Consider the following 288,358-nt stretch of genomic DNA (forward strand, 5'->3'; position numbering starts at 1 on the left):
GGGATTAAAATTCAGGGTGAAACCATTTCAGTGACAAGATTCGAAAATGACATTGCTATCCTCAGTTAAAGGGAAAAATTACAGGACTTGTTGAATAGAATAAATAGTCTAATGAGTGCACAATATGGTTGCAGAGTAATTCGAAGGAAGATGAAAGTAAGGACAAGTAGCAGAAATGAGAATAGCGAGGAACTTAACGTCAAAATTGACGATCACGGAGTAGGTGAATTTAAGAAATTCCGCTACCTGGACCGCAAAATAACTCATGATGGACGGAGCAAGGAGGACATGAAATGCAGACTAGAACTAGTAGAAAGGGCATTCCCAATAGAGGGACGACTGCTAGTATCAAAAATAGTCATTAATTGGAGGGAAGAAATTCTGAGAATGTGCGTTTGGAGCATGGCATTATATGGCATTGAAGCATAGACTCTGAGAAAACCGGACAAGAAGAGAATCGAAGCACTTGAGATGTGCTGCTACAGAAGAATGTTGAAAATTAGTGGACTGATAAGGTAAGGAATGGGGAGGTTCCCCACAGAATCGGCGAGGAAAGGAAATATGGGAAAAAACGGCAAGAAGACGGGACCGGACGATAGGATATCTGTTAACATATCAGGCAATCCTTCCACGGTTCTTGAAGCTGCGGAGGGTAATAACTGTAACGGAAGACACCGATTGGAATATATCTAGCAAATAATTGAGGATGTAGTTTGCAAATGCTACTCTGAGATGAAGAGGTTGATACAGGAGAGGAATTCACGGTGCGCCGTACCAAACCAGAGGACTGATGACCCCCCAAAAAAAAGTTCAATATAGAAAAGTATTTTTTATTTATTGCTTTGTTGAGTAAGAGGCTCAAAAATCGAGGGGGAGCCGACGGAAGTTTGCCGTGTTGTACAAGTTCTTTTTTTTTTCGCCGATGAAATCTTTACTGTGTTGACGGACGTTTATTGTGAGAATACGCTAGATGTTGAACTCTTTTCATTATTTTAAAAAATTTTAAAAAATTAATGAAACTCTGAATGAAATGTAACATTATCAGTATCAATAAGTTTCCGTTCATGTTTGACTATGCTCGGGTACAGCTAGATGATTTGCCGGACTTACAGTTTTTGTGTAGTATGAGTTCTATTCTGTGACAAGAACAAATTGAAGTTGTTTTTGAACTGACATTATTGTTTGGAAGATAAAATGTGTCTGTGTGTTGATTTATCTTGAAGGTATCTAAAGGAAGTTACGTTAAACATTGTTTACTGGAAGAATGTTTCAATGAAATGATGTCACTGAATGGAAACAAAAAGCATTTATGTTCTCAAAGTACTGTGCATCATTGATCTTTGATACTGATATACTTAGATGAAGTAAATTTACAACAGACGTTTGACGAAAAGAAAGAAACTATAAGTGATATAACATTGAAAAATACAAGACCAATGAATATTGAATGAAAATTAGATCTTTAAATTACAATCTAAAGATATTTAGGAATAATTGCTCTGCATACAGAGAGTAATATTAGCTGCAGTGCAGCAGTGTTGTATGGTCTAGAGCAGATAATTAGTTTAAAATTGATTATGGCATACTACAACAAACGGAACAAACCTCTGGCAATAACATTTGCAGATTTTAAGAAGGCATATGACAGTCTCCACAGACCTTCAGTATTAAAAATTTTAAGAAATCTAGGACTCCATCCAAAACTAATTAAAATACTACAACTCACTCTAACCAACACCAAATCAAAAGTGAAGTTTAGAGGAGAAATTTTGGAACCATTCCTCATAAAAACAGGCTTAAGACAAGGTGACTGCCTATCACCATTACTGTTCAACTGTGCACTGGAATACATAATGAGAGAATGGTACAAGGACAATCCAAAGATGATAAGAATCGGAAGTGCAAAAGATGATATTAGCTTAAACTGCTTGGGACTCGCTGATGATCTTGCTCTCCTAGCCAACACCGTTCAAGAAGCCAGGCAACAAGTGAAATCACTACAAGAAATAGCAGAGAAAGTAGGCCTTAGAATATCATTTGAAAAAACGGAGATTATGCTAACTGATCCACCACTTGCAAAAAAAATTGCAATTGGAGAACAGGAAATCAAAATTGTTGATAAATTTAAATATTTAGGCGAAATAATAACACACAATCTAAATGAGAAGCCATCATGGCAGAATAGAATAAGAAAACGGAACTATGCAAATTACATTACCAAAACTACATGCAACAAAGAAAGCCTATCTATAGATGCAAAATTAAAACACTATAAAACAGTTACACAACTAGAAATAACGTATGCAGGTGAAACTATCTTCAAAACAACTAATACAGCAGAAATTGACAGAATACTAAAAATAGAAAGAAGAAAAATTAGGACATGTATAAATAAACAGTATAAAATAAATGGACATTGGAGAATAGCATCAAATGAAGCAGTATATAAGAAAATAGAACCAGTCGTGAGCACAATCAGAAAGAAACGCATCTCATTCTTTGGACATCTGATGAGAACTCCAGAAAACGGAATTAGTAACAAAATAATACAAAAATTGTGGAACAGTAAGAGCGACATTAAATGGATCACAGAAATTAAGGAAGATATAAAAGAACTCCAAATTACAGTAGATGACGTAAAAAACAAGACAGAGAAAACCAGATTACTGCAACACCCGCAAACCAGACTACAAATGAAAATCAATAAAAGGAGTACAGGAAGAGTGGCCTCAGATGAAGAAAGAAAGAAAATATCTGAAAGAAAGAAGAAATATTGGGCAGACAGAAGAGCAAAACACCTATCATATAGGAATAGACTCTAATAATTATATTACCTAAATATCATATTAAGTTATTGTTGAGCCAAATTGTGTCCCTGCATAACAACTTGTTTACAACTTTATATTTTTGACTAGAGTGGTCCAATGAAGGCCATAATATATATATATATATATATATATATATATATATATATATATATATATATATATAACAGATTACTCTACTGTTTTGTCTACGTTTGCACCATATATACAGGGTGTTACAAAAAGGCACGGCCAAACTTTCAGGAAACATTCCTCACACACAAATAAAGAAAAGATGTTATCTGGACATGTGTCCGGAATCGCTAAATTTCCATGTTAGAGCTAAGTTCAGTTTCGTCAGTATGTACTGTACTTCCTCGATTCACCGCCAGTTGGCCCAATTGAAGGAAGGTAATGTTGACTTCGGTGCGACTCATTGCTCTACAGTACTAGCATCAAGCACATCAGTACGTAGCAGCAACAGGTTAGTGTTCATCACGAACGTGGTTTTGCAGTCAGTGCAATGTTTACAAATGCGGAGTTGGCAGATGCCCATTTGATGTATGGATTAGCACTGGGCAATAGCCGTGGCGCGGTACGTTTGTATCGAGACAGATTTCCAGAACGAAGGTGTCCCGACAGGAAGACGTTCGAAGCAATTGATCGGCGTCTTAGGGAGCACGGAACATTCCAGCCTATGACTCGCGACTGGGGAAGACCTAGAACGACGAGGACACCTGCAATGGACGAGGCAATTCTTCGTGCAGTTGACGATAACCCTAATGTCAGCGTCAGAGAAGTTGCTGCTATACAAGGTAACGTTGACCACGTCACTGTATGGAGAGTGCTACGGGAGAACCAGTTGTTTCCGTACCATGTACAGTGTGTGCAGGCACTATCTGCAGCTGATTGGCTTCCACGGGTACACTTCTGCGAATGGTTCATCCAACAATGTGTCAATCCTCATTTCAGTGCAAATGTTCTCTTTACGGATAAGGCTTCATTCCAACGCGATCAAACTGTAAATTTTCACAATCAACATGTGTGGGCTGACGAGAATCCGCACGCAATTGTGCAATCACGTCATCAACACAGATTTTCTGTGAACGTTTCGGCAGGCATTGTTGGTGATGTCTTGATTGGGCCCCATGTTCTTTCACCTACGCTCAGTCGAGCAAGTTATCATGATTTCATACGGGATACTCTACCTGTGCTGCTGGAACATGTGCCTTTACAACTACGACACAACATGTGGTTCATGCACGATGGAGCTCCTGCACATTTCAGTCGAAGCGTTCGTACGCTTCTCAACAACAGATTCGGTGACCGATGGATTGATAGAGGCGGACCAATTCCATGGCCTCCACGCTCTCCTGACCTCAACCCTCTTGACTTTCATTTATGGGGGCATTTGAAAGCTCTTGTCTACGCAAGCCCGGTACCAAATGTAGAGACTCTTCGTGCTCGTATTGTGGACGGCTGTGATACAATACGCCATTCTCCAGGGCTGCATCAACGCGTCAGGGATTCCATGCGACGGAGGGTGGATGCATGTATCCTCGCTAACGGAGGACATTTTGAACATTTCCTGTAACAAAGTGTTTGAAGTCACGCTGGTACGTTCTGTTGCTGTGTGTTTCCATTCCATGATTAATGTGATTTGAAGACAAGTAATAAAATGAACTCTAACATGGAAAGTAAGCGTTTCCGGACACATGTCCACATAACATATTTTCTTTCTTTGTGTGTGAGGAATGTTTCGTGAAAGTTTGGCCGTACCTTTTTGTAACACCCTGTATATATATATATATATATATATATATATATATATATATATATATATATATAACATTCCTCAATACCGACAAGCCAAGGAGTTGTGCACTTGTGTTTAACAGAGTGCTGATCCACCTTTTGAATGCAATACATCAGCTGTTCAGCGTGGCATGGATTCGAAAAGTACTTGATAGTTTTTGGAGGAATGTGGTACCACTTCAACACGCATGATTCATGTAATTCCCATAAATTATTGGTCGTTAGTTTTAAGGCCTAGGGCTGGCACCCAATAGCATCCCTGATGCGTTCCATTAGGTTCTGAAAAGGCGAATTTGGTGACCAAGATATCAAAGTGTTGACTGTGGACATCGTCAAACCACTGTGCCATGATTCTGGCCTTGTGAGATGGGAAATTATTCTGGTGGAAGATGCTGTCACTGTAGTGGAAGGCATCAATCATCAGGGGTTGCAAGTGGCCCGCAGTAATGATAATGTAGCCCACAGTTGTCAAAATGCTTCTGCGTTTGTGGCGTATGACTACCGTACACCAGGACATGTATCGATACGACCTCACAGGCGTTTTTAAGTTGGCAGCGGAATCTCAGGTTTCCGTTTGACGCCGATAGTGGTCACGGGGGATCTGGTAGACCCAATAGTGCACGCCTACTGAGCCACGCCTCCAGAGCCTCTGGACTACAAACGCCCTCTGCTGCCATGCTTAAGGACGGCGGCAGCCATTCAAACCAACTCACACTCTGAGACACTTCACTATGACATCATAGTTCGTGCGTTACTTTGAAGAGCCTCTTCCTCGTTGACAACGAGAGCTGGTATCTGTTTCTTGCTGTATTATTTTTACGTTGAAGATGGTCTCTGTTTTTTGCTGCATTGTTTGTAATGAGTTTCTGTACACTTGGAGAAATACATATTAAATAACCACCTGATTACTATGTCAATTTGTGCGATAATCATTTCTGCTCCCGCGCAGCTTTCTCATGACGACAGTTGCCGTACCACTCTCTAGCCCACCACTCCTTACCGTAATGTACGAAGAAGTCATACACAAAAGACACGACCATCAACCTGGTGTGACAAGAAGCGTGATGCATCTGATCAGGCGACACATTTCCATTAATCCACGGTCCAATCCCAATGATCCCGTTGCCACTGCAGTCATAATTGACGATATCGTTGGGTCAACATGGGGGAGGGGTCGTCTGCTGCAGAGCCCAATGTTCAATGATGTGCTCTGGACATCTATGCTCAGGAAAACTTGCATCTGCACAGAAATCGTACTCCGTCCTCAGAGCTACAAAGACCGCCGTCTATCGTGCTTTATAGAGTGAGAAAGCAAGCGACCAGCCTTCAAGTTCCTGACCTCACGTTCTACGTCCAACAGCTTCTCGCCTACTTGTGGTTTCACCTTCCTTAATCTGCCTTCAACCACTTTCCATACACGCTCACGACATTAGCATCCGATCAGCCGTCCAGCTTCCCCGTATCCGAGAAGTTCCTTTCCAGGTATCGACCCATAACAGTCTGCCCTTTTGCAAAGTCGCTGATGTCAATAAATTTCCCCATTCTCAGCCCGTATCGACGCAACAATTATTCCACGTTCGTCTCTCCTCCACTACATTCTGTACCACGTCACATGCCTACAACGCAAACGGGTAGCATTCAGTTCCACGGTGGTCAGTGTTCGTAAAGCTTCGGTTCATCAGTGTATATTCACACTCTCAATAATATTTTGAAAAGTATAATACTAGCAACCGCCTTCGCTTTTATGTTAACAAAAGCGGCCACGTCGTCCAACAGTAAATATTTAAGACAAGTATGAGGGCGTGGTGAAAACTAATGACTCCGCATTTTTTATTCTGTTCTCAATATGGGTTGAGGTATTACATGTCATGCATATTACTCGGTCGACTTTTCCGCTTCGATGACGCAAGCTGCAACCTTCTGCCGCTAGAGGGCACCGAGTTGTTGCGAGGAACATGGCGATGCGTAATGTAGAGTAATGAAATTTCGGGAATACCTTTGTCTAGGTAACATATGCCAGAGATTAGCGTTGCAAGATCACACGTTACTAAGCGTGACATAAGCCATTGCAAATAGGTGTAACAGTCGAAATGTTGAAAGCAACCAAGTAAACAGGCATGCATTGTGTTGTACAGTTGCCGGATGTCTGTTGGGGGATGGAGTTCCATGCCTGTGGCACTTAGTCAGTCAATAGAGGGACATTTGATGCTAGCTGTAGATGACGCTGGAGTTCTCATCCGATAATGTCCCGTATGTGCTCGATTAGAGTCAGATCTGGTGTTCGAAAGGTCAAGGACACATGTCGACACCCTCTAGAACATGCTGGGCTACAACAGCGGTATGTGGGCGAGCACTGGCAAACACTGTCTGGAATGCTGTACATGAGTGGAAGCAAAACAAGTCAAATAACCAGACTGACGTACAAATTTGCAGTCAGGGTGCGTGGGATAACCAGGAGAGTGCTCCTGCGGTCATACGAAATCGCACTGTAGAGCATAAGTCCAGGTGTAGGTCCAGTGTGTCTAGCACGCATACAGGTTGATAGCAGACCCTCACTGGCCTCCATGTAATCACCTCATGGCCGTCACTGGCACCGAGGCAGAACCAGCTTTCATCAGAAAACCAATCGATCTCGACCCTGACCTCCAACGAGCTCAGGCTTAACGCCAGTGAAGTCGCAACTGGTGGTGATTTGGGGTCAGCGGAGTGCACGCTACACGGCGACTGTCCTTGAAAAAACCGACTTGTTACAATTTGATCTATCACTGTGGCGCACCAGAGGCATACACCGAACACAGTTGTCTTCTCTCTCGATAGAGCCACGTGGCCGTCCGGAGCCCGGTCTTCTTGTGACCGTACGTTCCCGTAACCACCACTGCAAGCAATCATGTACAGTGGCTACACTCCTGTCAAGTCTTTCTGCAGTATCGTAGAAGGAACAAATGGTTCAAATGGCTCTGAGCACTATGGGACTCAACATCTTAGGTCATAAGTCCCCTAGAACTTAGAACTACTTAAACCTAACTAACCTAAGGACATCACACACACCCATGCCCGAGGCAGGATTCGAACCTGCGACCGTAGCAGTCCCACGGTTCCGGACTGTAGAAGGAACACACAGTGAGATGTTCATAATGCTGCCGTTGTCGTCTCGCCTTAAAGGCATATTGGCCAACATCAACTCACCACGTCCAATCTCAAACATAACTAACGAGCACGACCGTAACAACGTGCATTTAAAGTAAACCTGATTTGTATGCTCACAGTGGCGCTACTTGCGCCCATCTTATGCGAGCTGGTGCGAAATTTTAATAGACATCATACTTCAAATGTAGAAACACGCCTACCACCATTCATTTACGTCGCACAACTCCTTCTTCGGGGTGTGATTTTTTTTTCTCGTCAGCGTATGTCTGTGTGCGAGAAAAAGCTTAGAAAACGGAAAGCACGAATTCGAGTAGTTTCTCTGCACTCTCTCCTTCACCATGGCTATGCCAGACCATACACGAGCGTAGCGACATCTGCAACAATCCGACGCCTTGGGTTCACTGTCATCGATCATCATCCATACTGTCCCGGCTTGGTCTCATCCGATTTTGATCTCTTTCCAAAGCTTAAAGATCACATACGATGATTGACTTTGGTAGTAACGAAGCGGTGCAAGCAGAGGTGAGGTTGTCACTCGTCAACGTCCTTACGTGAACTATTGCAATGTTCGGAATACTTTCTGCACAGTCAAGCAGTGTCATAGGCATACAGTTACAGAATTAGATTTCACTATTCAGCGTTGAAATCAATTATTCGGAAAGACTCAAGCCAAGATCATATGTAATCATTATACAAACAACTACAATTCAGATAACTGCATGAAATTCAGTTGTCAACGACATCTCTTTTTCCGTTATGGTTATTTCATCCCCCCTCGTCCCATGTGGGCGAGGCGTGAGTGAGGGTGCGGGCTAGCTGCGGTACAAACAATCCTCTCTTCATACAGTAGGACTTGTCTCTAACTTAAATTATAAAACGAAAAAAAAACACGGAGACATATGTACTAAGAAATTAATATTATTTTAAAAGGTGATGTTAGTTGGAGAACATCATTTATAAAATACCGTATTCATGAACCGTTTAAAAATAGTAATTTTTCCTTTATTGTTATTTGATCCCCCCTTGTCCCATGCGGGCATCGGTGACATCCTGAAGCATCTAAAATGTTCGAAAAAATTTTACGTTGCTCGAAACAACAGTCCATTTTTTTAGGCAGTAAAGTATTGTCCTTATGAATGCAGCGTTTCCATGCACATTTCGTAATCCCTATTCCTTCCGTAAGGAGTGAGACAGGGTTGTAGCCTATCACCGATGTTATTCAATCTGTATATTGAGCAAGCAGTAAAGGAAACAAAAGAAAAATTCTAGTAGGAATTAAAATCCATGGAGAAGAAATAAAAACTTTGAGGTTCGCCGATGGCATTGTAATTCTGTCAGAGACAGCAAAGGGCCTGGAAGAGCAGTTGAACGGAATGGACAATGTCTTGAAAGGAGGATATAAGATGAACATCAACAAAAGCAAAATGAGGATAATGGAATGTAGTCGAATTAAATCGGGTGATACTGCGGGAATTAGATTAGGAAATGAGACGCTTAAACTAGTAAACGAGTTTTGCTATTTGGGGAGAAACATTACTGATGATGGTCGAAGTAGAGAGGATATAAAACGTAGACTGGCAACGGCAAGGAAAGCGTTTCTGAAGAAGAGAAATTTGTTAACATCGAGTATACATTTAAGCGTCAGGAAGTCGTCTCTAAAAGAATTTGTATTGAGTGTAGCCATGTATGGAAGTGAAACGTGGACGATAAATAGTTTAGACAAGAAGAGAATAGAAGCTTTCGAAATGTGGTGCTACAGAAGAATGCTGAAGATTAGATGGGTAGATCACGTAACTAATGAGGAGGTATTGAATAGAATTGGAGAGAAGAGAAATTTGTGGCAAAAACTTGACTAGAAGAAGGGATCGGCTGATGGGGCCTATTCTGAGGCATCAAGGGATCACCAATTTAATATTGGAGGGCAGCTTGGAGGGTAAAAATCGTAGAGGGAGACCAAGAGATGAATACACTAAACAAATTCAGAAGGATGTAGGTTGCAGTAGTTACTGGGAGATGAAGAAGCTTGCACAGGATAGAGTCGCATGGAGATCTGCATCAAACCAGTCTTTGGACTGAAGACCACAACTACAACATTCCTTCCGTAGCCCGGCATTTTTATTAACTGTGTACTGCCCCTGGCAGTAGTCTTATCAGGCCTTTACAAATATTAATTTTTCAGTTGTATAGTGTATGACGTCCATTTTCCTTAAAGACAGCAGGTGTGCGGTACTTATTTACCTTGTTCAGGGCGATGACCACACATACAAAAAAGGTAATGGTATGTATACAATACTTCGATTACGTTGTTCAGTCTTGTTGCAGCCCTTGTTCACTAAAGGTCGAGCAGCCCTTAGCGGCTCGCCATCTTACTTACAACTATTCATGACATCGCCTTTCCGGCTTAGATCTTTTTTTTAATATGTGACTTGTAAGTACTGCATCTTTTTCGAGTCAGTACAAACTTTAATTTTATTAATGTATTGTATACTTAATATGTCTTAGAACAGTTAGTCTAATTCTGAAGACGACGCTCATAGTAGCGTGGAAACCTGGTCAATTTTGACTTAATACTTGTGACCGAGGGCTTATTTGTTCTAATATAATTCTGACACGGTCACTGAACCATAGCAGCTATGTTCAAAGTTTTAGGTTGTTCAACCTGAAATTAAAATTGTAAACGTGAATATTATCAGTCTTGTACCTCCGGCGCGATTATGTGATGAAAAATCAGGAAAATCGCCCCAAATTAATCCTTATTCTACTGAAAATATGATGAAAAAAATATTAGTGACACTGGCGTTGAGAGACAACTGATATTGTTAAAATTGAAGCTCCAAAGCTCTATGGAACCCTCTCCTTTTATTTTTTATGAATTAATAAACCGCCATTTGTCTATGTATTACTGTATTTATCTTCTGCACCATCTAGATTTCGCCTTTTAGGGTCCATTATCAAGTAAAATGTTAAAAATTGTAAGAACTTTAACATGCAATATCTGGTAAGGCAGTCCCAAGCAGGTAAACAAGACTAACTAATTAATGTTAGTTGTTTGGGACTGCCTATACAGATATGACATGTTAATGGTCTAACAACTTTTAGCATTGTACTTGATAATGGTATAAAAGCCGAAATCTAGATAGAACACAGTACAGAAGATAAATACAGTAATGCACAGTCAAATGGCGGTTTATTCACTCAAAAAAATATTGCATGACTGTGGCTGAACACCATCGAAAACTTTTTATAGATTCCCCATCATATTCTGTACTGAATTTTCAGATAAGTTAACCCCTCTTTTAACTACAGTGGTCAAAAATAAGTGTTGCGTATTGCTATATTGTCAACACTGGACATAATAGGAAGCAAAACTGATTTGCTCTGTTAGGAACAGTAATAACGAAACAAAAATAAAGAAGATAAACACATTTCCAATTGATAAATACAATAAAAAAACGATTTCGCTGCAAATAATACAGTTTCTTCTGAGGGTCACCTTGTAAAGCACATGTTTATGAACCAGTTGGCCCTCCACGTAATTGAAAACACTTTTGTATGTAGTTAGCGGTATTCTTTGCCAAATTTTCCATAAGCTTGTGGGATACTGTCCCATTCATCCACAGTGGCCTCTATGATGTTCTTTAAGGTCTCTGACGGGAAAGGACTATTGCAGACCACTCGTTTTAGCATGGTCCATGCGTTGTCAGTACAGACCAGGAGAATATGGGGCCACTTCATTCTGTTCTCCACCAGGAAGATGTTCACAAGGTTGTGACGACGTTGCGTGCATTTTCATCCATCAATATGAACCCCGCTCCGTTATGCTCACCAAGTGGATCCATAATGCGAGGACAGATGTCGTCCCGATACTTCACGCTAGTCATCCTCCCATGTGGCTGCACATGGAGTCTCCTGCGGCTGTACATGATACCACCCCAAAACATGACTGAACCGTCTTAATAAGGGTGGCGGCTGGCGGTCTACAATACCGTCAGGATGCAATCGTTGTCCTCGTTGCTTCCACAAACGAATATCTGTATTGTCAGGATGGAGACTGGTACGGATCTCAGCAGAAAAGAGCGTTGTGTCCCACTGCTGCCTATTCCATAAAGAGGAGCCGCGTAGACACACGACGTGGACCACTCTCTGAACGCAATTTAGAGAAGGAGCCCCTGATGATGCGTTTTTGTTGTCCGAACTAACCGGTGGCAGCAAAATTCTCGTAATGACACGCTGCACAAGTTCTGCAACGGTCAACCATGGACCCCTCAGTGGTTTGCAGAGTATAAACAGTGATGCAGATGAAGAAGTTTCAAAAATAGATCCGCTTTGTAAATTAGTATCGTTTCTCAAGATTCTATTGTCATTTGCTAACTAATGAAGAAGTATCTCATCAAGAAGAAATTAGCTTCAGCTGGCGCTGAGCTGTATTGCGTAATGTTAATTATGCTCCGCTTTGAATAGCTGGCACAATAATGAAAGTAGAGATAAATCAACAGGACGCCGGAACAGCCATTAACGGAGAGAAGGAAATTCGTATTGCTATGCTGGATGGGATTCAACACTTTGATAGTATTCTTTGTTTCTATATTTCATTGACGAGCAAAACTTTTATAATATGATACAAAAGGAAATATGACGTTCAAAACATATGGTTGAATAATGTCATAATTCCTCGTGTTTTGAAAGAAGATTATTGTCCTCCAATAATAATAATAATAATAATAAATAAAAAACTTCGTCAAAAAATCATACTTTTGCATAAAATTAAAGAAGTCTGTTAAAGAAGTCTTCACACGTACGGAAGTTCTGCCAGTATTGTTACAGTATCAATACTGAAAAGTCAAGAAGCATTAAAACTGAAAGTGTTCTAAATCAAGAAAAATATCTATTTATGTTTTTCATTGCGGGTTATTGGAGAAAACGATACTTGAGGGCTGTAATAAGAAAGTGGAAATATGTTTCACTCACTAGCAAAAAAGTGATCACGCAGTATTTAATTGAAATGAAGAGAGCAGTCATTCAGAGGAAAAGGCATCGCAAGTGACTTTGTTGATCGTTGGTGTTATTCGGATTGTTTCTGAGTTGTTTTCATCACAAGATACCACAGGGAACTAGTTGACCGTTGGTGTACTTCGCATTATTTTTAATATTTTTCCTCGTGAATTCTAAGAATAAAGAAAATAACCAAGATTACATTTTCTTAGAGTTAGGCCAATGAACAACTCGAAGACACATCAGATAACTACTAATTTAGCTGACGTATCTATTTCCAAAGAGTTAAAAAGCAGTAGGAGGACTTCGGATCAAATGTGAAAAATCTTCGACAGTGTTTTTAGGCCTAATTATAAACCGACTGATTTTTACGACGTGTTGTTAGTCCACTGATTGATGAAGTGTTGGCTGGATACAAATGTACAATAATCACTTATACCAAACCGGCGCTGAAAAGACATTCACTGTTTTATGTGAAAAATTGAATGCCTTAAGCTCATGGCAAACAGATGTTCCAGTTGGGGTGATTCCGAGAGCTGTTGGCCGCTTGGGTGACTACCTGTGAATGCAGGACATGTAGTGCAATATTACAGCATCATTTTTGGAACGACATAATTTGATTTGCTGTCTCTAATTGACGACAACACGGCCGTATTATGATTCGAATAAAAGATTCAAAATGCACCTGCAAATAAGACATCAATTTCTAAAGTATATTTTAAGTGCCATACAAATTTATGAGCACGAGAGACCACTTTTGCATCTGGCATAATTTTAAACCGAACCTCCACATATTTTATGCAGCAATAATGAATAAAACTGATTTTACTAGTAACGTAACTGCAAACAATTTTCTTTCTTTTCTTTCATTTTCGAAAGATCATGGTCTTTATGTATCCAGTGCTGTATTCAGATGATTGTAGCTCTCTCTCTGACGGTATACACTGACACTATGTAAAATGTCACTACCTAAACGTGTCCTTTGAGCACACTCAATTTAGACGTAGTGGGAGTTAGTGAAGTAAAATTGAAAGAAAAGAAGCATTTTTGGTCAGACTAATATAGGGTAATATCAACAGCAGCAGAAAATGATATAACGGGAGTAGGATTCGTTATGAATGTTATGAGAGTGAGCTACTGTCGACAGTTTAGTGACAAGGTTGTCCTCATCATATTAGACTGCAAACCAAAGTCGGCAACAATAGTTCCGGTATACATGCTGACGTCGCAAGCAGAAGATGAAGAGAAGCAAAAATTATCTGAGGATATTGAACGGGTAATTCAGCATGTAAACGGATATGAAAGACAATAATCATGGGATACTGGAACGCGTAACGGGAATATATGGGCTAGGCAGCAGAAATGAGAAAGGAGAAAGACTAGTTGACTACTGCAATTAATTTCAGACCGTAATACGGACTACTCCTTTCAAGAATCACAAGAGGAGAAGAAATACTTGAAAAAGGCCGGGAGGTAGGGGAAGATTCCTGCTGGATTACATCATGTTCAGGTAAGGATTCCGAATTCATAGATTGTAAGGCGTACAAAGGAGTAGATACAGATTCAGATCATAATTTAATAACGCTGAAGTACAAAAGTGAATAGTAGCGACGAATCAGTGCGGAAGGAGAGGGGGGGGGGGGGGTACTGAAGTAATGAGGAATGATGAGACTCGTCTGAAGTTCGCTAAGGCTGTGGGTATGTGGTGAGAAATATCACACAAGGCAGTTCAGTTGGAGAGAAGTCGATATCTCTGAAGAGGTCAGTCACAGATGTTGGAAAGGTCGACATAGATACAAGGAAGGTAACTCTAAGGAAACAATGACTAATAGAAGAAATACTTCAGTTGGTCGACGAAAGGAGTAAGTACAAAAGTCTTCAGGTAAAGACAGGAATACAGCAATGCATATCCTTAGGATTGACATAAACAGGAAGTGCACGTCAGTTGCGGTGAAATGGCTGCAAGAAAAACGTGAAGAAATAGGAAAAGAGATGTCTGTCTGGAGGACTGACTCAGTATACAGGAATGTAAAAATAAAATTCGGCAAAATGAAAAGCAAGGGAAATGGCATGAAGACTGCAATCGGACTTAAGATGTTAAGTGCAGAGGAGAGAGTGGATAGATAGAAAGAGTACATTGAAGGCCTCTTTAAGAGGGTAGATTTGTCTGATATGATAGAAGAAGAAACAGGAGTCGATTTAGAAGAGACTGGGGATTCAGTACTAGAATTAGAATGTAAGAGAGCTTTGGAGGACTTAAGATCAAATAAGGCAGAAGGGATAGATAACACTCCATCAGAATTTCTAAAATCACTGGGGGAAATGGCAACAAGACGACTATTCAAATTGGTGCGTAGAGTCTACGAGACTGGTGACGTACCATCAGATTTTCGGAAACCTATTAGCCACACGATTCCGAAGACAACACGGGCAGATATGTGCTAAAAGTATCACACAATCAGTTTAAAATCTCAAGCATCCAAGCTGTTGACAGGAATAGTATACAGAAGAACAGAAAAGAAAGTTGAGATCTGTTGTGTGATCATTTTGGCTTTAGAAAAGTAGGCACCAGAGAGGCAGTTCTGACTTTGAGCTTGAAAGAAAGCAATATTGAAGAAAAATGAAGACAAGCGCATACTATTTGTCGATCTATAAAAAGCGTTCGACAGTGTGAAATGGTACATGACGTTCAAAATTATGTGAAATATAGGAATAAGCAATAGGGAAAGACGGGTGATATACAGTATTTACAAGAACTATGCGGGATCAATAAGACTGGTGGATCAAAAATGAAGTGATCGGATTTAAATAGTGTAAGTTAGGGGTGCCCTCTTTCGCCCTTACCGTTCAATATGAACATCGAAGAAGCAATGATGGAATAAAAAAAAAGATTCAGGAGTGGGATTAAAATTCAGGGTGAAAGGATTTCAACAATACGATTCGCCGATGACATTGCTAGCCTAAATAAAGTAAAGAAGATTGACATGGTCCGCTGTATGAAACGAACAGTCTAATGAGTACACAATGTCTATTGAGACTAAATCGAAGTAGAAATGAGAACAGCGAGAAACTTAACATCAATATTGGTGTTCACGGAGTAGTAAAAGTTAAGGAATTCTACTACCTTGGAAGCAACGTTATCCCTGACAAAGCAAAAAGGACGTAAAAAGCAGACTATTACAGGAAAAGAGAAGTCTACTAATACCGAACAGAGGTCTTGATTTGAGGAAGAAATTTCTGAGAATGTACGTTTAGAGCACATTATTGTGTGTTAGTGAATCAGTCACAAGACAATGGGAAAATCGCTACAGAAGAGAGTCTAAGTGTTTGAGACGAGGTATCGCAGAAGAATATTTGAAAATCAGGTGGACTCATATGGTAAGGAATGAGGAATTTCTCCGCTGAATCGCTGATGGAATGAATGTAAAACATTGATACGAGGAAGGAAGGGACAAGATGACAGGACATGTGTTAAGGCATCAGAGATTAATCTCCATGGTACTAGAAGCAATTGTAGAGAGTAAAAACTGTAGGGGAAGACAGATGTTGGAATACATCCAGCAAGTAATTGAGGACGGAGGGTGCAAGTATTACTCTGGAATGAAGAGTCTGGCGCAGGAGTGGAATTCATGGAGCGCTGGCTTGTCATTCCAATTTATGTTCGTATTCAACAAATTTATTTCTCTCAGCAACGCTTTTCTTGGTATTGCAATTTTCGTTTTACACTGAAGAGCCAAAGAAACTGATACAGCTGCCTAATATTGTGTACGGCCCCCGCAAGCACGCAGAAGTGCCGCAACACGATGTGGCATGCACTCGATTAATGTCTGAAGTAGTGCTGGAGGGAACTGACACCATGAAACCTGCAGGGCCGTCCATAAACCCGTAAGAGTACGAGAGTGTGGAGATCTCTTCTGAACAGCACGTTGCGAGGCATCCCAGATATGCTCAATAATGTTCGTGTCTAGCGAGTTCTGGAGCCGATGGAAGTGTTTAAAATCAGAAGAGTATTATTGGAGTCACTCTGTAGCAGTTCTGGAGGTGTGGGGTGTCACATTGTCCTGCTTGCATTCCTCAAGTCCGTCGGAATGCACAACGGACATGAATAGATGCAGGTGATCAGACAGGATGCTTACGTACGTGTCAACTGTCAGAGTCGTGTCTAGATGTATCAGGAGTCCCACATCACTCCAACTGCACATGCGCCACAACATTATAGAGCATCCACCAGCTTGGACAGTCCCCTGCTGACATGCAGGGTCCATGGATTCATGAGGTTGTCTCCCTACCCGTACACGTCAATCCGGTCGATACAATTTGAAACGAGACTCGTTCGACCAGGCAACATGTTTCAGTCATCAACAGTCCAATGTCGGTGTTGATGGGCCCAGGTGAGGTGTAAAGCTTTGTGTCGTGCAGTCATCAAGGGTACATGAGTGGGCCTTCGGCTCCGAAATCTCTTATCGATTATGTTTCGTTGAATGATTCGCACGCTGAGACGTTGATGGCCCAGCATTGAAATCTGTAGCACTTTGCAGAAGGGTTGCACTTCTGTCACTTCTGTCATGCTGACAACCTGCCATTGTAGCAGCAGTAACAAACTAACAACCGCGGCAGACACTTGTTGTCTTATGTACGCGTTGACTGTTTATATATCTCTGTATTTGAATACACATTCCTATACCATTTTATTTGGCTCTTCAGTGTATATAAGCTCTTACTACTGCCTTTACCTTTCATATCGTTAGACTCCATCTGCAGTGTGGTACATGTGCAAGTTGTAATACCATTCCGCTCCCAATGTAACTGCCTCAGCATCGATTGATTTAATTCAACTACATTTAACAACTCTTGTTTTTCTTTTATTGATATTAATCTTATAACCTCCTTTCCAGACATTTGCAAGTCCATTGAACTGATCTTTCAAGTCCTTTACCATCTCTGACTGAACTGCAATGTCACAGGTAAATTTCTAAGTTTTTATTTATTCTCCATTAACATTAATTCCCTTCCTAGATTTATGATTGGTGTCTACTGCTTGTTCAACCTACAGTTTCCATAACATCTGGAATAGGCCGTAACCTGTCTCACTCTTTTCTTAACTGCTGCTTCCCTTTCGTATCGTTAAACTGTTATACTTTCCGTGCGGTTCATAAAAGTTGTAAATAGCCCTCCGCTCCCTGTATTTTATCCGTCCTACTTTCAGAACGACAAAAAGTGTATTCTACTTAACAATGTCAAAACCTTTTTCTAAATCTAAAAATTGTATAAACGTTTCCAGATAATTTACTGTAATGGAGGTGGATGTCGTCCTCGACGACCGCCTGTATTTCGACAGGTACGCATCCCGTCATCGCTGAGCCATAAAAGTCTTTCATCGAAGACATCACCAGGCTACACTCCAGTTCCAGTAAGTTGTTTTAACATTTTATACTCCGGAAGAAACTCAAGTTTCACACCGGTATGTTTGCCTCTCTTCAGTTTCTCTTCCGATAAAAGTCGAGGGGTTAGCATTACCTCATTTGTTCCTACAATCCTTCTCAGCCGGAACGGATCTGCCCCTTTGGCATTGAAATTATTACATTCCTCTTACAGTATTTCGTGTGTATCACGTATCTTGTGAACTGCTGAACGAATGTGGGCGGCCGCCGTTACTGCCTGAAGACGACAGATTTCCGACTTTCTTGACGTAAGATGACGTCCCATCTCATTACGGTCGAGGTGTCCACGTATACCAGGATATCCAATCTTCCCGGAGATGGATAGGTCTTACAAGGAACCCCTTCAGTACGAGGAAGCAAAAGGCCAACGATGTTTATGGCATTCGATGCCCCACATATTGTCTGCTATGCAACCGCAATATTGGCTCCTAATGGCAACAGGGGGCAGGACTGGAGGCATCCAATGTTGAGCACGGATTGAGACTAGGCGACGTATTAGAACTACTTAGTCGACGGGTAGCTCACAACAGAGCTAGTCACGTTGATGCAAAGTAGAGCAATGGAAAAGATAAACAAGGCAGACATTGCATTATATCTATAACAGTTGCGGAAGTTGACAATTAGTCAGAAAGGAACTCAAGGAATTTCGCAGGTTGAGAAAGACGTGGCAGAAAATATTAGCGTTTCTGCAGGATACTTCACTGGAATGTGTGATTTCGTACACCCTCGACTGTGCGGACAATGTACGTGAGTAGTATAGTGATGACGACACGTGCTTTACAAGTGAAAGTGATTCTGAAATAGGTGTCAAGTCATGTAGTTCATCAAAATTGTCGGACAGGGATCTACAAATCTGGTCTCCAGTCAGACGAACTCAGGGACAATCGTTGTCCAAGGAGCGGGTACAAAACATAGTTACACTACTGCCATTAAAATTGCTACACCAAGAAGAAATGCAGGTGATAAACGGGTATTCATTGGACAAATATATTATACTAGAACTGACATGTGATTACATTTTCACGCCCTTTTGGTGCATACATCCTGAGAAATCAGTACCCAGAACAACCACCTCTGGCCGTAATAACGGCCTTGATACCCCTGGGCATTGAGTCAAACAGAACTTGAATGGCGTGTACAGGTACAGCTGCCCATGCAGCTTCAACACGATACCACAGTTCATCAAGAGTAGTGACTGGCGTATTGTGACGAGCGAGTTGCTCGACCACCATTGACCAGACGTTTTCAATTGGTGAGAGCTCTGGAGAATGTGCTGGCCAGGGCAGCAGTCGAACATTTTCTGTATCCAGAAAGGCCCGTACAGGACCTGCAACATGCGGTCGTGCATTATCCTGCTGAAATGTAGGGTTTCGCAGGGATCGAATGAAGGGTAGAGCCACGGGACGTAACACATCAGAAATGTAGCGTCCACTGTTCAAAGTTCCGTCAGTGTGAACAAGAGGTGACCGAGACGTGTAACCAATGGCACCCCATACCATCACTCCGGGTGATACGCCAGTACGGCGATGACGAATACACGCTTCCAATGTGCGTTCACCGCGATGTCGCCAAACACGGATGCGACCATCATGATGCTGTAAACAGAACCTGGATTCATCCGAAAAAATGACGTTTTGGCATTCTTGCACCCAGGTTCGTCGTTGAGTACACTATCCCAGGCGCTCCTGTCTGTGGTACAGCGTCAAGGGTAGCCGCAGCCATGGTCTCCGAGCTGATAGTCCATGCTGCTGCAAACGTCGTCGAGCTGTTCGTGCAGATGGTTGTTGTCTTGCAAACGTCCCCATTTGTTGACTCAGGGATCGAGACGTGGATGCACTATCCGTTACAGCCATGCGGATAAGATCCCTGTCATCTCGACTGCTAGCGATACGAGGCCGTTGGAATCCAGCATGGCGTAGCGTATTACCCTCCTGAACCCACCGATTCAATATTCTGCTAACAGTCATTGGATCTCGACCAACGCGAGCAGAAATGTCGCGATACGATAAACCGCAATCGCGACAGGCTACAATCCGACCTTTATCAAAGTCGGAAACGTGATAGTACGCATTTCTGCTCCTTACGCGAGGCATCACAACAACTTTTTACCGGGCAACGCCGGTCAACTGCTGTTTGTGTATGAGAAATCGGTTGGAAACTTTCCTCATGTCAGCACGTTGTAGGTGTCGCCACCGGCGCCAACCTTGTGTGAATGCTCTGAAAAGCTAATCATTTGCATATCACAGCATCTTCTTCCTGTCGGTTTAATTTCACGTCTGTAGCACGTCATCTTTGTTGGTGTAGCAATTTTAATGGGCAGTAGTGTACTTACATGGATCATCCGCCGCGTAGAAAAAAAAATAGATTTGGAATAAGTCCACAGCAATATGACCGTGTAGTACTTAAGAAAAAGTCTACGGATATTCAAGGAAGGATACAGTACACTTGTTAAAAAAACTAGTATTTATGCGTTTTAAGGTTTCTCGATGAAATTTACAGGATGCGCATGATAGTGACCTACCACGTTATGCACATCAAATTATTCGCGACATAGATTGCAATGATTTCAAAGGAAGCAGTGGATGCTTGCATAAGTTCAAACATTGCTACAGAACCTGAAGACGTAAGATAATGCGGCGCGCGATTAGCCGAGCGGTCTAGGGCGCTGCCGTCATGGACTGTGCGGCTGGTCCCGGCGGAGGTCCGAGTCCTCCCTCGGGCATGGGTGTGAGTGTTTGTCCTTAGGATAATTTAGGTTAAGTAGTGTGTAAGCTTTGGGACTGATGACCTTAGCAGAGAAGTCCCATAAGATTTCACACACATTTGAACATTTTTGAACGTAAGATAATGAAACTTCAAACAAAGTATGCACGATGCACAGAAAACTGCGGAATCGTCCCGAAACTTTGTATATGAGATAAGCAAACTTATTCCGTCGTTTAGCAAGGAATTTGTTTTTAATTCCGACCAGTCGGAATTTGAAGAGGCAATACATATGAAAGGAACTCTGGAGATTAGAAGTACCAAGAGAGTTGTATCAAGCTCAACTAGCATCAACGCCTTAATGCATTCGTATACAATTACGCCGATTGTTAATCTGGATGGGAAATGGTAAATTGGCTGGAAAGTTATTTATTGTGCTGCGAGAAGTTGGAGGTGCTCTGCCCCCAACGAGTCTTTCTCGTGTGCTTGATATTGCAAGGGCAGTAGCGAATATTTACGTCACAGCAAGCAAGAGCGGGAAAACGGGCGCAAGAGAATTACAGCTATGATATGAGTACCACTTTTGGCCAATAGTTAGTCAAAATAACTTTCTTTTACTTGATTCCTGGTCTGCTTATAAAAATTAAATTCTCCTTGGGCAAACTACCCCTCGTGAAAAGAGTGTGATATTGCAGTTCATTCCAGCTGGACCACTGGACAAATTCAGCATCTGGATATTTATTTTTCCGTCTCTATAAAACATATTGCCGCAAAATCTGCAGTTAAGTCTTAAAGGATTCAGATTCATGATAAACTCCACGACATACTGTTTCGCATTCGGTTCCATGCCATCACACTCCATCACTTCTCATCTCCCCGTTACACAAATCTGATTCTATACGATTTCTTTATAAGTGGATACCTATCAGAACGTACTACACTTTTTGTAACTCCCAAAGAGTTCGCCTTCGATCATGATGGTGCGAACCTTTGCGACCACTGTGAAGCGCCATTTTTTATTCGGTTTTCATGATGCAAGTTAATGGTTTGTTTTGAACATTTCTTGAATGTCGACCGTGTTCATTTAGCGAAGTGTAATAGTCACATCCCATCGAAGGTTGATCTGTTCATCTCCCGGACAATCAGCTTCTGATGCCATCTTGATGCACACGGTGAGTCATTAGCAGTTAATATTTTTACTATCATAATTTTCAAAACAACACGTTCAAGTGACCCTTACTAAAGACTGAACTTGCGACCTCGCACTCAAGGGATTGCTTGTTAGAGGAGCGGTGTGTGTCCGCCACTTCCCTCGAAAGTGATTTCATTATATTTAAATCTGTGGGTACGTGTAAAGGCAGTTGTATGTATGGTGAAGAACAGAAAGCTTGCATACCTTATCGAGCGGATTGTTGAGTTTGTGCTCGAATTCCCGTACAAGTGTTGGTTGAGGTCCACGAGGAACGGGTGAATCGGATAACAACCACCTTACAACGTGCTGGTCGTTATCTCGAATGCAGCCTTCGTTTATGATTCCTAAACCAAGTGTCGGTAATGATTAGATGTTCTCTATCAAAACTTCACGTGTCTTCTTCCCCTTTCATTCCTTTCCCCCAGTCCATGTCCTACTATTTCTTCTCTTCCATTTCGTATCTAGCCTCACTTTAACAGTAAATCTTTGAATGGCATAAATACGAACTAAAACTCTATATAAATGAAATATACTCATAAAGTTTCCGTGAGCTTACTAGAAAAAGTGTAAAAATAGGTGTAAATATTAATACCAATGTGAAAAGGCATTTTATTTGTATGCAAGGAGAAGTAACATTTTATATACGATGGATACTGTCTCAAAAAAAAATTGCTTTGGTGGTTTTTTTTCTATTCGATTCTGTCTTTGACATTGTTCTGAGCTGATCGTTGGGCGTTATGTAAAAAGTTCTGTAGTGGGGTTAATGTAAAGAATGTAAAGCATAAGTAAATGTTCCATTTGTCATTATTTCAGTAGAACTGTGTAAGCTGGCCGCTGTGGCCGAGTGGTTCTAGACGCTTTAGTCTGGAACCGCGCAACCGCTACGGTCGCACGTTCGAATCCTGCCTCGGGCATTGATGTGTGTGATGTCCTTAGATTAGTTAGGTTTAAGTAGTTCTAATTTCTAGGGGACTGATGACCTCAGATGTTAAGTCCCTTAGTGCTCAGAGTCACTTGAACCAGTACTGTGTAAACCCTCCATGTCAAATATTTAAGCAAATAGGAAAGGTTAATTTTGGCCATTTTGTAATTAACATCGCTGGTAGCGTGTCTTGGAAGTGCAACAATACGACACGATCACGTGCCCGATCCTATTTCCACTAAATAACGGGCCGAACCCTTGATCCTTATTGATAGTGATAAATAAATTTGATTTCAACGGATGGTTTACAGAGTCTTAATAAAAGATAACTTGATATTTCAATTCTGATTATGGGTATGCTCAAATAATGACTTTGGCCTAGACTGCTCCATAAATAATTAAAAAGTAACGTATCAGAGATTATTTGTCAAAATGAGATTTTCAGTAGGCTTATAGCTCTCTTATTTGTAGTATTGAGATCACATAAAACATGTTCAGACTATGTAACGAGGGAGGCTATGCCTTCTATCGAATCCCAGGGTCATAACACAAATTTTCTTCTCTCTTAACAATCTGAATAATATCTTAGATATTTATCAATTCTTCATCATCGGCGGTGTGGCAGACGTAATTTTTATACTACAGCTGTGGATCTGCATGTGTTCTGTTCACCAATTTGGTAGTAAGACCATAGCGGCTGGAAATAAGAGAGATTCGGTTGGACGAATTTTTTATTCGACTGTCACGATCTACAGAAAGGCAGACCATTAACTATTTCTGATATAGTACTGATTGCTTTCTGAAGTTGTAGGAATCGTCTAGAACAGAAAATTGAAAGGGGCCGGTGGACAATGACCGTGATACCCGAAGTACCTTTCGCTACACACATTAAGGTGACCTACCGAGAGTAGATGTAGATGTACAAAAATACTTCAAAAAAGTCTTCTACATAGTGTTGTACCATTTTACATCCAAACGAATAGGAGATGTTGAAGAGCACGTTGTGGTGGCGCACCCGCTCCTATTGCCGTTTTCACGCAATGTCTGGTGGGCTGTGGGCGTGCCGCGGCGTTTTCGAGATCCGTACACAGCGGCCTCTCCTCCTGGAATGTCTCTCATACCCCTCGGTCCAGGGAAAGCCTAGGTCCTCAGACACGCACTTTCTCACAGTTTCGCAATAAGTTGACGCTTGCCGTCGCGTGTCGCCGAGTCGAGATAATGGACTGCTGCTGGCTGCGTGCCTTTTCTCCAGTAGAATAAACCTTCTTACGGAAGTTCCCTTCCAAACACATTAGACAGTAAATACAGGACTCCAAACACACAGATCAAAAAAATGTTTTGTATCGTCCCAGTTCCCAGAACGCCTGAAGATGGACGTAGATTGTGGATATTGTCCCTTTGACTGCTCAGAGATCCCCGCGCAAAGATGTAAAAAACCATGCATGTGCAGCGCCTATTAGACGGAGGGGGTCCGACAGCCGATCAGTTCCAGTCATTCCACCAGGAAGGAGGTACATGGATCGTGTTGCCGCGGTTCGATCGCGTCCGCATTGTTACTTTGTGCCAGGAAGGGCTCTCAACAAGGGAAATGTCCAAGCATGTCGGAGTGAATAAAAGCGACGTTGTTCGGACCTGGAGGAGATACATAAAGAGAGGAACTGTCGACGACATGCCTCGCTCCGGCCGCCCAAGGGCCATTACTGCAGTGGATGACCGCTAACTACGGATCATGATGAAACATCCCCTTAGAAAAATTAAGAATGACTGTGCTGGAAAACCTCTACGTTATTTGATTTTCAAACAGCTGAGCAAAACTGAACGTACTCAGACATTTCTCTCTTTACTTATTCTGATCATCACTAAACTGACACACAATATTTTTAGCGCAACGCAATCTGACTTTCATAATCCCTACAAAAGAATGGCCCTGACTAACAATAACCTATACTTTTCATGACTCACTTACCTCACAAAAATCTTCGTTACTCGAACTACTGCAATACAGCGAGCGCCAAACTGCCAGCTAAATAAAAGATTATAACTACTGAAGGCACTATCTACCGATAGGCATGGTTAGCAAATGAAAGATTTTGATGGAGAACAAACAATGTATTTACCTTAATAGTGTTCAAAAGTCATATCAGTTCATGACATTAAGTCTTACAAATTTCCTTTTCCTGACGGACGCACGTCCAGATCGTCCGCTCTCGTAACACTGCCATCGATCTCCCCACATCCACCACTGCTGGGGGCTCATCTCCAACTGCGCAACGCTACGCGCTGTTCACATCCAACTGCCCAACACTACAACAGCACATATTCCAACAATGCAAACGAGCCACAGACTGCACACAGCACAGTCAATAATTTTCATACAGGGCGCTACGTAGCGTTACCAACATAAAAACCTAAACAGCCTAATGACAATGACTCGGAGAAACCCTGACAGTAACGCCACCAGGTTGAATATAATGATTTTTGTGCAACCATAGGACGTCATGCTACGACTCAAACTGTGCGCAATAGGCTGCGTGATGTGCAACTTCACTCCCGACGTCCACGACGAGGTCCAGCTTTGCAACCACGACACCATGCAGCGCAGTACAGATGGGTCCAATAACATGCCGAATGGACCGCTCAGGACTGGCACCACGTTCTCTTCACCGATGAGTGTCGCATATGCCTTCAACCATACAATCGTCGGAGACATGTTTGGAGGTGCCCCGGTCAGGCTGAACGCCTTAGACACACTGTCCAGCAAGTGCAGCGGGGTGGAGGTTCCCTGCCGTTTTGGGGTGGCATTTTGTGCGGCCGACGTACGCCGCTGGTGGGGTCATGGAAGGCGCTGTAAAGGCTGTACGATACATGAATGCCATCCTCCGACCTATAGTGCAACCAAATTGGCAGCATATTGGAGAGGCATTCGTCTTCATGGACGACAATTCGCGCCCCCATCGCGCACATCTTGTGAATAACTTCCTTCAGGATAACGACATCGGTCGACTAGAGTGGCCAGCATGTTCTCCAGGCATGAATCCTATCGAATATGCCTGGGATGGATTGAAATGGGCTATTTATGGATGACGTGACCTACCAACCACCCTGAGGGATCTACTCCGAATCGCCGTTAAGGAGTGGGACAATCTGGACCAAGAGTGCCTTGATTAACTTGTGGACAGTATGCCACGACGAATACAGGCACGTATCAATGCAAAACGACGTGCTGAGTATTAGAGGAACCGGTGTGTACAGCAGTCTGGACCACCACACAACATACAACGTGTGGTTTCCATGAGCAATAAAAAGGCGAAAACGATGTTCATGTTGATTTCTATTCCAGTTTCCTGTGCAGGTTCCGGAACACTCGGAACCGAGGTGATGCAAAACTTTTTTTGATGTGAGTAGCTATTGTAGGCAAAATCCCAAGCCGGAAGTTTACCGCATAATTGGTACCAGCAGCTGCTTTAAACTGTTGATGTAAGCCGATAATATACCAAATAATCAGCTGCTAAATTTGCGATGTCTGAGAGTCACGTATACGTGGTGTAACACTAGAGCACAACTGCGCATGAAATTTTTTCACTCTTTCTCAAATACCGCTATTGACTGCATTAAAATGAGAAATGCCAGCGCGACCCTATCAATCAGCTCGTCTTCAGTTTATACTGGGGTATCATACAGCAATGATTTTATTATTCCCGTAGGAACAAATCCACAGTCTTGAAAGCCAATAATCACGCTGGCCATCATTCCGGAGTGAAGGTTTCTAACTTTAAGTTGCTAACTTTTATTAATATCTATGTGAAGTGATGCACCACAGGAACAGATAGGCGGCCACGCGCCCAAAGTGCGTCACAACAGATAGTGTCATATTTGTTGATATTTTACAGTTCCGTGTACAAATTGGTAGAAAATAATTACTCGTGACCACTCATTGGCGTGTCATATGGATTTTCTTCACAATAAGCACACAGAGCTGCTGCGGCAGTTGAAAACACGGTAGAGATATTTCGCCCCAGAACAGCGCGGGATTAGCAGAGCGGTCTACAGTCATGGACTGTACAGCTGGTCCCGGCGGAGGTTCGAGTCCTCTCTCGGGCATGGGTGTGTGTGTTTGCCCTTAGGATAATTTAGGTTAAGTGGTGTGTAAGCTTAGGGACTGATGACCTTAGCAGTTAAGTCCCATAAGATAAAAAAAAAAGCCCCAGAAGAATAGATTGGATGTTGAGTGTTGGAGTATTACACTACCTGACAAAAAAAAAGTGAATCGTCGAGAATGAATGATTATATGTTTATGTAACTTCATGCAGGTGTACATCATCTGTGGGTACGTAAATCATTAGAGTTCCACGACCACAAGAGTGCACTAACGTTGTTATTGTTTAGTGTTGTTACCAAGCCTGGTATGGTACACAAGGGGCGTAAAATTAAAGCCTCGTGAATAGCGTCATATGTTGAGGTTTACTGTGAAGGAGGGGTACAAAGAAGGAGCCTCCTAGAAGATTGTGAGCCTAAAGACTGTAGACAGGCACAATCGGGCGTACCCTGGAAACGGTGAAAGATTTCACCGGCTAATCCTTCTAACACCAGATCAAGTTAAAGTCCAAAACCAAATTAACATCAAGGTGCAACGGCCTTTATCAAGACCACCCCTTGTAACGATCTCGATAAATATTGAGGGATTATCTAGTCATAAGAGTGTTTTATTAGCAGACATGTGCTATAAGCATAAATGCGACGTATTGTTAGTGCAGGAAACACACCGGGGAGCCACCAGCCATAGACCTAAAATAGCAGGAATGGATTTGGCCATTGAAAGACCTCACGACAAGTATGGGAGTGCGATTTTCATCAGACCCGGGCTCAACGTAACATCAGCTGCAATGACAGAAGTAAATAACGTTGAAGTACTTACCATTCGCGCCCAGAAGTTCTCTGTGACGTCTATGTACAAACCACCAGATGTGGACTTTGTTTTCCATGAACCAAACAATTTTACAAATGACCATATTAATTTTGTCATGGGCGATTTCAACTACCATGGTGAAGCATGGGGATATAATGAGACTGATGAGAATGGTGTACAGTTTGAATCCTGGGCTGACACTAATGACCTACAACTCATTCATGACCCAAAACAGCCAGCATCTTTCAACAGCAGAAGATGGAGAAGGGGATTTAATCCTGACAACATCTTTGTGAGTAGGAAGTTGGCAGCACAGTGCATGAAGCTTGTTGAAGAACCTATCGCAAGTACACAACACAGACCCGTCGTTTGTGTTGTGAATTCCATGGTTAAACCAGAGGAGGTGCCTTTCCGAAGACGGTTTAATTTCAAAAAGACAGACTGACAGAAATTTAAAGAGCAATTGGACAAAGAGATTGATAAAATCCCTCCTCGAACAGATGAGTATGGTAGATTTATCGATCTTGTGAAAGGGATCTCAAGGAAAAACATCCCAAGGGGTTACCGTACCCAGTACATCCAGGGTCTGACCGGCAGCAGCAAGGTCTTACTTGACAGGTACCAAAACCTGTTCACTCAGGACCCTTTCAGCGAAGATACGATGGAGGCTGGGGAGGAACTAATGTAGGCTATTGCTGAGGATAAGAGATCACGGTGGTGCAAACTAGTCGAGAATCTTGACATGAAACAAAACAGCAGATGTGCATGGAAATTACTGAAAAACTTAAGTGGGGACCCAACTGACCACCAGCAGAAGAACAACAGGGGAAACAGCAAATCAGATTGCTAGCCAACTTCTGAAGAATGGGAAAACCAAAGGGAAAAGAGAAAGGGAAAGAGTTATACCCCAAGAACAAAAAGATTACGGACTCCTCAATGCTTCATTCACAGCAACCGAACTGGAAGACGCCATTCAGAGTATGAAACTGAATAAGGCCGCTGGAACTGATGACCTTAGAACGGAACAGATAAAACAGTTTGGGCCCAAAGCTCGAAACTGGTTACTACAAATGATGAACACCTGTATTAAAGAGCTGAATATTCCAAAACTATGGCGGCAGGCGAGAGTGGTGGCTTTACTAAAACCTGGCAAGGAGATAAAGGACCCCAAAAGTTACAACCCAGTGTCACTTCTATGCCATCTCTATAAGATACTGGAGCGGATGTTTCTCAACCGGGTGGCAGAAACTATAGATGGAAAGCTCATAAAGGAACAAGCCGGTTTCAGACCAGGAAGATCTTGTTGTGGGCATATACTTAATCTGACGCAACATATAGAACACGGGTTTGAAAAAAAATAACTGGAGCAGCTTTCATAGATCTTACTGCTGCATACGACACGGTAAACCACAGAAAGCTATTGCGCAAATTATATCACCTCACAGGGGACTGTAGGCTGACGATGGTTATTGGTAGTCTTCTGCAGAATCGAAGATTTTATGTCTCCCTAAATGGTAAGAACAGTAGATGGTGACTGCAGAAGAATGGCTTACCACAAGGAAGTGTACTTTCTCCCATCCTTTATAATGTGTACACTAATGACCAACCTATACCTCAAGATGCAAGACTCTTCGTATATGCTGATGACACAGCTGTGGTGGTCCAGGGGTCCAATTTTGATGCAACATCTGGAAATCTCTCTAGAGCGCTTGAAGAACTTGCTCAATACTATGACGCAAATCACCTCAAGCCAAACCCTGACAAAACCCAAGTATGTGCTTTCCACCTGCGCAATAGAGATGCTGGAGTTGAGCTCGACGTTACATGGCAAGGTAAGAAGCTAAAGCACTGTCCAACACCTAAATACCTTGGGGTTGTACTTGACAGAACGCTTTCCTTCAAGCAGCATTGCCAAAACACCAAAGCTAAAGTCTGCTCCAGGAATAACATCATCCGCAGGCTGACAAACTATGAATGGGGAGCTCAACCATCAGTACTGAGAACATCAGCACTTGCTCTGTGTGTTTCTGCAGCAGACTATGCAGCGCCAGTATGGGAAGCATCTGCACATGCTAAACAGGTTGATGCAAGTGTAAATGAGACAATGCGAATTGTTACAGGCTGTCTCAGACCCACACCAACGGGTAATTTGTACCTACTTGCTGGAATTGCCCCATCCAAGATCAGAAGGCAGGTGGCAGCAGACGCTGAGAGAACAAAGAAAGAAACAGATTCTCGACACCCACTGAATGGGCACGTCACTCAGGCTCGGAGGCTTAAGTCTAGAAATAGCTTTATTGCAAGAGCCAAGATCCTTGACGGTTCACAGGAAGATAATAGAGTCCGTAGATGGGAGAATGAACAAACCGCACTGCAGATAATACCAAAAGAGCAAATGGCACCTGGAAACAAACTTCCTTATACAGTGTGGAGAACACTAAATAGGCTGAGGGCTGGTGTACCCAGATGCAAAACTAATCTGTGCAAGTGGGGACTGCCCACTAACGATGACGACGTTCTTTGCGGATGCGGAGAGGTACAAGACGAGGCACATCTGCTCATGTGCCGACTACTGCAGGAGCCCTGCAGTTTTAGTGACCTGCTACAAGCCAACGACAAAGCCGTTGTGGTGGCTAACTATTGGAAAAATAAAATTTGATCTGGACACGGAAAAGTGAAGTAAAGTAAAGTACGTACTGTGAAGGACACCAGGTATAGTGTGAAAGGGGTCCCATTGCCGCCGGCCGGAGTGGCCGAGAGGTTCTAGTCGCTACAGTCTGGAAACGCGCGACCGCTACGGTCGCAGGTTCGAATCCTGCCTCGGGCATGGATGTGTGTGATATACTTAGGTTAGTTAGGTTTAGGTAGTTCTAAGTTCTAGGGGACTGATGACCTCAGAAGTTAAGTCCCATAGTGCTCAGAGCCATCTGAACCATTTCTCATTGTCAGTCTTCTCTCGACCGGGTGGTCGAATCGTCCAATATGCAGATTTTTGAGGCATTCGGAAGCGACAGTGGCCCGATGTTGAATTGCATGGGAATGCGAAGGCAGGCACAGTCATCGTCAAGGTTCCGATGAATCACATTTTACCACCACAAGTGGGATCAGCGTCTTGTGCACCCATTACATAGAAGCTCCTTCACATCTAGACGTGCCACCCGAGAACAACTAACGGATTCACTGTAACATTCTGCGTCATTCCGAATCATTGGTCAGAGAACAGCAGTAGCCGCAATGGAGAATTACCGTTCCACACGCAAGCCACCGCTCACACCACACACCAGCAGCTGCAGTTGGAGAACTGCCGCGAGCGAGAAAGGACTGCTGATGTATGGCTTGAACGGCACCGCGATGAATTTATGTTCTATACTACCCCGGATGACGGTGATCTCGCGAGAGGTCCCATTTTTCCAGTTGCAGGTTGCAGGTCCTGTACGGGCCTTTCTGGATACAGAAAATGTTCGACTGCTGCCCTGGCCAGCACATTCTCCAGATCTGTCACCAATCGAAAACGTCTGGTCAATGGTGGCCGAGAAACTGGCTCGTCATAATACGCCAGTCACTACTCTTGATGAACTGTGGTATCGTGTTGAAGCTGCATGGGCAGCTGTACCTGTACACGCCATCCAAGCTCTGTTTGACTCAATACCCAGGCGTATCAAGGCCGTTATTACGGCCAGAGGTGGTTGTTCTGGGTACTGATTTCTCAGGATCTATGCACCCAAACTGCGTGAAAGTGTAATCATATGTCAGTTCTAGTATAATATATTTGTCCAATGAATACCCGTTTATCATCTGCATGTCTTCTTGGTGTAGCAATTTTAATGGCCAAGAGTCTATTACCATATGTGTTCCTGGACGGGGGTGCCAATATAGCGTCTTACGCCAGGAGCCGAGGGGTTGGGAGGGGAGAGACGTCAGATGCCAATGAAGTGTTGTGCTCCGGGAGTCGATGGCGCGGGGGGAGGGGGGGATCATCAATTATTGTAGCACACCGAGCACTGCGCCACTGTTTTTTTTTTTTTTTTTTTTTTTTTTTTTTTTTTTTTTTTTTTTTTTTACCCCTGCTATTTTCAGAATTCCGAAGAGAAAATTCCTGTCAGCATTGTCAAAAGTTTTCTCTAATTCTATAAATGCTACAAACGTAGGTTTGCCTTTTCTTAACGCACCTTCTAAGTCGTACGGTTAGTAACGTCTCGCGTGTTCTTACATATCTCCGGAATCCAAAGCGATCTTCCCCGAAGTCGGCTTCTGTCAGTTTCTCTATTCTCCTGCAGGTAATTGGTGTCTGCATTTTGCAACAAAGAGTTATTAAAGTGACAGATACTTTAGTATTCATCATAAGTCCCGCGCTATTGTCTTTCACATGCAGTGCATTCTGTGTCTGACCTGATAAATTTTATTACTTTACTTTCCAAACTACTGATTCTCAAAATTACGCTACGCCCTTGTTTAGAAGGATGTTTGTAGCTACCGACAAGTAGAATTCACGCAACTGTGCGCCGTGTGAAGACCCGCAGAATCCCTCGCCGCCGCCAAAGCAGCTCGGTGGGAGCAACGTCTCCTGAAATTGGTGGTCCGACCTTGCGGCCTAGGGAGCTTTCTCCGCTCCGTTAGCTTCCTGTGGTCCGTGACCTCTGCAGGTCCCTTCTCCGGCGTGGCGTGGCGTAGTGGCCACGTGGCTGCAAACCGCCAGCTCCCGCACTGCAGCGATTCGGCGGAAGCCTGCCCTTGCGACCCGCTTCCCCAACAGCGCTGCCACACTGTCTGGGAGAAAGCAGTCCTGTATCCCGCCACCTCCAGATGGCTGTCCAGAGATACCCCGCCGTCCCAATGACATATTTGCTACCAGACATTGTACCGAACATTTGCATACTATTCGTGGCGTTCGTTTGTAAAGAGGATCCACAGTCTATTCGTACTTTAAGATGCTTTTCAAAACATTTTTGTCAAGTCTGCTGACATTGTTAACTAGGAGATATACTATCTGCTGTAATTTTTTTTTATTTACACTACTGGCCATTAAAATTGCTACACCAAGAAGAAATGCAGATGATAAACAGGTATACTAGAACTGACATGTGATTACATTTTCACGTAATTTGGGTGCACAGATCCTGAGAAATCAGTACCCAGAACAACCACCTCTGGCCTTAATAACGGCCTTGATACGCCTGGGCATTGAGTCTAACAGAGCTTGGATGGCGTGTACAGGTACAGCTACCCATGCAGTTTCAACAATATACCACAGTTCATCAAGAGTAGTGACTGGCGTATTGTGACGAGCCAGTTGCTCGGCCACCATTGACCAGACGTTTTCAATTGGTGACAGATCTGGAAATTGTGCTGGCCAGGGCAGCAGTCGAACCTTTTCTGAATCCAGAAAGGACCGTACAGGACCTGCAACATGCGGTCGTGCATTATCCTGCTGAAATGTAGGGTTTCTTAGGGATCGAATGTAACGTCCACTGTTCAAAGTGCCGTCAATGCGAACAAGAGGTGACCGAGACGTGTAACCAATGGTACTCTATACCATCACGCCGGATGATACGCCAGTATGGCGATGACGAATACACGCTTCCAACGTGCGTTCACCGCGATGTCGCCAAACACAGATGCCACCATCATTATGCTGTAAACAGAACCTGGATTCATCTGAAGAAATCACGTTTTGCCATTCGTGCACCCAGGTTCGTCGTTGAGTACACCATCGCAGGCGCTCCTGTCTGTGACGCAGCGTCAAGGGTAACCGCAGCTGATAGTCCATACTGCTGCAAACGTCGTCGAAATGTTCGTGCAGAAGGTTGTTGCCTTGCAAACGTCCCCATATGTTGACTCAGGGATCGAGACGTGGATGCACGATCCGTTACAGCCATGCGGATAAGATACCTCTCATCTCGACTGCTAGTGATACGAGGCCGTTGGGATCGAGCACGGCGTTCCGTATTACCCTCCTGAACCCACCGATTCCATATTCTGCTAACAGTCATTGGATCTCGACCAACGCGAGCAGCAATGTCGCGATAGGCTACAATCCGACCTTTATCAAAGTCGGAAACGTGATGGTACGCATTTCTCCTCCTTATACGAGGCATCACAACAACGTTTCACCAGGCAACGCCGGTCATCTGCTGTCTGTGTATGAGAAATCGGTTGGAAACTTTCCTCATGTCAGCACGTTGTAGGTGTCGCCACCGGCGCCGACCGTGTGTGAATGCTCTGAAAAGCTAACCATTTGCATATCACAGCATCTTCTTCCTGTCGGTTTAATTTCGTGTCTGTAGCACATCATCTTCGTGGTGTAGCAGACATGGCCAGTAGTGTATATTAGGTACTGAGTACCCATAGGTACTGAGTACCCATGAACTCAGGATCGCACATAAAATCTTCTTTATTTGGATTGATTACCAGTTTCGGCTAACAGTATAATCATCTTCAGATATAAGATATAAAAGATATTTTTTTTTCTCATGTTGGCATCATACAACAGCTTACAGAGTTGCACATAATATTTTAAAAGCGTTCAAGAGTATATTCACGAATTAATTACGGAATACTTGCCATAAAATTCTTTATTAGTGTTGATCCAATTAGAGCTTCAGACATTTCTTAAAATAAAAACTTCCATACGCGACACGATTAACAATAGCTTTTCATCGTTCTTAGCCAATATAATTGTGCGATGGTCATAAAACTGAAAATATATATCAATACAGGCAAGAGGCAGTGAAAATATAACAATGTTTGCGTAAGGAACTATACACTAGAATGAATGATCGTAAAAGACATCGTCTTACCAAAGGTGTTATTCCGTTACAGCTTAGTAACTGACGCAGTCGTTATTTACATCATTTCGTAACAGAGATCATGTGCCATGGTACATTTGAACAGTATGGCGGCTGATTCCCATTACAACGTACAAGCAACGCAACATTCGGCGTATACGAAGTATACCCGTGTGTGGTCGGTATTGTGGTGAAATGGGACTGACGGCCGTTAGGTTTTGACACTGCACTTGAGATGATGACAGCTAGGTGACGTCAGCAGCTGGTTGTATGGCTTCCATAAAATCTACGTGTTCTAATAACAATTTAAGGAACAAGATGTAAATGTAATTATTCCACTGCGTTGTAGCAGGGTGCTATAGCAACTGGTTTTACACAAATGGTGATCCCCAAAAGGGCGAAACGCGTCATTGATAATAATAATTTTGCAACAAAGACTGTTTTTATTCTGAAGTAAATGTAATTAAAACTAAATAGTTGACAACAATGTAGCTCGGCTAATAGTTAAAGGAACAGGATTGTAACGATAATAAGCAGCATGATATGTATCTGCTGACGTTATACTCATATAAACCAAGCGATGTAATTTTATGAAATACTTTATCGTATTGCTACCTTACAGTGGACTGCTGTCATTAGCTACTGTCTCAAAATATTTTTATTTTGTTGATACATATCAATATAGCTAAATAAAGTATAGAGGAGATCGCTAACGCGAAATACTATGGGCCAAAATTGAGGTGAAACTACTGACAGATAGTTGTTCTGTCATTGTGACGGAAATGATAACAAAACAAAAATGCTTCAAATGGCTCTGAGTACTATGGGACTTAACTTCTGAGGTCATCAGTCCCCTAGAACTTAGAACTACTTAAATCTAACTAACCTAAGGACATCACACACATCTATGCCCGAGGTAGGATTCGAACCTGCGACCGTAGCAGCAGTGCGGTTCCGGATTGAAGCGCCTAGAACCGCTCGACCAAAACGGCCGACGCTGTTCAGTGTTTGGGCCATACTGAGTACCAATGCTCCTTGTCCATAGGCACTGTCCCTGTACAGCCCTACAAATATAATTTGCAAGATACCTACATTTTTAAGGCGCCGAAAGCAACTATGAGTAACAACCTGGGGCGACCTGATGTGCAGTGCCACATATAGGAAACTGTAGGAAAAGAAGATACTAGGCTGAGATTCATTGGAAGAATCTTATGGAAATGTAATTCATCCCCGAAAGAAGCGGCTGTCCTTATCAGGGTTAATTAGTGTAAGAGTTATAGACTACCCAACGAAGAGCGACGTATTTAATCTCGGGAGCGTTTATACGGTCCGAGGGCGATGCGGAAGTGCTCAGCAAACTCCTGTGGCAGACGCTACGAGAGAAGCATTGTGCATCACGGGGGAGGTTTACTTTTGAAACTCCGAGAGGGTACATTGTGGAAAGCGTCAGGCAACGAAAGGCTTCACCTGACATACGTTTCGTGAAATGACAGCGATGGGAAAATCCGAGCAATGAAGGGCTCGTACAGAGGCTTACCGAAAATCATCCTCCCCACGCGAGATTCGCAAATGGAACAGAACAAGGGAGACCGGATAGTGCTACCAGAAACACCCTCCGTCACATGTGGCTTGCAGAGTATAGATGCAAATGCAGTGTAATAATAACAAAGAATATAAAAAATGCCTGAATATAATATTACTAGTAATTAATATTATCTGTTTATAACAACTATAGCATAATTTGGAAGAACTTGCAATTCAGAGAAATGTATCATTTACAAAGCACTCGTTTCAAAATTTGAGTAGTGCATGTATGATGGTGGACTGGTCGGCTACAAGGAATGGATCCTAAAACATCACCAGTAAAAATAAATACAAGCTAAAAGTTAAATGGGAGCCTTTAAGAGCGTAAGTATCGACCGGCAAATGTATCTGCTGCCGAATTCAGTAGTCATGCTTAAAATCCTAGGAATTCTGAGGCCAAGAGTGTCGTATACAGGGAAAACACGCCAACTGCGTTCTTGTGATCTGAAAATATGTTGACCGTGTTATCTCCTCAAAGCCTTGACTATTTTGCTTCGAATAGTCTCCCCTAAGAAAACGGCCTTGCCGCGGTGGTAACATCGGTTCCCGTCAGATCACCGAAGTTAAGCGCTGTTGGGCTATGCTAGTCCTTGGATGGGTGACCATCCGGTCTGCCGAGCGAGACGCAAGCGGGACGCACACAGCTCTTGGCCTGTTCGGCCGGATTTTAAGTTTTTTATAACTTCACATAAAACGAAACCCTTCTTCCCGAACAGTTTTCTTATGTGTGTTTTATACGAATCTCGGCATTTCTCGTGGGAAATCGTTGAATCTGTAGTACTTAAAATCTTCCTCTGCACTAGATGATGAAAACCCTAAGCACTGAGTTACAAATCAATACGTCTGGGCTTGCAACATATATTGCAAAATATAAAAAAAAAATACTTTCTCCTATTTCAACCTTGAACTAGATATAGAGTCCAAACTATTCATATGTTCGATGAACTCTTGAATGATATTGACGAGATCAAAACCTTGTCATCAGCTGTGCTCCCACCTTCCAATCGTTAACAGTTCTATTAGTAATTCATACAGCTTCATTATGGACTTAAAATTTTTTCTGTGTCTACTGATAATATCGTAGAGGACGAAATATGAGACACATAAACAAGTAACGCAACAAAAAATACTCAAAAGAAACATACACCGCCGACCGTCAAAATTGCAACACCAAAGAAAGGTAGCAAAAATAAAAAATTATTTACTGTCATGTAGCCGTTTTGGTTCGTTGAAATACTATACGACCTCCTGGAACCACTGGTCCCAAATCCGCATGACAGTAGTGTGATCCAGTACAATGCGATAGCAATATTTACATCTACAGCTACAAACGTAGCCCGCAAGCCACCGTATGGTTCGTGGCGGAGAGTACGTTGTGCTATGTATTACCACCTGTCATTTCCTTTCTTGTTACATTCGCAAATAGAGCGAGGGAAAAACGACTGCCTATATGCCCCACATTTCCTGTAAGGAAATGTGAATTGGTCTCAGTAGAATCGTTCTGCAGTCAGTTTCAAAAGCCGATTTTCTAAATTTCCTTAATAGAGTTGTGCGAAAAGAACTTCGCCTACTCTCCAGGGATTCCACCTTGAGTTCGAGGAGCATCTCCTTAATACTCGTGTGTTGAACAAATCTACCGTTAATAAGTCTAGCAGCCCGCCTCTGAACTGCTTCGATGCCTTCCTTTTATCCGACTTGTTGGGCATCCCGAATACTCGAAAAGTACTCGAGAACAGGTCGCACTTGTGTTCTATACGCGGTCTCCTTTGTAGATGAACTATACTTTCCTAAAATTGCCCAATAAACCGAAATCGTTCGCTCACCTTCCCTATTACATTCCTTACGTGCTCGTTCCATTTCATGTCACTCTGGAACTTTATATGGGGGTAGCATTGCAAAGCTATGAAAAACACTGGTTTCCAAGTCAGTCCTCCCCTTATTCGAGAATACGCTCATTAGCTTCCCTACTGATCTCCTCATCGACAGGCGCTAAATCTTTATCATCGTTATCTTTCTTGCCTGCTTAGTGTACACAACGAATATTCCATATGCGAAGACACGTTATCAGCGTTCCATGAGAGCTGCATAAGCTTTCGATGCGTTTTGGGTATCTCGGGAATGGTTCAACAAGTATTGATTGCGTAGAAGCAATAGGAGGACGTTTTGAACGTTACCTATGAGTTTCTTTGGGTTTTCTGACATTCTGGACAACTTTCCTGAGCTGATAATTGGAAGTTGATAAACAGACACCAAAACCGTTCTCTTGCTATAACAATACAAAAATCATGTGTTTCTGTTAAAGTGAAATTGTTTCCCTTGCTTTGGTGGTTACTTCGCAAGACATATATTTGTTGGATTCATTCCAGACTATTTCTGAAATTTAGAGACGGATATGTACATCTTGCCTCCTAGTGAATGAGGGGAATTACACAACAATCGTCTGAGGGCGAGTTTGTGCTTAAGATGTGCCTTTAGACAACCCAAACGTGATCTGAGGAACCCGGTCATCTCATATGGAGATTTTTTTGTCCGTATGTTTTCAGCCCCAGATCCGGTTCTGCCTAAAAATGACTTCACCGGTTCTTCAACAAGTTCTGTAGATTACATTAATCGTACCCACATTCAGATGTAAATTTCTTGATCTTGAAGATTCATCGTGTAAGGAATACATCGTTCTTAGGAGAAACTTCATAGCAGTTTGGAATTAATCTTGATTGTACTGTAACAGAATAATAGAGCCTCGGATATGAGTTTACGAAGACAAAATTTCAGTACGAAATAGTTACAACAATATATTTCTATGGTAAATTACTTCTGATTTGGAATGTCCAACTGATAACATGGTTGCGGCTAGATAAAAAACATTTTTTTAAATAACGTAAGAAGATTATCTTTGCAACTATCTTATTCGCAAGCAAAGCAGCTTCTACAGTAGACCATCTCGACTGTAAAAATTATGTTCTGTGCTAGTGCTTATCGTTGCCCCAACATTCTCCTAAAATAAACGCAAAAAATCCCCATGTCTCGTACAATGAAGACACTGCATAATGGAGTAGTTTTTTAATGTGCATCTGCATTTAACATGTTGTCCGTATATTTTTCTCATTTTAATGCAGGGAGTATTTGAATCATATTTTTAAAGGGGCTTTGGGGAAGTGAGAAAAATATTTTGAATTGCGTAATAACTGTATTTTGGCATCTTTATTGGCGTTGTTATATGAAAAAAATGAAATGAGCGTTTGGCGTCATTGGCCGGAGTGCACTTTGCGGGGTAGGTCCGGCCGCCGTGGTGCAGGTCTTATTACATTCGACGCCACATTGGGCGACCTGCGGGCCGGATGGGCATGAAGACAGCACTACACCCAGTCCGTGAGCGGAGAAAATCCCCGACCCAGCCGGGAATCGAACCCGGGCCCGTAGGGCTGCAATCCGTCACGCTGACCACTCAGAATCGGAGCGGACGGCGTTGTCATATTATATGATGCAAATGCGACTGCCAGACAAAAGACTGACTTTCTAATGTTATATTTTAGGAATGTAATTAATCATTAAAAGCTGGAGAGTGATGCCTTTCTTTACAAAAACACATGTGAAATCGCACGATACTTTTTAAGCACATTTACACTGTTTTGATTCCGTATAGAAATGTTGGAACACGTGAGGCAATACTGACCCTACGGCTTATCTTAGAAACTAGATTAAGAAAAGGCAAACCTACGTTTGTAGACTTAGAGAAAGCTTTGGAGAATGTTGACTGGAATACTCTCTATCAAATTCTGAAGGTGGCAGGGGTAAAATACAGGGAGCGAAAGGCTATTTACAATTTGTACAGAAACCAGATGGCAGTTATAAGAGTCGAGGGACAGGAAAGACAAGCAGTGGTTGGGAAGGGAGTGAGACAGGAGTGTAGCGTCTCCCCGATGTTATTCAATGTGTATATTGAGCAAGCAGAAAAGGAAACAAAAGAAAAGTTCGGAGTAGGTATTAAAATCCATGGAGAAGAAATAAAAACTGTAAGGTTCGCCGATGACATTGAAATTCTGTCAGAGGCAGCAAAGGACTTGGAAGAGCAGTTGAACGGAATGGACTGTGTCTTGAAAGGAGGATATAAGATGAACATCAACAAAAGCAAAACGAGGATAATGGAATGTAGTCGAACTAACTCAGGTGATGCTGAGGGAATTAGATTAGGAAATGAGACACTTAAAGTAGCAAAGGAGTTTTGCTATTTGGGGAGCAAAATAACTGCTGATGGTCGAAGTAGAGAAGATATAAAATGTAGACTGGCAATGACAAGGAAAGCGTTTCTGAAGAAGATGAATTTGTTAACTTCGAGTATAGATTTAAGTGGCAGGAAGTCGTTTCAGAAAGTATTTGTATGGAGTGTAGCCATGTGTGGAAGTGAAACATGGACGATAAATAGTTTGGACAAGAAGAGAATAGAAGCTTTCGAAATGTGGTGCTACAGAAGAACGCTGAAGATTAGATGGGTAGATCACATAACTAATGAGGAGGTACTGAATAGAATTGGGAAGAAGAGGAGTTTGTGGGACAACTTGACTAGAAGAAGGGATCGGTTGGTAGGACATGTTCTGAGGCATCAAGGGATCACCAATTTAGCATTGGAGGGCAGCGTGGAGGGTAAAAATCGTAGAGGGAGCCCAAGAGATGAATACACTAAGCAGGTTCAGAAGGATGTAGGCTGCAGTACGTACTGGGAGATGAAGCAGCTTGCAGAGGTTAGAGTAGCATGGAGAGCTGCATCAAACCAGTCTCAGGACTGAAGACCACAACAACAACGATTCCGTATAACATACCTCCACATTTTACAGTACTAAAGCATCATTCTGCAACTATAATCAGCATTTCACAGTACATTTTCTAGATGTCTTGGTGTGCTTCTCTACAAGCCACTTCAGAATTTCTTCATAGAAAGGTAATTTCGTCAGGTTGATTACGTTGGGGTTTTCCGAAATCCGTGATTGTACTGAACTTAAGTGGAACCTTTTCAGATGGACACCTTATTTTTCTCACGCAGTCAGTGAACCGCGTTGGAGGCTCAGAAGAAAAGTGTTATTAATTGTCCATTCATCATTGTAGAAGGTGTAATACAATCCCTTCTTGTGTTATCAAAAATAAAACGTGAAAAAGTGCTGACAGAGAATGTCACCTTCAATTATCTGTCAATACTTTGAGTTTATACAGAAATTCTTTTTGTATCACACCTGCCACAATGACAGAAACTTTAGTAATTCAGTAGCAGCACCCTCTATAACAAGAAATTTACCCGGTTTATCTAGTTTCCTTTTTATGGAGCATAAACTGCTGTTGCAGGGTAAAAAGCTTTTTCCTGTCACTGGAAAGTAATGTTGAAGTTTGTTGAATCTCACGGAATCGTTCAGGTTCAACAGAAATCTGAGCTGAACTGTTGTCTGGGAATAGACGAAGTTCGGTGTATTGTTTTGGCATATTACGTCATCATTTACAAATGAATTTGGACTCTTTTTGCCTTCACGCTTATGGTAAGGGTATGCCGTGCTTGTACCAGTCTCTATACAGTGTATGCAAACTACATTGGCGGGGGGATGCGAGTATAATGTGCTACTACTTAAACTTTATTTTAAAAGGGGCACAAGTCACGACTGGTACCTCTTTGCTTTTAAAAGGTCAGGCGTAATTGACTGATGCCCGTATAAAAATAACATTGTTTTTCAAAATCCTGTAGAATGCACACCAACTGATGGACTGATAATCCTTTAATGTCAGTTTGTGCAGTTACATGTGTACTATCTAGAGCAACAGCAAACTAAAAATCACCAAGTTGTGGACTGACCCCCTTTTAAAAATAGACAAATCATTTTCTATCTCTATATAAATTAGCAAATGACTATAAAAATTATGATAATTTAACCAGCGTGGTAATTTTATCCGGTATATTGCCTATATCCGTTTCAATTTTTGTTATGATTTCATGTAACGTACGATGCAAAAAAATTTATTCGCTTTTTAATGCAGTGCAGTGGCCCGTCAGTCGAACTTATTTAATGGCAACAAGAAACTGAAAGTGACCGTGCTGGAGCGTGTTAATGTCAGAAATTTCAGTTGGCTTCTACAATAATTTGGAGTCAGACCTCAGTTCGAAAAATGAATTATCTTGCGAGAAATGGAAGAGATGAGTTCGGAGATGTGTTTATGAATTTCGTCGACTTGGAGATTGCGCAAACACATTTTGGCATATGCTACCGGACTTTGATGCAAATGGCGGACTGTTTCTTGTTCACAGACAAGGCATTAGGAAACTACAATTGCGGGCTTGGACTGTTCGGAAGGGAGAGGATTAACTAGTGGTCGGAACAGGCGAAAAGTGTGGACGGTTTTATAGCTGAAAGGTATAAATGTAACACTCATCTTAAAGCTAATTCTTGTATCGGTTTTTGTTTACAAATAAATTTGTTTTGGTAGAATTCGCCTTGAGCAAACCCAAGTTTTTTCTTCTTTTTTACCTATACATAATTCGCCGAAGTTACCACATCATCAGTGATTGCTTGGAAATCTTGGAAGCTTGTGGTAAGTTCCTGTGGGACCAAACTGCTGAGGTCATAGATTCCTAGGCTAACAAACTACTAAATCTAACGTAAACTAACTAAGGACAACACACACACCAATGCCCAAGGGAGGACTCGAACCTCCGACGCGGGGAGACGCGCCTACTCTGGTAAGGCGCCTCAGACCGCGCGGCCGATTTTTGTTTATCTTTCTGTTAAATAACAGGAAAATCGCTCTTTACTATATGTACTTTAATACATTTGAGTTTTCAAGAAAATGTTCAAAAACATGAAAACAGGCAAGATTAACATACATAGCTTGTTTTTGTAGTTATCTGTGTTTTGCGTTACGGTTTCTTTTCTGTCACAGATTGTCATTTGAAGCCACAGAAAACTTAATGTTGAACGGTGTCCGACTGTAAACTGTGTTCTTCAGATCTGTGCTACTGGAGAACGAAAAGTTCAGTCGATTGAGGATTACGTACACGGGGGCGGAAGAGAAGTCTTTGAAATAAACCGTAAGTTTCATTTGCGAGTTATACATGTCGCTAGTTGAACCCCGGAAAACAGTGATGGCTCCAAAATAATAAACTTAAAGTGGGCCTTTACACTGTGCTCGGATATACAGAGCTTTACCTGGCTTTCAAACCCAGAGTCAGTACCAGCTTTACATGACTCATTTAGTACAAATTTATTGTTAAATAATTTGACGAAGGAATAGGCCGCTGTGGTCGACTGTCATCTTCTTGGTTCAAGCGCAAGACGCAGATATTATAAAGCATCAGCGAGCAGACGCCCAGTGGAGAAGCAGCGTGAAGGTAAATCTTAGCAGTTCCGAAAATTTTCGTGAGCCAGCGATGCCAACAAATAATTAACATCTCAGGATCTAGAAAGTTGTGTGAAGTGTTATCAAATTTGAAACCGATATTTTAAAAGGCAGCCAACAACTTCTGATCCAAGAATTAACTGAAATACCCTCATTCCCTTAAAAGGCTGCAATCTTTTGTGTAATGGAGGACTTTTTTTTAGAGCTGAACACAGTAAATTAGTTTACGTCACTAGGGCACTCCATGAAACAGAAATAGGCACATTGTTTTACAGTTTCAACACTTATTGAGATTTTTCAATGTGATAATCCTTAAATTAACTAAATGAACTGGTTCCTCGTTGCTATTTATCCTCATCGGACACCACATATTCAAAGAACACTGAATCGGAGAAGATCTGAAAGAGTAACGAAATAAAGAGTTTACAATTTTGTTTAAAAGTACATTGCTGCTTCACTTACATCAGAAATGGATAATTCACCTGCCAGGTCATAAAACGATACATGCCGATAGTATTTACTGTTTGTGTTTACTGTGGTTCTTTTGACGATAATGTTATGGACCCTTTGCTGTTCCTTATCTATATAAACGATCTGGGACACAGTCTGAGCAGCCGTCTTCGGTTGTTTGCAGGTGACGGTGTCGTTTATTGACTAATCAAGTCATCAGAAGATCAAAGCAAATTGCAAAACGATTTAGAAAAGGTATGTGTATGGTGCGAAAATTGGCAATAGACCCCAAATAACGAAAAGTGTGAGGTCATCGACATGAGTGCTATAAGGAACCCATTAAACATGTTACATGATACACTCCTGGAAATTGAAATAAGAACACCGTGAATTCATTGTCCCAGGAAGGGGAAACTTTATTGACACATTCCTGGGGTCAGATACATCACATGATCACACTGACAGAACCACAGGCACATAGACACAGGCAACAGAGCATGCACAATGTCGGCACTAGTACAGTGTATATCCACCTTTCGCAGCAATGCAGGTTGCTATTCTCCCATGGAGACGATCGTAGAGATGCTGGATGTAGTCCTGTGGAACGGTTTGCCATGCCATTTCCACCTGGCGCCTCAGTTGGACCAGCGTTCGTGCTGGACGTGCAGACCGCGTGAGACGACGCTTCATCCAGTCCCAAACATGCTCAATGGGGGACAGATCCGGAGATCTTGCTGGCCAGGGTAGTTGACTTTACACCTTCTAGAGCACGTTGGGTGGCACGGGATACATGCGGACGTGCATTGTCCTGTTGGAACAGCAAGTTCCCTTACCGGTCTAGGAATGGTAGAACGATAGGTTCGATGACGGTTTGGATGTACCGTGCACTATTCAGTGTCCCCTCGACGATCACCAGTGGTGTACGGCCAGTGTAGGAGATCGCTCCCCACACCATGATGCCGGGTGTTGGCCCTGTGTGCTTCGGTCGTATGCAGTCCTGATTGTGGCGCTCACCTGCACGGCGCCAAACACGCATACGACCATCATTGGCACCAAGGCAGAAGCGACTCTCATCGCTGAAGACGACACGTCTCCATTCGTCCCTCCATTCACGCCTGTCGCGACACCACTGGAGGCGGGCTGCACGATGTTGGGGCGTGAGCGGAAGACGGCCTAACGGTGTGCGGGACCGTAGCCCAGCTTCATGGAGACGGTTGCGAATGGTCCTCGCCGATACCCCAGGAGCAACAGTGTCCCTAATTTGCTGAGAAGTGGCGGTGCGGTCCCCTACGGCACTGCGTAGGATCCTACGGTCTTGGCATGCATCCGTGCGTCGCTGCGGTCCGGTCCCAGGTCGACGGGCACGTGCACCTTCCGCCGACCACTGGCGACAACATCGATGTACTGTGGAGACCTCACGCCCCACGTGTTGAGCAATTCGGCGGTACGTCCACCCGGCCTCCCGCATGCCCACTATACGCCCTCGCTCAAAGTCCGTCAACTGCACATACGGTTCACGTCCACGCTGTCGCGGCATGCTACCAGTGTTAAAGACTGCGATGGAGCTCCGTATGCCACGGCAAACTGGCTGACACTGACGGCGGTGGTGCACAAATGCTGCGCAGCTAGCGCCATTCGACGGCCAACACCGCGGTTCCTGGTGTGTCCGCTGTGCCGTGCGTGTGATCATTGCTTGTACAGCCCTCTCGCAGTGTCCGGAGCAAGTATGGTGGGTCTGACACACCGGTGTCAATGTGTTCTTTTTTCCATTTCCAGGATTGTAGATCAGTCAAATCTAAAGGCTGTAAATTCAACTAAATACCTAGGAATCACAATTACGAACAACTTAAATTGGAAGGAACACATAGAAAATGTTGTGGGGAAGGCTAACCAAACAAAGACTGCGTTTTATTGGCAGGACACTTAGGAAATGTAACAGATCTACAGCTATGTAAACAGGCGTGAAATTGGCAAACTATCAGAATTTTCTCATACTGTTTTCAGTCATGTGTATGACTATATTAATGCTGATTAGTGTGTTAAACACAACACGTAAATATAAGATATTAATGAAAGAAGAAACGCTAGTTAGAATGCACTGTTCTAATAAAAATAAATTTCAGCTTATCGAGATAACATAACTGTTTTAGTAAGACAAAGTACCCCAGATCGTTACGAATTAGCAAAACAGGTTTTAAAGGCTGGGTAGACAGACAGACAGACGGTCAAGAAAGTGAGACTAGTAGGGTTCCATTTTTACCGATGTAGGTGACGAAATCCTAACAACGAAAGTAGCTACGACAGTTACTGAAAATGAGGGCCGCATAACCCCCCCCCCCCTACTCTTTATTGGAAATTTTCTAGTTGCAGTCGATACATCAGCATATTACTCGTAGCTATGCTTTCCATCCAAATCACGTTTACAGGAATGCAAATAAAATCCTTTTGCCTATACATGTGGTAACTCAGATCTCAGTATTAATGCCACCGCGTTTTAGAAGTGCGAGCATTCCCATTGCCAGGTAGCTTGAGAAACACTTCGGCCAATGAACGTTTTCTGGCTGTGGCGAGCCTAACGGAGAATTCGAAACATTGTAGAATATGTTTGGCAGCTATGTAACCGTTTATTTCCTGGAGTGGTGCAGAATTATCCTACTAAATTTACTCGCTAATAACAGTATTTTGTTATTTAGATAAACATCCCGAATGATTGTCACATAAGCGGTGACATAAAGGTACAAAATTCTTGTTTTTGAGTCCAGAAAGCTCTGTGAAACGGAAACTGCAGATCATTTTGCCATTTTCATTGCAAAATTGCCGGCTTATTCAAGTCTGGGGTAATAACAGAGGGCTGTTTGCCTAGGTTGTCTGCTAGCGTAGTGAAAGGTGTTTGCTACTGCAGGGGAGGTCTGGTTTGTTTTCGGTTCTAATCTCGATGGAGGCAGATAGACTGGCAGTAAAGCAATTTTAAGAAATTCTCGCGCCCCCAATACATTTTATTGCTACCTTTATTCTGTACCAGCGTCCTGTGGATGTAAATATGAAGATCTTGTAGAATTTCATACTTATTACTGATTACTTTTTCCGCTTCTGTCAATAAATGAATTGACTTACGTGTGGCACTGAATGATTTTTGACTTAATTTCGTTATGAATCTTCATGCATTGCTAAATTTTCACTTTTTCATGGTAGGTCAGCAACGGTAATCCAATATGACTGATCTGAGCGTTGACACAGACCGTTTTGCAGCCGAATACGCATAATATTTTGCTAATTCGTAACGATCTGGGGTACTTTGTCTTACTGAAACAATTATGTTGTATCGATAAACTGAAATTCTTTTTTATTTGTACAGTTCATACTAACTAGCGTTTCTTCTTTCATTTACATCTTATGTTACGTGTTGTGTTTAACACACTAATCAGCATAGTCATACACATGATTGAAAACAGTCTGACAAAGTTCGGATAGTCTGTCAATTTCACGCCTGTGCATTGTATGTTGGTAGTACTTCGTCGCCTTGCCTGTTGTGCTGGGTAGCAGACTTTAAAGCTGTGCGGATCAGCATAACGAAAAGGCAAGGGGTCTCGCTCGTTATGTCCACGACTGTACATGTAGAAACTAGAAAATTAATAGAAAGAAAAGCTGACATCTCAGTTTACTCAAGTTGTTTTATTGCAGTGTGAAGTCAGATGAACTGTGATTAGTACTCGAACTCATACATACATTAACATCAGAATTTGTTGTCTTTAATTGTAATGATACAAAACGTCCCGCAGGTGGCAACGTTATAAACAAAGAGACCTGTTTTTTTTAACACAGGTGAAAGTTTGTCATGTTTTTTTAGTCTCATATTTATTGAAAACTGGCACGTTCCCAACCACTACAATAGTATTATCTTTGTTTTTATTTGACACTGATGATGGCCCGTTCATTCTATGGATATACTGTGCATGGTGCCTCCGTTGATGCTATTCAAGTAACAAAGTGATTTCCATTACCAGGTCTCAAAGTCTTTGTTTTCCACACTCATCCATAAAGGTGCACGTGTTACACCACACTGACCAAGTACTTGTCATAGGTATGCACACAATGCAGATACACAAGCACCTTAAGCAACGCCTACGGCAAAGGGAAGGACCCAACACCAGTAAAAAAAAAAGAAAAAGCATTACAATTTGTCATACTTTCGACGAGAAGGTCGTTACAAACGTTGCGATAATTCAGCTGAACGACGATAATAATGAAAACAAACTGTAGCGTGGGTCAAGGAACCTGGCAATATTCGCTATCAGTATTTTATAAGAAGCTCATGGAGAATTATTAGTAGTTGTAGTAAGGTTTTTGGAACCTGTGGTAATGCTTCCACTCACTGGTCGCTCCTGTCTTGGTGTTAAGGATCCATTTATCGTGGAAAAAGAGAGATCACAGACTTGCTCTTTGGAGAACGAGCAACAAGTAGCTATTGTGAAAATGTCTCATGGGCGCAGCAAAAATATCTGTCCGTCACAGCTTGTGCCCATGATATTTTTGATATTTCTTTCGAATGTTAACCTGTTTTTTGCCGACAGAATACTCTTTAACATTTGATAAATTTCTTTGCACAAGTTCTATACTATTTGATTTCTGGGCAGACTGTACAGCTGCCAAATATGAGACAAGATTTCTTTTCCCTACGTTATGAAATATTCTTTTTTCTAGTGTAGTGATAATGAATGAAAACTGCTGCATTTTTGCTAGAAGAATCACCTGTATCCTTAAAGACATGTGACTAGGATGAAAAAAAGTGAATCATTAGTTAATTTTGAGTCATAGATGGCGGGATGGACTAATAGGTGGGGATTGCGATGGAGTGCCAGTATAGCCCAAGCTGTAAATAACTACAATTCATGTAATAGTTTTCACATCATTTTATTCTAAACAGCTTACATTACAGTACAGTATAAGTTATACAAACATTAAAGGCAGTATATATTACATTAAATAGATATATTTAATGGGGCTACTTAAGACGTCTGGTCTGTGATCTTACTTCTCAATACCTAATATGATTCGACTGGGAAATCTAAAGTATTCTCCAATGATCGGCATGAAACAGCAAACAATTATCTAACAGACGGTATTTCGTACATGTATTATCTATGTTCTCCATCACTAGTAATTCCCCTACAGAGATATTCTGTTTGTTCACAGCCCAAACCCGGAACCGAAATCTGAGTCTAAAGATGTGACGAAGAAAGAAGATTCCGTAAGGAAGTGTACTCAGCAGGTCTGCTCTTGGCCTTCAGGTACTGGAGCTAAGGACCATGGCATGGCAAGAAGGTAGCACGATGGCCAGAAATAGCGGTCGTAAGGGAAATAATATTTTCTGAGTAAGGTTTTCCTTATATTCAATAGGTAAAATGTTCATTCGTCAAATCTCCAAGTTATTTCTCGAAGTGTGTGCAAAATTGACTTTCACTTTTCTGTCTTTAGCTTTATAGCTTTTTGCTCATCATATTTTGAAATATCGTGTGATTCTTCATTCTTAAGACCTAACACTAATGAACAAATCAGTTCCGTTCTATAAATCATTAAATGTCTACCCAGAAACATTTACTTTAAAATCAGTAGACGATGTTGAGACAACAGTACCCACAAATATTAACTCCGGAATAAGTATGTGCATTTCTTACACTGTATAGTCTTTGTTGGAAGATTTAATACAGAAATGGAAGAATCAGCCGGTAATTCTTCTCTTCACCGATTATCGAGCTATACAAGCATCCTCTATACCTGACCTACACAAATCTGTTCACCAACTCGTAAGATTCACTGTAAATCGAAAACGAAATTTCTGGAAGTACATGTCATATGTATTATAAGAGCCATAAAACAGACGATTTATTCTAAATATTTGGTAAGAAGAACGATCACAATTCCAGTAACGATACCGAAAACAAAGTAGTCATTTTTTTTAAGGAACGTACGCAACAAGTAGCAGAAAAATGTCCACACAGTAGCCCAACATGGACAAAAGGAAGACGGAAAATGTAGGTGGCTCTAATGAAATTTAATTGGGGGTAAAAGATACACTAAAAGAGAGTTGATATTAACTGGTAGACACCGAAAAGAACTGAAGATCTTAAGCATGAACGATTAAAGTATGGACTACAGACAATTAAGACAGGACACCCTTTATAAATGGTAGATTATCGGACTGTTGATTACAACTAGTGGAAAGACTTGTGGAGCGACTAGATGAAGGAAAGAGATCTGTAGATATTGAAGTTAAGTGTCTAATCTGTGATGGGACCGTGGTGATAATGATAATAGTGAAAATGACTAACGAAGATTTTTGTAAGAGATTACTTGGATTTCCTCATCAGATAATCTGTCGCTAGGTCGTTGATGTGCTGTGATACAGTGAACTCTCGAGACAATAATTTCCTGGTCAGTATAATCTACCAGGAACCGTGCAGCTGTGTAAACGGCCTTTCACTATGAAATGCGAAAGCTGACGTGACGGGTGTTGTTGGTGATGAAGAATTTGCAAATGTCTTCACTCAGGCCATTTCCAAAGGTGCGCTCTCTCGGAAAAGGCCAGGCAAGTTGATGGCGTCTCTGGAAAACTGAGCAATAGTTGCCAGCGGTTCATTTGCGGTCAACCAGCCGTAGCCGCAGCGGTCCGTCCGGGGTGAACATGGGATGCACGGCGTACTGCAGCGGCTCGTGGTGGTATTCGATGCGGAAGGCCTGCACCATCTGCAACACAAGTTGGCACGATTCGTTCCGTCCATCAAATAATTTTCCACATAAGCCTGGCTCAGAATTTAGTGGTAACAATGCAAATTACATACGACATAACACGCAATACAAACTTAGATGGCCCACATAGAAAAAAACAACTCAATATTTTATGGAAAAAAGTGTGCTACGTTGTTTCATATACAACACAAGAGCTGTATCTGGCATCCCGCAGGAAACTGTAACGGCGAGGCAGGCTCCAATAGTCGGTAATGCTCTGGTTCGTTCTTCGGAACGTAGCAACCCAAATATAGGTTCTATCAAAACTAAAGAAGGTAAGACCTTGAAAAGACGTCTGAGAAAAATCATTGCACCGTTTACGTTAGACTGGAGTGCCATCGGCTGAACAATTCAGATACTGTTGCTCGACTATAGTACTAGGAGTGGCGTCTGCAATCTGTACGTAAAGGAGAAGTTGATCCTGAAATGCTCGTTGTTCTGGTGGTTTAAGGCTACATTTATCAGGATACGTGAACTCGCAGAAAAACCGACGTTGGAGTTATGAAAATCCTCGCCAGTTACAGAGCCTCATCATGATGTGGAAACAGGGGTGCGGTGTGCAAAGAGTGCAACACGAATTACTGGACTCATATTTTTCCATCAAATCTCAACTTCTGGTACGTGAGCAATAAATCGGAACATTTTTTTTCAGACGACTAACGACTAACGAAAAGAACACATAATAATTTCGTGCAGGACAATTCAAGAGCACAAAACGCCAGGGCGTATGTAGGGGTGTTTTTGGATATAGTAATTGTTCTATCTAAACTGGCCCGTCGACGCACTGTCGCTACTTTGAAAGGTTTCAGTTCAGTTCAGGCACGCTTCTGTGAACATATGCTTCTCACAGACCAGACTCAAGTGAACGCAAAGATTTTCTCCGACGTCTACAGGGTGTTTCCGTGGAGCGTGCAAAAATTTAACACGTTGTAGAGGATGCTCCACTGAACAATTTGAGGTAGGGGACTTGTGGTCGGAGAAGCCAGCTTAAGGGGATAATAGAAATAAAATCACAATACTGTGTACTTTTTTATTTACATTAGTTGCAGTTAACTGCAATCTCCATCATTGACACAATGCGCGTACCATTTGTACTGTATTTTACAAATCGTGCTGAAACCAATGGGCATCAACATCAAGCATGACATCGGCGAAGAAGATTCTGACGCTCCTGGACAAGTATCCCTGGTGTGTTTCACTTTACACCACAGGCAGCTACAATTCTGGCAACTAATTCCATCTTCGTATCCACTGGGGTCTGATACACAAGTGACTTCAGATATTCCCATAGGATATAACCAAGGGAATTTATGGCAGGTGGCCTCGCACACAATGGAATAGAATCGCCCAATCCAGCGACCAGGAAATACAGTATTGAGATGGTTGTGGGTACCCATATTGAAGTGAGGCAGTGCACCATCATGTTGTATCCACATCCTCTCAGAACCAGCCAAGGGTACGCTCTCCAGCAACTCTGGTAGAACTCTTTGCACGAACCACAAGTACAGGTGGCCATTCAGACAGCCAGTTAGAAGATATTGCTCATTGAGATTGTCGTCTACAGCGTCGCTCCAGATATTCAAAGCGAAAACGTACTTGATTGTGTAACCCTATTAAAGCATGAGGGTTTTCTAATCCCACACATGGCTGTTCCTGCTGTTCGAAATACCACCACGATCAAACGAGGCTCGTTAGTAAACAGCAGGATTTAGAGGAAATCTGGTCGATCAATCTATTGTTGGAGCAACCACTGACACATCGCGACCCTTGGTGCAAAGTCAGTCACAAGCGTTGCATGGACTCGTTGTGGATTATGTAGGTGTAATTGTTGTTTGTGGAGTACTCGCCACTCAGTTGTATGTGCAGTGCCCATTTCACGTGCAATACGAAGAGTACTTGTAGCGGTGTATAATGCCATATACAGAGGAGATGATGATGAGGTATCTGGGCGTTATTCGTGGTTAGGGTGCAACCTCTTATTCTGCTTAAGAAAACATCAACTTCAGAGGATCTGAACACATTCTACGGTAGAGTGTAGTGCGTTCAGTGGAGGAACCGCTGGAGACAAATGCGCCCTGTTATAAAGCAGCAACTGTGAGGCAATGGTTTCTGAAAAATAACATTTCTGAAATGGACTGATCTGCCCATAGTCCCATCCTAAACCCAATGAAACACCTTTTGAACAAGTTGGAACGTAGAATTCGCTTTTTATCCCAACGTCCAATAACACTACCTTCTCCGGTTTCGGATTTTGCGGAAGAATGGGCTGCCGATCCTCCACATACATTCATACACTCACTGGAAGTGTCTCCAGCAGAGTTCAAGTCATCACAAAGACGAAGGGTGGACACCCCATGTTGATGTTCACTAATAAGTATCCGGATATTTTTGACCAGATCTCTCACCAAAGCTTTCGTGTCTTTTGAGTTTTACGACCAAGGGCGTGTTGGGAATAGTGTCGCACGGCTACATGGCCAATAGAGAAAGAAAGCGGTAGAAAGTGCAAGATATGTCGGATGTCCACGTGCACAACGATTATAGTTTATTAACAGTGAAGGAGCAAGTGTCCCTTGAAGAAGCGGATTGGCGGCGATGTAAAGTAAAACGGTTCTGGAGGAAGCAGAAGTGCTTTAAGGATATTGGCACCTACGTATCTTTTCCAAAGAGAGTCCGACACTGGAGAACGTGGACGTTTAATTATTTGAGACTAAGACAGGGCCGGTTATGTCTGCAGTAAATTTAGAAATATCGTGTTTACATGATGCCACAATGGAAAAACGTTACCTGATGAGACGAGTAGCACTTTTCAAATTACGGCGATTACAGCATCTAGATGTGTAATTTTGTAGAGTTGTCGAGATCTCCTGACAACCACATTTGACGTTAAAAGTACACAGTGTCATGTGGAGGACAGATAGTCATTTAATTCCTCCTGGGATCAGTGATCGTTTGCCGGAGGCACTACGATAATTGCAGACCACTTTGAAGTTATCGCTCGTTACACGCATACCTTCACACCTGCTATTTACAGTGTCAGACGTGGTGTATTCCTACAGAAAGACTCTTTATAGCTCAATGTCCCACACGTGCTCCATCGGTTTGGAAGCATGTCTATGAATTCCTGGAAATGCATGAGCTATGCATTGACATTTGATATCAAGCACTTGCAGAATCTGTACCTCAACGAACAGCAACTTTTTTTATGTCCAAGATTAGAAAACGCGAAAGGTTTTATAATTCTGTGAAAATCAATTAAATGTACACCAATTCAAAAAGCCTGCCAAACCGAGGTAGCCCGTGTAAACGTATTAAATCCAATCCAGATGACTTCTTTAGCCATCTAATCACGATGAACGTTTCCTTGGTGTAGCTATATGACGCCGAAACAAAGGAGCAAAACAAACAGTTGGAAACATGTGATTTCACGATCGCCGAACAAGGCTAAGACCCAACCATCAACAGGCAAGATGATGTTGATGGCTTTTTGGGACTGCCAATATTGGAACACGAGAGGCAATACTGACCGTAAGACTTATCGTAGAAGAAAGATTAAGGAAAGGCAAACCTACGTTTCTAGCATTTGTAGACTTAGAGAGAGCTTTTGACAATGTTGACTGGACTACTCTTTTTCAAATTCTAAAGGTGGCAGGGGTAAAATATAGGGAGCGAAAGGCTATTTGCAATTTGTACAGAAACCAGATGCCAGTTATAAGAGCCGATGGGCAGGAAAGGGAAGCAGTGGTTGGAAAGGGAGTGAGACAGGGTTGTAGCCTCTCCCCGATGTTATTCAATCTGTATATTGAGCTATCAGTAAAGGAAACAAAAGAAACATTCGGAGTAGGTATTATAATCCATGGAGAAGAAATAAAAAGTCTGAGGTTTGCCGATGACATTGTAATTCTGTCAGAGACAGCAATGACTTGGAAGAGCAGTTGAACGGAATGGACACTGTCTTGAAAGGAGGATGAACATCAACAAAAGAAAAACGAGGATAATGGAATGTAGTCGAATTAGGTCGGGTGATGCTGAGGGAATTAGATTAGGAAATGAGACACTTAAAGCAGGAAAGGAGTTTTGCTATTTGGGAAGCAAAATAACTGATGATGGTCGAAGTAGAGAGGATATAAAATGTAGACTGGCAATGGCAAGGAAAGCGTTTCTGAAGAAGAGAAATTTGTTGACATAGAGTATAGATTCAAGTGTCAGGAAGTCTTTTCTGAAAGTATTTGTATAGAGTGTAGCCACGTATGGAAGTGAAACATGGACGATAAATAATTTGAACAAGAAGAGAATAGAAGCTTTCGAAATATGGTGCTACAGAAGAATGCTGAACTTGGACCCGTGGTCTAGGGGTAGCGTCTTTGATTCATAATCAAGACGTCTTCGGTCCCGCGTTCGATCCCCGCCACTGCCTAAATTTTGATAAATAATCAGCATTGGCGGCCGAAGACTTCCGGCATAAGAAGTCAGCCTCATTCTGCCAACGGCCTTGTCAAAGAGGGCGGAGGAGCGGATAGAGGTTCAGGGCACTCTCTTGTCCTAGGGGTGGGAAATTGCCCCTAAAGGCGGAAAAATCAGCAATGATCAACGACATGAGGATGCAGGAGGCAATGGAAACCACTGCATTAAAGACACATAACGTGTATCCACAGGACATCTGGCCTGTAATTGAAGAAGTGTCATGATGATCTCTCCATTGGCAAAATATTCCGGAATAGTCCCGCATTCGGATCTCCGGGAGGGGACTGCCAAGGGGGAGGTTACCATGAGAAAAAGATTGAATAATCAACGAAAGGATAACGTTCTACGAGTCGGGGCGTGGAATGTCAGAAGCTTGAACGTGGTAGGGAAACTAGAAAATCTGAAAAGGGAAATGCAAAGGCTCAATCTAGGTATCGTAGGGGTCAGTGAAGTGAAGTGGAAGGAAGACAAGGATTTCTGGTCAGATGAGTATCGGGTAATATCAACAGCAGCAGAAAATGGTATAACAGGTGTAGGATTCGTTATGAATACGAAGGTAGGGCAGAGGGTGTGTTACTGTGAACAGTTCAGTGACCGGGTTGTTCTAATCAGAATCGACAGCAGACCAACACTGACAACGGTAGTTCAGGTATACATGCCGACGTCGCAAGCTGAAGATGAACAGATAGAGAAAGTGTATGAGGATATTGAAAGGGTAATGCAGTATGTAAAGGGGGACGAAAATCTAATAGTCATGGGCGACTGGAATGCAGTTGTAGGGGAAAGAGTAGAAGAAAAGGTTACAGGAGAATATGGGCTTGGGACGAGGAATGAAAGAGGCGAAAGACTAATTGAGTTCTGTAATAAGTTTCAGCTAGTAATAGCGAATACCCTGTTCAAGAATCACAAGAGGGGGAGGTATACTTGGAAAAGGCCGGGAGATACGGGAAGATTTCAATTAGATTACATCATGGTCAGACAGAGATTCCGAAATCAGATAGTGGATTGTAAGGCGTACCCAGGAGCAGATATAGACTCAGATCACAATATAATAGTGATGAAGAGTAGGATGAAGTTCAAGACATTAGTCAGGAAGAATCAATACGCGAAGAAGTGGGATACGGAAGTACTAAGGAATGACGAGATACGTTTGAAGTTCTCTAACGCTATAGATACAGCAATAAGGAATAGCGCAGTAGGCAGTACAGTTGAAGAGGAATGAACATCTCTAAAAAGGGCCATCACAGAAGTTAGGAAGGAAAACATAGGTACAAAGAAGGTAGCTGCGAAGAAACCATGGGTAACAGAAGAAATACTTCAGTTGATTGATGAAAGGAGGAAGTACAAACATGTTTCGGGAAAATCAGGAATACAGAAAGACAAGTCGCTGAGGAATAAAATAAATAGGAAGTGCAGGGAAGCTAAGACGAAATGGCTGCAGGAAAAATGTGAAGACATCGAAAAAGATATGATTGTCGGAAGGACAGACTCACCATACAGGAAAGTCAAAACAACCTTTGGTGACATTAAAAGCAACGGTGGTAACATTAAGAGTGCAACGGGAATTCCACTGTTAAATGCAGAGGAGAGAGCAGATAGGTGGAAAGAATACATTGAAAGCCTCTATGAGAGTGAAGATTCGTCTGATGTGATAGAAGAAGAAACAGGAGTCGATTTAGAAGAGATGGGGATCCAGTATTAGAATCGGAATTTAAAAAAGCTTTGGAGGACTTACGGTCAAATAAGGCAGAAGGGATAGATAACATTCCATCAGAATTTCTAAAATCATTGGGGGAAGTGGCAACAAAACGACTATTCACGTTGGTGTGTAGAATATATGAGTCTGGCGACATACCATCTGACTTTCGGAAAAGCATCATCCACACAATTCCGAAGACGGCAAGAGCTGACAAGTGCGAGAATTATCGCACAATCAGCTTAACAGCTCATGCATCGAAGCTGCTTACAAGAATAATATACAGAAGAATGGAAAAGAAAATTGAGAATGCGCTCGCTGACGATCAGTTTGGCTTTAGGAAAAGTAAAGGGACGAGAGAGGCAATTCTGACGTTACGGCTAATAATGGAAGCAAGGCTAAAGAAAAATCAAGACACTTTCATAGGATTTGTCGACCTGGAAAAAGCGTTTGACAATATAAAATGGTGCACACTGTTCGAGATTCTGAAAAAAGTAGGGGTAAGCTATAGGGAGAGACGGGTCATATACAATATGTACAACAACCAAGAGGGAATAATAAGAGTGGACGATCAAGAACGAAGTGCTCGTATTAAGAAGGGTGTAAGACAAGGCTGTAGCCTTTCGCCCCTACTCTTCAATCTGTACATCGAGGAAGCAATGATGGAAATAAATGAAAGGTTCAGGAGTGGAATTAAAATACAAGGTGAAAGGATATTGATGATACGATTCGCTGATGACATTGCTATCCTGAGTGAAAGTGAAGAAGAATTAAATGATCTGCTGAACGGAATGAACAGTCTAATGAGTACACAGTATGGTTTGAGAGTAAATCGGAGAAAGGCGAAGGTAATGTGAAGTAGTAGAAATGAGAATAGCGAGAAACTTAACATCAGGATTGATGGTCACGATGTCAATGAAGTTAAGGAATTCTGCTACCTAGGCAGTAAAATAACCAATGACGGACAGAGCAAGGAGGACATCAAAAGCAGACTCGCTATGGCAAAAAAAGCATTTCTGGCCAAGAGAAGTTTACTAATATCAAATACCGGCCTTAATTTGAGGAAGAAATTTCTGAGGATGTACGTCTGGAGTACAGCATTGTATGGTAGTGAAACATGGACTGTGGGAAAACCGGAACAGAAGAGAATCGAAGCATTTGAGATGTGGTGCTATAGACGTATGTTGAAAATTAGGTGGACTGATAAGGTAAGGAATGAGGAGGTTCTACGCAGAATCGGAGAGGAAAGGAATATGTGGAAAACACTGATAAGGAGAAGGGACAGGGTGATAGGACATCTGCTAAGACATGAGGGAATGACTTCCATGGTACTAGAGGGAGCTGTAGAGGGCAAAAAACCTGTAGAGGAAGACAGAGATTGGAATACGTCAAGCAAATAATTGAGGACGTAGGTTGCAAGTACTACTCTGAGATGAAGAGGTTAGCACAGGAAAGGAATTCGTGGCGGGCCGCATCAAACCAGTCAGTAGACTGATGACTAAAAAAAAAAAAAAAAAAGAATGCTGAAGATTAGATGGGTAGATCACATAAATAATGAGGAGGTATTGAATAGAATTGGGGAGAGGAGGAGTTTGTGGCACAACTTGACAAGAAGAAGGGACCGGTTGGTAGGACATGTTGTGAGGCAACAAAGGGATAGCAAATTTATCATTGGAGGGCAGCGTGGAGGGTAAAAATCGTAGAGGGAGACCAAGAGATGAATCACTAAGCAGATTCAGAAGGTTGCAGTAGGTACTGGGAGATGAAGAAGCTTGCACAGGATAGAGTAGCATGGAGAGCTGCATCAAACCAGTCTCAAGACTGAAGACCACAACAACAACATGGTGTGCTGCTTCATTGGGACAAAAAGTTTTTCTTCTATCCCCCCTCCCCCTTTCACATGGTGACTTCTTCTTCTTTCCTCAGATGAAGAAACCATTGCATGACAGAATTTTCCATAAGGCCGACGGGATTATTTCCAAGGTGAAACGTTTCATGACTAGCCAAAATGCAGACTTCTGCTGCCTAGGTCTCCACCCAGTCATTCGTCATTGGGAAGGTTGGTTCGCATTGGAGGGTGCATATGTAGAGAAAGACTAACACTATCACCAAGTTCCATGGTTGCAGCTTTATTTTTTGTAGGTGATAATTAAAACCGTGTGACTAGTCCTCGTGATGGTTAAGTCGTGCTACATTTTCTGTTAATCATCCAGCATAAGGTACTGGCTCGATTATGGGAGTAGTGCCCGTCCGGTTGGCCGTGTGGTTAAACGCACGGCTTTCCGGGCGGGAAGGAGCGCCTGCACCCCGGCGCGAATCCGCCAGGCGGATTTGTGTCGAGGTCCGGTGAGCCGGCCAGTCTGTGGATGGTTTTTAGGCGGTTTTCCATCTGCCTCGGCAAATGCGGGCTGGTTCCCCTTATTCCGCCTCAGCTACACTATGCCGGCGATTGCTGCGCAAACAAGTTCACCACGTACGCGTACACCACCATTACTCTACCATGCAAACATAGGGGCTACACTCGTCTGGTGTGAGACGTTCCCTGGGGCGTCCACCGGGGGCCGAACCGCACAATAACCCTGGCTTCGGTGTGGGGCGGCGGAGGGGTGAAGTGGACTGCGGTAGTCGTCGTGGGGTTGTTGACTACTGCGGCTGTGGCGGGGACGGAGCCTGTCCATCGTTTCTAGGTCCCCGATTAACATAACATGGGAGTAGTTCTACAGTATTATCCTACCTTTGCGATGACCATCTGTATCTCGAGGTCAGCGAAACGGCGGCCGAGGCACATGCGACGGCCGTAGCCGAAGGGGAGCGACGCGAACGGGTGGTGTGTACGGGACTGCAGCCAGCGCTCCGGCTGGAAACGGCCCGCCTGCGGGAAGTAGCGCTCCGACCGACCCATCACGTAGTGCTGGAACACCACCTGCGTCTGCAACACAAGGGGCCCGGCCTCTCTCAGCACCCGAAGTCACAGCACTGCAGGGGGAACAACGCACACTCAGCAACAGCAGATAGCAATTCACTTGTGAGAAAAACAAAAAAACACACACAGACACACCCACACCCACACACCCACACACACACACACACACACACACACACACACACACACACACACACACTTAGGCATACAGACACACCTACAGAAGGAGAGAGTGAGAGTCGAGTGTGACTAAGTGAGAATGAATGTGTGAATGAGTGAATGTGAATTTGAGTGTGAGTGTGACTAAATGAGAGTGAGTGTGAGTGTGACAGAGTGAATGTGAGTGAGTGAGTGTGAGTTAGAGTGAGTGAGTGTGAGAGTGAGTGAATGAGTGCGAGAATGTGAATGAGAGAACATGCAAGTGAAAAACAAGGGGTGGGAGAGAGAGAGAGAGAGAGAGAGAGAGAGAGAGAGAGAGAGAGAAGGAGAGGGAGACATGGATCGACGAAGCAATAGATGGAGAACCTAACAAATGGGCTTAATGATGTAACCACTTTTGAATCCCACATTCCACCGTTAATACACAATCGATGGTATTCATTTACATCACATAATCTGCAATAGCACCGTTAGTTTTCAGTCTTACAACTATAGCACAGTTTCTCAGCGACAAATAAGGTAAAATGCTGACTAATTACATGCTTTCATAGGTTATGGCACTCTTCTAGCTGTATACAGGGTGTAAATTTTAATTTGACAAACGAGAATAACTCGAAAAATAAGCGTCACACGAAAAAATGTGTAGAATCAAAGTTGATTATTTTCGAGGAGGACATCTGCTGGTGCTAAAATTAGCCCGCCACCCCAGCCCCCTGGGGGTGGGGCGGGAGGCAACTTTTAAATTTCAAATGGGAACCCCCATTTTTTACTGCAGAATCAGATTCTACATAACAAACTACTTAAATTTTGTCTTAAACATTTCTTTTGATTCTTAGTAGTTAGCGCTGTAATTCAAGAAAATCCATGTTCTCATTTTTTCGTGGAAAATGGTTACAGATAAATAAAAAATACTTATTCACCGCTAAAACTGAATCTCTCCCTATAGGGTGGGGTTTAAGAGAGAGCGGAATTAGAGTTTTACAAATGTTGACCCAAATATTAATTTTTTCCGCAGATTCGGATATGTTTTCTTTGTTTCGTGGTCATGAGGCCACACAACTTTTAATTATAAAACAAATCATCTGACTAGCTAACTAACTAACCAAACATCCTACTTACTAACGAGTGAATTCATTAACTAAAAAACTAACTGACTTACGAACATGGATATCCTTTTTAGTTTAATATCACAATCCAGGATCGTTCTCTGTTGTCGAAGTTTGACGACAAGGTTTCGGCGTCACACCTTGTATGCGTTTTCACAGTCAAGTTTATCGCTGGTGCGAGTTTCTTCAGGTTAAAGTTTCTAGTCATCTACTCTGTCATTCCGAGTAATTTTACTTCGGTGAAAATATTCCGTTGAAAACCCATTTCTTCCGGTCGTACTGTATCATCTCTTGTGAGAGATCCTTCAGTCCTCCTTTCGATGGTTATTTCGAATATTTTGCCCAGTGAAGTAAGGAGGATAATGGACCGGTAATTTTTGAATTGTGTTGAATCCTTGTTAGGCTTTGGTATAGGCACAATTTTGTGCCATGCACCACATTTCTGGGTAATCGTGCGTTCTGGAGGCAGGTGTCATAAATTGCCGTCAAACCAGTGGTTTATGCCGTAAATGCGTCACTTGTTCATAGGCTGCTTTGTCTGCGCCTGGTGCTTTGAGAGGTACTAGAACTCTAATGATGGCCTTTACTTTTCTGATGGTTGGTCAGCTTGGGTTCTATTGTAGTTAGGTCTCTGCGATAGATTGCTAATTACGCGCTTTTCATTGGCTTCGCGCTCGTTTTGCTGAGTCAATGATAGAGTGTTTTATTCCCAGTGAGTCTTATTCGGCAAAAGCACCCTGGATTAGTATTTGCAGCGTTGCCGGGGATTGTCTAGGTGCTTTCTGTGACGAAATATCTTGACTAACTGCCACCCCTTCTTGGTTTGGAGTATAAACGTAATTATACGTATGTGGTGTCTGTTTTTTCGGACATGTATTCATCACGTCTTCCGAGGTCTCAGTGCGCCATTCCCGAAGGCCTTGCATAAATTATAGTCTGTTCGTTTAATCTGGAGCTTCAGTCTGCGGCCCCTTCGTTTCTGATGTTTTAGTTCTTCAAGGAGGGGTTATAATTTTCTCTAATTGGTATATTGTCTGGTCGTGGTCGTGATCGCCAGCTTTGGTGCCATGGAGATTTTCTTCTGTCAGGTAAATGATGGAATCATCCAAGGAGGCGACATCGCTAATAGGATGGATTTTGTGCTGAGATAGCGGGCGAATTGTATCCAGTTGGCTTTTGTTGATCTTAGTGGTGGGATCGGAGCTGTTAAATTCGGCAGCTTCGGTGGTTACGGTTTGATGTCATGCTGCGGAGCGTTATTGGTTTCAATGGGAGGTCAATATTTTTAAGTTCGTACCTCAATTGTTAAAACCAGAAACCTTATAGGATCATTTTGAAGTCCGTCCGTTCGTCTGTCTGTCTGTCTGTCCGATTGTTCAGAACCGTTTTTCCCAGGAACGGGTAGACGTATCAATTTGAAATTTGTGTCACATATTAGGGTCTATGGTCCCGTGGCAGTATAATAAACGTTAGCTTCTAAGTCAGTGCAATGAAAAGATACGGCTATTTATGTCACATCTTTTATTACTCGCAAACTCAGTCATCAAAACCTATAGAGTACTTCCTGTTGTCTAGAATCTTGACTTGTGGCAAGAAGCAAGGTTTCACTGTACAAGTAGAAGAAAAAATCCGAAAATTGCCAATTTGTAATTATATCACACAAAAAAGTCATTTGTTATGTGACTGCCTGTCCGTCCGTCTGATAAGACCCCTTTTCCTTAGGAAGCGGTAGACGCATCATACTGAAATTTATGTCAAATACGAAAATCTGTATTCACTTGGCGGTGTAATAAATGTAAGCTTCTAAGTCAGTCCAACTAAACATATGACGAGTTATGTCACATATTTTGGTACTTGCTAACTCACTCATCCAAATCTACAGGCTGCTTCCCGTTGAAGCAGAACCATGAAATTTGGCAAAACGAAAGGTTTTACAGTACAAGTAAAGGAAAAATTATTTTTAATTATATCACACGAAAAAATATTTATTTTGTCACTTGTTATCAGACTTGAAAGTAAAATATTCTAGTAAGTCTTGAAATCCCTGTGGCCGATATTTTGCCAGTTTCAGTGTCGATAACAGGCAAAAATCGTCGAGACCTTCGATCCCGGTTTGGATGAACCGCTATACACATAATTAAGTTTCTACGGAACCTTAATGCGCGAGTCCTGCTCACCAGGATGTTGGTTTTCTGGCGACGCGACAGTGCTCGGTTCAGTAGGACCCCACATCGTCGCATCCAGTTTCTTCGCCTTAGAATAGTTTTATTCTCTTGGGGTGACGTTCCGCGAAGTCCACACAAAAACCTTATCGTTTAAATTACTTGTCCATATAGTGTGTTGGTCTCGACTGTTGTTTCTTCTACGGTTCGTATCCCAATTAGGGTTTTAATTTTAATTTTAATAACCAACAGCCCCAGTTGCACCGTTTACCTAGAATTTACCCAGGTTTCAGTCGGGATAACCCAACCTTCTTCAGAATAACAGTCCATAGTGGACATCGTCAAGCTAAAACTACAAATCCATAAATTATCGTCAGAATGTAAAACTTATCTGGCACTGCCTCGGCCCCACTTCGCGACCGCGATGCGGCAGCCACGGTGCTGTACTCGAGCAGTATAGCACTAATTCTAGGTAAACGGTGCAACTGAGGCTGTTGGTTATTAAAATTAAAATTAATATTTATACAGTTGCTGACAGGGCCGCGAAATGTTGAAAATATTCGGTTAGGGTTTCCTCCTCTGGCTCTTCTATCGGTCCAGCGTTGTTGTTGTGGTCTTCAGCCCGAGGATTGGTTTGATGCAGCTATCTACGCTAGCCTATTCTGTGCAAGCCTCTTTCCTCAAAATAACTTCTGCAACCTACATCCATTTGAACCAGCTTATTGCATTCATGCCTAGATCTCACTCTACAATTTTCATATCCCAGATTTCCCTCAATTACCAGATTGGCTTTTTACAATTTTCATATCCCGGATTTCCCTCAATTACCAGATTGACTTTTTATTGATGCCTCAGAATGTATCTTATCAACTATTCCCATCTTTTAGTCAACTTGTGCCGTAAATTACGTTTTTACTCAATCAGATTCAGTATATTCTCATTAGTTACTCGACATGCCCATCTAATACTCACCATTCTTCTATAGTGTCAGATTTCAAAATCTTTTATCATTTTGTCTAATCCGCTGATCGTCCACGTTTCACCTCCGTACAAGGCTACACTCCAGACAAATACTCCCACAAAAGATTTACGAACACTTTAATTTACACTGAGGCGACAAAAGTCATGGGATACCTCTTAATATCGTGTAGCACCTTCTTTTGCCCAGTGTAGTGCAGCAACTAGACTTGGCATGGACTCAGCGAGTCGTTGAAAGCATCCTGCAGAAACATTGAGCCACGTTGAGACTCTGTAGCTGTCCTTAATTGAGGATGTTGTGCACGAACCGACCTCTCGACTATATCCCATAAACGTTCTGTGGGATCCATGTTGAGTGATCTGGGTGGCAAAACCGTTCGCTTGAATTGTCCAGAATGTTCTTCAAACCAACCGCGAAGAATTGTGGTCCGTTGACATGACATCGTTTTTTGGGACGATGAAGTTCATGACTGGCTGCACATCGTCTCCAAGCTGCCGAACATAACCATTTCTTGTGAATGATCGGTTCAGTTGGACCAGAGGTCACAGTTCGTTCCATGTAAATACATCTCACACCATTATGGAACCTCCATCAGCTAGCACATGGTCTCTTGACAACTTGGGTCCATGGTTTCGTGGGATGTACGCCACACTCGAATCCTACTAGCTCTTACCAACTGAAATCGGGGCTCATCTGACCAGGTCACGGTTTTCCAATCGCCGAGGGTCCAACCGACATGGTCACGAGACCAGGAGATGTGCTGCAGGCGATGTCATGCTGTTGGAAAACACACTCGCGTCGGTCGTCTCCTGCCGTAGCCCATTAAATCAAAACTTCGCTGTACTGCCCTAACAGACAAGTTCATCGTACGTCCCACATTGATTTCCGTGGTTATTTTGCGCAGTGCTGCTTCTCTATTAGAACTGACAACGATACGCAAACGCCGCTGCTCTCGGTTGTTAAGTGAAGGCCGTTGGCCACTGTGTTGTCCATAGTGAGAGGTAATGCCTCAGATTTAGCATTCTCCTAACACTATTACACTGTCCATCCCTGAATATTGAATTCACTAACGATTTCCGAAATGGAATGTCCCTGCGTCTAGCTCCAAGCACCATTTCACATTCATATTTTGTTAATTCCCGTAGTGTGCCATAATCACGTGGGAAACCTTTCCACGTGAATCGCCTGAGTACAAATGACAGCTGCACCAATGCATTGCCCATTTATACCTTGTGAACGCTATACCACCCCAATCTGTATATGTGCCCATAGTCATCCCATGACTTTTGTCACTTCAGTATAATTCGATGTTAATAGATTCCTTTTTATCAGATGCTTTTCTTGTCTTTACCAGTCTACATTTTGTATCCTCTCTGCTTCAGCCATCATCAGTTATTTTGCTGTCCATACAGAAAACTCACCTACAACTCTTAGTATATTACTTTTAATTCCCTTATTATCACCTGAATATTTTCTACTACGTTCCATAACCTTTGTTTTACTTTTGTTTGTGTTCATCTTATAATCTCTTTTCTATACACTGCCACGTCCGTTGAAGTATTACGGCATTCACAAACCTCAGATTCGTTACTTCTTTCCCGGAACTTTTACTTCCTTTCCAAATTTCACCTTTATTCCATTTACTGCTCTCTTAATGTACAGGTTGAATAACATGGGGGATAGGTTACAATCCTGACTCATTTACTTCTCAATTGCTGCTTCCCTTTCATGTCTTTCAACTCTTAAAACTGCATTTTGGTTTCTGTATTGTTTCGATTCCTGCATTTTAGCTCTGACACCATCAAAATATAAAATAGTGTAGACTAGTCAAAATCCAGAACCAAAATTGGACTTACCACTTTTTCCAATCTTGTGTAAATATTTTGCAACCATAGTATTCACACCTATCAGCACATGGTTTTTGGAATCGAGTTACTGCATTCTACATCTACATCTACATCGAACTCCGCAGTCCACCTTAACGCACGTGGCTGAGGATACCCAGTACCGCTGTTAGCCATGTCCTTTTTTCATCCATTCTGTATGTATTAGCCCTGTCTCATACACATTTTTCACCAGGTGGAATTTGTCATGGGTGGCCCTCCCGTGAATCTCCACTTAGGTCTTTCAGTACCTCATCGAATTCTTACCGCAGTATAACAACTCCCACATAATGATATTTTCACTCTGTAGCGGAGTGTGCGCTGATGAGAAACTTCCTGGCAGATTAAAACTGTGTGCCGGACCGAGACTCGAACTCGGGACCTTTGCCTTTCGCGGGCATATGCTCTACAAACTGCGAAACTTGCAGGAGAGCTTCTATGAATTTTGGAAGGTAGGAGACGAGGTACTGGCGGAATTAAAGCTGTGAGGACGGGACGTGAGTCGTGCTTGGGTAGCGCAGCTGGTAGAACACTTGCCCGCAAAAGGCAAAGATCGCGAGTTAGAGTCTCGGAGCGGCACACAGTTTTAATCTGCCAGGAAGTTTCGTCTCGCATATAATGCTGACATACTTCCACTTCTCTTTCCATAGTATTGTCCTCAGGTTTTCTTCCCCTACATAGATCTTCTGTATGTACCTTGTACCTTTCAACTTTCGTTCTTTGTTTGGCACTAGCTTGTGATTTGAGCTCTTGATACTTATACAGCTGTTTCTCTTATCTCTAAAGGTCTCTTCAGTTTTTTCTGTAGGCAGCATCTATCTTTCTCTGAGGCATGCATGTTTCTAAAGCTTTGTATTTGTCTTTTAGCCATTCCTGCTTAGTCGTTTTGGATTTCCTATGAATCTCATTTTTTACTCTGTATTCTATTTCGCCTGCTTCATTGGCTGTCTTTTCTAGATTTTCTCCCTTACCTTGCATTATTCTAGGATTTCTATTTGTTTCGCTATTTGATCGTCTGCTGTCTACAGTATTTCATCTTTCAAGGCAACTCATTCATCTTGCTCATACATGCATTAGTATATTATTGCCTTATTTATTTTTGAACTCTCAATAATCTCTTGCTCTTTCAACATAGCCAGGTATACATTTCTGCAGTTTTTATTTTTTCCGGTTTTAACCTGCAGTTCATGACGAATAAATTATGGTGTGAGTCCACATCTGTCCCTGGTATTGTTTTGGAGTTTAAAATCTTATCATTATGTAATATAATAAAAACTTTCCAGTGTCTCCAGATCTCTTCCATGTATACAACCTTCTTTGACGAGTCTCATACCTACAGTCACACACTGCAATAAAATTTTCGTCTCCCTTAACTATCTGAATATTCCTTTTATCTCATCGTACATTCTCTCAGTCTCTTCATCATCGGTGGAGTTAGCTGATATATAAACTTATATTACTGTGGTGGGTGTGGGCTACGTGTCTGTCTTGACTATGATAAAGTGTTTACTGTACTATTGGCTGTAGCTTTCCGAATTCCGGTTTTCTTGTACATTATTAAGCTTACTCCTGTATTATGGCTACTTCATTTTTTGTGGATAACACTGTACTGATCTGACCAGAAATCCTGTTCTTTCTGCCACCGCACTTCACTAATGCTCCTTATATCTAACTTCAGTCTATCCATTTCTCTTTTTAAATTCTCTAAACTATCAACCCGATTAAGTAAGCTGACATTCAGTGCGTCGACCCGTAGAACGCGAGTTTTGTTTTTCTTGATGATAACATTCTCCTGAGTAGTCCCCTCCTGAAGATGCGAAAGGGGAATAATTTTATCTCCGGAATATTTACCCAGCAGCATGTCATCATTTAAACTTGCAGTGGAATTGCATGCCCTCGGGAAGAAAAATAACGGCAGTACTTTCTCCTTGCTTACAGCACTGCAAATGCCGAAAAGGCTGCTGCCGCTCTTCAGGAAGCATCTATGGTACGCCTATCCGAAGTCCGTAGAAAAGTGAGGTAGGGCAGCAGCGATCTGTGCTGCTGTTGGCTGACGCTGTGACATCACGAAAGAACAGTTTTTGCCTCGGAAACAGCGCTATAACAGGCAGGCTGTCCATCTATCCGGTGTATTTGTGATATGTTTTAGTTTCTGTTTTTTTTTTTTTTAATTAAAAACAGTATGGTTGCAATTTGTTCTTTTATTAACAACTCATTTCGTCTTCTGGGGCATATTCAGTTTATCTTAAAATTTCCTTTTGCAACATTTTAAAAATAATAAAACGTCCTCTGCCAGACTAAAGTATGAGACCTTTTCCTTTTCTAACAGGCACGAGTCGAAACAGATGAACACGCAGAGACCTTAATAAAGTCGTACCAGCAGAGCAGAAAGGTGCAACAGTAGCGCCCACTCCCAAAGAAGTGTACACATTTAAACGTAATAAACAGTGCTGCCGCCATAACTTCACGGTAGGGACGTCAGGCGGTCACACAGGCGACCAATGACCAGCTCCCGATGGCGACATCTGACAGGATTGCTGAATCGTTATAGAGTACGTAGCTCAGCCACCCCAAGTCAAAGACCGTTGTTCTTTAATTTAAGATAAAACAAGATTCCAGATTTTACTTAAACGATAACCCTTGCCTCTACTTATTCTATAATATTATCCACTAGTCTCAATTCAATGGATTCCCTTAAGACACAGTTGCAATACTAAAACGCAGTAGTGACTGTCTATGTCTCATTATATATCATTCTGTGTCACTCGTTAGACAGTGCTCTGCTACCGCTGATTCCTCCGGAGATAATAGCTATTCCCTACATCACGTTCTTCACAGTGTCATGGAGGCGAAGAGAAGTGGTTTAGCCAAGAATGAGGACAGAAAGCGAAATATGTTGACGAGAATTTCTGTGAGACTAGCTGGTTTGGCAAGTTGCGGAGAGATGGTAGTTGTAGCTGAACTCACCCCTTTCGGTATCTGGTATCCAGCGATGACGGTGTCCTTCGTCAGACAGCGACCATTGCCTATTACCACTGGATACAACCTGTGCAAGAAAACAGTAACAATATCTTCAGTAGTTTAATCAAGTGATATGTGTTTAAGAGCATTCAGCGCGATTAGATATTAACAATCAGACGGTATCAGCGTCCTGAATTTAAAATTTTGTGGATACGACAAAGTAAAATAAGAGTTCATGAGCAGTATTCAACGGGAAAAGATGACGGCGTAAAACATTCGAATATCAATCCTTGGCATCTACTGAAAATGCCAACACCGTCTTAGAATGGACTCAACTAAAGAAACACTTGAAAAATATATGTTAACAACTTCTACGCCATTTCTAGAATGTTTGATAGAATGGCAAATGTCCTTAGACGCAATCTTCCATTTGTTCTACTGAAATTCATTACTTTCTTTAATATTTTCATTTATTCATATAATATTTCTTTTGTAAAATGTAAAATGATTTGGTCTGCGCATCTACTGTTTTCCTTTGCAGTCTTTTTGACTAATACCTGCTCTCTCGCTTATGTGGTGTTCTTCTGTTTGCAGTAAGCGTAAGATACATCCTAAATACAAAAGAACATTATCAAAAATTCTAATCAAAACCAGAAAGTGTAATAGGGAGCATACAGAGATACACTTCCTACGTCACTGCTGGTGGTAAAATCCTTCTTCGATATGTTCGGGGTACAATACTGAAACTGAAAAACAGCGAAGAAATGATGAAAAAAATTTTTCCCCACTAATCCAAAACCAGTCATGACATCCATACATCGACATTCCAGACTGTCTCCAAAATACTTTAGATGAACATCTTGACTGACTCTTAACCATACACACAGATTTGCAATACATATAGAAAACAGGACATAGATAGTAGGAAAAGGCAGAGAAGGAAAAGTAGTAGATGAATATGGACTGGGTGAAAGGAATGAAAGAGGAAGCCGCCCGGTAGAATTTTGCACACAGCATAATTTAATAATTACTAACACTTGGTTTAATAATCATGAAAGAAGGTTTTATACGTCGAAGAGACCTGGAGAAGCCGGAAGGCTTTAAATTGATCATATAATGCTAAGACAGAGATTTCGGAACAGATTTTAAATTGTAAGATATTTCCGAGAGCAGATGTGGGCCCTGACCACAATTTATTGGTTATGAACTGTAGATTAAAACTGAAAAAGCTTCCAAAGGGTAGGAATTTACACAGATGGGACCTGGATAAACTAAACGAACCAGGGATTGTAGGGAGTTTCAGAGGGAGCATTAGGGAACGATTGACAGGACCAGGGGCGATAATATAGTAGAACAAGAATGAGTAGCTTTGAGAGATGAAATAGTGAAGGCAGCAGAGGATCAAGTAGGCAAAAAGACGATGGCTATTAGATATCGTTGGATAACACAAGAGATATTGAATGTAACTAATGAAAGGAGAAAATAAAAAAATGCAGTAAATGAAGCAACCGAAAGGGAATACAAAGGTCTAAAAAATGAGATTGACAGGTAGTGGAAAATGGATAGAGGACAAATGCAAGGATTTAGAAGCATACATGACTAGAGGAAAGTAGAGGAAAGAGAGATGCCGCCTACAGGAAAATTAAGGAGACCTTCGGAGAAAAGAGAAGCACCTTTACGAATGCCAAGAGCTCAGATGAAAAACCAGTCCTAGGCAAAGAAGGGAAAACAGAAAGGTGGAAAGAGTATATTGCGGGCCTATACGAGGGAGCTGTATTTGAGGGCAATATTATGGAAGTGGGAGAGGACGTGGACTAAAATGAGATTGGAGATACGACACTCCGTGAAGAATTTGACAGAGCACTGAAAGGCCTAAGTCTAAACAAGACCCGAGAGTAGACAACATTCCGTTAGAACTACTGATAGCCTAGGTAGAGCCAGCCAACACAAAACTCTTCCATCTTGTTTGCAAGATGTATGAGACAGGCGAAATACCCTCATTCCAATTCCAAAGAAAGCAGGTGCTGACATGTGTGAAAGTTACCGAACTATCAGTTTAATAAATCACGGTTGCGAAAGATTAACATGAATCCTTTACAAAAGAATGGAAAAAGTGGTAGAAGCTGAACTCGCTGAAGATCAGTTTTATTACCGGAGAAATGTAGGAACACGCGAGGCAACACTGACCCTACGACTTACCTTAGAAGGCGGGTTAAGGAAAGGCTATCCTACATTTATAGCATTTGTAGACTTAGAGAAAGCTTTTGACAATGTTGCCTGGAATACCGTCTCTTAAATGCTAAGGGTGGCAGGGTTAAAATACAGGGAGCGAATGGTAATTTACTATCTACACAGAAACCTGGCAGCGATAATCAAAGTCGAGGGTGTGAAAGGTAAGCAGTGGTTGAGACGATAGAGACAGGCTTGTAGCCTATCACAGATATTATTCAATCTGTATATTTAGCAAGCAGTAAAGGAAACAAAAGAAAAATTTGGAGTAGGAATTAAAGTCCAGCAAGAAGAAATAAAACTTTTAGATTTGCCGATGACATTATAATTCCGTCAGAGACAGCAAAAGACGCGGAAGAGCAGCTGAACGGAATGGACAGTGTCTTGAAAGGAGGATGTAAGATGATCATCAACAAAAACAAAACGATTATAATGGAATACAGTCGAATTAAATCTGGTAGTGCTGAGGGAATTAGACTATGAAATGAGACATTTAAAGTAGTAGACGAGTCTAGCTATTTGGGCAGACTGCGCCTTCATTTGTAGCTTCAAATTCCTAGAAATAAAAGTGTCGGGTAAATTCAGTTGTAATATAACCAGAATAATATTAATAGTTGATAACCCAGCTTACCTCATTGCCGAAGGATTATTTCAACTTTGCAATTAATTGCAGACGCTCGCCTCCCTGAACACTGTTATACACGTCACAACGTTTGTAACTGTAGTGTAGCTCAACGTTATATTTTTTGGTCTAACAGAATATCGACGTACTTAACATGTGGCACGTCCTCCAGTATCCGCAAACAGCCACTGCAATTCCCCTTGGATTCTCGGTGCACACAATTTCCACTAGGTCTCTTCTCAGCTGAATCCATATTCATAGCACCAGCTGTCACCGCAGCGAACCAGTAGGTTGACAACAGTACGCAGCTAACCTGCCCGCTCGCCGCCCGTGTACTAAGCAGGTGCTCACTAGCCCGAATGCCCGATGTGAGCAAGCCTGTTCTAGATCAACGAGAACAACCTGTATGTTTTGGTGCGTGAATTTGCGAGTGTAAAATATGTTAATTAAGTGGCCGCATCTTTTTAGTACATTGACTGAGAAACAAAGTTTTTATAACTCTAAGCATCTATAGACCATAGTGCGTGACATAAATTTCAACTTGATGTGTCAACCCAATCCTAAGAAAAAGAGGTCTTAACAGACGGACAGTCAGACAATCGTATAATAAATGACAAGAAAATATTTTTTTCATATGATATAATTACAAATAAACAGTTTTCGGAATTTATCCTTTAGCTGTACCGTAAAACCTCGTTTCCTGCCAAATTTCGTGATTCTAGGTCCACAGGAAGTACACCACAGGTTTCGTGGAGTGAGTTTGTGAGAAACAAAATAGGTGTCATAAATAGCCGTATCTTTTGACTGAATTGGCTGAGAAGGTTAAATTTTTCTCACTGCCAAGGGACCGTAGCCCTTAATATGTGATATACATTTGAATTTGATACGTGTTGAGAAAGGGTTTTTGACAGTCGTGCAGACAGACGGTCAATAGAATGATCCTATAAGGGTTACGTTTTTACCTATGGAGGTACGGAACTCTAAAAACAACCCAAAACTTCATCATCTACAGTGCCATCGTAGCAGACAGGTTACTGACAATTCCATATTCTACCTATTACACTAAAGCGCCAAAGAAACTGGCATAGGCATGCGTATTCAAATACAGAGATATGTAAACAGGCAGAATACGGCGCTGCGGTCTATAACGCCTATATAAAACAAGCGTCTGGCGCAGTTGTTACATCGGTTACCGCTACTACAATCGCAGGTTATAAGGATTTAAGTGAGTTTGAACATTATGTTGTAGTCGGCGCACGAGCGATGGGACACAATCTCCGAGAAAGCAACGAAGTGGAGATTTTCTCGTATAACCATTTCACGGGTGTATTGTGAATATCAGGAATCCGGTAAAACATCAAATCTCCGACATCACTGCGGCTGGAAAGAGATCCTGTAAGAACGATAGCAACGATGACTGAAGAGAATCTTTAAGTGTGACACAAGTGCAATCCTTCCGCAAATTGGTACAGATTTCAATGCTGGGCCGTCGACAAGTGACAGCATGCGAACCAGTCAACGAAACGTCATCGATATGGACTTTCAGAACTGAAGGCCCACTCGCCTACCCTTGGTGACTGCACGATACAAAACTTTGTGCCTCGCCTGGGCCGGTCGTAGTGGCCGAGCGGTTCTAGGCGCTACAGTCTGGAACCGGGCGACCGCTACGGTCGCAGGTTCGAATCCTACCTCGGGTATGGATGTGTATGATGTCCTTAGGTTAGTTAGGTTTAAGTAGTTCTAAGGCCTAGGGGACTGATGACCTCAGAAGTTAAGTCCCATGGTGCTCAGAGCCATTTGAACCATTTTGAGCCTCGCCTGGGCCCGTCAACACCGACACTGGACTGTTCCCTGGTCGGACAAGTCTCGTTTCAAATTGTATCTAGCGGATAAACGCGTGCTGGTATGGAGGCAACCTCATGAATCCTTGGACCCTGCATGTCAGCAGGGGACTGTTCAATCTGGTGGAGGCTCTGTGATGATGTGGGGAGTGTGCAGTTGGAGAGGGACGACTGATACGTCTAGGTACGACTCTGGCAAGTAATACGTACGTAAGCATCCTGTCTGACCGCCTGCATCCATTCATGTTCATTGTGCATTCCGACGGACATAGGCAATTCCAACAGGACAATGCGTCGCCCCACATGTCCAGAATCGCTATGGAGTGGCTCCAGTAACACTCTTCTGAATTTAAACACTTCCGTTGCCCACCAGACTCCCCAGACATAAATATTATTGAGCATGTCTGGGATGCCTTGCACGTACTGTTCAGAAGAGATCTCCATCCCCTGGTACTCTTACGGATTTATGGACAGCCCTGCATGATACATGGTGTCAATTCCCTCCAGCACTACTTCAGTCATTAGTCGAGTGCATGCCATGTCGTGCTGCGGCTCTTCTGCGTGCTCGTGTGGCCCCTACTGAATATTTGGCAGGTGTACCAGTTTCTTTGGCTCTTCAGTATGTATTCCTTAAAAAGCTCCTGTAATGGAATTTTTCGTCTATGACCAATGTCAACATTACTTACGTCTATGCTGCTGAGACCCCAACCGCTGGGGACAATGGTAAACCTCTAGAACCGTAGTTCTATGAAACCCACACTGTCCCCAAAAAATCCCGAACCCATCTTGAGATGGGGCTGCAGATGAGGTATCACCGTCTTCCACAGTCCCAGTGGAGTCAATCAATGGAACTTAATGGGTATGCTGCACCGCCCCAGTAGTCCGCTCTTGTTGGGAGACCCACGTAAGTCACCTGCAAGTTTTCATTCACACTGCTAGGAGTTGATCTCGGCGTCGGTGAACCCTCCGTGATATTCAATGCATTCTCGTTAATGGATACTTCGTTCACCAGGTGCCATCCATCTCTTTCTCTAACAGTCTCACTTAGCCAGTTCTTTGAGCATGCAGATCTTAATGGTTTACCTAACATGCTGTCGAACCTCCTTTTGGACGGCGTACTGCAGCAGCTCGACGTGATATGGACTCAACAGGTCGTTGGAAGTCCTCTGTAGAAATAATGAGCCATGTCGCCTCTATAGTCGACCATAATTGCGCAAGTGTTGTCGGTAAAGGATTTTGTGCGCGAGCTGACCTCTCGATTACGTCTTACAAATCTTCGATGGGACTCATATCGGGCAATCTGGATGGTCAAATCATTCGCTCGAATTGTCCAGGCTGTCCTTCAAACCAATCACAAACAATTATGTCCCGGTGACAGAGCAATATATCATCCACAAACACACACATACTTTCCACTGTTACCTATACAGAGTAGCACAACAGAGACCAATTCAATACGACAATGACATGATACGATCAATAAGAGACAAAGACGAGTGGGAGTTGTTATTATCGCTGATGATGTTTCAAGAACATTAGATGACAAATACAGGCAGACACGGTAATATAACAGAACACTGCAACACACACGAAGCACGTAAGACAGCAGTTCCAATTCGTACACCAACACAGATAGCAGTACCGAAACACACATTCACTCAAGCAAGGAACACTTTCACCAACACGCAACGTAGATAACATTACACAACATCTAGAATAATTTAACTTCATTATAATAAACAGTGTAATGCAATCAACCTTGTAAACCTGTTCTAGCTTAAGTATAAAAAGCAGGCATATCCATCCCGCCGTCATTATACCGCTGTTGAAACGTAACACTTGTAAATTAAACTATAACGAACCGGGGCTGCACGGCTCGAAGTAGTTCCGAGGTGAAGACCAGGCTGGCTCAGAAAGGTCAACATTTCTTACTGTCTTTCAATCCAAGTCTTTCCTATCATCTATCATCACATATTGTTAAAATTTGAAATTCTTTTTTCCTTCCAATTTCTAAAGAACTTTTAATTTATAATTACGTCCATTGTAATTGCTGGAAAGATTAATTCCTGTTTGTAATATGGAATATGTTTTGTAATATACAAGAAAAACTGTAAAATGAACGACCTGTTATAAAATGTAAGGCAACAGATCTCTAAATGAGCAGTAAATCAAATCAACCATAAAAATTCCTTTTTTCTTTTTTTTTTACCATGAAGTCCATGACGGGCTTCTAATCGTCTCCAAGTAGCCGAAGACAGCTAGCATCCAGTCCACTCCATGTAAACATAGCCCTCATCATTATGGAGACATCACCAGCTTGCGTAGTGCCTTGTTGTTGACTACTTGGGTCCATGGCTTCGTGGGCTCTGTGCCATACTCCAACCCTACCATCAGCTGTTACAGCGTTAAGTCGGGACTCGTCGCGGTTTTCCAGCCGCCTCTGGTCCAGCCGATATGGTCACGAGCCCAGGAGAGGCGCTGCAGGCGATGTCGTGCTGTTAGCAGAGGTATTGACATCGGTCGTCTGCTGTCGTAGCCCATTAATGCCAGATTTCGACGCACTGCCCCAACATATACGTTCGTTGCACATCCCACGTTTATTTCTGCGGGTGTTTCACGCAGTTTTGCTTGTGTGTTAGCAAAGACAACTCTGTGTAAATGCCGCTGCTCGCTCGTTAAGTGAAGGCCGTCAGCCACTGCATTGTCCATGGTGGGAAGCGGTGCCTGAAATTTGGTATTATTGGCACACTCTTGACACTGTGGACCTCGGAATACTGAATTCCCTAACAATTACTAAATGGAATGTCCCATGCCTCTACTTCCAATTACCATTCCACGTACAAAGTCTATTGATTCCCGCGGTGCGACCACAATCAAGTCGAAAACTTTTCACATGAATCGCCTAAATACAAACGACAGCTCCGCCAGTACACTGCCGTTTTATACCTCGTGTACACGATACTGCTGCCATCTGTATATGCGCATATCGCTGTGCCATAACTTTTGTCCTCTCAATGTAACACAATATGGTCTGGTGCACCAATGGCGCAACATGCACACATATTTGTCGGACGTTTCTATATCTTATGTAAATATTCAGCTTATGGTCCATGGCCGGTCAGGCAGTGTATGGTACATGTAGATGGATTGACATCTGAGTGTTCTCGGTTTTCCAGCTGCGTCAATTCGAATAAAATCCTCGAGCTTTCGATTGCCATCTCCGCCATCGACGTCAGGAATTCACTGACTGCCGGGGCTGTTACGGTCTCTCGCTTATATAGGCATGATGACATCAGCAGCAGCCAATCAGATCGATCCAATGTGGCGCGCGCGCGCTAACTCGACCCGGGCAGCTAGCGGAGCTATTGCCCGTGGCAGCACCGGTGACGTCAGGTTTGAAACTGCCGCTCCCGCGTCGCGCATCTATCTCTCCTTTCTTTCGATGTCCAACACCCGTCCCCATGCCCTGCTGAGTGTGTATCCCTGGTCTCTGTTGAAATCGTTGTTGTTTAAGCGAAACTCGGCCGCTTCCTTTATAACGGAGTCCCAATATGTAGACGCATGAGCCAACACTTTTGTATTTTCGAACTGTATTTTATGTCCGTTTTCTAGGGAATGCTCCGCTATGGCCGACTTGTCAAGCTCCCTTTGTTTTATATGGCGTTTCTGCTGAGTACAACGCTCAGCAACCATGCAAATTGTCTGTCCAATGTACATGCTGCCACATTCACAGGGTACACCATACACACCGGACCCTCGAAGAGCAATGTCGTCTTTAACAGGGCGCAACATATCTCGTATCTTGGCGGCGGGCCGGAACACTGGTCTTAGCCCATGTTACTGCAGCAGACGTCCTAACTTACTGCTAGTTGCTCCACAGTATGGCAGGAATACAGTCCGTTTGGCCTCTTCTACTGATTCACCGGGTGTCTTTCGTCGGCGGCCCTTGAAAGCGTTTGCGATGTTTCTTTTGCTGTATCCATTTTCCCCGAAAACACGTTTTAAGTTCTGCAATTCAGACTGTAGGTGGTCGTCGTCAGAGATAATCTTGGCTCTATGAACCAACGTGTTCAGGACAGCTTTCTTGTGTACAGGGTGGTGGAAACTATTGGCGTTCAAGTACGGATCAGTGTGTGTTGATTTCCGGTACACGGAATGACCTGCCTTCCGCTCAACCAAAACATCCAAGAATGGTAGCTTGCCTTGCTTCTCCATCTCGACAGTAAATTTAATGTTGGGATGGACACCACTCATATGATCGACGAACTGCTGTAGTGTATCTTCACCATGAGGCCATATCAGGAAGGTGTCATAAACGTATCGTAGAAAACAAGATGGCCGTAATGTCGCAGTTTGCAGAGCCTGCTCCTCAAAGTGCTCCATGAAGAAATTTGCGACTGCTGGAGACAGTGGTGATCCGATGGCTGTGCCGTCCGTCATCTCATAATATTCATCGCAGTACAAAAAGTACGTTGTCGTTAGGACGTGACGGAACAACTTAATGATTCCAGATGGAAAATGTTGGGCCAAAAGATCCAGCGTATCTCGTATTGGCACCCTCGTAAAAAGTGACACAACATCCAGGCTCACCATTGGGTCGTCTGGGCCTATCTTCATTCTCTTGAGTGTCTCAACAAATTTCTGCGAGTTGACAACATGGTGTTCGCAATGTCCCAAATTTGGTGCTAATAATGTGAACTCCTGACGACGATGGCGGAGATTGCCATCGAAAGCTCGAGAATTTTATTCGAATTGACGCGGCTGGAAAACCGAGAACGTTTTATTCATGTATGCTGTCGCGAAAGACTCCGAGGACACATCTCAGTGTGATGCACTGAGATACCGCACAAAAGGGGTTGCAATAGTTGGTACCAGAAGTTCCGTGGAGGCCCGTTCGCAGCGGGAACATCGCTGCGAGCAAACCAATCACGCTGCCCGCGAAAATCACGCCACGTGGAGCGGCAGCGTTACCAGGGAGAGAGAGGCGCGTAAGTAACCGTACACGAGCAGGAGTTGTCAGTGGCAGGTTGTAAGTCAGTCCGAGTGTTGCTAGGAAGTTCCTGCAGAACGTTCGTCGTGTCTTGAAGTCTTAAAGTCGTCGAGTGAGATAGAAACAGTGCCTGATAGACGGTGATCAGTCTTCAACAGAAACAGAACAGTGAATAGAATTACCATGGACAGAGACGGCCTATCTAGAGAATTAACTGAGTACTGTTAGTTTGGAACTTTTCTTCGAATAGTACATCAAGACAGAAGACTTCTTCGGACATTAATTCAGAGAACATTATTGTTTGTGTTCATGGAATTCTATTGAACGCAAGGCAGATAGGCTAAACCTTCATTCCACAATCGCTGTAACCAGCTTTACCAAAGTTGAGCAATATATTTTACTATTCACCAATCTGTGTTACTTTCATTGTGTGTGTGCTACCCACGCATCCATCCTACCAGGAGACCTTTACTAGTATTTTTCAGCAGCAGCGAGATTTTCATCAAAGCGAACGCCCCCAGTCCACAACACACACAAGCATCCTTTCCTTAACGATTGAAAATATACCATATACTCTATGACCGCCGGCCCTGGTGGCGGAGCGGTTCTAGGCGCTACAGTCCGGAACCGCGCGACCGCTACGGTCGCAGGTTCGAATCCTGCCTCGGGCATGGATGTGTGTGATGTCCTTAGGTTAGTTAAGTTTAAGTAGTTCTAAGTTCTAGGGGACTGATGACCTTAGAAGTTAAGTCCCATAGTGTTCAGAGCCATTTTGAACTCTATGACCATGACTCTTTGCCATTCAAGCACTTCCAATAACTGTACCTCTAGCTTGGTTGTTACTTCCTGGCATCTCACCTTGGGAAGACCCAATTTGCGAAGTCAGTAAAGAGAACTTATGTATGTGACAGTGATATCTATGAGTTACACGCCTAGTATGACTAGAAATGCCACCACCGTTGTAGTCTCAAAGGTTCCTGTGAGCGTCTTCAGCAAACTTCTCGTTGTACGTATTAGGACCTAGATTCCGAGTGTATCATAGTTTGTGTGCCCAGGCGCTGGCTGCAAACCCTAAGATTTGAATGAGGATTGTATCTTGAAGTTGTATCATTGTCAATGATGCCCATATTTTCCTGTTTGTGCAGAACTTCGTCATATTTGTGAGAGACACGTGTGTGAAAGCTACGATTCTCATCGGCTACTTACGTACCTCACTCCATCGACCCGCGTACCCCCAGTACTCAGAGTACCATCCCGCGAGCAGGAGAGGCTGTCTTTGAGCCGCATGTAGGTAGCCTTATCTGCCGCGATTTCTAATTTACTATCTGAGCACCACTTTCTCAACTACGCAAGCACATCAGATTCTTTCCTTTGCAGCATATCTCTTAAGCCCTCTGCAATCACAGGCAGTAAGTCACTGGCATAGGTTATGACACCCTAGGGTTTTGCTTCCTATCTTAACCCACTCGATAGATTGTTAGATTTTTAAAAAATTGGCGTTTGTAACAAATCATTTCCTGGCCTCCTATGTGTGCTAGCCTAGTTCGGCATCGTAGTCGCGTCGGCTAGTTAGCGCTTGTGGAAGAAGGGGGTTTGTGTTCAACCTGATGTTGATCGGCCGGGCTTTACCTAATCCTGCTAAATGGGTGATGGTCGGAGCCGACAAGGCTGATTTTAAGAACGAGTAATTTCCCCTTGATGGCCGACGGTTCCAAAGTCTGTTGCAGAAAAAGTTCTTAAAGTTCTGCCAAAGGCAACACCTTACAGAACTGTTGTAAGCAGGAGCACGAAGTGGTCAGTGAGAATGCTTGCAGTCTACTCCACAATTTCACTGGCTGAAAGGCCAGTGGTTTGGGAGCTCTTGGAAATGAGGCGTCGCCATGAGCCCTCGTAGGTTGGAGGTGGTGGCTCATGGACCCTCTGGGATGGTTATCATTTCGGACGTATGGACCCAGTGATCCTGCGCGAAAAATGAAGTTACTTTTCCGGCACGAACAGCCTAAAAAGCAACCGGAAGTGTTTTGCTGTGCGCGGGAGTCGAATTGTGCTTAGATACTCTCCTGTTTTTCTCGGAGAGTGTTGTGGTTTAGTGAGCGTTGACTTGTTCGGCAAAAGGAGGAGTCACAGCAGGTGGTGTTGGAGAAAAGTGACGGACTTGGCTAGGGTCAATTCAAGCCAAATCAGAGAAGCACTGCCAAGAACGGTATTCCCGGCAAAGACAAGTCTACTAGTATCAAACACTTAATTTGAGGAAGAAATTTATGAAAGTACGTTTGCAGCATAGCATTGAATGACAGTGAGACATGGTCTGTGAGAAAACCGGAAAAGAGAAGAACGGAAGCGTTTGAGCCGTGGTGCTACAGGAAAATGAAAATTAGGTGCACTGATAAGGAGGTTCTGGGTAGAATTGGCGAAGAAAGGAATATATGGGAAACACTGACAATAAGGGAAATGATACTAGGACGTCTGTTAAGACATCGGGGAATAACGTCCTTGGTACTAGAGGGAGCTGTAGAGGATAAAAGCTGTAGAGGAAGACAGAGTGGGATACATACAGCAAATAACCCAGGATGTAGGATGCGAGTGCTACTCTGACCTGAAAAGTTTCAACCAGGAGAGCAATTCGTGGCGGGCCGTATCAAACAAGTCAGAAGCCTAAAGAGTAAAAAAAAAATAATTTATGTCCGCGCAAATTTCAGGGTGATGTTTTTGTGTTCTCTTTCCCTGATGACTCTGAACTCTGTTCGTTGTGGTGACTGTCGACTGTAGCTGCTAGTAGCCATTTGGACGCTGCGTATAGAAATCTCATCCTCGAAGATATTCCGGTTTAGTGGTTGGATTTTGGAATCATTCTTGAAAGTATACAGCGTATCACAATTGAAGAGTCACTTTTTCTAAATCCCGTAATTGTTCAAGTGTTCAAATGTGTGTGAATTCCTAAGAGATCAAACTGCCGAGGTTCCTAGACCTACACACTACTTAAACTAACTTACGCTAAGAACAACACACACACACACGCACACATGCCCGAAGGATGACTCGAACCTCCGGCGGGAGGGGTCGTGCAATCCGTGATAAGCCGCCTCTAACTGCGCGGCCACTCTGTGCGGCCCGTAATTGTGTCCCACTGCGATGCAGAAGTTTCAAATTTGGCTCAAATGTGTCTATAGCGTTCCTCCGTAATGGTGCAAAAGTTCGGTACTCTGCAACGTCGCCGGCCGATGTGGCCGAGCGTTTCTAGGCGCTACAGTCTGGGACTGCGCGACCGCTACGGTCGCAGGTTCGAATCCTGCCTCGGGCATGGCTGTGTGGGATATCCTTAGGTTAGTTAGGTTTAAGTAGTTCTCAGTTCTAGGAGGCTGATGACCTCAGATGTTAAGTCCCATCGTGCTCAGAGCCATTTGAACCATTTCTGCAACGTCACCCTCGCGCTCGGCGACGCTCCGAAAAACAAGGTGTCGACACATACGAAAGAAAGGCCTCAGGGGTTCATGTGAGCGTAGTGTGGATTAGTGCGGCATGTTGTAGGTGATCTGCAGCATTGGTACATACGTAAATAAAACGATAACGTCACCCTCGCGCTCGGCGACGCTCCGAAAAACAAGGTGTCGACACATACGAAAGAAAGGCCTCAGGAGTTCATGTGAGCGTAATGTGGATTAGTGCGGCATGTTGTAGGTGATCTGCAGCATTGGTACATGCGTAAATAAAACGATATAGGGTCGCTCTAAGACACAATCACACATTTTTGTTGAGCATTTTAATAGTGTACCAGCATAGAGACTTCGACACATCCATCTAATTGGTCTCTGCTGCTGCTCTAGCGCCTGGCGGTGGGCGTGCGGAATCCAAGGAGGTGTCGAAGGAGTTGCCTGCGCTTAGGCACAAGAACAGCACTGGAGTGACATTCAACTGAGTGCGTGTCGAGCTCTCTGTACAGGTACATTTCTAAATTACCCAACGTGTGGTACTGAGGGTGTTGTCGAACTGTTGGAGTCTTAGGGAGACCTTTTGCTGTTTTATTCACGCACATATCAATGTCGCATCCCCCCTTCCACAGACCATGATCAAGCCATCGAAAGGCGCAAAATAAGAGGACTGGAAAAGAATAAAGACTCTTTGCTGCTTCGAATTATATTCAAATTTGCACACTGTGTACCAGAGCAAAACCTGGGTCGCTATACACTCCAAAGGCGTCAGATCACTTTCAATAGGGTTGCAGCACCACGATGTCCTTAGAGAAGGATGGAGCAGTGTTGAACGTTGTATAGAATGCAGTCCCGTTGCTCATAGCAATGGAAATTGTCGTTTTTGACGGTAAATAAGTTGGAGGGGTAGTTTCATTGACACCTGTATGCGACATCCTGAGGCCTTTCCATGTCGATTTTGAGCGGCAGTGCGTCTGGAACGTCTTTCTCGGCCACTGGTAAGAAAACCGCGTGATTTTAGCGCTGGGCGTCGCGGTTCTGACCACCATAGCAGAGGCATCATAGTGATTGATAAAATGTGGATAAGAAGGGGTGTGAAATTCCAGTCGCGTGACGCGTCCACGATAGCGTTCGGCAGAATTATGGTGAGTTTGGTGCCAGTGTTGCATCATTAATCCACTCTACAGCTCAAACGGTCTTCTGAACCGTGATCTTTCTTTCACATGTGTCGACACATTGTTGTCTCAAGCGCTGCCGAGCCAAAGGGTGACGTTGCAGGAGGCTACACTTTTCCACGTTCGCAAGGCTGTAGGCACCTTTGAGTGGCATTTCAAACTTGTGCGTCGCAAAGGGAGACAATTACGGGGCTTTAATTGTGTTGCACATTTTATTTCATGTCCTGCTTCCGATCTTGGCAGCTTCAGCAACACGACCCGTTTATATTGGAGCGAAACTTCAACACTAACTCACGTATCCTTTTTTTAAGTTGTAAGTCTTCTTAGTGGTTTAATGCAACCCGCTACGAATTCCCTTCTGTGCCAACCTTTTCATCTCAGAGTAGCACATGCAACCTACGTCCTCAATTGTTTGCTGGATGTATGACAACCTCTGTCTCCAGCTTTTACACTCTACAGTTCGCTCTAGTACCAAGGAATTTAGTGCCTGGTATCTTAGCACATGTCCTATCATCATTTCCGTTCTTTTTGACAGTGTTTTCCAAGTATTTCTTTCTTCGCTGATTCTGCGGAGAGTCTCGTCATACCTTATCTTATCAGTCCACCTAATTTTCAACATTCTTCTATAGCACCGTCTCTGAGTTGCTTCGATTCTCTTCCGTTCCGGTTTTGCCGCAGTACGCACTATCATAAAATGCTGTGCTCCAAACGTACGTTTTCACACTCTCACAAATTTCTTTCTGAAATTAAGGTCTACATACTAGTAGAGTTCTCTTGGCCATTAATTCCTTTTTGCCTGTGATAGTCTGCTTTTTATATCCTCCTTGCTCCGTCCATTATGGGCTATTTTTCTGCCTAGATAGCAGAATTCCTTATCTACATCGTGATCACCAATTATAATGATAAGTTTACCACTGTTACCGGCCGCGGTGGTCTCGCGGTTCTAGGCGCGCAGTCCGGAACCTTGCGACTGCTACGGTCGCAGGTTCGAATCCTGCCTCGGGCATGGATGTGTGTGATGTCCTTATGTTAGTTAGGTTTAAGTAGTTCTAAGTTCTAGGGGACTGATGACCACAGCAGTTGAGTCCCATAGTGCTCAGAGCCATTTGAACCATTTTTACTACTGTTCTCATCTGCTACTTCTCATTACTTTCGTCTTTCTTCGATTTGGTCTCAAATCACATTCTGTAATCATTAGACTGTTCATTCCATACAAAACGTCCTGTAATTTTCTTCACTTTCACTCAGGATAGCAAAGTCATCAGCGAATCTTATCATTGATATCCTTTCACCTTGAATCTTAATTCCACTCTTGAACCCTCCTTTTATTTTCGTCATTGCTTCTTCGATGTATAGATTAGAGTACCGGTGAAAGACTGCATCCCTGTCTTAGATCCTTTTCAATCTGAGCACTTCATTCTTGGTCCTTCAGTCTTACTGTCCCATCTTGGCTGTTGTAACATATATTACCCGTCTTTCCCTATAGATTACCCCTATTTATCTCGCCATTTCGAACATCACCATTTGACATTGTCGAACGCTTTCTCCATGTCGACCAATCCTACGAACGTGTCTTGATTTTCTTCAGTTTTGCTTCCATTATCAACAGCAACGTCACAGTTGCCTCTCTGATGCCTTTACCTTTCCTAAAGCCAAACTGATCCTCAATTTTCTTTTCCATTCTTCTGTACATTATTTTTGTCAGCAGCTTGGATGCTTGAGCTGTTAATCTGCTTGTTTGGCAATTCTCGCAATCGTCGGCTCATGTAATCTTCACAGCTGTGTGGAAAATCAGATGGTATATCGCCAGTCTCATACATTCTACACACCAACATGAATAGTCATTTTGTTGGAACTTCACCCAATGGTTTTAGAAATTACGATACGTCTCTTGATTACACGGTATTATTTTTCGAGCAGAACTTTATGAGAGAGATGAGGATGGCAGCAGACGTACGTTACCTCAGGGTCTCCTTGATGCAGGCCTTGAGGTAGAGCAGCTGGTCCAGCTGCTGGGCGCTGACGGGCTGTCCTGCAGTTGGCAGCACTGCTTCCACCTCGCGGTGCAGCCGCTCCTGCTCCTCTGGGTGTTGCGACAGCTGGTATAGGATCGACGCCACCGCCGTCGATGTCTGAAATTAGCAAAATACTTGCTGCACAAAGATTTCCTAGACACTTCAACTATTCAGAATGAAGAGAAAGAGCAGATAAGTATTAAAGAAAGCATAGGAAAAGTGGCATCCGAGGCACTGGGAAAAGAGAAATTACGGAAAAAGGAGGGATTAAGGGTTTGGGACGAAAATTCACAAACACCGTTGAAGAACACCGTAGAAACACCATGTATTAGTATTCCCCAAGGAATTTGTAAATAGGAGGCCTGGGCAGTCATAGCAAATCGCGTATCACTCTACGAATCAAAACTGTTAAAGTTCAGAAGGTAGAACACGAACATATTTCCATTATAATGACATTCAGTGACTGCAACGAAGAGGATATATGCGAAACGTCGTCTTTCACCTCTTCTATTGATTTAACCAATATTTGTCGTCCGTGACAAATGAGTATAAAGTGCTTGGTTAAACTATAATTTAATATCTCCTTAAATGGGTGAATCATCTGGTTCCGAACACACAGGACCAGAGAGGGAACACTATCTTCCAATAGAAGACTAAAGTCTTCGCAGAAGAGCGGACGAAATTTAGATTTGACGATGCAGCCTGAAATTGAACATCATAGTTTGTACACCAGAAGCCGCAGGAACCATAATACTCATCTGACACCAACCAAAGTCACGCACTATTTCGACACATTGATAGTACAGTACACTATCGGAAAATGGCGTACAGGAGGCACCCTCTGTTTTGACTCTGCAGGCAGTACGTGCGCTGAGTTTAGTGGTGAACGCTGTGTGCAACATTTATTTTAGGGTACAACCATGCCCCGTAGACGATTACGTACACCTGTTGAACAGCTTCAGTGATTTGAGAGGAGTAGCATTATGGGCCTACTGGCAGTTGAATCAATATCAACCGTCTGCTGCACATCTTGGGCAAAGTCTATCGGTGGTGTGTCGCTGCTTTCAACAGTGGTCTGTTGAACATTTCCACTCCTGTAGACCAGGTTCTGGATATCTGCATAGAACAGAAAGACGTCAAGATCGACCCACGGGGCGACGAGCAGTCGTCGACCAAACGTCATCCAGGGACGAAATCCAGGCATATGCTGCAACTATTATGTCATCAGAGGCCAATGGCAACCGTCTCTGCCCGGGCTACCACTGACACCACGATACCGTCAAGCATAGCTACTTTACTGGAGAGTGAAATGGCGCTCTGTTGTCTTCAATGATGAGAATAGGTTCTATCTGCATGCGAGTGATGGACGTACACGAGTATAGCGTAGACCTAGCGAGCTCTCTATTCCAGTGCGCAATCGCCCACGACACAGGGGCATCACAGCCTTCATTGTGTGGATGGAACCAGCTATAACTCAGGGGCACATTTGGCGTTTCCGCCGGATAAAGTAACTAGTGCCCTCTAAAATGAACAGGCTGTTCTCCCCCTGCTACTACAATTTCTTCGACAGGAAGGTGATGTTCTTTGTCAGCAGGACAGTACTCGTCCACATACGGCTACTTGGACGCAGCGTGCACATCGGGTTGTACAACAGCTGCCCTGGGTAGTAAGATCACCAGATGCCTCAGCAATTGAAAACATTCGGGGCAACAAATGATGCAAGATTCTTGGGCCATTGTATTTCAGGAAGACAATCGGCATCTTTATGATCGTCTGTATGCGAGAATACACACCTGTATTGCCGCCAGAGGGAGATATTCTGTGTATTGATACGACTGTTTCGGCACCCTTTACTGTGACATGACATGCACTTCATTTGGTCTGAATTTATCTTGTACACTACCCTCCATAAGTTTGGAAACACCTAGTAAATATAGACAATGGAAAGGAAATACAGTATAAAAATGCATTTTGTTCTTTTCCAAATGTTTATTAAGCTCAAATAATGCACAGGAAGATGCAATAATTAAATTTTCGATTCCTCAAAATAGCCACCCTTTGCTTTTATCACCTTGCACGCTCTCGGCATGTGCTGCGTCAGTTTTGCCAAGGTTTCATTTGGAATTAACCTTCATTCTGGCTGCATGACCTCCCACAATTGTCACCCACTCATGATTTCCCGTTTTCGGATCCTCCTGTCTAATTAATCCCATAGCAGCTCGATTGGGTTACAATCAGGGGATGGGGACGGCCATTCCATGTTTTTCAATATTTTACGAACCTCTAGAGACTTCACATAGTTCTGACACAAGCGAGACGTATGTTTCGGGTCGTTGTCTTGCTGCAAGAAAAATCCTTTCCCAATGAGACGCAAACAAGATGTCTTAGCATGTCGCTGGAGAATGGCATGACAATCCTTTTGATTCATATTTCCATCTATTTCCATCTATTTTCCGACTTTATTCCCTACAAATATCCCCATACCATCACAGAACAACCTCCATGCTTTATAGTTGTAATTAAGCACAGACGATTCAAGCGTTCATGCGGTAAACGGCATACAAATTGACGGCGTTTACTTCCAAATATTTCGAACTTGGGTTCATCAGTGAATAAGACTCCTTCCCAATTCCCCCTGTCCAATGTTGGTGTGTCTTAGCCCACTGACGTCTTTTGTTCTTGTTAACAGGGCGCAACAGTGGTTTCCTTCTTGCTACATAACCTCGAAGGTTGTTGTCTACCAGGCGTCGTCTCACTGTTGACTCACTCACCGGTGTATCCCTCGTTGCGTTTAGTTCAGCAGTCAATTCGCGGACAGTTTTTAATCTGTTACGTTTACTGGTCACTACCAAATACTTTTCCTGGCGTTCTGATATTTTCCTAGGTGCTCCTCAGGGAGGACGATCTCCATAGGAGCCTGTTTCTCGATGCCTGTGTATGGTATTGACAACTTCGCTGATGGAAATCATCAGTTTCTTTGCTATTTGTCGGACACTATTGCCTTCTTGGTGCAAAGTGATTATCATTACCCGTGACTCATAAGGAATCTGGCACTTTGGGACCATTTTCAATTACTTTCGAGACGCGTTATACCTTTATGCAAGCGCAACTACAAGTGAACAGAAATGTAAACATCGTACCTCTGCATAGCCATGCGGTCTGCTCGCACCACCTGGCGTGTTTAGTAGAACTGCTTGAAAAGGTAACGTCCATTTACATCAAACGGAGCAATACTAGTATGTTCTAATATGTATGCATATCTACAATAATTAAGTGTGCAATACTGTACGTGTCATTATCAACCGTTATTTGAGCTTGCTATTCCGTACTCTAACCAATAACTCACATAGATCACTTCCATCTTGCTTCGTTGTAATACGCAGCATGGTGTTTCCAAACTTGCGGAGGGCAGTGTACTTCTGCAATGATTAACTACCTATCCCCTCACCTGTCAATAAAATGAGCTTCTTCTTATGTGTGTTGTATCTTCTTCCAGCAGTGTAGTCCAACAACACAACAGTCTTTCATACGTTACGTGGTGCTCTCGTGGAGCTTTCAGCAGATCAGAGTTGTTGTAGACCTTTTTCAGTACAGCTGATGACTGAAAGTTTAGTGTACGCACCCGCTTATCAACTAGAAGACAGAACCGAACATGATCTCTCAGGGAAAATTGGCGCAATACTTAAAGACACTGGGTCAACCATCTGGAGGAGCGTGGTCCGAATCACCACCCGGCCATCAATATTTAGGTTTTTCTTAGTTTCATTCACCTAAGCATGCAGCGATGGTTGTTTTAATTCCCATCCCCATCCTTATGCATTCTGATCTTGCGGTCAATATCTAATGACTTCACCATCTGAATGGTCTTTACACCCTAATCCCTCTATCAAGCACGAGCTGAAAGTAGTACGTAACCTGCATCGAATAAGCTAGCGCAGACATAGCGTGCAAGGGAGGCAGCGGTCGTTAGGAATTTGCGTACAGTGAAAACGCCACAGATCGCCTTTTATTTGATTTTTTACGTGTTTCTTCAGATATTTATCGCCCTAATGGCAACACACCAAAAGTTGAAGTTCAATGTGCACTGTTTACTGACGTCAAATGACTAAAAAGCGATGCCAATTTTAATACGTAATAGAAAAATACGAGTTGGCGGAGGAGGAGAGCGAGAGAATGATTGCACACTAGCTCAGTTGGGCAGTGTGAGGGAAAAACTGGACTTTAAACCTCTGTGACATCACAGTTACTGATGGATGTGAGTTAAGGAGAAGTTGGAAAATCCAACATCATTAAAATTCTTTTGGATACACTGCTGCATGTTCTTAAAATACTTAAAATTCTAAAATAAACAGACATTTCGGTCTACTTGTAGCATCTTTACTGAGGCCAAAGATAAGACATCTAAGTTGGATGGTCGGATACGGATGTTAACCACACTTCTCTTGAATAGGCGGTCAACACCGCACGGCACCCTCCATAACACTGCTTGCCTATAGATTCTCAGGTATTTACAATTCAATAAATTTATTGACACATATTTCGTCATGGTCTGTCCGTGACTGCAGCTTCTGCATAACGGGTATTTTCCGAGTAATACATAAACCTGAAGACTAAAGTTGCACAGCTCACGCCTATACTCAAGAAAGGAAATAGGAATAATCCGTAGAATTAGACCGATATCACTAACGTCGATTTACAGCAAGGTCATGAAACTTATACAGGGTGCTATATTATGAATTATCTCGAAAACAAACTGTCTATTGACAAATCGTCAGCACGGACTCAGAAAATGTTGTTCTTGTGAATCACAACTAACCCTTCATTCACACGAAGTAATGAGTTTTATACACAGAGGATCACATATTGATTCTATTTAACTAGATTTCTAGAAGGCTTTTGATACCACTCCTTAAAAGCTGCTTCTTACCAGACTGGGTCCCTATGCAGAATTGTCTCAGTTGTGCGACTTGATTCGTCATTTTCTGTTACAAAGGTCACAATTCGCAGTAATTGATAGAAAGTCGTAGAGTAAGACAAAAGTGATATCTGGCATTCCCCAAGGATGTGTTATAGGCCCTCTGCTGGTACTAATCCAAATGAATGTTTTAGGGGTGTAGGCCTCTTAGATTGTTTACAGATGACGCAGTCATTTACTGTCTAGTAAAGTCATCAGAAGATCAAAACCAAAAACCAATTGCAAACAGTTTTAAACAAGATATCTGCATGGTGCGAAAAGTGACAATTGATTATAAATATCGAAAAGTGATGTCATCCACATGGGTACTAAAAGGAATCTGTTAAATTTCGGTTCACACACAGATCCAAAGGCCATCAATTCAGGGAAGTACTTAGGGATTACAATTATGAATAACTTAAATTCGAACGGTCACATAAATAACGTTGTGGGGATAGAGAATCAAAGTCTGCGCTTCATTGGAAGAACACCTTGAAGATGTAACAGATCTAGTAAATAGAGTGCTTAGACTACGCTTGTCCGTCCACTTCTGGAGAATCCCTGCGTGGTGTTTGGTCCGTAGCATAAAGGACTGACGGAGGACATCCAAAACTTCCAAAGGAGAACAGCTCGTTTTGTATTAGCGTGAAACTGGGAAGACAGTCCCGCAGATACAATAAACGAGTTGGGTTGGCAATCATTAAAACAAAGACGTAATCATGCGGCAAGATCTTTTCATGAAATTAAAATAACAAACTTTCTCCTGAGAATGCGAAAATATTTCATTGCCGCCCAACTACATAGGGAGAAATCATCACCGTAATAAAATAAAAGGAGTCAGAGATGGCAGTGAAAGATTTAAGTGTTCGCTTTTACTGCTCGCTGTTCTAGAGTGGAACAATTGAGAAACGGCTTGAAGATGCTTCTATGAACTCTCTGTCAGGCATTTAATTGTGAATTGCAGAGAAGACATGTAGCTATTGATAAATTGCATTCACATTTTATTTTTCTGTTCGAGTCAAACACGTCTCGGAACTGCAATTCAATTTACATAGACTTATGGGCGGCTTAAGTTTATCATATTCACATGGTCTTAATTGATTTTTCTGCTCTTGGAAAAACTTTCACATATGCGCTTACAATCAAAACGATTTAAAATGTTTAAGACTGTATTGCAAGAAATGTCCCATCATCCTGTCCCTCCTCCTTGTCACGGCTTTCCACATATTCCTTTCCTCTACGATTCTGCGTAGGACCTCCTCATTCCTTACCTTATCAGTACACCTAATTTTCAACATTCGCCTGTAGCACCACATCACAAATGCTTCGATTCACCTCAGTTCTGATTTTTCCACAGCCCATGTTTCACTACTGACATATATTCTCAGAATTTTTTGCCTCAAATTAAGGCCTATCTTTGATACTAGTAGACTTCACTCTGCGGGAATGTCCATTTTGCCAGTGCTAGTCTGCTTTTAATGTCCTCCTTGCTCTGTCCGTCATTGGCTATTTTGCTGCCTATGTAGCAAGACTCCTTAATTTCATCTACTCCGCGACCATCAATCCTGATTTTAAGTTTCTCGCTGTTCTCATATCTGCTACTTCTCATTGCTTTCGTCTTTCTTTGGTTTTCTCTCAATCCATATTCCGTACTAATTAGGCTGTTCATTCCATTCAGCGTATCATGTAATTCTTCTTTACTTACACTCAAGATAGCAATGTCATCAGGGAATCGTATCATTGATATCCTTTAAACTTGAATTTTAATTCCATTTCTGGACCTTTCTTTGATTTCCCTCATTGCTTCTTCAATGTTAGGGAGAAAGGCTACATCCCCGTCTTACACACTTTTTAATCCGAATGCTTCGTCCTTGGTCGTCCACTCTTATTATTCCCTCTTGGCTCTTGCCCATATTGTATATGACCTGTCTCTCCCTATAGCTTACCTCTACGTTTCTCAGAATTTCGAACATATTGCACCATTTTACACTGTCGAACGCTTTTTCCAGGCAGACAATCCAATGAACATGTCTTGATTTTTCTTTAGTCTTTCTTCCAATATCAACCGCAGTCAGAATTGCCTCTCTTGTGCCTTTACCTTTTCTAAAGCCAAATTGATCGTCATCTATCACATCCTCAATTTTCTTTTCCATTCTTCTGTATATTACTCTTGTCAGCAACTTGGATGCATGAGCTGTTAAAATGACTGTGGGATAATTCTCGCATTTGTCAGCTCTTGCATTCTTCGGTATTGTGTGAATGATATTTTTCGGAAAGTCAGATGATATGTCGCCAGACTCCCATTCTGCACACCAACGTGAATAGTCGTTTTGTTGCCACTTCCCCTAATGTTTTTAGAAATTGTGGTGGAATATTATCTATCCCTTCTGCATTATTTGATCTTCAGCCCTCCAGTGCTCTCTTAAATTCTCATTCCAATACGGTATCTAAGGTATCCCCTTGAAACATCCCCTTTTGAAGAATTGTATACGAGACTGTGCTTAAACTAACACACAATATTTTTTGCGCAACGCAATCTGACTTTCAAAAATCCCTACAAAAGAATGGCCCTGACTAACATTAACCTGTACCTTTCACAAATCACTTACCTCACCAAAAATCTTCGTTACTCGAACTACTGCAATACAGCGAGCGCCACTACTGCCAGCTAAATAAAAGATTCAAACTACTGAAGGCACTAACTACTGATAGGCATAGTTAGCAAATGAAAGATTTTAATAGAGAACAAACAATGTATTTACCTTAATAATCATACAAATTTCAAAACTCCGCCATTTCTCTCCCCACATCCACCACTGCTGGCGGCTCACCTCCAACTGCGCAACGCTATGCGCTGTTCACATCCAGCTGCCCAACACTACAATGGCACACAACAATGCAAACTAGCCACAGATTGCACACAGCACAGCCAGTGATTTTCATACAGAGCGCTACGTGGTGTTACCAATAAGAAAACCTAAACAGCCTACTTACACCCTATCTCTTCCAAATCGACTCCTGCTTCTTCTTCTGCCACATCAGACAAATCTTCCCCCTCATAGAGGCCTTCAATGCACTCTTTCCACCTATTTGCTCCCTCCTCTGCTTTTAACAGTGGAATTCCCGTTGCACTCCTAATGTTAGCACTCTTGCTTTTAATGTCACCGAAGGCTGTTTTGACTTTCCTGTATTCTGAGTCAATACTTCCGACAATCATTTCTTTTTCGATTTCTTCACATTTTTCATGCAACAGTTTTGTCTTAGCCTACCTGGACTTTCTATTTATTTCATTCCTCAGCGACTTGTATTTCTGTATTCCTGAATTTCCCTTGAACATTTTTACACTTTCTTCTTTCATCGATTAACTGAAGTATTTCTTCTGTTACCCATGGTTTCTTCGCAGTTACCTTCTTTGTACCTATGTTTTTCTTTCCAACTTCCGTGATTGCCCTTTTTAGAGCCGTTCATTCCTCTCAACTGTACTGTCTACTGCTGTTGAAACGTCCCCTTGGAAAAATTATGAATTACTGTGCTGTTAAACTTCTACGTTGTTTGATACAAAGACAGCTGAGTAAAAGTGAACGTACTCAGACAGTTTTCTCTTTACTTATTCTGATCATCACTGAACTGACAAACATTATTTTTTTAGCGCAACTCAATCTGACTTTCAATAATTCCTACAAAAGAATGGCCCTGACTAACAATAACCTATACCTTCCATGAATAACTTACCTCACAAAAATCTTCGTTACTCGAACTACTGCAATACAGCGAGCGCCAATATTGCCAGCTAAATAAAAGATTCTAACTACTGAAGACACTAACTACTGATAGGCATAGTTAGCAAATAAAAGATTTTAATAGAGAACAAAGAATGTAGTTACCTTAATAGAGTACAGAAGTAATATATATATATATATATATATATATATATATATATATATATATATATATATATATATTACTTCTGTACTCTATTAAATAGAGTACAGAAGTAATATATATATATATATATATATATATATATATATATATATATATATATATATATATATATATATATATATATATATATTACTTCTGTACTCTATTAAATTATATATAATTTTGTGACATCCAATTAAATTTCCTTTTTCTGACGGACACACGTCCAGATCGTCCGCTCAAAACTCTAGCATCTCTCTCTCCACATCCACCACTGCTGGCGGCTCACCTCTAAATGCACAACGCTACGCGCTGTTCACATTCAACTGCTCAATACTACACAAGCGAATATTCCAACAATGAATCCAGTCAGCCACAGACTGCACACAGCACAGTCAGCGATTTTCATGCAGAGCTCTACGTGGCGTTACCAACATAAAAACCTAAATAGCCTACATACACTGTATTGCTTTATCTATAGCCTTAGAGAACTTCAAGTGTATCTCGTCATCCTTTTGTACTTCTGTATCCCGCTTCTTTGCATATTGACTCTTCCTGACTAATCTCTTGAACTTCAGCCTATTCTTCATCACTACTATATTTTGATCTGCCTCTATATCTGCTCCTGACCACGCCTTACAATCCAGTATCTGGTTTCGAAATCTCTGTCTGACCATGATGTAGTCTTACTGAAATTTTCCCGTATCACCCGACCTTTTCCAAGAATATGCCTTCTTTGGGGTCAAAGAAGGCGCTTGTAATAACTTTAATAGTAGCGACGATCACGGCCGAAGATAGCGTCAAGAAGACGCTGTCGACCTAGAGAGACGACAAAACGAAAGGACCAAATAGTCATCAGAGAGCCATTCAGAATCCCGTATGCATGATTATTTTCGATCCGACGCGCAAATGGTGTTTCATTGACCACAAGGACCATTATTAGATGGCTCACAGAAAGGGGACTGAGCTCACGGCGCCCCTTGCGCCAACTACCATTGACCTCCGTACACCAACAACCCCGTTTGTAGCGGTATCGGACAAATACAGCCTGGAAACTCATTGAGTGGAGCAGAATTGTCTCCAGTGATGAGTCCCATTTCGTACTGAGCCCCGATGAGCAGCGAATGCGTGTCTGGAGAAGCCCAGGACAGCGGTGAGATACCAACTGTGACGGTACAAGCGTCCATTACTAGATGAATATTTCTAGTATGCAAGGATTACTTTGTGGAGAGCGAGCGCGCTACATGGCGCTCGATTCGCGGAAGCGCGTGGAGCGCCCGCGCGAGATTTGCAACGGTCGGTGGGATGGTCTTCGCCACCGGGCGGCCACGTGGCCCGCAGCTTGGGGCATTGTTTGGTTTTTCGCGCATTACGCGAAAACTATGTAACTTGTGGTGAAGAGCGATGCGGCAGTGGATTGTGGTCAGCAATATGCACCTTCTGAAAGATCGATCTTTATTTCAAGTCACCAGACGCAACAGTTATAGTAACCTCAAAATCAATTAATATCACGAATACTGAAAGATTAATAAAAATAGTAAATAACAACTTACAGGGATGAGCAAGCACTCATTAAAAATGTTTCGTCATAGCGGATGGAGTGCCGTAGTCATATGTTAAGATTCATAAATAATTAATCCCGTAAAGAGCAATAAACAAAGTTTGAGGGAAAATTGTTTATAAAATACAATAGAAAATTCATGACGTAAAGAACGCACTATATAATATTTCGGGTGGTATCACACGTATTTTAAAATAGTTAAGTTATATTATACACTTAACTTGCAATAGTTTTCATTGTTTGCAAATTATCATCAACATTTATCGCCCATAATTAATTAGTTACGTATTATAGATATGAAGATTTTGAAGAGCGCAATGTGTAGATCGCTATAGATTACGTCTGACACGGTGCTATATGCAGTTCTATGTTAAAACTTTGCAGCACAGACGTCAACAAACAAATTTGCGCGTAGTGGCGAAATTTTGCAAAAACTAAAACTTGATCTATGGGCGATAGGATAACCCTAGAAATTAATGTAGCATAGTATATAACATGTATTTTTTAGCGCGGTTCCGATGGTGTACTTATTTCTATCGAGGGATGTATGTATCAAAATTTGTAACCTTAACTGGGGAGATTAGTACTTGCATAACCAGGAGGGGGGAGGGGGGGGGGGAGAGTTGACGTCCGAGCCCATATAAGGGAGCGGCTATCTTGGCCAGTGGCCAGTCGTTGGTCAGTCGTTTTGGAGGGTGAGTGGCGCGCAAGCCCCACTTGACGGTGGCCCATGTGGTCATTTGAAAACTCTTTTTCGCACCGATTTATTTCGACAAAGAGTATTGTTTAATAGTGCAAGTGTGCAAGCATATATTTGGTGAACTGGAAGTGCTACGATTATTTGTGTGAGTACGATTTACGAGGTATACATTGTCGTAAGTGAACATGTGGCGAACTGTGATTGCGCGCCAAAACTGTTAGATCAAAGAGGACAGTGGGACTTTGAGTAATTTTCGCTTATAGCAGCCTACATTACTGCTATTGGGGGGCTCGGAGTCAAATTATTATTAAAGTAAAACTGTAAACCGTCTCACCAGTGCTAATTTCATTGTGTGAAAGAAAAGGAAAACGCCAATAAATAGTGATTGAACTGTGTCATGAAAAACTGAAAACTGATTTTACTGTAATAATCGCCTAGTTTTTGTTCCCTAGCATCAGTCTTTGGACTGAAGCCCACAACAACAACAACAGCATAAACTGTACTCATGTCTGAGAGAATAATTAATTCAAAAACTATAGCAAATGCGCGGGTGTGGAACAGTGTACTAATGCACCAAGTGTGGAAATCATCCCCTGAGACTTACGTGAGAGCCAAAATTTGCAATAACATTTTTAACCAACATTTGTATAAGCACATTCGTGAGAACTCTTCAACCGCACTTCTTTATTTACTGTCGCCTGCCATACGGCCCTACAACTGGGAGCGATGGTCTTGGGTGCCATTTGAGTTCATAGCAGAATCCCTTTGGTAGTCATCCGCCGCACTCTTACAGCACAGCGGTACGCCGTTGATATTCTACGTGCCGTTTTGTCGCCCTTCATGGTAAGCCATCCTGGGCTTACATTTCAGCAAGATAATGTCCGCACGCACACCGGGAGAGTTTCTACTGGTTGTCTTCGTGCTTGCCAAATCCTACCTTTGCCAGCAAGGACGCCGGATCTCTCCCCAACTGAGAATTTTGGGATATTTAAGGGTATGGCTCTGCAAACAACTCGGGATTTTGAAGATCTAACGCACCAGTTGGGCAGAATTTTTTGTGATATTCCTCAAGAGGTCACCCAACAAATCCATTAATTGGTGCCAAGTTGTATAACTGCTTACATGACTGCTCAATTTGTACAACTCTTTCTCTTGAATAAATTTTGATGAAAAAGTATGTATTAGATTGTACGTGATGAAATCTAATAACACCAACAAAATTTCGGACGTTGTTGAGGGATATTTTCGTGCAAGGAACACGTTATCACTGGTGGCTTGCTAGATAGCATTTTGCATATTTCCCTCCCCTCCCCTCCCACTTATCATTGTATCTATGTTACACTGAAATTATATGCACAACAGTGCAAATGTCGACGGTATGCGCTGCGTATCTTGTTTAGAAACAGACTTGTTCCATTCACTCACGTTACTTGCTACAGAAAATAGTAATGCCTGCTTGGCTGTCCGCTTTCAGTACTGTTCGAATCTGTCTTGGGTTTGTTTTCGCCGGCGTTGTTAGTTGTACATTAACAGTGAAACACGACAGCATGCATAGGCTAACTGATGAAGAGTTGGCCGGTATGCACCTCATGTTTCGTTTGGCTGAATGCAGTGAAAGAGCAGCACAACGACGATATGCTGTGATTTTCCCGCCGGCCGCTGTGGCCGAGCGGTTCTAAGCACTTCAGTCCGGAACGGCGCTGCTGCTACGGTTGCAGGTTCGAATCCTGGCTCGGGCATGGATGTGTGTGATGTCCTTAGTTTAGTTAGGTTTAGGTAGTTCTAAGTCTAGGGGACTGATGACCTCAGATGTTAAGTCTCATATTGCTTAGAGCCATTTGAACCATTTGAGATTTTCCTGCAACAATGGCAACCACATCACGGTAATTCTGTATTTGAGAGTTAATAGATAGTTCTATGAGTTGCGTTGTATATTTTGGTGACTGAACATTACAGGCTTTTACAGTTTTTCACAGGAGCTGAGTACCTTGGGTAAAAATCATAATTACGTTTTTATTCTGTAACAAGCCACTGGACGTCGCGAGTTTCTTACATGAAAATAATCAGAAAATGTTCCCTGACAATCTTCAAAACGTTGTCAGTGGCGTTTAGGTCCAACGCGTAAGCAGATGCAACAGTCAAAAGGACAGTGTGCTTACTTATTTACTTATTTCTTACTTTGTGCTACAGTCCATGTAGGGCCTTGGCCTCTCCTACGGTCACAGCCCAATTTTGACCATCTTTCGCTCGGTTCCAGCTTTCTCAAGTCATTCTCCAAACCATCTGTCATCGTTCCCGTGTTCTCTCTTTTTGCGCCTTCTGCCACCCAGATTTTCTCTGTAGATGTATCCTCTGACATTTGCTCTAAGTTGCACACCATCTTAATCTGGTGCTCTTGATTTCCAAAATGAGGTCAGCATAACCGTATATTCGTCCAGTTCCTTATTTTTCTGTAATCTCCATTACCCTACCTCACTGACTGCTCCAAAAATCTTCCACGGGATGTGGCTAGCTATTGAAATAAAAGTTTTAACTTGGCAATGTAAATTTTCAGGTATATTTTTACGATAAAGATCACAGTTAATACTGCCAAGTCCGTATTAAGTGTCCACCCAATGTAAAGTTCCCACGCACACCACAATCACACCAGTGTACGGTATTTACACCCGTTACCGAAGTTAATAGAGTTCACTGGATCGTTTAGTTATGAAAATGCTCGCTCAAATGTTGTGCACTCTGCTCTACACGTAATACCTGTTCCAGTCTTAGATCGCACAACACGCCACGCGGTTTTAACTAACAATCAAAAGCAATCATTTTGATATTCCGTCCGAAATAACCACATGACTTTCACTACACCGTTCACTTAAATACACTTTGTACTACTTCACGAACTCGTAATTAGCATTTTTCCGCGATTTTATAGTACTTTCGTCGGAGCTGCTTTCAATGAGATGTTACTAGTTCAAACCCTCAGCCCTGACTGACTTAGATCACACCGAAGGCTTTGTTCCCAGCATAGATTGGCGCGAGCCTGAATTTTTCTGATTGGCTGATATCACAAACAGCAAATCAGGTTGCAGTATTATCCCGCGCTAACCCGCGCTTTACTTCAATGACCAATCATAGTAAAACATTTCTTTCTATGGCAATTGCTAAATAAATAAATTTAGAAAAGTATCAAATATAAAATTATTCCTTCTGAAATTACCGATTAATTTGTGTTCTACTCACGATTTATTAGTACCATAAACTGACTGCACATTTAATTATAGTAAATCCCCTGTATAGTTTACCTGGTACTTCGTGAATAAACAAAACAATTTTCATTTACTTATGTTTGACTTCACTCATACAACACTCACACTGCTAATTACTACACATATAAAACAATTATAATTATGCAAATACATTAAATATTGGTCAAACATAACTTACAACATTGTTTTGACTACGACTGCTAGCACTGTCCGTCATCTGCTGACCTCTGCCGCCTACTAGTACAACTACGTGCAGCTCTGTAACTCAGGTCCATGTCAGCTGGTGACATCTGTCGATGACTCATGACTATAACGTTATCGTCCTAAAAAGTGACAGGAGCGATGCGAAGGCGCTACGCCTCACATTCAATTTAATGTATTTCTCTTTAACAACTGCATTTCTCCTGAAAGCGAAGAGATGCAGAGTTTTTGTACCGTTTACTAGAAGCTCCGGCTCGTCTACCTCCTTTTTTAGTCTGCCAAATCCTTCTTCCAGCTCTTTCAATCATCTAGACAGCATACAAACATCACCAGCAATTCGTAGGTTTTGGTTCATACGGTTAAACACAGTGAGACTTGCGTTATTGATCTCCATCCTTCTCATCAGTTTGATGAAGAGTAACGTGTATAAGACATTACTCTGTTGTAACACTTAGTTCACTTCAAATTCCTTAGTGAGGTTTCCTTCTACTTTAACTTTGCACTCGAGGCTGATGAGGGACACTTGTGCCAATCTGACTAATTAATATGAAAATTCCATATCCAGCAGGGTTTGTTAAAGTTTTTTCCTTTTAACTCAATGGGAAGCCTGTTTGACATATCATGCACGCTTTCCGACCCATTAGCTGAACGGTCAGCGCGTTGCAATACCACGCACGGTGGCCCGGGTTCGATTCCCGGCTGAGGTGGGAGATTTTCTCCACTCAGGAACCGAGTGTTGTGCTGCCTCATCATTATTTCATCCTCATTGTCAACGCGCAAGTCGCCCAATGTGGCGTCGCACTCAATAAGACTTGCACTTGGCGGCCGAAATTCCCGCTTGGGAACTCCCGGCCACTTTTTCTTTCTTTATTCGTGTCAGAGGTACACTAAAATGAACACATATACAATACATACAACGAAAACTATACAGTATTCACCCAGAAAAGGGCAACTTTGATAGCATTGGGTGCTGCAGACGCTAAGTCCTTCAAGCTACAGCTGTTTGGGCATGAGTTACATTTGAAGAGATGCCGGGTTGTCTGCAATTCACCGCATTCGCACAGTGTTGTGTTGGCAGTTGGCAGTTGGAAGTTCCATTTAAGGAGATTGTCCCTCGACCTTGCGACTTCGGTCCGTAGTCTGTTCGGGGACTTCCAGATGACCCACTTCTCCATTTGTCCAGGTGGCAGGTATTCTTGTGGTGTCATCCAATTTCACAGGTGTTGGCATCTTTCTTTTCACTTGGTGAGTCAGGTAGCCGCAGCTGATCCATCTAAGGGCTGTGAAGTTGTTAGGAAACTCTTCCTGGACTTCAGTCTTGGCTTGGCGGGTTGATGTCCAAAGAGTGGATGTGAGGTCACTGTATTTGATATATGCCTCTCAATGTTATCGGTGACCTCTCTTCTGAAGCAATCCCAGCGAGACATTGAAATTGTCCATGGGGGTTGGCCTTAGGCAACCTGCAGCAATCCTACAGCTGTCATTTGAGGCTACATCAACTTGCTTTGCATGTACTGGATTGTACCATACTGGGCTAGCATACTCTCCTGCACAACAGCAGGAGGCAAGAGCTGTTGTTCTTAATGTTTGTGGATGTGTGCCCCAGTTCGATCCCGCCAGTTTCCGAAGAAGGCAGTTTCTGGAGGATACTTTCTCCTTCATCTTCAGACAAATTACCTTGTAGGTCAGTGTACGGTCGAGAGTGACACCCAAATACCTGCGGTGGGAACAATATTCTAGTGCAACTCCATTCCAGAATATTTCAAGTTTCCTGTCAGCTTGTTCATGTTTCAGATGGAATGAACACACTTGCGTTTTCTTAGGATTTGGTGCGAGTTCTCCATCGGCTGTGTTTTCCTTCGAAGTCCACGAAAAATCGTCGATTCTGTAGGAGTGTAGTCAGGTTGTAGATTTTGTGCAGTAACACTCTGTGGTTTACGGTGTCAAAGGCCGCCGAAAGGTCAACAAAAGCTACACCTGTTATCTTTCTCTGCTCAAAGCCATCTTCAATGAACTAAGAAAGATAAAGGGTTTGTGAGGTGCAATTCTTGCCTAGTCTAAAGCCACCTTGCTGCGATATAAGTAGTGGATCAATTACCGCAGTTAAGCGGTGAAGAATCATTCTCTCTAGTATCTTATAGAGATGGCAAAAGAGAGATATTGGCCTGTAGTTCTTCGGATCCGTTGGCGACTTTCCAGGTTTTAGTATCGCATTCACGCGTGCCTTACACCATAATTTAGGGATCTTGAAAAAAGCCAGACACTGGTTATACAGGTTTAAGATCCAGTCTTTGGTTGCTGTGCCAAAATGTTTAATTTGCTCTACACAAATGTCGACTAATCCTGCTGTCTTGCCATTTTTGCATTTGCGAATGGCTTCTTCTAATTCACCTAGGTAGAATGGTCTAGTCAGGTTATTATTCTGAGATTGTTCCTTAAACTCTAATTTGAAGTCCGATTTTTTGATAGGCCACTGAAGCCATACTATCATTTCCATATTCCTTTCGTACGATCACTCTATAGTCTTCTTCTTTTCCCACTTTTCTGTTGAAGTTACCTTAGACTGTATTCACATCTTGCCTCAGGATACCTAATAACTTCTGTTTTAGCACACCATAAAATTCACCTTCAAAAATAAATTAGACAATGTAGTCCTTCAAAATCACGCTGTATCTCCGCATCTTGTGATTAAATGGAGAAATAAAATTTTTTGACTAAAGTGGGCATAGTACTAGGATAATATCTTTCACAAAAAATTGACGAATGTTTCTCGTCCTTCCATTAGTACTTCGAAAGGTGCTTACGTACTACAAAAATACGTCAAAATTAATCTACAGAGCTCATCTTTTTTCAGATAATCGTGTTTTCTGAAGCAGTGGTGTTGCATTAATGTTAATGATTAATAAAAACTATCTCAGTTGCATTATTACACATGTGGATGTGCTACATTTACATACATACTCCGCAACCCACCGTATGGAGCGTAGCGGAGGGTACCCTGTACCACTACTAATCATTTCCTTTCCTGTTCCACCCGCAGATAGAGGGAAAAACGAGTATCTATGTGCCTAAATAACACCCCTAATTTCTTTATTTTAGTGGCCCTTAAGCGAAATGTATGTTAGCAGCAGTGTCATCGTTCTGCCGCAGCTTCAAATGCCGGTTCTCTAAATTTTCGCAACAGTGTTCCTCTAAAAAAACGTCGCCTTCATTCCAGGGATTCTCATTTGAGTTCCCGAAGCATCTCTATAGTACTTGATTGTTGTTCGAACCTACCGGTAACAAATGTAGCAGCACGCCTCTGAATTGCAGATGTCTTCCTTCAGTCCTATCTGGTGCGGATCCCAAACATTCGAGCAGTACTCAAGAACAGGTCGCACCGGCGTTTTGTATGTGGACTCGCTTGCAGATGAAGCACAGTTTCCTAAATTCTACCAGTAAACCAAAGTCGACTATTTGTCTTCCTTACCACAATCATCACATGCTCGTTCCATTTCATATCGCTTTCAACGTTATGACCAGGTAATTATACGGCTTGAGTGTGTCACGCAGGACACTAGTAACACTGTATCCGAACATTACGGGTTTGTTTTTCCTGCTCATCCACATTAACTTACATTTTTCTACATTTAGAGCCAGCTTCCGTTCATCACATCAACTCGAAATCTTGTCTACTTCTATATCTACATTTATACTCCACAAGCCATCCAACGGTGTGTGGCGGGGGCACTTTACGTGCCACTGTCATTACCTCCCTTTCCTGTTCCACTCGCGTACGGTTCGCGAGAGGAACGACTGCCGGAAAGCCTCCGTGCGCGCTCGAATCTCTTTAATTTTACATTCGTGATCTCCTCGGGAGGTATAAGTAGGGGGAGGCAATATATTCGATACCTCATCCAGAAACGCACCCTCTCGAAACCTGGACAGCAAGCTACACCGCGATGCAGAACGCCTCTCTTGCAGAGTCTGCCACTTGAGTTTGCTAAACATCTCCGTAACGCTATCACGGTTACCAAATAACCCTGTGACGAAACGCACCGCTCTTCTTTGGATCTTCTCTATCCCCTCCGTCAACCCGACCTGATACGGATCCCACACTGGTGAGCAATACTCACGTACAGATCGAACGAGTGTTTTGTAAGCCACCTCCTTTGCTGATGGACTACATTTTCTAAGGACTCTCCCAATGAATCTCAACCTGGTACCCGCCTTACAAACAATTAATTTTATATGATAATTCCACTTCAAATCGTTCCCTGCCCATATTCCCAGATATTTTACAGAAGTAACTGCTACCAGTGTTTCTTCCGTTATCATATAATCATACAATAAATGATCCTTCTTTCTATGTATTCGCAATACATTACATTTGTCTATGTTAAGGGTCAGTTGTCACTCCCTGCACCAAGTGCCTATCCGCTACAGATCTTCCTGCATTTCGCTGCAATTTTCTAATGCTTCAACTTCTCTGTAAACTACACCATCATCCGCGAAAAGCCGCATGGAACTTCCGACACTATCATCTTATATCATCCTACAGTCAGCCATCTTCGACTTCTTCTCGTACACCACTGCATCATCAGCTAAGAACCGCAGATTGCTGCCTACCCTGTTAGCCACATTATTTATTTCACTAGAAAGTAATAGTGTTTTCTTTTGTAGAATATCTTCAGGTGACTACGGATGAGAACGGTCGTAACACAATAAATGTTTAATAACTCAACTGAGATGATTTTCATCGATAGCATTAGTGTTACTTGTGATTCTCGACATGATCAAAATGAAACTTCCTGACAGATTAAAACTGTATGCCGGACCGAGACTCGAACTCGGGACCTTTGCCTTTCGCGGGTAAGTGCTCTGCCAACTTTTTTTTCGTTTTTCTTTTTAATCTCGTTTTGTTTGCTTTCGTTCGTTGCATCTGCTCGGGGCGGACGTCGAAAGACACCCGCTTAACTTCGTTGTTGATCGATTAACTCAGATTTTTTTTTTTTTTTTTTTTTTTTTTTTTTTTTTTTTTTTTTTTTAACGGAGGGTAGCTAAACCTCTGACCGAAAGAGCTGAACTACCGTACCAGCTGCCAACTGAGCTACCCAAGCACGACTCACGACCCGTCTTCACAGCTTCAATTCTGCCAGTGCCTCGTCTCCTTCCAGCTTCATATCAGCGCACACTCCGCTGCAGAGTGAAAAATCTCATTCTGGAATCATGATCAAAATGACTGGATTAAGAGACAGCCTGAAATTACGATTCGCCGCAGGTGTATATCTTGAGATGATAGCGGCTACAGCTGCCCAGCTGCCCGGCTCAGCCATATCGCCAGAGGCTGCTGAGAGACGGGAGCGAAGCGGGGAAACTGGCGGGCCGAGGAGCAACGTGGCCCAGGTCGCGGTTCTCGACATCGACCGGTTTGGAGGCCGGCCGCTACTGGGTCAGCGAGGCGGCCGTTCACCGTTCACCGTTCACTCCAGCGCTGACTGTACAACCTGTTCCCGCGCCTCCGCAACCATTTACATCCAAGAAGTCGCAAACACGTGGCGGAAAGTATCCCTATGAAGGAACTATAAAAAATGTGAAGAAAGAGAAAGAAATAATTGTTGGAAGGCCTTACTCAGTATACAGAAAAGTCAAAACAACCTTCAGTGGAATTAAAAAAAAGGAGGGTACCGTTAAGAGTGCAGTGGGAACCCCACTGTTCAATCCAGAAGAGAGAGCGAATAGATCGATGGAGTACATTGGAGATCTCTGTGACGGAAAGGGCTTGTCTGATGATAGAAGAAGAAACATGAGTCGGCATAGAAGAGATAGGGAATCCGCTATTAGAATCTGAATTTAAAAGAGCTCTGGAAGAATTGAAATCGAATGACAGATAACATTCCATCGGTATTTCTAAAATCGCTGGGGAAAGTGGCAACTAAACGACTATTCACGTTGGTGAATGTATGAGGCTGTCAGAAAAATATCATCCACAGAATTTCGAAGACTGCAGGAGCTGTCGAGTGCGAGAATTATCGCACGCTCAGCTTAACAGCTCATGTATCCAAGTTGCTGACGGGAATAATATACAGAAGAAAGGAAAAAAACTGAGGACCTGTTTGGTTTTAGGTTCAAATGGCTCTGAGCACTATGCGACTTAACTGCTGAGGTCATCAGTCGCCTAGAAGTTAGAACTAATTAAACCTAACTAACCTAAGGACATCACACACATCCATGCCCGAGGCAGGATTCGAACCTGCGACCGTAGCGGTCGCTCGGCTCCAGACTGTAGCGCCCAGAACCGCACGGCCACTCAGGCCGGCTTTGGTTTTAGGAAAGGAAAACACATCAGCGACAGATCTCATGTTATGTCTGATAAGGAAAGCAAGACATGAAAAATCAAGACATGTTCATAGCATTTGTCGACCTGAAAAAGCGTTCGACAACGTGAAATGGTTCAAGACGTTCGAAATTCTGATAGGGATAAGCTGTAGGGAAAGACGGGTGACACACAAAATGTACAAGAAGCAGGAGGGAAAAATAAGAGTGGAAGATCAAGAAAGAAATGTTCGGATTAACATCCGTGTAAGACACACCGGCCGGCGTGTTAGACAGGGATGTAGTCTTTTGCCCCTATTGTTCATCCATACATCGAAGAAGTAACGACAGAGAAAAAGAAAGGTTCAAAAGTGGGAATAATATTCAAGGGGAAAGGATATCAGTGATAAGTGTCATTGATGACATTGTTATCCTCAGTGAAAGTGAAGAAGAATTACATGATCTGTTGAACGGAATGAAGAGTCTAATGAGCACAGAATATGGATTGAGTGTAAATCGAAGAAAGACGAAAGTAATGGAAAGTAGCAGAAATGAGAACAGGGACAAACTTAAAGTATAATTTGGGAATGACGAAGTAGATGAAGTTAAGGAATTCTACTACCTAGATAGCAAAATAATGCATGACGGACAAAGGAAGGAGAACACAAAAGCAGACTAGGACTGGCAATAAGGGCGCTACTGACCAAGAGAAGGATAATACACTCCTGGAAATTGAAAAAGAACACCGTGAATTCATTGTCCCAGGAAGGGGAAACTTTATTGACACATTCCTGGGGTCAGATACATCACTTGATCACACTGACAGAACCACAGGCACATAGACACAGGCAACAGAGCATGCACAATGTCGGCACTAGTACAGTGTATATCCACCTTTCGCAGCAATGCAGGCTGCTATTCTCCCATGGAGACGATCTTAGAGATGCTGGATGTAGTCCTGTGGAACGGCTTGCCATGCCATTTCCACCTGGCGCCTCAGTTGGACCAGCGTTCGTGCTGGACGTGTAGACCGCGTGAGACGACGCTTCATCCAGTCCCAAACATGCTCAATGGGGGACAGATCCGGAGATCTTGCTGGCCAGGGTAGTTGACTTACACCTTCTAGAGCACGTTGGGTGGCACGGGATACATGCGGACGTGCATTGTCCTGTTGGAACAGCAAGTTCCCTTGCCGGTCTAGGAATGGTAGAACGATGGGTTCGATGACGGTTTGGATGTACAGTGCACTATTCAGTGTCCCCTCGACGATCATCAGTAGTGTACGGCCAGTGTAGGAGATCGCTCCCCACACCATGATGCCGGGTGTTGGCCCAGTGTGCCTCGGTCGTATGCAGTCCTGATTGTGGCGCTCACCTGCACGGCGCCAAACACGCATACGACCATCATTCGCACCAAGACAGAAGCGACTCTCATCGCTGAAGACGACACGTCTCCATTCGTCCCTCCATTCACGCCTGTCGCGACACCACTGGAGGCGGGCTGCACGATGTTGGGGCGTGAGCGGAAGACGGCCTAACGGTGTGCGGGACAGTAGCCCAGCTTCATGGAGACGGTTGCGAATGGTCCTCGCCGATACCCCAGGAGCAACAGTGTCCCTAATTTGCTGGGAAGTGGCGGTGCGGTCCCCTACGGCACTGCGTAGGATCCTACGGTCTTGGCGTGCATCCGTGCGTCGCTGCGGTCCGGTCCCAGGTCGACGGGCACGTGCACCTTCCGCCGACCACTGGCGACCACATCGATGTACTGTGGAGACCTCACGCCCCACGTGTTGAGCAATTCGGCGGTACGTCCACCCGGCCTCCCGCATGCCCACTATACGCCCTCGCTCAAAGTCCGTCAACTGCACATACGGTTCACGTCCACGCTGTCGCGGCATGCTACCAGTGTTAAAGACTGCGATGGAGCTCCGTACGCCACGGCAAACTGGCTGACACTGACGGCGGCGGTGCACAAATGCTGCGCAGCTAGCGCCATTCGACGGCCAACACCGCGGTTCCTGGTGTGTCCGCTGTGCCGTGCGTGTGATCATTGCTTGTACAGCCCTCTCGCAGTGTCCGGAGCAAGTATGGTGGGTCTGACACACCGGTGTCAATGTGTTCTTTTTTCCATTTCCAGGAGTGTAGTATCAAACATAGGCGTCAATTTGACGAAGAAATTTCTGAGAATATACGTTCTGAGCCCAGAATTCTATGACAGTGAGACATGGATTGTGGGAAAACTGGAAGAGATGAGAATAGAAGCGTTTGAGATGTGGTGCTCCAGAAAAATGTTGAAAATTTGGTGGACTGATAAGGCAAAGAATGAGGGGATTCCGCGCGGATTCGGAGAGGAAAGGAATATGTGGAAAACACTGACAAGGAGAAGGGACAAGATGATAGGATATCTGTTAAGGCATCAGGGAATTACTTCCATGGTACCAGAGGGAACTGTAAAAGGTAGAATCTGTACAGGAAAACAGAGATTGGGATACATACAGTAAATAATTGGGAACGTATGTTGCAAGTGCTGCTCTGAGATGGAAAGGTTGGGACAGGAGTAAAATTCGGGCCGCATCATGCTAGTCAGAAGACTAATGACTAAAAAAAATGTAAACCTACTGAGCTACATCTATGATGGAGTGAGACCAATTACCAACCGAACTTCACTCTTTTGTCTCTCGTACAATCATCCGTACTCATTGCAAATGGCAAATAAAATTGTGCGTAGGAAGTACAGCAGGAAGACAATATAATAAACTTTGTAAGTAATTCGGGAATACACAGAGCTGTCATCTCTGACAGAAACAATGGTTTCAACAGGCTGGGGTTCGAGTCGAGCCCGGATGACAGATAAGTTACATCATTCCATGCTGCTTTATGCCAGGGCTCTTCAGTTGTGGTTGGCGCGTCGAACCGTGATACTCTCGCCAAGCTATGACCAGATGTTTTCAGTGGGTGAGAGATCTGCGGAACGTGTTGTCCAGGGCGTTGTACCAAGTTATGTCAGAACTGCACGGGCAACATGCGGTATTGCGTCATGTTGTTCGAAGATAGCGTCACGGAGACTTGGAACACAGAGAAATTCCACCGGCCTTCTCACGTAAGAAACGTAATGGTTATGTAAACCATGGATGATAAGACAGGTGCGGGGCCCGCATGATGATGACGAATGCAATCTGGTAACGTCCTTTCTCGTTGGAGCCTCCACATAGGGCATATTCACCATGATGTTGTGCGAAGAATTGGGACTGTATCCCTTGTTACTGTTCGGTGCATCAGTTTCGGTCTGCCTTCTTGAAGGGTGGTGGAGGGTTTGGGATACAGCGCAAGGAATAGCAGCTTAGGGTCTTCTGAGCCGGTGAACGTTAGGAATGACAAGGACTATCAGGGCACAACAATGTACTGTTTCTGTGTACATGCAGCTGCTTGTCATTCAAGTACGTTCCGTTTCTTATCATTCCTTTTAACATCTTGTGTACCTGTTGCTGTCTACGTACATCTGCTTTTCATGCGTGCGGTCTGCGATCGGAAGGGGAGATCCAATTGCATGGCCACGTCGCTCCTCTGATTTATGCTACATCATTTATTTATTTTTGGTGTGGGGGTGGGGTCATATCAAAGCCTCGTATAGGTGAAGACCTGTTGCATTTTCTTTCTGCCAATAAATCACAGTCTTTCGTAATTATAATCCCTAAATATTAGTGGAATTTACAGCCTTTAAATTTGTGTGATTTATCGTGTAACCGAAATTTAGTGGATTTATTTTATTACTCATGTTGATGACTTCGCGTTTTTCGTTATTTAAAGTCAATTTCCACTTTTTGCACCATACAGATATCCTGTCTAAATAATTTTGCAATTGGTTATGATCATCTGCAGATTTTACATGACGTTAAGTGACAGCGTCACCTGCAAACAGTCTATAAGGGCTACTCAGTGGCCGGCCGGTGTGGCCGTGCGGTTCTAGGCGCTTCAGTCTGGAACCGCGTGACCGCTACGGTCGCAGGTTCGAATCCTGCCTCGGGCATGGATGTGTGTGATATCCTTAGGTTAGTTACGTTTAAGTAGTTCTACGTTCTTGGGGACTGATGACCACAGATGTTAAATCCCATAGTGCTCAGAGCCATTTGAACCATTTTTGAAGCTACTCAGTGGTCACCTAAATCGTTTATGTAGGTCAGCAACAGCAGAGGCCCCCTTACACTTCCTTGGAGAATTTAGATATTACTTATGTTCTACGTGACTACTCTCCACCAATTTCTGCGAACTCTGACCTATATGACAATAAATCACGAATCCTGTCGCACAACTGACACGATAATACATAACCACGCAATTTCATTAGACGTCTCTTGTGAGACAAATGGAAAATGCAAAACATTCATTAATAAAGTTAGCACCTTATTTGAAAATTGTTTTCCCCTGAAGGTAACTCAAATTAAGCAGAAGTCTAATAAGAAACCATGGATCACACAAGGGATAAAGATATCATGTGAGACAAAAAGGAAACTCTATCTGATATGTAGGGACACCTTTGATACTAGTATTATAGCTCATTACAAAAATTACTGCAAAATATTGAAGAAGGTTATCCAGAAATCCAAACACCTGCATTATGAGAAGAAGATAAATACATCCAGCAATAAAATAAAAACAATATGGAATATAGTTAAGTGAGTGACAGGTAGCACCAGAAATGAGGAGGAACAAATAGCTCTAAAAATAAATGAAACCCTGGTAACAAACGCATGTTGTGTTGCAAACCATTTAAACAAGTATTTTGTCTCTGTTACTGATAATATGGGGTTGTCAGGTTCAGTAAATAACGCAATGGAATATCTGAGACCAGTGCACACAAGCAACTTCACCCAAAGAAATAGAATCCATCATAAAGTCCTTGAAATAAAAGCATTCTAGTGGTTATGATAACATAGTCAACAAAAGCGTGTTCATGTGAGCTTAGTCATATCTTAAGTTATTTGTGTAATCAATCGCTTGTCACAGGAACATTCCCAGACTGGCTTAAATATGCTGAAGTTATACCTTTGCATAAGAAAGGGGACAAAGAAATGTGTCAAATTACCGACTAATCTCACTTTTTCCAGCTTTTTCAAAAATCTTTGAAAAGGTTATGTTCAAGCATCTACTTAAGGACCTTAGTGAAAATAACATACTGTGAAAGTCATCGTTTGGGTTTCTTAAGGGTTCTGATATTGACAAAGCTATTTACACTAACAGTGAAAATGTCCGTAATTCATTGGACAACAAATTAGAGGCAACTGGCATATTCTGTGACCTGTCAAAGGCGTTTGACTGTGTGAATCACATCATTCTTTTAAGTAAATTAAAATATTATGGCGTCATTGGTAATGCTGCAAAGTGGTTTCAGTCACATCTTACTAATAGAAAACAAAGGGTGTCATTACATAACACTTCAGCAGTAGGCAATCAGACATCATCTCACTGGGAAGAAATTACTTGTGGTGTTCCTCAAGGTTCCATATTAGGTCCACTACTGTTTCTTGTGCGTATTAATGACCTGTCATCTGTTACATTACCAGATGCCAAGTTTGTCTTATTTGCAGATGATACAAACATTGCAATAAATAGTAAATCAAATATAAATTTAGAAAGGGCAGCTAATCAAATTTTTACTGACATTAATAAGTGGTTCATAGCCAATTCACTGTCATTAAACTTTGAAAAGACCCACTATATGCAGTTCAGAACTTCCAAGAGATTTCCTTCTGGTGTGTGTATAAAATATGATGACATGGAAATAGGAGAAGCTGAGAGTGTAAAATTCTTGGGATTACAACTTGAAAATAAATTCAGTTGAGAGGAACAAGCAACAAGCCTAAACAAGTATGTGTTTGCAATGCGAATGATGTCAGACGTAGGAGATATAAATATAAAAGATTGGCATATTTTGCTTATTTCCACTCCATTATGTCATATGGTATCATATTTTGGGATAACTCCACAAACAGAGAAAAAAAGTTTTAGAGTACAGAAGCGTATAATAAGAGTAATGAGTAGTGTAAATCCAAGAACATCATGTCGAAACCTGTTCAAAGAATTGGGCGTATTAACCACAGCTTCTCAGTATATTTATTCCTTAATACATCTCTTTTCCCAACTAACTGCTTAGTACAATTATCAATACTAGGAATAAGAACAATATACATAAAGATTTAATTTCACTCCCAGAAAGGAGTCCAGTATTCAGCAGTGCATATTTTCAATAAGTTACCAGCAACCATTAAGAGTTTAGTTTCAGACAAGGCACAATTTAAACATAATTTAAAAGAATTTTTGGTGGCCAAATCCTTCCATTCCATCCATGAGTTTCTCAACAAGTGCAGCAGACCAACTGAATGAAAATTTATTATACTTTAATTTTTGACAATACTTGGTTGCAACAGCCAATTAACTACCTACTGTGTGAGTGATGGACGTATGGAAAGCAGATGTAAGTATTAAGTCTGTAAATAGTGGAAGTTTAATTTTAAATCTTGTACATAATCTGACTGTTCTTAACTGAGGATCACTGAAATGAATAATTTGCTTTAATTTTTGACAATACTTTGTTGTAATAGCCAAGAAATTAGCAAATGTCTGAATGATGGATTTAATGAAAGCAGATGTAAGTATTAAACCTGTAAATATTAAAAGTTTAAATTTAATTCATGTACATAATTTTACAGTTTATTGACTGAGGATCGTTAAAATTAATGAAACTGAAGTTTTTCTAATTACATTTTTGTAATGTGTTTATCTTACATGTTCCACACGCAGGAGGATACCCTCCTTTATGGGTCAATGGAATTAATAATTAATCTAATCTATTCTAATCTAACCACATTGCCAAATTGTGTTTGACATCATTGCCTGATCCACCCTATAGCCCAGACCTAGCACTCTCGGACTTCCATCTCTTTGGGCGCTTTAAGACTCTCTATGGGGAACACACTTTTAAGATGACGAGACTGCCAGTCATGCAGTGAAAACATGGCTATGCATACAGGACAAGAGCTTTTACCAATAGGGAACACATGCTCTTCCACAACGTTGGCGTACGGTCATAGAACGTGATGGAGACTATGTAGAAAAATAGGACATGGACAATACGTATTGAGGTATTTTGTCACCAAATTCTGACTCCTATCAATAAATATGTTCTCAGAAAAAAATCTGAGGCATTACTTATTGAACGACCTTCGCACTTATGTCAATGTGACTTCGTACACGTCAACAACATCGGTGGATATATAAATGAATTGAGTTGCAATTATTTGTGACAGGTAGAACGGCGACAATAACGCATTAGGTCTGGTATGGTAAATAAGGGTAACGAACGACGTTTAGATGTTGAGTGATCACTGTGAATGATACGGAGATGCTGCATATTCGTGTGAGGTAGCTTTATCAGCACTTGAAACAGTTTAAAACGGGCCACATTGTGAGTCTTCATTCGGATAGCTGGGCAATTCGTTCAATACCCAGATTTGTGGAGCATTTGGATGCCACAGGGCCCAATGTTGGACTACGTTAAAACATGGAGGTAGATGTATTCGTCGTTGTCAAGTTCTTTTGGCTAGCTGGGCGAATCGTACAATATCCAGATTTGTGGGGCATTCGGATTTTACAGGGGCCCGAAGCAGGATTGCGTTGAAATGTGAGGGCAGACGTCCTTGTCATTGCCAAGTTCCGGCCGACTACATCTGACCACCAAAAGGGGGAATCACTGTATTGTACACCAAGCACATCGTAACCCTTCCAGAATTGCAACTCCCATTCGAGAACAAGTAATGGACTCACTGCAACATTGTGTCATCGCGCACCATTGGTCGGCGGCAGCAGCTGGACTAAAGCAGTACTGTCCCATGAGTAGGCTGCCGTTAACACCACAATACAAACTACTGGTGCCTTGAACAGGAAGCATGGACTACTGATAAATCGCGCATTATTTTCATCGACTCTTCACGGTCTCCTACCCCTGATGACGATCGTCGGCGAGTATGGCGGCGACTTGGCGAAAGTCCAGTTCTTCCAGCCGTTTGGAGAGGCACAGCGTTATTTCTGTTGGCGTCATAGCGTGCAGAGCCATCGGGTATGAGCCATCTGGTATGTCTTCAGATCATGGCTGGAAGTTAGAAAACTCTGGCGACACAATGATACGTCATGGACATCCTGTGTCCTCCTGTGTTACTTCTCTTGCGTCAGCATTGTGGTGCCATTTTTTCAACAGGACAATGCTGGTCTACACTTGACTTATGTCTCTAAGAGCTGCCTGCGTGATGCTGAGATACCCCTGTAGCCAGCAATACCCCAGATCTATCGCCGACACATTATGTGTGGGACCAACTCCGTCCCAGTGTCAATATCGACGATGTCCAGAACCATTTATAGCATTTGTGGGTCGTCTTGACTCAGGAGAAGATACAGGGGCTGTATGATACCGTTTCTAACGGAACCAGAGCCTGCATCCAGTCCAGATGGGATGCAACGTCACGATAATAAGTGGGCTCATACTGTCAAGTTCTTCGCATATCACACACCGTCTCAACCCGTACAGCTTCGCTTTTTTTGTCAAGTTGTGTATTTCGAAATCATGACTTTTTCACCTACTATTCGCACACTCCAAAGAGAGACTAGGAGCAAGACGGTTTACGCCTTTGGATCGTTTGATTATCTGAAAACTACCTTGAGCAGTTAAGCAGAGAACCGACTCGTGGCGAGAACATATTAGACCTTCTGGTGACAAACAGACCCGAACTCTTTGAAACAGTTGCCGCAGAACAGGGAATCAGCGATCATAAAGCGGTTACTGCATCGATGATTTCAGCCGTAAATAGAAATATCAAAAAAGGTAGGAAGATTTTTCTGTTTAGCAAAAGTGACAAAAAGAAGATTTCAGAGTACTTGACAGCACAACACAAAAGTTTTGTCTCAAGTACAGACAGCATTGAAGATCAGTGGACAAAGTTCAAAACCATCGTACAATATGCATTAGATGAGTATCTGCCAAGCAAGATCGTAAGAGATGGAAAAGAGCCACCGTGGTACAACAACCGAGTTAGAAAACTGCTGCGGAAGCAAAGGGAACTTCACAGCAAACATAAACATAGCCAAAGCCTTGCAGACAAACAAAAATTAAGCGAAGCGAAATGTAGTGTGGGGAGGGCTACGCGAGAGGCGTTCAATGAATTCGAAAGTAAAGTTCTATGTACTGACTTGGCAGAAAATCCTAAGAAATTTTGGTCTTACGTCAAAGCGGTAGGTGGATCAAAACAAAATGTCCAGACACTCTGTGACCAAAATGGTACTGAAACAGAGGATGACAGACTAAAGGCCGAAATACTAAATGTCTTTTTCCAAAGATGTCTCACACAGAAATACTGCACTGTAGTTCCTTCTCTAGATAGTCGCACAAATGACAAAATGGTAGATATCGAAATAGATGACAAATGGATAGAAAAACAATCAAAATCGCTCAAAAGAGGAAAGGCCGCTGGACCTGATAGGATATCAGTTCGATTTTATACAGAGTACGCGAAGGAACGTGCCCCCCTTCTTGCAGCGGTGTACCGTAGGTCTCTAGAAGACCGTAGCGTTCCAAAAGATTGGAAAAGGGCACAGGTCATCCCCGTTTTCAAGAAGGGAAGTCGAACAGATGTGCAGAACTATAGACCTATATCTCCAACTCGATCAGTTGTAGAATTTTGGGACATGTATTATGTTCGAGAATAATGACTTTTCTGGAGACTAGAAATCTACTCTGTAGGAATCAGCATGGGTTTCGAAAAAGACGATCGTGTGAAACCCAGCTCGCGCAATTCATTCGCGAGACTCAGAGGGCCATAGACACGGATTCCCAGGTAGATGCCGTGTTTCTTGACTTCCGCAAGGCGTTCGATACAGTTCCCCACAGTCTTTTAGTGAACAAAGTAAGAGCATATGGACTATCAGACCAATTGTGTGATTGGATTGAAGAGTTCCTAGATAACAGAACGCAGCATGTCATTCTCAATGGAGAGAAGTCTTCCGAAGTAAGAGTGATTTCAGGTGTGCTGCAGGGGAGTGTCGTAGAACCGTTGCTGTTCACAATATTCATAAATGACCTTGTGGATAACATCAGAAGTTCACTGAGGCTTTTTGCGGATGAAGCTGTAGTATATCGAGAGGTTGTAACGATGGAAAACTGTACTGAAATGCAGGAGGATCTGCAACGATTTGACGCACGGTGCAGGGAATGGCAATTGAATCTCAATGTAGACAAGTATAATGTGCTGCGAATACATAGAAAGAATGATCCTTTATCATTTAGCTATACGATAGCAGGTCAGCAACTGGAAGCAGTTAATTCCATAAATTATCTGGGAGTAGGCTTTAGGAGTGATTTAAAATGGAATGATCATATAAAGTTGATCGTCGGTAAAGCAGACTGAGATTCATTGGAAGAATCCTAAGGAAATGCAATCCGAAAACAAAGGAAGTAGGTTACAGTACACTTGTTCGCCAACTGCTAGAATATTGCTCACCAGTGTGGGATCCATACCAGATAGGGTTGATAGAAGAGATAGAGAAGATCCAACGGAGAGCAGTGCACTTCGTTACAGGATCATTTAGTAATCGCGAAACCGTTACGGAGATGATAGATAAACACCAGTGGAAGACTCTGCAGGAGAGACGCTTAGTAGTTCGATACGGGCTTTTGTTGAAGTTTGCAGAACATACCTTCACCGAGCAGTTAAGCAGTATATTGCTCCCTCCTACGTATATCTCGCGAAGAGACGATGAGGATAAAATCTGAGAGATTAGAGCCCACACAGAGGCATACCGACAATCTTTCCTTACACGAACAATACGAAACTGGAACATGAGCCGTGGCGGCTGATATCGATAGTGCCACTCTGGTGGTTTATCTTTAGTGCCACGGTCAGGGCGGCAAGCAGCGCCCTCTGGGGCCTACGCGAGGAGTAACGAGGCAAGGTCCTGTGGGTGTGTATCCGGGACGTCGTGGAAGACGGTTGTCGGGTTGACGCAGCGAGAGTGGGACCGGACCTATCGCATGGAGATACACAAGTTGGCTCTGAACGGAAGGCGCCGTAGCAAGCAGCGGGAAGCGGGCGTCCTGTAATTTGTGTGAAGGAGTAACGATTTTGCATTGGATGTCCTAGTGGTTCCCGAGAGTTGCATTGGCTGCTTTCGGAGAAGAGAATTGGCAAGAGCTTGTGTCTACGCTCTTTTCCGTACGATGTTGCTGCCTGCCGTTATAAACAGGTGAAAATCAGGCGCTTGTATTGACTATACGGGAACTGATGTAAAATTACATTTGTGATTGAGTCTGACTTGTACTGTGACAATTTAGAGGCGAAAACTGTGGTGGTTTCATTAGGTCCGGTTCTTTACTGTGCAACTAAGGGAGACAGTTATTTGGGGTAACTGAGGGAGCACCATTATGTTGGTCTAAGTGATACGTTCTCCACGTTTTGTCTATGGCTTTGCGAATTGAAATCGTGGGGGAGTACACGTGTGAGTAATTTGCTATTGTATTGATGGTTATGTTGTAAAGACTGTTCTCTGGGGTGTTAAATCACGCGCTGATTTTTAGCCAATCTAAGCAGAAGTTACCATTGCTACTTGCTTACGTGCTACTGTCCTTATGATTGACGTTGTTTGTCTTTTCATTGTGGGTGTGCTCTCGTTAAAAAAAAAATTACGGCTACTATTCATAAGGGTTGCCTAGTAAGGAAATTGCTTAGGCTTTTATCATACGCTGGTCTGTTTGCCTACCTCATTGGCTTTCTATGCAGTAACTGAAGGAATGTGTATGGTGGTTCAAGGTTGTAGGCTGACTAGTATTTGAACTGGTGTTGAGCTAATGGGCGAGATCAGCATCCCACAAACCCGCACGCTGCGCATGGTTAAATGTTCCGCTATTGGGGAGCCGGCTCTCTGTTCTTGGACTGTGGAAGGATATGTGATGAGTGCATCGCTGTGGTTTTCGCGTGCTAAATTGCGGGGTGTCGGTGCCATCCTAGGGCTAGACTTGTGATGTATGTTATGTTGAAAGGGAATTAACTGTACCAAACTTAAGAGAGCTTTTAGTTTGTTTTAGTCTGTACATGGAATGATGATATTTTGTCGATTGCGGCAATAACTTCGTGTGTGGGGAGATCCTCTGAGGGACTTGTATTGTATTGTTGCAGTGCAGTCCATCTGAAACGTGCTGCTTAAAACTTGGGACTGCAGCTCTGATGTTATATATTACTGTTTAATCTTAAATGTCTTGGATGTAATATGGTTGTTGAGGATTATGTAATTTTGATCGCTGGTTCCTTAAAGGAAGTATTTCGTTTTAAAATATGTGCTCGGTCAGAGCATATTTAAATATGATTTTAACTCATCATTCAAATTTCCTAGTCTTGCTTTCTTAAAAAGCTTTCAGTTAAATGATTGCTATTTGCCTGTTTAAATGTCTGAGTCACTTAAAGGAAAAGAATATTATTTGTAATTTGTACTGATTGTTCCTTTTGGGTAATACCTGACTTACGTGTTCAATAAATGAGTGTCTAATCAATAGTGATGCACTGTTCTATTGCTAGCTTACCCTTTCCACTCCACAGCCTATTGAGCTGCTTTGAGTCGAGGTTGTGTTCAGAACACCCCTCTGACTTGACACCTCAGAATAGAAGGGAAAACCGATGGAGGTACTCAAAGTACCCTCCGCCACACACTGTCAGGTGGCTTGCAGGGTATGGATGTAGACGTAGATGTAGATGTAGATATTCGCATGTTTCGGATCGGTAGTAGCAACTTTGACACAAGAAACGTCACGTATCACGCATACGAAAGCAGGCGACGTACTGACCTCGGTGCCGCCTACTAGAGCAGTGAGATGACGCTGGCAGCGAGGGAAAGCTGTCAGTGACGGCGATCTTTGACCTTTATCGACTGAGCTAGCACTACCGACCACCGCGCTGAGGGTGTGTTCGAGAACTGCCCAGAGGTAAGTGACAGAGAGAGGGGCCGCCGACTCACCGTGTCGATGCCGACGAGGAACATGTCGAGCGCGAGCAGGCAGGCCGTGCGCTCGTCGGCGGTCCGGAGGATCCTCAGCAGCAGCGGCGGCTCGCTCAGCCCGCTGGAGTCCAGCTGCTGCAGGCGGCGCAGCGCGCGCTGCACGTGGCGCCACGTGATGCTGCACACCAAACAGGCACGTTCAGGGACGCACACACTACAGGCGTGTGCAGCTCTCAGCTGGCTACTGCCAGTCAACAACAGAAAATAAACTTAGTCCGAGACGTGTGAAACGTAGCTGATCCCCTTCTGAGATCTCCATTCTTTCCAAAAGGCTCGAAAACTACAGTGCTAACATTATTTTATCTACAATAGTGATTTGAAGCTGAGGCAATGAATTAAAATTTCTACCATTGCTGGTATTCAAACCTGGGCCTCGTGCTTACAGGGCAGATGCACTAACTATTGCACCACAATTGCTGAGTTCCTAGAGTTGTCCGGGTATGTATTTATTCCAGTTCCGTTTGTCTCTTCCTCCCCCTCCCTGTCCTCTTCCCATCACTAACTCAACCCTGCCCAATTCTCTGTCCCGTCCTGCTGCCCCTCCCTCTGTCCATCTGGACCTACCCATTCTCTCTGTCCATTTGCTCCTCTTCCACTCTCTGGTCATCTGCTCCTACCTTCTGTGGTATGTGTTTATTCGAATTCTATTAGTCCATCTCCTCCGTACCCCCCTGTCCACTTCCTTCCCCTACCCACTCCCCCTACCTCCTCCACCCCTACTTTCTGCCATCTCCTCCTACTGCTCTGTCCATCTGGACCTACCCATTCTCTCTGTCCATTTGCTCCTTTTCCTCTCTCTAGCCATCTGTTCCTACCTTCTGTGGTATCTGTTTATTCGAATTCGATTAGTTCACCTCTTCCTCCCCCTCCCTATCCATCTCCTTCCCCTCCATATCCATCTCCTTCCTCTCCTCCCCCACCTCCTCCTACCACTCTATCCATCTGGACCTCCCTATTCTCTTTGTTCATTTGCTCCTCTCCCTCTCTCTGGCCATCTGCTCCTACCTTCTGTGGTATGTGTTTATACGAATCCGATTAGTCCACCTCCTCCTTGTCTATCTCCTTCTCCTCCTCACACTCCCGACCTCCTCCACCCCCACTGTCTGCCACCTCCTCCTACCCCTCTGTTCATCTGATCCTCCCCATTCTCTCTGTCCAGCCGCTCCTCCTCACTGTCTCTGGCCAATTGCTCCTCCTCCCTCTCTTCATCTGATCTTCCCCTCTCTGTGCATCTCCTCCTCCACATACCACCTCTTCCACTCCCTCTTTCGTCCTCACTCCCTCCATCTTCTCTCACCTCTCTTTGTCCAGCTCTCTATCCATCTGCTCCTGTCTCTCCTTCTCTGTTCATCACATCCTCTTTTCTTTCTCTGTCCATTTCCTTCTCCTCTCTCTCCATCTCCTCCACTCCCCTGTATCTCTGTCCATCTCCTCCTCCCCCACTTCTGTCTGTCCATCTCTTCCTCCCACCTTCTCTGACCGTTATCGCCCTCACTCCAATAGGGAGTTGCTGTTTCTTAAACTCATAGTATTTCTTATCGGAAACTAGTAATATATTCACCAAGTTTGGTTGAAATCGAGCTGGGGGTTTAGGAGGAGCTCCGTCTGTATACGCAGACGCCACACAGTTCACGTATAATTAACATACTTCACACATATCTGTACACATATTTCACCAGTATCTCTAGTGAATTTCGCCACGCAGCTTCGTTTACTTATATTTATGACGTCATATCTCCTCAACTATGAGTCGTACAGTGATATACACTACTAGCCACTAAATTTGCTACAACACGAAGATGACGTGCTACAGACGTGAAATTTAACCGACAGGAAGAAGATGCTGTGATATGCAAATGATTAACTTTTCAGAGCATTCACACAAGGCTGGCGCCGGTGGCGACACCTACAACGTGCTGACATGACGAAAGTTTCCAACCGATTTCTCATACACAAACAGCAGTTGACCGGCGTTGCCTGGTGAAACGTTGTTGTAATGCCTCGTGTGAGGAAGAGAAATGCGTACCATCACGTTTCCAACTTTGATAAAGGTCGGATAATGGCCTATCGCGAAGGCGGTTTATCGTATCGCGACACTGCTGCTCGCGATGGTCGAGATCCAATGACTGTTAGCAGAATATGGAATCGGTGTGTTCAGTTGGGTAATACGGAACGCCGTGCTCGATCCCAACGGCCTCGTATCACTAGCAGTCGACATGACAGGCATCTTATCCGCATGGCTGTAACGGGTCGTACAGCCACGTCTCGATCCCAGTCAACAGATGGGGACGTTTGCAAGACAACAACCATCTGCACGAACAGTTCGACGACGTTTGCTGCAGCATGGACTATCAGCTCCGAGACCTTGGCTGCGGTTACCCTTGACGCTGCATCACAGACAGGAGCGCCTGTGATTGTGTACTCAACGACGAACCTGGGTGCACGAATGGCGAAACGTCATTTTTTTCGGATGAACCCAGGTTCTGTTTACAGCATCATCATGGTCGCATCCGTGTTTGGCAACTTCGCGGTGAACGCACATTGGAAGCGTGTATTCGTCATCGACATTCTGGCGTATCATCCGGCGTGATGGTATGGGGTGCCATTGGTTACACGTCTCTGTCTCCTCTTGTTCGCATTGACGGCACTTTGAATAGTGGACGTTACATTTCAGATGTGTTATGAACCGTGGCTCTACCCTTCATTCGATCCCTGCGAAACCCTACATTTCAGCAGGATAATGCACGACCGCATGTTGCAGGTCCTGTACAGGCCTTTCTGGATACAGAAAATGTTCGACTGCTGCCCTGGCCAGCACATTCTCCAGATCTCTCACCAATTGAAAACATCTGGTCAATGGTGGCCGAGCAATTGGCTCGTCACAATACGCCAGTCAGTACTCTTGATGAACTGTGGTATCGTGTTGAAGCTGCGTGGGCAGCTGTACCTGTACACGCCATCCAAGTTCTGTTAGGCTCAATGCCCAGGCGTATCAAGGCCGTTATTACTGCCAGAGGTGGTTGTTCTGGGTAGTGATTTCTCAGGATCTACGCACCCAAATTGCGTGAAAATGTAATCACATGTCAGTTCTAGTATAATATATTTGTCCAATGAATATCCATTTACCATCTGCATTTCTTCTTGGTGTAGCAATTTAATGGCCAGTAGTGTAATTTCACCGGTACATACATGGGCATAGTCTGCGAAATGTAGATATAAAAAAATGTTGTGGAATCTCTTGAGTCGATTATTTTGGCAATAGTGAGAAGACACATCTCTTTGCGACGCTGCCTACTTCTACACTCATGCTCATAAATTAAGGATAATCGCAGAATGTGGTGCCACACAACATGGCACTACAGAAAACTGTCGCTAATGGCATAGACATAGGGAACACACACGACACAGATCTAAAAGTCCACGGTATTGGTGATAAGTTGAGAAACCCTCCGCAAACACATGTGCTACAAAACGCCACTGTTTCCTGCGTATGTACCCCGACATCAATATGGGATATGATCACCATGCACACGTACACAGGCCGCACAACGGGTTAGCATACTCTAGATCAGGTGGTCGAGCAGCTGCTGGGGTATAGCCTCCCATTCTTGCACCGGTGCCTGTCGGAGCTCCTGAAGTGTCGTAGGGGTTTGAAGACGTGCAGCGATATGTCGACTGAGAGCATCCCAGACGTGCTCGATGGGGTTTAGGTCCGGAGAACAGGAAGGCCACTCCATTCGCCTGATATCTTCTGTTTCAAGGTACTCCTCCACGATGGCAGCTCGATGGGGCCGTGCGTTATCATCCATCAGGAGGAAGGTGGGACCCACTGCACCCCTGAAAAGGCGGACATACTGGTGCAAAATAACGTCCAAATACACCTGACCTGTTACAGTTCCCTGTCAAAGACATGCAGGGGACTGAAGCGCCTAGAACCGCTCGTCCACCGCGGCCGGTGCAATAAAACAATATCAAAATAACGGTTCTTGGTGCAGTATTATTAGATTTCATTTACCAGCCACTGCCCCAGGCACCTAAGCCCTAGGTACGTGCAGCAGTCATAATTCCACCCCACACCATCAAACCACGACCTCCATACAGCTCTCTTTCAAGGACATTAAGGGGTTGGTATGTGGTCCTGGTTCACGCCAGATGAAAACCCGGCGAGAATCACTGTTCAGACTATACCTCGACTCGTCCGTGAACATAACCTGTGACCACTGTCCCAGTGACAATGTACTGTGTTCTTGACACCAGGCTTTTCGGGTTCTCCTGTGACCAGGGGTCAGTGGAATGCACCTTGCAGGTCTCCGGGAGAATAAAGCATGTCTGTTCAGTTGTCTGTAGACGGTGAGTCTGGAGACAACTGTTCCAGTGGCTGCTGTAAGGCTCCGAGCAAGGCTACCTGCAGTACTCCGTGGCCTACAGCGGGTACTGATAGTCACATATCGGTCTTCTTGTGGTGTTCTACACTGCTGACGTCCCGTACTGTAGCGCCTGGACACGTTTAATGTCTGCTGGAATCGTTGCCATAATCTTGAGATCACACTTTGTGGCTCACGGAGGGCCCGTGCTACGACCTGCTGTGTTTGACCAGCCTCCAGTCGCGCTAGTATTGTACCCCTCATAACGTCATCAATATGTGTTCTTTCAGCCATTTTCAACACACAGTCACCATTAGCACGTCTGAAAACGTCTGAACACTTACTCGCTGCACCGTACTTTGACATGTGCCAACATACCTCTGCGTATGTGGACTGCTGCCAGCGCCACTGTGCGACGGCCTCAGGTCAAATGCACAGCGTGGTCATACCCCGAGGTGACTGAAACCCGCAAACCGCCCACCAGAGCATTGTTTCACCATCTATCAGCATTATCCTTAATTTATGAGCACGAATGTAGATTCTATGTGCAGTCTGCCAGAATCGTGGCTTCCACCATAGGCTTGGCCGCCCTCTGACTATATAGGCTCTTTAGTTAGTGTACCAAAGTTTCTCTCCATATGTGCTGACCGTCAGCTGTTTCTGGTACCAATTCCATCTTTTTGACAGCGCGCCCCACTGCTGGCAGCCGTGAGGGAAGCGTTACCTGGTGATCTGGTCGAGTGCGGCGACGTAGCGCCGCCAGGCGGGCGTGCTGAAGAAGCGCCAGAAGGGCGCCTTCAGCTCGAGGATGCCCACGTAGTGGAAGAAGGTGCTGACCGCGTCGATGAGCGCCTGCGTGTCGGCCGGCGCGTCCTCGTCCAGGCAGCCCAGCCGCTCGTCCAGGGCCACGCGGCCGATCGCTGCCGACACATCCACAGAGTCAGCTGGTTTCCCTGTCCTACACGGGGACCGCGCCCACTCGTCAACACAAATTTCGTCCACAAGCAGGGCTCGGCCAGAAATGAAAGTGATAGAAGTAGGAGCCCCAGATGGCCAAGCGTTCAGAAAAAGATATCGTCTTTAGTAAATATAACTCCACCAAGGGCTCAGTGCCTGGGGCAGTGGGTGGTAAATGAAATTGAATAATACTGCACCAACAGCCGTTATTTTTATATTATTTTTTTAAGCAACCAGTTTATACGTTCCAATCACGTTACCTTCAGGCCTCTCACATGAATGGCACCAAGTAACACTTGTGCATATACAGTGTGATTTTTTTCCACCGTATACAAATTCTAGGGACTGATCGATGAGAGGATACAGAACAAAAAAAGGTCTAATCAACTTACGTCCGGAAATGCAGGGTTTCCCTGGTAGAGACCATTTATTCAATCATGCTTTGTTACAGCGTCTGCAGTCTAATACACGCTGTACCACGCAGCCACAATTACAGTAAGCATGGCCGGCCGGAGTGGACGTGCGGTTCTAGGCGCTACAGTCTGGAGCCGAGCGACCGCTCCGGTCGCAGGTTCTAATCCTGCCTCGGGCATGGATGTGTGTGATGTCCTTAGGTTAGTTAGGTTTAATTAGTTCTAAGTTCTAGGCGACTGATGACCTCAGAAGTTAAGTCGCAAGTGCTCAGAGCCATTTGAACCATTTTTGAACAGTAAGCATGGTTTCCTCCTAGAGGGTGGTACTGTTCTCTAGCACCCTCTCCTGCCATAGTCATTGGTAATGTTGCGTCCGATTCACTTCTCTTGCTGACCCACTTTGTGCTGAATGTGATACAGCGTTGTACACAGTGTAAGAATTTTTAGCATATTGCAGCCCTGTCAGCAACTGTGATAGACTAATATTTTGAAGAATCAGCCTCAGTTGCACAAATTTTCTGGTCTTTACCAGGTTTCGGCTAAATTAATCTAGCCTTCTTCAGAAGCATAACATTACTATAACATACCTGAGTAAGGCACAGTCTACATTAAAATTAAAACTTATAGTACCGTGGTGCTAACGTACTTCCCGCTGCCAACCGACCGCGTGGTGAAGAGATGCCGGGGCTGGACTTCAGTTAAGCAGTTTTCATTCGACATGGGACCATGGTTCTATAGGTTTTAATTGTAATGTTGATTGTGTCTTACTCAGGCATGTTATAGTAATTTTATGCTTCTGAAGAAGGGTAGATTAATTTAGGCGAAACCTGGTAAAGACCAGAAAATTTGTGCAACTGAAGCTGATTCGTCAAAATATTAGTTGTACATAGTGGTTCTGTATTCGAATCGAGAGCTTGCCGACATGGTGTTTACCTACGGTAAACAATGGTAATTGGCGGCGGGCAGCAAGGTTGCATCAGGAGACCTTCCCCCGCCGACAACAACCACAGCATCCAATGTTTGGAACACTGTTTCGACGTTTGTCTGAGACAGGGTCGTCTGAGGAAGCTGGAAATCATGAGGGACGAACTCGAAATGTTCGGATATCTGACTTGGAGGAAAATGTGATTAACACTGTGGAAGGCGAACGCCGTGTCAGTACCAGCCAGTTGGCTCGCCAGCACAGGGTAAGCCAGACGACCGTGTGAAACAATCTCCATGACAATTGTTACTACCCTTGTCACTTCCAGAATGTGCAGGGATTACAGACTTTCTACATCGCGAGCAGTTTTGTCATTGGTCTCTTCACCAGGCAACCGCAATTCCGGGATTTGTGTGATTAATCCTATTCACAGATGAGGCCACCTTCACACTGTGTGTTATCTTCAACTTTCATAACAGTCATCTGTGGGATAGTATGCAGAACCACCATGGTATGGTGACAGCGAATCATCAGCATCGGTGCAGCCGGAGTTGTGGGCCGGGATAATTGGCGACCGTATTTTGGGACCAGTCTTCCTTCCACGTCGTCTAACAGGCCGGAACTATCGGCGTTTCTTGCGGGTGACTTTGCCTTCCCTGCTGGAAGAAGTGCCATTGATCAATCGAAGGGTTATGTGGCTGCTACATGATGGTCTTCCAGCCCACTTCGCCGTTAAAGACAGGACGCATCTCAGTCGTGTCTTCCTTGTTCGACGGATCGGACGAGGGGGTCCAGTTGCATGGCCTGCTCGTTCACCAGATCTCAACCCGTGCGATTTCTGGTTATGGAGCCAACACAAAAGTATTGTCTATGCAGAGCCCATTCCAGATGTGGAGACACTGGAGCAGCGTATTTATGCCGCCCTTGTCAGTGTTCGGATGCAGCCTGACCGATGTGAACGTCGAGCCACATCGAAACCATTTTCAGCATATACTATAAATGTGGCTGCATAGTACAGCGCGTATTAGACAGCAGTCTCTGTAAAAATGTATGATTGAATAAATGTTCTCCAGAATGGAAACCATGCATTTCCGGACATAAGCTCAATAGACCATTTTTCTTCCGTACCCTCTCATCGATTAACGCCTAGAGTTTGTAAACAGTGGAAAAAATCACCCTACATAAGAAAAGCCATCCGTAGCTATCGCAACTTTATGAGCATGTGTGCTCTTCACACATGTGGCACTTGAGAGAGTTGATGTTACATGAGTGCACAGATACTCATGAAGTTCGGATGCCTACGGAACTAGATTCGAATATTGGTGGCTTATCTTATACATGCACGAGTGATACTTGGTGCCATTCATGTGACAGGCGTGAAGATGATGTGATTGGAGCGTCTAAACCTGTTGGTTAATAAAACAATATCAAAATAACGTCTGTTGGTTCAGTGTTATTACATTTTGTAATATCATTTTTCAGCGGTTGGCGCAGTAGAACGGGTGCAGAACGCTAACCCGATGGTCGCACGGTCGAGCACATATGTGGACTTTTTTTATTTTCTTTTTTTTTAGGTTACTCACAGTGCAAATATATAGAAACCAGCTCATTATATATTATATTCATTAATATTTTCATAAAAAGCACAAAAAGGAAAGGCAAGAGAAAATTTGGTGGGTCAGTACGTTGCATAATATAGGAAAGGCGTCATTACTTCAACAAAATCTGGAAAACTTGCAACCTTAAACAAAAATTTTTGACATGTGATGAAACTTCACGCGTAGGAGAATAAATCTGATCTGTCAATGGACAAACAACGCCCCAGTTATGCGACGAGAAATTACAAAATGAAGAAGGATTGCCTTCATGCAGTATTAAAGTGATTCCCCTCCGCAACGTAATCGCTAGTGCAATCCTGCGATATCTGTTTTTATGGTCATGTAAAAACTTTGATCACAAAGCTTCAAAACTGCCGTTATCACATCGAGAGACAAATATAAATCACATCCCAAGAAAACTACATCAGCATACATTCCATTGCCAATATTTGTCGAACAGACGCGTTACGCTTACCTTGCTGCCACACTGTGCGATGATAGAGAACCATTTATGAATGTAAACCTAGGCTGATTTTCTACAGAAACTCTAAAACACCCTGCAGCTTAATTGTAAAAATTCGGTAATTATAACATGTTAAGATGCCTAATATTACTGCATCCCCTTCGGCATTATGAATACCCCTACAGCATGTGTAAATCATCAGCTGTAAAATAATAAAAGCATCTAATTTTGAATACGAAGTTCTCGTTTACAACTGTGTTATCCTTTCCTAGAAATATAAATAAATACAATACATTTGGCATTATTTCAGTTTATTTTGGAGTATAAGTAACTTAAAAATTTACAATAAAAAAATGAACCATTTTCCGCACTCAGACTCGATACCATGACCTTCGGATCACCATTATTTACTCAAACCCTTGCGTCAACCGCTGCCTGGAAACCACTCACAGATAAGTCGCCCGACCCTCGCCTAACTGGCGCCAAAACTTCTTTTTTTTCTAAATGGATGACCATCTGGAGCTCTCACTTCCGTCATTTTCGTTTCTGCTAAAGCCCTAAATAAGCCATAAATTTGGACGAAATGAGTGATGGATGACAAGCAGGCTCTGCCGCCTTGTTAGCGATAGCGTGTGAATATCTGCTTCGGTATGGTAAGCCCAACCTGCAGTTTCCTGACTCAATATCATGAAAGTTGAGAATGTTTGCATTCAGGTGGATGCAGCATTTCTTGGAATCCGAAAAGTATTTGAGTCGGTACCACACACAGCAATTACGAACAAAAGTATAGTTATATGAACCGAATGGATTAAGTATTTCTTGGTAGGGACGATGCTGCATGTAATCTTGGATGGACAGTTCAAATGGTTCAAATGGCTCTAAGCACTATGGGACTTAACATCTGACATCATCAGTCCCCTAGACTTAGAACTACTTAAAACCTAACTAACCTAAGGACATCACACACATCCATGCCCGAGGCAGGATTCGAACCTGCGACCGTGGCAGCAGCGCAGTTCCGGACGGAAGCGCCTAGAACCGCTCGGCCACAGCAGCCGGCGGATGGACAGTCATCATGAGAAAAAAATATTCAAATGTGTGTGAAATCTTATGGGACTTAACTGCTAAGGTCATCAGTCCCTAAGCTTACACACTACTTAACCTAAATTATCCTAAGGACAAACAGACACACCCATGCCCGAGGGAGGACTCGAACCTCCGCCGGGATCAGCCGCACAGTCCATGACTGCAGCGCCCTAGACTGCTCGGCTAATCCCGCGCGGCTAGTCATCAGGAGAATTAGGAGTACAGGCATTCCTCGGGAAACTGTGTTAGGACCCTTGTTGTATGTTAATGATCTCGAAGACATCATTAAGAGTACCCTCAGATTTTTTTTCAGGGGGTGGACAAAAATATGGAACCACCAAAGACACAACAGGAAAACCGCTGGCATTCAAAACAGCTCGTAGTCGTCTCGGAATGGATAAATACGGATTCTATATGGTTTTCAAGGAAATCTTGTACCGGTCTGTCCACCTCCGTGGTTGAATGATCAGCGTAGATGGCTGCCCATCTGGAAGACCTGGGTTCGATTCCCGGTGCTGCCACCGATTTTTTGTTGGTGGGAGGACTGGTACGAGGTACACTCAGCCTGAGATGCGGACTGAGCAGCTACTTGACCGAGTAGGAGAGGCTCTGCGGTCTGGAAAGTCTGCAAAGAGAGAGCAATGTGCTGACCACACATGACGCCACGTGACCGAGGATGACACGGCGGCCGGTCAACATCCCTTGGGCCTTCACGGCCTGGCGAGGATCTCGTTTCTTATATTATTGTTTCTGCAAAATAGTGGAAAGTTAAGGTAACGATGATGGAGAGCGATCACTCACCCATCTCTCCAAAGCAGACCACAAAGGCTCAATAATACTGAGATGTCGTGACTGTGGTGTCCAGGGCCAATTCGACATTTCATCCTCGTGCTCACTAAACCAGACCTGGCCAAACGAGCTGTGTGAAGAGGGGTCATGTTGTCTTGGTTCACACCATCATAATTGTGAAACAAACGTTGTACCATGGGATGGAGCTGTTCAGCCATAATAATCACATAATCCTTGTCATTAATGCGATCTTGCCTGTGGAATATCACGCTACAGCTGGCAAACTCATCAGCGACTCCTCACCCCCCCCCTTTCCCCCCATTTTTCACTCTTGCAACCTAAACTCAGCCGGAAGTTGGAAACATTACGTACCAAGATTCATCCGACCAAATGGCATTCTTCCGTTGCTCAGGTTTTTACCACCGGCACCCCATTTTCTTGCTACGGGAATTCGCATCATTGATATGTGGCTTCGAAATTCCAGGTCGCCGTCCAATTCCCTGATTGTGGAGTTACCACGTGTTGTTGGCAGAGTTTGACAGTGTGACATTCAGTTCTGCACTGTCTATTGCAGCTGTCGTCCTCTCACTTTTTTGTCTCAATCCTCTCTAATGACCGTCCGTAACGATCACTCAACACACACTTTCGTCCGCGTTGTTACTTAGTCGCTGATGTTTTTCCGCTTTTCCTGTGAGAGGGTTTAAATCTTCTATGTGGTGCCTCTGCGAATACCAATTACGTTGACTGCCTTGCTTACGGAAGCACCCACCATACGAGCATCAACAATTGCCAATGTTCGTCTTCAATTAACTTCGGCATAGCGCACTCACAACTATGCAGAACATGGTTCTGCTGTCTTTATGTTCAAGCATACATTTCTCGATGGTATTCACATAGTTTTGTCCAACCCCTGTATAATGAAGTAGTCTCTGAAAAATTCTGTACAAATATGCGTAACTTCACACCGTGCAGAGAAATAGTTTCCTACACCGATGAGCCACTGATGGAATCAGTCGACTCGTACAAATATCTGACTGTAAAAATTTGCAGGGATATGATATGGAATGATCAGACAGCTTCAGCCCTAGGTAAGGCAGCTGGCAGACTTCGATACATTGGTGGGAAACTGAGGAAATGCGGTCATTCCACAAGTGGTACTGCTTAATAATAACTTGTGCGGCCCACCTCAGAGTACTGATCAAGTGTATGGGACCCACACCAAAAACATTATTTGGATACATTGAATGTATACAACAAGAGATGCATGAATGGTTTGTTTGACTCTTCATCCACCAACGTATCGTTCCCGAAGGGACTGTGCAGGCTAGTTATAGCAAACACAGAAGCATTTAACAGTCCAGAAGAGAATCGAAGAGTTTGAGATGCGGTGCTATAGAAGTCAGTTGAATATCAGGTGGACTCATAAGATAAAGGATGAGGAAAGCTTCGCCGAAGAATCGGCGGGTAGGCAAATATGGAAAACACTGGCGAGACCAAGGGCAGGATGACAGGACATGTGTTAAGACATCAGGGAATAACTTCCACAGTACTAGAGGGATCTGCAGAGGATGAAAACTGTAAACGAAGACAGAGGATGGAATAAATACAAAGTGGGATGCAAGTGCTTGGTTCAAATGGCTCTGAGCACTATGGGACTTAACATCTGAGGTCATCAGTCCCCTAGAACTTAGAACTACTTAAACCTAACTAACCTAAGGACATCACACACATACATGCCCGAGGCAGAATTCGAACCTGCGGCCGTAGCGGTCGCGCGGGTCCAGACTGAAGCGCCTAGAACCGCTCGGATGCAAGTGCTACTCTGAGGTGAAGAGACTGGCACAGGAGTGGAACTTGAAGTGAGCCAAATCATACCAGTCAAAAGAAGACCAATCAGTGAAAAAAAAAAAAGAAAGCTCTTAGGTAGTCAATCTTCCCACGCACCTTATGCGATTGGAACGGAAAGAAACGCATACATGGTGAGTATCAATGTAAATTTTCTCGGCCTTTACTATTGATGAAATGCTCTCGGTTTTTCAGCTGGATGGCAGTACTGAGATAGCGCGACATTTAGACAAGTGTCATGTCATGTTCTTCGCCAGAAATGATGAATGTAACACTCGCCGACGCGTGGCGGTTTCTGTAATGTGGCTGGACACCCAAGAGGTTTCAATACTTGCCCTGATCTGAGTTTTCCCGAGTGTAGTTAATTTGGAGGTGAGTTAAAGGCTAACAATTCTAGCTAATTTATCTTTTGATGAAATGTGCAGTAGATGATGTAAACCTTTACGGCACAAAGATGTTCAGTAGGAGACGGTTCCGATGATTATCTTGGCCAGGAAACTTTACGAAAATATTAGAGAGCACTTTGAATAGAGCGAAAAAAAATGCATCGACAATTTTGCTGTTAGGAGAGCACATATCTCTGACTTGGGAACGGGTGCTGTAATCTACAGTGTCAATCCATGTGCCAATTCTCCAGTCACAAATGACTGTCTCTAATGTCGAGGCAGAATCTGTTCTTACCGCTAATACCAAATTATGCCATATTCCCTTGCTAATGAAACCTTTGCTCGCGGCTAACTACATTACTGGAGTCAAGTTACATGTCGTGAGTGAAAGACAGTGCAGCTGATAACATCACTGCTCGGAATCCAGCTACTAGAAAACTACTACTGTTGGTTCTAACTGACACTCAGAGTGAGTCATTGGCCTTACACTGTACTGTGTTTACCCTATAATTAGTGATGGCGGATCTGTAATATTGCGCCTCACCATGGATGTTTACGCCACTAACGTCCAAAACTAAGACGATAATGATTTGCATCTTTCTTCGACGACCTTCAGCAAGTTTAAATCATGGATACCAACTCATGTTCAACGTGTTGGTAAAATCTCCGGAAGGACCATTCACTCTCTTATAAGACCATTATATAACTTGGCTGAAATTCAGTCAACTGCACGAATTGCACCGTTCGGTAACGCCGTGTAACGTCTACAACATTTAGCAACCCAGTCCGATTTGCGGATCAACAGACCCCTTTTTTTTAGAAGGTCGTAGCTTTCATGACTGAATGCACTCAAATTCATAACGTGATACGTACTTCATTCAACGCATGACGCTTTAAAGCACTGTTTTTCTGCCCCCTACCAGTTCATCAGGCTAACATTCAACTCTTCATAGGTGTACATTTTTCTGTACGTAAATTTTTACTTTCAGTCGACTCTACGATGAGATTCTTTTTGGCAGTCTCTGAAGCACTATCGAAGAGCTCAACTTGGCCATAGCTTCCTGTGAAATGAATTGTAACTCTGCGTCCTTTCCAACAGATGGCTTCGGTGGCTTATTATATGTTTTTTGTCATTACGCTCCCAGTTGAAGGATGTCAATTTCAGAACTAACTAATTTAACAGTTTGAAGTCAGTCGCACGCAAACAATAAGGGGCGTAAATGAAGGCTTAGTTCTTTAACCAAAATGTTCGTACACTGCCTTGGACACGAACTGGACGCAGTACTCACATTCGAGGGACCACTTGTGAAGCTCATTCAGGAAGTCTGCAGGCATCTCTTGGTATACGTCACGGGCCTTCAGCAACCGGCACCTGTGGAAGAGGAGACATGTATTTAAAAAGAGATACAGAGGCTCAAAACTGTACAGCGTGTCCCAAAACTCTTTAGCGTCAAAAATGAACGAATAGTAGAGTATAGTAGAGATAAACAAATTATCGCCGATAATTGATGTATAATTTTTTTTAATTGCATAAAAAACTTACACTTATATCACGATCTAATTTATTTATTCTGTCCACATCAAGATCGGCCCTTGTCATCAACACATTATCATCTGTGGCCGATGACACCTGTGTCACTCCAGTTACTCTTAGTCAATATAGCATGGCTAATGCAGGCAAGGCAGTAAGCGCGATGTACAATGACAGCACGAATACAAAGAGGGAATGGGTTAAAATCTGATTATTTGGCTGCGATCATACGTGATGATATCTTGTCCCTACAATGTTTTGCGATCACGCATAAGTTAGGTATCATACCCAACTGGTGGATTTGGCGACAAGACAGGGACACAGTTCCTTTAACATGGTATCAATCTCTAATCCTGTTGCGCATTAGTGTATACAAATTTTCACATATTCACACTATTCATTCGCCTTCTAATCGTGGTCGATAAAGCAAACTAGTTGAGATTCCACCTGACGCGTAAGTAGTCAGTTCGTATCATGGTGCTGGAAGAAATTTTCGTCGCCAATATTTGACAAGCAAATGGAAAAATGGTCTTGATAACCAGACTTAAGGTCTATGTCCTGGGCTCAGTGCCGGACCTGCTACAGAGCTGGGTAATGTGTCGCTGTTAACAGAGGAGGAAGGAGACGTAGTTGTCGATGGCATTCTTCGTGTCGTTTGAGGGTGGTGTCGTGTGTACAGGCCCCATTCTCATCATTTCCTTTCAAAGCATTCCTAATAATGCCAATACTACACAGGGTGAAGGAAAATTCCACACGTTCATCCCATTTCAAGTCAAAAATGTATCCAGCGAAACCTAGTCCCGCCAAAAGATTTAACAGAAATGCGATTTTAAAACGCGAAGCTCTGGCAACGCCGTAACTGCGTGTAGTGTGGACAAGAACAAGTAGTATGAATTCTGCACTGTGTCGCGAATGTCTTATTAACTTAGTGAGGTGAGGCAATTCCATGAGGAACAGATATGCAGACGTGTCGATGATCGATTCGTGTTCGTATATAGCATTTTTTTTTCATTTAAATTAACGAATTATATCCAATTTACACCTCTTGTGTATTTCTTTCTGTTGCTGCTACCTTTGTTTAAACATTAAGACATAGCATGAAGTTCGCACAGACGTAAAAGATCACTTTATTTCGTCCATGATAGAAATAAATCCAACAGACAATAATAATGAATACAGTAACATCGTCTGTATCCAGTGAAGTACAAAAAATCCAATAGCTAAGATACACTAGACTGCACATTATGCCATGCACGATAATTCCATCCTGTAGATTTGACGCCCAGGCTTATCTTCAAAGAGCTAGTACGTACGAGTAAAAGCAACGTTCTTCAGAGAAGATTTCAAAGCCACCACCTTGCATTTTCAAACAATTCGCCTGTCACTGGATCATACTTTGCTGGAACCTACGCAGCATATCTGGATCCACCATTGCCGAATTGTCATGCACACGATTTGTTAGATTGTGTACATTGATTGGTGGAATATCAGACACTTGTTCCTTTAAGCGTCCCCACAGTTAAAAATCCAGAAGATTAAGGGGAAAGAAGGCCAGAACATTGGACCTCCACGATCAATCCATTTCCCTGGGAACGCATCCTTAAAATACGATGTGCAACAATAAAGTAATGATACTTATTTTCTTTGCAAGATGTGGCAACCCTGCAGGCTTGCGTAGGCACAATATCTTTGACATTGGTCTATAAGCTGCTTCTAGTCCAAGCAGCACATCGATGCAACTGCTCAGTCATGAGTTGTGCTGTAATAAGTTAACATGTGTTTGTGTCTCTTGTCACGGAAATAGAACCACATAATATTGCGCAATAGTATGCCATTTCTTTTTTTACGTTAAATTGGGTGAAAACGCAACGACAACTTACGGTTACCTTCAGAAGGCTTTTGGAGAGGAGGTTATGTCAAGAACTCAAGTTTCTCGTTGGCATCAAATGTTTAGTGAAGGCAGAACGAATGTTGAAGATGAAGACCGCAGTGGACGACCATCAGCCTCCCGGACGGATGTCAACTTGGCCAGGGTGCGTGAACTCGTACGATCTGATCAAAGATTATCAGTGAAAATGATTGCAGAAGAACTGAACATCAATCGAGAAACGGTTCGTCTAACAATAACTGAAGATCTTGGTATGAGAAAGATCTGTGCAAAAATAGTCCCCAAGAATCTCATACGACAACAGCGAGAAACAGGGTAAAATGTGGCAGCCGATCTGTTAGAGCAAACGGAAATCAATCCAAAATTGTTGAGCCGTGTTACCACTGGTGATGAAAGTTGGTTTTTTCAGTACTATCCAGAGACAAAACGCCAAAGTTCGCAATGGTGCTCAAAGGGATCACCCAGACCAAAGAAAGCTCGTATGTAAAAATCAAAAGTGAAATGCATGCTTGTATGCTTCTTTGATTCCAAGGGGATTGTTTATAAAGAGTGAGTGCGTCCTGGACAAACAGTTAACCAATATTACTACAAAGATATTTTAGAAATACTTCGTAAAAGAGTTCTTCGTGTCTGTGCCCACATTTCTGAGAATTGGATTCTGCATCACGATAATGCGCCATCACATACTGCTCTGTAAGTACAGCAATTTTTAACCTCAAAAGAAATTTCAGTACTACCACAGCCACCTTATTCACCAGATATCGGTCCGTGCGACTTTTTTCTATTCCCAAGAGTCAAAACGGCGGTCAAGGGACACCATTTCCAAACAACACAAAATGTCCAAAAAGCTGTGACGAGGGTCTTGGAGGATATTACAGAAGATAAGTTCCAGAAATGTTACCATCAATGGCAGAAGTGCTGGAAAAAGTGTGTGCAGTCAGAAGGGAAATACTTTGAAGGAGACAACACTAAACTTGACTAAAACGGTAAGCAACATTTTTTTTTCATATTAGTCTCATTACTTTATTGTCGCACCTCGTACACTGCCGGAAAAAATTGATTTTGATCCAGTGATAATATATGCAACTTGAGTTATAGTAGATGTACTGATAATGGTTTCAGCGTCGTCCAATAACAGATAGCGTAGTGGCATAGCTAGCAGAGCGCCTTTTCTGTCTAGCCTTTAATAGGAAATGCTCTCAACCAAAAGGCTCAGAATGGTGCAGACTTGTCACGAAGGCAGGCAACCATGCCATGGAGACACACTGGTGCTTCCTACAGCCAAATACGCGAGTTTGGAATGGGTCGAACTGTAGCCTTTCGAATGGCGGAATGGTTCTTTCGCAGAATTGCCACACAGTTTCGATGTGCTACGTCAGCTGTATCAGTGGTCACGTGAATATTGTCGCACCTGCAGACGAGGCTCCGGACGTCCATACATCACAGATGCCCGCTAGGATCGTCGTATTGTAAGGGCACCAGTGGCAGACCGTCCAGCTACCACAGTGCAGATAAGAGGGCTTGTGAGTCCAAACATGTCTCATGAACTGTTGCGAACCGGTTATTAGAAATGGGACTACGGGCACGCATACTATAGCCGGTCTTCCACTCACACTACAGCATCGACGTGCATAGCTCTTCTGGTGCCGTCAGATAATGACTTGGAAAATGGAATGGCGTGCTGTGGTCTTCAGCAACGAAAGTAGATTGTGCCGGCAAGCAAGTTATGGTCGTTTGCGCGTACGACGTAGACCCGGTCAGTGCTGTCTCGTAGAGTGCATACATGTAGATCAGGCCTTATGATCTGGGCTGCGATAAGCTACAACTCTCGTTCACCTTGGTGTTTCTGGAGGGGACGCTAACCTGCGCTTGGTGCGTGCTGAATGTTGTTAGACCAGTTCTTGCAACAGGAAGGTGAAGTGTTATTCCAACTCGATAATCCTCACATACACACTGCCCGTGAAACTCAATATGCTCTGGGAGACGTGCAGCAACTACCTTGGGCAACCGATCTCCGGACTTGTCTCCAATCTAGCACGTTTGGGATATTATGGGTCGAGAAGTGACTCATGTGACTCGTCAGCCAACAATTCTTACAAAACTTCGTGAATAGGTTGTGAAGGCTTGATATAACATATCCCAGGAAAGCATTCGCCATATGTATGATGCCAAAGTCAGCGCCTGTATTGCCGTCCGTCGAGGCTACACACGTACTAATATGAGTGTTTCAGCAAGAGTCGATCCCAGGTACCTTAGAACACCTCGTGCTATTGACCTGTAAATGTATCCATTTCAAGTAGCCTATATGAACTGTTGCAACAATCAACCTTGAGTGAATTGGAAATCTCTAAAAGGGTGTATTGATTTCATTCTGACAGTGCAGTTACGCACAGTCATTCCACAAGTGTGATAGCACATCATGATGCTGCAACCATAGCTGTCGCTGAACACCACCTGGAACATTTCCTAATGCGTCAGGCAAAGTATTTCAGAGAGACGGACGACACAGTGACGCATTCAACTTATCTGCAGTAGGTAAGGGCCCGAAAGCCCTCTCTCATGATTTCAGCTCACAGGTTTACGCCAGAGCGTCCCTGAAAGTCACGTTTCTCTGGTAACACGTGGATTGTTCCAAACAATAATGGCTGTTGTGGTGGAGATAACACCTTCATGGCTGATGGTAGATTCGTCTGTCCATATCACTTTATTTATGAAATGTTCATTATCTTCCAATTGGTGCAAAACCATTCACGAAACTGTATTCATCGAATGTGATCTTCTGATCGCTGGTGTTGAGGTAACATACGAGTTGTGATTGGAAAGTTTTAACAATGGATCCTCTACGGCTTACTGGTTTGGCGGACAGATACACGGAGGGTGGTAAGTGAGTCATTGCCTTTTCCTTGATCGCCCTCTGACAGGAAACTACGTTTCCTTTATTCAGTTCGTTGTGGCTGCTGGTTGAGTGCAGGTCTGTTAAGGCTTGTTGCCGGATTCTGTCTGCGTGAAAATGGACGTAAAAACGGAGCAACGAGTTTGTGTGAAATTTTGTTTTAAAACCGTTAAATCAGCTTCTGAGACTTATGAACTATTAAAAACAGCTTTTGGAGATAATTGTATGAGCCAGTCAAATGATTTTATCTGGTTCAAGAGATTTAAAAATGGCCGCGAATCATTTGAAGATGAACCACGGTCCGTCCATCCTTCCACCTCAAAAACGAAGGAAAATATTGTGAAAGTTTGCGACTTAGTGCGCTCTGATCGTAGACTTACAATTAGGGAGATAGCCGATGAATTTAATTTAAGTTTCTAAACAGTTCAGTCAATTTTAACTGAAGAGCTGAACATGAGTCGAGGGTCCGCAGGATTCATTCCAAAAGTGTTGTCAAGTGACCTGAGACAATACCTACTTGAAATGTGCCAAGACTGATTAATCGGACTAAAAATGACCCATATTTGTTAAAAAGGGTAGCTATAGGTGACGAATCGTGGGTATATGGATATGATCCTCGTGCCTTCTCCATCGTTGATTTATTGACCAAATTCAAAATTCCTGTGCTTCCAAAACCGCCATATTCTTCTGATTTGGCTCCTGCGCACTTCTACCTGTTTCCTAAACTGAAATTTTCACTGAAAGGGAAGCGATTTGACTCGATTGAAGACATCCAGGCAAATACAGAGAGCGTCCTTAACACACTTAAGGAAAAAAAATTCCAGGAATGTTTCCAAAAGTGGAAACACCGTTGGAGTCGTTGTGTTCAGTCAGAAGAGAACTATTTTGAAGGACATGCATCACAGAAGCATGTAAGTACCACCATTGTACAAAATGGTTCAAATGGCTCCGAGCACTACGGGACTTCTGAGGTCATCAGTCCCCTAGAACTTTGAACTACTTAAACCTAACTAACCTAAAGACATCACACACATCCATGCCCGAGGCAGGATTTGAATCTGCGACCGTAGCGGTCTCGCGGTTCCAGACTGAAGTCGCTAGAACCGCTCGGCCACCCCGGCCGACACCATTGTACAATAACAAGCCCATTCTTAAAACTTTCCAGTCACACCTCGTATAATGATGTGGATGCAGTTCTTCAGCATGCGCCACTTCAACAGTCTTTGAGCTACCTGTAACTGCCTTGCAATATCACGGGTACTTCGTCGAGATGACTGGTGTACGGCTTCAAGAATCGCGTTTTCTATTTGTGAAATTCGTCTAGTCCTCGGACAATCTCTGTCCATTACCTGTGGACGAAGATTACCGGTTTCGCGAAGGCGTTGATCCGGCAGACGAAAATCACTCTTATTGGGATGGCGCATTTGAGGATACTGTGGAGCATGCGCTAGGGCAGCAGCAGCTTCCTTATCGGATACACCCAGCACCAAAAGCATGTTGAAGTATTCCTCGTTTGTGTACTCCATCGGCAAGCCGCCCTACATGAACTTGATACGAACAGTTATGGTCGTGCACTGCGCACTTAGTAGAGATATGCATGCAGTTTAATGGATTTCACTGTCACTTAATAGGCTGTTGTCGTGTGACAAAATGATGTCGTTCTTATAAAGCACGAGAATTAGGTAAAGAAGCAACCTGACGAGGAACGGAACTATAGCTCCATTGTGGGTAGTGTTTGATGTCCCAGCAGACTCTACTCAGTTAGACTGCACAGATATCGCTTCGACGTGCCCCCCCTCCCCCCACGGCCCCCCCCCCCCCCCCGGCAGCAGCGAAGGTGATCTCAAAAGTTTGTGTGTATGTGTATATATATTGTCCCGGCTAGTTAAGAACCATTCTCTGCCGTCGTGTGGATCGGGCATAAAACATCTCTGAATCACGTTGTGAATTTAGTCGTGTGAACTAGAGATATTTCATACACTTTCAACCACGACGGATCCAACGACAGTTTTCTTTTTATTTTTATTACTCTGGAGTAAGATATCAATTGAGTTCCAATGTGTTATTACTAATGTGTTTCCCTGAGTAATTTGATTTAGTTACTTTAGCAGTTTGTATGCATTCGTTGAATCCTATTAAATCTGTTTGTGAAAAGGTTAATCAGCGCCCTTCAATAAGCTTTGAATGTTCACAGATGTTATTGTCTATGTACTAGCTGATTATGGAATTTAGTAAACACTGGGATTGTCTCGTATATTTCTGTTTTATTGACACAATTAAGTTCTCAGATTAATGAGAGATGGGACTGGGGGATGAAAGGAGAGTTGATCCTAGTGTGTTTTGTTTCGGTATGATAACAGTCAGTCAGTACTACATTCCTTCGTGTACCTGTCACCAAAGATATGCTTTCCCATGAAACTGCCACTTGCCATTAATGTCCGAAAAATTATTAATATGTCTCTGTGCCTTACCATGTCTAAGCTTCTCAATTCTCACGGTGTTAATTACGGATTCGAATCATTTCACTGTCTGTTCAGCACACGTTTAGTCGTTTAACGGGCACTATTTTTCACTTCTCGTTTATTAGCGGAATCACCTTGAGAACGACCGGCAAAGATACTAGTGTGATAAGGTCCAAACTATTTTCGGTCCCAATACTCTTTAATAATTCGCATACAGCGAATAAAGTCTTAATTCAACATAAAAGTTTCCGTATTGTCAATAAATCTCTTCACAATCGTAAGTATAAGATCGTAGCGATTCGTTTAACACGTACAATCACCATTCACTTGAATATCAATTTTCGTACACTCAATCAACTCTAATTGACTCCGTCTCTGAATTTATCCCAAAATAATCTATTCTCCACCACTCCAATATCTAATGCAGTTCTAAGAATGCAATTTTATTAGGCTTCTAATCCTAAAATTCCGACAACCACGGACCAACTGCGAACACACTCGCCACCGCTGAAAACAAGAACTCAAGTGACCTAATAATGCTGCGCATTGGTTTATATATTACATTCAAAACAAAGTGCAGCTCTGTTATGTCTTCCTTGGATTCCCTTTGTACTACTTTGCATTACTCTATTTCTAATATCTACTCTTTGTAAAATTTTAACTAACTATTACTTCGAAATACTACTACCGTATTTGGCTCTTATGTCATTTCGTATTACAGAATTTAATCTAATACTCGTTTCTGTATAACCACCCTCTAAGGAGCGGTTACACTACGACCGCTAGTACGGTAGTACGGGGTGATAAGCGTTCCTCTGTGCATTCCGATGCGCTGCACGATGTGATAGTGTTGAAGCTCCTCATTGTCATACATATGTTTTCAAAATGAATTGATCTGATTTTGCTGGATAAACTTTTGTCCTGAATCCGACATTTCTTCCTCACCCTGTAGCATGCAGCCATTCATCAGTCACCTAGAAGAGGAATAGATAGACATGTCATATTGTAAGTGGGAAATAGGAGTTCCTCTACCTCGGTATTTAAGTGTGCCACACGCAGATCAGGGAGTAAGTGTGCCAACGCTCTGGTACGAACTTGTTAGGGCCTATAAATTAAGAATGGAGGTGCCCAGACGTCGATGTGAGTCGACACTCTTTCGCAGTAGATTTTCATTGCTCTGGCAGCCATGGGTTCTCATGTCTGGCACACAGAGACTGCACGCAACAAAAGCTGCAATCCGTGCTTTCGCGTGAGGACCTCTAGCGCCACGGCCAAATGCGGCGCTTTCGCGGGGCATATTCGCCTGCGTGGGCATCAACAGCGAAAGCAGCATTCCGACAACGCGCTCTCGGGAAGGCCTGGCAGCTGAAATAGAGGTCAGCAAACACACAGTGCTCTGACCATACCGCCCACTCCTTAGCAAGCAGCTGCAACCTTCACGTGCTCTCCACAGAAGAGGATTTACGACATACAGCCAAGTAGAAGTGTTGTGTCTAGACAAGACAGCCTAGACACAATGAGAGGAAGCCGAAAGCCACGCGCTTAAACTCACGCAGGCTGACGCGAGGTCTGAAACAGGATACGTAATGAATGCTATAAAGAAAAGTACGTAGCTTCTGGAATACTTAACTTTAATCCACATTTGTAGAACATCGCTCTTGATGATACATTAATAGAATATCGATTGAATACGGCGCCTTGCTAGGTCATAGCAAATGTAGCTGAAGGCTATGCTAACTATCGTCTCGGCAAATGAGAGCGTAATTCTCAGTGAACCATGGCTAGCAACGTCGGCTGTACAACTGGGCTGAGTGCTAGGATCTGTGTCTAGACCTGCCGTGTGGTGGCGCTCGGTCTGCAATTACTGACAGTGGCGACACGCGGGTCCGTCGTATACTAGCGGACCGCGGCCGATTTAAAAGCTGGCGGTGACACCACTAGAAGCATTTCCATTCCGGGTGGTGAATCTACACTGTCCAGTGGCCGACGTGGTGCAAAGGAAAGCCAGTGGTATTCCGCATGAAAGTTCCCCCGTCCATTCATAAGCTGCTGCTCCATCTCTTATGACCTAGACATTGAAGGCCAATTCCCACTCATCTTTACTTTCAGTTCTTACGAATGGCCGCAAGATTACATGGCGTACAAAATTTTCCTCTGTAACATAATCGTTGTTTTTATGGACTAACTGCAGTGTCCAGCATTGCCCGGGGTGAATAATATGGTGAATAATATCTGCCACACAAAGTGATTGGCCCTGCGCCTTGTTGATACTCATAGCAAATGCAAGCCGCCTGGGAAACTGCAGTCACTTTAAACTGCAGGACATATTTGAAACACTGAGTATCAAAGGAATGCGACGGATCAATACGTCCCAAAAAAAAAAAAAAAAAAAAAAATGGTTCAAATGGCTCTGAGCACTATGGGACTCAACATCTGAGGTCATCAGTCCCCTAGAACTTAGAACTACTTAAACCTAACTAAACCTAAAGACATCATCCATATTCATGCCCGAGGCAGGATTCGAACCTGCCACCGTAGCGGTCGCGCGGTTCCAGACTGAAGCACCTAGAACCGCTAGGCCACACCGGCCTGCTAAATACGTCCCACCTATATGAAAAGATGATTAGTTGCGCCATCTGTTATTACATTTTGCGGTAAGTATGTCATTCGGTTTCTGGAGAACTTATCTTCTATTGTTTCAACTCAGTTTTCACTGTTTCAGGTAGGGCTGTGGTTGGGCACTGCTCAAATTGTACGAATAGCTTACGTGCGTTCGGGAAATCTCGGGTACTTTTCGGTCATTTGATCCGTTCGCAATCTAGTGGTTTCTTTTGGTACTATATTTACGACCTGACTTAGGTTTGTGTGGCACTATGGAGTTAAATAACAAAAGTAACAGTGAAACACGGACCAAAAATCTTCTAGGGTGTATGTCATATGTAACAACGGCAACCAGTCAATAAATAAGAGATTGCATTCATGTTTCCGTCAAATTCTCGAGCTTTCGCTCGCCCTGCGATCTAGTGACGTCTATTTGTACTATCTCCAAGCTGGATATTGCCGCTGTAATTTAGTATTACAGTCAGTTTACAACTGTGTAGTTCGTTTCTTAGGAATTTAATTGTTCATTAATTTTCTTCATTGTTTCGTCTGAATGTAGGTATTGGAAGCAAATTGGCCAAGAAGTCTGAAGCAAATAGGTGAAGTACTTTTCGAGATGTTTGGTAACTACATTTGTCCTTTGTCTATTTTATATTTATACTTATATATTGTTTATATTAAAATATATGACCTTTGTCCGCCCAAACGTTCATTAAGGGATCATCTAGAAATCTGAAGTATATCGGCCAAGAACTTTTAAAGATTTTTGGTAACAACCTTTTCCCTTTATATACTACACTCATATATGTATCAAGTCAGATTACAAAATCTTACGTAGACGGTGATCTTCCTCTTGTCTTGAAGTTAAGGTATGCAAAATTTCATCAATAACGAAATAAAACTGTAGTTTTATATGTATTACAAACAAATGGACCCTCTTCTTTCAATATAAAGGTTTATGGATGGGCGAGGTTAAGTCGTATAAAGGTGTGCATCTGAAGAAGTTTGTTATTGTTGATGTGGTCTACAGTCCAAAGACTGGTTTGATACATCTATCCACGCTAGACCAATCCGTCAGAGACTCTTCATCTCCACTTACACCGTTTGTCCCAGTTGCATTAGGGCTGTGGCTATGAAACATAGTAGCCATAAATTGCGTGCACAAAATCACTGCCTTTGTTCAGAATAGTCTCCCGATGACTCAAAACACAGCTTAAATCGATTTAAAAGTGTTTTGAAACAGTAATTGTGGTACTTTTTTGGAGTTGCATTTACTATTGCAACACAATTTTCTATGATGCCCTTATCTGCGTCTTAACTGCGTCTTACCTGCGTCCATTCCTTGCCAACTTCAATTTGGGGAAGAACCAGAAGTTGGCTGGAGCCAAATAAGGCGAATACGGTGGGTCATTCAGGAATGTGATCCATTTGCTGGCCAAAAACTCGCGCACACTGCTCCAATGCCGTTTTGCGACGTGTGTCACACATGTATTGCTACATTCGTGGCCATGATGCCTGCTGCAGACATGGTTGCGCTTCGCAGTCAGATAGTGTTGCAGTTTAGAATGTCACACAGGCAGCCCTTACTAAACTGGGACAGACTGTGTAACAACTACAACCTACAATCATTTAAACCTGCTTGCCGCAATCAAAGTCGATTTCCCTCAACAGCGTTTATCTCCTCCCCCCTCCCCTCCCCACCGCCACAATCACTTGCATTCCTTACCAAACTGACGATACCTTGCAGCCTCTGTGTGTGTATTATTAATCGATCTCTTCATTTAATCATGTTGTGCCCTAGGTTTCTTCTTTCACCATTTACATTCGGCACCACCTCATTAGCTATGTGATCTACCCATCTAATTCCTCCAGTAGCACAACACATCAAACATTTCTGTTCTCTTTACTTCTGAACTGTTTATCGTCTACGTTTAGCTTCCGTACTAGGGTTCACTCCACATAAAAAATAAATAAACATGTTAACAGTTAAATTTATATTAGATGTTAACAAGTTTCCCTTTTTTGAAATGCGTATCTTGTTGTTGCCAGCCTGCATTTCATGTCCTCTCTAATTTCGGCCACCGTCAGTTATTTAGACGCCCAAATAACAAAACTCCTTTACTACTTTTATTGCACCATTCCCCAATATAATTCCCTCACCATCACCTGACTTAATTTTACCAGATCCTATAATCCTTGTTTCTCTTTTGTAGATGTTCATCTTATGATTTCTTTTGAAGAGTCTGGCCAACCCAATCAACTAACCTTCCAGTACTTTGCCATCCTTGACGGAATTACTGTGTCTTCGACAAACCTAAAAGTTTTTATTTATTTTCCTTTAATTTTAATTTCTTTTCGAAATTTGCCTTCAGTTTCCTTTGTTACTTGCTGTATGCAGAGGCTGTATGACATGGGGGATAGGCAAATAACCTTTTTCACTCTGTTCTCAGTTTCTATTCTCTTTTCATATCCTTCGCTTCATATAATTGGAGAATGGTTTCTGCACAAGCTGTAGACAACGCTTTGCTTCCCTCAACTTTCTGAGTTTCAAAGTGTGTGGTACAGTCAACTTTTTAAAAATGTTTCTCTAAATCAACAAATGCTATAAACATATGTTTCCTTCCTTTAACTTATCTTCTAAGTTCAAAGCTTAGTATCACTTCCCGTGTCTTCAAATTTCTTCGGGACCCAAACTGATCTTCCCCGAGCTCGGTTTCTACGAATATTTATGTTAAATTTTCGTGACTTTGTAAGAAACAAAAGAGAGTATATTGCGCACTGACTTAACACTAAAAAAAACGCCAGTTGCTTAGGTGAAATACTAAACTCCCTCTTATGGAGTATGTATATGTGGATATTTCTCTATTGAGTCACTACGTTTAGTAGCATATTCATTGCTGATAAAGAAATGTACGGTATGAGACAGACCAAAGTCTACTTTCATTTGGATAGTTCCCCGTAACATACGCACAACGCTAATCTTCAGTCATCCTGACTATGAGGCTAACGAAATTTTTTCCTGGTTCTTTCCGTATCTCCTTAGGAATTAACTTCGAGAATTTAAGAGGACGGAGCGTCTCTAAAAATATCCTAGCCGCCCGTGCTGCAGCAAACGACCGTTGCAGGTAGCAAGCAAAGAAGTACATCGATAATGAACAAGAAAAGCTCTCAGACGTTGGCGCAACTGGTACATATGAGGGGCGTTCAGTAAGTAATGCAACACATTTTTTTCTGAAAGCATGTTGGTTTTATTCAGGATTCCAATAAAACATATTATTGCCTACTCTTTTAGCTACAAAACCCTATTTCTCAACATACTCTCCGTTCAATGAGACGGCGCTACGCCACATTTCTCCGAGGGCCTGTATGCCCGCACGGTACCACTCTACTTGTCGATGTCGGAGCCAACGATTTGCTGCACCAACAGCCTCTCCATCAACAAAGTACTACGTCCCGCGATCCTTAATTGGGCCAAACAGATGGAAGTCGGAAGGTGCGACATCTGGGCTGTAGGGTGAATCAGGGAGAACAGTCAGTGAAGCTTTGTGAGCTCCTCTCGGGTTCGCGGACTTGTGTGAGGCCTCGAGGTTTTACGGAGAACGAGAAGTTCGTTTGCATTTTTGCGACGACGAACACGCTAAAGTGGTTTCTTCAATTTACTGACTGTAGTAAAATACACTTCATAGTTAATCGTCTCACTATGAGGGAGGGCATCAAACAGAATAATCCCTTCGGAGTTCCAGAAGACCGTCGCCATAACTTTACATGCTGACGGTGCGCCTTTGAACTTTTTCTTCGGAGGAGAGGTGGTTCTGCGCAAGTCCATGGATTGCCGTTTTGTTTCTGGTTCGAAGAGATGAACGCATGTTTCATCGCCCGTTGTCACAATCAGCCTCGTTACACACAAGCAATTCCACCCAGATGGCCCTTCGTTCCTCTTTATGGTCTTCTGTTAGGCGGTGAGATACCCAGCGCGCACACAACTTTGAATACCCCAAGTGGTGGACGAGTGTGTCAGCATACCAACAAAGACTCCCAGTTGTGCAGGGAGGTGTTTGATTGTGACCTCAAATGAGAGTCCGCACGTTCCAACATCGAAGGAGTCACAGCTGTACGCAGTCGGCCGGCACGCGGGAGATGGGACAGGGTGGCACGACCTTGTTGCTATGATAATTAATAGACGCCTCGCCCAACGACTCGCCGTGCTTTTGTTCACTGCCAGGTCCCCTGCAAGCGCCTATAAATATCTTCGATGCACTGGTCTTCCACCAAAAGAAACTCAGTGACAGCTCTCTACTTCGAACGTACCTCCATTACAGGCACTATTTTGAAGCTACGAGTAGTGCCGCCACCTATCTGAACTTCATGAGTCCAAAGGTTCTGTAGCGGAAATATTCCACGATGTAATACAAGAAACTCAGTATTTTATCAACCGAAATTGGCCGAGAAAAATTTTTGTCGCATTACCTACTGAACGCTCCTCCTCCAATGTTCGGTCGTTGGCCTGCCTCCAGTTTTCCAGTAGACAAGGCAGCCACTCTTGCTAGCGAAACGTCAGGAAAATCTTTAAACAAGCGTCGGCCGAATATCCCGAAGCAGAAGCCTCAGCCAATATGCCAACAAGTGGCCACGAAAGCCCCAATAATTTTGATTTGGGATTAATATTACAGCAACATCTACACACGCAGGGTCCTGCAGAGAAAATCTACCACTTTAAGTGTGTAGGCTTCCGCGGCCAAAGTCGGGAAACATAGAAGTCTTCTGAGTATGGAAATGCGCCATTATGTAATAAAGTATACTGGAGAAACCAACGTTTCATCCTCGTTTACATTAGCCTTCTTCTCGGTCTAGAAGCAGAAAGCCATTGCAACTCTGGCAGAAACGTTGGTTTCTACAATATACACTCATCCTCATAAATTAAGAATAATTGCAGAACGTGGTGCCACACAACGTGGCACTACACAAAACTGGCGCTAATAGCACAGGCACGTAGTCTGTAAGTCCACGGTATTCGTGACAAGTTGAGAAAACCGTCCCGAAATACATGTGCTACAAAATGCCACTGTTTCCTGTGCATGTACGCCGGCATCAATGTGGGATATGATCAACATGCACACGTACACAGGCCGCACAACGGGTTGGCATATTCTGGATTAGGTGGCCGAGCAGCTGCTGGGGTATAGCCTCCCATTCTTGCACCAGTGCCTGTCGGAGCTCCTGAAGTGTCCTAGGGGTTTGAAGACGTGCAGCGATACATTGACCGATGGCATCCCAGACGCGCTCGATGGGGTTTAGGTCTGGAGAACAGGCACGCCACTCCATTCGCCTGATATCTTCTATTTCAATGTACTCCTCCTCGATGACAGCTCGGTGAGGCCGTGCGTTATCATCCATCAGGAGGAAGGTGGGACCCACTGCACCCCTGAAAAAGCGGACACACTGGTGCAAAATGACGTCCCGATACACCTGACCTGTTACAGTTCCTCTGTCAAAGACATGTAGGGGTGTACGTGCACTAATCATAATCCCACCCCACATCATCAAACCACGACCTCCATACACGACCCTTTCAAGGACATTAAGGGGTTGGTATCCGGTTCCTGGTTCACACCAGATAAAAACCCGGCGAGAAACGCTGTTTAGAATATACCTGGACTCGTCCGTAAACATAACATAGGACCACTGTTCCAATGACCATGTACTGTGTTCTTAACACCAGATTTTACGGGCTCTCCTGTGAGCAGGGGTCAGTGTAATGCGCCTTGCAGGTCTCCGGGCGAATAAACCATGTCTGTTCAGTCGTCTTTAGACGGCGAGTCTGGAGACAACTGTTCCAGTGGCTGGGGTAAGGTCCCGAGCAAGGCTACCTGCAGTACTCCGTGGCCGTCTGCGGGCACTGTTGGTGAGATATCGGTCTTCTTGTGGTGTTGTACAGTGTGGACGTCCTGTACTGTAGCGCCTGGACACGTTTCCTGTCTGCTGGAATCCTTGCCATAATCTTGAGATCACAGTTTGTGGCACATGGAGGGCCCGTGCTACGACCTGCTGTGTTCGACCAGCCTCTAGTCGCCCTGGTATTCTACCCCTCATAACGTCACCAATATGTGTTCTTTGAGCCCTTTTCAACACACAGTCACCATCAGCACGTCTGAAAACGTCTGCACAGTTACTCGCTGCATCGTACTCTGACATGCACCAACACACCTCTGCGTATGAGGACTGCTGCCAGCGCCACCGTACGACGACAACAGGTCAGATGCACCGCATGGTCAAACCCCGAGGTGATTTAAACCCGCAAACCGCCCACCAGAGCGTTGTTTCACCATGAATCAGCATTATCCTTAATTTATGTTCATGAGTGTAGTTCATTATATTATATTATCTGACGGGAACGGTATTACCACTGCGGCAAGGCTGTTGGCCTTCTCTTATCAGCCCACCTGATTTTCAACATTGTTCTGTAGCACCACATCTCAGACGCTTCGATTCTATTCTGTATGGCTTTTCCCACTGTCCACGAACCACTACCATACAATACTGTGCTCCAAAGGGACATTATCAGAAATTCCTTTCTCAAATTCATGCCTACGTTTGATACTGGCAGCCTTCTCTTGACCAGGAATGCGCGTTTTACCCGTGCTAGTCTTCCTTTTATGTCCTTCTTGTTCCGTCCATCATGGGTTACATTGCCGCGTATGTATCAGAATTGCAGAACTTTATCTACTTCATGATCAACTCTAATCTTAAGTTTTTCGCTTTTCTTATTTCTGCTGTATCTCATTACCTTTGTCTTTTCCCATATACTCTCAGTTCATACTCTGTATTCATTGGACTGTCCATTCTGTCCAACAGATCCTGTAATTCTTCTTTACTTTCACTGAGGATAGCAATGTAATCAGCGAATCTTAGCACTGATATCCTTTCAACCTGAATTTTAATCCCACTCTTGAACATTTTTTTTTTATTTTGGTCATAGGTAGTTCGATGTATATATTGGACACTAGAGGTGAAAGACTGTAGTATTACGGGTAACTATAATATATTTCTGTTTGCTTATGACACTAGCTTGGCAGTAAAGGATGTTGTGTGTAACATTGGCTCGGTTTCAAATAGTGCAGTTCATAACATAAGTTTATGGGTTGTATAAAATAAACTAAGGCTAAATCACAGCAAGAATCAGTTCTTACGGTTTATAACACACAATTCAACAAAACCTGACGTTTTAATTTCACAGAATAGACATATGATTAGTGAAACTGAACAGTTCAAATTTCTAGGTATTCAGATAGATAGTAAGCTGTCGTGGAAATCCCACTTCAGGAGCTTGTCCAAAGACTTAATGCTGCCATTTTTACTCCTCGAATGGTATCTGAGGTGAGTGATTGTTCGACAAGAAAATTAGTCTACTTTGCTTATTTTCATTCGCTTATGTCGTATGGTATTATATTTTGGGATAACACTTCCCAATCTAAAAGGTTATTTTTTGCTCAGAAACGGGTAGTTCGGGCAATAAGTGGTGTAAGTTCACCAACATCTTGTCAACGCCTGTTCATGAGTCTGGATATTTTGACATTGGCCTCTCAATATACATATTCCTTTTTGTCATTTCTTGTTAACTATGTAAGCTTATTCCTAAGAATAAGCAGCTCTCACTCAGTTAATACTCGGCAGAAATCAAACCTGCATTTGGATCGGACTTCCTTAACTCTTGTGCAGAAAGGTGTGAAATTTACTGCTGCATCCATTTCAATAAACTAATACTAGCATTCAAAAATCTAAGTTGTAATCCACGTGCTTTCAAATCTAAACTGAAGAGTTTGCTTATGGGTCATTCCTTATATTCTGTCGAGGAGTTCGTTGAAAAATTAAGCTGATTCTTGTTGTATTGTTGATTGCGTGTACTTAAACTTATGGCTTGACTTTTATCGGGTCTATAAACATTTTATTTTTATCTGTAATTTTTATCTGTAATTTTATGTTTTAATTTCATGTATTGACATGTTCCATGACCTTGGGGATTTTCTCCTCAGTTTGGTCCTACGGAACTAGGCGTGTAAATAAATAAATCCCTGTCTTACACCCTTTTTAATCCTGGAAGTTCGTTCCTGGTTTTCCAGTCCTAGTGTTCCTTCTTGTTCCGTCTGACACTGTCGAATGGTTTTCTTTAGGCCAACAAATCCTTTGCGACTCTTAATTTTTCTTCAGACTTGCTTCCATTATCAAGTGCAATGTCAGAACTGCCTCTCTGCTGCCTTTACCTTTCTTAACGCTATCCTCTTAGACAATAACACAAGTCCCCTTTTTTACGAACAAAGCTGTCTGTCATTTTTGCCAGAATTTCAGTTGAATTGCCTGGTCCCCTTTACTAATGCGTCGCCTCAGAATTTCTAATTTGGGGACACTCGATGCAAACGTTCCGCTCTTAAGGTACCCCGACGGAAAGAAATCGCAAGCACTCAGATCGGGGATGTGGCTGGCCATAGTATGCCCCCGGGACGTGTGAAGATTCTGCCCACGAACACCAAATGTAACGTTTCCATCTTATCCCGAGTGGTATGCGCAATTGTCCCAACCTCCAGGAAAGAAACTAATGTCAGATAACGCCATATACCCTTAGTTCACTGTGATATAGAAGTAGTGTCTTTGGCTGCTAATCAAAACGCTCTGGGTCTCTAGTTTGAACCCACACACTGCTTAAATTTTGTTTAAAGCCCATCTGCAATGGCGGCGAAGTCTTCCAGTATAAGAAGTCACCCACGTTCTGCCAGCGGCCTTGTCAAAGAAAGCGGAGGAACAGAGGTTCAGAGACTCTTTGCACTTGGGGTGCGAAACTGCCCTTAAAATGCGGAAGAATCAGTCATGATGAACGGCATGAGGATGTAGAAGGCAATGGAAATCATTGCATTACATATACTTGTTGTATATCTGCAGGACATGTGGCCTGAAACTGAAAAGTGTCATGATTGTCTTTCCATTGGAAAATTATTCCGGATTAGTCCCCCGTTCGACTCTCCGGAAGCGGAGGACTGCCAAGGGGCGAGGTGTCCACGGCAAAAAGATGGAATAAACAACGACGGGATGCCAACAGCCGGAGCGTGGAATGTCAGAAAGTTGAACGTAGTAGGAAAGCAAATAAATGTGAAAAGGGAAACTCAAAGGCTAAATCTAGGGACAGTATAGATCAGTGATGTGAAATGCAAAGAGGATAAAGACTTCTGGTCAGACGAATACAGCGTAATATCAACAGTAGCAGAAAATAGTATGACGGAGCCAGGACGTTTGATGACTAGGAATGTAAGACAGTCAGTGAGCTACTGTGAACAGTTCAGTAATAGGACTGTTCCTATCAGATTCGACAGTAAATCAACACCGACAACAGTAGTTCTGTACACGTGCTGACGTTGCAATCAGCAGATGAAGAGATACGGAAAGAGTGTGAGGATATGTTACGGGTAATTCAGTACTTGAAGGAAGATAAAAATATCATAATCATGGGTGATTGGAATGCGGTTTTAGGGGAAGAGACAGAAGAAAATGTTAAGGGAGACTGTGAGCTGTTCGGTAGGAATGAGAGAGGAGAAAGACCAACTGAGTTCTGCAATAAATTTCGGATGGTAACAGTGACTACTCTGTTCAAGAATTACAAGAGTAGGAGGTATACTTGGAAAAACCAGGGCACAACGGAAAATGTAAGAGAATCGTTCGAAAGAATCAGTGTTGAAGGAAGTGGGCTACTGAAGTACTGAGGAATAACGGGACGCGTTTGAAGTTCGCTAAGGATGTGGATATTGCGAACAGATAAACTACAGAAGGCAGGTCAGTTGAAGAAGAGCGGACGTCTCTAAGAAGTGAAATCACGTGTGTTGGGCGTACAGACATATGTACAAGCAAGATAACTGTGTGAAGCCTTGGGTAACACATGAAATTCTTCAACTGATCGACGAAAGAAGGAAGTACAGAAACGTTCAAGAATAGAAATACTTCAATATAAGTCCCTTAGGAATGAGGTAAATAGAAAGTGCAGGGTAGCCAAGGTGAAGTGACTGCGGGAAAGACGTGAAGATATCGAAAAACAAATGATCGTCTGTAGGCTTGGCTCAGAATACAGAATAGTCAAAAGAACTTTTGGCGAAATTAAAAACAAGAGTGGTAACATTCAGAGTGCAGTGGGAATTCCGCTGTTAAAGCAGAAGAGAGAGCTGATGAATGGCAGAACTGCAACGACGGCCTCCATCGGAGATGGGAGGCAGGGGGAGGATTTGTCTGATAACGTGATAGAAGAAGACATTGGAGTCGATAAGATGGCATAGGGGATACAGTATTAGACTAGGAATTTAAAAGAGCTCTGGAAGACCTGACATCAAATAAGACATAACGGGTAAATAATATTCCATCAGCATTTGTAAAATCATTGGAAAAAGTGGCAACTGAATGGCTTTTCTAGTTGGTGTGCAGAATGTATTAGACTGGTAACACATAAACAACCGTTCGCTCGACGAAATATCCGTACCCACAGACTGTAAAGTTGCACAGGTCACACCAATATTCAAGAAAGGTATTATGAGTAACGTCGATATGTAGCAGGATTTTAGAACATATATTGAGTTCGAACATTATGAATTACCTCGAAGAAAACTGTATATTGGCACACAGTCAACATGGGTTTAGAAAACATCGTTCCTGTGAAACACAACTAGCTCTTTATTCACATGAAGTGTTGAGTGCTATTGACAAGAGATTTCAGATCGATTCCGCATTTCTGGATTTCCGGAAGGCTTTTGACACTGTACCACACAAGCGGATCGTAGTGAAATTGCGTGCTTATGGAATATCGTCTCACGAGGGGAAGGCCTCAGACACGGCCAACCGATTCGGCTCAGATTTGGCAGGTCGCTTGTGTACAACCTAAAACGAAGGAATCTAAGATATTTTTGCTCAACGCCCCCGCGTTTTTGAGAAAATCACCACTAAAGATTATGACGAGCAACCGACTCAAAAATGGCGGGATAGACAGATAATTCTAAACAGAGCATGTTTCATCATCAGATATGGGGTCTGAAAACGCATACTTTTCCAGAAATCGAGGTAAGAAACCTTTACAACTGCCGCTTCTGTACCCACATGGTAAACGCTTATTCGCCGGCAGCATCGACAGCGCAACCGCCAAGGTAATTGGCTGGGAATCGGAGAACCCCGGTTCGAATCTCGAAGAAACCTACCGGGTGTTTTTCTTTTCGTTTGTATTTTTCCATATCTCAATTGATAGGGATAGGAGGGTTAATGAGGTAAGTAAATCAATAAGGAATGTTAATAATAAGGTAGGCAGAAAAATTTCTCAGATCTCTTGGGATAGTAAACAACTAAAATGATACTCCAGGTCACTTTACAATGGCTCTCCCAGTCACCGTTACGTGTCCTCACTTTTCTTCGAACAACTAGATGGATGGTACTTGTCACATAAACATTCGAAACAAATATACTCACTGCACCAAGAACATCTAATGAATGCAGCTACACTGTTCCTTCCGAAGAGTCGGCGGAAAACAAACTTGGTTTACATTTAAAAACATGTCTTTTTCGGGAATTAATTTTGATGCGTACCGCGCATACGATATCATTGTCTGAATAATCGGTGCTGAAAGTTGGTTATGAATTATGCAGTGAATAGTTATTGCATCCGTGCGGTTGTGCAATTCCCGATGGGTTTCCAGAAGCACACTGCAATTCTGAAGCCTGGAAATAAAGTTTTTAACCTGGCGATAGAAATAAACATCACACGGTTGACACACAGGTGTGCAGTTTGGCGGTATTACTTGTACTGTGCATGTCGGCTGACCCTCGCCAACAATAAACATTGTGTCATATGTTGTAGTATTAATTTGTTCACTCCAGGACTCCAATATTAGACAAAACTTGGTATCAGACACGTATGGTTTTAAAACCTTCTCAAGAAATGTTCTGTAAATTGCATTCGTCAGTTTCCCGGATTTGGAGCAGGTAATGTAAACATTTTTCAACGAGTCGGTTAAACGATTGACCTATAACCCGAGGACCAAATGTAACATTCGTTTCTTGTAAACACGGGAAAACCTTAGGCAACACTTTTCCAGAAGCTGTGATTGCATATTGCGCCGTGTACGAATGTGCTGGTTTGTTTTTACTACCAACTGCGACAAGGGTTCATTTTTTTCCCTTATGCGATAACTGTGTCAAATGTTCACCCGATATTCGCATCCGGTTTGATCGGTGTTGATCACGTAATCACGATTAAAACCGGTCATAATTGACGCCGTTTGCGTGCTGAAAAGAGCCGCCACTTTCTGTATGTGTACTATATTTTGTACCTTCTTATGAGAGACGTATTTAGTGACGTGCCGTTGACGATTTTTATACTCCAATTTGAAATTTCTTGCCCAAGATAATGATGCAGCAAACGTAAAATCCTTGTTGGCCGTTTATTGAAGCGCTCCACCTGCAGCCCACTCCTGAAGTATTCTCGTTGTTACATTCTCGTTACGACAACGAGATTCGACAAATCTGTAGTATGTCCACTTATTTATCGCCTGGTATTTGTCGTATCTTGTCCCTCCTTTAACGATATCACTTTCCCACAATTTCAAGTCGTTCTTCCTTTTCAGGGCTGTTGTTGCTCCATTCTTTTGCAGTGTTTGTAAGTTCCAATTTGGATGATTACTGGATAGCGCTACCGCCTTTACTTTTACTTCAAGAGGTATAGCGCCGTAGTTCAATCGTTTAGTAACCGGTTCGTAATACTCATTGGGAACAGATGAAGCACATATTACCAGTGACGTGGAGATTTCCAAAGTGTGTTGACCATTTAGCGATTCACTAGTCGGGGTATCTTCCACTGAATCACCTTCTGCTTCGTCTTTATGGTATAGTACTTCAGTATCAACAAAAGTCATTTCGTTCGTCAGCTCCAAAAATCGCTCGACGATAGCCGCTCCTATCAATCTGGAACGCAGAAAAACAGAACTGCCTTCTTCCGGTAGTGCATTTATAATGCATCTGTCTTGCAACACTTTTACAAACCAAAACACAGCGTCGGTAACTTCCCGCTTGCCATCATCTGTGACAGGCTCCCAATATATATTACAGCGCTAGTCGAAGTGTATACATCCTCCATTTTTCAGATAATGCACCTGAAAGATATGACACAACGAACAATAACTATTGTAAGTAGGCTGTTTATGTTTTCTTATTGGCAACGTTACGTAGCGCTCTGTATGAAAATCACTGGCTGTGCTGTGTGCAGTCTGTGGCTAGTTTGCATTGTTGTCTGCCATTGTAGTGTTGGGCAGCGGTAGCTGGATGTGAGCAGCGCGTAGCGTTGCGCAGTTGGAGGTGAGCCGCCAGCAGTGGTGGATGTGGGGAGAGAGATGGCGGAGTTTTGAAATTTGTAAGACTGGATGTCATGAACTGCTATATATATTATGACTATTAAGGTAAATACATTGTTTGTTCTCTATTAAAGTCTTTCATTTGCTAACTATCCCTATCAGTAGTTAGTGCCTTCCGTAGTTTGAATCTTTTATTTAGCTGGCAGTAGTGGCGCTCGGTAATTTTTGTGAGGTAAGTGATCTGTGAAAGGTATACGTTAATGTTAGTCAGGGCCATTCTTTTCTAGGGATTTTTGAAAGTCAGATTGCGTTGCGCTAAAAATATTGTGTGTCAGTTTAAGGACAGCCATGTACAATTTTTCAAAGGGGACGTTTCGTATGTCGACCCTTAGCCGAGGATACCTCACTGGAATCTTCTGATTTTTTCTTGTAGTTTGTGTAATTAGTGTAGCTTTTGTTTATTGCTAGCGCGTAATTGTAGAGAGAATCTCCTTTGTAGTTGCAGTCTTTCATTGTTGTACAGTAAAACAGTTGTGGCATGCATGTAGATTTGCACCAAGTATTTCGCAGCTGCGCTTGCAATTAACTAGATATTATTTTCACTGCTATGTTAATGTGTTCTCTTATTTCTGCTCTTCAAATTGTGTTTTTCTGTGTTGTCGTGTGAAATATTGTGACAATAATGGCGTGTGAAAAACGTAATACTAGGCTCCAAAGTAAACTGAGAAATGACAGTGAAGACGAAAGCAGTGTGTTAGCGCCACCATGTAATGAATTAACAAATGTTCAAAGTAGCAATTTGGTAATTGTGCATAGGGAAATGGAGTGGGCTGCAAATAATGGCGTAGATAGTGAAACAATTATTGAACAGGGAAGCATTATCGATCGATCGGTTGGCAACAGCTCGCCTCAGGAATCCGAAATGACAGGACACAATTTTACAAATACTGTAGATTCAGGTTTTGCGTCCTCACCATTTTCTCAAATAAGTCAAGACACATTTTCTGCTTGTCAAAATGTGAATGTTGCCGGTGCAAATGCACTGCCGAAAAGCGTAGAGGAACAGATTCCAGACACTAATGCATTATTATTGCAATTAATGCAACAAAATCAGGGACAAACACAGCAAAAGCTTCAAAAGTTAGACACAATGGAACAAAATCAGAGACAAAGACAGCAAAAGCTTCAAAAGTTAGACACAATGGAACAAAATCAGAGACAAACACAGCAACAGTTAGACACAATGGAACAAAATCTTCGGAAGTTAGACACCACACTTGAACAAACACGTGAAGATTTGACTACCGAGTTACATAACATTGAATCGAAATGTCAAAAAGTCTGTAATGACGTAAAAACACAGATTTGTGAGCATTTTCAACCTATTTTTTCGTGGCATGAAAATGCATTACAGAATCACGAAGCAGCCATAAAAGAACTGCAAACTATTGTTCATGAAAATCATGAGACCTTGCAAGCTAAAATTGACTCAGTTGCATCTACCGATTCGGTTACGCAACTTCCAAAAACTCAGGAAAACTTAAAGGACACAGTAGATACGATTTCAACACAAATGGACACTCTGAAACTTGGTTCAGAAAAACACACAGAGGAAATAATTTCACTATCGGATAAATTTGCCGAACTTTCAGATCAGTTCACTAACTTATCTACAAAGGTAGATGATGATCTGAATGACACAAGACCTGTAGCCTTCACTGATACTGAAGAGTATGAACAAATTAGAAAATTCAGACAAAATCAAAATCAAATCAATACACAGTACAAAAGAGAAATCCGGGAAGTACAAGATCAGTTGGCACATGTAATACAAGAATTACATATTTCAGAGGACACTCGCGCTCCAGTACAGGAAGAGGGACATAGAAATACAGAAGAGCCACAAATTATAACACAGGGCACTTCGGAAATTATGAAAGAAATTGGCAAGGCACACCGAATTTTGAGATGGAACCGCCGAAACGACGTAACAATGACCGACATGTGACTCGCCGATATGATGATTTTGACTATAAGCTGTTCATTACTACACGTAAATTCAAAACATTTAAGAATTCTGGCAACGACATTCATCCACAAGCATGGCTCCATCAATTCTCTCATTGTTTTCCTCCCAACTGGTCGTTAGAGCACAGATTAGAATTTATGTGTGGCTACTTGGAGAATGAACCAGCTGTAAGAATGCGATCGGTCATTCATGATTGTCAAAGTGAAGGAGAATTTTAGCATGCCTTCCTCTCAGCATATTGGTCTCAAGCTACACAAGACCGAGTAAAACATAGCATCATGATGATGAAACACTTTGAACAACCTGAATTTTCCAGTCTTGTCAAATATTTTGAAGACATGTTGCGTAAGAATCAATATCTTTCAAACCCATACAGCCCTTCAGAACTCATCCGCATTTGCTTAATGAAATTGCCTGAACATTTAAGAAATATTATTTTGGCAGGGCTTTGCAAAGACGACATTGAAGCTTTTCAGGGACTCTTACAAGAATTAGAAATTGACACAGACAGTCATGGGATGCGAAAACAGGAAAACAATCACTACAGGTAACATCCGTCATAATTCCGTGACGACAGAAACAATACCTGGACACAACAAGCCTATTCTCACAACGTAAATCGTGACCAAAACAGACACCATCCATACGACAACCACTGGCAGAGTAGTTACAGAGAAAGATCGCATTTCTGTAGCAATGAATATGACAGAGACAATCATAGAAACAGACAATTTGGCAACCAGAACTGTTATTATCATGGGAGACAGAATAACTTCAGACGCAACGGTCCACCGTGCAGTGATAATTCAGGGAGAAATTCTCCACCACTTAACCGACAAGAAAGAAACTACAGGAACTACCGACATGACGACAGACGATATAATCATAACGACAGACCTGAATTTCATCAGAACTGGCTGGATTTAAACAGGGCTGGGCCCTCTGGGCAAGGTGAATTTGTGAAGTTAGACCTCCAAATCCCAATAACGACGCGCGCCAACAAAGAAACAGACAATGACTCGCACTGCAGGCAGCCACATGAGCTGGCTGGCTTAGAGAAAAATAACATAGACGCTAACCTTGAGCAAATTTTAGCATTCCTTACCGACGTATACAACATGATAATTGCTTTGAAGTTGAAACTCTGCGTACTAGGAAGAGTAAAGGATTGCACCACACTTCACACATCTAGTATGCTTTGTCAGACTTAAGAAACTGTTAACATGCAACAATGTTTGAAGTTAAATATCCCGTCAAGAACCAAGAGAACTTATTTAAACAGAAATTATGAATGCATTGTTATTGAGAACAGACGACAGTGTTATTGTGTGTGTGCATTCTTGCTTGTTAGTTGCACGATTACATAACGACTATAAGGCTCACATACTTAGAACATTTACCAGTACTGCTAATGAGATTTTAATGCAACATTTTTGGTTTACTTGAAAATACATTCTGGATTTAAAGTACTTTCTGTGAGATACCAGATGACACAGTGGTTAGTTTATGTGACAGCTACACGATTTTATCACGACGCTACTAATGAGTGACAATTTACAATGTTGCTTTTGCGATGTTTCTGTTTTATATCTGCACAGTTTTTCTGAATTATTCTGGAAAGTAAAACATATTTTAGTAGTAACTTTTGTGGTATAACTACAATGAGACAGCCTCTTTTGTAGCACAACAATACGTTACATTATAGTACTTTCTTGATCACGGTAAGGTATGTAATAACTACGATATCTATACACAAAGCATTTCACTTTCGTTTATGATGAGGTAAGTACATTGACTTCAGCAGAACTTTGCTTACAGAGGACGATAACTACGACACTTCCACAGAATTATCTTACAGCAAGACGCACATTTAGCGCTACAGGACACGCATTTGAGTGTTTAAGTTTGTACTTAAACCATTTACTTTTCAAGATTTTTGAATTACAAAGAAAGTTTTCCGTGATATATTTCATTCCATTGCTGTAATCTGTAACACCTGAGGGTATAATTACATTAATCCTCACAGGGGTACACGCTTACTTTGTGTACCATGTGTTTGTCAAGCACAAGGAGCCCTAGCTAATATGATATTTGCTTATACAACTTTACACATCGGTACCATATTCCTCTAACACATAATTTACACAGTTATCTGATCATTTAACTGAGAGAGACAAACATTTATTTTACTACGTCAGTGACAGATGTTTATGCAGTTTCACAGTTGGATAACTTCACACTTATGAAATTGTATTTTGTCTGTACTGTGTGAACTGTTCATATTTTTTCGGAAGCATTGTGATACTATGAAAGCTTTGAATCATGTATTTGGTATGAGATCATGATTTTTAAAGTACGTTTGAGGTAGATGACACTACTGAAATGAGCACAGAATTTTCTTTAGGTTTTGAAATTATTGCAGAAAGCTACGACGTTTTTGAGATTTGACTGAGGTGTTATGATGTTATTATTACGATGACGATGTGTATAATGCTGTTGAGGTATGTTTATGATTAATAGGCTGATGCTATATGAGTTATTTTATTATGCTACGTATCTGTTATGATGAAATATTGAAGAAGTGTCGACGAATATGTATATGTGTAATAAGGTAAGGAATAATGAGTAGTGGTTAGGGACGCTGATTTGTGAAAAAGGTTGTTGGAAACCAAGAATCATATTTTAAGAGTTATGAAATGTATGTAAATGCGTGAATGTATTACAATGCCGACGAAAATTTTTTGGACACTGTTATATCAATAGGATTTTGTTTCTACAGATTTGTAAAGCAAATTCTTGACCTGTGAAATATTTTTATATGAGACTGTCACTGAAGCGGAAACTGCTGTCGTAAATATTTCCGTAAGAAAGTTAAGTGACCATCTGCACGTAATGTGTCGTGGGCACCCAGCTGTGTGAGATGCCTGGAGAAAAAGCCATTAGTGTGTGCCTTTTCAGAGGCACAGGTAGAAAAAAAAGGGAGGCCATTATCCTCGCTATTGACATTCCTTTGTAAAAAGCATCGCAAATACGACACGCTCAAACTTGAAAACATAATATGATTATACTGTGGAGGTCTTAATTTATGATATTTACTAAAATGCCTAATGAAACGATGAGAAACATTTCACGGCTATTGTCTTGCTAGTTGAGAGAAATGCCATATGGCTTGCTTTATGTATTTATTTACTTATTTTGTTTAATATCAAGTTTCTAGCTGCAGCAGCATTGGTTAAAATAAAATTTAATAGATGTACTAATATAAATATTTTATGCCTACAGATCCAGTAAATAATTTTATGATCTATTCAAAAAAACGAAGGAGCATAAAAAGACATTTCCCTTCACAGGAATTGCATACAGAATTTTCTTTTCAACTACTTGGTAATTTTTTTGGTAGAATAACCTCTTGTGGTGCACCACCTTAATTACATAGACATTAAGATGTGAATATACATTTTCCTTGTCTGCATTGTTGTCTTTAGCGTAATATTTTTTCTGCTTGAGCTATGTCATGTTTAGGTATAAGTTATTGCATTTGCTGCTGCTGTGTGCTGGCCGTGATGGTCTCGCGGTTCTAGGCGCGCAGTCCGGAACCGCACGACTGCTACGGTCGCAGGTTCGAATCCTGCCTCGGGCATGGACGTGTGTGATGTCCTTAGGTTAGTTAGGTTTAAGTAGTTCTAAGTTCTAGGGGACTGATGACCACAGCTGTTAAGTCCCATAGTGCTCAGAGCCATATGAACCATTTTTGCTGCTGTGTGCCAGGCATAGTGCTACTAAATTTAACTTTGTATTACTCTGTTAAGCCAGTTTTAGTACTGATTTATTTTTCTCGTTGCTGCACATTGGCTCATATTAGTTGTAATTTTGCATTTTATCTGTTAATTTAGATTTACTGCTGCTTGCTTTGCAAATTGGCATTTTTTTGTCATTGCTGTTTGTGTTAATTTGTTATGTGCTGCTGCATTGCCTCGTCCCTTAGTTTAGCATCTGAGCTCAGTAGATTTAACTTAGCTTAAGATGGGTTAGGCTATATGAGAGAATGAGTTGTGATGAATTGGAAGAAATGCATTGAGAAGCTATAAGAAAATGGTTTGGCCAAAAAAGTATTTTGAAAGAGGATATGAACAAAAAAGTAGGGTTTAGGGACAACAGGTTTAGGTAGGATTTTCTTGGAAATAAATGATGAGGTAGGATAATGGAAAATAAATAATGAGGTAAGAAATATGTGAGCATATAAATACAGAAAGCATGCTTGGATTGGATTTTTTTTTTTGTGGAAACAAATGTTGATATAAGACGAAAGATCTATGGAATGAAGTTTTGGGTTGGACTGCAGTACCAAATGTTACACTGAAAACAAACCCTGCCCTTTCCTCTTGTGTTATTCTGCTATGTGTTTGTGTACCCTTGTGTATTTGTGTTTTTCCTGTCTTTATGTGTTTAGCTGATGTTGTTATGCATCTACATCTACATCTATACTCCGCGAGCCACCTTACGGTGTGTGGCGGAGGGTACTTATTGTACCACTATCTGATCCCCCCTTCCCTGTTCCATTCACGAATTGTGCGTGGGAAGAACGACTGCTTGTAAGTCTCCGTATTTGCTCTAATTTCTCGGATCTTTTCGTTGTGATCATTACGCGAGATATATGTGGGCGGTAGTAATATGTTGCCCATCTCTTCCCGGAATGTGCTCTCTCGTAATTTCGATAATAAACCTCTCCGTATTGCGTAACGCCTTTCTTGAAGTGTCCGCCACTGGAGCTTGTTCAGCATCTCCGTAACGCTCTCGCGCTGACTAAATGTCCCCATGACGAATCGCGCTGCTTTTCGCTGGATCATGTCTATCTCTTCTATTAATCCAACCTGGTAAGGGTCCCATACTGATGAGCAATACTCAAGAATCGGACGAACAAGCGTTTTGTAAGCTACTTCTTTCGTCGATGAGTCACATTTTCTTAGAATTCTTCCTATGAATCTCAACCTGGCGCCTGCTTTTCCCACTATTTTTTTATGTGATCATTCCACTTCAGATCGCTCCGGATAGTAACTCCTAAGTATTTTACGGTCGTTACCGCTTCCAATGATTTACCACCTATGGCATAATCGTACTGGAATGGATTTCTGCCCCTATGTATGCGCATTATATTACATTTATCTACGTTTAGGGAAAGCTGCCAGCTGTCGCACCATGCATTAATCCTCTGCAGGTCTTCCTGGAGTACGTACGAGTCTTCTGATGTTGCTACTTTCTTGTAGACAACCGTGTCATCTGCAAATAGCCTCACGGAGCTACCGATGTTGTCAACTAAGTCATTTAAGTATATTGTAAACAATAAAGGTCCTATCACGCTTCCTTGCGGTACTCCCGAAATTACCTCTACATCTGCAGATTTTGAACCGTTAAGAATGACATGTTGAGTTCTTTCTTCTAGGAAATCCTGAATCCAATCACAAACCTGGTCCGATATTCCGTAAGCTCGTATTTTTTTCATTAAACGTAAGTGCGGAACCGTATCAAATGCCTTCCTGAAGTCCAGGAATACGGCATCAATCTGCTCGCCAGTGTCTACGGCACTGTGAATTTCTTGGGCAAATAGGGTGAGCTGAGTTTCACATGATCTCTGTTTGCGGAATCCATGTTGGTTATGATGAAGGAGATTTGTATTATCTAAGAACGTCATAATACGAGAACACAAAACATGTTCCATTATTCTACAACAGATTGACGTAAGCGAAATAGGCCTATAATTATTCGCATCTGATTTATGACCCTTCTTGAAAATGGGAACGACCTGCGCTTTCTTCCAGTCGCTAGGTACTTTACGTTCTTCCAGCGATCTACGATAAATTGCTGATAGAAAGGGGGCAAGTTCTTTAGCATAATCACTGTAGAATCTTAAGGGTATCTCGTCTGGTCCGGATGCTTTTCCGCTACTAAGTGATAGCAGTTGTTTTTCAATTCCGATATCGTTTATTTCAATATTTTCCATTTTGGCGTCCGTGCGACGGCTGAAGTCAGGGACCGTGTTACGATTTTCCGCAGTGAAACAGTTTCGGAACACTGAATTCAGTATTTCTGCCTTTCTTCGGTCGTCCTCTGTTTCGGTGCCATCGTGGTCAACGAGTGACTGAATAGGGGATTTAGATCCGCTTACCGATTTTACATATGACCAAAACTTTTTAGGGTTCTTGTTTAGATTGTTTGCCAATGTTTTATGTTCGAATTCGTTGAATGCTTCTCTCATTGCTCTCTTTACGCTCTTTTTCGCTTCGTTCAGCTTTTCCTTATCAGCTATGATTCGACTACTCTTAAACCTATGATGAAGCTTTCTTTGTTTCCGTAGTACCTTTCGTACATGATTGTTATACCACGGTGGATCTTTCCCCTCGCTTTGGACCTTAGTCGGTACGAACTTATCTAAGGCGTACTGGACGATGTTTCTGAATTTTTTCCATTTTTGTTCCACATCCTCTTCCTCAGAAATGAACGTTTGATGGTGGTCACTCAGATATTCTGCGATTTGTGCCCTATCACTCTTGTTAAGCAAATATATTTTCCTTCCTTTCTTGGCATTTCTTATTACACTTGTAGTCATTGATGCAACCACTGACTTATGATCACTGATACCCTCTTCTACATTCACGGAGTCGAAAAGTTCCGGTCTATTTGTTGCTATGAGGTCTAAAACGTTAGCTTCACGAGTTGGTTCTCTAACTATCTGCTCGAAGTAATTCTCGGATAAGGCAGTCAGGATAATGTCACAAGAGTCTCTGTCCCTGGCTCCAGTTCTGATTGTGTGACTATCCCATTCTATACCTGGTAGATTGAAGTCTCCCCCTATTACAATAGTATGATCACGAAACTTCTTCACGACGTTCTGCAGGTTCTCTCTGAGGCGCTCAACTACTACGGTTGCTGATGCAGGTGGTCTATAGAAGCATCCGACTATCATATCTGACCCACCTTTGATACTTAGCTTAACCCAGATTATTTCACATTCGCATTCGCTAATAACTTCACTGGATATTATTGAATTCTTTACTGCTATAAATACTCCTCCACCATTGGCGTTTATCCTATCCTTGCGGTATATATTCCATTCTGTGTCTAGGATTTCGTTACTGTTCACTTCCGGTTTTAACCAACTTTCCGTTCCTAATACTATATGCGCACTATTTCCTTCAATAAGAGATACTAATTCAGGAACCTTGCCCTGGATACTCCTGCAGTTTACCAACATTACGTTAACTTTTCCTGTTTTTGGTCTCTGAGGACGGACGTTCTTTATCAACGATGATAATGTCCTCTCTGGTAAGCCGTCAGGTATTTTATCGTTTCGCCCAAGGGGGGGTCCCTCTAACCTAAAAAACCCCCGTGTGCACGCCACACGTACTCTGCTACCCTAGTAGCTGCTTCCGGTGTGTAGTGCACGCCTGACCTGTCTAGGGGGGCCCTACAGTTCTCCACCCAATAACGGAGGTCGATGAATTTGCAACCATTATAGTCGCAGAGTCGTCTGAGCCTCTGGTTTAGACCCTCCACACGGCTCCAAACCAGAGGACCGCGATCGACTCTGGGCACTATGCTGCAGATATTAAGCTCAGCTTGCACTCCGCGTGCGATGCTGGTTGTCTTCACCAAATCAGCCAGCCGCCGGAAGGAACCAAGGATGGCCTCAGAACCCAAGCGGCAGGCGTCATTCGTTCCGACATGTGCTACTATCTGCAGCCGGTCACACCCAGTGCGTTCAATAGCTGCCGGAAGGGCCTCCTCCACATTACGGACGAGACCCCCCGGCAAGCACACCGAGTGCACACTGGCATTCTTCCCCGACCTACCCGCTATTTTCCTGAGGGGCTCCATAATTGTAGAATTTTTCTAATACTCAGCTACATGCACTATGATGAGGAATATTGTTACCCTCAAATATAATTTGCATTAATAATATGTTATTTACTTTGTAAAGATGTTTAGACATTATTTATTCTGTTTTGTTTTAATGCTCATGTGTGAAGTTGATGTTTCAAAAGTTATTCTGATCTTTTATGTATGTACTTATGTCTTAATTCCTGTAACACTGATGTATATGTTATTTCGATTCTTTTGTAAAGCCTGTACTACAAATGTTATCTGTATTGTTATGTTCTTTAATGATGTATTTTGTACTTTTGTAATTGTATTCTTATGTTGTAAAATTGTAATTGACACCAGTTCATCATATTATTAACTTGTAAGATCCATTTCACTGCAACGTTTCTGTTGGTCATAGTATATGGACAATATGTGAGAAGTAGGGACTGTTAGTGTTTGCACGTGTGTTAATAATTCAGCAAGGGACTGGATAACAACATTGCTGGTTCGAAGGACAATTCCAAAAACTTTGTGAGTGCACCAGTGGTGGTTATGGACTTGCTATATTATCTGCAAGACTCTTCAATGGTGATTGTGCACCCGCACAGTCACAACAGATGGCTGCAAGCCATCTCTACAAGGACTACAGTGGGTCTGCATCTCTGATGTCCCACCAATATCATTATTTCTACAAGGACTGCAGTGGGTCTGCATCTCTGGTGGCCCACCAATACCATAATCTCTACCAGGACTACAGTGGGTCTGCTCTATGATGACCTACCTACCAATCTTCTTCAAAACGTCGAATGACTCTGCTGTGGGTTTGCTCCGTTGTGGCCCATTACCTGTCTGCATGTCAAGAGTCAGCACTGTCTTTCCATTGGAAGGACAAAGCTACTTCTTCAAGACGCATGGAAATCCACTACTTCCATGTGCATTTTCTTTTACTGCTCAGACTTTGAGAAAAACACTGCAATTTTACTCTAATGAACAAACTGGACTGTCTTTATGGACTGTAAGAAAATTTTAGCTTTTGACCAACATTGTATCAATACGTGTGTGCATTTGATTTCTTTCTTATTGTAATTATAAAAAATTTTATCAAATCATAATTGGCCACTGCCCAAAACAATTTGTAAAATTTTTTTGTAGGGAGCATGGGGAGTATGTAAGTAGGCTGTTTATGTTTTCTTATTGGCAACGTTACGTAGCGCTCTGTATGAAAATCACTGGCTGTGCTGTGTGCAGTCTGTGGCTAGTTTGCATTGTTGTCTGCCATTGTAGTGTTGGGCAGCGGTAGCTAGATGTGAACAGCGCGTAGCGTTGCGCAGTTGGAGGTGAGCCGCCAGCAGTGGTGGATGTGGGGAGAGAGATGGCGGAGTTTTGAAATTTGTAAGACTGGATGTCATGAACTGCTATATATATTATGACTATTAAGGTAAATACATTGTTTGTTCTCTATTAAAATCTTCCATTTGCTAACTATCCCTATCAGTAGTTAGTGTCTTCCGTAGTTTGAATCTTTTATTTAGCTGGCAGTTGTGGCGCTCGCTGTATTGCAGTAGTTCGAGTAATGAAGATTTTTGTGAGGTAAGTGATCTGTGAAAGGTATAGGTTAATGTCAGTCAGGGCCATTCTTTTCCAGGGATTTTTGAAAGTCAGATTGCGTTGCGCTAAAAATATTGTGTGTTAGTTTAAGGACAGTCATGTACAATTTTTCAAAGGGGACGTTTCATAGTTACTACGGCATAAACATACGAGCTAATTACTACAAACTACATACAGTACTTGTCATATGTTACTTACGGAAGAACACTGTATTCATTTACAAAACGTATTTCATACGGTGCATTAACGATGGAAAAATCACTACATGTATCCATGAGGTTCGCGGCAGCCTAATGACGGAAAACAACTCTTTTCGATTGACTTCTATAAGGCTCGTGCTGGACACCTTCACTTTTCCAGGTTCACAACTATGATATGACGAAGAGGCAACTGGGACAATATAACTCTCCCCGCGTGCATTCCGTCCCGTGCATTCTGTCCCGTGCCTCGCTGTAAACAAGTGTCGCGCGGTTGGCTATCTGTGATACTTCTTGAGGAATTCGCAGCACTCTTACACGGAGTTGTTTTCATGTGACAAGGCTTAAATGTATAATACCTTACTAACATACGGCGTTAGGGAAATTAGTTTGCCTACCTTATTATTACCATTCCTTATTGATTTATTTACCTTATTAACCCTTCTATCCCTATCAATTGAGATATGGAAAAATACAAACGAAAAGAATAAAGGTTTCTTAGAAACTCGAACACGAGTTTTCCGATTCCCAGCCAGTTTTCATTGCGCTATCGCCGCAGTCGGCGAAAAGCGTTTACCACGAGGGTACAGAAGCGGCAGTTGTAAGAGTTTCTTTCCTCGATTTCTGGAAAAGTTTGCGTTTGCGGACCCCATACCTGATGATGAAAAATGCTTTATTTACAATTATCCATAGATCCCTCCAATTTTGAGTCGATTGCTCGTCATAACCTTTAGGGATAATTTTCTCAAAATTGCGGGGGTGTCGACCCAAAATATCTTACATTCCTTCGTTTTAGGTTGTACACAAGCGACCTGCAAAATTTGAGCCGAATCGGTTGGCCGTGTCTGAGGCCTTCTCCTTGTCAGTTATGTGACTGGATTTGTGATTTCCTGTCAGAGAGGTCACAGTTAGTAGTAACTCACGGAAAGTCATCGAGTAAAACAAAAGTGTTTTCTGGCGTTCCCCAAGGTAGTGTTATAGGCCCTTGGCTGTTCCTTATCTATATGAACGATTTGGGAGACAATCTGAGCAGCCGTCTTCGGTTGTTTGCAGATGACGTTGTCGTTTATCGATTAATAAAGTCTTCAGAATATCAAAACAAACTGCAAAACGATTGAGAAAAGGTATCTGAATGGTGCGAAAAGTGGCAGTTGACCACAAATAACGAAAAGTGTGAGGTCAGCCACATGAGTGCTAAAAGGAACTCGTTAAACTTCGGTTACACGATAAATCAGTCTAATCTAAAACCCGTAAATTCAACTAAATATCTAGGTACTACAATTACGAACAACTTAAACTGGAAGGAACACACAGAAAATGTTGTGGGGAGGGCTAACTAAAGACTGCATTTTATTGGCAGGACACTTAGAAAATGTAAAAGACCTACTAAGGAGACTGCCTACACTAAGCTTGTCCGTCCTCTTTTAGAATAATGTTGCGCGGTGTGGGATCTTTACCAGATAGGACTAACGGAGTACATCGAAAACTTTCAAAGAAAGGCAGCACTTGTATTATCGCGAAATATGGGAGAGAGTGTAACAGAAATGGTACAGGATTTGGGCTGGAAATCGTTAAACGAAAGGCGTTTTTCGTTGCGACGGACTCTTCTCACGAAATTCCAATCACCTACTTCCTCCTCCGAATGTGAAAATATTTTGTTGACACCGACCTACGTAGGGAGGAACGATCACCACGATAAAATAAGGGAAATCAGAACTCGTATGGAAAGATATAGGTGTTCATTCTTTTCCCGCGCTATACGAGATTGGAATAATAGGGAATTGTGAAGGTGGTTCGATGAACCCTCTGCCAGGCACTCAAATGTGATTTGCATAGTATTCATGTAGATGTAGATGTAGACATACCATCAGACTTTCGGAAGAATACATCCAAGCAATTCCGAAGGTAAACAATGGCAAATAAGGGTGAGAACTACCACACAGCTACCTTAACAGCTTCTGCACCCAAGTTGATAACGAGAATAATGGAAAAGAAAATTAAGGACCTGTTAGATGACGATCAGTTTGGCTATAGGAAAGGAAAAAGCACCCGAGAGGCAGTTCTGGCTTTGCGGTTGATAATGTAAGGAAGACTGTAGAAAAATCAAGACATGCTCATAGAATTCATCGACTTAAAGAAAAGAGTTCGACAGTGTAAACTAGTGCAATGTGTTATAATTCTGAGAAAAATATGGGAAAGCTAAAGGGAAAGACGGGTAACACACAATATGTACAACAAACAAGAATGAAGTGCTCGGATTAAGAAGTATGTAAGACAGATATGTAGTCTTTCGCTACCACTGTTCAATCAACACATCGAAAAAGCAGTGACGGAAATAAGAGAAAGATTTAAGACTGGGTTTAAAATTCAGGGGGAAATGATATCAATGATAAAATTTTCTGATGACGTTGCTGTCCTCAGTGAATGAGAAGAAAAATAACAGGATCTGTTGGATGGCATGAACAGTCTAATGCAGGCTGTTCCAGCTCATCGGCTCCGTCGTGAGCCGCGGAGCGCTCCCTGCTCCAGGGAGCCATGTCGCTCGCTGTGACCATTCAAAGTGGGCCGGCACGCCGGCAGGTGGCACGGCAGGCTGAGGCAGGCGGCAAGGCGAGCGTTTTGATGTGCCACCTGCGTCTTACAAGATCGACAACCTCGTACTCTTAGCTGCTAAGACGTGGTGACGTGCTACACCAGGAAACACGATGTTCAGGAAATAAATAAAGAACAACTGTTTTACAAATTTATTGGGCCTCTTTAGCTTGACATTTTCTTTTCATTACAAGATCGGAAATATCTGGCGTCAAAGTGTTCACAGCGTTAATGCGGAGGATGGCCTTTATTGTTGCATCCTGAAGAAACGATCGTTCATTACTTTTTACTCTTTTCATTGCTGAGAAAAGCTGCTCACAACAATACGTAGATCCCAACATGCAGATGATCTGAGCGGCATCGTTGTGAAGCTTGGGAAATGTTTTTTGCTGTAATGAACGGTATCATCGTGACAAATCCAACGTGTTGTAGTACCTCTCTTTCAACAAAGTTGAATTTTGCAAATCAATCATCTCCAACTGAAGTGACGATGACAAGTCATCGGGGAAAACTGAAAAAGGAGTGCTGAACACTGTAAGTTCCATTTCCAAGCTAGTGAGGTCTCGGAATCGTGTTTCAAACGACGTGATGAGCTGCTTTAACTTTGCTTGGTAATCGCTGAAAGTAGTACCTTCAGGTAGTTTTAAAGAAGCAAGACGATTGAAGAACGTTAAATGTCCATTACTCATCTGCCTCTCAAATAAACGTAACTTTTCCATGAACGCTTTGATCTGGTCGTGCATGTCAACGATTAGCTGCCCTTTGCCCTGCAATGACAGATTTAAATTATTCAGATGCATAGTTATGTCAGCTAGGAACGCCAGGTCTGATATCCATTTTATATCTTTCAGACAACGCATTTCTTCCCCTTTCATTTCGAGAAGAAGGGATATTTCCTCACGAATGGCAAAGAAAACATCAAGAACTTTTCCCCGACTCAGCCAACGAACTGTACTGTGGTAAGGTATATCCCCATATTCCGCTTCCATATCTTTCAGGAATCCTTTGAATTGGCGATGATTCATACCGTGACGCCGCACAAAATTCACACATTTCACGACATCTTTCACTAGGCCACCTAGCTCTACTGTTTCAGCACACAGTGCCTCTTGGCGAACAAAACAATGAAGAGTCAAAATGTCTTTCCCGAATTCGTCCCGGAGTTTATTTTTCAAACGAGAAGCAAAACCTTGGTGACGCCCGATCATTTGTGGTGCAGCGTCTGTCGCTACAGAATGGAGCTTATCCCACGGGAAATCCATATTGTCCACTGATTCACAAACAGCTTCAAAAATGTCACGTCCTGTTGCGATGTAATCGAGTGGTACCACATCCAAGAGTTCTTTAGTTACTTGCAGCTCCATGTCGACACCACTCACAAAGACTGCCAGCTGAGCACAGTCCGATATGTCGGTGCTTTCGCCAAGCGCTAGCTAAAATGCAACAAAGCTCTCCGCTTTTTCCCTGAGCTGTCTCTCTTAAAACCGCTGCCATATTCAGGATTTGACGAGACATTGTTTGCTTCGACAGGCAAACTCAGGCAAACCCCTTCAATTACCTGCACCTCCCTTGGAAACAAACATTCTGCAACTGCTACCATGCACGATTTTACGAGTGGTCCCACCGAAAACGGCTTGTCACTGGTCGCAAAGACGTGAGCGATCCTGTAGTTTGCTCGAATTGCAGGTTCAGTAGTGTTTTCTCCGCTCTCATTCACCTGAAAATTATAAACGCATTACAGAACACGAAATATGTTGCATGTTTCGATACCATCCGTATTACGCCTCCTGGTATGTCGTTCTTAAGCCTGGCTACCAATTCTCTGCGTGCAACGCCTTCTACCTGATCGTAGTGCGCTGCATGAAGACGTGTATAATGTCGGTGTATATTTTACCTCCTTGCAGAATTAAATACTTTATGACATACAAGACACTGCGGACGACCATCCCTCTCAGTGAATAGAAAGGTATCCTCCAATAGAGGTACAGGGCTCCCGCGGCTAGTCATAGCTGTCATTGAACACGGATTATTGCGTGAGTTGTGCTGCGTGCTGCCAGGGGGCAGTGAGTTCGCTTTCCCCCTCCACGCGGGCTCCGAGCTGCTGCAGTGAGCGCTCCGGAGCGCTCCGGCTCCCTGGAGCTCGGTTGGAACAGCCTGGTCTAATGAGTACAGAATATCAGTTGACATCAAATGGGAAAAATACAGTGTTAATGCGATGTAGCAGAAATGAGAAAAGGGCACTCCAGGCGAAGTCTGCTAGTACTGAACGTAGACCTTAATTTGAGGAAGAAATTTTAGAGAATTTACGTTGCGAGCCCAGCTTTATATAATGTTGAATCATGATCAATGGGACAACCGGAATAGAAGATAATCGAAGGGTTTGAGATGGAGTGTTATAGTAAAATCTTCAAAATTAGGTTGACTGATAAGACATGGAATGAGGAGAATCGGCGAAGAAAAACACTGACAAGAAGAAGGGATATGGTGACTGGACATGTGTTACGACATCAGGGAATAACCTCTATGGTATTAGAGGGAGCTGCAGAAGGTAAAAAGTGTGGGGAAGTCAGAGACTTGAATCCATCAATGAAATAATTGAGGATGAAGTGCGTAATTGCTACGCTGAAACGAAGTGGTATTTGCCGACTAATAACTGTAGCTATTAGTACTATGTTTTTAGTTTGGTTGGTACATCATAGTACATGTGGCAAGAGCAAGCCATTATTGCTTAAAGTTTTAAACATGGCTGCGTGGTCAGCGACCGTTTACAAAGTAAAATTAAAGCAATGACAGCCCTCAGTCGCAAAAATTAAGTCTTTTGGCCTGGTTTCGGCACTACTATGAATGCCTTCATCAGAAGTAAAACAATCAAACTGATATGTCACACATAAAATAAATATCAAGCAATAAAGCTTTAGTCACAAAATTTTAAAAAAGAATACATGGAAGGCAAGGCACTGTCTGTTGCTACCTATGGCTTGACATATGTCAGCAGGCCATAGTGGCTTGCCTTACACGTATTCTTTTTTAACATTTTGTGACTAAAGCTTTATTGCTTGATATTTATTTTATACCTGATTCTCCAGTTTGAATGCTTTACTTCTGATGAAGGCGCTCATAGTAGTACTGGAATCAGGTCAAAAGACTTAATTTTTTGCGACCGAGGGTGTTATTTCTTTAATTTTCCATTAATGCTTATTTTCCCCTGGGCAGTGGGTCAGATGTTGAGGTGTGGCGCATGTATGTAAAACGATTAGTCTATAATGAATGGCCTAGTCCACTTAGTGATGCAGTTAACGAATTTGCAGCAAACATTGGGTCGTAAATTTTGTGAGATGTTTTTTGCAAGATTATTTGATGCAGTGCAGAAACAGCCAACACAGCGATGTGTGTATGTGTGTGCATAAGTAATTATCACATATAGAAATATCTGCATTTATACCCAATACACCATATATAAAACCTGTAATAATTACTAGCCTGCAAATGACGTGAATACTGATGTATCTACATCTACATCCATACTCCAAAAGCCAACCTGACGGTGTGTGGCGGAGGGTACTTTGAATACCTCTATCGATTCTCCCGTCTATTCCAGTCTCATATTGTTCGTGGAAAGAAAGATTGTCGGTATTCCACTGTGTGGGCTCTAAAATGTACACTGTTCTCAGTAACCAATAGAAATATCTGCGCTTTTAAGTATTACCCCCTGTACGTATATCTTTCAGGTATCAGGAAAGTCGTCTGTATGCCTTTGTAACGATTCGAATTTAATATGACTGTGTTTCTGTGATTATTCTCGAAAGAATGGCATCTAATAGTCCCGGATGCCGAAATACCACACCATACTATGACCCTTTCACCTTTTCATAGTATTCCTGTCGATTCTCGTTACTTCAGTATTGCAACGTTTGCTTGTTAATATGGCTTGTCAATCAAAGAGTGCCTCCTACAACATAATCGGATTGGGTAGAATGTCCCTAATCTCTGCGAGTTAGGCCGACAAGGTCTGTACTGAATTGTTCCCCGGGATGCATAGTCGCGGTCAGGTAACTTACGGATCACGATGATTCGGTAAATCACTGTGGAGACAGTGTTGTATGCCGCTGTCTGACAAGCATAAAAGTGGAGCATGTTTGTTTACTGAACGTTTAGGACTCCTGTCAATAGCACTCCGTACCATCTGTCAATGTTTCGGTGGCGTCCGCACCGTCGTAGTCGGCTTTATTCGTGGTTCTTGCAAACTGATCAACCCACCTCCGAATTGTGTGTCGTTCTGGTACTATCCCATGTCTGCCAGTGTTGAGCTGCTGTCGAAACTTGCGCTGCATAGCTGCCACACTGTCACCATTTTTCACTTTTGAAATCCCCCCCCCCCTCTCTCTCTCTCTCTCTCTCCTCTCTCTCTCTCTTTCAGTCACAGAAGCACGATGCGCCGAGGTCAAACGGTACATTAAACTAAAATGGTATCCTCCCTGCTACACTCCATTTGGTTTCGGTCTCTCTGTATGGCAGCACGAGCTACCAACCGCACCTTTACAGTCTCCTAGTGGAGAGGACAGGCAGGTATACGAGAAGGGTAAGGAGAAAATGAAAGTCAGATGCTCGACGAGAGGACAGGTTCTGTAGGTATTTGCTTTTGCATGTTCAGTGACCAACAGCACGTTGACATTTAAATGTTGGCAAATGGAGCGTCCGCACTCGACTTCCCTTCATGAGCAGGTGTACGCCTTCTAGGACAGTTGTGCATGTTGTACCTAATTTATCTGGTGGCACAGCAAGCCGTGATTTTGCAACCTGGTCGTATGGCCTTCTGTGAGTTTCATCTTTACGAAGAAATAGGGTTTATTTCTCTAGATTCCCATAAAGGAAGAATATTTTATTTTTAAATTCCCTAAGAATCAGGTTATTCCGTTCGCTCTAGAATAAATCATAGCCAACGTTTATGAAGAAACAAGTTTTAAGAAGAAAAAAACGAGGCTTTAGTTAATTTTCAAGCAGAAGAATTCAGTTATTTAACGAAAAAAGTGCAGTACACTTCCTTGCGAGTGGTCAGTGGTACAGATCGGGAACGAATCCGTGCCGTGAACTAGAGATCGTTGATCTGGTATACCAGCCAGAGTGAGTGTTGCTTATACGCGGTTTTCCACGCTCGTTTAGCCAAATCCCTGGCTGATCCCCAATCTCCGCATCAGAAAGTGCGATACAAAAAGTTAAACTATGCTAAACGCATAACTAATTTTACACAATTCACTTACAGATGACGCACACAACTTCGCTGCCTTAGATTAACTGACGGTTGCGACCACAAGATAGAAGTAAAATAAATTTGCCGAATCGTGAAGATAACGGACCTCGTACGACTGGTTAAAAGGAGACAGCAAGGCGTCGTTGCTCTTCGTATTTCTGCAGCCTACACCTACACTTTGCAAAAGGCTATCATTTGCATGGTAAGGAGTGCATCCCTTTGTACCATGTTTCAGGATTTCATCACGTTCCATTCACGCGAGAAGAACGGTAGTTTAAATGTCTGTATGCCTGCTCTGTAATTAATCTCATCTTATATTCGCAGACCCTATACGAGCGATAAGTGGGGAGTTGTAGCATATTACCAGATTCCTCACTTAACGCAGGTCTTTTAACTTTATAAGGAGGCTTGTGTGGGAGGGTTACTATCTATCTTCATGCGTCCTCCAGTTCAGGTTTTTCACCATCTCCGTGACACTCTCCACTGTAGCATACGAACCGTTGGCCATTTGCGTTGTACTTCTTTGTATGCGTTCAATTTCTGCTTTAACATACAGTAATAAATAAACACTTTTATAAATATGGAATTAAATGGTCCTCAAACCTAAGGGAGTCAAAGTCGAGGCAGCAGAATGAATGTTTTGACACCACATGGCAAAGTCGAGAAGAAAACCTTATGTACCAGTGAGTGTAAATGTTCAAATGTGTGTGAAATATTATGGGACTTAACTGCTAAGGTCATCAGTCCCTAAGCTTACACAATACTTAACCTAAATTATCCTAAGGACAAACACACACACCCATGCCCGAGGGAGTACTCGAACCTTCGCCGGGACCAGCCCCACGGTCCATGACTGCAGCGCTGTAGACCGCTCGGCTAAGCCCGCGCGGCCAGTGAGTGTAAAAATGGATAATAATGACGATATGACAGTGACGATTATTTTCTTTTCACACCCTAAGACAAAGAAAACAGACGCACCATGAAGGAATTATCCGAATGGGACGGAAATCGGTAGATGTGATGCACATGACAAACAAATTATTACAATTTCAGAAAAAATGGTTGATTTATTCAAGAGAAAGAGTCACAAATTGAGCAAGTCAATAACGCGTTGGTCCACTTTTGGCAGTTATGCAAGCAGTTATTCGGCTTGGCATTGATTGATAGTGTTATTGTATGTCCTCTTGAAGGATATAGTACCAAATTTTGTCCAACTGGCGCGTTAGACGTCAAAATCCTGAGCTGGTTGGAGAGCCTCTCCATAATAATCCAAATATTCTCAGTTTAGGAGAGATCTGGAGGCTCGACTGGCCAAAATAGGCTCTTGCAAACACGAAGACGACCAGTAAAATCTCTCGCCGGGTGCGGCCGGGCATTACCTTGCTGAAAAAGATCAGAACGGATTAAGGGCAACAAAACGGTACGTAGAATATCGTCAAGGGACCGCAGTGCTGTAGGGATGCCACGGATGGCAGCTGCTACGAAATCGCCGCAGCTCAGTTCAAAGCGTGACTCATCAGTGAAGCCCCTTTCTGTGAGGCACCTAATAATGGTCCTTTCGTCAATGAAGCACTTGGGATGGTGATGATGAATGCAAGGCTCTGAGTGTCTCTTTGACGGTTGTCCAGTACTCAGGTTCCGTCGTCTTTCTAGGTCAACCGCTTCCTTCTTTATACTGTGTTCGGTCACGGTTCACCCATTCCTGCCAACATCGGAGAATAGTGGCATCGCTTCCTATTCAAAATGACTATCGTTTCGCCGATTACTCCAGCTGGCTTCTTTGAGACCAACTACACGTGCCCTCTAAAATGCTATCTGCATATATTGTTCACGCACCGTCTTAGAGGTTTCTGTCCAACTGTATCCGAGAAATGAAATTCGAAAGGACTTTATGCCCTGCTATCGGTGTGGTCCCTGTTAACTAGCCTTGCCAACTGCGTGGTGAAACTGCGCTGCAGCGTTACACAATCATCGATCGGCCGCCAAAGTTCACAGTTCTGCCTTTTTGTGTCATACCTGTATAATAACTATTTGTGTTCAATTTGCCTAACTCCTTCGTGGTGCTGCTTTCTGTTCTACTTTTGTGCTGTTGTGGTCTTCAGTCCTGAGACTGGTTTGATGCAGCTCTCCATGCTACTCTATCCTGTGCAAGCTTCTACATCTCCCAGTATTTACTGCAACCTACATCCTTCTGAATCTGCTTACTGTATTCATGTCTTGGTCTCCCCTACGATTTTTACCCTCCACGTTGACCTCCAATGCTAAATTTGTGAACCCTTGATGCCTCAGAACATGTCCTACTAACCGGTACCTTCTTCTTGTCAAGTTGTGCCACAAACTCCTCTTCTCCACAATTCTATTCAATACCTCCTCATTAGCTATGTGATCTACCCATCTAATCTTCAGCATTCTTCTGTAGCACTACAATTCGAAAGCTTCTATTCTCTTCTTGTCCAAACTATTTATCGTCCATGTTTCACTTCCATACATGGCTACACTCCAAACAAATACTTTCAGAAACGACTTCCTGACTCTTAAATCTATACTCGATGTTAACAAATTTCTCTTCTTCAGAAACGCTTTCCTTGCCATTGCCAGTCTACATTTTATACCCTCTCTACTTCGACCATCATCAGTTATTTTGCTCCCCAAATAGCAAAACTCCTTTACTACTTTAAGTGTCTCATTTCCTAATCTAATTCCCTCAGCATCACTCGACTTAATTCGACCACATTCCATTATCCTCATTTTGCCTTTGTTGATGTTCATCTTATACCCTCCTTTCAAGACACTGTCCATTCCGTTCAACTGCTCTTCCAAGTCCTTTGCTGTCACTGGCAGAATTACAATGTCATCGGCGAACCTCAAAGTTTTTATCTTCTCCATGGACTTTAATACCTACTCCGAATTTTTCTTTTGTTTCCTTTACTGCTTGCTCAATATACAGATTGAATAACATCAGGGAGAGGCTACAACCCTGTCTCACTCCCTTCCCAACTACTGCTTCCCTTTCATGCCCCTCGACTCTTATAACTACCATGTGGTTTCTGTACAAATTGTAAATTTTCGCTCCCTGTATTTTACCCCTGCCAACTTTAGAATGTGACCAACTTGCCTAACTTCTTCGTGGTGCTGTTTTATTTTGTACTTTTGTGCTAGAGTGTGTTATTTACTTGATTTTAAAGGCTCCCGTAGTTGACCAGTAACGTTGAAACTGTATGTTCTCAGGCTTTATTAAGGGCATTACATTGTATTTAGAGGTATTTACAGATAGGCCTTATCTCGCCTTCCGTATACGCCTCCCGTCCCCCACGCGGATCCTCTATGACCTCATTTCTTCCCCCCATCTGCTCCTGTTCCTCGAACATATCCGCATACTCTACACCTCCCACCGCCTCGATCCCCCTGACCCCCTAGTTGCTCCTCTCCTCTCCCATCCCCGCTCCCTGCCACGTCTTCACTGTTGTGTCCCCCCTACCCTCCATCTCTACACCCTTCATCTCCTTTCCCACGGTGGCTTCCCTCAACTCCCCCTCCCGGATGATGCCCTCTCTCCCCTTCCATTTATCCCTCCTATCAACTCTGATCCTCACCCCCTCCTTTCCTCCATCCTTTTCTTAGGCTCCCTCTCCACCCCCCCTCCATTCTCTTTTTTCCCCACCTACCCTCTCTCTGCCCCCCCTTCTCTCCCCCAAGTCCTTTTGCATTTCCCTCCTCTGCCTTTTCCCTTTCCCTCTCGCGTCTGCCCTGCCCCTCCCCCCCTTATGAGTCCTCTCCATCCTTTGGTTCCCCTCCTCCTTTCGTTTTTCCTCTCCTCCCTCCTTGTTTTCCCCCTCATTTGTCCAGGTCCACCCCCCACCCCCTCCCATCTGCCCTGTGTCCTCTTTGTGCCGACATTTTAGTGCAGTGATTACAGTGAGTGTCCAGTGTTGTGTGTCTTTTCTGAAGTGTTGCGAACGGCCATCATACTGTCGCTGGGTGTGATTTTATATCTATTGCGAACAGTAACCAGACTGTCGCCATGTTTTTTTTTAATTGTCTGCCTACTATGTTACCTGTCTGCATCCTGTGTATTTTTATTCGCTTTGCCAACCCTTTACTTTATGTTTTAACTTTCCCCAATTTTCCGCCGTTTTACAATTTAAGTCCCCATTTTATTGCCTGCTTTTATTGTTTCTTAACTTCTCCTTATATTTTAAAAAGTCTGTAGGCTGCAGAGCAGCGTAATAAGCTGCTGCCAGCACGCCCCTTCGGGGGGAATCGAAATACAATAAAGAAAAAAGAAAACAGGCCTTACATGCGGAGAAGCCGCAGCGTGTCCCAGGCGTAACTTGGACGTGGTTCCACTTGTACGAGTGTTGGACAGAGCAGAGACTCACCTGCAAACCAGGTCCTCCGCGGCCTGCTGTATGGGCGCCACGTAGAGCCGTGCCGTCCTGGGCTGTAGCATCGGCTGCTGCACCCTGCTGCGAAATGCCTGCCAGTCCTCGCCGTGCCTGCAACACCACAAAAGGCCATGGCCATGGCTTTGATAGTTATCAAACTCTGGGATGATCATCACATAACGTGAATTAAATCATTAAACTTTCGTTACATTTCGAACTAATGTCCTTCGTCTACATCTGTATGAGATGTGTCCCTCACGAACACGAATGTCATCTTGAGAACTAACTTGCAAGGCCTGTATAACGTGCTGTGTAACATCATGAAGACTGCTGGATGGAGACTGGTGTGAAAGTAACAGGATGGGGAGGGCGTGGGTGTCATGGTAGTCATGGCTTAGCCTCCCCACTCCAAAACAGACAAAAGTGCTGTACTAAACACGGATTCAAAGAAAATACTAAGTTTGTATTAAAACCTGCAGTCCAGCCAGCACAACGACTATGCATCTGGAGGTAACGAGACTGGGATACAACGGTGGAGCAGCTCCTACAAGCCATACATTTCTGCAGTCAGTACTGGGCGACGGTTGAGGTGGTGTAGAGACCAACGCCACTGGACAGTGTATGACTGGAAGCGAGTGATTTGGTGTGATGAATCATGCACTGCCCTTTGGCAATCCGTCGGAATGGTTTGGGTTTCGCGAATGAGTTAGGTTCGGCGAATGTCTTGGAGAACAATGCCTGCTGTCACGTATAATGCCAACAGTGAAATACGGGGGGGGGGGGGGGGAATAACGACATGGGGGCGTTTTTCGTGGTGAAATAGATGCGGAAGCATGTGGATACATTTTACGGCAGTGTGCACTGCCTACAGTAGAGATATACCCTGTAATTCCAAGATAGCTGCTATACGTATCTGCATAATGACCCGGTCATCAGGCAGCATTTGTGAGGAAATGGCTTGGGGACTATAACATTCTTGAAAAGGACTGGTCTGCCCGAAGTCAAGACCTGAACACAATGGATGAGCTAGAACACGATTTCGATCCAGACTCCAGCGTCTATCAATGCTAACTCTTCTGTTTCCAGCTCCTTAGAATGGCCTACTGCCCCTAAAAGACGAAAGAATCAGCACATATCAACAGTAAAAGGATGCAGAAGGCAATGGAAACCACTGCATTAAAAACAGATAATGTGTATCTAAAGGACATGTGGCCTGTATTGAAAAAGTGTCATGTGACCTCTCTATTAGCAAAAAATTCCGCGTTAGTCACCCATTCGGTTCTCGGGGAGGTGACTGCCAAGGGGGAGGTGACCATAAGAAAAAGACTAAATAACTAAGAAAAGGGCAATGTTCTACAAATCAGTGCGTGAAATGTCAGTAGAAATTTGAGCCTGATAAGGAAAATCGAAAATCTGAAAAGGAAATGTTAAGGATATGGTGGGGGCCAGTGAAGTGAAACCGAAAGAAGACAAGCATTTCTGGTCAGACGAGTATTGGGTAATATCAGTATCAATAAAAAATGGTGTAACGAGAGTAGGATTCGTTGTGAATAGAAAGTAGGGTAGAGAGTGATTGCTGTGAATTGGTCGTTGATAAGCCTGTTCCCATCAGAACCGACAATAAACCAACACCGACAACGATAGTTCAGGTAAAAAATGGTTCAAATGGCTCTGAGCACTATGGGACTTAACATCTGAGGTCATCAGTCCCCTAGAACTTAGAACTACTTAAACCTAACTAGCCTAAGGACATCACACACATCCATGCCCGACGCAGGATTCGAACCTGCGACCGCAGCAGTCGCGCGGTTCCGGACTGCAGCGCCTAAACCGCGTGGCCACCGCGGTCGGCGATAGTTCAGGTATACATGCCGTCGTCGCAAGAGGAAGATGAAGAGATATAGAAAGTTTACGAGGCTTTTTTTTTCTCTCTCTCTCTCATCAGTCTACTGACTGGTTTCATGTGGCCCGCCACGAATTCCTTTCCTGTGCTAACCTCTTCATCTCAGAGTAGCACTTGCAACCTACGTCCTCAATCATTTGCTTGACGTATTCCAATCTCTGTCTTCCTCTACAGTTTTTTTGCCCTCTACAGCTCCCTCTAGTACCATGGAAGTCATTCCCTCATGTCTTAGCAGATGTCCTATCATCCTGTCCCTTCTCCTTATCAGTGTTTTCCACATATTCCTTTCCTCTCCGATTCTGCGTAGAACCTCCTCATTCCTTACCTTATCAGTCCACCTAATTTTCAACATTCGTCTATAGCACCACATCTCAAATGCTTCGATTCTCTTCTGTTCCGGTTTTCCCACAGTCCATGTTTCACTACCATACAATGCTGTATTCCAGACGTACATCCTCAGAAATTTCTTCCTCAAATTAAGGCCGGTATTTGATATTAGTAGACTTCTCTTGGCCAGAAATGCCTTTTTTGCCATAGCGAGTCTGCTTTTGATGTCCTCCTTGCTCCGTCCGTCACTGGTTATTTTACTGCCTAGGTAGCAGAATACTTTGACTTCATTGACTTCGTGACCATCAATCCTGATGTTAAGTTTCTCGCTGTTCTCATTTCTACTACTTCTCATTACCTTCGTCTTTCTGCGATTTACTCTCAAACCATACTGTGTACTCATTAGACTGTTCATTCCGTTCAGCAGATCATTTAATTCTTCTTCACTTTCACTCAGGATAGCGACTTAATCAGCGAATCGTATCATTGATATCCTTTCACCTTGTATTTTAATTCCACTCCTGAACCTTCCTTTTATTTCCATCATTGCTTCCTCGATGTACAGATTGAAGAGTAGGAGCGAAAGGCTACAGCCTTGTCTTACACCCTTCTTAATACGAGCACTTCGTTCTTGATCGTCCACTCTTATTGTTCCCTCTTGGTTGTTGTACATATTGTATATGACCCGTCTCTCCCTATAGCTTACCCCTACTTTTTTCAGAATCTCGAACAGCTTGCACCATTTTATATTGTCGAACGCTTTTTCCAGGTCGACAAATCCTATGAAAGTGTCTTGATTTTTCTTTAGCCTTGCTTCCATTATTAGCCGTAACGTCAGAATTGCCTCTCTCGTCCCTTTACTTTTCCTAAAGCCAAACCGATCGTCACCTAGCGCATTCTCCATTTTCTTTTCCATTCTTCTGTATATTATTCTTGTAAGCAGCTTCGATGCATGAGCTGTTAAGCTGATTGTGCGATAATTCTCGCACTTGTCAGCTCTTGCCGTCTTCGGAATTGTGTGGATGATGCTTTTCCGAAAGTCAGATGGTATATGTTGTGAATGGGCAGGAGCCAATTCACGGAGTTTGGAGGAAGCCGAAAGGCACGCGATTAAGCTCACGCAGGCTGGCGTGAGGTCTGGAACAGGTCAGAGAAATAAGACTAGCAAAACAAGAGTAAGTGGTAGAATACTTAACTTTAATCCACAATTGTAGAACATCGCTCTTGTTACTGTACAGGCTTCACAATATTAACTATCAAATGCTATAGCGCCTTGCTAGGTCGTAGCAAATGACGTAGCTGAAGGCTATGCTAACTATCGTCTCGGTAAATGAGAGCGTATTTGTCAATGTAGCATCGCTAGCAAAGTCGGCTGTCCAACTGGGGCGAGAGCTAGGACGTCTCTCTAGACCTGCCGTGTGGCGGCGCTCGGTCTGCAATCACTGACAGTGGTGACACGCGGGTATACGTATACTAACGGACCGCGGCCGATTTAAACGCTACCACCTAGCAAGTGTGGTGTCTGGCGGTGACACCACAGTATACATTCTACACACCAAAGTGAATAGTCGTTTTGTTGCCACTTCCCCCAATGATTTTAGAAATTCTGATGGAATGTTATCTACCCCTTCTGCCTTATTTGACCGTAAGTCCTCCAAAGCTCTTTTAAATTCCAATTCTAATACTGAATCCCCTATCTCTTCTAAATCGTCTCGTGTTTCTTCTTCTATCACATCAGACAAATCTTCACCCTCATAGAGGCTTTCAATGTATTCTTCCACCTATCTGCTCTCTCCTCTGCATTTAACAGTGGAAGTCCCGTTGCACTCTTAATGTTACCACCGTTGCTTTTAATGTCACCAAAGGTTGTTTTGACTTTCCTGTATGCTGAGTCTGTCCTTCCGACAATCATATCTTTGTCGATGTCTTCACATTTTTCCTGCAGCCATTTCGTCTTAGCTTCCCTGCACTTCCTATTTATTTCATTCCTCAGCGACTTGTATTTCTGTATTCCTGATTTTCCCGGAACATGTTTGTACTTCCTCCTTTCATCAATCAACTGAAGTATTTCTTCTGTTACCCATGGTTTCTTCGAAGCTACCTTCTTTGTACCTATGTTTTCCTTCCCAACTTCTGTGATGGCCCTTTTTAGAGATGTCCATTCCTCTTCAACTGTACTGCCTACTGCGCTATTCCTTATTGCTGTATCTATAGCGTTAGAGAACTTCAAACGTATCTCGTCATTTCTTAGTACTTCCGTATCCCACTTCTTTGCGTATTGATTCTTCCTGACTAATGTCTTGAACTTCAGCCTACTCTTCATCACTACAATATTGTGATCTGAGTCTACATCTGCTCCTGGGTACGCCTTACAATCCAGTATCTGATTTCGGAATCTCTGTCTGACCGTGATGTAATCTAATTGAAATCTTCCCGTATCTCCCGGCCTTTTCCAAGTATACCTCCTCCTCTTGTGATTCTTGAACAGGGTATTCGCTATTACTAGCTGGAACTTGTTACAGAACTCAATTAGTCTTTCTCCTCTTTCATTCCTTGTCCCAAGCCCATATTCTCCTGTAACCTTTTCTTCTACTCCTTCCCCTACAACTGCATTCCAGTCGCCCATGACTATTAGATTTTCGTCCCCCTTTACATACTGCATTACCCTTTCAATATCCTCATACACTTTCTCTATCTGTTCATCTTCAGCTTGCGACGTCGGCATGTATACCTGAACTATCGTTGTCGGTGTTGGTCTGCTGTCGATTCTGATTAGAACAACCCGGTCACTCAACTGTTCACAGTAACACACCCTCTGCCCTACCTTCCTATTCATAACGAATCCTACACCTGTTATACCATTTTCTGCTGCTGTTGATATTACCCTATACTCATCTGACCAGAAATCCTTGTCTTCCTTCCACTTCACTTCACTGACCCCTACCATATCTAGATTGAGCCTTTGCATTTCCCTTTTCAGATTTTCTAGTTTCCCTACCACGTTCAAGCTTCTGAAATTCCACGCCCCGACTCGTAGAACCTTATCCTTTCGTTGATTATTCAATCTTTTTCTCAATCTCCCCCTTGGCAGTCCCCTCCCGGAGATCCGAATGGGGGACTATTCCGGAATCCTTTTGCCAATGGAGAGATCATCATGACACTTCTTCAAATACAGGCCACATGTCCTGTGGGTACACGTTACGAGGCTATTGAACGGGTAATTCAATTACTAAAGGGAGATGAAAATCTAATAGCCATGGGGGACTGGAATGTGGTTGTAGGGGAAGGAGCAGAAGAAAGGGTTACTGGGAGAATATGGGCTTGGTAGTGGGAATGTAGGAATGATAGAGGAGAAAGACTAAATGAATTCTGCCACAAGTTCCAGATGGTAATAGCGAATGCTGTTTCAAGAATCGCAAGCGGATGAGTTATACTTGGAAAACGCCGATAGATGCAGGAAGATTTCAGTTGTATTACGTCACGGTCAGGCAGAGATTCCGAAATCAGATATTGGATTGTAAGGCGTACCCACGGTCACATATAGATTCGGATCACAGTTTGGTAACGATGAAAATAGGATGAAGCTTAAGGGAAGAAAGAATCAGTGTGCAAAGAATAGGCATTCGGAAGTGTAAGGAATGAAGAGCAGCGCTTGAAGTTCTCTGAGGCTACAGATATGGCCATAATTAACAGTTCAGTAGGCAGTTCAGCTGAAAAGGGCAATCACAGGAGAGAAAAACATAGGTATAAGGATGGTAACTGCGAAGAAGCCATGGATAACAGACGAAATTCTTCAGTTGATCGACGGAAAATCAAATACGAAAATGTTGAGGAAACTGAGGAATACAGAAACACAAGTCACTTACGAATGAACCAAATACTAAGCGCTGGAATGCTAAGGCGATATGCTAAAGCTACATGTTTACATAAAAAATGCAAAGAAATCGCAAAAGAAATGTTTGTTGGATAGACTGTCTGAGCTTATAGAAAAGACAAAGCAATACTTCATTGAAATTTAAAAAACAAGGGCAGTAATATTAAGAGTTAATTTAAGTTCCATTGTTAAGTGCAGAGGAGGATGTGGATATGTGAAAAGGGTACATTGGTTGCCTCTTTGAGGGGGAGTACTTACCTGACGACGTGACAGAAGAAGACACAGAAGTCGATAGGGAAGAGATAGGCGTTCCAGTATTAGAATCAGAATTTAGAAGAGCTTTGGAATACTTAAAATCAAATAAGGCAAAAGGGATATATAACATTCCATCGGAATTTACAAAAACGTTGGGGGAAGTAGCAGCAAAACTATTAGTCACGTTGGTGTGTAGAATGTTTTACTGGCGATAATCCGCCAGAATTTCGGAAAAATAATTTCACAATCAGCTTAACAGTTCATGCAATCAAGTTGCTGACAAGAATAATGTACAGAAAAATGGAAAAGAAAGCTGAGGATCTGTTAGATGACGATCAGTCTGGCTTTAGGAAAGGTAAAGGCACCAGAGAGGCAGTTCTGACGTTGCAGTTGATAATGGAAGCAAGACTGAAGGAAAATCAAAACACGTTCGTGGAATTTGTCGACCTGGAAAAACCGTTCGACAGTGTAAAACGGTGTAAGATGTCCTAAATCCTGTGAAAAATACAAGTAGGGGTAAGCTATAGGGAGAGTCGAGTAATGTATAATATGTAAAAGAGCCAAGAGGGAATAATAAGAGTGGACGACCAAGAACGACATGCACAGATTAACCCTATAATGCCCAACACCATTTCCCAAAGACATAAAAAATTTTATTTCAACAAAACCTCTTATTATTGCTTCTTTTCACGATTTAATGTGCAATTCTCATTTGAAATTTTCCTCTCTAATATTTTAATGTGACACGTTTGTCACACCGGGGAAAACACAGCATAAAATGCTGGATGGTAGGACATTTTGTTATGATTATAATTTAAGTTAAAGGTTCTAGTTCCAAAACCTCCTTTATTCTTATTTTTATGGAATATCCTGTTTTGAAAAATGAATATATTAACACCAGACTACTTTTAAATGCATTTATTTATAATTATTACATATAGTATGAAGTAAATGACATTATTAACATACAACAGCAAGCCACCATGTATATCTCACAGCCTGGTCGTTATGTGCTATAAAAAAGCAGATGATTCACTTAAGAGAACATTATGCAAAATTGTTAACACCTTTTCACAATAAAATAGAAAACAGCATCTGAAATTATTAGCCAAATCAATTTATCAGTTTTTATGTATGAAATCTTCTGAAACAATTTCTGTCTTTATTTAAGCACAAAAATGCATCACGTTTTTCACACCACTTATATGATACCGTCTTCACACACATCTTGCATCATCCTCTTCTTTACTTCCATTTATGCCAATGATCATATTTGTTCTTTTGGCAGCCTACAACTGGCAGAACTGTTGTCGCAGCACTCTTCTTTTTTGACAAGTCACCTTCATTTGGACGTGCTCGATTTGATTTGTCTTTCTCTGCCAATATAGTCCACCCATAATTTCTGCTTGGAACTTGCGCAGTGAAACGTGTATTTCGCAAAGAAACTTGCAGTCCTTACGGTATTTGAGCCAACTGTTGACTACGGCAACTGTGTGTGCCAGGAGTTGTATAAATAGCACCACCTTGATTTCATGTGGTATTTTTATAGCGATTATAGTTTGTTCATCAGATCAATACCAACCATACAGGTGTTGTAGGCTAAGATAACATTTGTTCTTGGGACTTGCACATATTCTCGTTGTGATTTGTCCCACCTATTTGCCGGATCCAGGGACTCAACATCACCGAAAGATGACAGCAGAGTAACAAGCCTGTTGTCGTACCATCTCACTACAACGAATCACCCTGTGTGGTCTATTACACTTGCTATTGCTCCTCGTTCTTCAGTCAAAAAACTTCAATAATATGAAGACAATGAATGCAACAATGTTAGCTGGCGTGCCATGGCTGTTCACCGCCGCGGTCGGATGACGAAACTACCTTGGTACGCTTTGTCCGCACCACTGATTGATATGAACACCACCAGAGATTGCACGTGAAGCGTTAATAGATGTGTCACGCAGGTATCAAGCAGAAAGGAAACACACGATAGTCTCTGCAGCACTTCAAATCCAGTTTGGCCCGTGTGTCACGCATTGCACTAGAGGGTTAAAAAGGGTGTAAGAGAGGGATGTAGTCTTCCGTTCCTGCTGTTAAAACTATACATCGGAGAAGCAAGGAAGGAACTGAAAAAAAGCTTCAAGAGTGGGGTTAAAATTCAAAGTGAAAGGGTATCAGTGTTAAGATTCGCTAATAACATTTCTTTCCTCGGTGTAAGTGAAGAAGAATTACAGCACCTGTTGAAAGGAATGAAAAGTGTAATGAATACAGAATATGGATTGAGAGTAAATCGAAGAAAGACGAAGGTTATGAGAAGTAGCAGAAATGAGAACAGCGAAAAAATTAACATCGTAGCTGGTGATCACGAAGTAGATGAAGTTATGGAATTCTGCTGCGTAGACAGCAAACTAACCCACGACGGACGGAACGAGGAGGACATCAAAAGCAGACTAGCACTGGCGAAACGGGCCTTGATTTGGAGACATTTCTGAGAATGTACGTCTGGAGCACAGCGCTGTATGACAGAAAGAGAATAGAAGCATTTGACCTGTGGTGCTGCAGAAAAATGTCGAAAATTAGATGGACTGGTCAGGAGGTTCTCCGCGGAATAAGCGAGAAAAGGAAATTATAAAAAACACTGACAAGAAGGAGGGACAGGACAATAGAACACGTGTTAAGACATCGGGGACTAACTTCCATAGTACCAGAGGGAGGGACCGGTAACTTCAGCAGTTTGGTTCCATAGAAGCTTACCACCAGAGGGAGCTGTAAAGAGTAAAAACTGCAGAAGAAGACAGAGACTGAAAGACATCAAGAAAATAGTTGAGGACGTAGGTTGCAATTGCTACTCTGAGATGAAGAGGTTGGCACGGGAGGGGAATTCATGGTGGGACGCATCAGACCGGTCAGAAGGCTGACTACTCAAAAGAAAAGAAAAAAAAGGTGTCCACGTACTTTCCACCAGACAGCGTATATATTATGGGGAGGGGAGATACAGTGAAGAGCTGTGAAGCCGCCCCCCTCTCAGACCGAACCTCGGATACGCGTCTCTGACAGTATACACCTTTGCGTGGCGTCCCAAACATGCCCTATGGGCGACAAATAAGGGGGAGTCTACATTCCTTAGTTGCGTTTGCTGTGTGAACTTCATGGTTCCTGTGATATCTCACGTTTTCCTTCTGAAATATCGCTTTTAGTACGCTTACCACGAAGGATATGAAAATAGGTTTCCCATTCTTGCCAGTAGCGACCCTCCTTTCTACATTTACCAAACTGGTCCTGTTGACGGGTCCAGTTCCTGGAGATGCAAGTGTCTAGTCTAGAGAATTGCTGCTTCCTGTGACCTTTCAACAGGTCGAGTAGGGACACGTTGTCATCGATTGACCACCACAAAGAAGAGCGATAGTCATCGCTGAACACCGCAAGAAGCCACACAATGTCCCAGTTGACTCTGACTGTACACCGAGTGACTCTCTGTTTTTTGTCGTATGCAACCCGAGATCTCAACACAGCTTCTAGCAATGTTCTCCCGGCGTTTCGTGGTGACACTGACTGTAACTTACGTCAAGATTTCATCCATCTATTCGTGACAGCTAGTCGAAAAATCCCATGGGATTTAGTTGTGCAGTCCTTGTGGAAGAGCCAGTGCCTACTCTTCTTGGGATGAGTTTGTCCTAGGTCAATCTCGTCACCACTTGCGCTTCAGTCACTGCGACATGGTCACCTGTTTGTGCTGTTTAGCAGCATGAGTCTCCTATGTCGCTTACGTCATTTTTACCTTTCTTAAAGTTCTAAGACGGCGTTAAATTGCTCGTCCGTGTTATCTGGGTGCGCTATGTTGCGATCTCCACTTGTAAAGTTCCACTAACATTACAAACGCCCAACAGTCATCATGCATTCACACTATTCTTCATCTGTAGGCATCGAATTTTCTTGTACTGAAAATACTGAAAATAAGCTCGTATAAGGGTGAAATTGCAATCAACATATCGCGCAATACAAGACTATCAGTTTAGTTAAGTTCCGACAATGTAATTATTTCATGCTAGCATATAATCCGAGGAAGGTGATGACTTTCAAAATACACGGTGTAAGTGCAACCGCTGTTGGTGACTGCAGAAGGTGTACTAAACAACATTACATCAATATTAACGTCATCTGCAGAAGAACAATTATAGCCATTATTGTCATATGTTTTTAGCTTGGTTACTACCTCCAAGAACATGTGGCAAGAGCAAGCCATTAATGCTTATTTTCCCCTGGCCAGCAGGTCATGTGTTGGTGGGCACATGGACGCAAAATGGGAAGTCTATACTGACAGGCGTAGTCCGTTTAGTAGTGCAGTACAACTGTGTAGAAAACATCGGGTCAGAAAGTTTGTGGGAAGATTTTTCGATGCACAGAAAAAACAACAAACACACCGATGTGTGCACGCATTGAAACAGATCTATTGAAAGTTTGTTATTTGCATTTCCGGAATTTGTACATACTTTGGATGTCTCAAACGCTAAGTGACAATTTTGAATCGCCTTTTATTCGCACGCAATCCTTATTCAGAGTAAATCTGTCGTGAAGAGATGTCTCTCTCTCCCTCTTTCTTTCTTTTTTTTTTTCAGCGAGGAGTGAAGGGGTTCTTTCGTTTGCGTAGTAGTGAGAAAGACGCCGAGCGAAGTACTCATGATAATGTTGACGTAAAGTTAAGTGCATCTATATTTAAGTGAAATGATTTTTGTTTTAACATTGTGAAACAGAGAACAAGGATTTGATTAGTGATTTAGAATGAAATGAGATGTAAAGATATTATACAAGAGTGTGAAGAGGAATTAAGGTAATGTTTTTTATTTAGTGATACGCAATCGTGCATAGTTAGGATTCATTGTTGAATGAGACGTCCATATCAGGGAGCTTTAGATTTTTCATTAAGGATTGTGTAATTTTCACTGTAAGGTATTTTTTATGTTTATCAATTATTTGTCTGACTTTTGTGAGAGTAAGAGTTTGATATTAATGTTGCACTTTGTCAATGGTAATGAGATTTGTAACATGAATTTCGTACAAGTAATAATATATCAGATAATTTAAAAACAGTCCGTTATATTTCACCTAAGAGCATGGGCCGTATCTTCGGTCCAAGTCAGTTTTATTTAAAGCATGTCTCACTCAATGATGGGTATAAAACAGTTTACTTGTTGTTTGGAGCATTGCACCAAGCTCTCAGCAATAGTTGTTAGAAATTTGCAGCTAGCGCACAGAGAGAAGCAAACACCACGTACCCAAGCCCACTATGAGGTAAGATATTTTCATTTCAGGTTCAGTTTGCTACGAAATTTATCATCGCACAGGGATCATTTTAAGAACAGCATTATTAGGCAGATAATTAACACACTTTATTTAGTTACAGATTTTAACAGTGAAGTTCAGGATTAATAAGTTTTTACCTTTTTAGAAAGATCATAAAACAGGGCCAAATTCAAGTTGTATTCTCGCAGGCAGATATAGTTAGTTTCTCTAGCGGCGCAAAGTCACTCAAAGGTGAAAGACAGAAAGGTTACTATCAAGCCAGTTCAAAATCAAATCAAACGAAAACAAAATAATAAAGGAAACTGTCAGTATTAAGGTAATACATGTAAAAGTATCTGTACTTATACCCATTACAGCCTGTATAACAAAAGAGAGAGAAAATATGCTGAAAAGAGAGACAGCTTGAGGGCCACATACTAAAGGGCGCTCCAGGGGCGCAGAGATCTACAGAGGACACAAAGGGATGAAAGACGGCACAGCGATATGACTCATGGAAAAAAACATACTTTTTTATCAGCTAGAGTCTCAGTGCATCCTCTTGTCGGTGGCGTCATAGTAAAAATTATTGGTAGCAGCAGCACTCTCCAGATTTAGTTTTTCTTCAGCTTCTCAAACCGATTACGCTGAATCCAGGGATGATTCCTTAAGAAGAACTAGTCGTTGAAGAGGCGCTACAAGCTAACTTTTGTTCCTTTCCTTTAAATTGTTCATGGCAGATTTCATGTTGCACAAATACCCAACGACCTGTGGATTATTTGTTTATTCCAGTCTCTGTCTTCCCCTACAGGTTTTTTTTTTCCTTTTACGACCCTAGTACCACGCAAGTTATTGTCGTATGTCTTAACAGGTGTCCCACCATCCTGTCTCTTCTTTTAATGAATCTTTTCCACATATTTATTTCCTCGCCGTCTTTGCGAAGGACATCCTCCTTTATTATAATTGGGAACAAATTTGCTTTCGGAGCTATATTAGTTTACTTTTTCAAGTGACGTTGTATTAACTTTTTCTGAAAAAAGATTCAGGTTTCGACTGCTTGTGAATAACGAGGCTATGATGAGAAAATCTGATCAGTGCTGTTGCAGATATCGTCCCGCAGGGTGACATCTAGTAATACCTCTCAAACTTTAAATCAGAACTGTTGTACATAAATTTGAAACCTCATCCTTTCATCCCGTGTCTTAACCATGCCTTAACCTCGCCTGTTCTAAATACCGGTGTAACTTTATACAGCAGATATTCGAAGTTTCAAATCCGCCAATGACAAAAAACCTTAACGTGCGCATTGTTTGAGAAATTATTAGAAACGCTGAGATTGTAAATCCGGCGCGCTTTAAGAGACACTGCAGAAAGTAAACGAATGCAAAGCAGTGGAAACTCGTTCGGTGGATACCAGTCTATCCACTTGGGTTGCGCCATTCCCATCGGTTTACTCAGATCAGCTAAATTCATCAAATACCTGCAGCAGCGACACGGGACTGGTGCAAATTGGAACGGCCATTTATGATCGAACGGTGAGAACGAAAGTGTGGAAATCCCGTACATTTAGCGTTCCACTTGTCCTATCGTTTCGCAAAACTGCCCGCCTTACATTTGGGGTTAAAACGCAAGCATGAGGAGAGTGTCTGCTTGCCCCAGAGATACATTGTTCTCTGTTTATATAGACTTACAACATTGTTGCCACAGTATGTTCCGAAAATGTTCTGCTTAGAGTTCACGTACCTTAATTTGAAGAAGGTTATCAAAAAACATTTAACGCGCTACTCTAGATAACCTCACGTGCAGGAAAGAAGCTCGGACACAATGAAATATGGAAAAGAGAACATTAACAGCAACCTCATATGTTTTGCAGCTGATGCTGTGATCCATAAAGAAGTACACTCAAGTTCAGATTAGAGATAGGACGTTTATATTCATAGGACATGTACGTTAGTATGTTCTTCAGGAATGAGCAGTATTTCAGTCACCTCAGTATGTGTCCTGTTGTCTGTTAAACAAAGGGTCCGCAATGAGCTCTGGTAAGTCACTCCATGGCTGATGACATCGACGAGTGTAAGGCGCGAATGGGGTCCTGTGGTATAGCCATCCATGCTGCATCCACCTGGTTCCAAAATTCATGTGGTGGTTGACGTTGAGTCACAGCGCTGCACCCATCGTTTCGCCATATCCCACAGCTTCCGATTGGCGACAAATTTGGTAATCTGGTAGGCCAAGGCAAAAGGCTGACATCTTGTGCCACCAAGAAGGTGCGTGTTCGTGCATTGTCTTGCTGAAAAATAGCGTCATGAGTGTTGTGCAGAAAGGCTATGGCTACGGGTCGTAGGATGTCATCGACGTAGGTCACATTGGTTACACTGCCCTGGACATGCACCAACAGTGATTTGTGGTTGTACCCAATGGCACCCCACTCTATAATGCCTTGAGTTGACGCTGTATGACTTATGCGAATGCAGTCACTGTGATACCGCTCCCCCTGTCTGCTGCGAAACAAAAGTCGGCCATCATTTTCGAACAAACAGGACGTGGATTCGTCCGAAAACACTGTCTGATGCCATTCCTTTCCCCAGTAACGTCGTTCCATACACCATTGCATTCATTTGTGTTTGTCAGATTTTACGTGTTAAAGGGAATACATAATATCAGTTCGCTTAAATACATTTCTCTCTTCTGGATGAAGCGTTACGTTCTTTTGTGGTCTGGCACCTTACCGCTCCCAGCTCTTGGCTGGCTAACATATATCAAGATTTCTGCTCATTGTTGCGTACAAAACGTTCGATTGACCCTTCCTAATCAAGTGTGTGGAACCTGCACAACATAGGACACAAATCAGTGAACGTGTGCAGATAAGGACAGATCGCGTGGTTGGTTCCAGGTTTGTCTGATTTACAGAAGAGCTTCGCAGAAATGCTAAAAAATCTCAATTGGAAGACGTTTCAAGGTAGACACCAACTACGACGATTTCATTCACAAAGTCGAAAACACATTTGTGCACGAAATGTAGACTCAGTGGACGATAGCTTACTGTTCAGAGGTTTCCCCTATAATTACCAATGAGATCTGAATTACACTTGAACAAAGATTAATAAATGAAAGTAGTATTTTCGTGCGCATCCCGAGGTTAATCGCTCCATCTGTCATGGCAGCCAGTCAGATTAAAAGATTACTAAGTTCGCACAGTTTCTCAAGAAAGTTGTACTCGCTGTACCACCTGTTTCCCGGACTTCACTATTCTCTCTGGCGTGACACGTCAGCTAATCCTCTGGAGGCAAAAAAATCGCAACGCCGAGAAGGTAGTAGACGTATTTCTACATTTATAAGATGATGTCTGTTCGAATTTCGCGCCATCTGTGTAAGAGTGGCGCTAGTAGCGCCAATATGAAGATGCAAATTAGGTTTGCTTTAAATACACGTTGTAATCGTCGTGAGCTTTAGTTACCTTTGAGATGTCGATGTTGGTCAAGAATGTCATTCAGGTGACAAATGCGACATTATCAGCACCTCACTGAGTTTGAACGAGGCCGTGTAATAGGACTACGAAAAGTGGATGGACATTCCGCGATATTGCAGAAGGATTTGGCAGAAATGTAGTCACTGTACATGATTGACGGCAGCGGTGGTCACGAGAATGTACGGTAAGACCATCGTCTTCGGCGTATGTATCTGTCACAACGTACTGCATATGCAACAGCAATCTGAGCACCAGTTGTCACCACAGTGACACAACGAACTCTTACAGATTCCTTACTTTAAGGACAGCTCCGAGCCAGACTTCCTGTAACGTGCATTTGAGGCTTCAGTAGCGTCAAGCGAGATCTCATTGGAGGGCAGGTTGGTGGTCTGTTGTGTTTTCTGATGAAAGCCGGTTGTGCCTCGGTGCCAGTGATGGCCGCGTGTTGGTTAGAAGGAGAGCAGTTGAGGCCTGCAACCAGCCTATCTGCGTGCTAGACACACTGGATCTACATCTAGAGTTATGGTCTGTGGTGAGATTTCGTATGACAGCAGGAGCACTCTCATGGTTATCCCACGCGCACGCGTCATGACTTAAAGTACACTGGCGTTCACAATTAAAACAACAAACCGATATTTCCCCGTACTGTGTCTAATTCGCGATATAATCACACAAACTGTCAACTAGACGTCCGTAAGACTGAAAGAAAGACGGCATTCCGGTCAACGGACAACCGCGCCAATGCTGGCGTCAAGGCGCCTATGAAACGAGATACGTTTGCCAGGTAGCCCCACATCCACAATCGCTGTGTACACAGTCACAGGCGGCGCAGTATGGCACAGAAAAGACGCCCAGCAGACTGTTTGCGGTGGAGGCCCGTAGGATAGTCGCATACTGATGTGGTCCGATGGCTTAATGTGAATCTTTCTGTTGTTACTCGGATTTGAACGACACTTTATAAAGACCGGAACTGTAACCTGAAGACCAGGACATGGCCTGCCAAGTGTGACTTCCCAACAGAGGATCGTTTCACCAGCAGCTGTGGCCGAGCGGTTCAAGGCGCTTCAGTCCGGAACCGCTCTGCTGATACGGTTGCAGGTTCGAATCCTGCCTCGGGTATGGATGTGTGTGTTGTCCTGAGGTTAGGTAGGTTTAAGTATTTCTAAGTCTAGGGGAGTGATGACCTCAGATGTTAAGCACCATAGTGCTCAGAGCCATTTGAAGGACCGTTATTTGGCTGCAAGGGCACGACAGCACCGCCTTAGTACTGCACGGCAACTGGCATGTGAGCTCGCAGCATCCGCTGGACGTGTTGTATCGAGGCAAACGGTGTGCAGAATGCTTCGGCAGACTGGCCTTAACTGTAGGAGACCTGCTATATATCTCTCTATGACGCATCTTCACAGAAGGGAACGTCTAAAGTTTAGTCATCAACATGCCACCTGGACGGTCGAACAGTTGCTTTCACAGATGAATACCGATTTAGTCTGGAAAGTGATTCTCGATGGATTCGCGTCTGGAGAGAACGTGAAACACGATTCCGGAACCCAAACATTGTGGAAAGAGACCGATATCGAGGAGGATCGCTAATGGTGGGGTAGGGATTATTTTACCATTCGAACCCCTCTTCATGGAAGTACGGGTGAATCGGCAGTTTTAACTGCTGTCAGGTATGGTGACGACATCTTGGGATCTAATGTACGGATGTTGTTGACGAGAATACTCTAGCACAGGTGGCTGATATTTTCTTGCAAACGGAAGATATTGCACGCATGCCGTGGCCTGCTCGCTCTCCAGATTTTAATCCCATAGAGGATGCACTAGGAAGACGGCTTGCATCACGACAGCATCTAACAACCAGTCTCCAACGCTGCGAGCAGCTCTGCAGGAAGAATGGGCGTTACTGTCTCAACATGAGACTGATGACAATCACAACATGCCCCGTCGTTGTCAGGCGCGTCTTGCTGCCACAGGTGGCCACACCCCATACTGAGCTCATTAACCAGTTGTCAGAACGCGTGTTAATCCGTCAAGTTATAAAACGGAGGACATTTTTGTCTACAGTTATGCATGTTGCAGTTGTTTATTTTTTGTATTCCTGACAATTTTTTTCTAATTTATTGCCGCCTGTTTAAATTGTTTTGTGGCAAAATAAACGGAACCTTGCAGAATTTCGGTTTGTTGCTTTAATTTTGGACACTAGTGTATGTACGTCAATCTGGTGATTCGATGTGTTGTGGTGTGCCATTCATGAGCAGCATTCCGGGAGGTATTTTCAAACAGGATAACGCTCGCCCACATACCGCTATTGTAACCCAACATGCTCTACAGAGGTCGACCTGTTGCCTTGGCCTCCTCGACAGCCATATATGACTCAAATCGAGCACATTCGGGCATCTTCGGATAACAACAAAAGCGTCATCCATAAACAGCATTAACCGTCCGTGTACTGAGCGAACAAGTGCAACAGGCATGGAACTCCATCCCACAAACTGACATTGTGTACAACGCAATTCTTGCACGTTTGCATGCTTACATTCAACATTCTGGCGACTACACCGGTTATTAATGTAGCAGCATTTCACACTTGCAATGGCTTATCTAGGGTCTACATTAACCTGTGATCTTGCAATGTTAATTATTTAAATATCGTACATAGACTAATTTATTCCCGAAATTTCTTTACGGTACATTATTTATTTTTGGAGTTGCGATTTATTTCTCGTCAGTGAACATTTTTTCTGAAGTAAGAAGTGAAGAATGAGACTGCATCTGATGGCCCCCAGAACAGGAAATGTTACACAAGTTTCTCCCGAAAGTATCCATGAATTTCGAGAGCCAGCTCTAAGTCAGAAATCAAGAAATAACTGCAGCCCCTTACGTATCGCTACCCAAGTGCTCTTCGAAGGCAAGATTTGACTTAATTATAGCCTGCACAGAAGCATTTAAGAAGTCATTCTTCCAGAACTCCAGACGCGTACAGAACAAGAAGGGATTCTAATTCGAGATACGCTTTGATGCACTTCACAGTGTCTTAAGAAATATGGATATGCGGAAGAGAATCGAAAAATTACGGAGAATAGTTCATATTGATAACTTTGCCGAAGGCCGCATTTCTTGCGTAATTAATTGCGTAGAAGTATCATAGAACAAGCCCACCCTGCTAGACGCGCTGTCTAACGCACAATAACCCCGGGTTACGTGCGGGGCGGCGGTGAGGTGGGCGGACTGCTGTGGCCTGTTGTGGGGTTGTGACCCAATGAGGGCAACGGCGGGGCGAAGCCTCTTCGTCGTTTCTAGGTCCCCGGTTTAATACACAATACACAATCATAGAACAATCTTTTCCCGACGGTTCGTGGTGGCTATAACCTATCTCCAAATGTCACTTGTCTGTTCGTCACAGCTAGTCGAGTCATCCTACAATCTTCTCGTGGTTTTGTCCTTCTGGAAGGACCCGTGTCGTTTATCACAGATCCCTCCCGGCATCATTCGTGATTAAGTTTATAGACACCTGTTCGCGCTTATGGCATTTTTACCTTTCTCAATGTTCTCGTGCGTGTCTTCTGGGCACGCTGTGTTGCGATCTCCAGTTGAACAGTTCCCGTAACGTTAGACACACCCAACAGCCATCACATACTCACACCATTCTTCATCTATAGGCATCGCATCTTTGTGTACGGAAAATACCGAAAATAACCTCGCATAAGGATGAAATTTTACGAACTTTTCAGAAATTGACCAATCATTTCTCGTGTCTGTCTGCTGAAATTGTCCCCTTATCACTCTGTGATTCTAGTTTCTCTCCTGAATCAAAAATTAAAAGACTCACTGCACTGAATATGTTGATCCTTGTCATTCTATACTTTTTATATGACTAGGGGACAATGTATACTCGCGCTCTATGACTTATGATTATTTTATATGGATTCCGCTTTAACAGTACTGATTATTACATCCACGATGGTGAGACATTGGCTTAAATAAAATTTTGACAATAACTTTCTGTTAATCTCCCTATTATATTAATTTATTCTTATATAGCTATCGTCGTAAGACCCATTGGCAATATTTACTTGCCCCACACTACTATTCATTCATCAGGTAGTTGTCCTCTTCATTACTGTTAATTGTTACACTTTATTATTTTAGTGTTTATACTGGGGCTTCATCACGATGCAATGTAATATCGAAACCGGTAACTTAATAACGAGTTCAAAATTGATGGCTGAAGGTGTAGCGCTGTTTAATTCAAACTGTGCAGCCGACATGCTAACCACCATCTTCTACAAAGATGGACATACAAAGATTCTTAGTTCTCATGCTACTTTGCTTTCCGATCATTAGCTGGGAAACTTGGAAATTGGTGTATAAGCAGAAACAGGAACACTATATAATCAATTTGACTACAGTACTATGCTGCATATACCTGCTCCCTAATCGTGCGATAGTTCTAATTTTGAAGATGGGCACAAGGTGCCTGAAACCAGTAAAGAAATCAAATTTATTCTATGCAGCTGGTTGTTGACTTTTTCAACAAATGCACTTGCAGTTTAAATGAGAACATTTTAGGTTAGGGTTTACCGAGACTGTCATTGACAAATTTACTGTTACCAGTCACTTTTTATGTATCTTCACGACGCGTTTCAAAGGTTTAAACTTCCATCATCAGGTGAATTTACATTTGTTAGTATGGCATATGTGTTTGTTGTCTTAAGATTTTTGGAGGAACCTGTGGAGAAACAAAACACTGTTTCATAAAATGATTTTGGTTTTTTTTATAGAAAACTAAAGGTATATCTAGCGGTAAAAATTAAATAAGTAAAAAAGAATACTTCCAGCGGTCACAGGTTCCTTTCACTGTCGTAACGCACCACATGTATACTGTCATATTTTGTAAATAAACAACCTTCAGGAAACTATTAGGTGCTAGGATGATATAGCAAAAGAGAAACATTATCACAAAGAACAAAGAACATGTATCATAACAACATTGTTACGGAATAAGCTTTAGAGGATTTTGGAGATCTTACAACTCCTGAAAATGGGTAAAATACTAAACACAGAAGCTGCCTGCGGAGACAAGCGGAAGACTCTCGTGGAGAGCTGCTTAGCGACCGTTGGGTGGCGAACTTGCCTCCTGCTATTCCTCACATTGGCCTTGACCGTGCCCCACAGCCGTGTCTCAGCCGCATCACTATGTCCTTGATGGGAAGTTGGCCATCCTCTTCCCCCACACAGCTGAATCTAAATCCGCATAAGTACAACGAACAAAAACCTAATAATTCCTCGTAAATAACATGCTATTACCTCGTAAAACCGCCTCTAACCTGGACAATACTCTCAGCCGAGGAAGTAAGTCCGTAAGTTTCTTCAGGTATGCCATAAACATTGAAGCCACTCACTGGCGATTGGACCCCGTAGAACAATCAGACTGCGGGAATACTGATTCTTACGTATCACCTGCTGTTCCAAACAGTACCACGCGTTTTCTATGGGATTAAGACAGGGTGATCCAGCGTGCCAGCCGAGGTGTGATAAGCTTAGTGTTCGTCAAACAAGGATCTTATGCGCCCAGCCCTGTGAACACGGCTGCTGTCATCCTGGGAAACAGAAGTTACCCATTACGAAGACGTAGATGAAAGGGCAGCACTGGGTACCGAGAATGTTGAAATAAACATTCAAGTCCACGTTCACTGTTTTGAATATCATTCTCCACACACTGTTACACGCGTCATTGGACTCGACGCCTTGCATCGTCTGAAAAGAAAAATAACAACTCATCGGACTACACAAAACGCCTCCAGTCATTTAGTGTCAAGTTTCTGCGTTGTTTGGTCCATTGTACAGCTCTAAGTGATGCCGCATGCAGTGGTCTTTTGCTGGGTGGTCGACTGCAATTGTCCACTACAAGCACTTTTCGCAACGTTCGGTCGGACACTGGTTCAGATGAATCTGCGTTCACTAACACCATCAGTTCCTGTTTGAAAGCGAGTGTCAATGACAGGGCGTGGAAGTCATACCTGGCACCTGTCGTTTTAAATTTGTGTTCAGTGTTAACAAATTTTTCTTTTTTGAAACGCCTTCCTTGCTACTGCCAGTGTACTTTGTCATTGCCAGTCAGGTTTGCAGGAGAGCTTCTGTGAAGTTTGGAAGGTAGGAGACGAGGTACTGGCAGAAGTAAAGCTGTGAGGACGGGGCGTGAGTCGTGCTTGGGTAGCTCGGTTTGTAGAGCACTTGCCCGCGAAAGGCAAAGGTCCCGAGTTCGAGTGTCGGTCCGGCACACAGTTTTAATCTGCCAGGAAGTTTTAATATGGGGAGTGTCAACCGTTATATGTGTTATGTACTTTACTGAATGCGTGTACCCTATCTCATCAAAATTATCTGGACAGATATTAATGGACATTAATGTGGAGTGTGTCCAGCCTTCCCCTTTATGAGGGCTTGAAATCTGCTGGGAACTCTTAAAATGACGTGTCTGTGGAGTACCTGCAGCCCGTTCTTCCTTAAGAGCCGAAACGGGAGATGGTAGTAGTGATGTTGGACTCTGAGGTCTAAAGCGAAGCTAAGTTCTAATTGCACCCAAAGCTGTTCATTTGGGTTCAGACTGCGACTCCGGGAAAGGCAGTCTGTCTCAGGAATGTTACCGTCCACAAACCATTGCCCCACAGATGCTGATCTATGGTAGGATGCATTTTCACGCTGTACAATCAATTACCGTCTCCGTACTCTTCCTCTAGTTCATGCAGTACACAAGCCTGTAAAATTTGTTCATATCCTTCAGAATTTAACATTTTATTAAGTGCAATAAAGGAACTACAAACTAATCAAGAAAAAGACCCTCATTCCGTAACAACGTCTCCTTTGTACTTCACTGTTGCCACCACACTTAAAGGTATTTAACATCCTCCATGCATTCGCCAAGAACAAATCGTTCCACAGCATTGCCACAGCGTGTATAGTGTGATTCATCACTACAGATCAATCGTTTCGAGCCATCCACTGTCCACTGTCCGGGTTAAATTTAGCACCAGCAGATGTCTCCCTCGAAAATAATCAACTTTGCATTCTACACATTTTTACGTGTTGTAAGTAGGCTGTTTATGTTTTCTTAGGGGGCAACGTTACGTAGCGCTCTGTATGAAAATCACTGGCTGTGCTGTGTGCAGTCTGTGGCTAGTTTGCATTGTTGTCTGCCATTGTAGTGTTGGGCAGCTGGATGTGAACAGCGCGTAGCGTTGCGCAGTTGGAGGTGAGCCGCCAGCAGTGGTGGATGTGGGGGGAGAGATGGCGGAGTTTTGAAATTTGTAAGACTGGATGTCATGAACTGCTAAATATATTATGACTATTAAGGTAAATACATTGTTTGTTCTCTATTAAAATCTTTCATTTGCTAACTATCCCTATCAGTAGTTAGTGCCTTCCGTAGTTTGAATCTTTTATTTAGCTGGCAGTAGTGGCGCTCGCTGAATTGCAGTAGTTCGAGTAACGAAGATTTTTGTGAGGTAAGTGATTTGTGAAAGGTATAGGTTAATGTTAGTCAGGGCCATTCTTTTGTAGGGATTTTTGAAAGTCAGATTGCGTTGCGCTAAAAATATTGTGTGTCAGTTTAAGCACAGTTCTGTATAATTGTTCTAAGGGGACGTTTCAGTGTGAAGCTTATTTTTCGAGTTATTCTGGTTTGTCAACTTAAAATTTACACCCTAACACCATGTCATGCGTCGCTTATTACTGACTCCAGAAATGTGTGTCTTATGTGGAGCTGCTCGACCATCATACCCCATTCTTTTTAACTCGCTACTCACAGTTATTGTGCTAGCTGAATCGCTGACAGCACTTTGGAGTCCCTAATCTGATTTCATGTATTTTTTTACAGTCACCCTCCGCAATGCTCCATGGTCCCTGTCCGTCAGTACCGTAGCCTCTTCCTTGTTTAGATGTAGTTGATTCTCCGTGTTTCCCCTTCACAATCACGTCACCAACAATCGACGAGAGCATCTTTAGAAGGGATTTTTCCAGAATGAGATTTTCACTCTGCAGTGGAGTGTGCGCTGCTATGAAACTTTCCTGACAGATTAAAACTGTGTACCGGACTGAGACTCGAAATCGAGACCTTTGCCTTTCGCGGGCAAATGCTCTACCAACTGAGCTACCCAAGCACGACTCACGCCCCGTCCTCACAGCTTTACTTCCGCCAGTACCTCGTCTCCCACCTTCCAAACTTTACAGAAGCTCTCCTGCGAACCTAGTAGGACTAGCACTCCTGAGAGAAAGGATATTGCGGAGACATGGCTTAGCCACAGCCTGGGGGATGTTTCCAAAATGAGATTTTCATTCTGCAGCGGAGTGTGGGCTGATATGAAACTTTCCTGGCAAATTAAAACTAAGCCATGTCTCCGCAATATCCTTTCTTTCTGGAGTGCTAGTCCTGCTAGGTTCGCAGGAGAGCTCCTGTAAAGTTTGGAAGATGGGAGACGAAGTACTGGCGGAAGTAAAGCTGTGAGGACGGGGCGTGAGTCGTGCTTGGGTAGCTCAGTTGGTAGAGCACTTGCCCGCGAAAGGCAAAGGTCCCGAGTTCGAGTCTCGGTCCAGCCGGCCGGAGTGGCGGAGCGGTTCTAGGCGCTACTGCCTGGAACCGCGCGACCGCGACGGTCGCAGGTTCGAATCCTGCCTCCTCGGGCATGGATGTGTGTGATGTCCTTAGGTTAGTTAGGTTTAAGTAGTTCTAAGTTCTAGGGGACTGATGACCTAAGAAGCTAAGACCCATAGTGATCAGAGCCATTTGAACCATTTTTTTCGAGTCTCGGTCCGGTTTTAATCTGCCAGGAAAGTTTCATCTTTAGTAGGGTTGAAATTTGATTTGAAGAACACGACCTGTCTCGCAAATTAAATTTGCATCTTCAGGTGCTTCAGTGAACACAAAGGAATAAAAGAGCTTAATCAGAAATTTAGCCATGTCAAGAAACAGACAAAACCAAGCGATAAGACCTCTGTAGATTAACGTTGTATTTAAACGGCATAAAACCATTCCCAAAATTTATACCAAGATATTTAAAACTTCTGACTCACGAATGTGCGGGCGTCTACAATAAAATGTATTGGGGGTTAACGCCATCCCCAGCGTAAAAAGGAACCCGGTAAAAACATCAAGCCGGCCTCTGTGACCGAGCGGTTCTAGGCGCTTCAGTCTGGAACCGCGTGACCGCTACGGTCGCACGTTCGAATCCTGCCTCGGGCTTGGATGTGTGTGATGTCCATAAGTTATTTAGGTTTAAGTAGTTCTAAGTTCTAGGGGACTGATGACCTCAGGTGTTAGTCCCATAGTGCTCACAGCCATTTGAACCATTTGAAAAACTTCAAAGCAAGAATGTAGTAGATATTAAAATAATTCGTAACGAAAATAATTAAAATACTTAGCAAAAACGACGCGTTTGTATCATTAAAAGAGAAACAGTTGTCAACTGTGTCACAGTTCACCTCCATTGTAGACAGCCTGTGGAGGAAGCGCTGTTGTTGCCGACGCCAACGAACGGCAATCTGTAACGAGGCCTATGCGGAGAGCCGCGCATGCGCAGTGTCGCAAACATTAAGTAACCAGATACCTTCATTGAAATGTTGCGGTCTGGCTGCACATTGTAAGTTACCAAACTGCAATAATCAGAAATAATACAATCTGTTTATGAGTCGCATGAGATCAGAATAACCGTTGCAACTAATTTCAAAAAGGCTTCCTGATACTATCTACGGTTTTTAAGCCAACACTATCCACTGCAATGTCCTTACAAGTAATAAAATTGTTTTCATAAATGAAAAATCTTTTACATTAATAAAAAACAATGATAGGGTTGGAAAACGTCGATCGCTTAAATAATCAAAATTGGCTAGGACGTTTCTGTGACATAACTCTGTCTTGGAGTGGAGGGTATTTTCTGTGGCTCTTTTCAATGCTCGAAAAATCTCCAATTCTTCTAAAATATTTATAACATTTACACTCTTTCTCCCGGTAAAGTATCTGAAGATTGGTGGCAACATCGGAGACTGTATGTCCCGTCTCTTGCAAGTGAGCACTCAAAGCTGACTTTGTACTGGAATTAGCAGTATGCTTCCTAAATCATACATTAAAACTTCTCCCCCTTTGGCCTATGTATTTTGAAGGGCAGCTGTCACAGGAAATACTGTACAAAGTCGGAGCTTTAAATAATTCTCATTTTCATTCTTTCTATGTCTAAATTTTTGGCCGTTATTTTAGGGGATAAAATAGGCTGATGTTATGCCCTTTGCAGCCAGCTGTTTACCTATTTTCTTGGACATCTTTCCGTAGTAAGGAAACCTGTAGTAATTCATATCTTTAACAACACTATCACGTAGAGGCAAGACACATCAGGGCAGTAATCTCTGTGCTACACATGAGAGAGACTCATTTTCCTTTCTATAATACTACTATTAATTTTATGGACGACCCCTGCTTCATAGACACTGGAGTTAGTTGTGGTGTGCGTACTGTAAGACCTTCGGTACACACACCGTCAGATTATTCGAGTTGTCGCTCTAACGAAGTAGGCGAGTGTCAGCAATATGTCTCGTGGTCTTATCGTGGCGTGTTTATCTTCTGCCGTTAGGTCAGACGATAGAAATGCCACTTGCACGCTTAGAGTAGCAGATTAACGGTGACCAACTTTAAACAGAACTTGATTAATTTTCACACACATTTATTAAAATAATAACAAGAATAAAAATAACTTAACTTGGTTCTGGATGCTATTCACAATTGACAATCTGAAGTTCCTTTGGTCTTGGTACGTTAATCTTATTCTCACATATCTCTGATACTTGACAAAGTGTCTATACATTTCTCTTCATGGCTATGTACAGGAATATGATAATATTATTAGGCGCAGACTGAAACTTGACTAGCCGGCCGCGGTGGTCTAGCGGTTCTGGCGCTGCAGTCCGGAACCGCGGGACTGCTACGGTCGCAGGTTCGAATCCTGCCTCGGGCATAGGTGTGTGTGATGTCCTTAGGTTAGTTCGGTTTAAGTAGTTCTAAGTTCTAGGGGACTTATGACCTAAGATGTTGAGTCCCATAGTGCTCAGAGCCATTTGCACCATTTTTTTGACTATAGACTGATGCAGACTAATGCAGACTGAATAATCGGAGGTCTGTACATTCGTTATAATACCTCAAGCGTTCAGGTAACACTACGCGAGTGTGATCCGCGAGGAGAAGAGGCTCTACGTTAGCAGCAATCTCATTGGCTGCGTTACATATTAATACGCGGGTCGGCGGAAGCAGAATTTGGTCCGTCTTTAAGGCAGCGCCATCTCGTAGTGTGGAGACGGACGAGCGCTGCGCCTGCGCTGTTGTGCTTAGCGGGGCGCGCTCTAGTGGGAAAGTTGTGTACGTGCTGACTACGCGGAACTATGTACACAACATCAGTTATGTACTTCATTATGGGTAACTAACAGTCGCAGCGGTTTTATTTACTAAAATCATGGAATATTTCGGCTGTGGTTGCCCTACATATAAAGTAGTGGGTTGAAATTTCCCTGATGAATCTGCTACTGAAGTGACATCCACTGAGAAGCTCACCGCCGATGTTACTTAGCTCCCTTGACGGGCCAACTGTGCTGTTACTGCGTCTCTGTTTACAACAAAATACCCCCTTCCTCCTTTTATATTCAAAAATGGTTCAAATGGCTCTGAGCACTATGCGACTTAACTTCTGAGGTCATCAGTCGCCTAGAACTTAGAACTAATTAAACTTAACTAACCTAAGGACATCACACACATCCTTGCCCGAGGCAGGATTCGAACCTCCGACCGTAGCAGTCGCTCGGCTCCCGACTGTAGCGCCTAGAACCGCACGGCCACTCCGACCGGCCCTCCTTTTATACTGCCGAGTCCGCGTCCCATGACATCTAGTAGTGCGGATACGTCTGAATAGACAGTGAATTAATAATGACTAGTTTTGGAGGGAAAGTGGAAAACACTCTGCATAAATTGTCCTTTTTGTGAGAACGAGTCAGAGAGCAGCCGTCCTCCTTACCCCTACAGCATGAGGGTAGCACGGGAAAGTGATGCCTCAGGCGGTGACCTCTACCGGAACACGACAAGCCGGTGTTGTTGCGGTCATTACTCCTTTCCCACGGATGCGATGCGGGTCCGTTGCAACACGAGTCGAGCCTTTTTCCCACTCGGGCCGCTACGCCCTAGATACGACGGATCAGGTGCTCGTACGCCGGCGGGGCAATAATCGCGCCTACCGGTAAGACGAGTTCCTTTCTTGCGAGCAAGAAACTGGAAAGTTTCAGAAACACGCTCCTAGTTATATAAAGCCGACCGCAATTCTAGGAACTTTCGCTAAGAACTTCACTGGCCTCCGGCGGTGCGTAACATTTCGCTTATGGAAAAAAGTACCGGTTTGCGTTTACCCTGGTCATTAATGCACAACGATCAGCAAGAAGAAAGTACAAATTTCAAGTAATTAATGTGCCTCCTCTCTCAGCCCTCCTCCGTCATGAAAAATATAAAATAGCCTCAGATATGTAAACAACATTCACTTACACAATACTCTTCTTCAAAACTGTACTTATCTTGAGAATTCCTAAGGTAGCTGAATGTACACTACTGGCCATTAAAATTGCTACACCAAGAAGAAATGCAGATGATAAAAGGGTATTCATTGGACAAATGTATTATACTACAACTGACATGTGATTACATTTTCACGTAATTTGGGTGAATAGATCCTGAGAAATCAGTACCCAGAACAACCACCTCTGGCCTTAATAACGGCCTTGATACGCCTGGGCATTGAGCCAAACAGAGCTTGGATGGCGTGTACAGGTACAGCTGCCCATGCAGCTTCAACACGATACCACAGTTCATCAAGAGTAGTGACTGGCGTATTGTGATGAGCCAGTTGCTAAGCCACCATAGACCAGACGTTTTCAATTGGTGAGAGATCTGGAGAATGTGCTGGCCAGGGCAGCAGTCGAACATTTTCTGTATCCAGAAAGGCCAGTACAGGACCTGCAACATGCAGTCGTGCAATATCCTGCTGAAATGTAGGGTTTCGCAGGTGTAGAATGAAGGGTAGAGCCACGGGTCGTAACACATCTGAAATGTAACGTCCACTGTTCAAAGTGCCGTCAATGCGAACGAGAGGTGACCGAGACGTGTAACCTATCGCACCCCATAACATCACACCGGGTGATACGCCAGTGTGGCGATGACGAATACACGCTTCCAATGTGCGTTCACCGCGATGTCGCCAAATACGGACGCGACCATCATGATGCTGTAAACAGAACCTGGATTCATCAGAAAAAATGACGTTTTGCCATTCGTGCACCCAGGTTCGTCGTTGAGTACATCATCGCAGGCGCTCCTGTCTGTGATGCAGCGACAAGGGTAACCGCGGCAATGGTCTCCGAGCTGATAGTCCACGCTGCTGCAAACGTCGTCGAACTGTTCGTGCAGATGGTTGTTGTCTTGCAAACGTCCCCATCTATTCACTCAGGGATCGAGACGTGGCTGTACGTTCCGTTACAGCCACGCGGATAAGATGCCTGTCACTTCGACTGCTAGTGATACGAGGCCGTTGGGATCCAGCACGGCGTTCCGTATTACCCTCCTGAACCCACCGATTCCATATTCTGCTAACAGTCATTGTATCGCGACCAACGCGAGCAGCAATGTCACGATACGATAAACCGCAATCGCGATAGGCTACAATCCGACCTTTATCAAAGTCGGAAACGTGATGGTACGCATTTCTCCTCCTTACACGAGGCATCACAACAACGTTTCACCAGGCAACGCCGGTCAACTGCTGTTTGTGTACGAGAAATCGGTTGCAAACTTTCCTCATGTCAGCACGTTGTAGGTGCCGCCACCGGCGCCAACCTTGTGTGAATGCTCTGAAAAGCTAATCATTTGCATATCACAGCATCTTGTTCCTGTCGGTTAAATTTCGCGTCTGTAGCTCGTCATCTTCGTGTTGTAGCAATTTTTATGGACAGTAGTGGTATTTTACGAATGATAACTTACAACAACACCGTTTCACAAGAGCCCTGTTCAAGATATGGAAGTGGGCGAGGGTAACAGATTTACCACAGTTAATTCAAAACTGGAGACAAAATATATTTATCAAACAGTTTTTTTGGACTCAGGGGAGCAGCATTTTAAAAGATGAATCAAAAAATTATATCGATTATAAATTTTTTAATAATGGGAATGAAATGCCGTCTGTCCGTTGCGTACGCCAGTTTGACTAAAGAATGTTACGTAGCCTTAGGAATTACGCTAAATCCATTGGAATACAAGGGAAACTGATGGAAAACATGTAAAAATATCGAAGAATTTGATGCTATTGGGAGTACAAGAAGGCTGTAAGTTTAGTTCACGAGAGAGATAATCATGAACAATTTCACTTGGTGAAGATAAATACTTTTGTAGAGGTGAAGTATGGTGAAATAAATATTGAGCGTTAAGCTCTGGTACCAGACGAAGATTACTAACTACAGCACTTCACAACAAGCTCGGTCTAATGAAACAATTAGTAAAGGCACACAATGTGTGTACCTACCTTAATATTCCCCCGTGCTTCAGCCGCAGAGCAAGGTGTATTTGTGGGCCCAAAAATCAAAATCTTGAACAATTATGAAGTAAATTCCATTGCAAAACAATAGCATCGCTATGGTAACATAAAGATTCCTCAACAGAATATCAGCTACCAAGCAATGGTGTACGGAATGATCGAATCATATCAAGATCTGGTACACAATATTTTTCTAAAGGTACGTTTGATGGGCTCAAATCTGGACTACTTGACAGACAGTTGTAGCGACATGTGGGACGAACACCGTAAGAGTGTCCATAAAAGCATGCTAAATATAGAAAGGCCGTATGAAAAAAAGTAGGTATTTTTATGTTGGCAGATTGTTCCTGTAAAAAACAAGGACACTCAGTGCGAAGAAATGATATTATGATATTATCGATTTTATTAAAACATTAATTTCGAACAAATGCTACAAAGGTAATACTACGGGGATATTTTCATTTGTCACTTTCTGCTCGCCCCCCCCCCTCCCCCCCCCCCCCCCCCCATGACGGCGTAGGCTTGGTAACAACATAAGAAAACTGATTTTTTTCTCGAATTACACCCTGGAACTATATTGATGGACAAAAATATTATGAACATCTGCTTAACAGCGGGTTGTTCCACTTTTGGAAAGCAGTCCAACAGCGATTCTATGTGGCATGCGTTCGATAAGTCCCGGTAGGTTTCCAGTAACATGTGGTTCCACATGTCTAGGCACAGATCAAGCAATTTTTGTAAACTAGGAGCCGTTGATTTATGGGTACGAAGCTGGCGCCCCACAGCGTCCAGATACCTTGCAACTGGTTTCACAGCAGGCGAATTTGGTCGCCAACACATCATCTGCAGTCTACTGTCACGCCCCTCAAACCACTACGGCACGATTCTATTCTTGTGATACGGACAGTCTGCTGGAAGGCGCCATCGGCTTTTAAAAAGAGGTCAAACATTGAAGGATGCAGGTATTCTGCAGTAATCTTCAGGTAGTTCGCAGCCGTCGTGGTCCTTCGATTACTGTCACAGATCCTTCGGAAGCCAACGCACAGCATAACTGCCCCCAGTGGCCTGCACCCGTGGTGCAGCGCATGTTTCTCGCAGCCGTTCGTCTGGACGACGGCATATCCGGACCCACCCATCGACCTGTTGTAACAGGAAAGGCGAATCATGCGATCAGGTGATACATTTCTATACACCTACGGTCCGTTATCGACGATCCTGTATCTCTGCAACTGTAACTGTTACTGACCATTTGGTTGGGTCACCATGGGAACATGTAGAGAGTCCACCGCTCGTGGTCTCGCGGTAGCGTTCTCGCTTCCCGAGCACGGGGTCCCGGGTTCGATTCCCGGCGGGGTCAGGGATTTTTCACCTGCCTCGAGATGACTGGGTGTTTGTGTTGTCCTCATCATTTCATCATCATCCGGGACAGTGGCGAAATTGGACTGAGCAAAGGTTGGGAAATTGTACGGGCGCTGATACCCACGCAGTTGAGCGCCCCACAAACCAAACATCATCATCATCATCATCAACATGTAGAGGTTGTCTGCTGCGGCTTCCCTTCTCTAACAATGTGCGCTGAATTTGTCGTTAGATCTGACACAGACGCTGCTTACCCTGCTTCACGGAGCGGGAAAACCTCTGACATTCACTTTCTGTAGTGAGGCGTGGACTTCCAACACAATGTCGGCTAATCCTCATTTCACCATCCTTCAACCACTTTGTATAGATGCTTGCGGCAGTAGCGTACGAACAGCCGATTACCTTCGGCGTTTCCGAGATGCTCGTTTCCAGGAGCCGGTCCTTAGCAATCTGCCCTTTGTCAGAGTCATGTATGTCAGTGGATTTCCCATTCGTCTCCGTTCCGCTTGTACACGAGGGTGAGTCAAATGAAAATCTTAAATATTTTTTAAATATTATTTATTGTGCAGAAGTGGTACAAAGCTGTATCACTTTCCAACATGTTCTCCCCCATGCTCAATGCAAGTCCTCCAGCGCTCTTTCAAAGTGCATAAATTCCTTTAGAAAAAAACCCGCGCAACCACTCATGCATCGCGTGGCGTACCTCTTCATCAGAACGGAACTTCTTTCCTCCCATTGTTTCTTTGAGTGGCCCAAACATATGGAAATCGCTTGGGGCAAGGTCTGTGATTGTTGCAACTGTTGTACGGGCAGTGTGGGGCCTTGAATTGTCATGTTGCAAAAGGACACCTGCTGACAGCAATCCACGTCGCTTTGATTTGATTGCAGGCAGCAGATAATTTTTTAGGAGATCTGTGTATGGTACACGGGTGACAGTGGTCCCTCTACGCATGTAATGCTCCAAAACGACGCCTTTTTCGTCCCAAAAGAGAGTCAGCATAACCTTCCCTGCTGATGGTTCTGTTCGAAACTTCTTTGGTTTTGGTTATAAGGAATGGCGCCATTTTTTGCTCGATCTCTTCGTTTCCGGTTGGTGGAAGTGAACCCAGCTTTCGTCCCCAGTAATGATTCTTGCAAGGAAGCCATCATCTTCTCGCTCAAAGCGCCGAAGAAGTTCTTCACAAGCATCAACACGTCGTTCTCTTATTTCAGGTGTCAGCTGCAGTGGCACCCATCTTGCAGACACTTTGTGAAACTGGAGCACATCGTGCGCAATGTGGTGTGCTGACCCATGACTAATCTGTAAACATGCTGCAATGTCATTCAGTGTCACTCCGCGGTTTTCCTTCACTATGGCTTCAACTGCTGCAATGTTCTGTGGAGTTACAACTCGTTGTGCCTGACCTGGACTAGGAGAATCTTCCACGAAGTCACACCATTTGCGAACTTCCTACTCCATTCGTAGACCTGCTGCTGTGATAAACATGCGTCACCGTACTGAACCTTCATTCGTCGATGAATTTCAATAGCTTTCACACCTTCACTACGCAAAAAGCGAATAACAGAACGCTGTTCTTCCCTGGTGCAAGTCGCAAGTGGGGCGGCCATCTTTATACTGATACTGCGACGGTATGTGTGCATCTGCTGTATGTTGCCACCTACAGGCCATTCTGCACGCTGTTTGTAGCACGCTTACCATCTTACAGGATAACGGCGAGAAATTTCAATTCGTTGCTACAAATTTAAGGTTTTCATTCGACTCACCCTCGTACTTTCCTCATCGCATCACGCGCCACCAGGCATCACTCACCGTCGCGGAGGGCAGAAATGTTCTGGCTCATTAGTGTAAGTTCTCTTCGAAAACTCAGATCCTGAGACTTCACATAATAACTTGTCCGCACTACTGGCGTAAGTTTGCTGGGAGGGAAAGGATCGGCTAAAATAAGGATTGAACATCATTCGTATAAGACTAATTAACACTCCTCAGCCGATATAACTTAACAAATTAGGTAAATAGGACATTCAAAAATGTGTGTGAAATCTTATGGGACTTAACTGCTAAGGTCATCAGTCCCTAAGCTTACACACTACTTAACCTAAATTACCCTAAGGACAAACACACACACCCATGCCCGAGGGAGGATTCGAACCTCCGCCGGGACCAGCCGCACTGTCCATGACTGCAGCGCCTAAGACCGCTCGGCTGATCCCGCGCGGCTAAATAGGACATTGATATACTAAGACAAAACTATGTAATTTCACAACACCATTTAAGAACAATTGCTGATAAGGGGATCAACAATGTTAAATATTTCAGTGAGATTAATGACAAAAGGTTATAGTGTTAATTAAAATATTTGCTCTGAACTCCCCAAAAAGTCATTCGTGGGAACATGAAGTATGAGAATTTGAATTTACAAAAAATGTTATTCTCTTTTCAAAATATACAATTTTTGTGTGCCGCTGGTTACTATTGTTGAAATATTTACAGCTATTTTCAGCAAGAGAAGCAAGATAATATTTCAGCAATTGAAGTTACTTAACGTTCTCTTCAAAGGTTCTAAGAAAACGGTCTTTAAAGCAAGTAGGCCTCAAATATCTATAAAATGTGTTTGACTAATTATGATTCAGGTTTACCGGAAGAGGAGTTCATTAAAAGGGAACAAAAAACAATTAACGCCCCGTGATATGAAACCACCATGCATAGGGCAATGTGGCCCGGACGAACGAACCCGAAATTACCTAGCGCAGGCCCGATAAGTTGCTCATCACACTTCTTTCCCAAGAAACCAGTGGGAGCACGCCCGAAGACACAAACATACAATGACAGCCTGATTACCAGAGAAGTAATTTTTAAGTAAAACGAGCAACGAACATAAGCCATCACATTACAGGCTGGCACCGAGGCAAAACAGTTGTGAAAAGTGGTTAAAAATAATAAGGTAACTGCCAAGGCAACCACCCCTGCTTACACTTAACAGTGAAGAAGTTCAGCGGCCGACCGACATTCAGCTTCAAATCGCACCAAGAGGCGGTAACGGTAAAAACTTAACCGTCGCGCGGGACGGAAAACATAGGTGGAGGACGCGAACGGTTGGCTGATGAACCTCACCTATGTAGACACAAGCTTGGCTTGGAAGTATAACCCACCAAAATACATGCAACAAGATTTGAAGCGACCAAACGATTTAGCGCAACAATGAACCAGCAACAACAAAAAATCCTTTGAACCTCCTAAATAATGACGAATTAAACATTAAAGCAATTTACCAAGCCTCAATAACTTAAAACACACCATCAAATCACAATTCTACGACAACTACCAAATGAAATCTATTGTGTTTTAATACCAGTGACACGCTCCTCAGATCGCCTGATCAGACACAAGAACAGGGAACAACAACAACAGGAGGCTGAACCGAATCCGATATAGAAGTAGCAGGGGGCAAACAAGTGCAGGAAGCGAACCAGTCACAATTATCACGGTTACAGAGGAGAACAAGATCAATCTTCACGAATGCCGCATAATCTCCGCGCCGGAGCAACGAACTAAAAGTAGCTAACCGAGCATCTAAAGCCGCTGTGCGCTGAGGAACAGTGGAAAAACTTGGAGCCGCCAGAAGATGTGTGTTTGACGACGACCCACCGCTCGCCTCCAAACCTGGTCGGTCAAAGGGTTAATGCGACCACTCCCCCCGTTTCCGGTGCAGGTCGTTCGTGTCGGGAAGGTGCTCAGCCAGACCAGCTTGGAAGTCACGCGGGCGGCAGAACAGACAGAAAGTCCGTTGCCCCACAGACCTGCGCTGCCCGTGCTGCTTCACACACCGCCTCTCCCGGAATCACGGCCTCAGCGGCTCTCGCCGCTAACGTACGACATTCATTCACACCGAAGATCGTGTTCCAGGCGACGTGGCGAGAGCTATCGTCGCACAACGGTTCAATAATTAAGCGTGCGATTCGTGAGTACCTGTCGCGATGCAACGTGTACTTTTTGACCCAGCCTTTAATCAGAAAATTATTAATCTTTAACGAAAGAAAGAAGAAGTAACTTGAAGCGCCACAGAGCAGTGCCTTAACAGCCGCTGGTTGGTAGCCGCTAGTGTGGCGACATGAGGTTCACAATAACAGATACGCCAGAGGATTGTCCAGTAAGGATAGCCGAGCTCAACCGTGAAGCAAGTGGGGAGCACAACGAACTTGTGACGTCACACTAGTTGCCTTGCCCGATATAGCTCCCGAACGCTCGGCTCCTTCCGGGGCCGATAGGAAATCAGAATGTCAATGAATAGGCACACAATAAAGGTCTTAACTTTGTCATGTGTTATAAAGAGCTTGCATGCATTTAAATGCACAGTTAAGAATTATTAAACTTGTCTGAAACAGGAAGTCGCTCCCCAGCGGAGAAGGCCGTCAGAACTTGTAAGACCTGCAGTGTCAGGCGCTGTGACGCACGCCGTGGGATCCGTATACCTCGTTGGCCTGGTGCGGGACCGAATGACGTCACATGGCACAAGGAGCCAGCAGCACGTTTGAAACTGGTAGCTCCTGCTTCCCCAAAAGCGTCAACAATCAGTCCTTGCTTTCGCTCTGTATCTAAAGCCCGCCCCCATGCTTTGTTAAGTGCCTACCCCTCGTCTCTGTCAGAATTCTCGCTGTACATTCCAACCAGCGGAAGAATGGCGAACATGTGCCTCTCTGAAAGACTGACTGAATAGTGGAATACCAGCTGCCTCATTCTACCTTCCTCAGCACCTTGAAAAATTTTCCCAAAAATTTTGCCATACGAACATCTTCACGTTCTTTTTAACACACAACTCACCTTTACTTCGCATTAGCCCCCCCTCACAGTAAGTCGCTCAGATTTATTAGTCCTTCGGTGTAAGCACTCATACCATACCGAAAACCTGCGGCACCCCCCCCCCCCCCTCCTCATGCCCTGGTAAGCGCGTACGGTTAGTCACTGGTAAAATTGTCACTGTTTATTCTAGCCAGCGGAAAAATGGCGGCCACACTCTTCTTTAAAAGACTGACTGAAAACCGGGGTACCAGCTGCATCACTCTACCTGCCTCAGCACCTTGAGCAATTTACTGCGGCTACGTATTTAGACATCCGCTGCTGATGGCAAACAAATTGTGAAAAGCTTGTTTTAGGGTTTTCTCAGGGGCCGCCCATGAACTAAATGGTGCCTGCGTAAGTTTAGGAGATACAGGAGACCACATCTAATGAAAAAAGTACCAACTAATTTGTTCCATTTGCCTAAGCTGCAGGCAGTGTGTAATGTTCACACTTTGGCCCTGTACTGTAGGATAGTTATAGAAAGACGATGCTTCTGTTGGGTGTACAAACGATCTCTAGCCGAAGAGTTATCCAAAACACTTGACCCTACCCTTATATTACCAATAGAACCCGAAGTACGAGCACCAGAAGAAAACCGTTTTATGCTCTGCGTTTTGGGACGTACTAGTATTGGTAGCGCATGCTGCCACATGCGTATCAATTTCGGCCGCCTCCTTAATAACAAAATCCCAAGAGGATAATTCATGAACGAAAAGTTTCGTCATTTTCCAAATTATATTTTATGTCCGTTTTCTAGGCAATGTTCAGCCACGCCTGACTTCTCAAGCTTCGTTTGTTTAATATGTCGTGAGTGCTGCGTATGACGCTCGGCAACAGCGTGAATAGTTCGTCTTATGCAAGTGCTACCGCATTCGCAGGGGACGCCATGGAAGCCAGGAACTCGACGTCATAATTTGTCCAGTGAGCTTGTAATGACTCAGATAAAACAGTAAGATTCATTTAAAGATACTGACTTTTAAAACATAAAGTCACAGGATATTTCCATTTTTAAATTTGTTAATTTTGATTGCTAGTCCAGTTAAATATATTTCTAAGTATGAGACAGCTTTCTGTAAATTTAACAAGTAAAGCCATCTGTTAGTAGTGCAGGGAACTATTTGCACAAATATTGCTATTTTTCTGTATCAGCAATTTAGTATTTGTAGATGCTACTGCTTATGTGAACAGTTCTTTCAAAAGTTAGACAACACAGTAACAGCTGAAGGTGTTATAAAAAGTAACACATTATTTAAAACCTTTGAAAGAGAACTGCACTCGTTGGGAAGAGACGTTATTTATTGTAACAGCAACGAGAGTACTGGTAGTCTGCGACTGATATTTTTGTCGTAGTCGTTGGGTGTGTCCAGACCTACGCCCTTCCTATCAACTATGTCTATCTGATTGTCTCCTTCCTCTCCCGCCACCCCTCCTATGTTACCATCCATAATGCTCATTCCTGCACCTTCTACCCCTCTGTAGGTGTGCCCCAGGGCTCTGTCCTCTCCCCTCTCCTCTACTTCCTGTACACCGAAGATTTGCCTCAACCATCCCCCCCCCCCCTCCCAGTACACCTCTTGCAGTGTGCCGATGACACGGCCTTCCTTGCCCTCACTCCTACCCTCCAATGGTCCCAACGCCTTTTTTCAGAATCACCTTGCACCTTTTGCCGCATGGTGTAACCAGTGGCTCCTGAAAATCAATCCTTCCATGACCCAGGCAGTCATAGTAGTTCGTACCACTCAATCCTTCCGGCTCCTTGATTTCTCCCTTACCATCTGCGCCTGTCCTGTCCGCCTCTCCCCCACCCTCACCTACCTTGGCCTCACCATTGACCGTCACCTCACCTGGATCCCTCATCTCCGCTCTATCCAATCCAAAGTTCACAACTGCCTCTGCTCCTCAAACTCCTCTCTGGCTGGACATGGGGGCTGAACCCCTCTACCTTCCTCCACACCTACAAATCCTTAATACGTTCCATCCTCTGTTATGCCAGTCCCACCTGGATATCCACCCGCCCCCAAATTCTGTAGTCCCTCCAGATCCTCGAGCGCCATGCACTCCACCTCGCCTTCCATATACACCTCCCATCCCCCAAGCAGATCCTGTATGACCTGATTCCTTTCCCCCATCTGCTCCTTTTCCTCGAACATATCTGCGTCCTCTGCACCTCCCGCCACCTTGATCCCCCTAATCCCCTGGTTGCTCCTCTCCTCTCCAACTCACGCCCTATGCTGCGCCGTTACCATTGTGTCCCCCCTACCCTTCACCTCTACACCCTTCATCTCCTTTCCCAAGGCGGCTTCTGTCGACTCCCCCTCCAGATGATGCCCTCTCTCCCTCCATTTATCCCTCCTATCAACTCTGAACCTCACATCCCCTCCCTTCCTCTGTCCTTTTCCCCAGCTCCCTCTTCCCCCTCCCTTCCATCCTGTTTTTTTTCCCACCTACCCTATGTCTACTTCCCTTCTCTCCCTCAAGTCCTTTTTGCTCTCCCCTCAACTGCCTTTCCCACTCCTTCTCAAGTCTGCCCAGCCCCAACTTTTCTATGTCCCCTCCCTCCATCGCTTCCACCTTTTTTCTTTTCCTCTCTTCCCCCTTTTTCCCCCTCATCGGTCCGCCTCCCCCCCATCTGCTGTCGTGTCACCTGTATGGTGCTGTTTTAAGTGAGTGTTCAGTGTTGTGCGTCCCCTGTCGGTGTTGCGAACAGCCACTATACTGTCGTGAGTTGTGTTTTTTATCTCATGCGAATAGACTGTCACTTTGTTTTGTAATTGTGCCTGTCTACTTATTGTGTGTCTTCATCCGCATCATCACCGCAGTGTTTTTATATTTTTAATTCCACAACTTTCCGCCGTTTGACAGTTCTTTTTACAATGTCACCGTTTCATCGCATTTTTTCTTGTTTGTTTATACTCTCATTATGTTTTTTAACTTTTCTGTAGGCTGTAGAGCAGCATGTTACGCTGCTGCCACACACCCTCTGGGGAGGGGGGAATCGAAATCCAATAAAGGAAAAAAAATTTGGATGTGCTCCAAATACAGTTGTGTGCATTTGTGATGATGTGCATTTGTGAAGATGGAGGAAAACCACGTAGAAAAATGTCTATAACGAGGATATATATGGAGACGCCAGAAGAAGAGGTTGGCCACTATGAAATAAAGTGAAATGATCGTGTCTCATTGTTGGCCGGGAGACTCCATCCGACCGCACAGCTAAGGAGGTAGCAGGCCACTATGAAATAATTTACGTAACTCTGCAACAGAACCATTTTTTGGTTAATGTACATGTTGTGGAATGTACTACTTACTACTTCAACAGTACCATAAATAGAGGCTCGCTCCCATAACGTAAATGTTGTATGATGTACTACCTCAACAGTACCATAGATAGATGCTCGCTTCCATAACGTACATGTTGCATAATGTACTACCTCAACAGTAACATAGATAGATGCTCGCTCCTGCTCCTCGACATGAATGGCAGCGACGCTTCGAAAGCCGATGCATCGAGCGTTGGGGCAGCTTGGGTGGGAGAGAACGGGCCATACATCAAGAGCTTTGCTTAACCGAACAGACGGACACGAGAGGACTGCCGATGTTATTGCACGTACAGCAGCATGTACTGTAGTTCCTGTGCCAACCTCTTCATCTCAGAATAGCACTTGCAACCTACGTCCTCAATTATTTGCTGGATGTATTCCAATATCTGTCTTCTTCTACATTTTTGTCCTCTACATCTCCCTCCAATACCATGGAAGTCATTCCCTGATGTGTTAATAGTTGTTCTATCATCCTGTCCCTTCTCCATGTCAGTGTTTTCCACATATTCCTTTCCTCTCCGATTCTGCACAGAACTTGCTCATTCCTTACCTTATCCGCCCACCCAATTTCCAACTCTCGTCTGTAGCACCACATCTCAAATGCTTCGATTCTCTTCTGTTCCGGTTTTCGTACAGTCCATGTTTCACCACCATACAATGCTGTGCTCCAAACATACATTTCAGAAGTTTCTTAATCAAATTAACACCTATGTTTGATACTAGTAGACTCCTCTTGGCCAGGAATGCCCTTTTTGCCAATACTCGTCTACTTTTGATGTCCTCCCTGCTCCGTCCGTCATTGATTATTTTGCTACATAGGTAGCAAAATTCCTTCATTTACTCCGTGACCATCAATCCTGATTTTAAGTTTCTCTTTGTTCTCATTTCTGCTACTTCTCATTACTTTCGTCTTTCGTCGACTTACTCTCAATCCATATTATGTATTCCTTAGACTGTTCATTCCATTCAGTGGATCATGTAGTTTCCTTACTCACCACCAAACTTTCATAAAATAACTACTGACATGTAAGCGAAGTCGCGGGTAACAGCTAACTTTTAGTAAACCAGGATAATTAAGTAACCGGCCGCGGTGGTCTAGCGGTTCTAGGCGCGCAGTCCGGAACCGCGCGGCTACTACGGTCGCAGGTTCGAATCCTGCCTCGGGCATGGATGTGTGTGATGTCCTTAGGTTAGTTAGGTTTAAGTAGTTCTAAGTTCTAGGGGACTGATGACCACAGATGTCAAGTCCCATAGTGCTCAGAGCCATTTGGATAATTCACATCAAAAAAGTTTTGCACCACCTTGGTTCTGAGAGTTCCGGAACGTGTACAGAAAATTGGAATAGAGATCAACATAAACATCATTTCCGCTCTTTCCATTGGTCATGAAAACCACACATTGCATGTTGTACTACCGTACATTGAGAGCTTCTGAGGTGGTGGTCCACATTGCTGTACACACCCGTACCTCTAATACCCAGTAGCACGTCCTCTTGCATAGCTGCATACCTATATTCGTGGTGGCATACTATTCACAAGTTTATCTAGGCACTGTAGGTCCAGATTGGCTATTTGGCGTAGATCCCTCCGAGTAGTTGGTGGGTTACGTCGTTCATAAACAGCTCCTTTCAAAATATCCCAGGCATGTTCGATAGGGTTCATGTCTGGAGAACATGCTGGCCACTCTAGTCGAGCGATGTCGTTATCGGCCGGCCGGTGTGGCCGTGCGGTTCTAGGCGCGTCAGTCTGGAACCGCGAGACCGCTACGGTCGCAGGTTCGAATCCTGCCTCGGGCATGGATGTGTGTGATGTCCTTAGGTTAGTTAGGTTTAAGTAGTTCTAAGTTCTACGGGACTGATGACCTCAGCTGTTAAGTCCCATAGTGCCCAGAGCCATTTGAACCATTTTGATGTCGTTATCGTGAAGGAAGTCATTCACATGATGTGCACGCTGGGGGTGCGAATTGTCGTCCATGAAGATGAATGCCTCGCCAATATGCTGCCGATATAGTTGCACTATCGGTCGGAGGATGCCAATCACGTATCGTACAGCCATTACAGCGCCTTCCATGACCACCAGCGGCGTAGGTCGGTCCCACATAATGCCACCCCAAAACAGCAGGGAACCTCCACCTCGTCGCACATGCTCGTCAGTGTGTATAAGGCCTTCAGCCTGACAGAGTTGCCTCCAAACAAGTGTCCGACGATTGTCTGATTGAAGGCACATGCGACACTCTTCGGTGAAGAGAACGTGAGGCCAATTCTGAGCGGTCCATTCGGCATGTTGTTGGGCCCATCTGTACCACGCTGCATGGTGTCGTAGTTACAAAGATGGACCTCGCCATGGACGTTGGGAGTGAAATTGTGCATCTTGCAGCCTATTGCGCACAGTTTGAGTCGTAACACGACGTCCTGTGGCTGCACGAAAAGCATTATTCAACATGGTGGCGTTGCTGTCACGGTTCCTCAGAGCCATAATCTGTAGTTAGCGGTCATCCACTACAGTTCAAATGGTTCAAATGGCTCTGAGCACTATGGGACTTAACATCTGAGGTCATCAGTCATCTAGAACTTAGAACTACTTAAACCTAACTATCCTAAGGACATCACACACATCCATGCCCGAGGCAGGATTCGAACCTACGAAAGTAGCGGTCGCGCGGTTCCACACTGATACGCCTAGAACCGCTCGGCCACAGCGGCCGGCTCATCCACTACAGTAACAGCCCTTGGGTGGCGTAAGCGAGGCATGTCATCGACAGTTCGTGTCTCTCTATATCTCCTCCATGTCCGAACAACGTCGCTTTGGTTCACTCTGAGACGCCTGGACACTTCCCTTGTTGAGAGCACTTCCTATCACAAAGTAACAATGCGGACGCGATCGAACCGCGCTATTCACCGTCTAGGCATGATTGAACTACAGAAAACACGAGCCGTGTACCTCCTTCCTGGTGGAACGACTGGGGCTGATCGACTGTCCGACCCCCTCCGTCTAGTAGGCGCTGCTCATGCGTGGTTGTTTACATCTTTGGGCGGGTTTAGTGACATCTTTGAACAGTTCAAATGGCTCTGAGCACTATGGGACTCAACTGCTGAGGTCATTAGTCCCCTAGAACTTAGAACTAGTTAAACCTAACTAACCTAAGGACATCACAAACATCCATGCCCGAGGCAGGATTCGAACCTGCGACCGTAGCGGTCTTGCGGTTCCAGACTGCAGCGCCTTTAACCGCACGGCCACTTCGGCCGGCCTTTGAACAGTCAAAGGGACTGTGTCTGTGATTACAATATCCACAGAGAACGTCACTCTTCAGGAGTTCTGGGAACCGGGGTGGTGCAAAACTTTTTTTAATGTGTGTAGTAAATCCCGACGAGGTGTTATCAGTTTACGATATACACAATATAAGGAGCAACAAGGACATATTGAGGGGAGAGTGGAGTGCTGTACTCACACTGCGATGACGCCGGGCGCGCTGCCGAAGAAGTCCTTGCGCAGGACGTGCTTGTAGTAGTTGAGCGACGGCATGGACGGCCGGTGGGGCAGCGCGTCCTCCTCGCGGAAGACTCGCTCCACCAGGTCGGCGTCGAACAGGAAGAGCATGTCCGGCCGGCCCAGCAGCCCCGACAGCCGCACCACGGGGCCGAACTGCGCGCGCAGCCGCTCGCACACGCCCGCCATGCCGGGGATGCTGAAGTCGCCTGCAGCAGGGGCACCACGGTTAGCGAGGCCCAAGAAAAGGTTTGCACCACAACGAACGTGTATGGGCGTATATTCAAGAGGAGGCGGGAATGGATTAATAAACTTCGTGTTACTAAAACTTTAACTTGGCTCTCAAATTAAAATCAAAACAGTACCCAAAACAAGGGCAGCCTATTCGAAACGAACGACTGCGAAAACCAAATCTGATTCTGGGTAACGTTTAATATCGTGTAGTTCCCCCCATGCATTGTAACATGCGCTGTAAGACAAATAAATAAATAAATAAATAAAATTAAAAGACCGGCCGGAGTGGCCGAGCGGTTGTAGGCGCTACAGTCTGGAACCGCGCGACCGCTACGGTCGCAGGTTCGAATCCTGCCGTGGGCATGGATGTGTGTGATGTCCTTAGGTTAGTTAGGTTTAAGTGGTTCTAAGTTTTAGGGGACTGATGACCTCAGATGTCAAGTTCCATAGTGCTCAGAGCCATTTGAACCAAAATTAAAAAATAACACACGACGAAGTTATTACCGAATGGGACGGAAATGAGAAGATGCGACACTGTGCATATACAGACAAATAAATGAATACAATTTGGAAAAATTGGTTGGTTTATTGAAGAGCATATGGCAGCAGCCTTGCAGCAGTGGATACACAGGTTGCCGTGAGATCACCGAGGTTAAGCGTTGTCGGGCGTGGTCGGCACTTGGATGGGTGACCATCCAGGCTGCCATGCGCTATTGCCATTTTTCGGGGTGCACTCAGCCTCGTGATGCCAATTGAGGAGCTATTCGACCGAATAGTAGCGGCTTCGGTCAAGAATACCATCATAACGACCGGGAGAGCGGTGTCCTATCCGCGTCCTCCACTAAGGATGACACGGCGGTCGGATGGTCCCGGTAGGCCACTCGTGGCCTGAAGACGGAGTGCTTTTTTCATTGAAGAGGAAGAACTTCATCAATTGAGCAAGTCAGTAATGTGTTGTTCCACCTCTGGTCCTTATGCAAGCATCTGTTCGGCTTGGTACTGAGTTAATAGAGTTGTTGGATGTTCTCCTGATAGACAGCGTGGAAAATTCTGTCCAATTTGCGAGTTAGATTGTCAAAACCCGGAGCTGGTTGGAGGGCCCTGCCCATTATGTCCCAAACGTTCTCAATTGGTGAGAGATCAGGTGCCGTTGATGGCCAAGCATTAGAAACCCTCGCCCCGTGCGGGCAGACATTGTCTTGCTGAAATGTAAGCCCAGGGCCGGCCGAAGTGGCCGAGCGGTTAAAGGCGCTACAATCTGGACCCGCACGACCGCTACGGTCGCAGGTTCGACTCCTGCCTCGGGCATGGATGTGTGTGATGTCCTTAGGTTAGTTAGGTTTAAGTAGTTCTAAGTTCTAGGGGACTTATGACCACAGCAGTTGAGTCCCATAGTGCTCAGAGCCATTTTGTAAGCCCAGGATGGCTTGCCACGAAGGGCAACTAAACAGGGCGTGTACTGGAGTAGGATTGTCTTCGATGACGAGTCCCTATTCGAATTGAGCCCTGATGAACAGTAAAGACGTTTCTGGAAACGCCCTGGGCAGTGGTGGGATACCAGCCTGACTGTCGCCTCTCTAATGGCCCGAGAAGCAGGGGTGATGGACTAGGGTACGATTTCTTTTCATAGCAAGACGCCTTTGGTTGTCATCCGCGGCACCACATGGCTCAGCTGTACGTCGACGATATTCTACGCTCTGTTTTGTACATTTCAGCAATATAACGCCCTCCCGCTCATGGCGAGTGGTTCTCCTTACTGCTTGTCTTCGTACTTTCTAAACCCTACCTTGACCAACAAGGCCGCCGGATCTGACCACATTTGAGGGGTTTGAAGCATTATGAGATTTTGATGGACCAACGTGCTGATTGGACAGAATTCAGCACAGCTCTTTCAATCAATGCGATCGCCAATAACTGCTTGCATAAGCGCCAGGGGTAGACCAACGCATTATTAACTAGCCCAGTTTCTGAAGCTCTTTCTCTTGAATAAATTATCCAGTTTTTCTGAAACCGTAGTCATTTATTTGTCTGTGCATGTGCGGGACTATTCGGAAAGTAAGACACGATCGGTCGTGGAATGGAAGCCACAGTGAAAGTCCGATGAAGTTTTGCAAGGATGTGGCTCGTCGATCTTTTCAGTTATGAGCGCACAGTGAGCACGAAAAAATGACTAGAAAGTAGTATCTCTCGCCAAGTGTGAGGGCCTGTTGAGAGATTTCACCTGATGCCGTGTAGCCCACGCAACATAACTGTCATTTGTTTCCTCTGCACGGCAATTCACGGCCACACTCTGCAGGGGCAATGAAGATGCTCCTGCAACATTTTCGATGGGGAGTGTTTGATCACGTAACATACAGCCCTTAAGTGAGCCCCCCCCCCCCCTCCAAATGACTCAAATGGTTCAAATGACTCTGAGCACTATTGGATTTAACTTCTGAGGTCATCAGTCCCCTAGAACTTAGAACTACTTAAACCTAACTAACCTAAGGACATCATACACATCCATGCCCGAGGCAGGCCACCGTAGCGATCGCGCGGTTCAAGACTGTAGCGCCTAGAACCGCTCGGCCGCCCCCCCCCCTCCTCCCTGAGTTTCATCTCCCCTCATGTGAACCGCTGGCTATCAAGACAACATTTTCACCAAGACGATGAGCTGTAGACCAGCATGAAGAATTGGGAGAGAGCACAGGCAGCTGTCTTGTATGACGACGGTATTGGAAAGTTGGTAGAATGCTACGATAAATGTCTAAGTCTGAGCGGTGACTACGTAGAACGTAGCTGGAAGGTGTAGTTATCTGTTGCCAACAAAATGTTTTTGATTTTTTGAATGATTTCCATTTACTTTCCGAATAGCCCTTGTACATCACATGTACCGATTTCCGCCCCACTCGGTAATTATTTCGTGGTGCGTCTTTTTTCGTCTTACAAACAGTATATTTGGATCTTGCCTGGCATGTTGTACACAGGATGATCGAAACGTTACTGTTCAAGACGGTGCTACTGAGGTCTTTAAACAGATTTATTGTCCATATTGATTGCACTGATTTTTAAATGACCGGTTTCTGTTCAACATGAACCATCTGCCGATCCGTAGACAACAGTAAAATAACTGATTAGCAGATACTTGTAAGTAGGCTGATTATGTTTTCTTTATGTAAGTAGGCTGTTTATGTTTTCTTTATGTAAGTAGGCTGTTTAGGTTCTTATATTGGTAACGCCGCCGCCACGTAGCGCTCTCTGTATGAAAATCACTGGCTGTGCTGTGTGCAGTCTGTGGCTAGTTTGCATTGTTGTCTGCCATTGTAGAGCGGCAGCTGGATGTGAACAGCGCGTAGCGTTGCGCAGTTGGAGGTGAGCCGCCAGCAGTGGTGGATGTGGGGAGAGAGATGGCGGAGTTTTGATAATTTGTAATACTGGATGTCAATTATGAATATTAAGGTAAATACATTGTTTGTTCTCTATTAATATCTTTCATTTGCTAACTATCCCTATCAGTAGTTAGTGCCTTCAGTAGTTTGAATCTTTTATTTAGCTGGCAGTAGTGGCGCTCGCTGTATTGCAGTAGTTCGAGTAACGAAGATTTTTGTGAGGTAAGTGATTTCTGAAAGGTATAGTTTAATGTTACTCAGGGCCATTCTTTTGCAGGGATTTTTGATAGCCAGATTGCGTTGCGCTAAAATTATTGTGTGTCAGTTTAAGCACAGTCTTGTATAAATTGTTCTAAGGGGACGTTACATACTCTACGAAATACAAAATGTTGCCATGCTACGTCAACATCAAACGTCAGTTGCATCAGACGTACCTGAATTTATCGGTTGCAAGAGTAACACGCCCAACTGTCAGCAAAATGTCACATAATAAATTAGTGGTTTGATAGAACCCACGTCATTAATATAGCCTATAAAGCTACTGACGACAGGTGGTGTCTGGTACGCTTGTCACATTTAACGAAAACTTGTACACCCACGCTGGATTAGAACTTTGTTTTTTTGTTTGGTGAGAATGGAGATGGTTGATATCTGTCATTTGTCGAGGTTAAAAGACATTAAAAAAATACTTGTAATTTGTGGTGGCTTGCTTCCTCGTGTGATCACTGTTTTGGTGTTGTGCCACGAGCCGACCGTGGTCTGCTTACCGCTTCCTTACCGACTACAGGCACAGCACACATGTTACAGCTTTATCACCACACAGTATGTTCCCTGTCGGCTTGAAGATCCATACGCAACAAGCACCATCTTAGTAAGTCGTCATAAATGTTAAAATAGGCATTATGGTTTCATTCGCTCTGCTCATTCAGGATTAGATTCGGTTACTGCTTCTTATGAATAAGTAAATTTCAAGTTCCTTCAATACATTAAGGAACCTTTGTAGGATGTCCATATCTTGAACAACGTTCTTGGTTCAGAGCCTAAACTTGCCATAACGTTTGGGGCACACATGTCAACTTTAGAGCACTAGAACACTGATCAAAATTTGGACATTCTACATAGGGCTCAAATTGGACGATTCCGTAATGTCTTGCAGGAACATGAAATTTAAGCTCATAAAAGCAATGTCCGAGTGTAATCCTGAATGAACAGAACGACTGACACCATAATATCTATTTGAACATTTATGTTGATTGTTGCCTATGGACGTCCAAGGTGACAGCGGACAGAAAGTGTGTGTGGGGGGGGGGGGGGGGGAGGGGGGGGGGACAGCTGTAACACGTGTGCTGAGCCTGAAATCGATGATCAGATGCCGCCTGTCGGCAATGACATTAAGGGCTATTTTAATGACATGGATTCTACTAAACCACTATTTTATTAAGTGACGTAACACGTAAATTTGCTGATAGTTGGACGGAATACTCTTGTAGCCGATACATTCAGGCATGTTCTGGTGCATTTTATGTTTGGTGCTGGCCTGGAATGGCAGCATTTTGTATTTCGTAATGTATTTGATAATTAGTTATTTTACTGTTGTGCACACATCTTAGGATGTTTCATACTGAACAGAAAACGGTCATTTAAAAAATTAATGCCATCAGAACGGATAATAAATCTGCTTAAAAATCAGTGATTGCGGATTTGTTCTTCAAGGGCATTATGTCAATTTTTATCTCCTAAGCCATCCAGTAGCTGAGGAGAGTTTTCTGCGACGATGCCTGCAATTTCCAATTGGCTTCAAAACATGGTTAGATGGCACACAAGTTTTGTAACTATTCTGCCTTTACCGAACCAATTTTGATGAAAAAGTCTTCTGAGTCGTGAGGCCGCGTCATATTCCTCTTAAAACAGCTTCACTGCTCGAACTTTCGATCCTTCTGCTGCGATCTTCTTCAGGATTCCACTGGTATTCCTGGACCATTTCGCATTCACATGGAAAAGGCTATTTTCCCGTAGGGACATCAATGGAATCCTGAAGAAAATGCCAGTTGAGGGTTCGAAGTTAGAAGAGGACTATGAAGCGATCTAATGACTCAGATTTTATCGGCAATGACAATAGCCACGAAGGCCTGCAGACTTAAATAAACGCAATTTTCTTCTTTTTTCATGACACGTACTGAGAAAGACGTTTCCAGTGCATATACACAAGAAGGTGGAGAATCCTGAAGATATCTAACCACATGATTGATGAGGTAGATGAGTTTAAGAATCTGTCAGTTGTGGTAAAATACAGAAATGGTAAGAAACACGGCATAGTGCAAGGATCTGCTCAGCATCCAGAGCATTATATTAACTCAACAAATTAGTGCCATCCATTGTTTTTCAAGAGGTTAAAAGGTTATATCTGATAACAATTAATATTAATTCTGTACAGACACTGTCTGACCTGCAGGAATCAGCGTGAAGCTGAGACCAATGGGGATAATGGACAAGGGACACTATATCCGTAATGTGTGACAAGTTGGGAATTTGGGTTTGCTCAAGAAGTGTGCTCGACAACTGAAGCAGTTAAGGCAAACGCAATCGTAACACAGGAAATCTAGATTCTGGTCCTGGTCCAGACACAAATTTTCATTAGTCCTCATTGAATTTATTTCAACGCCCGATTGCGGCTAAGGTCGGAATTTCAGTTTCGTCAATATTGCAGTTGCCGAATGCACAGTTAAACAAGTCTTTTGTGGCCGGAACATGGTCAAAGTGTGACCGAAGTCGATTGTCAAAATACAAACAAGTACAGCAGCGTCTTCCATTCTGCATCTCCTATCCTTTATAAAAGCTGATCAGCACTGCCTACACAACATATTGTTTTGAGCATTTTGTTATTTTACATACACTACTGGCCATTAAAATTGCTACATCACGAAGACGACGAGCTACAGACGCGAAATTTAACCGACAATAAGAAGATGCTATGATATGCAAATGATTAGCTTTTTAGAGCATTCACACAAGGTTGGCACCGGTGGCGACACCTACAACGTGCTGACATGAGGAAAGTTTCCACCCGATTTCTCATACACAAACAGCAGCTTACCGTCGTTGCCCGGTGAAACGTTGTTGTGATGCCTCGTGTAAGGAGGAGAAATGCGTACCATCACGTTTCCGACTTTGATAAAGGTCGGATTGTAGCCTATCGCGATTGCGGTTTATCGTATCGTGACATTGCTGCTCGCGTTGGTCGAGATACAATGACTGTTAGCAGAATATGGAATCGGTGGGTTCAGGAGGGTAATACGGAACGCCGTGCTGGATCCCAACGGTCTCGTATCACTAGCAGTCGAGATGACAGGCATCTTATCCGCATGACTGTAACGGATCGTGCAGCCACGTCTCGATCCCTGAGTCAACAGATGGGGACCTTTGCAAGACAACAACCACCTGCACGAACAGTTCGACAACGTTTGCAGCAACATGGACCATCAGCTCGGAGACCATGGCTGCGGTTACCCTTGACGCTGCATCACAGACAGGAGCGCCTGCGATGGTGTACTCAACGACGAAGCTGGGTGCACGAATGGCAAAACGTCATTTTTTCTGATGAATCCAGGTTCTGTTTACAGCATCATGATGGTCGCATCCGTATTTGGCGACTTCGCGGTGAACGCACATTGGAAGCGTGTATTCGTCATCGCCACACTGGCGTATCACCCAGCGTGATGGTATGGGGTGCTATTGGTTACACGTCTCGGTCACCTCTTGTTCGCATTGACGGCACTTTGAACAGTGGACGTTACATTTCAGATGTTTTAAGACCCCTGGCTCTACCCTTCATTCGACCCCTGCGAAACCCTACATTTCAGCAGGACAATGCACGACCGCATGTTGCAGGTCCTGTACGGGTCTTTCTCGATACAGAAAATATTCGACTGCTGCCCTGGCCAGAACATTCTCCAGATCTCTCACCAATTGAAAACGTCTGGTCAATGGTGGCCGAGCAACTGGCGCGTCACAATACATCAGTCACTACTCTTGATGAACTGTGGTATCGTGTTGAAGCTGCATGGGCAGCTGGACCTGTACACACCATCCAAGCTCTGTTTGACTCATTGCCCAGGCGTATCAAGGCCGTTTTTACGACCAGAGGTGGTTGTTCTGGATCTATGCACCCAAATTGCGTGAAAATGTAATCACATGTCAGTTCTAGTATAATATATTTGTCCAATGATTTCCCGTTTATCATCTGCATTTCTTCTTGGTGTAGCAATTTTAATTGCCAGTAGTGTAATTTCATGCTAATAAGAAAAAATGTAAAGAGTGTTGCGGTTCTAGTGTAATCCTGTTAAATATGTTAGTTTGATAGCTGCAGGTGATAGGCGTGCACTTCAGCATGTGTTGACTCACCTACTAGCGGCAGGAAGCGCCAGGTGTTGCCCACGATGGGCAGCGGCGTGGGTCCGGGGACCTGCCGGTAGGGGCGCGCGCGGCTCCACTCCTTTGCAGCCGGCTGCTCCGCGGCCTCTGGAGCCGCCATCGGACACTCCAGCGACACTGCCGAAGACTTGCACCGCTGGCCCAGCGCCCTACCCAGCCTCAGGCTCAACATGGCGGCGGACCACCTGCAGCACACAACACGGCAGCGTCACGCTCATCGCCCTGAGGACAGCGTATATTTCACTTCAAACTTTGTAAATGCGTACCTTCCAGTTTACCCCGAAGTACTGACGAAAGACAAATCTGTCGACACAACACAGCACAAATATCGACTTTAAAAAAATGTGATTAAGAGGTCATTTTAATTATTCAGGTGGAATATGATCTAGTCTAAGTTGACCAAAAACGATCTAATATTCATAGTCATCTCATCAAGCACGAATTCAAGGGGTCGGGGGGGGGGGGGAGGTGTGATAGAGGTCATGAGCTCCTCCCCCATCCCAACCAAAGTTACGTGGAACAAAGCAGATATTATATTGATACACAAGAAAGGAAGTATTCACAATATCAGAAACTATCGTCCCATCAGGTTGCTCTCAATTCTGAACAAAATTTTCACAAAGATCCTGATAAGCCGCGTTAGTTCCACCCTAGACCCAGCCCAACCTACAGAACAACCAGGATTCCGAAGCAATTTTAGCACTAATGACCACATTTTGACCGTCAGTGAAGTGATAAGCAGAGCAAATGAATACCAACTGCTTCTCTGCATTGCCTATGTTTATTCTGAAAAGGCGTTTGACTCCGTTAGCCATATACAGGGTGTTTCAAAAATGACCGGTATATTTGAAACGGCAATACAAACTAAACGAGCAGCGATAGAAATACACCGTTTGTTGCAATATGCTTACAACAGTACATTTTCAGGCAGACAAACTTTCGAAATTACAGTAGTTACAATTTTCAACAACAGATGGCGCTGCGGTCTGGGAAACTCTATAGTACGATATTTTCCACATATCCACCATGCGTAGCAATAATATGGCGTAGTCTCTGAATGAAATTACCCGAAACCTTTGACAACGTGTCTGGCGGAATGGCTTCACATGCAGATGAGATGTACTGCTTCAGCTGTTCAATTGTTTCTGGATTCTGGCGGTACACCTGGTCTTTCACGTGTCCCCACAGAAAGAAGTCACAGAGGTTCATGTCTGGCGAATACGGAGGCCAATCCACGCCGCCTCCTGTATGTTTCGGATAGCCCAAAGCAATCACACGATCATCGAAATATTCATTCAGGAAATTAAAGACGTCGGCCGTGCGATGTGGCCGGGCACCATCTTGCATAAACCACGAGGTGTTCGCAGTGTCGTCTAAGGCAGTTTGTACCGCCACAAATTCACGAAGAATGTCCAGATAGCGAAATGCAGTAATCGTTTCGGATCTGAAAAATGGGCCAATGATTCCTTTGGAAGAAATGGCGGCCCAGACCAGTACTTTTTGAGGATGCAGGGACGATGGGACTGCAACATGGGGCTTTTCGGTTCCCCATATGCGCCAGTTCTGTTTATTGACGAAGCCGTCCAGGTAAAAATAAGCTTCGTCAGTAAACCAAATGCTGCCCACATGCATATCGCCGTCATCAATCCTGTGCATTATATCGTTAGCGAATGTCTCTCGTGCAGCAATGGTAGCGGCGCTGAGGGGTTGCCGCGTTTGAATTTTGTATGGATAGAGGTGTAAACTCTGGCGCATGAGACGATACGTGGACGTTGGCGTCATTTGGACCGCAGCTGCAACACGGCGAACGGAAACCCGAGGCCGCTGTTGGATCACCTGCTGCACTTCAAACAGATTCTTTATTGTATCGCTTTTCGGTCCTTTGGTTACATTAAACCTCCGTTGAAAACTTCGTCTTGTTGCAATAACACTGTGTTCTAGGTGGTGGAATTCCAACACCAGAAAAATCCTCTGTTCTAAGGAATAAACCATGTTGTCCACAGCACACTTGCACGTTGTGAACAGCACACGCTTACAGCGGAAAGACGACGTACAGAATGGAGCACCCACAGACTGCGTTGTCTTCTATATCTTTCACATCACTTGCGGCGCCATCTGTTGTTGAAAATTGTAACCACTGTAATTTCGAAAGTTTGTCCGCCTGAAAATGTCCTGTTGTCCCAAGCATATTGCAACAAACGGTGTATTTCTATCGCTGCTCGTTTAGTTTTTATTGCCGTTTCAAATATACCGGGCATTTTTGAAACACCCTGTAGCTGTCCTCCAAGCTTTGAGTGAGCAAGGAGTGGGAGCAGCGTACATTGAAGTGCTCAGCAATATCTACGAAACTTCTTCAGCTTGTGTTAATATCGGTGAATCACCTCAAGAATTCCGCATCATGAGATGTGTCAAGCAAGGCGACCCCATCTGCCCATAACTGTTCTCGGCTGAACTGGAAATGGCTATGTCAAAGCTGAGCTGGGAAGGTAAGGGAATTATAATTAATGGAAGAAAGCTTACCAACTTGAGATTTGCTGATAATATTGCCTTACTGGCCAACGACTTCGCAGAGCTCCAAAACTTAGCTACAGATCTTGCATCGGAATGTCAGTTGGTTGGCTTGAACATGAACCGTTCCAAAACAAAAGTAATGTCCAACAAATGGGTCCCAACTGGAGGTGTGAAAGTCAAGGACAGTCCATTAGAAGAGGTCAGTGAATATATCTACCTTGGCCAGATTATAAATATGAAGAGAGATGTGAGGCGAGAAATCTATCGGCGCATCGAGCTTGGCTGGCAAGCATTTTGGAGGAATTCAACTGTATTCACATCAAAAATGCCAGTAAAACTGAAGAAAACAGTATTTGATCAATGCATTCTTCCTGTGCTGATGAATGATTGCGAGACATGGACACTGAACTCATTTACAAAAGGGAAAATTAGGCCAGCACAGAGAGCCATGCAAAGATCAGTGCTGGGCTATGCGAGAAAGGATAGGAAAAGGGCAGTTGACATCCGGTCTGTGACGAAGGTTAAGGACATCTTAGAGACAGTAGGCTCCTTGAAATGGCAGTGGGCTGGCCACGTTGCGAGAAGAAAAGATAGCAGATGGACGAAGCTGGAGTGGAGTCCGAGAGAGCATCGGACACCTAGAGCAATACCACCGGACAGATGGGACAAAGATATCAAGAAGATCGCTGGTAGCACGTGGCAGAGAACTGCCCAAGACCGTTCCACTGAGAGAGGACAGCTGAAAGCCTACCTGAATCCACGACTCGAAGAGGCCACATCATTTACTGATTGAACTGGCTGATGTTGATACAGTTTCCACTAATAGGCAGATTGACGCGGAAAGTTGTTCATATAATTTATTATCACTCTGCCACACAAGTCATCCAGCCATAAATAAGTAGGGCTACCCGTGCGAAGCCAGGCGGATCGTGTCTCATTTGGGTCAAATCGAAACAGGTGATGATGGGTCCACAACAGATTATATTTAAATAGCGAAGTAATTGTTAGAAATGCATTTTTGTTGCGTTATGAATATATACAACGTACACCGCATGTCATCAACGTAGCTCATAGCAATTGTTCAAAGTGATGACTACCAGTCGCAATGCATCTCACAAAGATTCCAGGTATGTGTTGTACACTGGAATAGGTAGCAGGTGATAAACAAAATACATCTCTGACCACCAAACAACCATTCTGTACACAACTGAGCTTATAGTACGTGTGTTATGTAACTTCCACAATTATCGCACCGGCGCATTAACTTGTGCCGCACGCACACCACTCCTTCTTGTACACGAAAGGATGTAGTTTCAATACGAGAGTGCACCGGCCCACTTCGAAGTTAATGTCCGCCAGCGCCTGAACAACACTTACCCTCATCGCTGGATTGGAAGGGGGGATCCTGTCCCATGGCCAGCGCGTTCACCTCTGTTTTCCTATGGGAGTACGTCAAGACGTTGGTGTACGAAGCCCCCGTAGAAAGGGATGAAGACCTGCTAGCCAGGCTCCAAGCTACTTGTCTCCTTGTACAACAGAACTTTACGTATCGTTTCCATGCATGCATTGAGACTGGTGGTCGTCACTTTCAACAGTCACTATGAATTACGTTGTTGTTTTGCAGTGTACAGTGTGTATGTCCATAACACAACACATTGTTTCCTTGTCTCAATACAGTTGGTTGTCGACTTACTATCGCCTGTTTCAATTGAACCTTAAAGTTTTAACACACCCTGTATATATAGTATGAACCATAACTCCACCAACAATCTTGCAGAGGTTGTTCAAGGATACCTTCTAAATATTTCGGTATTAATAGACCCACGGTGTCCGATGGTTTGTTACGAAGTCATAACAGCGACACACCGTGCACTGCCTTACATGCTCAAGAATTCCAGGAGTCTGGCGTATTCTATTACTTCCGCAACTGCGATAATCCTAGCAACCACCAGATCCGTGCGAGTATCAACCAAAATCTCGCAAACTAGGCTCTTCACATGCCTCCAAAGTAGTTCATTGGTGTTATACCGTCGACATTTCCACTGTTGTGCACTATTTTCAGTACATTACAGATGGGGGCGACAAACAAAACAGAAATGCAGCAACGCTGTAACGAGCCGCAGGAGATTGTGAGTCTCTTACACAAAAACACTCAGATTGTGTATATATACGTACAAAATACACTCATGCTCATAAATTAAGGATAATTCTGAAACATGGTGTAACATCGCTCTGGTGGGTGGTTTGCGGGTTTAAATCACCTAGGAGTATGACCATGCGATGCATTTGACCTGCGGTCGTAGCACGGTGGCGCTGGCAGCAGTCCACATACGCAGAGGTGTGTTGGTGCATGTCAGAGTACGGTGCAGCCAGTAAGTGTGCAGACGTTTTCAGACGTGCTAATGATGACTGTGTGTTGAAAATGGCTCAAAGGACAAATATTGATGATGTTATGAGGGGTAGAATACTAGGGTGACTGGAGGCTGGTCAAACACATGGTTCATTCGCCCAGAGACCTGCAAGGTTCATTATACTGACCCCTGGTCATAGGAGAGCCCGTAAAGCCTGGTGCCAAGAACACAGTACATGGTCATTGAAACAGTGGTCCCACGTTATGTTGACGGACGAGTCCAGGTATAGTCTGAACAGTGATTCTCGCCACGTTTCCATCTGGCGTGGACCAGGAACCAGATACCAATCCCTTGATGTCCTTGAAAGGGACCTGTGTGGAGGTTTTGGTTTGATGGCGTGGGGTGGGACTGTGATTGGTGCACGTACACCCCTGCATGTCTTTGACAGAGGAACTGTAACAGGTCAGGTGTATCGGACGTAATTTACACCAGTATGTCCGCCTTTTCAGGCGTGCAGTGGGTCCCACCTTCCTCCTGATGGATTATAACTCACGGTCCCACCGAGTTGCCATTGTGGAGGAGTACCTTGAAACAGAAGGTATCAGGCGAATGGAGTGGTCTGCCTGTTCTCCAGACCTAAACCCCATCGAGCACGTCTGGGATGCTCTCGATCGACGTATCGCTGCACGTCTTCAAACCCCTAGGACATTTCAGGAGCTCCGACAAGCACTGGTGCAAGAATGAGAGGCTATGCCTCAGCAGCTACTCGACCACCTGATCCAGAGTATGCCAACCCGTTGTGCGGCCTGTGTACGTGTGCGTGGTGATCATATCCCATATTGATGTCGGGGTACATGCGCAGGAAACAATGGCGTTTTGTAGCACATGTGTTTCTGGACGGTTTTCTCATCTTATCAGCAATACCGTGGACTTACAGATCTGTGTCGTGTGTGTTCCCTATGTGCCTATGCTATTAGCGCCAGTTTTATCTAGTGACAGGTTGTGTGGCACCACATTCTGTAATTATCCTTAATTTATGAGCATGAGTGTAGTAAACCAGAACTCCACTGTCACCCTTCCTTTCAGAGGTTGTTCAGGGATACATTCTGGATATTTTGGTTAAGGGACTCATAATCTACTGCAGCTCGTTACAGCGTTGCTGCATTTCGTTTGGTTTGACGCCGCCATCTGTAATGTACTGAAAATAGTACACAACAGCGAAAATGTCGACGGTACAATACCAATGAACTTGACTTTCTGGAGGCATGTGAAGAGCCTAGTTTGTTAGGATTATCACAGTTGCTGAAGTAATATGCCAAACTGCTGGAATCCTTAAGCGGGTAAGGCAGTGCACGGTGCGTCGCTGTTATTATTTCGTAACGAGCCACCGAACACAGCGGGTCTCTTGTACCAAAATATTCAGAAGGTATACTTGAACCACATCTGAAAGTTTGTTGGTGCAGTTATGGTTAACGCTGTCTATACGCCGTGTCAAAAATCTCTTAGGTTAAACTGAAACATGTGACAGTGGGTCGACAACCGATTATATGGAGACAGGGAACCAGTGGTCGGAAATGCATATTTATTGTGTTATGGACCTATACACCGTACACCACACACTAACAACATAGTCCGTAGTAACTGTTGGAAGTAACGACCACCGAACCCGGGCCCAGAGGATTGACAACCCGTCACGCTGACCATTCAGCTACCGGAGGCGGACACGTAGATAGTAAAACACAAAGAATAAACAGCACTCCAGCAGCGATTCAATAACGCTACATGCTTGAAGGTGGCAGTCAGTGCGCGCCAGGACAGAGCCGCCACTGCTCCAGCTTTGGTTATTCTTCGAGCTTTACTGTCCCTGTTAATACGTATTGATAAAAGAAATATGGTACTAAATTAATCTGGGACCGCTCCATCGAATGGGCACGTAAACTTCCGATTTTAAAATCATTTTGTTTGTAAAGAGAAGTCGACCGACTCTTTCCGTCGACACTGGGAGTCACATGAAAGACGTTATAAGAATTATTCGTTTGGACTGGCTCCCGCTACACAATGAAGATACGAAATTGGAAATATCTGCTGAAGCACCAGAGAAAAATGGGCCTGACGGTTCTTATTTACAGTATGTAAAGTGAGTATAAGGCCAAAGGCCTTGCCGCAGTGGCAACACCGGTTCCCGTCAGATCACCGAAGTTAAGCGCTGTCGGACTGGGTTAGCACTTGGATGGGTGACCGTCCCGTCTGCCGAGCGCTTTTGGCAAACGGGGTGCACTCAGCCGTTGTGAGGCAAACTGAGGAGCTCCTTGATGGAGGAGCGGCGGCTCCGGTGTCGTAAACTGGACATACGGCCGGGAGAGCGGTGTGCTGACCACATGCCCCTCCATATCCATATCCAGTGACGCCTGTGGGCTGAGGATGACACGGCGGCCGGTCGGTACCGTTGGGCCTTCCAAGGCCTATTCGAACGGAGTTTCGTTTTAAAGGGAGTATAAGTGCAAATATTTTTTATATTTGTTACCTTAGCATGTACACACATCGGTGTGTTGGTTGTTTTATCTCTGCATCGAACAGTCTTCCCACAAACACGTCACAAACTTCACGACCTTATGTTTTCCACACGGTCATGCTGCACCACTAAGTGGACTATACCTATCAGCATAGACTTACCGTGTTGCGTCCATGCAGCACCTGACCTGCTGCCCAGGGGGAAAGAAGCATTATGACTCGCTTTTGACACATGTTCTTGGAAGCACTAACCAATCTGAAAACATATAACTTGTAGTGGCCACAAGTATTAGTCTGCAAATGATGTAAATACTCCTGCAATTTCGTTCAGTACACCGTCCTCAGTCACCAATAGAAATATCTGCGTTTATGTATTCTACATCTACATCCATACTCCGCAAGCCACCTGACGGTGTGTGGCGGAGGGTACTTTGAGTACCTCTATCGGTTCTCCCTTCTATTCCAGTCCTGTATTGATCGTGGAAAGAAATATTGTCGGTATGCCTCTGTGTGGGCTCTAATCTCTCTGATTTTATCCTCATGGTCTCTTCGCGAGATATACGTAGGAGGGAGCAATATACTGCTTGACTCCTCGATGAAGGTATGTTCTCGAAACTTCAACAAAAGCCTGTACCGAGCTACTGAGCGTCTCTCCTGCAGAGTCTTCCACTGGAGTTTATCTGTCATCTCCGTAACGCTTTCGCGATTACGTTTGCAACCTGTATGTTCACAACGTAACAATGGCGTAGGTGAAGACGCGAAGAAAATTTTGATCCAGGAGACTTGCCTTTTATCAGTAACCTGAGCTACTGCACATGTGTGTCACATGAGATTCTGCCTAATATTGTCCTTGAATATTAGAAATCCATTATTCACATAGAAAACGTAAAACTAGTGCTTTTTAATTTTTTTCAGAATATTGTGAATCTGAACAGCATAAAATTAACAATTAAATTGTTTTGTTTCTCTGCCCTTCTGACTACCAAATTATTGCGCTTGTAAGGGTTAACTTTGGATCGAATTTATGGTAAAAGTCATTAGCTTTGGCAAAACGTTTATAAAGTCCTTTTCTTCTTTCATTACCCTCACGGGAAAGTGTAAATTAATAATGTTAACGACTAACCGGTGGCGTGAAACAGGGAAAGGACATTGAAAATCTCCTGCAGGGCAAATGCTCTGTAGCTTGGGTGGCTTTTGTTGGCTAGTTTGAGATTACCTTCCGGCTTGATAGACGAGAAGTGTTCATATGAAATTCTCCGTCTCGACTTAACTACACTACTGGCCATTAAAATTGCTACACCACGAAGTTGACGTGCTACAGGCGCCAAATTTAACCGACAGTGTAATGTTGCTGCATTAATTTGTTATGAAAGCGGTTCTGATAGACAATAAAAGCGGTTTAAAAGCTGTGAGCTGTCTGGGAAAGTTAACCTTGCATTACTGCGCAACTGTTTCAGCAGGTATCCAGTCTAGCTTACCAAATTCCCAACCAGACTAACATTAATTATAATGTTTTAATAGTCATACGACAACCGGTGATATATATATATATAAAAGAGAATTTAAATAAAAAGAAATAAATCAGTTTATATTTGGAAATTTATTTTAACATTGATCATTGAAATTTCAGCATATTAAACTTGATTCATAACTAAACTGGTGCCTTATTTACGATTGTGAAAATGTGAGTTTGTAATCTTACGGAACACATCAAATATGGAGCCAAGATTGGGAGACTGCATACAACACTGCATTCATAAAATAACACACAAAGAACGTTGAAACATATGCAAGAGGAAATTAACCACAACCAACCGATTCAATTTTCACCCAAAGAAGTTACGTTCGTAACGCAATCCTGTCCGTCATGAAATTACCACACACTGGTATACTAAATTCATACTAACTCTCTGTGAAATCTTCCCGAAAAGAATAGCTGAGGGCTACTTTGATGCTTACACCACATGCTTCACGTGGTCAACTTGGTTTACACAAAGAGTGTAACTCCACAATAATTTTGATGATTAAAATAAATTACATCGAAATGCAATTTACTAAAGAAAAACCTCGAACTGGTTACTATCGTCTTATTGTTAACCTGATGGGTCAAACAATTGTATAAGCACGTGGTACTGGTCTCACAAAGTACACCCCATGTGGGTTGAGCATAAAGAAAAGTTGCTATATTGAAAAATATTTTCAAGACGAGACGTTATAATCTCACGCACATTCGCAGTTAAGATTGATGATCTCAGTTAGAGTTACTGATCAACACGTGGTTCTACTTAACTCACAAAGTAGTGACAAAGCAACTACTGGAAGATATTCTGAACTTCACACTCGAAATACACTGCGTTGCAATTTAAGATAACATTAGATATTTTAGAGCTAAACCTGAAATAAAGGTGATTAAATTTTCAGTTAGGCTGAACTTAAGATATCCATTGTCCTACGGACTTAGCAGAGACGCGCTTAGCCCGAGATCTTACCACTTCAGACGCTCGCCATGGACAGACTGACCTGGGCTCCTACCGAGCGTGCTTCACAAATACGAACGGAAGTGACCAGAGAGGCAGCTCCCTATGCCAGCATGACAAGGGACGGACAGGACCATACTAAGAATAGAAACCTCTTTGCTTCTAGAAAGTGTAGCTACCTGTTCGACGTTGGTCCTACTGTTCTCTAGCAGACAGGCTTGTCTGCTACCATCAAGCATGCAACTAGAAATACATTTGCTCATTCATCCTCTCACACAGAAGGGAAGGGGGATGACAGTGTCTTATCATATACAGTATACAAAAGAAAGCGGATGTAGGTTCCGTATGAGACTGACATGAATTACATATAAACTGTGTTTTAAAGTGTAGTTGTGTGACAGATCGTTCTTGTTTATGTGTAAAACTAACACGTTTCACTGCTCAGTCTCCTATCAGATAGTCAGAAACCCCACAGTAAATTTAGAAGAGGAATTTATGCCGTAAATGACAACATATTTAAGAAATTAACATGAAAGGAATCCAACAGATACCTTTCAACAGGAAGAAGATGCTGTGATATGCAAATGATTAGCTTTTCAGAGCATTCACACAAGGTTGGCGCCGGTGGCGACACCTACAACGTGCTGACATGATGAAAGTTTCCAACCGATTTCTCATACACAAACAGCAGTTGACCGGTGTTGCCCGGTGAAACGTTGTTGTGATGCCTCGTGTAAGGAGGAGAAATGCCTACCATCACGTTTCTGACTTTGATAAAGGTCGGATTGTAGCCTATCGCGATTGCGGTTTACCGTATCGCGACATTGCTGCTCGCGTTGGTCGAGATCCAATGACTGTTAGCAGAATATGGAATCAGTTGGTTTAGGAGGGTAATACGGAACGCCGTGCTGGATCCCAACGGCCTCGTATCACTAGCAGTTGAGATGACAGGCATCTTATTCGCATGGCTGTAATGGATCGTGCAGCCACGTCTCGATCCCTGAGTCAACGGATGGGGACGTTTGCAATACAACAACCACCTGCACGAACAGTTCGACGACGTTTGCAGCAGCATGGACCATCAGCTCGGAGACCATGGCTACGGTTACCCTTGCCGCTGCATCACAGACAGGAGCGCCTGCGATGGTGTACTCAACGACGAACCTGGGTGCACGAATGGTAATTCTGTTTACAGCATCATGATGGTCGCATCCGTATTTGGCGACATCGCGGTGAACGCACATTGAAAGCGTGTATTCGTCATCGCCATACTGGCGTATCACCCGGCGTGATGGTATGGGGTGCCATTGGTTACACGTCTCGGTCACCTCTTGTTCGCATTGACGGCACTTTGAACAGTGGACGTTACATTGCAGATGTGTTACGACCCGTGGCTCTACCCTTCATTCGATCCCTGCGAAACCATACATTTCAGCAGTATAATGCACGACCGCATGTTCAGGTCCTGTGCGGGCCTTTCTGGATACAGAAAATGTTCGACTGCTGCCCTGGCCAGTACATCCTCCAGATCTCTCACCAACTGAAAACGTCTGGTCAATGGTGGCCGAGCAACTGGCTCGTCGCAATACGCCAGTCACTACTCTTGATGAACTGTGTTACCGTGTTGAAGCTGCATGGGCAGCTGTACCTGTACACGCCATCCAAGCTCTGTTTGACTCAATGCCCAGGCGTATCAGGGCCATTATTACGGCCAGACGTGGTTGTTCTGGGTACTGATTTCTCAGGATCTATGCACCCAAATTGCCTGAGAATGTAATCACATGTCAGTTCTAGTATAATATATTTGTCCAATGAATACCCGTTTATCACCTGCATTTTTTCTTGGTGTAGCAGTTTTAATGGCCAGTAGTGTACATCACTGTGCTACTGTCTTACCGTTCACACTCTGTATATAATAGTGATTCGGCTAAGTTCCTATACTGAAATATTTTCAGAACCGCTAAAGATCTGTTGAAAACGTATAGAGCCCAAGTTATAAAGGTTGTAATTTCTCCGGAATTAGTAATCGTTTTCTGAAGAGTGAAAATCCATTTAATTTGTCTTTCAGAACTACACTGCGCAAGAAAATTAAAGGATCACTTTTTCGAAACTCCATAACTGTATCGCAATCCAACGCGTAAGTTCGAAATTTGGATAAAAGTTGCCTGCAACCTTCCTCTGTAACGATGCAAATGCTCGGCGCACTGCGGCGGCACTTTCGGGCTCGGCGTCGCTTCAAACAGCAAAATGTCAAAACATGCAAAAAAAAAGGTCACAGCGCAAAAGTTCATATGACGTATGATCTGGGTTGATGATGCCACATTGGCTCAAATTTCACCGCAGTTCTGCCCGATTCCACAGTGGACGTGTTGCATGATGCAAAGGTTGTCACAGCCCTCTTACCACGTTTCATGCTTTCTTTTAATGCCGCCGCGGTGGAGGACAGAACCGCGATGCCCATCGTTTAAATCACCTGCTTTTCTTATGGGCGGCCGGGAAAAACATTTCAGACATACCGTCGCTTAGAGCTGAGACGAAAACGCCTCAAGGGATAGCATACTGGGCGTCAATGAAACCGCGCCTTGCCTTCAGGCGTTGATTCCCACGAGTTTCGTGGTCGATAACAGTTCTCATTGTTATCAATATAATCAATATATTTATGGGTTTAATAGCGGTCCAGCACAAATTTTCAACTTTTATCACCGATTTCAGTCAGTGGCCGCCCGCATAGATTCGAGCGCATACGGAAGCTTTCCTTCAGTCGTTCTTCCCGCGAACCATACGCGGCTGGAACAGGACAGGGAGGTAATGACAGTGGCACGTAAAGTGCCCTCCGCCACACACCGTTGGGTGGCTTGCGGAGTATAAATGTTGATGTAGATGATGAGCAACAACACGACGTTCCTGACAATGTTTGACAAAGCTGACACCCCCTGACGCTTCAACCCTTCCTATGGACATCGTGGGCCAAGAACCCCACTGAAAGTGCAGTGTGACACCAATTTTTGCCTTGGTGTGCAGGCAGGAACCACTAAAGATCGTTCAAAAACATTCTACGAAATCTCAACGAGATCTGAAGCAACAAAGGGAGTTTCTGCTTTTCCATTCTTCCTGTTTCACGCCCTATTGTGGCGTGATCACGGAGAAGGAGGGAAGAGGGGGGTTGCAATATTAACATGTGCGTGAGTAAAAGGGCAAAGGGTCCCTCTGAGACCCCCAGTTCGCCAACACCTTTCGTGCCACCCGTGAACCGTTATTGAGCACATTACATATTTGCCTTTCAGAAACGTCGGGACACGCTCAGCTTGGCGGTTATCCTAGTGCCTGAAGGCAACCAAACCACAAACAAGTGGTGTCGAAGGGGTGGAAAAACAGAAACGTCCTTTGCTGTTTCGGATCACGTTGAGATTTCGTCGAATGTTTTTGAACGATCCCTAGTGGTTACACACTGTACATTCCACAGAGGTCACATCATGTTCAGTGGGGTTTCAGCTCCACGATGCCCTTACAGTAGGAGTGGTAGGAGTGTCTAACGTTGTCAACAACATCGTCCTATTGCTCATCGCACTGAGAAGTGTCCTTTTCGACTATAAAATGTATGTTAATCAACACCCCAAGGAAAGCCATGGTCCCTGCCATCCCATAAAACATTTTCGTGCCGATTCTAAGCAGCGAGGTGTCTGAAATGTTTTCCTCAGCCTTCCATCAGGAAAACGTGTGATTTCAACATTGGGTGTCGCGGATCTGACTTTCTCCACAGAGGCGTGAAAAGAAGGGGTGAAATGTGGGTAAGAGGTGATGTGACGACCTTCTCATCGTATTAGTATTCCACAGCGGCACTGGGGAGAATTGTGGTAAAATTTGGTGTCACTGTGACATTATTAACACATCTTACAGCTCTTCTGAGCTGTCGTCTTTTTTCCGCATGTGTTGTTTGAAGCATCGCAAGCCCGATGGTGATGTTGCAGGGCGCCACGCTTTGCTCCATTACAGAGGAATGTTGTAGGCACCTTTGAGCCAAATTTCAAAGTTATGCGTCGGAATGAGAGACAATCGACGGGGTTTCGAAAAAATGATCCTTCAATTTTGTTACGCAATGTTCAATACTAACAGTGGTTCAGCTTGTAAAAGTTACGTTGATACTGATATTTTTGTAATTAATACAATTATGAAAACAGACCACAAATTATGTGAGTATTTTTTCACAATTCATTTGGGTGAAAACGGAATCAGGTATCTCGAAATGGTCAGGAAATATCTGAAGTGATCAGCTTACCTGAATCATTCTGTTCACACACTGGACGAAGAAACCTACATATTCAAAATTCTAGATTGTTTAAGAGCAGATGAAAAGAAACACTTTGTTTTACGTGACAAAAATGTCAGTGGTGCATCGTTTCTCCTCTAGGGGTCCATGAAGGCTTCGACGCTAGTGACCTTCACAGACGGTGTTCTAATCGATGTATGATGGATATAATTTTATAGAAGTTAGGGAACGTCGTCACTTTACATTAATGCTAAACTGGCATCTGTCCGCTAATAATTAGCACGTGATTCACACATAATGGCTGAAGTTTCAACCAAACGGTCAAACAGCTTGTCTACAGGTTACATCGGTGTCTCGTTTACCAAATGCTTCACATCCCGCCACAAAATAAATCCATAGGAGGTGAGGTCGGATGAACGTGTCGGTCACGGTACTGGTCCAAACCTCCCAATCCAGCAATTGGGGAAATAATTGTCCAGATGTTCTCTGACATCGACGGAAGAGTGTAGTTGGGTCCTGTCATACTCGAACCATAGTCGTTGCCGGGCTGCTAGAGAGATATTCTCCAACATTTTCGGTAATGCAGTACTTCACATAGAAAGATACTGCCAATTTCTCCAACAAGGGCGTTAGGCAGATGATACAGGCCAATCACATGATCGTGAACAATACCAGCATACACATTTGTGATAGATCTCTGTAGTTGGTGGAACAAACCCAAACATGAATACCGTGGCCGTTGAACATTCGATCCATTATGAAGGCAGTCTTATCAGTAACCAAAACACAAGTTTGAGAGTCAGTTTGGTGTACACATCATTGACAGAATTTCACGGGCTGAGGAAAGTCAGCAGTTGGTAAGCCTTGTGCCTTCTCATACTTGATTGGATCTATGTACGTCTGTTGCAAAACGCTCCACACATTGGCGTTGGACTTATTTATAAGGGGCAGTCAAATAAAAACCGAACACCTACCAAAATGGAACCATGGAGAGATAAGAGGAGACGATCGGTCCCTGTTTCGTAGAACGCAGTCGTCCGCTGACGGATCCAGAACCGCACTCACTCTTGCACGTCAGCGATTTGGTTGGGAAACATTGCAACATTCTCCGTACAGCCAGGATCTTTCACCGTGTGATTTTCATATCTTTGGCTACCTGAAGAAAGACATGCGTGGACGTCGGTTACACTCGTACGAGGAAGTGCAAGAGTGGATGCGATGGTGGATCCGTCGGCGACCGACCAAGTTCTACGAAACAGGAATTGGTCATCTCGTCTTCCGTTGAGATACATGTCTTAACGTATTTGGTGATTACTTTTGAAGGCAACCATTCCATGGTCTCGTTGTGGATGGTGTTCGGTTTTCATTTGACTACCCCTCATAGCTCCTATGGACCACCTGCTGATGCCGGAGTTGTCCCAATTCGCTGCACTCCCAAACCGAACAGTTCGCACAAGGCGAGTTCTACCAGCTACCCGTAGGCCTGCTCTAAGGGATCCTGTTTCACGAAGACGGCCGTCTAATCTTTTCCTCTGCTGAAAAGAAGTAGCTTTCCCTGCGTGGATACTGCATTTCTTCAACCTTTCACTCCAGTCACTGCCGCTTCAGTTACAAGATTGTGCTGTGAACTGCTTACAAGGGAACCTCCCCATCGCACCTCCCTCAGATTTAGTTATAAATTGACACAATGGATAGGCCTTGAAAAACTGAACACAGATCAATCGAGAAAACAGAAAGAAGTTGTGTGCAACTATGAAAAAAATAAGCAAAATATACAAACTGAGTAGTCCATGCGAAACATAGGCAAATCAAGGAAAGTCTGAATTTAGGAGTGCCGTAGTCCCGTGGTTAGCGTGAGCAACTGCGGAACGTGAGGTTCCTTGGTTCAAGTCTTCCCTTAAGTGAAAAGTTTAATTTTTTATTTTCATACAATTATTATCTGTCCCTCCGTCCGTCTGATGCGATTACTTTTTTGGGAGTGATTATCACATCCACAAGAAAACCTAAATCGGGCAAGGTAAAAGAATCTTTTTACCCATTCGTCAAGTGTACAAGTTAGGTGGGTCGACAACATATTCCTGTCATGTGACGCACATGCCTTCACCAGGGTCGTACAGAATATATCAGACGTATTTTCCCGTGGAGGAATCGGTTGACCTATGACCTTGCGATCAAATGTTTTCGGTTCCCATTGGAGAGGCACGTCCTTTCCTCTACTAATCGAACGGTTTTGCGGCGCGGTCGCAAAACACAGACACTAAACTTATTACAGTGAACAGAGACGTCAATGAACGAACGGACAGATCATAACTTTGCGAAAATAAAAAATTAAACTTTTCACTCGTTGGAAGACTTGAACCAAGGACCTCTCGTTCCGCAGCTGCTCACGCTAACCACGGGACCACGGCGCTCCTGAGCTCACACTCTCCTTGATTTGCCTATGTTGCGCATGGACTACTCAGTTTGTATATTTTGCTTATTTTTTTCATAGTTCCACACAACTTCTTCCTGTTTTCTCGATTGATCTGTGTTCAGTTTTCCAAGGCCTATCCACTGTGCCAACTTATAACTAAATGTGAAGGGGTGCGATGGGGAGGTTCCCTTGTTAGTAACTCTAGCAATATTCCATACTTCTTCACTTCTGATCCGTAGAGATACGCAGATTCATGATCGATAGTGGAACGTTCATGGTACTGAGGATGCCTCTTGCTTGCGGCACTGCGCTTTCTCCGCGCAATTATAGTGCGCCGGTGCACATGAGAGCAGGCCACTGCTTTCGCAGCCTCGGGGTCATTAACTGTATTCCTTGCTCTGCTGAGTCAGGAGCATCCAGCTCTGTCATCGCCGAGCATTCACTTCCGCGTACCCGAGATCCACATGTAGCCTCGCACTTTCCCCCTTGTCCTGTTTCTTTCGTGAGTTTTATGGAAACGACTTTGCATTCATTTTCTTAACGCTGTGCCGGCTGCAATTCCTGATACTGGAAAGACCTCGACCTCATGATGCCACAGTTTGAGATACTATATTTATCAGCGGTTTCTAGCAACGTACATGACTGAATTATGTTCCGATTTTGTGAATAATTTTTAAGCTAATCAGTCGCAAAATTTTGAAAAAAGAGTGAAACAAAGAAGAAAAAAGACGGACAAAAGCACTAAAAAACGTAAAAAGTGAGGAGCTAAATGACTCAAAAGTAGCGATTCCGAGGTTACGATAAGCTGACACTTCATGTGCGAGGGCTTGCTGTACAGTGATGCCTCCGAATTTTGTTGTTGAAATCTCTTGAAGCTTTTTAAATAACACAAACTTTATTAACATTCTACCTCTTTATTCTCCATGTCTACATGTTTCTTTCTTTCTTTCTTGGGCCTTTGTCCCGCTCCAACGCGGGGTTGGATGTGGCAGTGTTAATTACAGAGGGTGGCTGGATGCCCTTCCTGCCGCCACCCCGAACCCCCCGGGACGGAATTAGTGTACCCCAGCTGTCTGCGTAGAGTGTAATTCATGAGAGAGTGCAAACGGTTTCAGCCGGCCGCGGTGGCCGTGCGGTTCTAGGCGCCTCAATCCAGAACCCCGCGACTGCTACGGTCGCAGGTTCGAATCCTGCCTCGGGCACGGATGTGTGTGATGTCCTTAGGTTAGTTAGGTTTAAGTAGTTCTAAGTCTAGGGGACTGATGACCTCAGATGTTAAGTCCCATAGTGCTAAGAGCCATTTGAACCAAACGGTTTCAAATGTCTGTGAGTCGTGTAACTGAGGCGGAACGTGGGGACCAGCCCGGTATTCACCTAGCGGGATGTGGAAAACGGCCTAAAAACCACATCCAAGCTGGCCGGCTTACTGGCCCTCGACTTTAATCCGCCTAGCGGATTCGATCCGGGGCAGGCGCGCCTACCCGAGTCCAGGAAGCAGCGCATTAGTGCTTTCGGCTACCCTGGCGGGTCCATGTCTACATGTTTATTCCTCAACATAGTTACCCTAGCAACGAACACATTTCTCTCAACGAGAGACCAGTTTGTTGACACTGTCACTGTAGAATGTTCGACATTGTTGGCGGAGCCACAATCTCACCTCTGCATGCACCGCTTCATCACTACAGAAGTGAAGAGCTCAAAAGTGTTCTTCATGTTTTGGAAACAGATGAATATTGGATGGGGCCAAGTCGGGACTGTATGGAGGATGATCGATGACAGTGAACCAAAGGCGTCGGATTGCTGCGGATGATGCAGCGCTCATGTGTGGTCTGGCATTGTCATGCTGAAGGAAAGGATGCTCCATGTGTGGACAAACTATTCGAATTCGTGTTTTCAGCTTCTTGAACCGCTTTTTCTTACGCACCGACATGGCTACGTTACACACCGACATGTTACACGCTAAAATTCGGAGTCTTCTAGCGGAAGAGTGTTGCACCTTCTGTCAGCGAAGCGATAAACTCGACCGAGTAATATGCATGACATGTAATGCCTCAGCTGATATTAAGAACAGAATAAAAAATTATTGGCATTACTTTCCAGCAAGTCCTCGTAGACGCTGACATGCAACTGGCATGAGTACGGTTTTTTAAATGAAATTTTCAATTCTTCTGATGTTTTCTCAGCTGTCGTTAAGCATCACCGAATCAGTTCTGCAGAGCGCCTGCACAATTTACGCTCTTACAATCGAGCGAGGTTGCGAAGTGATTAGCTTAATGGTGTCGCATTCGGGAAGGCGACGGTTCAAATCCCTTCCGACCATCCAGATTTAGGTTGTCCGTCATTTTCCCTAAATCGCTCCTCTGAAAGGGCACGTCCTTGAAACATTCCGAGCATGTCCTCCGTCTCTCTTGTCCCCGATGTCGACGGCGCGTTAAACCCTACCCTTTCTTTATACGCTCTTACAATATCGCATTCCATTCTGTGTGTCTACTTTCGGTGATATACAGCTGCCCATTAAAATGCCAACAACAGCAAAGATAGAAAATAATAGAGTTTTGCATATTGCCTGTATGCGGTATAGTAGGAAGAATACATGAATAAACTTTTGGCTGATTCGGAGGGGGGACACAGGATGCGTAATGTAGCACATTCCCTGGCAGCAACAGTCGCTCTAATAGGCTGAGCATCGAGTGGAATTGAGGTAGAGTGCCAGATACAGGAATATCATTCCATCTCGTTATCATCTGTGCTACAGTTCATTGGTCTTAGTGGCTGATGATTGGTGGTGTGCCACTTTTCTCGGCAGTCTATGAGCATCTGGTTACATTGCGTGAGAGATCTGGAGAGCGCGATCATCAAGACAGCATTAGAAAATCTTAAGTAACTCATAAAGTCAGGACAGCAAGGGCTAAGGGAGGTCTTGCGTTATCTTGCAGAAACACAACTTTGAAGACAGGGAAAAATCACCAGCTCTTATCGTACGAGAAATGCAACGTCTGCTCTCCAAATTACCTTCCTGTCAACCAGTGGAGATAGTGTGGTGTAATGAATGACACGCTGCGTCCGTACGACACTCACGATTTGAATTTGGTAACATATGTTTTCCTCGGTACCTGCACTCACGGATCGTGAAGCTGAATGCATCTCAAAAGACCAAGTGATGCTACTCATATCACCAGTGTTCTGAACGCACATCTCTCTGCTGACGTACCAAGATAAGGCAAAATATTGGTCACTGTGCTGACCATCCATGGTGTTCCATACATCGACGTATTGTCCCATGGGAGGAACGTTATAGACACCTTTGAGCCAAATTTCAAACTTAAGCGTCGGAATGAGAGAAAATTACGCGGTTTCGAAAAGTGATCCTTTAATTTTGTTGCGCAGTGTACAATACTAACAGCGGTTCAGCTTGTGAAAGCTAAGTTGATACTGATATTTTTGCAATTAATATGGTTATGAAAACAAACTACAAATTTTGAGAGGATTTTTTTCACAATTCATTACGGTGAAAACGAAAACAGGTAACTTAAAATCGTCAGGAAATATCTGAGATGATCAGCTTATCTGAAGGTCACAAATGTGGCATGAACGTCCATTTACAGAAGGTGTTCGAAGTGATGACCATTGGTATCAATGCAGTGCAGTGCTGCAATCTTTTAGTCATGGATTGAGTGGTATTCCTTATCACTTCGGCGTTTATCGAAGCACATGCTACGACAATTCTCTCTCTTATATCGTGCAAATAGTAAATATTCGCCGAATACGGCGTATCCATCTAACGTGCCATTGACATGTAAACACCATTCAACAGCTTCGCAATACAACGCTAATAGGAACGGTAAGACTAGTATCGTCGAGTCAGGCGAATGTGAATGATGTGTTCCCTCCAAGAACAAGCCGATATGCTTCTCATTAACGGAGAATGCCAACGAAATTCAGTGAGAGCTAGAGACTTATACGCTGAAAGATATCCTCAACGTATTCACCCTACACGTCGCACATTTAAATATGTGTATGATAAATTGAGAACAAATGGATCTTTAACGCATCGGAAACATATCCGGCAATGGAAAGTTACTAAAGAGGAAGCGGAAATTGGTACTCTTGCCACTGCGCTTAGAGATCCTTGTGTTAGTTTGCGTGAAATCGCAAGGGAATCTGGCATGAGCCAGAGTAGTGTTGTTCGTGTTCTGCATCGCCATAAAATCATCCTTACCATATCAGTCTCCAGCAAGAATTAACTGGTACGGATTGTAAGCGTCGCATTGAATTCTTCCAATTGGCTCAACTTCAGATTGAGAGGGGTAACACATTTATTAATTTGATTTTATTTACTGACAAGGCTACATTCACGAACCATGAAAATGTTAATTTGCATAACATGCATTATTGGGTAATTGAAAATCCATGTTGACTGCGGCAAGTTGCACACCAAAAACCGTTGTCGGTAAATGTGTGGTATGGGTTTCTGGAGACAGAATTATAGGCCCCTATTTCAACGAAGAAAATCTTAATGGTTCGAAGTGCACCACATTCCTGCAAGAAACATTAGGTCTGTTTTTTGGAAGAAATGCCTTTAGGAACAAGGAACATAATGTGGTATCAACACGATGGGTGTCCGGCACATTTTTCACTGATGGATAGAAATGAGTTGCAAAGACAATTGCCAAATCGTTGGACTGGATGCGGAGGAGATGGGTTGTGGCCAGCTCGATCGCTAGATTTGACGCCTCTGGGTTTTTTTTTTTTTTTTTTTTTTTTTTTTTTTTTTTTTGCGCGGATTCGTGAAAGACATTGTTTATAAAGACGTTCCAACTACACCCGAAGATATGTAAGAGAGAATTTTCAGAGCATGTGCTTCGGTAAGTGCCGGTGTGATAAGGAATACCACTCAATCCATGACAAAAAGATTGCAGCACTGCATTGATTCCAATGGCCATCACTTCGAACACCTTCTGTAAATGGACGCTCATGTCACCTTTGTGACCTTCGTTGACCTTCAAAGAACTTACTGTTACACATCATTGGATTCATCTCGATAGCCGCTATCAGAAAATAAGTACCAAACTATAGCATCCCATTTAAAAAAACAAAGTTGACCTTCATATCTCTGAAGCGACCCCACCTAGCAACAAAAAACCAGGGTCATATTATGGCCCCCGTTGTCCCATGCACCTTTTGTCCCACAAACTTTTCAGCTCCTATCATACTTTAAGAGTTATTCTTGGTGGCAATAGTTAGTGACTCACCCAGTATACACCGGCGAAAAAAATCGCATCATCAAAAATGATGAATGTAGAATATTGAAATTTTGGGAATACATTTGTCTAGGTAATATATTTAAGTGATGAACACTGGAATAACACAGGTTAATGTAAGCACGAGACAAGCCTTTCAAATGTGAAATGCTGGAACATTAATAACCAGTGCAGCCGCCAGAATGTGGAATCCAACCATGCAAACGCGCATGCATTGTGTTGTACAGGTGCTTGATGTCAGTTTGTGGAATGGAGTTCTGTGCCTGTTGCACTTGATAGGTCAGTTCAGGGACAGTTAATGCTGTGTGCGGGTGCGGTGGAGTTCTTGTCCGATGATGTCCAATATGTGCTCGATTAGAGACAGACATGGTGATCGAGCAGAACAAGGCAACATGTCGATACCTCGTAGAGCATGTTGGGTTACAACGGCGGTATGTGAGCGAGCGTTATCCAGTTGGAAAACATTCCTTGGAATGCTGTTCATGAATGGTACAACAGACTGAATCACCAGACTGACGTACAATTTAGTAGTCAGGCTGCGTAGGACAACCACGACAGTGCCTCTGCTGTAATTCGAAATTTGTACCACTGACCATAAAACCAGGTGTATGTCCAGTGTGTCTAGTACTCAAACAGGTTGGTTGAAAAGCCCTCAAGTGGCTTCCTTCTAATCAATATATGGCCAACACTGGCACCGAGGCGGAACCAGCTTTGATCAGAAAACACCCTGCCCTCAAATGAGCTCTCGCTTGAAATCACTGAAGACACAAATGGTGGTGGTTTGGGGTCAGTCGAAGGCACGCTACAGGGCGCCTGGCTCGGAACTGTCCTTGAAGTGACCGATTTGTATCAGTTTGTTGCGTCATTGTGGTGCTAACTGCTGCTCAAATTGCTGCTGTAGGTGCAGTACGGTGCGCCAGAGGTATGCGCCGAACGCGATGGTCTTCTCTCTCGGTAGTGGCACATGGCCGTCCGGAGCCCTGTCTTCGTGTGAGCGTACATTCTTGTGACCATCGCTGCCAGGAGTCATGTACTGCGGATACATTCCTGCCAAGTCTTTCTGCAGTATCGCAGAAGGAACATTCAGATTCTCGCTTCCATATTACACCACCTCTTTCAAATTCGGTAAGGTGTTGGTAATGGCGTTTTTGTATCCTTAAAGGCATTCTTCACTAACAACAAGCCACCATGTCCAATCTGAAAGATAACTAACACTCACGACCTTATAACGTGTATTTAAAGCAGACCTGATTTGCATCCTCATAATGGGTGACTGGACCCTCCAGCGACTCTGAGTTGATTATGTACGTGTGCAGCTTGTTTTTACGTTGAGACGAGACCTAATGGCATAAAAATTTTATAAGTTAGGTTGTAGCTCAGGATTTCTGTAACAAAATAGTATGTCTGTCGGTGTAAGGAAGAGTGTTTTATCTGGTTTCCTCTTTTTTTAGCACTTGAAAATGGTATAATGTGCGCGACTGCTACGGTCGCAGGTTCGAATCCTGCCTCGGGCATGGATGTGTGTGGTGTCCTTAGGTTAGTTAGTTTTAAGTAGTTCTAAGTTCTAGGGGACTGATGACCACAGATGTTAAGTCTCATAGTGCTCAGAGCCATTTGAACCATTTGGTATAATGTGGTCCCGAAACAAGTGGCAACAACCACACAATTGACAGTTAGGCTGAATAGCCTCAATATTGCCAGTGAGAATAAGTTAAAGCATTTCCCGCACCATGCCAGCACCTTAGAGCCCCGAGGATCCCAATAGCCACTTTGTCCGCTTTGACCACTTTGCCCAGATCTTAAAAATTGGTTCAAATGGCTCTGAGCACTATGGGACCAAACATCTGAGGTCATCAGTCCCCTAGAACTTAGAACTACTTAAACCTAACTAACCTAAGGACATCACACACATCCATGCCCGGGGCAGGATTCGAACCTGCGACCGTAGCGGTCGCGCGGTTCCAGACTGAAGCGCCTACAACCGCTCGGCCACGCCGGCCGGTTTGCCCGGTTCTCCCCTACTCAAAGCACAAGACTTAACTCTAGCTCGATCGTAGAAATATTGTGCGTAAGATGGGAACGACGAAACCTTTTAAAACCGAGAAATTCACTTTTAATCAGACTCGTCGAGAAAACCTACGAGATCACATCACTTCTCTCTATGGGGTAGAGATTTTCCCATATGATAAATCAAAAAATTGTTTAAATTATGTGACATATGCTAGACGGTTTCGCTGCTATGGTACACGAATTACGAATATAAAATCAAGTGGCTGACGTCGTGCTTGGGCTCATAATCCACAACAGGATCAATGATTCCTCTCTTCTACTAACCTCTCATATTTGAGTACTACACGAACCCTACAGCCTCAGTTGTTGGATGTATTCTAATCCCTGCCTTTCACTAAACTTTTCTACATCTCCCTCAAGTAGCATGATAGTTATCCCCCGTTATCTTAGCACATACCCTGTTATCCTTTTCCTTTCTTCGACGATTCTTCGGAGAACATCCTCATTCCTTATAAGTCCACCTAATTTTCTATGTCTTTCTATAGCACCATATATCAAACACTTCCTTTTTTTTTCTTCTCCGTTGTTTCCACAGTCCATGATTCACTACGATACAATGCTGTTCCAGAAAATGTACATCCCCAGAAATTTCTTCCCCAAATTTTGTGTGATACTAGCAGACTTCTCTCCGTCAGGAAAGTGCTCTATGTCTGTGCTAGTCCGCTTTTCATGTCCTACTTGTTTCGTCCGTTGTGTTTGCTTCGAAAGTAGCAGATTTCCTTAACTTCGTTTATTTCTTGGTTTTTAATTATGATGTTAAGTTTGTCGCTAACCTCATTTGTGCTACTTCCCATTACTTGCGTTTTTCTTCGGTTTTCTTTCAGTCCTCAAACTGTGTCCTGTAGAATGTTTACTCCAGTAAATACGATTCGAAATTATTCATCACTTTCAATGAGGACAGCAGTGTCACCAGCGAATCTTATCACTGATGTCTTTTCACCCTGAATTTTTAACCAACTCTTGAACTTTTATTTTATTTTCATCACTGCTTCCTCGATGTATAGATTGAACAGAGACAAAAGACTACGTACCTATCTTACATTCTTTATAATTGTTTCATTGTTCCCTCTTGTTTCTTGTACATATTGTATATCACCTGACTTGTCTTTATCTTACTGCTGTTCTTTTCTGGATTTCGAATATCTTGCACCATTTCACATTGTCGAACGCTTTTTCTATACCGACAAATCCTATTAGTGTATCTTGATTTTTTTAAGTCTCGCTTCCATTATTAATCGTGACGTCAGTACTGCGTTTCTGGCGTTTTTACCTTTACAAATCCAAACAAATCGTCTGTTATCTTAACTGTTCTTCTGTATGTTACTATTTTCATTAACTTTGATTCATGAGACTGGAAGGTGATTGTGCGACATTTCTCTCACTTTCCTGTCCTTACTGTCTTTTGGATGATGTGGATGATATTTTTTACATCAGTCTAATACTACGTCTCCAGACTCGTACATCCTACACACCAAGTTACTGAAATTTGTAATGGCTAAACAGTAGTTGTCACCGAACAATGTGGCTTTGGTCCTTTTGGAACATCAAAATCCCGGACTTGCCAGTATAGTTGATATGTTAGGATTCAACACCTGTGTTCTTATTAAGCAACTGTCTTCAAAAATATTCAGTGCCACTCTTGATTTCCTTGGGGAGAAGAGAACCTTTCTGGAAGTAGAGACAGGAATTAAGTTCTAAAACTATCAGCAAAAAACATAATTATATGGCGGCTCTTCTTCATAGTACGATGGGACACATTCAAATTGTTCAAATGGCTCTAAGCACTATGGGACTTAACATCTGAGGTCATCAGTCCCCTAGACTTAGAACTACTTAAACCTAACGAACATAAGGACATCACACACATCCATGCCCGAGGCAGGATTCGAACCTGTGACCGTAGCAGCAGCACGGTTCCGGACTGAAGCGCCTAGAACCGCTCGTGGGACACATTGTTACGGCAGTTACACATTATTATTTTATACTATTAAATGGTGAATTTCACCTTAAACTGACACAGATACATGAATCTATTTTTCAACAAAGTTGCAAAGAGTATGTAAATAACGGTCGGAACGTTCTATCAGTCGTTCAGTTGGTCGGCAATAGAAATCCGCTACTTGGTCGCGGAACCATTCGGGAACCGCTGTGTGATCGTCGGTAAATCTGCGATTGCTGCTAACCTGCCATCGGAACTGCTCCAAGGCCGAATCCGTGAGTGATCAGTTCCTCGATTGCCTGGACATTGTCGTCTGTGGTCGATGTCGACGGTCTCCCTTCCCGATGATCGTCTCTGTGCAGCTTCGGTCAAACTCCTGGCACCATTTCACTACGTCTGGACGCATTTGGTCCATATACTGCCAGGATTTCGAGGCGGATCTGTGTGCAGTTTAGACGTTTTGCCCACAAGAATCGTACTGTCCGGCACCCTTCAGCTTTGGAGTATGTTTCCACATGCCACGCTATATCACACCCACTATGTGATGCACGAGATATCCACACCGCAGAAGAACTGTGTCTGCAGGAAACCCATAACACGTACTCTCTTCTTACAATGCGCCATTCTTGTTGCACAAAGATCAAATGGATGACATGTGTAAATTACTTTTTGAAGTCCCCTTGTTAATTATTCGACCTTACACGTAGCACGATAAAATTTCGAACGCACAGAACCTAATGATAAGACATGTGCGTTTCTACAATATATAATTTTTCTACAACGGAAATGTGAAATGTCATCACCACCAGCCGTTTCACATCTACCTCTAGATAGTGGCCGCCTCCTGCCTCTCACACACTTTACTGTAGCAGCCGTACGCTTCTCGTCCATGTCTTCTAACATCATGTTCCCACACTGCATTACGTCGTCCTCGCGGTATTCCCTTATCTCTTGGAGTCTAGCACGAGCTCTGTTCACCTCCAATTCGTTTCCATTACTGCTGTAACTACGTGTACAAATAGAGTTCCCTGATCATTTGGTTTGTTTCCCATATCTTCTAGTACACTACTGGCCGTTAAAATTGCTACACTAAGAAGAAATGCAGATGATAAACGGGTATTCATTGGACAAATATATTATACTAGAACTGACATGTGATTACATTTTCACGCAATTTGGGTGCACAGATCCTGAGAAATCAGTACCCAGAACAACCACCTCTGGCCGTAATAACGGCCTTGATAAGCCTGGTTATTGAGTCAAACAGAGCTTGGATGGCGTGTACAGGTACAGCTGCCCACGCAGCTTCAACACGATACCACAGTTCATCAAGAGTAGTGACTGACGTATTGTGACGTGCCAGTTGCTCGGCCACCATTGACCAGACGTTTTCAATTGGTGGGAGATCTCAAAAATGTGCTGGCCAGGGCAGCAGTCGAACATTCTATATATCCAGAAAGGCCCGTACAGGACCTGCAACATGCGGTCGTGCATTATCCTGCTGAAATGTAGGGTTTCGCAGGGATCGAATGAAGGGTAGAGCCACGGGTCGTAACACATCTGAAATGTAACGTCCACTGTTCAAAGTGCCCTCAATGCGAACAAGAGGTGACCGAGACGTGTAACCAATGGCACCCCATACCTTCACGCAGGGTGATACGCCAGTATGGCGACAACGAATACACGCTTCCAACGTGCGTTCACCGCGATATCGGCAAACACGGATGCGACCATCATAATGCTGTAAACAGAACCTGGATACATCCGAAAAAATGACGTTTTGCCATTGGTGCACCCAGGTTCGTCGTTGAGTACACCATCGTAGGCGCTCCTGTCTATGATGCAGCGTCAAGGGTAACCGCAGCCATGGCCTCCTAGCTGATAGTCCATGCTGCTGCAAACATCGTCGAACTATTCGTGTAGATGAAACTTCCTGGCAGATTAAAACTGTGTGCCCGACCGAGACTCGAACTCGGGACCTTTGCCTTTCGCGGGCAAGTGCTCTACCATCTGAGCTACCGAAGCACGACTCACGCCCGGCCCTCACAGCTTTACTTCTGCCAGTATCTCGTCTCCTACCTTCCAAACTTTACAGAAGCTCTCCTGCAAAGGTCCCGAGTTCGAGTCTCGGTCGGGCACACAGTTTTAATCTGCCAGGAAGTTTCATATCAGCGCACACTCCGCTGCAGAGTGAAAATCTCATTCTACTCGTGTAGATGGTTGTTGTCTTGCGAACGTCCCCATCTGTTGACTCAGACATCGAGACGTGGCTGCACGATCCGTTACAGCCATGAGGATAAGATGCCTGTCATCTCGACTGCTAGCGATACGAGGCCGTTGTGATCCAGCACGGCGTTACGTATTACCCTCCTGAACCCACCAATTCCATATTCTGCTAACAGTCATTGGATCTCGACCAACGCGAGCAGCAGTGTCGCGATACGAGAAGCCGCAATCGCGATGAGCTACAATCTGACCTTCATCAAAGTCTGAAACGTGATGGTACGCATTTCTCCTTCTTACACGTGGCATCACAACAACGTTTCACCAGGCAACGCCGGTCAACTGCTGTTTGTGTATGAGAAATCGGTTGGAAACTTTCGTCATGTCAGCACTTTGTAGGTGGCGCCACCGGCCCAAACCTTGTGTGAATGCTCTGAAAAGCTAATCATTTGCATATCACAGCATCCTCTTCCTGTCGGTTAAATTTAGCGTCTGTAGCACGTCATCTTCGTGGTGTAGCAATTTTAATGGCCAGTAGTGTAATTCCCAACACGTATACTGGCTGGCCGGGACATTGTGACCACCGACCTGTTATCGATATAAACCCGTCCAGGCGAAAGCAGCGTCACCTGGCGAGGAACGACTGCTAGTCAGACACAAGTACGGTGCATGTAGTATCAGTGAGGTGCTACCGTATGTAGAATGGGAAAGGCGCGCTACCTATCTGAGTCTGACGAAGGGCAAATTGTGATGGTCTGGAGGATTGGCAGGAGAATTTCGGAAACTGCATGACGTGTCGGGTGTTCGAGGAGTGCTGTGATGAGTGTCTTCAACACATGACGAAACCTAGGTGAAACCACGTCCAGACTTCGTAAGTTTGGGCGGCCACACCTAGGACATCGTAGGATGGGCATAACTAACATCAGACTTTAACGCTGGGCAGAGTACGTGTCTGAACACACAGCACGTCGAACACTCCTAACGATGGGCCTCCACAGTCGACGACCTATGCATGTGCCACTGTTAACACCAGGACATCGTCAACTACGACTGAAATTGGCACGTGAGCCATCGGCACTGGATATTGGCGGTGTAGTCTAATGAATCCTGACACCTTCCTCATCATGCCGAGAATCCGTCGTCTTCCAGAGGAACAGTTCCTTGACACCAACAATGCGTGATGGTGACAAGCTAGCAGTGACAAGCAAGCGGTTGCTCCATACCCATGTTTTCAGCAATTTTGGAGCATCATTAAAGTTTGTTACAAATTTTGTTTTTCTGCAGAAATTCTTAAGCCATTTCTGCTGGCTATTTCTTCCAGGAGATTTATTTGTACGAGGTGCATTCAAGTTCTAAGGCCTCCGATTTTTTTTCTCCGGACTGGAAAGAGATAGAAACATGCGCATTGTTTTAAAATGAGGCCGCGTTCATTGTCAATACGTCCCAGAGACGGCAGCACCGTACGGCAGATGGAATTTTACCGCCAGCGGCGAGAATGAGAACTGTTTTAAATACTTAAAACAGCGACGTTTTCTGAATTTGCGTGGTGTGAAACCAATTGAAATTCATCGACAGTTGAAGGAGACATGTGGTGATGGAGTTATGGATGTATCGAAAGTGCGTTCGTGGGTGCGACTGTTTAATGAAGGCAGAACATCGTGTGACAACAAACCGAAACAACCTCGGGCTCGCACAAGCCGGTCTGACGACATGATCGAGAAAGTGGAGAGAATTGTTTTGGAGGGATTGCCGAATGACTGTTGAACAGATCGCCTCCAGAGTTGGCATTTCTGTGGGTTCTGTGCACACAATCCTGCATGACGACCTGAAAATGCGAAAAGTGTCATCCAGGTGGGTGCCACGAATGCTGATGGACGACCACATGGCTGCCCGTGTGGCATGTTGCCAAGCAATGTTGACACGCAACGACAGCATGAATGGGACTTTCTTTTCGTCGGTTTTGACAATGGATGAGACGTGGATGCCATTTTTCAATACAGAAACAAAGCGCCAGTCAGCTCAATGGAAGCACACAGATTCACCGCCACCAAAAAAATTTCGGGTAACCGCCAGTGCTGAAAAAATGATGGTGTCCATGTTCTGGGACAGCGAGGGCGTAATCTTTACCCATTGCGTTCCAAAGGGCACTACGGTAACAGGTGCATCCTACGAAAATGTTTTGAAGAACAAATTCCTTCCTGCACTGCAACAAAAACGTCCGGGAAGGGCTGCGCGTGTGCTGTTTCACCAAGACAACGCACCCGCACATCGAGGTAACGTTACGCAACAGTTTCTTCGTGATAACAACTTTGAAGTGATTCCTCATGCTCCCTACTCACCTGACCTGGCTCCTAGTGACTTTTGGCTTTTTCCAACAATGAAAGACACTCTCCGTGGCCGCACATTCACCAGCCGTGCTGCTATTGCCTCAGCGATTTTCCAGTGGTCAAAACAGACTCCTAAAGAAGCCTTCGCCGCTGCCATGGAATCATGGCGTCAGCGTTGTGAAAAATGTGTACGTCTGCAGGGCGATTACGTCGAGAAGTAACGCCAGTTTCATCGATTTCGGGTGAGTAGTTAATTAGAAAAAAAATCGGAGGCCTTAGAACTTGAATGCACCTCGTATTATAGCAAATGCCAGATTTTCGGAAAGTATAGCAAAACCACCTGCAAATGCAAGACAGTTGATTTCAATCTTTTTGCTTTCTCTTCCTAAGCGTATAGGCTATATGTTGAGTTCAATAAGTTTTTCGTTCCAAATTATCACTGTTTTCTCTAACACACTATTAAAAAGAATTGGGGACAGGGTGTCATCTTTTAGTACACTGGATCAGGCTTGCCAGTTTAGACGTTACGCCAAATTCTCGAATTATTTTATCTGTAGTTTTCCTGTTAACAGAATCGAAAACCTTTTTGAAATCACAATGAAATGAATACCCCTAGCTGCATACAGGCGTTGATATAAGTCAACTGGGACAGTTGAAAATGTGTGCCCCGACCGGGACTCGAACCTGGGATCTCCTGCTTCTTCCAAATTTCCAGTAAAATCTGACAATTATGATTTATGACTTGATTCAATACAGCCGGCCGGAGTGGCCGAGCGGTTAAAAGCGCTACAGTCTGGGACCGCACGACCGCTATGGTCGCAGGTTCGAATCCTGCCTCGGGCATGGATGTGTGTGATGTCCTTAGGTTAGTTAGGTTTAAGTAGTTCTAAGTTCTAGGGGACTTATGACCACAGCAGTTGAGTCCCATAGTGCTCGGAGCCATTTGAACCATTTGATTCAGTACATTTCAGAAGCTGATGAAAATATCTTGCTAGTATGTCACAATTTTCAGTATTGCTTAACCCAATTTTCCTGTTTTCATTTTTGAAACAGACATCTGAAGTTTTGTACCTCTTTAATTTGTTCTTGAAAGTTTGATGAAAGTCATAGGTATTATTTTTTACAAATTTTTTGTCTATTTCCAAAAGTTTCTCCTTTACAGAGGCTTGTTTGGTATTTCTGATTAAAGTCACTGTTTCCTTTCTTTGTTATTTAACTTAATCATAGTCTTCAATTTTCTTTGAGCACTTCCATGTTTCCCATTTTTAGCACTCTCTGCTATGGCTTCTTTGCATATTTCATTCCACCACATTTTCCTTTTCCTTTTATTTTTTGTTGGCGTAAATGTTTTCTGTGTAGCATTATTAATTTCTTTGGATATTTCTTGCCACTTGCCATGTTTAGCCAATTTATTATCGTCTTGACAGTTTTTAATTGATTCTCTTGTTATAGTAAGTCTGTCTGTATTACATTTTATTAACCTTTGCGACGTTCTTTATTCTTTATTAGGTAGGAGTTTGACTTCAATTTTAGAGAGGTCACCATTCACCATTCACCATTCCTTACTATTTTCACATTCATAATTTCCATTGTAGTTTTTGCGAAATAGCCACATAAACTAACTGCAATTCTCCTAACATTTGTTTCGGAGGTATCTACATTTTAGCTTTTCTTGGCAGTTTCTTAAAGAAGATTGACACTAGTTTCAGGTGAGACCTTTGACACAAATTGATTAGCCTCATAAAATTTGCGTTCGTTCTTCTATGAGCTGGATATTGTTCCACTAAATTTCTAAATTTCTTTGTTCTGCCTATCAGTGCACTATAGTCGCCTAATAGTAATATGGTGTTCATATTTGGAATTTTGGATTTTTCAGTTTCTAATAGATCCCAGGATTCCCCTGTTTCTTGTGGATTTTTCCTGTTGTTTTCATTTATTGGTGCATGGCAATTAACAAGTGTGTATATCTTGTTTTTGCATTTAACTGATATGAAAGATAATCTCTCTGAGGTGGATTTAAATTCTGTTACATTTCCTATTATACTTTTATGAATATAGAAAGCTGTACTTAATAATGGCATCTGATTCGTAATTTTGATTGCTGGTATGCCTTTGACGATTCTGTAATTAGAACTATCTAATACATTTTCATCTAGGAACCTTTTTTCTTGAACTGCTAAAAATCTGAATTTTGCTTTTCTTTAAAGTATTTCTAGTTCTTTTCGTTTACCGATCTTGATTAGAGAATTTACATTTAAAGTGTCTAGAACGAAGTTATTATTATTATTATCATTATTATTATTACTATCATTGTTACTGTTATTGTACAGGGTAGAGAAGCAGTGATTTCAAATAGGAATCCCTACAGCGGAGAAGTTCTTTTCGCGAAACACTACTGGGAAAGTTTAGAGGACTGGCATTTTCCATAGACTGCAGAGCGATTGCACTGACATCAACGTAGATTCAGCGTAAAGACCGTGAAGACAAGATAGGAGAAATGAGGTCTCATACAAAAGCATATAAACCCGTTTTCCCCTCGCTCCAGTTGCGAGTGGAACAGGAAGAAAGCGCCAATCTCGCCTCCGAAACCAGACCTCGGGCACTGCTGTGCAGTGTTGCCAACCTGGGCTTTATACTGCCATCAGAAGAAAGGCGCTCCTACCGACACGCTTCTTTTCCTTGCCGGCCTTGACCGTGAAGAGAAAGCAAGGCTGCAAGGCTGCAAGGCCAGCTTCCGCCTGCGCTCTGCGCTCCACTGCGGTTTGCAGACGCCGGGCCGACGCGTTTTGTTTCTATTCTCTTTGGGCTCTGAGCACTATGGGACTCAACATCTGAGGTCATCAGTCCCCTAGAACTTAGAACTACTTAAACCTAACTAACCTATGGACATCACACACAGCCATGCCCGAGGCGGTTCCGGACTGAAGTGCCTAGAAGCGCACGGCCACCGGGGCCGGCTCTATTCTCTTTATCACTGACATCTGTTATCGTGGAGAGAAGTACAAATTGCAGCAGAAACGTATATACCTAGAGTTCCATCGCTGTCTTGCCGAAAGTAGACATTAGGAGAAATTATAACGATATGTTTGCGTAATGTGTATACATAAACATACAGTTATAAAAGTCGCCGTTCGTAGTCGCTAATTATAACAATATGTTTACTTTTGTGCTGTAACATACAACTATAATCAGCGGTGGAAATATATTTGCGAAGGCTGCCGTGTACGGCTGTCTCTTGTTGGATCGTCTGATCAGTCGGAAGTTGCATTGCAGAGGAGAGTAAATGCCTATTCAAAATATAATTATTTTTGGATAGCTCAACATGAATTTCCTAAGGGACCGTAGTTTATCATGCGTTTACCAGTAGAATATGGCGCGGGGAAAATATTTCGCCGCATGCAACTTCCGTCCGATCTCGACGAAAGAATTCGTGACTGTGAACTCTCTATTTGGCAGAAACATAAAGAAAATTAAATAAATTCATGAAAGAGTGAGACATAGATTCTATAATAAATAAATAGTCCATATACCAGTTCCATTTAACTCTGAATTTATGGCAATTAATAGAGGAACTTACACTACAATGAAGGATTTAACATGGATGCCGTTTTGACTGGCACTTCTCGTAATGAAAATAATTCCTTTGACGTTTTCACATACATGTAGTACAATAAATCTACTGCTATGCAGTATTGCACTTTTAGTATTGCACTTTTGCTTTACACTAAAATAATATTATTTTTAACAATAATAATATGGCGGCAAGACTTGCGCGTCCGACACAAGTTACATGAGACAAGAGAAAAAATGAGTAACTGAGTAACTGTTCATCGAGAATATCTTGTACATCAAAAGAATGTGTAAAAGTGTTTTTCTTCTGTCCGTTTTTCGTGCCACGGTTTTCAAAGTCAGTAACTCAGTGCATCTCTGACGGCGCTTCGACAATAGGGGTCAGGGATTTTCACCTGCCTCGAGATGACTGGGTGTTTGTGTTGTCCTCATCATTTCATCATCATCCAGGAAAGTGGCGAAATTGGACTGAGCAAAGATTGGATAATTGTACGGGCGCTGATAACCACGCTGTTGAGCGCCCCACAAACCAAACATCATCATCATCATCATCATCTTCGACAATAAACACGTTACGTCACAAGTCGTTCACCTTTTACATTCTCACAACATTATTTGCTAACTGTATCTGTTGCCGAGCGACTGCTCGATTAGTGACTGATTTAAAATGATAAGGCAATCACATAATGTTACAAAATGTAGCTGTAGTATACTTATTCATACTAATAATATAAATGCGCAAGAAGCTCTGTCTGTTACGTTTTCACTGCCTAACCGGTTTTGATGAAATCTGGTATGGAGATAGTGTGATCGCTGAGGGAGAACGTAGGCTACCATTGAACATGTTTAATACAACATACTAATGATCTAAAGAATATAATGAGAAGTAAGCAACATAATTACTCTTTGAAAAAGCTATTTGTAAGGTGTGCATGTAATTTTGATTTTTGTAAGTTACCGATATGCACGTCAGAGAGAGATCAAATTGTGTTACTGTTAAACAATCTTTGGTCTTGTTGTGGCACTACCTTTACCTTTCCACAGTTTAATACATTCTTACTTGAAGTACGATAGATGATGTGTCGACTTGTGATTGTATCTGATACACTCCTGGAAATGGAAAAAAGAACACATTGACACCGGTGTGTCAGACCCACCATACTTGCTCCGGACACAGCGAGAGGGCTGTACAAGCAATGATCACACGCACGGCACAGCGGACACACCAGGAACCGCGGTGTTGGCCGTCGAATGGCGCTAGCTGCACAGCATTTGTGCACCGCCGCCGTCAGTGTCAGCCAGTTTGCCGTGGCATACGGAGCTCCATCGCAGTCTTTAACACTGGTAGCATGCCGCGACAGCGTGGACGTGAACCGTATGTGCAGTTGACGGACTTTGAGCGAGGGCGTATAGTGGGCATGCGGGAGGCAGGGTGGACGTACCGCCGAATTGCTCAACACGTGGGGCGTGAGGTCTCCACAGTACATCGATGTTGTCGCCAGTGGTCGGCGGAAGGTGCACGTGCCCGTCGACCTGGTACCGGACCGCAGCGACGCACGGATGCGCGCCAAGACCGTAGGATCCTACGCAGTGCCGTAGGGGACCGCACCGCCACTTCCCAGCAAATTAGGGACACTGTTGCTCCTGGGGTATCGGCGAGGACCATTCGCAACCGTCTTCATGAAGCTCGGCTACGGTCCCGCACACCGTTAGGCCGTCTTCCGCTCACGCCCCAACATCGTGCAGCCCGCCTCCAGTGGTGTCGCGACAGGCGTGAATGGAGGGACGAATGGAGACGTGTCGTCTTCAGCGATGAGAGTCGCTTCTGCCTTGGTGCCAATGATGGTCGTATGCGTGTTTGGCGCCGTGCAGGTGAGCGCCACAATCAGGACTGCATACGACCGAGGCACACAGGGCCAACACCCGGCATCATGGTGTGGGGAGCGATCTCCTACACTGGCCGTACACCACCGGTGATCGTCGAGGGGACACTGAATAGTGCACGGTACATCCAAACCGTCATTGAACCCATCGTTCTACCATTCCTAGACCGGCAAGGGAACTTGCTGTTCCAACAGGACAATGCACGTCCGCATGTATCCCGCGCCACCCAACGTGCTCTAGAAGGTGCAAGTCAACTACCCTGGCCAGCAAGATTTCCGGATCTGTCCCCCATTGAGCATGTTTGGGACTGGATGAAGCGTCGTCTCACGCGGTCTGCACGTCCAGCACGAACGCTGGTCCAACTGAGGCGCCAGGTGGAAATGGCATGGCAAGCCGTTCCACAGGACTACATCCAGCATCTCTACGATCGTCTCCATGGGAGAATAGCAGCCTGCATTGCTGCGAAAGGTGGATATACACTGTACTAGTGCCGACATTGTGCATGCTCTGTTGCCTGTGTCTATGTGCCTGTGGTTCTGTCAGTGTGATCATGTGATGTATCTGACCCCAGGAATGTGTCAATAAAGTTTCCCCTTCCTGGGACAATGAATTCACGGTGTTCTTATTTCAATTTCCAGGAGTGTAGATGAAGAAGGTATGGTGGAATCGAGTGTTAATATTTGTAAATTATATCTCTGAACTTTGTTTACATTCTTATTACTTAGGAACTGTTATCATCTCTGATCTTGTTCACATCTACAATGTTTTGAATTTCCAAAATGTTCAAACGTGTGTGAAATCTTATGGGACTTAACTGCTAAGGTCATCAGTCCCTAAACTTACACACTACGTAACCTAAATTATCCTAAGGACAAACACACACACCCATGCCCGAAGGAGGACTCGAACCTCCGCCCGGACCAGCTGCACAGGCCATGATTGCAGCGCCCTAGACCGCTCGACTAACCCCGCGCGGCTTTTGAGTTTTCTTTAAACGTATAAATACATCATTTCTTGTCTTTTATGGACCTTCTACCGTAAACTATAAAGGATTTATTGTAAAGGACAGCAAAGATGGATATAATATATATAAGGTGATTATAATTAAAGTTAAATTTTCAAACCGCGGTCCGTGCGGCTCCCTGCGTCGGAGGTTCGAGTCCTCCCTCGGGCGTGGGTGTGTGCTTGTCCATAGCGAAAGTTAGTTTAAGTTAGATTAAGGAGTGTGTAGGCTTAGGGACCGATGACCTCTGCAGTTTGGTCCCGTAAGACCTTACCACAAATTTCCAATTTCAAACCGCGGTAGAAATAGCACCATTGGTCAGAATGACGTCAAATTGCAACGGAATATTATCGGAGAAGGGGGAAAACGTATGGCAGAAGAAAAATAAATAGTTAGAAAATGTAGCAGTAGATGGCGCCGTAAGCATCATAATTTAATAGTGGCTGGTTCAAATGGCTCTGAGCACTATGGGACTTAACATCTATGGTCATCAGTCCCCTAGAACTTAGAACTACTTAAACCTAACTAACCTAAGGACAGCACACAACACCCAGCCATCACGAGGCAGAGAAAATCCCTGACCCCGCCGGGAATCGAACCCGGGAACCCGGGCGTGGGAAGCGAGAACGCTACCGCACGACCACGAGATGCGGGCTATTTAATAGTGGTCGACTACAAATGACAAATGAAACATACAACAATGTCTGAGGTGTTTCGCGTTAAACAGACTGTACCACTGAGTGTGCATGGCTCTACAGGTGTGATACTATTAGTTACGTAAGCCCATCCACCATGACAAGGTCATATCACATCGTATGGGAAAAATTGCATAAAAAGCATGAGTTATATCGGTTTTTAATTGTCCTGAGGCCAAAAACCGCAATCAAAATCAAATCGGATTATTAATTTCAGTGTGACTGGCGCAAAACATGTTCTATTTGCTGTCAACCGTTTCTGCAACAAATTGAAATCGCGAAACAGCATGTTCCACAACCGATCGAAGTGTTTGCGGGGTCGCGTCCAGAATGTGTTGCGTAATGCGTGCCTTCAATGCAGTTAAGTTTGCAATCGGAACACTGAACACAACATCATTCAGATAGCCCCACAGCCAGAAGTCACACTGATTAAGATCAGGTGATCGGGACGGCCTGGCTGTAGGCAAATGGAGGCTGATAATTCCAGCATTTCCGAAATGGCGCTTCAGCTGCTGCTTAACCGGATTTGCAATGTGTGGGGGTGCGCCATCTTGCACCAAAATGATCCCATCCACACACATCCATGCTGCTGGAGAGCTGGAATGGTTGCGCAAAAGACATTCATATAGCGCATATCACCGACGGTACAGGTAACAGGACCGGAAGTATCTGTCTCTTCGAAAAAATATGGCCCTATGATAAATTATGCCGTAAACCTGCACCACACAGTGACCTTTGCAGGGAGAAGCGGTACTGGTTGATTTGTGTGTGGATTTTCCGTTGCCCATATTCGACAGTTCTGTGTATTGATATATCCTGTGAGATGAAAGTGGGCTTCACCTGTCCACAAAAAAAAAAAAAAAAACAAAAAAAAAGTTTCAAATGGCTCTGAGCACTATGGTACTTAACTTCTTTGGTCATCAGTGCCCTAGAACTTAGAACTACTTAAACCTAACTAACCTAAGGACATCACACACATCCATGACCGAGGCAGGATTCGAACCTGCGACCGTAGCGGTCGCGCGGTTCCAGACTGTAGCGCCTAGAACCGCTCGGCCACTACAGCCGGCGCCTGTCCACAAAATCTTCCACGGCCAATCATTGTCCACTTCCATGCGGGCAAGAAATTCTAAATGGCTCTGAGCACTATGGGACTTAACTGCTGTGGTCATCAGTCCCCTAGAACTTAGAACTACTTAAACCTAACTAACCTAAGAACATCACACACATCCATTCCCGAGGCAGGATTCGAACCTGCGACCGTAGCAGTCGCGCGGTTCCGGACTGAGCGCCTAGAACCGCTAGACCACCGCGGCCGGCAAGAAATTGTAAAGCAAAGGTCTCCCTTGCTGGTAGGTCAACAGGAAGCAACTCGTGCACGTGGGTAATTTTGAATGGATAGCAAAGAAGGAGATTTCGTAAGGTTTGACGCACCGTGCTCAGGGGCATGTCCAATGTTCGGGCATTCTCCGTTGCACTACACCTTTGCACACCACCACTCGTCTCCACCTGCGTTGCTGTGGCCACTGTCTCTACTGACGTCGAATCAATTCCTCTCTCTAACAGGTTGCACACTAAAAGAACCCGTCTTTTCGAATTTCCGAATCATTTTCTCCAGACCCACGGCAGTCATCGGACCAACGCCTTTTTTCAAACCCTTCAGTGTCCGGAATTTCTGCAGAGCGAGTTTTGCACAGTCATTATTCTTGTAATACAATTTTACAAGCAGAGCGCGATCCTGCATTGAGACAGTCATGGCGAACGTCGCAGTCGCGAAAGGAGGAAAATCAGTGTACCCGTCGTGTTTATACCAACATCAGTGGGTCGTGCGAATGACAGGTGTTTTCATTTACGTGTTCTGACACATACAGCGCTATCTATTGATCAATTTTCACACTATTTTTTTTCTTCTCTCATACGTTTTACCCCTTGTCCGATAATATTCCGTTCCAATTTGACGTCATTCTGATCAGTGGTGTTATTTCTACAGGGTTTCGAAAGTTTAACTTTAATTATAATCACCCTGTATATTGAAAGATGAAAAGAATATCGATTTTGAATTTTTTTAAAGAGAAGTTTGAGGCAAGACTGCAGCACTGTGCAACTAATTTGTTGGAGTGATTATTGTCAGCTAGTTAATTTGCTCAGAGCTGAGAGAAAAACTACCCCACTTCCCTGAGTCATGCATTAACATATCAACTGATTAAGCTGTTTCTTTCTTACAGAAATTCTCTGTTAACATCGTACTTATTCAAACATTGTTAAGCATAGTATTGTTCAGATCAGTGTTACGTGTTGTGGTGTAACAGACGACAAGTGGTCTGTTGCATGCGCCATCTATCGCCCCTGGCCTAGCACAAATTCTAATTAAATGATAAAATTGAGTTGCGGGTTAGGATTTGTTAGTTATGTGTATAAATACTGAGGAAGTATTTGGTTTTTATATGTGCAGATAATTCAAACACCGAGCCAGCAACCGGCGCGGACTTTTGTTGACGCTGCAAGTAGCGGGCCGCCATGGAGGAAACACAGTGAGGCTGATGACGTCGCTCCATGGAGGTCCAGAGTCGCGGCGGCGGGATACTCCGAGGCGGTTATTGGACTTCGGAGGAAAAAAAAACGAAGAATGTATAATGAGGAACTTTGTGTATAACAGCGAAAGTAGGAAGAAGGAATTTAACGGCCGATAACGCAATAGGCGGTACCTCAAGAGCCGAAGAGGTATCAGAAATAAATCGCTGTAACTATTGTAAAAAAGGAGTTCTGAATAAGAGTTATTACGAGAAGCAGTCAGACAGCGTCAGTTACTGGTGAATGATCGCCATAGGCGACATTTTCTTCACAGCTGCGCCGTCCTGTCTTTCACTCAACGAATTTAGTCAACATTAAGACAGAGCCGGACTACGCAAATAATAAAACTCATTAGTGGGGCGGGGACAGCGCAGCGCGAGTATGACGTGAAGATTTACTCTGTCTTTTTGAATACACACTTCATTTTAAAATCCTTGTCGTGGAATATCATTTGACAGCTATAGTTATTCACCCCATCCCATAGTTTAAAGAAGGTTTATCATTACGCATTACCATATTGCACCGTATGGACAAGTCTGTCCTGTATTTAAACCAGTTACAGTTCAGTTCAAATTAGGTTCTGCTTAGTCAAAGTGTAATGTCTCTTGCAGCGGTCTCTCCGTGATATTTTCAGAAATTTTATAAATTATATAACTCAGTACATATCTCGAAATATCTCTTCTTATCTTACCGATTATCAATGCAAAGTAGTTTCAAGCCCAATTATTCCTTGGAGCGTCCATTTACTCCATGGAATAGCTTCTCTGCTATCTATGTTTTCTCTTATGAAAAGAATAGTGGTCTTCTTGCCGATTAGTCGTGAAAGAGAGGATGTATATGTATGTATTGTTGAGCTAGTCGCCATCTTGATGAGATTCTGTACGAGAAGGAAATTAATACATGAACTAAACTAAAGTAAGTGTGTTCGCGTATTATTTAACTGATTATTATTGACAGTGTCTGCTTACTACGCTGTGTTGCACGGGATCAGTGGGGAACGTCTGATTTACACTGGACGAACCTGCCGTTTTGTATGCTCAAGATATCCAGTTACTTCAAATAAATAGGCTAACACGGTCTTACCAGCAGATCTCCGGTCTTCCCCATGTGATCACCGAAAGTTAATAATTATTACAAATGTTTTCAGGAGATCGACTGACAATTTTCGTCGCACCGAGACTTCGAAATGGCTTCACTGCCTTATGGAATTTAAGTTAAGCTCAATTTAATCAGGATAGAACAGTATTGAACTGTGTGAATGTGATAAGCCTGCTTTGTGAATGAAAATTCCCTTAACATACGCATGTTTTTACTATCCTGATCAGTGAAGCTAAATCAGGCCGGTGTGAGAGAGGTTTTTAAATTTTAGATCCCACACAAAATATATTAAAAGAGGTTACGCCTTCCACATCGCTGTCAACGCCTTCTACACAACGCTGGTGACTACTTTGAAAGACAGTGACAGGTGCAAACATGTAACTCTTTTGTATAGATTGTGAATAAATAGTTGCCACTATTTAAGTTCCAACCCCCGTATTAGTTCAAGCCTGCCACTGAGCGTCATACGTCTCATATAGCTTCTGAGACACGTTACGATTAGCGCCAACAGACAGGGAGCAGTATGTCGTCCTGAATGGGGAGACTTCAATAGAAACAAGCATAACATCAGGTGTGCCCAGGACAGCGTTATAGGTCCGCTGATTTTTACGATTTACGTAAACGATTTGGTAGCTGGTATTGACAGCGGCATTAGAGTGTTTGCCGTCGATACTGTAGTCTACAGAAAAGTAGTATCACATGAAAGTTGTGAAAAAATCAATGAGTATTTCCAGAAAATAAATGCGTGGTGTAATGACTGGCAGTTATCTCTCAATATTAGTAAGTGTAACATTCTGTGTATAACAAAGCGAAAATCCCCATTAATGTACGAGTACAAAATAAATGCCCAGTCTTTGGAAGTGGTCACATCTGTGAAGTATCTGCGTGCGACTATTCGAAATGATCTCAAATGGAACGATCAGATTACACAAGTAAAGGGTAAGGCGAACTCTAGATTGCGGTTTATTGGTAGAATCCTGAAGCGGTGGAGTCCTTCAACAAAGGAAATTACTTACAAAACGTTAGTTCGTCCAGTTTTAGAGTACTGTTCGTCTGTATGGGACCCTTACCAGTTGGGTCAGATTCAAGATACTGAGAAGGTCCAAAGATGAGCGGCAAGATTCGTGACTGATACGTTTAGCCATCGAGAGAGCGTTACAAATCTCATACAAAGTTTGAAGCGGGACACACTTGCAGATAGACGGCGCGCTAAACGGAAGGGGCTGCTCCGTAAATTCCAAAATCCGATCTTAGCTGAGGATGTAGAGCATATATTATTGCCACCATTTTTCAAATCGCGCAATGATCACCATTCAAAGGTAAGGGAAATTAGAGCTCGTACTGAGGCGTTCAGACAGTCGTTTATCACTCGCGCGATTCGTGAGTGGAAAAGAGGGAGGGAGTATGACTTTGGCGCGAATAGTGCCGTCCGCCACACACCGCTCGCTGGCTAGCGGAGTATATATGTAGATGTAGATGTAGAACAACTCGTGGTCTTGTGATCAGTGTTACTGACAATCAACCTTGGGGTCTCGCGTTTGGTCAGATTTTTTTCCGCTCGCGACTGAATCTTTGTGGCGGCCTATCACCATAGACGCACAATTCGCCGAAGTGGCGACTTGCACCAACCGCCCGAACATTCAGTAAAGCAGTACACGCATTTCATTTCATTTTGATAATATGCGAGCGCAGCTGCGGGTAACAGCTACAGAGTTTCATAATTTGAAACATCAGTCTGCGACAAGTATGACTTAAAGAAATTTATTAAAATCAAACCTTTACTAGTTTCGGACTTTCTTAAAAATCCACCTTCGGATGGCTCTTACAAACTTTCTTGCATTTCTGCTACAGCCTCGTGTTGTAGTCTTTATTGTTTTTTTTCTACTTACTTCTGAGTAGGTTAGAAAACAGTTATCTATTTTGTACAGAAGACACAAGCAGATCGCAGCGCCAATAGTTTGTCTTTAATACTTAACTTAAAGCTGTAGTGATGATAGCCTCGGAGTTTTTGTATCAGTTTATGTTTCCCCAACTTGATACTATTTATGGTAATTTTCTAATATATTCTGGAACTCAGCGACTCGTTGCGGCCATCCTACCAAACGATAATAAAGCTCTTCAAGAGATACAGGTATTTTGTTTCAATTTGACAACTGAGTGGATTTTTTTTATGATCATATTTTCTTGTCAGCAATACCACTCTTCATGGTACTGGGCTAAAGTTTTACACTGTTTTCCGTTCACATTTTCGCAAATTATACTTGCAGAGTTAACCTGTTTCGTGAAAAATTTGCACGCCTGATATGTCTCCATGGTGTTAGCAGTAGTGTAGTGCAGCTGCGAATTAGAGAATAACCATATGAAGAAAGCAATCACCTAGTCGTAATCCATTATTTGATAACATTTGTTCCAGCCTAGCTGTCACTGGGACGAATAAAACTGCCACGGGCATTCAATAACTAATACAATACGTTATTTTCCTGAGAGCAGGTCAGTTTTATTCAGAATTCCGATACACCATATTATTCCTCACTCCTTTGTCTAAAAAACCCTATTTTTCAACATAATATCCGTTCAGTGCGACCGCCTGTATGTATGCCCGCATGCTAGTTCTCTACTAGTCGACGTCGGAGCCAACGTCTTGCTGCATTTTATTTTAGTAAATTAACCTTGATGATTTCCATCTCCTCATTTACTTGAATGTTAATTATTTTCACCATAAATTACGATCACGCTGATGGGCCGAACGCAGCACGAGGCAGAAGAAACATTATCGTTTTCCTATTATTTCTGAATCAGCTCTTTTTTTAATTGTGTAGTGTTGCATTTCTTTTAAAGTTTATAAATCTTCTGGTCCCTTAGTGTTGTTCCGGGTATGACTACATCGCGACTATAAAAATGCACAGAAATGATAATGTTTCTTCCGAACGATCTCAAATAAATCAATCTGCTGCTCTTATTCAAAATAATCCAACCAGGTATTTAATGCTCAACGTATGTTATTATAATAGTGTAATCAATCCCTGATTCTGTTGCCAAGTGGCCCACCAAAATATTCACTTTTTCAGACATTTTTCAAAAAATATAAAATAACAATTCTTTTTCTTCTCGCCCCTCAGGAGCAACGCTACACGCTGTTTACTGTACTGAACACCAAAGAATTTCACACGATAGCTTATTCACTCTGCAGTATTAGGTTTCATAATTGCTTTTAGTAAAATTTTATTGTAATGCAGTTATATAGTTTCATCAGACAGCGCTTACGTAAGCACATTACTTGCATTGCTAACATTACAGCGAAGACATACACGAAAGTTTAAGAATAGGAAACTAGTTTACACACACAACAAGAAACACAAACAATAATAAAACAAAACATTTACAGAGTAAAATAATAACAATTATTGTAATTAATTTTATTAAATAACCGCATATGTGAGCCATATTTTATAAACGTACTACGCTCTTCTTCTTATTGGCGCTGTTCGTAATTGTAGAAAAACTCGAGACATAAAAAGGAAAGTATTTTTGCTATAGGAAAGATAATTCTGCATTAGTGGTAAGGTAACTTCGCAGTACAAAGTTGCAATCAGCCTGCTGCATCAGCCCTCGTCTTCAGAAGTGAAATGTTCACAAGTGTCCCATGTGTAGACAACTAACTTCCTTTGTCGGTTGTTTTCGGCAGCTGTCGAGGTAGGGTATTAAGGAAAAAGACATTGTGTACTTGATGAACCCGGTTTTTTCCCCCACATCAGATGAGTAAGTCTTCCTACTGCCAGCGCAAATCCAAAAGTCATCTTTCCTGTTTTCTGGACGTTGTCGCTTGTATAAACTGGCTGCAACTTTTGGGACATGATTTAAAATTTGGAATTTGATGTTGATGGACTTGAATCTAGATTGGTATCATCCGCACTGAGACATTTGCCCAGGGAATCTTTGTTCCTCGTGTTCTGCTGAGATGTTGATTTCTTAAGTTTGTACATTAGGAACCTTCAACGGATCGGGTACTTTCTCTAGAATCCTTAAACTCAAATAATAATGTTCTTCGAATTGTGACAACCACCAGTAATTAGCCACCTGTTTTGCAAGATTAAACATACGTTCTTTTCCTTGAGTTGCTACTAAATCATGCACAATTTTTCTGACTTGAATCATGATTAATCCAAAAACCAAACTCCTGTATCTCAGCAACGTAGTTGACAACACGAAGGTAAGATGAAATATTATCATACTAGTATTAATATTTAAGTAGTCTGATATAGACCGTATCATAATAATGAAATTCTGCTCACTGAGTTCGGTTTCTTTTTCTGCTACTTTTTACAGTGCGATGCCACTTGCTAGTAAGGGTCGTACCAATGACGGGTGGTACGGTTCACGTAAGTAATTTCTTTTTTTTTTTTTTTTTTTTTTAGGGCAGGATGCCAAGGCTGAATAAGGAGAGTGCCGTTGTGGGTCGAAGGTAGTTGTCCGAGACTGCAGTGAAGCAAGCAGTTTCAATTGTTTTGGAGGGCGAAATGATCGAAAGGGCTGCTACCGATGGCTTTAGTTTTCCTAAAACTAAGCCTTCACGGCAAAGGATATTAAAATCGGTGTATGGAATCTGGAGAAATCTATGATCAGATGGGGTTTTTCAAATCAACATTTGACGGATAATTACGGAGAAAGGATAGGTTAATGCCGCTTTGAGTTTCAAAACTTGACTTACGATTTCGATGAAAATTTAAAGCTTCTTCACAGATTTAGCAGATAAAATAAATTGGCAGGTAAAGATTTCTATCGAAACTTTGGGGGGGGGGGGGGGGGGGGAAGAAGCACTCAGAACTGTCTTACAGAAAACCTCAGATTGCGAGTCTAATGCGATGTGTCAGGATCAGTCGAGCGTAAGTTGAAGTTTAACCAACAATCTTATTATTATCTTGTACTTTTCATACACAGACAGATTTATTTATTTGTGAACCATGAAAGCACTTTTTATTTAAAAGCCTACATTTTATTATGTGGCCTATACTACACGAAACTTTTCTTAACATCTCAAATTGCAGGTCTCAGAAAATCTTTTCTTGCTATGTATCATTTTGGTTAGATCCTTTTTGCAGCATCCACACCAAAACAAAAGCACAAGCAAAGCTTTCATCCAGTTAGACCTTATATGGAAACAAGAACAAAACTTTTAGACCAATTTTGACTTTAGTGGATCATACCAGCCTCCATTCCCATAATACCTGCTTCCATTATTAAATACGCGCCTCCATGATTGCCTCCCACTTAGTGTGTGACACTGAGACTCTCCTCCGGCCTGGCAATATTTCATGTCTTTCTGCTGGTTGCGAGAGTATACATAATCAACGAATCAAACGATCCAATCTAGGTTCTTCTGTTGCATCCACTTGTTAAAAACCAGAAGCAACGCTGACGGGGAAAGTGGGGAAAAGGAAGAAGAAAGAATGAGAGGAGGAGAAAGGAAATTGACAATATTCTAGTACCTTCGTAGTTTAAGCTTCGCTTACGTGTGACTTTTTTAAATGCAAACTTCGCAATACATTACCCCTTGTAACTTCCTGAGACATTGGAACTGTGAGCCACATCGAGACTCGTCGTCGGAACCTTTGCCTTTCGCAGGAAGTGCTCTATCGTTCTACCGACTGAGCCACCAACGCACGACTGGTCCTCAGTACCACGTCTCCTGCCTTCCAAACTTCACAGAAGCTCTCCTGCAAAAGCTGCAAGACTGTCCTCCTCGAAAAAAGGATATTGCGGATACATGGCTTAGCCACAGCCTGTGGGTGTTTCCAGAATAAAAATTTCACTCTGCAGCGGAGTGTGCGCTGATATGAAACTTTCTCTTGTTCGAATGTTTCTGTCTTTCAGACAGTAAAGTTACAATAATAACAAGCAGCAAAAGCTATGAATATTCCTCTGCCATGAATATATATTGTCATACACTTTGCTTCAGAGTCAAAATTATACAGAGGACCCTAAACTGTGTATTTTCGGACAGGGAACCAATGGCCGGAAATGAATAATTCATGCAGTACGAGGTCTTGAATAGGCAATGTCTGTGGGACACTTGTTTAAGTACTGTTTATGTTTCAAAACAAGCAGCTGTCTGTCCATTACAACCGTGAAAAATAATACACACCAGTCTGTGAAGCGTCCACGGTGGAGCTAACCATTATTGAGGCCCCTCGCACGCTGGCGATTTAGTCGCGCGACTTAACCGCGCAGCTGTGTCGCTTTCTCCGTTTAAACACGCATTTCTGGGACTGGTCGTGCAGACTCAACCTGATTTGACCCTTTCACATGTGTCGACGTAGCAGCGCAGGAACAAACGAACGTGTGTGCTTTTCCTGTGTCTTTTTAAAGATTTTCGCTCTTCTTTCCTGCTGCATAAATGAGTTTCAGCGTGGAACTTTTCAACATTGAAGTAGAACGCCGTGTCTTCAGTCGTAACAAAGTAATTTATGAATTTCTTCCCTGCACTCGGTACATTTTTGAATATTTTTTTACTTAACGGTCTTCTGTCGCGTTTGATATGGCTCGCCACGAATCCCCTACTGTGCTAACCTGTTCATCTCAGAGTAGCTCTGGCAACCTACGTCCTCAATTATTTTCTGCGTGTATTCCAGTCTCTGTTTTCCTCTACAGTTTTTACCCTCTACAGCTCCCTCTAGTATCGTGGAAGTTATTCCGTGAAGTCTTAAAAGATATCCTTCTTCTCGTCGGTCATAAACAAAATCCTTCTTATTGTCAGTGTTTTCCATACATTCCTTTCCTCGCCGTTTCTCCGCTGAATCTCCGCGTTCCTTACTTTCAACATTCTTCTCTATCACTCATCACAGATGCTTAGATTATCTTCTTTTCCGGTTTTTTCATAGTCCATGTGTGACTACCATACAATCCTGCGCTCCAAACGTACATTCTCAGAAATTTCTTCCTCAAATTAAGACCTACTTTTGATAGTAGAGATCTCTTGGCCAGGAACGCCTTTTATTGCCAGTTCTAGCCTCCTTGTGTCCTGCTTGCTCCGTCCATCATGGGTTATTTTGCTGCCTAGGAAGGTGACTTCATCTACTTCGCGATCACCAATCCCTATGTTAGGCTTCTCTCTGTTCTCATTATTTTCGTCTTTCTTCCGTTTACTCTCAATTCATATTCCGTACTCATTAGACCGTTCAACCCATTCAACTGAATGTGTAATTTTTTTCGCTTTCACTGAGGATAGCTATGTCATCGCGAATCGTATCCTTTCACCTTGAATTTTAATTCCACTCTTGCACCTTTCTTTTATTTCTGTCATTGCTTCTTCGGTGTGACAGATTGAACAGTGGGGGGGGGGGGGGGCAAAAGACTACATCTTTGCTTTACCCCCTTTTTAATCCAAGTCGTCCACTCTTATTATTCCATCTTGGCTCTAGTTCGTGTTGGATATTACCCGTCTCTCCCTATAGATTACACCTGTTTTTCTCAGAATTTCGAACATCTTGCAACATTTTATACTGTCGAACGCTTTTTCCAAGTAGACAAATCCTAGGAAAATGTCTCTGGCGCCTTTGCCTTTCCTAAAACCAAACTGATTTTCTTTTTCATTCTTTTGTATATTATTCTTGTCAGCAACTCGGATGCTTGAAGGGTTAAGCTGACTGTGCGATAATTCTCGCACTTGTCAGCTCTTACAGTGTTCGGAATTGTGTGTATGACTTTTTTTCGAAAATCAGACGGTACATCACGTGACTCATACATTCTACACGTCGTTTAGTTGCCACGTCCCCGAATGATATTAGAAATCCTGATGGACTATTATCTATCCCTACGGCCTTATTCAATTTTAAGTTTTCTAAAATTCTTTTGAATCCTAATATACCCCATCAACTGCTGTTAATTCTTCCATCACGTCATCAGACAAGTCTTCTCCCTCATAGAGGCCTTCAGTGTACTCTTTCCACCTATCCGCACTCTCCTCTGCGTTTAACAGTGGAGTTCGCAATGCACTCTTAGTGACACTACCCTTGCTTTTAATTTCACCGAAGGTCGTTCCGACTTTTCTGTATGCTGAGTCATTCCTTCTTTTTCGATTTCTTCACATTTCCCATGCATCCATTTCGCCTAAGCTTACCTGCAGTTCCTATTTATTTCATTCCTAAGTAACTTGTATTTCCGTATTCCTGAATTTCCCTCAACAGTTTTATACTTCCTTCTTTCATCGATCAACTAAAGTATTTCTTATGTGGCCCACGGTTTCTTTGCAGTTAACTTCTACTGCGTACTACATGAGATTGATACGGCAGTAGAAAACCAAATACCCCAAAAATTCAAAGACTAACGGAATATTAGAAACTAAAGTCAAAATCATTCGCTATTTTTTTATACGTGACGCGCCTAATCACTTTACACAGGTTTTCCAAGAAACATACTAACCTTGAATTTATTCTGAACTGTTCCGAAACAGCCCAAACGAAGGCATGTTGCACCTTCCCTTGTATGGCTAAGTATGGCACTGAGACTGGAGACAAAGGAAGCTATTTAGCTCTACCTTGTCCTTGGGTGATCTATTTCAACTACACGAAAATTCTTACAGATTTATTAATGTTATTTAACTGTTCATCTACCTTCCTCTGCTGTTTTCAATAATCAACTGTTACACATAAAACTGCTTTCATTGGACTTTCAGTCGTAATCAAGAATGAATAATATTAAGAAATCATTTTGGCAGCAGAAAAAAAAAACCTGCGTGCGGGCCTGATTGTATGTATTAAATACAACAAAGCCTTTAACTCTCGAATTTTTTCAAACAAAACTGGTAGAACGAATGTTCAGGGAAACGTTTCGCAACAAATATCATCACATGTGGAAGGAATTCATCGCCTTGTACAGAACCGTACGAATAAGCAGGGCCGGTTTAAGATCGAAGGGACACAAGTAGTAGTGGTGAAAACACATAAGTATCATGGTCACTAGAACTAGATTTGTTTTTAATGTTTTTACCAAGAACCCAAGGAACGACATCTAATGTGTGAGGGAGAGTGGCAAACGGGGAGTAGGGTGGAGGGATGAGGCTTCGCGTCGCTTGTGTGCAAAAATGTTTCGAACCGTCTTTGCGAGTGTATTGTTCAAGCCACAACTAAACAGCCAAAGGTCTCGACGCACAGTTGTTCATTCAATAGTATGTGAAGGGTTGTTGCTGAATCGTGTGGAAGAAGATTCATCGAACTAACACCGGTCAAGCTGCCCGTGAAATGCGCAATGTGAGGAGTTCTGGCGGGGAGCAGTTACACACTCTGGCACACACAATGTGCACAAGCAATGATTTTCAACCCAGAGTTCAGTTATGAAAACAAATTATCCAGGTATGTACTGCGTGTCCAGTTTCAGACTTCTACAGGGGTGATGTTCCTAACCGCCACAGTAGCCGTGTCAGGATTATGAAAATTCATACTACATGCTTGTCCCTGAGCAACGATTCTCTAGCAAGCACTTTATGGTAATGATGGAAGATCAAGTAATAGTACCATATTTGCTGTCACTCTGTTTGGATGGTTCACGTTATCTCGTGTTCACTTGATGCCTGCCGGCATTGTTATTGCCTCTTGCTGCCCCCGTTATTATGTTGTTTCGAGACGATGGTGCACCACCCCTTTTTCGCTATTAGTAGCCATGAGCACCTGCACAGAAAATCGCTCGCAAATGGATTGGAAAAACATCTCCTACCCCATGGCTATTGCATGTTGCTTATCTCAATCCTGCGGATTTTTTTCTTATGGGAAAACATGAAGTTGCTGATGTGTGAAACCCCAGTAGAAACTAAATATAATTTATTTGCCAGGGCCGTTGGTCGAGAGATAACAGTAATATCTGTCAGTTACAGAACACAAAATTCTCCGGCGTGCCTCCCATGCACGTGGAGATGCCGTAGTAGCCGCTATGTCCTTCCCATACTAAGAAAGAGTACAGATTTAATCAGTTAATTTAATATTCAGAGATTCAGACAGAAGAGGAAATTACCAGTCCAATGAGCGCAATCACGAGTCGATTGTCAGCATATAAAGTGAGCTGAAAAACTTAATATGCAAATTTCCTCTGCTAAAGCAATTTAGCTCGAGATTCTAGAACCACAGATGCGTTGCAAAAGTATTGGACCATTAGATGATAAGGTCAGGATAAATATGTTGTACCCGCTAAGCATGTTACTAAAAAAATCTCAAGGTTTCGCGGGCCGTTAAAAAAAGCCATTGGCTTCAAATTTGCGCTGTCGCCATACTGTGGCGGGAAAACAAGTTTCTTTTCTGAGAGCCTTCGAGTCGCTATCACAGTGGAATAGCCAACCTAAAAGCATGGAAGGCACCCCCGTCGCCGCCGCAAAGAAGCAGCGGGAGACATCAGCGTAAAATCCTCTAGAAGTAAATTTCCTTTGCTTTACGTCTATAGTCACAAACTTTTGTCAACATATTACCGGTTTCGGTCTATAATGACCATCTTCAGATCTGTTTTATAAAAAGTATTTTTTGAACAGTAGTGCTGCTGACCTTGCAAATGCTACACTACTGGCCATTAAAATTGCTGCACAAAGAAGATGACGTGCTACAGTCGCGAAATTTAACCGACACGAAGAAGATGCTGTGATATGCAAATGATTAGCTTTTCAGAGCATTCACACAAGATTCGCGCCGGTGGCGACACCTACAACGTGCTGACATGAGGAAAGTTTCAAACCGATTTCTCATACACAAAAAGCACTTGACCGGCGTTTCCTGGTGAAACGTTGTTGTGATGCCTCGTGTAAGGAGGAGAAATGCGTACCATCACGTTTCCGACTTTGATAAAGGTCGGATGCTAGCCTCTTGCGATTGTGGTTTATCGTATCGCGACATTGCTGCTCGCGTTGGTCGAGATCCAATGACTGTTAGCAGAATATGGAATCGGTGGGTTCAGGAGGGTAATACGGAACGCCGTGCTGGATCCCAACGGCCTCGTATCACTAGCAGTCGACATGACAGGCATCGTATCCGCATGGCTGTAACGGATCGTGCAGCCACGTCTCGATCCCTGAGTCAACAGATGGTGACGTTTGCAAGACAACAACCATCTGCACGAACAGTTCGACGACGTTTGCAGCAGCATGGACTATCAGCTCGGAGACCATGGCTGCGGTTACCCTTGACGCTGCATCACAGACAGGAGCGCCTGCGAAGGTGTACTCAACGACGAACCTGGGTGCACGAATGACAAAACGTCATTTTTTCGGATGAATCTAGGTTCTGTTTACAGCATCATGATGGTCGCATCCGTGTTTGGCGACATCGTGGTGAACGCATATTGGAAGTGTGTATTCGTTATCGCCATACTGACGTATCACCCGGCGTGATGGTATGGGGTGCCATTGGTTACACGTCTCGGCCACCTCTTGTTCGCATTGACGCCACTTTGAACAGTGGACATTACATTTCAGATGTGTTACGACCCGTGGCTCTACACTTCATTCGATCCCTGCGAAAACCTACTTTCAGCAGGATAATGAACGACCGCATGTTGCAGATCCTGTACGGGCCTTTCTGGATACAGGAAATGTTCGACTGCTGCCCTGGCAGCACATTCTCCAGATCTCTCACCGATTGAAAACGTCTGGCAATGGAGGCCGGCAACTGGCTCGTCACAATACGCCAGTCAGTACTGTCGATGAACTGTGGTATCGTGTTGAAGCTTCATGGGCAGCTGTACCTGTACACGCCATCCAAGCTCTGTTTGACGCAATGCCCAGGCGTATCAAGGCCGTTATTACGGCCCGAGGTGGTTGTTCAGGGTACTGATTTCTCAGGATCTACGCACCCAAATTGCGTGAAAATGTAATCACATGTCAGTTCTAGTATAATATATTTGTCCAATTAATACCCGTTTAACATCTGCATTTCTTCTTGGTGTAGCAATTTTTATGGCCAGTAGTGTATTATTTATATATATTTGACGATGCTGGTGCTGATTTTGCGTTTAACATTTGACGATGCGTCTATGGCTGCAGTACATTAGGACATTATTTTTATAAAACGGATATGTAGATGTTCATTATATACCAAAGCCAGTAATCTGATGACAAAAAGTTTCTGTCCATAGACGTAACGTAAAAGAAATTTATTCTATATTGGGGGTCAGTGTTATATTCGTGACAATGTAGTTGCTTGTCCCCTAGAAGTTTGGACGTGCCGAGCGAGGTTACGCAGTGGTTAGCACATTGGACTCGCATTCGCGAGGACGATGGTCGAAACCCGCGTCCCCCCATCCTGATTTAGGTTTTTCGGGATTTCTCTAAATCGTCGATATTGTTTCTTTGAAAAGGCGTGGCTGACGTCCTTCGCCATCCTTCCTTAACCCGATGGGACCGAAGACATCGCTGTGGGCTGCGTTTTAGAGGTGGAAACACTCAAGTAATAATACCAGCAGAGAGACACTCTCCAACCCCTTTTGTGTTGTCGTTCTCTGAGATTGTTGCAAAAGTCTGCCGCCATGTTACCTTACAGCATGTTCTGCCCTCCATCACCTTGGAGTAAGACGTGCCGAGTTTGGTCGCGGTTGCAGTACGGTGCCGCCGACAGAAGACGTACTCTATTACCGCGAGTGACGTGAGCCGCGAGCCGACTGCAAACAGCACTCTGTGGCGAGTGCTTGCCGCATATGCTGCCGCTTACAACGACGCTCTATTACTCTCATGACCAAACAATGGCACCTCTCTTATTCTCACTTGTCAGAGCAGTCTTCCGCGCCTTTTGTCCAGTAAGAACTCTCGAGAGGCTGAAACGAACTTTTTCTTTCATCACTTTCTTTCTTCTTTATATAAATTCTTTATCCCGTGGAGAACAGGCTATCACCATTGATAATTCAACATTGTGGACTGGTGGTTTTCCCACACTGTTAAGGCTGCCTCGTATTTATTTTGCCTTGTTGAGACAATATACTGAATTTAACTGAGTTTTTGCCTGTTTGTTACTCGTCTAGAACCTTCCCTCTTTCACTGATTTATCATGCACGTCTCGACTAAAACACCTGCTATACGTTCAGATATTCGATGCTCTCATAGTCAAACAGAGTACGCGAAAGATCTTTCCCCTGTTCTAGCAACAGTGTATCATAGGTCACTAGAGGACCGAAGTGTTCCTAATGACCGGGAAAAGCACAAAGAATTTCTATTTTCAAGAAGGGTCGTTGAACAGACGCACAAAACTATATGCCTATATCTCTAACGTCAGTCTGTTGTAGACGTTTCAGCATACCGGAAATTTTCTCCGTAGGAACCAGCATGGAGTCCGAAAGCAAAGATCTTGTGAAACCAGGCTCGCTCTGTTCGTCCAAGAAACCGGGTAGATGCTGTGTTCCTTGACTTTAGGCAAGCATTCGATACAGTTCCTAATTGCCGCCTAACGAACAAAATACGAGAGTACGGAACATCAGACCAACTGTATGACTGAACTGAAGAGTTACTAGCAAACAGAACACAGCATCATTCTCAGCGGATCGACGTCTTCAGACGTAAAAGTAACTTCGGGCGTGCGACAGGGGAGTATTATAGGACCATTACTTCCCACAGGATATGTATATAAATGACATAGTAGGCAATATCGAAGTTCCTTGAGGCTGTTCGCGGATGATACTGTTGCAAACAGGGAAATCACGACGCTGGAAAATTGTAGCGAAATGCAAGAAGACGTGCAGCGAATCGGCGCTTGGTGCAGGGAGTGGCAGTTGACCCTAAATGTAAACTCATGTAACGTATTGCGAACACAGAGACAGAAAAACCCTTTTTTGTAAGATTACACAACTGCAGAACAATCACTGGAAGCAGTTACTTCCATAAAATATCTATGAGCATGCGGACGGAGCCGTATGAAGTGGAAGGACCACACAAAATTAAACGCGAGTAAAGCAGATGCCAGACTGAGATCCATTGGAAGAATCTTCAGGAAATGTAATCGATCGACAAAGGAAGTAGCTTACGAAACACTGGTTCGATCAATATTTGACTATTGTTCGTCAGTATGTGATCCGTACCAGTATGGGCAGATAGAGGAAATAGAGAAGATTCAAAGAAGAGCAGCACGTTTCGTTACAGCGTCATTTAGTACACGCGAAAGCGCCACGAAGATGCTCAGCCTGCACCAGTGCCAGACGCTGCAAGACAGGCGTCCTGCACTACGGTGTTGTCAACCGTTAAATTCTCAGAACGCACGTTCCTAGAAGAGGAAACCAATCCATTGCTTCCTGCTACGTATATCTCGCGAAAAGACCATGAAGATAAAGTTAGAGAGATTCGAGCCCAGACATAAGCTTAACATCAAGTTCTTCCCGCGAACGATACGCGACTGGAACAGGAAATGGGGAAAGTGTCACAGGTAGACGAAGTACCCTCCGCCACAAGCCATAAGGAGGCATGCGGATTGTAGATGTAGATACGCAAACACATCTCTGAAGAAGAGGGAGGAAGGGACGGTTAGAGCAGTAGGATCAATGGAACTGCGCCATTTCCGTTAATGCCATTTTAATTGATCCTATTCAGTTGATAGTAACTGTACGTTATTTACTATCAGCCACTCGACTCACAGACTTGGTGGCGAATCCTTACGTGGGAACAGTACGGAATGTTACACGGCTTAGAAGGTTCTTTATTTCAATGAAAAAGTACTCGTTTTGTATAATTGCTTCCTTATTTCAGAGTACTCGGATTAGTATCCTTTAGCATTCATATACTTTTAACAACAAGTTTGACGCGTTCTGTTTCTGCTGAGTGGGCCAGTGCAGCACTTCAGTTGTAAACATTACGCTTTTCCGGTGATAGAAACATCAAATGACAGCCTCTTCGAAAAGAAATCTACAAAGTGACTATACAAAGCTGTGCCTGCGCAGTAACTCTCCAGTGGCTCTAGGCGCTCAGTCCGGAACCGCCCGACTGCTACGGTCGCAGGTTCGAATCCTGCCTCGGGCATGGATGTGTGTGATGTCCTTAGTTTAGTTAGGTTTAAATAGTTCTAAGTTCTAGGGGACTGATGACCACAGCAGTTAAGTCCCATAGTGCTCAGAGCCATTTGAACTCTCCAGTGTCCATGAACTTACTGTAAGCGACCTGAACATCACAACGCGTTCAGGGTCACGTACCCGCAAATGGCAAAGACCACAACGACCTAAAAATTCATACTGCTGGACATCTCAGTCAAGGCTCCAGATTCTGATACCTGTAATATCAGAGAGTACCTGTAGTGCTGTGTTACCTCTGGTATGAATGTTTTGTCCGGATGCAATCGCACGCAGCTAACGAAAGGTCGTTAACAAAAGTGTTTACTCAATACTATTATTGACACATTTTCCTCCCAATGTTATGCCTCTTACCATACACTTCCTTAGCTATTAGTCTAAGTCTGTGAAAATAACAGTCTGCAGCTCGTGGTCGTGCGGTAGCGTTCTCGCTTCCCACCCCTCG

At 43.4% G+C, this 288,358-nt stretch overlaps 1 protein-coding gene and 1 pseudogene across 1 annotated transcript; one reads left to right on the forward strand and one right to left on the reverse strand.

Annotated features, from left to right (window-relative positions):
* Positions 1 to 49,065: 49,065 nt before the first annotated feature.
* On the reverse strand, positions 49,066 to 231,731 carry LOC126094785 (probable cytochrome P450 301a1, mitochondrial). Its single transcript, XM_049909347.1, has 10 exons — positions 231,701 to 231,731; positions 223,660 to 223,906; positions 180,983 to 181,099; positions 133,623 to 133,705; positions 124,599 to 124,794; positions 119,469 to 119,628; positions 85,476 to 85,645; positions 69,235 to 69,313; positions 59,790 to 59,984; positions 49,066 to 50,856 (listed from the first exon to the last, which is right to left on the reverse strand). Exons 2-10 carry the CDS (start codon positions 223,884 to 223,886, stop codon positions 50,746 to 50,748), a joined length of 1,338 nt encoding a protein of 445 aa, XP_049765304.1. The 5' UTR covers positions 223,887 to 223,906; positions 231,701 to 231,731; the 3' UTR covers positions 49,066 to 50,745.
* Positions 231,732 to 238,740: 7,009 nt separating this feature from the next.
* LOC126095782 (5S ribosomal RNA) lies at positions 238,741 to 238,858 on the forward strand (annotated as a pseudogene).
* The last annotated feature ends 49,500 nt before the right edge of the window (positions 238,859 to 288,358 follow it).

Source organism: Schistocerca cancellata, chromosome 8 (assembly GCF_023864275.1).
Source record: "Schistocerca cancellata isolate TAMUIC-IGC-003103 chromosome 8, iqSchCanc2.1, whole genome shotgun sequence".
In the NCBI taxonomy this organism is placed as follows: domain Eukaryota; kingdom Metazoa; phylum Arthropoda; class Insecta; order Orthoptera; family Acrididae; genus Schistocerca; species Schistocerca cancellata.

What these genes read in the sequence shown, in the direction of transcription:
- LOC126094785 (XM_049909347.1), bottom strand. Translation starts at nt 223,886, where the DNA reads ATGGCGGGCGTGTGCGAGCGGCTGCGCGCGCAGTTCGGCCCCGTGGTG. An exon ending in TCACAAGTGGTCCCTCGAAT is followed by an intron (nt 124,795 to 133,622) that starts GTGAGTACTGCG and finishes ATGTGTCGGCAG; the next exon opens with CGATCGGCCGCGTGGCCCTG. An exon ending in TGCATCAAGGAGACCCTGAG is followed by an intron (nt 69,314 to 85,475) that starts GTAACGTACGTC and finishes TTTCTTGCACAG; the next exon opens with GTTGTATCCAGTGGTAATAG.